Below are 264,446 nucleotides of genomic sequence, written 5' to 3'. Positions count from 1 at the left end.
AATGTCGCTGATGGTGGTGGCGGTTTATTCTTTTAATACCTCCAGGAATCCTTCACTGACCCAACACTGGAACAGGCCTTGTGTTCTTCAAGCTTATTTCCTCTAGGACACAGAGCTGTAATCGCTTTTTTACAAGTTTGTGTCTTCAAAGTATAATTCTCAAAAAATACTTCCATTTATACGTGAAGTTCAAGAACTGGTAAAACCAATTTCTAGTGATAGAATCCAATCAGTGGTTGCCTGGGATGAGGGTAGGGGTTGACTTCAAAAGAGCTGGAAAGGACTTGCTGGGGGTGATGGAAATGTTTTCTATCTTGACTGGGGCGTGTATACATTAGTCAATACTCATTGAACTACACACGTAAAATAGGTGTATTTTATTTTATGTCGATTTTACATCAAAGAAGTTGATTTTTTTTTTTTTTTTAACTAAGCTAACAGAAAAAAAGAGACAATTAAGTTCAGGAAAACTAAAAGCTATGCCAGAAAGAAAGTGTAATCATAATACAGCACACAGTTCAGCTGTGAACTACACTGACATGTCTATAATAACATAAGCAATGAATATTGTTTTAACCAAAGGGATAGAATTATATGGGGAGAATGGAGGAAAGAGAAAGTTTGTGGAGGAGAGGCGTGAGAGGGATTTACAGAAGAGGGGACAAAGTGGGAATGGAAGCGGTTCTACATCGGAGCTAAATGCCCAGATTCCATCATGAAAAGATAGTATATAATTTCAAAACTGAGAAATTCAGAAATAACAGTATAAGCATACTACTCAGATATATCAAGATAAATACCAGGAGAAATAGCTAAAAGAGTTGAAATTGGTTGTTTGAGTTGTAGAATGTGAGGGTAGGAAGGGATGAGATAAGAGATGGAAACTTGTTTGTTTTAAACCCTGTAGTTCTAGCTGACTGGCTTGCATGCTTAGTAGTTTGATAAAATTTAAAATTAGATTTAAAAAATATGCATATCATTTTTTTTTAAATAGAGACTGAATTTTTTTTTTAAACAATCACTTTTGTTATTTATTTATTTATTCATTTATTTATGACTGTATTGGGTCTTTGTTTCTGTGCGAGGGCTTTCTCTAGTTGCGGCAAGCGGGGGCCACTCCTCATCGCGGTGCGCGGGCCTCTCACTACTGTGGCCTCTCCTGTTGTGGAGCACAGGCTCCAGACGCGCAGACTCAGTAATTGTGGCTCACGGGCCTAGTTGCTCCGCGGCATGTGGGATCTTCCCAGACCAGGGCTCGAACCCGTGTTCCCTGCACTAGCAGGCAGACTCTCAACCACTGCGCCACCAGGGAAGCCCTATGCGTATCCTTTGACCCAGCAATTCCACATTCAGGAAAACATTCTAGTGAAAAGTTTAAGTATGTGTACAAAGATTTAACTTTAAAGTGTTGGGCTTCCCTGGTGGTGCAGTGGTTAAGAATCCGCCTGCCAATGCAGGGGACATGGGTTCAAGCCCTGGTGTGGAAAGATCCCACATGCCGCGGAGCAACTAAGCCCGTGTGCCACAACTACTGAGCTTGTGCTCTAGAACTCGCGAGCCACAACTACTGAGCCCATGTGCCACAACTACTGAAGCCTGCACGCCTAGAGCCTGTGCTCTGCAACAAGAGAAGCCACCTTAAGGAGAGGCCTGTGCATCGCAACGAAGAGTAGCCTCCTCCGCTCGCTACCACTAAAAAGAAAGACCTCATGCAGCGACGAAGACCCAAGGCAGCCAAAAATAAATAAATAAATAGATAAATAAATTTATTTTTTAAAAAAGTATTTATCTCAGGTTCCTAAGGCCCAACAAGTGGCAACTAATTGAATATATTAGAATAACATAATCATTAAAATTTACATTTGAACATAAAGAACTCCCATACAAAATAGTGAGCACATGTCAAAGATTTATTTAATTCATTTGTTTTTTTAACTTTAAAAAAAATTAATTAATTTATTTTTGGCTGTGTTGAGTGTTGTTGCTGCACACGGGCTTTCTCTAGTTGCAGCGCAAGGGCTACTCTTCATTGCGGTGGCCTCTCTTGTTGCGGAGCACGGGCTCTAGGCACCCGGGCTTCAGCAGTTGTGGCACGTGGGCTCAGTAGTTGTGGCTTGTGAGCTCTAGAGAGCAGGCTCAGTAGTTGTGGCGCACGGGCTTAGTTGCTCCACAGCATGTGGGATCTTCCCAGACCAGGGCTCAAACCCGTGTCCCCTGCATTGGCAGGTGGATTCTTAACTACCGCACCACCAAGGAAGTCCTTTAACTCGTTCTTGAGAGAACAGCAGGATGATAAAGATGGTTCAAAGGAAACTATGAGAAACTGATAATATAGTCACTGGTCAGTGGAACACAGAATGCTGGAATAAGACTGCAAAGTTGAATAAGACAAAAAATAATGTCCTACAAGGCCATAAAACCGTAAACTTTGAGGTTATCTTTTCTGTCAGACAGAATTCGTTTGCATCTATTTGCAAACAAAAATCATTTGCAACTTATCCATTTTTTTCCCAGAAATACTAATTCATTAAAAAATTTTAATTTAATTCATTTTAAATTAATTTTTAAAATTGTAGTAAAATACATATAGTATAAAATTTACCATCTTAACCATTTTTAAGTGTACAGTTCACTAGTGTTAAGTCCGTTCACATGGTTCTGCAAACAATCCGCTCACATGGTTCTGCAAACAATCTCAAGAACTCTTTTCCCACTCTGTACCCACTAGACGACAACTCATCATTCGCCTCTGCTCCCAGCCCCTGCCAACCACCATTCTACTTTCTGTCTCTACAAATCTGGCCCCACTAGATAGCTCATATAAGTGAATCAAATAGCTTTTGCTTTTTGCTTATTTCACTTGGCATAATGTCGTCAAAGTTCATCCATGTTGTAACGTGTCAGAATTTCCTTCCTTTCTAAGGCTAATCCCACTGTATGTATATACAACATTTCGCTTATCCATTTATCTGTTGATGGATTTTGGGGTTGCTTCCACCTTTTGGCTATTGTGAATAATACTGCTATGAACGTGGGTGTACAAATATCTCTTCAAGACACTGCTTTCAATTTTGGGGATATACCCAAGTGAAATTGGTGGAGCAAATTTTCCATCTGACTTTACAGAGTCAGGACCCTAATCAGTATTAAATATTAAACTCAATAAAATTTCCTTCCCCTAAAGCATCAGGTGACAAACAAGTGGGCCAGTTAGACAATAGCCTAATATGACTGTGAACGAGCTTGCAGAAATCTTTTTGCCTTATTTCCAAGTTTTGGGTAATTTTTCTTTGCTGTCTCCCTCTCTACAAGGGTAGAGGCTCTGTACTGCTGGCCATTTTATCCCCAGCAACTAGGCCCAGAAGTACTGTTGAATGACTGAGGTATCATGAAAGCCTACATCACTTGGCTGTTGTGAGGATGTCATGAGATGATGCTTGTGAACTGCCTGTCAAAGTCTGGCACATAGTGGCTGCTGAAGATCTAGGAGTAGTTAATATTATTGTTATGCGGCAGCTGGGGGTGGGGCCCAGTTATGACTCAGAGGAGGGGGCAACCATGACTCCTGTCATGGAGGGCAACTGTCCTAGATAGGAGACAGGCAGGGCCTTGGGGCCTGGGTGCTTCCAAGCCATAATGCTGGGGGAGCTAATGTCTCTTTTTAGGAATCTCCACGGGACACTTGCTTCCTCAGGCACCATAGGAGTGTTGATGGCTTGGCTGATCAGCTATAAGCCAGCCTTGCTTGGGTTCCTATTCCTTCTGCTGTTGCTTAGCAACTGGCTGGTCAAGTATGAACTCAAGCTCACGCCCCCAGAGCCCCAGCAGGTGAGCAAGAGGGACCTTAGCTTCAGCTGAGGGTGATGGGATAGTCACAGCTAGATTGGAGGGAGGGAAGACAGGGAAGGTGTCAGGACAATGCGGCAAGACTAAGGAATCCGACTCTGGTCTAAGACCTTGCTCTGCAGTTCCCTCTTGGGTGATAGAGGACAAAGCACTTCCTTCACAAAGTTTCAGTTGCCTCAGCTGAAGAATAGGGCCCATCCCAGACTCTTCTACTTCATGTTTGATGACAACATGCTTTGACAACAGTAACAACTGCTTTAAAGTGGGAAAAATTAAAATGGATAAATTTAAAAACATGTATAACATAGATAAATCTCTAAAACTGAATAATGAAGACAGCAGAAATGTACCTAGATTATGACGTCTTTTATGTAAAGTTAAAAAACATGCAAAACAATATCCTGCCTTGTTTATGGATGCCTATGTATAGTGAAAGTACATTAAGGCAGGATTTCTCAGCCTCTGCACGATTGACATTTGGGGCTGGATAAGTCTTTGTGATGAGAGACTGTCCTGTGCAATGCTGGATTTTTGGCAGCATCTCTAGCCTCTACCCACAAGATGCCAATAGCACTCCTCACCCCTCTTGTGGCAACCAAAAATTTCTCCAGACATTGCCAAATGTCCCCAGGGGAGGGCAAAATAGCCTCCCACTGAGAACTGGTATAAAGTGGTATAAAGAAATGCAAGGAAAAAATAAATACCACATTCAGTATTGCAGTTGAGATAAGGTTCAGGGAGGAAGGGGAACAATCTAGGAGCAGAATACACAGAGGACTTCAGTTACCGTTGTGATATTTTAGGGATCATGGGTATTTGTTGTAATATTTACTTTTTTTGCATGTCTGAAATATTTAATTCTTAAATGGTTTTAAAGGCTAGGAATTTGTAGCTGAATCCTAAAAAAAAAAATTGTGTCCTTACCAACTGCATGCAGTGGTGGGGGAGGGAGCAGATAAAGATGACAGAGATAAGAGCATTTCATGAGACCACTGAGACTTGGAGATTTTATGAGGCCTGACTAAACTCTCAAAGAGGCATGTTGAGAAAAGCACAAGCTCTGGAGACACATACATCTGGGTTAAGGGTTTTAAGTCCTCGGTGGGTGCAGATTAGTGGGCCATTTCACTTATTCCTGTGAACCAAAGGCAGCTCTGGATCCTGGGAGTTTGGGGGCTTTCATGCAGGCTGGGTGAGGCTGAGAAAGGGACCTTCCCTCACTGCGCCCCATTCTCTCACCCACAAGATGTGGCAAAGAGGCTCTCCTTAGATGCTGGTCGTGAAATTGATTAAGATGATTGTAACTCAGCTGGCATGGGAAAGGATTATCACTATTAACCAACTTTTCCTCTCTTCGTGGTGATGGGGAGTTTAGGAAGAGAAGACAAAGACTTGCGAAGCCAAACCCAAGAGCAACTGCCTGAACACAAAAGAAGTGGAGAGGCTGCACACCTGCTTTGCCCTCCAGGACAAGATCCTTGAACGGCTTATGTTCAGTGAAATGAAGCTGAAGGTCTTAGAAAATCAGATGTTCATCGTATGGAATAGAATGAATCACCACAAGCGGTCAAGCCAACAGCGGACTTTTCCAGCAGAGAAACACAGAATGAGGAGACGGGAGTCTATGTTCTCCATCATCTCTGACTGCACTTCCAATTCCCCCTAACGAGGTCCCAGAGACTGCGGTGGGCTAGCCTCTTCTGTTGTTACCTTTCCTCAGTAAAGCCCAATCAGAGCCTATTGAATTTTCTTAGTAAATCACACTGGAGAGGAGGATTAGAGGCTGAAATTTGTTGCCTCTTGAAAAGAAGTTTGTACTCACCAGGTCAGCCGCATAGCACCCTATGACACAACCTGATGGGAGCTCTTGAACCCAGCCCTTCCTCTCTTTCAGTTGGACCACCTTGACCCTGGTCCAGGGCCCTCTACCTGTTCACCTTGAGTCTTTCAACAGCCTCCCCAGTGCTGTCCCAGCCTTCAGTCTCCCCCTCCCCCTGCACTCAGAGGCCACAGCAAGCCCTGCCAAGCACAACTCTGAGCATGATCATTGCCTATTCTTGAGCCAACGCCTTGCCGTGATTGACAGAATAAAAGCCACACTCCTCACCATGATCTGACCCCCTTCCCAACCTTTTTCCCCCATTATTCTCCCTCACATGCTTTTTACCCTATACCAGAGTATCCTAAACATCAGTCAGTAGTGTACCACCTTTGTGATTTTTGCCAGAGCTGTGAACCACCTGAATGCGTAACTAAATATTGTCCCTTTAAATCAACTATGTTTTCCTTAATAAATTTATCTGTAAAGGAAAATAATAAAAATAAATAATTTGTCTGTAAATTTAAAAAAAGACCAGTATCATTGTTTGAAATAGAACCTAACGGTCAAAATAAAGACAGTGAAAACAAAACAATGTTGTGAAGTTCCAACCAGAGCTTGGTTGCCCACTTGAAGATCTGAATCTGTAAAATTTGGGTTAAAAAGGGAGATTAGTGAGTGTTAGCATTTGCAAGATATGCCAGCACTCAGCTGAGACTTTTCTCCACTAAGGAGAATTGAGAAGGAAGTCTCTGCCTCGCTGTGGGATCCAGTGTGGCTTAATGCCTTATTGGTGTCTCACTTAAAATCATCTCTCTTAGCAAAAGTCTCCTGTGCTCTCATCAAATTAGGTAATCAGCCATTCCCCAAATACAGCCACATCTTTGCTCACATGGTTTCTTCCCCTGGAATCCCTAACATTCCCCTTTCTGCTGTTAAAATTCTTTGCTTCTTCCAAAGCCACCACCTCCAGAAAGCTTCCCTCAGCCCAGCTGTAATGAGTCTCTTTCCTTAGTGGTCTCCCAGCATTTTACCTGTAATTCTACGATAGAATGTATGATGATCTGCTGGGATTTGGTTTGTAAATGTTTCTATACTCCCTCCCCACTCTCCAACTAGATTATAGACTCTTTGAGGGCAAGCACAGCATCTTTTTTTTTTTTAATAAATAAATTTATTTATTTTATTTATTTATTTTTGGCTGCGTTGGGTCTTTGTTGCTGCGCGCAGGCTTTCTCTAGTTGTGATGAGCAGGGGCTGCTCTTTGTTGCAGTGCACGTGCTTCTCATTGCGGTGGCTTCTCTTGTTGTGCAGCACGGGCTCTACACGCACGGGCTTCATTAGTTGTGGCACGCAGCCTCAGTAGCTGTGGCGCATGGGGTTAGTTGCTCCACGGCATGTGGGATCTTCCCAGACCAGGGCTCGAACTCGTGTCCCCTGCATTGGCAGGCGGATTCTTAACCACTGTGCCACCAGGGAAACCCAAGCACAGCATCTTGTTCATCTGTATATCCCCCTCATAGCACCTAACACAGTGGCTCGTATACAGTCAGTGCTCAATAAATAACATCTATGACTGTCAATCACAGTCTTATATGTCCTGACATTTTCTCTGCCCTTTCATTTTATGATGATTTTTCTATATCCTATTTTGTTCAGAGCAGGATACCTGGAGCTAAACTCTCTGGCTTTAGATCCCAATTCTATCAACTCTTAGCGGTGTGATCTTGGATGATGAATAAGCTGAGTGCTGTATCTCAGTTTCCTCAACTATAAAATGGCCTTGGGGCTTCCCTGGTGGCGCAGTGGTTGAGAATCTGCCTGCCAATGCAGGGGACACGGGTTCGAGCCCTGGTCTGGGAAGATCCCACATGCCGCGGAGCAACTAGGCCCGTGAGCCACAACTACTGAGCCTGCGCGTCTGGAGCCTATGCTCCGCAACAAGAGAGGCCGCGATAATGAGGGGCCCGCGCACCGCGATGAAGAGTGGCCCCCACTTGCCGCAACTAGAGAAAGCCCTCGCACAGAAACGAAGACCCAACACAGCCATAAATAAATAAATTAATTAATTAAAAAAAAAAATGGCCTTATCAATTGCTGTGAGGATTCGATGAGTTACTACACTTCTTCAGGTCTTTGCTCAAATGATCCCTTCCTAGTGAGGACTCCTGTGACTGCCCTATCTAAAATCGCAACCCTCCCTTGTGTGTTGTATCTTCTACTTGCCCTCCAGGCCCACTCTCCATCCTTCTGCCTTTTCTGCCAGGGGGCCAACCTGCATCATCAGGTTCCTTTACCCTGTGGCTTCCAGTTGAGTTTGGCCGACAGGGATCCCTGGCAGAGGATGAGAGGGAAGGAGGAGGTTGGGATGCTTATTGCCTCTTGTGGGGTTGCCTTGGGCTGGTTGAAGGCTGGCTGGGTCATCACAGAGGAGGCTCTCGCTACAAGACCTTCTTCCAGTTCCCTTTTGGCCCCAGGGCAGTAGCATCCCCCCAGTTACCAGCCCAGGGGTACTGCACCACACTTGTGGGTTCCCTATAGCCTGCCCACACCTTTGTAAATAGTCCCTTTTACACAGCTTCATGGGCCATTGCTAATGGTCTTGCTGTATGGCCAGGCCTTTGGACCACCCAAAACGGGACCATTAGGAGAATGTCCATATGGTAACCCCTGCTGTGGAGATGGATACAACAATTCAGCCACAAACTCGATCTATATGTGACATATGAATGAGCCCACAGTAAGGCACTGCATCTTGAAGAGAGCATCTGGAATGAAAAAGCTGATTAAGACTATGTGGTCATCATATCCACTTTAGTGCACTAGATGCACGCCTGGACCTATCACAACAGTGAAACTACCATGGCGGTTTGAGGGAGTCCAGTGAGGACTCATTTGACCTGTGAAGTCACTGGTGTTCATGGAATGTGTATTACTTGCCAGGAACATTGGCCTGCGGCTCAAGGTGGCTCAAAGTGGCACAATGACCTTTGGATCTGACTAGTTCACAATTGCCATGGATTCTGACCACCATGAACATGGTTTAGGTACATGGGGTGACTGTTCTCTTCCACCAAGCAGGTAGAACCTAGACTCTTAAGGCTCTGATGAGCATCTTTTTCATGTGCTGGAATTCCCTGGTATGATATAATATGATGATGGAATTATCTTTACGGCACTGCCCTCCATCTGTCCACATGGAATTCGCTTGCTCTTCCACACTTGCCACCTGCAGGTGGTGGGTACAAATGAGCCTTGGTATGGTTGGCTCAAGGAGCAATTACCTTAGCCACTCCCTCATCCTCTGTGGGCACCTAGGAGGGGAACAAGTCCCCCTGATGTGTCAGGCAGTATGGTGACTCCTGGGTTCCTATGGAGGTAAATGTTCTGAGAAAGGACAGATCAACTAGCTCATCCCAGGCACACGACAGATCCCAGCAAATCTAGCAAGAACATAGGCAAGCAATCTCAGGAAATAGACTGGGGTGGAGGGGTAAATAACCTCTCTCCTCTTCTTCCAGATCTGAACAGGCAATGCTAAACAGCCTCGAGAAGCTGCTCAGGTCAGGGCCTGTGGCATGAACCTGTCGCAGTACTGAATATACCATTCCTACCCCCTCCCACTATGCCCAGCTATGGGAGACCTTATTGGTATCTCACTCTCTGACAATGGCAAGGACATTGCTCCCAGCTGCTGTGCCTTGGGCCTTCACAATCATGTTCTCATCCTCTTCATGGATAATGTTGAGGCCAGCTGGAAGAATATTGAGCAGTGTGCTTCGTAACTCCCAAACTGTTTTGTATTCTAAATATAGGTCCTTCCTTGCTTTCTCCTTGGACATAATGCCACCTGCATATCAACCTTCATAATAACCCAAGATCTGTGGGCAAGGCAACATTCCCAGCACCAGCCTCTGGTACCTTTGACAAGACACCCCTGGGTATTAAGTACATGGGTTTCCCTATTTTATGCAGATTTTCCTCCCCTAGATAGGTGGAACCATAGAAAGGAAATTACTATGGGGACAGCCAGGGTTCTCACTGTCAAGGTTATCATGAATCCTTAGCTCAGGATATAACCACATAGCTTTGGACTATTTGCTGGCCAACCAGGGGAGTAACCACACTCACCGGCCAATATCTCCTGCTGCTTCTGGGTTAACACCTTCAGACAAGTCAAGAAGCTCATGCAGCTACTGTAGGAGCAAGTCCAATGCCTCCAGACTACTCCTCCATCTGAACCTGGGGCTCTCTCCCCAGGCTTGGCACAGACTTCATGGCCAGATGGCTCAGGTCTCCACAATGGGCTTTGTACTATTACTCCAGGCCTCCCTCTAGCATTAATGTCTCCTCCAGCATTGCCAACACCATTGGAAGTGCCTTATAAGCTCAGGTGATTTCTCCCCTTGTTGATTTCTACGCCCGTTTGGCAGGCTTATGTTTCATGAGCCCCAGGTCAGGGGGTGGACCTTGGAAAAATGATTTGGACTTTACTGGAAGACCCTGGGGACTCACTCCAGGTTCCTAGCAATGAGATAGCAGGTGGGCTCCAGAGGGGCCTCCCTTCCCAAAGCAGAAATGATTCCACATGGTCTCTACTTCCCCTGGGGTCTCCAGGCGCCCTCAGCACTGCAAACAATTCCCCTGGTACCTGAGCTCAGAACACGTCTTCTTTACTTGCAAGACTGACCTCACACTTGCCAAAAAAAAGTAGTGAAGGGGATGAGGGGTCCCTCTCCTGGAGCACATTCCAGGATGTTTCCAGCTATGCCCTGACCCCCATATCTCTCTCCACATGATGACAAGAGGTTGGACGGACAACCCAATGCCTCATTCAATGGCTGACCCTCTGCTTCCAAGTTTTTCCGGTAAAGCCCCATTTGCACCTGTGCTGCGTGACTTTGTGATATTCACCTTCACCCAGTACTCAGTACTTCACCCAGTACTCTCCTGGACCTCAGGGCTCAGTCCTCAGATCCCTTCTTTACCCCTTCTCACTCCCTTGGTAATGGCTTTAAATATCGTCTACTGTTACACATCAATGGTTTTCTAAATTGTGTCTTTGTTACAGACCTCTAAGTCCCAGACTCAAATGTGCAACTGCCTACTTTCACACCTTCACTCGGACATCTCAGAATCCATACAGTCAATCCTGAACTCTGTCCCTCCGCTCAAACCCCCTCCCACGTGCAGGCTTCCCCATCTTACAGTAAAAGTCAATTCCCAGCTTCCAGTTGCTCAGGCCAAAATTTTGGAGCTGATCCCGACTCCTCTCTTCTTCTCTCATATCCAGCTCTAATTTATTGGCGAGTCCTATTGGCTCTTCCTTTGAAGCATATGCAGAGTCTGGATATTCTCCCTGCCTGGGTGCACCAGGCCACCACCATCTCTCAGCTGAACAAGGCCCTGGTCTCCCTGCCCCCACCCTTGCCCTCTAGTCTGCTCTCAACACTGAAGCCGGAACACTCCTTTAAAAATGTGTCATGTCTGGGCTTCCCTGGTGGCACAGTGGTTGAGAATCTGCCTGCCGATGCAGGGGACACGGGTTTGATCCCTGGTCTGGGAAGATCCCACATGCCGTGGAGCAACTAAGCCCGTGCGCCACAACTACTGAGCCTGTGCTCTAGAGCCCACGAGCCACAACTACGGAGCCCGTGTGCCACAACTACTGAAGCCCCCGTGCCCAGAGCCCATGCTCCACAACGAGAAGCCACCGCAATGAGAAGCCTGCACACCACAACGAAGAGTGGCCCCCGCTCGCTGCAACTAGAGAAAGCCCGTGCACAGCAACGAAGACCCAACGCAGTCAAAAATAAATAAATAAATAAATTTATTAAACAAAAAAAAAAAGTGTCAGGTCATGCCACCCTGCTCCAGACTCTGCAGCAGCTCCCACCTCACTGAGAGTGAGAATCATAGTCCCTCCTGTGGCCTGGGATGTTCTCCAGACCTGGCTCCCCAGCTACCTTTCCCACTTCGCCTCTACTCTGCCCCTCACTTAATCTGCTCAGCCACTGGCCTCTTCACTTTTCCGTACACTCTCACCCTATGGCCCTACCATGGACTCTCTTCCTCTGTTGTCCGTATACCTAACTCCCTTACTTCCCTTAGGTGATTTGCTAAACATTTCTTTCTCAAGGAGGCCATCCTGACCGCCCAGTTTAATACTATAATCTACCTCCCCTTACTTGGCTCTACTTATTTTTCCATAGCATGTATCGCTTTCTAATATACTATTTAATATGCTGCCCCTGCTAGAATAGGTGGAGAGGCAGGGGAGAGAGTAAAAGTAGAAAAAAAAGTGGGGAGAAAGAGAGATGGAGAAAAGGGAAGAGAGAAGGACAGATTTGTGGGATTGTGAGGGGGAGCCCTCCAAGTCTAATGGTAATCAGAGTGGTTACTGTGTGCCCTTACTGTGTGCTTTAGGTGTCTTATCTCATGTAATCCTCACTCTCACCCCAAGGGGGTAGGTTCTATTTCATTACCCTATTTTACAGATCAGCACATTGAGGTCCAAGAGAAGCCAAGAAATCTGACCAAGGTCACATAAATAATAAGTGGTGGAGCTTGGTTTTGAACCCCAGCAGTCTGACGCAAGGGTCCAGCGGGTAGGGTTAGACTATGCAGGTAAGAATTTAGATTTTTCCAAAGAGCAGTGGGCAGCCTTGGAAGGTTATTTAAGCAAATGACTAATATGATCTCTCATCTATAGAGAGAATGAATGCATGGGGCTGTTGCGGGGATTATCTTGGTTCATGGATGGAAAGCCCTTGGACAAATGCCTAGAGAGAGAGAAGCATTCAGTGATTAAATAAATGATCCTTTCCAGGAGGCTGGAAGATTTTACATGTGGGCATCTGGTGCCACCGTGTGGCCATTGTCCTCTATGACATGATATGGATTCTGGTCTGGCTAAATCTGGTAGTGGAGGGGCTGGTCTGGGTGGAGAGAAATTAGGGTTGGGGAAAGGGGCAAGGGAGGAACTCCCAGAGAGGAGCTGGTGTCCTGGGGGTGAGGGTCTTTGTCAGCAGAGATGCAGAACGCTGGAGTGGATTAACTGATTCAGATATTTATCCCTGGTTTGGCAGCACAAACCAGAATAAGACGTGGTCTTTACCCTAGAAAACCTTATAGTCTGATGGGGAAACAACATGGGAGATGCATTAGTGTCTGGGAAGCAGAGAGGACTCCTGGGTTGGAATCCCACTCCTGCCACTTCAGGGGGACTTCACTTCTCAGAGCTTCAGTTTCCTCACTGTCAAATGGGGACAGAATAAAACCTGCCTCATGGGATTGTTGTGAAGACCACAGGGGGTAACACAGAAGGCACTAAGCATCTATATGGGGCACACTGTCTGCATTCAATCTGTGACCCAGAGGCAGGCTGCCCAGCCTGCTCAGAGCCTCACTAAAGATGAACAAAGCAGCCAGCTTCAATGGGAAAGAAAACCTGGGTCCCAGCTCCATTGCTGTCACTAAATTTTCTATGTGACCTTGGCAATTCATCTCCCCTCTCACAGTCTGTTTCACCAGCCATACAATGTGGAGCTTGGACAAGATTACTCAGATCTCTTCTCTCTCTAATTTATCACGCCCCTTTTCCGGGTCAACCCAGATTTTTGGCCTTGGGGGATACAGAATAAGATCCAGAAGGCTGGGCTTCCCTGGTGGCTCAGTGGTTAAGAATCCACCTGCCAATGCAGGGGACATGGGTTCAAGCCCTGGTTGGGGAAGATCCCACATGCCACGGAGCAACTAAGCTCGTGTGCCACAACTACTGAGCCTGTGCTCTAGAGCCCGTGAGCCACAACTACTGAGCCTGTGTGCCACAACTTCTGAAGCCTGTGTGCCTAGAGCCTGTGCTCCGCAGCAAGAGAAGCCACCACAATGAGAAGCCCGTGCACCGCAATGAAGAGTAGCCCCCGCTCACCGCAACTAGAGAAAAAAAAAAAAAGCCCGCGTGCAGCAACGAAGACCCAATGCAGCCAAAAATAAAATTAAAAAAAAAAAAAAAAGATCCAGAAGGCTTGCCTCCACCATTCACATACTTGACCCTGAGCATCAGCAAAATAGAATAATTCAAGCCACGGGGTGGCTGGGAGGCAGTTGTGATGTTCTATTGAGATAATGAACTAGAAGCTGGTGCAATCCCTGAATTGCAGAGGAGGCTTGCTCCTCAAAGTGTGGTCCACAGACCAGAATGGAGTTTGTTTGAAATGGACTCTCAGGTCCCACCCCGACCCACTGACTCAGAACCTGCAGTTTAACTCGATCCCCAGGCTATTCCTACATGCATTTAGAATGAGATGGAAACACAGTGGACTGGGGGCAATGACTCTCAACCTTAACCACATACTGAGGAGTTTTCAAAAAATCGTGATGCCCCGGGCTGCACCCATGGGGACCTCTGGGGCGGTGGGATCCAGACTAGGGTTTTTACAAGCTCGCCAGGTAATTCCAATGTGCAGCCATATCTGGTGCCAAGAAGGCAAATATATTTTCTCTTTTGTGCCAACTAAAATCAGTGGATAGTGACTTTCTAAAGTTGTGGCATAAAAACCAAGTTATAAAAAGAAGCTAACCTTGGGACTTCCCTGGTGGCGCAGTGGTTAAGAATCTTCCTGCCAAGGCAGGGGACACGGGTTCGAGCCCTGGTCTGGGAAGATCCCACGTGCCGCGGAGCCACCAAGCCCGTGCGCCACAGCTACTCAGCCTGTGCTCTAGAGCCTGCGAGCCACAACTACTGAGCCTGCATGCTGCAGCTACTGAAGCCCGCGCACCTAGAGCCCATGTTCCGCAACAAGAGAAGCTACCGCAATGAGAAGCCCGTGCACCACAACGAAGAGTAGCCCCCGCTCGCTGCAACTAGAGAAAGCTCACGCAGCAACGAAGACCCAACGCAGTCAATAAATAAATAAATAAATAAAATAAAAAGAAGCTAACCTTAACAGAACCCTTACCAGGTGCCAGGTCCTGGGCTACCTGCTTTGCATACACATTGCAGTTTAATCCTCACAATAACATAGATATCATCCCCATTTTATAGGTGAAAAATCAAAGAGGGCCTGACTTACCCAAGGCTACACAGGTAGTTACAGAACTGGGATTTGGACCGAGTTATCCGAATATGTAACAACTAGGCTGACCTCAGTGGTCTTCAAACTGTGTTCTTTGGAGCCCAGGGTTCCTCAGAGGTAGCTGAGGAGCTGGTGTGGGGGGTGGCAGGTCTGGGAGGCCTGTGGGTCGGGCCGAGGTTGTTTCCTGGCAGTTCCCATCATCTCTCCTCCGCACACTGGGCTTGGCAGACACTCCTTCTGGAGAGAGCATACCTTTGCCCTCTAGCCTGGAGCATTTTGGGTCACGTGGCACCGCACAGTCCCCCTGACAGATGTGCCCCCCTCCCGGCTGCTCGGGGACCCCAGGAACTAATCCCCATGGCGTAAGACACACGGAGGGATTAGCGCTGGGAAATCAGGCGCCACATCTGCCAGCCCCTGGGGAGCCTGGGTGAAGCCTGCGCCTCAGAGCCCGGGATGTCATTCCTGTCCCCTGGAACACGGGGGCTCCTGGAGGCACTGGCCAGCCATGGCTGGGTCTGAATTGCCCCATCCTTCCTGAGCCTTCCAGAAGAGGGTGAGTTGGGACCAAGCACCCACGGGTCTGACAGGGCTGTTTCTGAGGCTTGAAGGAGGAGGAGCTGGAAGCAGAGGCAATGGCAGGGAGGGTGACCAATTGTCCCAGTTTCCCCTGGACTGAGGGGTTTGGGACTTTCAGTGCTGAAATCAGGACAGACTGGGCAGACCTGGACACTTCTTTTGAGTTTGTTTCCCTTGCCTTTGAGGTGGAGCTTCATGAAATGGAGACATGTTCCTTACCCTAGAAAACCTCATAGTCTGATGGGGAAACAACATGGGAAGATGCATTAGTGTCTGGGAAACAGCGAGGACTTCTGGGTGCAAATCCCTCATCCTTATCTTCTTGCATTTCTCCAGCCCCCTCCTCCCTTTTCCAGCCTCCAGGACCTCTCTTTGCCTTCACTCCACTGACTCAGTTTCCTGTTCACAGGGTCTCCTGGGCTGTAGAGCTGACTCCTCAAGGGGCTGGAATCTTCCACGCCATGGAGAGAATGAAGACTCAGGTGAGGCATAGCCCCACAAAGGCTTGCTTCAAACATTGACCTAAATCATAACTCACCCTTATATCACCTTCTTTGTCATCACTAACGTTTCTAGAGTTTGTACCGCAGGCCAGGAACCATTTCAAGTGTTTGCTGTGTATTAACACATCAAATTCTCAGAACAAACCAGAAACAGATCCTCTTCTTTTTCCTGTCTCAAGGGCCCTGACTGGGGTGCCCCCAACTCATCCCCAACTACCTGTTCAATGAAGCTTTCCTCCCCCTCCCACCCCGAGGCTGAGCTCATGGGTACCTCAGAGCCCCCAGAGCCCTCTGACATGATCTGTTTACATCTCTCTCCCAGAGAAATTATTACGACCACACTAGCTACCAGTCTGTGAGTAGTTAGTTTCAAAGGACTTTGCATGCATTTTCTCTTTTACCCTCATCTAAATTCTGTGAGGTGTAGGAATGATGGCCATTCCCATTATACAGACAAGGAAACTGAGACTCAAAGAGGGGAAATCATTGGTCCACAGCTAGTAAGGGCAGAGCCAGAATCAAGTCCCAGGCCCCAGAGCCCTTGTGTTTGACCTCTTCACCATCCTGCCGGCTCCATGAGGGACAGATGTTAGCCAAAGGGCGTAGCACTGTGCCCAGCACACAGCCAGCTCCTGGAGATTGTATTCTGAATGAATGACTGGACAAGGAGTGCTGTCCCAGAGTGGCCAGTCGGGAGAAAAAAGGTGAAGGTTTCTGGGCTGCAGACCACCAGGGGAAGGAGATGGGTGAACCGTGTTATGGGTGGGGTTTGGGAGAGCCTGGATCTCCCTGAGCAACCCCTCCGCCAGCGTTTTCCAGCTGTGAAGAGAGAGGGGAGAGATGCCAAGTGACATCTGCAAGTGTCAATGTGAGCAGCTGGTGGGCACCTTAGACATTAAATACTGACCCCACCTTTGTGTCTATTGGAATAAAGTCTGAGACTGGAGACAGACATGAGATGAGGCTGGGCCCCAGAGGAGGGCTGCACATTGGGGATACAGAGAACCCAGTCACATGTTGGGGTGGGGGGGATGCATAGACAGGGCTAGAATCCCAGCTCCATCATCCACTGCCCATGACCTCATCGAGTCATCGAATATCTGTGAATTTCATTCTGCTCCTGGAAATGAGAGGATGATGCCATGCCATAGGTACTTGTTAAGTGAGATCAGGCTGCCCTCGACCAGGGCACCCTCACAGGGCTTGCCCCAGTGGCCCTTTGCTCATGCTCAAAGAGAGGCACCTTCTGACTCCCCTCCCACACAAACCCACGGCAATGCCAGAGAGCCTCCCCATTCACTCCTGTGGCTGAGGCACAGACTTGTGTCTGGTGTCACTCCTCTGACACCCAGCTGGAGACAACCTAATGCTCTCGGGATCTTTAATGGCTTCATTTAAAAAAACCTGAAGTACAGTTTATATGCATTACAATTCACTCTTTGAGGTGTACAGCTCCATGTGTTTTGACAAATACACATGGCCCTGTAACCACCGTCACAATCAGGATAGAGAACGGTTTCATCACCTTTCCAAATTCCCTTCTGCCCTGTTGTAGTCTACACCATCCCTACTCCCAGGTGGCCATTGATTTGTTTTCTGTCCTTGCAGTTTTGCCTTGTCCAGAGTGTTATGAAAATGGAATTATATAGTCTGTAGCCTTTTTAAAAAAATGTTTTTAAAATTTGTTTATCTATTTGGCTGCACTGGGTCTTAATTCCGGCACATGGGATCTTCGTTGCTGCGGGCCAGATCTTCATAGCAGCATGCCAGATCTTTGTTGCTGCATGTGGCATCTTTAGTTGAGGCATGTGGGATCTTTAGTTGTGGCATGTGGGATCTTCAGTTTCGGTATGAGAACTCCTAGTTGTGGCAAGTGGGATCTAGTTCCCTGACCTGAGCCCCCTGCATTGGGAGTACAGAGTCTTAGCCACTGGAACACCAGGGAAGTCCCTATAGTCTGTAGCCTTTTGAGTCTGGCTTCTTTCACTTAGCATAATGTATTTAAGATTCATCCACATGATTGCATATATCAATAGTTTGTTCCTTTACACTGCTGAGTAGTATTCCATTGCGTGGCTGTACCATAGTTTGTCTATTCATTCACCAGCTGAGGGACTTTTCCAATCTTTAGAAATTATGAATAAAGAATGGCTTTAATGTGAACCCTAAATTCTAGAGCTGGAAGATACTTGTGAAGTCAAATGAGGTTTCCAGATGTAAAAGTAAACTCTTTGTAAATAACCCAGCCCTCTCCAACAGTTAAAGAAGTGGAGGCTCAGAGAGGGGAAGGGACTTGTCCAGAGTTATAACTGACTCAGGAGGTAGGGCTGAGATTTGAACCCAAGTCTTTCAACTTGCAGGACAACATAAAGTTCAAAACATACTTCCTGAGAACCTGCCAGAGCCAGGTGGAGTGCCAAGTGTTGCAGGCATCAAAGCCAAGATCTTGGTGCTGGAGACACTCACCACCTTATCAGTGATCAAGAAAATGCAAATTAAAAGTAGCAATGAGGGGCTTCCCTGGGGGCGCAGTGGTTGAGGAGCTGCCTGCCAATGCAGGGGACACGGGTTCGAGCCCTGGTCTGGGAAGATCCCACATGCCGCGGAGCAACTAGGCCCGTGAGCCACAACTACTGAGCCTGCGCGTCTGGAGCCTGTGCTCCGCAACAAGAGAGGCCGCGATAGTGAGAGGCCCGCGCATCGCGATGAAGAGTGGCCCCCGCTTGCCGCAACTAGAGAAAGCCCTCGCACAGAAACGAAGACCCAACACAGCCAAAAATAAATAATAAATAAGTAATAAATAAATTAAAGAAATCACTATTAAAAAAAAAAAAGTAGCAATGAGAATCACAGGTGGTGAAAGTATAAATTGGAACAACTTTGGAGAGCAACTGGATAGTATCTGGTTAAGCTGAAGATGGCCATATCTTACCACCCAGATATTTCACTCCCAACTCAAATGTATAAAATACTCACGTCTTTAAGGCAGCCTGGCCCCAGAGTCCATGCTCTAACTATTACACTATGAAGTATAGTCATACAGCAGCATACTCAATAGAAGTTAAAGTGGATAATCCAGAACTACATGTATCAAATTGGAAAAAAAGTAACTTGAAGGAGGATAATACAGTAGGATATCATTTATATAAGTTTTAAAATGTGAAAAACAATACTATGTGCTGCTTATGGATCCATAAACACATAGTGAAGGAATAAAAACACGCATGATAATGATAAACACCAAGATCAGAATGGGTGTCACATGTGGGGAGAGGGGGAGAAGATTGAAATCTGCAAAGGGGACAGAGGGCTTCAACTCTACCTAGAATGTTTTATTTTCATGCATTCATTAATTTAACAAATATTTATTAGGGACTGCTATGTTCCAGGGACTGTTCTAGTCACTGGGAATACTACAGTGAACGAAACAAAAAAGTCCCTGTTTTCTAATGGGATGGGATGAATAGACAACAGACTAAATAAGTAACTAACATAGTATTTTTTATTTTTTATTATTTTTTTAAAAAAATATTTATTTGGCTGCACCAGGTCTTTAGTTGTGGCACGCAGGATATATATATATATTTTTGGTTGCAGCATGCAGGATCTTTGGTTGCGGCATGTGGGATCTAGTTCCCTGACCAGGGATCGAACCCAGGCCCCCTGCATTGGGAGCACGGACTCTTAATCATTGGACCACCAGTGAAGTCCCTAGTATTTTTTAAATATGAGGAAAATATGGTAAAATGTTAAGATTTAACAAAGTTGGATGGTGGGTGCTCAAGTGTTCATTATATTCTCCATATATTCTTCACTATGCTTGAAATATTTCATAACCTTAACAGGCCAGCAGGGCTTGGTGAATGGCTGGGGGTGGGGATTGAGGGGCAAGGAGAGACCAGGGAAGACCCTGAAGTTTCTAGCTTGTGTGACTTGGTGGAAGCAGGCGCCATAAAGTGATGTTGAAAATATTAGAGAAGGAGGAGGAGGGAAGATAAGCAAGTTTTGCCCTGGATGTTGGGTTTCAGAGGCGTGGGGACTTCCAGGTGGAAATATTTGGTAGGCAGTTGAAAATGGTAGTCTCAAGTTCAGGGGAGAGGGCTGGGCAGAAGCTGTAGAATCAGTAATCATTAGCACGTGGCTGGTATCCTTGTGCATGAGATCACCTGGGGAAATTACTTCTTTCAAGAAATTTGTCCATGTCATTTAAATTGTCAAATGGATTGGCATAACATTGTTCACAATACTTTCCTGTAGGATCTGTAGTGGTGGCCCTCTTCCACTTCTGATTTGGTAATTTGTCACCTAGGGATTGTGTGTGTAGTGAGGAAAGAGGAGGAGGGAAGCCAGGTACACTATGTTTGTAGGACAGAGGTGAAGGAGGAGCCCTTGGAAAGGGAGATGGGGAAAGAAGAGTGAATGCAAGATTTGGTTAATACCCACCTCCTCCGAAAACTGTAATCCCCAATAGGGTAGGAAACATTTTTTTCCCTGTTTATCAGTATATCTCTAATATCTGGCTCAGTGCCTAGCATATAGTAGGCATTCAATTATAGCTAATGCATTATATAGTGTTTACCATGTGTCCAGCACTGTTCTAAGTGATTTATAAATATTAACTCATTTAATCCTTACAACTGAATACAAGTAGGTACTATTATAAAAAATCATTATTGTGATATAATTCACATACCATTAACATTCAACAATTTTGTGTAGAATTCTGTGGTTTCTAGCATATTCACAATGTTGTATAACCAGCACCACAATCAATTTTAGAATATTTTCATTACCCCCCCAAAAGAAAACTACCCGTTAGCAGTCACTCCCCATTCCCCTGTACCTCCAGCCACTGGCAACCACTAATCTACTTTCTGTCTCTATGGATTTGCCTATTCTGGACATTTAATATAAACGGAGCTATATAACATGTGGCCTTTTGTGGCTGGATTTACCATGTTTTCAAGGTTCGTCCATGTTGTACTACTTCATTCCTTCTTATGGCCAAATAATATTCCATTGGATAGACCACATTTTGATTACCTATTCATCATTTGATAGACATTTGGGTTGTTTCCACTTTTTTGCTATTATGATAATGTTGCTATGGACATTTAAGTACACATTTTTTTTTAAAAAATAAATTTATTTATTTATTTATTTTGGCTGTGTTGGGTCTTCGTTTCTGTGCGAGGGCTTTCTCTAGTTGTGGCGAGCGGGGGCCACTCTTCATCGCGGTGCGTGGGCCTTTCACTGTGGCGGCCTCTCTTGTTGCAGAGCACAGGCTCCAGACGCGCAGGCTCAGTAGTTGTGGCTCACGGGCCCAGTTGCTCCGCGGCATGTGGGATCTTCCCAGACCAGGGCTTGAACCCGTGTCCCCTGCATTGGCAGGCAGATTCTCAACCACTGCGCCACCAGGGAAGCCCTAAGTACACATTTTTGTGTGAGCATATGTTATCTCATTCACCAGGGTCAGTAGAGATAGCCTAGTGGTTAAGGATGCCAGATTCTGGAGCCACCCTGTATGGGTTCAAGGTCCAGTTCTGCCACATAATACTGTGTGATTTTGGGTAAATGGCTTAGCATATGTGACACTCAGCTTCCTCACTTGTAAACTAGTGGTAATAATAATACTATCTCATGGGATACTATGAGAGTTAAATGATTTAATGTGCATAATGTACATTAAAGTCCTTAGAACTTAGAACAGTTCTACAACTGTTAGCTGATCCACCTCACGGAGTGTGAGTTCTCCAAGGGAGGGGCCCCTTCCTCACTCTCTGTCCTCCACGGCCTCTGGTTTATCCTGGTTGCTCGGTACATGTTGTGGAGGGAATGTGTGGGTCCTGAGAACACAGGACAAGGTTTCCCAGGAGACTCGCTTCGCCCCATGCCTCGCCACACACCTGCTTTCCCAAGCCTCCACCAATGGTGTGTTCTTGCAGCGGGCCTGCATAAGGCTCCCAATGTGTGGTTGGTGTCTCCCAGCTGTGGCTGGTCTCATCACCACGCCCCCCCATGTTTCTCTGCCAAGTGAGTATAAAAACCGTTGCAGTGAAAAGGGACCTGCCTGGAAAGCTCAAGAAAGGGTGGAGCTCAGAGAAATGGGCCCTTTCCCTCAGACAGGTGCGGGGGCTGAGCAAGTGTGGCTTGGGAGGTGGGCGAGGGCAGGAAACAGGGAGCATAAGATGATGAGACCAAGGCCTAAAGTCCAAGAGGGGGAGGAGGAAGAGGCCGCGTGGGGAGGTGGCAAGGAATCTAAAGAGAGAGCGTGTGTGGCGACCTGGCCCCCAGGAAGAACCGTGTATTCCCTCACAGCCAACTTAGAATCCTGGAAACACAGTACCACCTCCAGTTAGTGTCCCAGACATGGTGCTAAAACCCTTTTAAGAGGCATATCATGGCACCCTGTGAGGTAGGCGCCCTTAGTGCCCTGATGTTACAGATGAGGCTCAGAGAAGTTAAGTGACTTGCCCAGGGTCACACAGCTAGTTGCAGAGCTAGCATTTGATCTCTGTCTCTGGCCTGCTCAACCAAAGTTCTGGAAGAGCCTTCACAGTCATTTGTTGAACTTTCTCATTTCCAGGTCTGCAAACTGAAGTTACAGGAGGGAAAGGACTTGTCTAAAAAATAATAAATGTCATATGTTGAGTGCCAGCTTTATGCCTGGCCCTGCGCTATTCACTTAACAGTTATTATCTTACCACATTTCATAGTCTGTTCATGAAGTTGGTTTGGGAACTTTCATTTCAGAGGTGATAAAATGAGGCTCACAGAGGTTAGGTGACTTGCTCAAGGTCACAGAGCAAGGCAGTGGCGAAGCTGGGATTCAGATCCAATCTGCTTGACTCTCCACCTTTATGTCTTAATGTGTCTTATGTCTCTTTTGAACTATCTTCATTGCTGCTGTAACCTAAACTGTGATGTGAAAGGACTCTTCCCTGGTCTCCCCTAATCCTTCTCTGTCCCTCCTAGAGGGCCTGCAGAATGAGAGAGCTGGGAAGGAATTCAAGATTCAGGACCCTTGTCCCAGGATTGAGGGCTCTGTTTCATTTATTCATCCTTTCAGCAACTCTATATTGAGCACCTACTAGGTGAGAGGCACTGTTCCAGGCCCTGGGGGCTCAGCAGTGAACCAGTATCAGAATTCCTGCCCTTGGGGAGCTGGCATGCTGGTGTTCAAGGCCTAGCTCTCCTGGCCAGCCCAACTCTGCACAATCTCACTGCTGTGCTCAGTGGCCGACCTGTGCTCAGGGCGTGGTGAGGATTTGCTGAGTGAGTGGGTGAGAGTAGTACAAATCGTCGAAGAGCGAGAAACAGCCAGCTGCTGGAGAGCTGGGTCTCAAACTCGGGCCTCTGAAATGTTCAGTCACAGAAGATACCCTTGCAAAGCAAAACCCACATTCAAATCCAGGATACATCACCCTAAGACCCATAAAACCTTCGGCAACTCCCAGTTTCTTCATTTGTAAAGTAGGAAAGGTAATAACCTTGCAAAGTTGTTTTGAGACAAAAAACATAGACAGCATCTATGTGAGGGACAATATTCTAAGGACTATTGGAGGAGGTGGCATTTCAGCTGGTCTTAGATGTTTCACTAAATACATAGGAGAGAGAGGGCATGCCCAGCAGAGGGAACAGGCTATGCAAAGGCACAGAGGTGCAGAGGTACATATGGGGCAGAGCTGTTGAAGGGGCAATACTGGGAAGGCCCTTGGTCTTACAGGTGTGAAACTTACCCCAAGCTGTGGGCTCTCCTGATGTCTGGGTGAACCTAAGGCATAGGAGGGGCCAGGGCAGGGGTCCCTCTCTCCTCCCTCTTGCTGACCCCCTTGGGGGTGTGCCTTGTCCTTCCCCTTGCAGGCTGGCCGGCAGCTCAGCCTGCTGAAAGTGAAAAAGAAGTGGCTCTTCCCGGCTTCCTGCAGCTTCTTCTTCGTGCTCTCTGTGCTCATGACTGGCTGCTTCCTGTGGCAGTATTACCTCCCCAAGCTGAAGACCGGTGAGTGCAGGAACATCCTTGAGTTTCCCCCCATCCCCGGAGGTCCCCGTGGGCTTGGAGCTGCCACTCCTGATCTGAGGCAGGAGGGAGGACCATAAGATTCAGACTCAGAAGCTCTGGCGTCCATTCTGACTCCAGCTCTCACTAACTGTGCATCTTCGGGCCAGTCATGTGATCCCTCTGCGCCTCGATGCCCTTCTGTAGTAACTGAGGATCTAATACCACTGGGGGTTCCTTAAGCCACCGTCTCCAGGGGTAAAACTCAGGGTTCCCCAAAAGTGCAAACAGTGTTTCTCTTGCTCTTCCTTCGGCCCCCAAGGTGGGATCTCCAGGCCCTACCTCCCTTTAAAGGCACTGCCCAGCTATATCTAAGACCCCGGGAGGAACATGTCCATGTGTCCATGGACAGCAGCTGCCATTTCTTGGTCTCTCCATCCTGGGCTGGTCAAGGCTCAGCAAATGAACCACCACTGCTGGTAACGCCAGGCTCATGCCCTAGGGCCAGCCCTCCCAGCTGGCACAGCCTCACCACAAGATACCAGCCATGGGCAGCCAGGGGCAAAGGGCAGAGCATGCCCAAGAGGAGACAGCACAGTCCCACACTCACTACCTGCTGCTTGGCCTTCGAGACACCAATCAGGCCACAGGTGCCTGTTGGTAGCCCTTCTCTCTCGCATGACGAGCTTCCTCCCTCTACGTGGTCAGCAGACTTAGACAAGTTCCAGCTCTGTGGGGCAGGCTCAGCCACATCTCTCCTGTCCCCCTTTCTCCAGTTCTGATTATATATTTGGGTGGAGAAGTGGACTCGGGGCCCCACTTAGGCTTCAGGCTTAAACCACCAGGAACAACTCATTTCATCCCCAGAGCTGTGCATCCGGGCATTAGGGTTTGAGTCCCATCCTACTTTTGTCCAGGTGTATGGCTTCCTTGGAACCTCAGGGGGAAGGCGTGGACCTTGGCAGGGCAGGATTCAGGCTGTGAGACCATCACGACGGCCTCCAGACCTCCCTGCATCCTCTGAGGACAGTGTGGGGTGGTAAGGGTGTGAGAACCCCCCAAGAGTGCAAGAACCACTCTTCTCTAAACCTTCCACTGCCTCCTGAGATCACCCAGAACTGGGAGAAGACCCAGTGGGCGATGGCCCCTAGACCACTAACCTGATCTCTGTCCTTCACTCACCATGTGATGTGCCCTCCAGGTTCCCTGGGACCAGAGGTGACCTCTGCCCCCATGAGGATGTGTCCCCAGCACCCTGAGCCTGTGCCCCTGGCCCACCCCCTCCCCGTGTTGAAGCAGGCCCTGAAAAAGGTCAGTGATGACCCAGGAGAGAACTGGCTGTGTGGGCTAAGCCCGGTTGATGAAGGGGAGGGCATATCCTCTGCGCTAGTAGTGGCATTCATTCATTCATTCAGCCTATAATTCTTTTTTAAAAAAATTAATTAATTTATTTGGCTGCACTGGGTTGTGGCACACGGGATCTTCGCTGTGGCATGCATGCGGGATCTTTAGTTGAAGCATGTGGGATCTAGTTCCTTGACCAGTGATCGAACCCAGGCCCCCTGCATTCGGAGTGCAGAGTCTTAGCCACTGGACCACCAGGCATGCCCCCCAACATATAATTCTTGAGCACTTACTCTGCGCTACGCACCAGGGATATGGCAGGAGAAGATACTGTCCTGCTCTCAAGAAGCTACTAGTCTTGGAATGAGGGGAACAGTCAAGATAGTAAACATTTATAACACAGGGGTAAGAGTGAGGATAGGGAAAGTTTAGGGTACATGGTGACACAAAGGAACTGGACTTGGGGTCAGGGAAGGCTTCTGGAGGAAGTGGTGTCTAAACTGAGAGGTGAATAAGGAGTAGATACCCAGAGGATATGTGTGTGTATAATGAGGGAGCCTGGGGGTGTGAAAGGTGTGCTTTAGATAGAGGGAACAGCATGTGCAAAGGCCCAGAGGCAGCAGAGTCCATATGAGGCATATACAGAGAGGAAATTCAGTCTGGTGGGGCCATAGTGGGGGTGGAGAAAGATGAGATGGGAGAGGATCACAGAGGCCATTGAAATATGATTAAAGACCCCACAACACAACTTTCACCATTGCAGAATGGCTTAACACTAGAGGGGGCTGTCAGCCAGCTCTTGTCTGTGCCATTCTGCCATTCAGACCCTACCCCACTTGGGTCACTCACCTTAGGAGACACACAGATCAGAAGTGTATGTGCAGCAGCCTGGTGGTGGTGATGGGAGATGGTTTGAAACTTCATCCGAGGAACAGCTGAAGGGAAGGAGGGTGATGTGTCCACATAAGAGCAGGCGTGGGCCAGTGCAGAGAGACACAATCACTGCCTGCAAATACACAAAAAGCTTTTGTGAAGGAGAGAGAGCAGAAGCGTACTATTTGGCTCCCAGGGGTCAGAGTAATTAAAAAAAAATAAAGCAACAATAATAACCATAGCAGCCTTCTAGTGAGCGCCTGGTACATGCCACGCACTGTGCTAACTTCTCTGTGTTACCACCTCCTGAATCCCTCGCTACAGAGGAGGAAACTGAGGCTCAGAGAGGCAAAGTTAGTGCAGGGGTGGAAACTACAGGTAGACTGAGCTCAATTCAGGGAATGTAAAATCTCTTGGCAAGGAGGTGCTGGAGTTAGCATAGGGTTCTAATCCTGATTCCACTAGCCATTAACCACCAGGGCAAGTCACTTCATATCTCAAATGTTCTCACCTGTAAAATGGGGAGAAATCAGCACTGACTTATGAGGATTAAGTGAGACAATGTATGAAAATCATTTTATACTGTGTCTGGCATGTTGTAAATGTCCAGTAAATGTTAGCTGTTAATCACCATCATTATACTACATAATTGAAAATAATGAGGTATTTTCAATAAATGTTCAAAGACAGTGTTAGGGGTCCTCTATAAATACTGAATTCTCCAACACTAGGGGGTCAGACTCAGCCTGTTGGAGGTTTTTTAGGGCATCAGACACAGGTTTGATTAGATCAGGGGTTTTAACCCCTCCCTCTTCTTACGTATTTCCAAGGAAATGTTTCTTTGAACAAAGGTCTTATGAGGAAAACTTACATACAAAACAGATTCCAGGGGATCTGCTCTGATTGCAGCTGGGTGGGGTCCCCACGTGGGGTCCCCACCCCATGGGACACGGTCTGAGAACCCGAGGTCTGGAGGCTCACTGGGCTCCCTTCCAGCCACTAGGGGGAGAGAATGGAGGGGAGCCAGGCAGAGGGTGTGGTATGTGAATGGCATGGTGTACAGAACCACATGGGGCCTGTGGGTGGGGAGAGGGGCCTGTCTCTGCACCTGTACTCTGAGCCACCCGCTCTTCTCTTCCAAGGTGGACGGGATTCTGCGCCAGGCACTGTCTGCCCCAGGCCTGGCTGCTATGTCTGCAGTTGTCATCCACAACGACACTGTGCTCTGGACCGGGAACTTCGGGAGGAAGAATGGTTCAGACCCGGCTTCTGGGCCCCCCAATGAGTACACCATGTACCGGTCAGCTGGGGCACCACCAGGGTCTTGTGGAGGGGGCGAAGGGTGGTAGGACAAGGGGGACTTAGGAGGTAGGGGGACTCAAGAGAATTATGACTGGGTGTCTTAGCTGCCAGGGCCCTTTATTAAGTCTTGGTAATTTTATAGATGAGGAGACTGAGGTCCAGAGAGGACCAGTGAGTGCCTAACATCACACCACAGCGGTAACAAGTCAGGAAGGAATCCCTTCTGGAGAGCCCTTATCCTAATGCCTCCCAAACTAGAAAAGGCTCCCTTATGTCCCACCCCACACCCCTTCCACGTGACACTAAAGAACCGTAACCAGTTCCTGGGCCCTCGACCTGGGTCTCTGCCAGTTGGCAGCGGTGGCCCAGATGGAAGCAACTTGGGACAATCTGCTACACACCCAGAGTCTCCCCTCCTGGGTGCTGCCTGTAGGATCCTCAAAGCTCACAGTGCCAAGTGAACACATTTGCTCCCTGAGATACTGTGAGCATTGCAGGGCTTCCATTCACACTGCACCTGCTATGTGGCAGGCACAGGGCAACAATTATATTTGCTATCACTTATTGAGCACTCACTACCTTCCAGGTGTGTTGCCAAGCACTTTGCAAGCACAATCTTGTTCGATCCTTTCTACAACCCATAAAACAGACAATGAAACTGAATCTCAGAAAGGACTAGCACTTGCCCAAGGCAACTCAGCTGGTGAGAGGCAGAGATAGGATCCCAACCCAGGTCTGTCCCAGAGAGGGAAGTGCCTGGTGAAGGGCCTGGCATGGGGGAGGTGCTCGAGAGTGTCCATCTGGCCCAGCCCCACTGCCCCTGGTAAGTTCTCAAGCATCCCAAAGGCATTCTACAGAGGCTGGTGGATTTCTATCTGAGATGCTGAATAAGGGTGGACTCAGTGCTTTCCTAATTATACTAGAAAGTTGGAGGCTGGGGGTGCAGGGTGGAGGTGGGTTGTGAAGCCAACAGGATGCCCTCTGCACCCTTGTGCCCCCCACATTGTCCAGGATCTCCAGCATCTCCAAGATCTTTCCCGTGCTGATGCTGTACCGCCTGTGGGAGGAGGGCATCGTGGCCTCTCTAGATGACCCTCTGGAGCGGTACGCCGGCACCTTCACCATTAGCAACCCACTGGGCATGGCATCAGCCCCCAAACAAAAGAGCCTGATGGATGTTCTGGAGGAGGTGGGCCCAGCCCCAAGGCCTTCACCCGTCACCCTCCGAAGGATGGCCAGCCAGCTCTCAGGTGAGTGGCTCTGAACTTAATGTAGCTCAGTCCAAACCATTTCAGATAGGGGAACCAAGGAGCAGGTTCTCATCCAGCCAGGCTGGGTCCACTTTCTGCTCTGCTTCCTGAACTGGCCATAGCTCCCTCTCATCCTTCCTGGGTGGTGGGCCAGGGGTAGAAAGATCTGGTGAGATAAAAGCTGAGGTGAAACCTGGGAATTTAGGTTCAAGTGGACAAATGAGGATCTGTTGGAAGGTCAAAAGCAAGCTGACAGGTCAAGATCTGCTTATTAGATCAAGAACAAGTCAACAAGTGAATATGTGTTGACAATTCTACAAATTATATATTTTATATATAATTTGAATATAATATATATTCTACAATTGTACGTTAATTTCCCTTAATATATAAACCATTACAAAGACCAAGAACCCAACAGAAAAATGGGTAAAGGATAGGAACAGAACAGACAGTTCACAGAAAAGGAATATAAATGGCTCTTAAGAATATTAAAAAATATTAAAAGATGCTCAACCTCATTCATAACAAAATAAATGCAAATTAAATCTCCTGAGAGACATTTTCCTCTTATCAGATTGGTAAAGGCCATAATAGTGGGTATACTGAGTTGGTGAAGTTATGGTGAAATAGGCCCTCTTATACATCAGTGGTGGAAATTTAAATTGGTGCAACTTGGGACTTCCCTGGCGGTCCAGTGGCTAAGACCCTGTGCTTCCACTGCAGGGGGCACAGGTTTGATCCCTGGTAGGGGAACTAGGATCCCGTGTACTGCACCGCACGGCCAAAAAAAAGAAAAAAAATTGGTGCAACCTGTGTGGAGGGCAATTGGTAATACCTATCACAAAAATGTATACATCCTTTGACTCAGCAATTACACTTTTAGGAAATTCTCTTACAGATGTATTCACACATGTGCGGTATGAGGTATGTACACAGTTATTCACTACAGCACTGTTCGTGATAGTGAAAAAAAAAGATTGAAACAACCTAAATATAAATAGGGGAGTAACTAAATAAACTATGACACAGTTATACAATCAGATACTACTGTAGCCCTAAAAAAATGGGTAATAACGTTCCTTGTGTACTGAGATGCACATACAATCTTAAGTGGGTAAAAAAGCTCATGACAGCATATATTGTAGCTACCATATGAATAAATAATATATACACATATAATGTATATATGTATATGAATGTATATGTATAATCCATTTGTAATGTACCTGTTATATAACATATATATTTATATACACATATATTATGAGTGTGTGTATATATACAGGTATATATATAAAAATGTGTATCACATATTTTTGGAAGGGAAAGGGATTGAATCACTGGGCTGCCTCCAGGGAGGGGAACTTGGTGGCTGGGGAGAAGAGTGGGAGGAAAATTTTTCATTGTATACCCTTTGGTGTCTTTGGACTTTTGAATCATGTAAATGAATTACTTATTAAAAACAAATTATATAATAATAATGATGATAATAAAAGATGTGCTAACAAGCCAAGATGAAATCTACATGGTGGAAGGGCAAGGGCAGGCTGGGATACTGGAAGACAAAGTCAGTGAACAGGAATTGGGCAGGAATGGGTGGGAGGGAGGCTGTGCTGCATGGTGACTGACCCAGCCAAGGAGGAGCAGGCAGGCACCAGCTGCACCACCCCAAAACGCCTTCTATTGTTCATATTTGCAGTCACCAACCGATCAACTCTAGATGGTAGGAATCCATCATAAGTGCCTACTATTTCATCATTTTACAAAGTGCGTTCAGGCCTGAGGTCTCAGTCTATGGACATGGCTGGTTAGCACTCCCATTAGCAGATGGTGAACCTGAGGCTCTGCCAGATAATGGAACCTCCTGAAGTCGCCCAGGCAGGACAGGATCAGAGCCTTGGGGGAGGGCGGCCTAGTGGCTAAGGGCATGAGCACTGAAATTAATTCCAGCTGTGTGATCTTGGGTAAGTCACGTAACCTCTCTGAGCCTTGTTTTACTCCTCTGTAAAAGGACTGGTTCATGCTATTTTACTGTATTAAATGTGCTAATGAATGTCAAGCACTTAGGAGAGTACCTGGCACACAGCAGGTACTTGTCAATGTAGCTCTGGTTATTACAGCCAAGGGTAGACCTAGGTTTATGGAGGTCTGATGTAGATATAATTTGGGGGTCCTCTTTAAAAATACAATATTATAAATTCAAACTTGGATACAGGCCTTGGAAGGGGTCATACAGGTGAGGGGCTCTGAGGCTTTTGCTCCATGAGCCTCCTATTAAATACACTCCTGTTTATAACCTGACCCCAGGGCTCCCTCTAGGGGTACACTGTGGATTCTTCTTCATCTGTATCCAAGGAACCCAGCACAGGGCTCTGTGTTTGTGGTCAGTTTAAAAACACCCTACACGGGCTTCCCTGGTGGCGCAGTGGTTAAGAATCCGCTTGCCAATGCAGGGGACACAGGTTCGAGCCCTGGTCCGGGAAGATCCCACATGCTGCGGAACAACTAAGCCTGTGAGTCACAACTACTGAGCCCAAGTGCCACAACTACTGAGCCTGTGCACCGCGAGCCCATGCTCTGCAACAAGAGGAAGCAACTGCCATGAGAAGCCCGCAACTGCAGTGAAGAGTAGCCCCCGCTCGCTGCAACTAGAGAAAGCCTGCATGCAGCAACGAAGACCCAATGCAGCCAAAAATAAATAAAAATAAATCAATAAATTAAGAAAAATGCAACCCCCAAAAAACAAACAAAAAAGCCCACCCTACGTGTCCCAAAGCCCACCAGTTGAGCATACAGCTGCCTGAATGACTCTGTTATACGTTCCCAGTATCTTTTATGATTGACCTTCACCTTAATCTAGAGCTTTCTCCCATTCTTGGAGCTTTTCATCCATTCTTAGTTAAGTTTTGTAACACCTCACAGGGAAACCACTGCAGGTGCTTCAGCCCACTTCAAGGTGAGCAAGTAGAGGCTCAGAGAGGTAAAGCATATGGTTTGGGCCACACAGCAAGAAGTGTTAGAGTCAGAATTTAAACCCAGGGCTTGGGACTCCATCCCCCAGCTGCTCAGGCCAAGAGCCTGGAGTTAGTTATCCCTGATTTCTCTCACTCCCACACCCTCCACATCCCCTCCAGTAGCAAATTCTGTTGGCTCCATTATCAAAATATGTCCAGAATCCAACCACTCCTCACTCATCCAATCCACCAGCATTTAGACATGGATTTTTGCAAGTCTCCTTACAGGTTTCCCTGTGTCTGCCATTGCCCCCCAAAGTCTGTTTTCACATAGCAGCCAGAGCAACTGATATATGTCAGATCACATCACTCCTCTTCTCAAAGCCCTACAGTGGCCCCATCCCAATCAGAGAAAAGGCCAAGTCCTTGCAGTAGCCTATAGCACCCTACAGGATCTGGTGCCTGCACCCCAATATCTCTCACCTCCAAAGTCTCCCCTTTTCTCAATCCTTGCCACCACACTGGCTCTTTCCTGCTGATCCTCAAACATGCCAACAGATTCCTGCCTCAGGGCCTTTGCACCTGCTCTTTCCTCTGCTTGAGACATTCTTTCCTCACAGAGCTGTGTGGCTCTCTCCCTCACCTCCTCGAGTTCTCACCTGCTCAAGGGTCACCTACCCTGTGAGGCCTTCCTCTGACCACTCTGTATAAAATAACAATCCCTCCTTTCATACATGGAATTATTTCCCTCCACAGCATGAATATTTATTTGCTTCTTGTCTGTCTCCTCTGCTAGAATGCAGATTCCACATGGGCAGGGACTTTGTTTTGTTCACTACTGAATTCCAGTACCCAGAACAGTCTTTGGTACGAAAGAGATGCTTGAACACTATTGTTGAGTGAATGGGTGGGAAGAATCCTAATCCTGTGATCCTTTCAATACTTGTCACATCCAATGTCACATCCAATAAACAGAAAATTCCAAGTGGCCAGAGGAGCCAGTTCCACAAAACCTATTTGGGCAGTGACCCCAAGAATTTTATGGAATCAAATATCTATGGTTGATGATAACAATTATTTTTTGAGCAATTACTATGACCAGTAACCATGCTAAGCATTTGATTTCACCAAGTCCTCACACCAGCCATATGACATAGGAATTATTTCCCTCATGTTACAGATGAGGGGACACTGGCTCAGAGAGGTTAAATGGCTTGCCCAATGAAACACAGGCAGGATTAGAGTCCATGCTAGAGCTTTTTTTTTTAAGGTGATTTTGTTGTTATCTCTCAACTCATGGAAGGTGGGGGAGGGGGTACAGCCAGGGGCCCATCATCCCACCATCAGCTGACCCAGCAGGTCTGACCGCTGCTCCTCCCTAGGGCTGCCCCGAAGGCTCCGTTCCACTTCGCTGCTGTGGAGGGGCAGCACCCAGGAGGCCCTGAACCTGCTCAAGGATGATGTGCTGGTGGCAGACCCAGGAACCAGGTGAGGAGTGAGCCCTGATGCCCTACCAATGTTAGGAACCTCACAAGGTGACATACCCCTCCTGGGAGAGAACCTATGTCACCTCATCCTAGGTGGTCAGAGCCAGGAAAGACCTCGCAGATCACTGATGACAACCCCTGTTCCACAGCTGGGGGGACTGAGGACCATAGAGGGATGGCAGAGTAAGGCAGCAGGGAGCTGGGCCCAGATCCAGCCCTGTTTGAATCTCATGTTCTTCCCATTAATCAACTCAACATTTATTGAACATTTACTCTGTGCTTGGAATATGTTAAACTGAGATATAGCAGCAGACGAATCCAACCAGGTCCCTCCTCGTGGAGTTTGCATTCTTCTGAGTGAACAGTGAACATTCTTATCAGTGAACAGATAAACAAGATAAATACAGACTTTGCCAAGTCCTGGAAATAAATGGGATGCTGATGAGATAGGGAGTGGATAGCTGGTGTAGCCAGCTACTGAACAGAGAAGCCCAGCTTCTGGAGCAGTGGGGCTGTGGAGCTGGACAGAGGACAGTGGCACTCCCCTGCCTCAGATGTCCCCTTCCGGGACTTGGGCAGTACTCTTTTTCCAAATTTGCCACTCTGTTTCTCCAAATGCTGAACCTCAGGCCCCACTTCTCTTAAGGAAGAAAGGATCCAGGTAAAACTTAGACATCTGTAGGCTAGAGTTCTCCTTCCAGCTTTGTCACTAACCTCCTGAGTGACCTTGGAGGAAGCATTTGCCTCTGTGAACCTCACCTTTCTTATCTGTAAAAAAAAGGAGGTTGGGCTAGAGTTCAGGAATATCTAAAAGGATTTGTGCATTTTCACCCATTCTTGTGCCTTCCTGAGGCACTATTTTATTTTATTTTTATTTTTTATTTTATTTATTTTTTGGTTGCATTGGGTCTTCGTTGCTGCGTGTGGGCTTTCTCTAGTTGCGGCGAGCAGGGGCTACTCTTCCTTGCGGTGCACGGACTTATTGTGGTGAGCTTCTCTTGTTGTGGAGCACAGGATCTAGGTGTGCGGGCTTCAGTAGTTGTGGTGCACGGGCTCAGTAGTTGTGGCTCGCGGGCTCTAGAGCGCAGGCTCAGTAGTTGTGGTGCACGGGCTTAGTTGCTCCTCGGCACGTGGGATCTCCCCAGACCAGGGCTGGAACACGTGTCCCCTGCATTGGCAGGCAGATTCTTAACCATTGAGCCACCAAGGAAGTCCCCTGAGTCACTATTTTAGAGATTCTGAAACTGCATCTGCTCTGGGAAAGAAAGGAGACTTCTTATTGATTATTTGTGTCTGGCAAGGGAGGAGTGAAATCCTGCCTCCTATTTGTTATCCGTGGGCTAAATGATCACTATCATTATTCCCCACCCCCACCCTACCAGTCTGAGACTCTAGTTTTCCATTTGATAAAGTAAATTATACTAAAGTGTAAAGGACCAAGAAGATTTGTTTTACCACTTTCCCAGGTGCATTGCCAAGCCTAGGTCTTCTCCAACCTGCTGTGTGACCCTGGGCAATTCTCTGCTCCTCTCTGGGCCTTCCTCTTTCCAGAGGTAGAATAGTGAGTTGTATTCAGTGATCTCTGAAGTCTCTGCTGGGTCTGACCATCTCCAATGCAGCGAAGCAGGTTCCTTCCCTGTCCACCCAGTTCAATGAAACTCTGATGGCTTTGCAGACAGTCTGAGCAGGTGGGAAGGGCTTATTTAGGGCCTGGAGATGTCCATCCTAGGCTGCATCCTAGCTTCCACCCCTCCTCTTCCAGATGCCATTACAGCACGCTGGCCTTCTCGCTTCTGGCCCATGTCCTGGCAGCCCACACCGCCCAGGGTGACTACCAGCACTGGATCTTGGAGAACGTGCTGGAACCGCTGGGGATGGAAGACACAGGCTTCGATCTGACACCTCCTGTGCGTGCCCGCTTGGCAGCTGGCTTTTATGGCAGCGGGCGGCCGGCGCCGCTGTACGACCTGGGCTGGTACCGCCCGTCGGGCCAGATGTACTCCACCACCGCTGACCTGGCCAAGCTGGCCATGGTGCTCCTGGGCAGCAGGCCCCAGCGGCTTCTGCGGCCTGACGCGGCTAAGACACTACTGGCGCCGCTGCTGGCCTGTCCGGGCGCCTACTTCGCCAACGAGACTGGCACACCGTGGGAGTTCCACGCGCAGCGGGGCTATCGCGTGGTGCGCAAAGATGGTGACCTGGACGGCTACGCCGCCACCTTCTCCCTGGTGCCGCCGCTGCGCCTGGGTCTCGTGCTGCTCCTGGCCGGGCCGAGGCCACCAGGGCCTGACCTGGTGGCTCAGGCCTACGACGTGCTCCTGCCGGCTATGGAGAGGGCCCTTCGGGAGGCCGCGCTCAGCCCAGCTCCGCCGCCCAGCGCGCGACCCTTCACCGGCTACTTCACCTTTGCCAATTTGACTTTCTACGAAGTGCGCGCCGGGCCGGCGGGCGAGCTCCGCTTGCGCCAGTTCGGGCCCCGCGTGGAGGCGCTGGTGCCCCCAGCGTTCCGCACATTGGCGCTGCGCCACCTGCGCGGCCGTGTCTTCCAGCTGCATGTGGCCCGCGAGTTTCCGTGCGCGCTGCCTCTGGGTGACTCCTGGCTGTCCCTCGAGGCCCAGCACGGGCAGCTCGTCAACTTCTACCCCTTGGACCACCATGGGCTTTCCCCCGGCTTCGATGTGCCGGGCCTCAACACGTACCGGGTGTTGCGGCTGTCCCACAAGCCAGTATTCAAGACCCAGTGACCCCGGGCTCTGTTCAGAGCCTCCCCTTCTCTCGCCTGGCAGCTTTCCATCCTAGTTCTGCAAGGTAAGGCTGCAGGGATGTCTATTAAAGAACTGAGGAGTTGGCAAAGTGGGGTAGGGCCGTGCTACTCAAAGTGTGGTCTGTGGACCACAGCCGGTGGCGAACTGTTTGTTATCCATGGGAGAGGAAGAGTTTACAGAAATTTAGTGAGCATTTAGAAACTTTAATAGCGAGTTGACAGAGTACTTTTATGTCTGTCGAATCTAAGAATATGGTCTAGCATTGTGTCTTTTAAAAAATCAATCTTATATGTATGGAAACACAAAAGACCCCAAATAGCCAAAGCAATCTTGAGAAAGAAAAATGGAGCTGGAGGAATCAGGCTCCCTGACTTCAGACTATACTACAAAGCTACAGTAATTAAGACAGTATGGTACTGGCACAGAAACAGAAATATAAATCAATGGAACAGGATAGAAAGCCCAGAGATAAACCCATGCACATATGGTCACCTTATTTTTGATAAAGGAGGCAAGAATATACAATGGAGAAAAGACAGCCTCTTCAATGAGTGGTGCTGGGAAAACTGGACAGCTACATGTAAAAGAATGAAATTAGAACAATCCCTTACACCATACACAAAAATCAACTCAAAATGGATTAAAGACCTAAATGTAAGGCCAGACACTATAAAACGTTTAGAGGAAAACCTAGGCAGAACACTCTAAGACATAAATCATAGCAAGATCCTTTTTGACCCACCTCCTAGAGAAATGGAAATAAAAACAAAAATAAACAAATGGGACCTAATGAAACTCAAAAGCTTTTGCAAAGGAAACCATAAACAAGACAAAAAGACAACCCTCAGAATGGGAGAAAATATTTGCAAATGAAGCAACTGACAAAGGATTAATCTCCAAAATTTACAAGCAGCTCATGCAGCTCAATATCAAAAAAACCCAAACAATCCAATCCAAAAATGAGCAGAAGACCTAAATAGACATTTCTCCAAAGAAGATATACAGATTGCCAACAAACACATGAAAGAATGTTCAACATCATTAATCTTTAGAGAAACGCAAATCAAAACTACAATGAGGTATCACCTCACACCAGTCAGAATGGCCATCATCAAAAAATCTGCAAACAATAAATGCTGGAGAGAGTGTGGAGAAAAGGGAACCCTCTTGCACCATTGGTGGGAATGTAAATTGATATAGCCACTATGGAGAACAGTATGGAGGTTCCTTAAAAAACTAAAAATAGAACTACCATACGACCCAGCAATCCCACTACTGGGCATATACCCTGAGAAAACCATAATTCAAAAAGAGTCACGTACCACAATGTTCACTGCAGGTCTATTTACAATAGACAGGTCATGGAAGCAACGTAAGGGTCCATTGACAAATGAATGGATAAAGAAGATGTGGCACGTATATACAATGGAATATTACTCAGCCATAAAGAGAAACAAAATTGAGTTATTTGTAGTGAGGTGGACGGACCTAGAGTCTGTCATACAGAGTGAAGTAAGTCAGAAAGAGAAAAACAAATACCGTATGCTAACACATATACATGGAATCTAAAAAAAACCCCCCAAAAACCAAAAAAACTGGTCATGAAGAACCTAGGGGCAGGACGGGAATAAATGCGCAGACCTACTAGAGAATGGACTTAAGGACATGGGGAGGGGGAAGGGTAAGCTGGGACAAAGTGAGAGTGGCATGGACTTATATATACTATCAAATGTAAAATTGATAGCTAGTGGGAAGCAGCCACGTAGCACAGGGAGATCAGCTCGGTGCTTTGTGACCACCTAGAGGGGTGGTATAGGGAGGGTAGGAGGGCGGGAGATGCAAGAGGGAAGAGATATGGGGATATATGTATATGTACAGCTAATTCACTTTGTTATAAAGCAGAAACTAACACACCATTGTAAAGCAATTATACTCCAATAAAGATGTTAAAAAAAACAACCTTATAGAGTTATAATTTACATAAAAGGAAGTGTACACATCATCGGGGTACATTTTGATGATTTTGACAAATGTATACCTCTCACCACAATCAAGATATAGAAAATTTTCATCATCCCCAAAACGTCCCTCCTACTGCTTTGCAGTCAGTCCCCTCCCCTGTTCTCAGGCCCGGGCAGCCACTGATCTACTCTGTCACTTTAGATTAGAATTTCTTATAAATGGAATCATATAGTGCAGGCTTTTGTGTCTGCTTTCTTTTGCTCAGAAGGATGTTTTTGAGGTTCATTCATGTCTCTGTGTATATCAATATTTTGTTCCTTTTTATTGCTGAATAGTATTCAGTTGTATGGATATGCCACCAAATTGTTTATCCATTCACCTTTTGATGGATATTTGGGTTGTTTCCAGATTGGGGCTTTATGGAAAAGCATTCCTGTATAAGTCTTTTTTGTGTGTGAATACATGCTTTCATTTCTCTTGGGTAAATATCTAGGTGTGACTGCCATGCAGTATTCCAAGGCACTGGTACCGTTTTAAGTTCCTGCCAGCATATGCAGTGGTTCCATGTCTCCACATCTTTGCTACCACTTAGCATTGCCAGTCTTTTCAATTTCACTCACACTAGTGGTTGTGAAGTCCTGTCTCACTGTAGTCCTGTGGTTGTTTTGTTTTGTTTTGTTTTGCCAAACCGCGTGGCTTGCGGGACCTTAGTTCCCTGACTGGGGATGGAACCCGTGCCCCCTGCAGTGAAAGTGCTGAGTCTTAACCACTGGACTGCCAGGGAAGTCCCACTTTTTCCTTGTATTAATGGTGTCTTTTGAAGAGCAAAAGTATTAAAATTTTGAGGAGTCTTATGCCTGATGAACCTAATACACAATTTGGGCTTGCATTTTGCATGTCCTTTTAAAAATTAAACATTTAATTTTGAGATAATTGTAGATTCACATGCAGCTATAAGAAATAATCAGTGTACCCTTTATCCAGGTTCGTCTCATGGAAACATCTTGCAAAACTATAGTACAAGGCTTTCCCTGGTGGTCCAGTGGTTAAGACCCTGTGCTTCCTATGCAGGGGGCCTGGGTTTGATCCGTGGTCAGGAACTAGATCCTGTGTGCCGCAACTGAAGATCCCACATGTCCCAACGAAGATCCCGCGTGCCGCAACTAAGACCCGGAGCAGCCAAATAAATAAATAAATATTAAAAAAACTATAGTACAATATCATAAGCTAGTTATTGATGTTGATACCGTCAAGATACAGAACATTTTCATCAGCAAAAGAATCCCTCTTGTTGCCCTTTTCTAGCCACACCCACTTGTTTACCAACTCACCCTGTCCTTAAGCCCTGGCAGCCACCAATCTGTTCTCCATTTCTGTAATTTTGTCATTTCAAGAATATTATAACAATGGAGTGATGGAAGAAATTTTCACATATTGAGGTATGGGGAAGTCATTCTGGCTTATACATACATGGTTTAGCTTGACTTTGTGGCCTATCAAACATACACTGTTGCTTTCCTCTAACCATTAAAGAAAAGGGTGCATTGTCCAGAAGTAAAGAATGTCCGTCTTGAAGACAGAGATAAATGCCTCCCTTCCTGGGATGTCAATGCTACTACTTCTTCGATGATAAGTCTCCCTCCCCAGGCACCAAGGCCATACTGACTTCCTATGTATGTACAAATCTGTATTTTGGGAGAAACTTTGAAGGAATGTACCCCTGTCATGTTTGATGTTCTTTGTTCTGACAAGATATAAAATGACGCTGAAAAACATGCTCTCTGGAGCAGTTCCTCAGAGCTATCTGAGAGTCTGTCTCCTGGGCTTTGGTCCTCAGTTTGGCTCAAATAAAACTCTCCTTTATTCTTTTTTGTTTTTAATTAAATTTATTTATTTTATTTTTGGCTGTGTTGGGTCTTCATTGCTGCGTGCGGGCTTTCTCTAGTTGCGGCGAGAGGGGGCTTCTCTTCCTTGTGGTGCACGGGCTTCTCATTGTGGTGGCTTCTCTTGTTGCGGAGCACAGGCTCTAGTTGCGCGGTCTTCAGTAGTTGTGGCTTACGGGCTTCAGAGCGCAGGCTCAGTAGTTGTGGTGCACGGGCTTAGATGCTCCGCTGCATGTGGGATCTTCCTGGACAAGGGATCGAACCTGTGTCCCCTGCATTGGCAGGCAGATTCTTAACCACTGCGCCACCAGGGAAGCCCCCTTTCCTTTCTTCTTGTTACAGATTGGTTATTGATTATTTCTGTTGACAGGAGTCACACAGTGTGTAATCTTTGGGGTTTTTTTCTCACTCAGCATAATTCTCTGGAGATTCATTCAAGTTGTTGCAAGTGTCAATAGTTTGTTTCTTTTTGTTGGAGAGTAGTGGTTGGTTGCATGGTATTGATGTACCACAGTTTATTCAACCATTCGCTTGGTAAAGGACATCTAGGTTGTCCAATTTTAGATTGTTACAAAAAGCTGCTTTGAACATTTGTTTGCATGTATTTGTGTGAACATAAGTTTTTATTTCTCTGGGATAAATGCCCAGGAGTGCAACTGATGGTTGAATGATAGCTTTTTAAAAAAAGAAACTGCCAAACTATTTTCCAGAGTGGCTGTACCATTTTATATTCCAATCAGCAATGTATGAGTGATCTAGTTTCTCCACATTTTGGCCAGCATTTGGTATTGTCACTATTTTTATTTTTGTAATTCTAATTTCCTGATGACTAATGATATCGAAAATCTTTTCATATGCTTTTTTTGCCATCTGTATATCCTCTTCAGTGAAATGTCTCTTTATGTCTTGTCCATTTTCTAATTGGATTTTTAAAATTCTTGAGTTTTGAGAATTCTTTACATATTCTAGGTACTATTCCTTTGTTGGATATATAGTTTGCAAATATTTTCTAGTCTGTAGTTTGTCTTTTCATTGTCTTAACAGGGCCTTTCACAGAGGAAAAATTTTAAATTTTGATCAAGTTCAGTTATGGTAGGCTGAATAATGATCCCCCAGAAATGTACACATCCTAATCATTGGAACCTGTGAATGTTAACATTATATGATAAAAAAGAACTTTATGGATATGATTAAGTTAAGGATCTTGAGATGGGGACACTACCTTGGGTTATTGGTGAGACAGGCTGGGACATGGGACACTTTGCTGGGACCTGGGACCCTTTGCTGCAGTGCTGCAATGCTTGCACCTGGACACACCTCTCCTTGAGCAACAAAATACAAAGAAACTGTATGGGACTAAAAATAACTGCATGCATGGGCAGTTGGGGCAAATTCTAGACCCCCAAAATACAAAGAGATCAAAAAACCCAACTGTCATTTTTGAAGAGCCTGGAGCGAAAACAGGGTGTTGGGAGCAAAAGCAAGGTACTGAACATGCCCCCTGCACTCAACACCACTAGAGGGATGGACAAAACACCTAAGCCACCCCTCTGGCCCGACCCCTGGACACATCCCTACCCTCACCCCATGTAAGGAACAAGCTTGCCCCCCCTCAGGGAGCGAGCAAGCAAGGGAACCTGTTGTTTGTTCTCGCCCCCTCCTGCTGCAGCAGGGTCCCCAATAAAGCCATGCCTGAATTTCGTCTTGCCTCTAGTCAATTTCTACTGATTGGGGAAGGCCAAGAACCCTGGTCCGTAACGTTGGTATTAAGTATTAAATGGAATCACAAGTATCTTTATAAAAGAGAAGCAGAGGAAGATTCAACACAGATGGAAGAGGAGAAGGCTGCGTGACCATGGAGGCGGAGACTGGAATAATGCCACCATAAGGCAAGGGATTCTATTAGCTGCCAGAGAGTGTAAGAAGCAAGGAATGAGTTCTCTCCTAGAGCCAAGGGAGAGAGAGCATGGCCCTCCCAACACCTTGATTTTGGCCCAGTGATACTGATTTCAGGCTTCTGGCCTCCAGAACTGTGAGAGAATAAATATTTGTTGTTTTAAACTACCAATTTTGTGGTCACTCATCACAACAGCTCGGGAAACTAATATACCAGTTTATCAATTTTTCCTTTTATGGATCATGCTTTTGTTGTCAAAGCTCAGAGCTCTTTGCCTAGCCCTAATGCTCAAAGATTGTCTCCTGTGGTGTTTTCCTAAAAATTATCATTTTATGTTATGCATTTAAGTTTGTGATCTGTTTTGAGTTGAATTTTGTGAGAAGTGTGAGATTTAGGTTGAAATTAATGTTTTGCATATGGATGTTCAATTATTCCAGCACCACCTGTCTTTACTCCATTGAAATACTTTTTTACACCTTTGTTAAAAATCAGTAGGGCATATTTGTGGGGTATATTTGTGGGGTCTCCATCCTCTTTCATTGTTCTGTATGTCCTTCCACCAATACCATGCAGTCTTGGTTGCTATAGCTATATGTAAGTCTTGAAATTGGGTAGACTGACTCCTCCCACTTTATTCTCCTTTTTCAAAGTTGTTTTACCTATTCTTTGTCTTTCCATATAAATTTTATAATAATCTTGTCTATATATACAAAAAAGTCCTGCTAGGATTTTGATAGGAATTTTATTAAATCTGTATAACAATTTGAAGAGACTGGCATCTTTACTCTGTCGAGTCTTCCAATCTATGGATACATTAAGTCTATTTATTTACATCTTTTTTGGTTTCATTTATCAACCTTCTGTTATTTTCAGCATAGAAATCCTGTATATGTTTTGTTAGATTTAAGCCTAAGTATTTCATTTTAGAAGTGTTTGTAAATGGTATTATGTTTTTAATTTTAGTGTCCACATGTTCATTGCTGGTATATAGAAAAACAATTGATTTTTTTGTTCATCTTGTATTCTGTGACTGTGCTGTACTCATTCATTCTAGAAGGTTTTTGTTTTTACTTTTGTTTTTGTTTTTTAGATTCCTTGGTATTTTCTACATAGACAATTATGTCATCTGCAAATAGGGATAGTTTTGTTTCCTCCTTATTAGTCTGTATGCCTTTTATTTCATTTCCCTTCCTTATCTTGCTGGCTAGAACTTCCAGTACTATGTCAAATACGAGTGATGAGAGTCTGTGTCCTTGCCTTATTCCTGATCTTAGAAGGAAAGCATTCAGTCTTTGACCATGAAATATAATGTTAGCTGTAAGTTTTTTGTAGATGCCCTTTCTCAAGTTGAGGAAATTCTCATCCTGTTCCTAATTTTCTGAGAGTATTTCTTTTCTTTTTTCTTTTTTTTTTTTTTTGCCACGCTGCGCGGCATGCGGGATCTTAGTTCCCCAACCAGGGATCAAACCCGTGCCTCCTGCAGTGGAAGTGTGAAGTCCTAAGCACTGGACTGCCAGGGAAGTCCCTGAGAGTATTTTGAAAAATCATAAAAAGGTTTGAATTTTGTAAAATGTTTTTTTCTGCATAAATTGATATGATCATGTAATTTTTCTTCTTTAGTCTATTATTCTGGTAAATTACATTGATTGGTGTTTGAATATTGAGCCAGCCTTGTATCTCTGAAGTAAATAAATAAACTTGGTCATGATGTATGATTTTTTTTGTATATTGCTGAATTCTGTTTGCTAATATTTTGTTAAGGATTTTTGCATCTATATTCATGTGAGGTATTGGTCTGTAGTTTCTGTTTTTTTTTTTTGGTATTTGTCTGGTTTTGGTATCAGGGTAATACTAGCTTCATAAAATGAATAGGGAGGTGTTTTTTCCTCTCCTATTTCCTGGAAGAGATTGTAGAATATAGAATTGGTATTAATTCTTCTTAAAACATTTGGTAGTGTTCTTCAGTGAAACTCTCTGGGCCTGGAGATTTTCTTTTTTGGGAATTAAAAAAAACTATTAACTCCATTTTTTAATGATTATGGGGTTAGTCAAGCCATCTGCTTCATGTGAGTGAGTTGTGGTAGTTTGTGCTTTTTCAAGAACTGATCATTTCATCAAAGTTGTCAAATTTATGCATGTAGAGTTGTTCATAGTATTCTCTTATTTTCCTTTTGGCATCTGCAGGGTCTGTAGTGATATCCCGTTTCATTTCTGAGATGAGTCATTTATGTCTTCTCTCTCTTTTTCTTTGTTAGTCTTGCTAGAGGTTTGTCAATTATTAATCATTTCAAAGAACTACTTTTTGTTTCATTGATTTTCTTTATAGCTTTTCTGTTTTCAGTTTCACTGATTTCTTCTGTTATCTTATTATTTCTTTCCTCTGATTGCTTTGGATTTATTGTGCTTTTCTTTTTTCTAGAATTTTTTCCCCTAGATTCTTTTTTTTTTTTTTTTTTTTATAAATAAATTTATTTATTTATTTATTTTTGGCTGTGCTGGGTCTTGGTAGCTGCGTGTGGGCTTTTCTCCAGTTGCAGCATTGTGGTGAGCGGGCTTCTCATTGTGGTGGCTTCTCTTGTTGCGGAGCACGGGCTCTAGGCACGCGGGCTTCAGTCGTTGTGGCACGCGGGCTCTAGACCGCAGGCTCAGTAGTTGTGGTGTACGGGCCTAGCTGCTCCGCAGCATGTGGGATCTTCCCGGACCAGGGCTCGAACCCGTGTCCCTTGCGTTGGCAGGCAGGTTCTTAACCACTGCACCACCAGGGAAGCCCTCCCCTAGATTCTTGAGGTGGAAGCTTACTTTATGGACATGAAGCTTTCCCTCTTCTCTGATGTAAGCATTTAGTGCTATAAATGTTTGTTTCAGCACTGCTTCAGCTATGTCCCACAAATTTTAATATGTTGTATTTTTATCTTCATTAAAATCAATGTATTTTTAAATTTGTTTTGAGATTTCCTCTTTGACCACATGGATTATTTAGAAGTGTGTTGGTTGGTTTCCAAGTGTTTAGAGATTTCCCTGTGATCTTTCCACTGTTGATTTTTAATTTGATTCCACTGTGGTCAGAGAACACACTTTGTATGATTTCAATTCTTTTCAAATTTGTTGAGGGTTTTTTTTTTTTTTTTTTGGTGGCTCAGGAAATAGTCTATTTTAGTAGATGTTCCATGTGCACTTGAAAAAGATGTGTATTCTGCTATTGTCGGGTGGAGTGCTATATAGAGGTCTATTAGACCCGTTGGTTGTCAGGTAGAGTTCTTCTCTACCCTTACTGGTTTTCATCTAGTTGTTCTGTCAATTGTTGAGAGAGGGAAATTGAAGTCTCCAATTATAATTGTGAATTTGTCTATTTCTCTTTTTGATTCTGTCATTTTTCACTTCACATATTTTGCAGCTTTGTCGTGTGTGCCTGTTAGCTTGAATGCTTGATATGGATTAGACCAGAGTTTTTACAACTTTTTTGACCTATACCTTCAATGGAAAATAGATTTTACACACATACACATTACTATAACTGAAATAATTTTAATGCAACAATGTTTACTCTTGTCAGGTACAGCTGGAGTTTGATCTTCTCAATTCTATTATTTTTTCTTCAGACTTAATTTTTAGAGCAGCTTTAGGTTCACAGCAAAATTGAGAGGAAGGTACAGAGATTTCCCATTGACTCCCTGCCCCTACTCACGCATAGCCTCTCCCATTATCAACATCCCCCTGCCAGAGTGTTACATTTGTAAACAGTTGATAAACCTACATTGGCACATCATTATTGTCAAAAGTCCACAGTTTACATTAGGGTTCCTTCTTGCCGTTGTACATTCTGTGGGTTTAGTTAGATGTGTAATGACATGTATCGATCATTATAGCATCGTACAGAGTATCTTCACTGCCCTAAAATTCCTCTGTGCTCCACCTTTTCATTCCACCCCCGCCCTAAATCCTGGTAACCACTTATCTTTTTTTTTAATTTTTAATTTTAATTTTATTTATTTATTTATTTTTGGCTGCATTGGGTCTTCATTGCTGCGCATGGGCTTTCTCTAGTTGTGGTGAGCGGGGGCTGCTATTCGTTGCAGTGCGCAGGCTTCTCATTGCGGTGGCTTCTCTTGTTGCAGAGCATGGGCTCTAGGCGCACGGGCTCAGTAGTTGTGGCTCGCGGGCTTAGTTGCTCCGTGGCATGTGGGATCTTCCTGGACCAGGGATTGAACCCGTGTCCCCTACCTTGGCAGGCAGATCCTTAACCATTGCGCCACCAGGGAAATCCCTTATCTTTTTATTGTCTCCATAGTTTTGCCTTTTCCTGAACATCATACAGTTGGAATCATATAGTATGTAGCCTTTTCAGATTGGCTTTTTTCACTTAGTAATATCCATTTAAGTTTCTTCCATGTCTTTTTGCATCTCAGTAACTTTTTTTTAAAGCACTGAACAATATTCCATTGCTTGGATGTTCCACAGTTTATCCATTCACCTAATAAGGACATCTTGGTTGCTTCCAAGATTTGGCAATTTTGAATGAAGCTTCTATAAACATCTATGTGCATGTTTTTTTGTGTGGACATGTTTTTAACTCCTTTGGGTAAATACCAAAGAGCACAATTGCTGGATTGTATGGTAGGAGTATGTTTAGCTTTGTAAGAAACTGCCAAACTGTCTTCCAGAGTGGCTGTGCCATTTTGCATTCCCACCAGCAATGAGTGAGAATTCTTGAGGCTCCACATCCTTGCCAGCATTTGATGTTGTCAGTATTGTAGAATTTGGCCATTCTAATAGGTGTATAGTGCTGTCTCATTGTTGTTTTAATTTGCATTTCCCTGATGACATATGATGTGGAGCATCTTTTCATATGCTTACTTGCTATATGTATACCTTCTTTGGTGAGGTCTGTTAAAGTCTTTATCCATTTTTTAATTGGGTTGTTTGTTTTCTTATTGTTGAGTTTTAAGAGTTTTTTTGTGTATTTTAAGTAACAGTCCTTTATCAGATGTGTCTTTTGCAAATATTTCCCCCAGTCTGTGGCTTGTATTCTCATTCTCTTGACATTGTGTTTTGCAGAGCAGAAGTTTTAAATTTTAATGAAGTTGAGCTTATCAATTATTCCTTTCATGGATTGTGCCTTTCGTGTTGTATCAAAAAAGTCATCACCATACCCAAGGTCATTTAGGTTTTCTCCTATATTATCTTCTAGGAGTTCTATAGTGTTGCATTTTACTTTTAGGTCTATGATCCATTTCGAGTTATTTTTTGTGAAGTATGTAAGGTCTGTGTCTAGATTCTATTTTTTTTTTTTTTTTGCATGTGGATTTCCAGTTGTTCCAGCATCATTTGTTGAAAAGACTATCTTTTCTCCATTGTATTTCCTTTGCTTCTTTGTCAAAGATCCGTTGACTATATATATATATATATATTTTTTTTAAATAAATTTATTTATTTATTTATTGGCTGCATTGGGTTTCCGTTGCTGTGTGCGGGCTTTCTCTAGCTGCAGTGAGCTGGGGCTACTCTTTGTTGCGGTGCGTGGGCTTCTCGTTGCAGTGGCTTCTCTTGTTGTGGAGCACAGGCTCTAGGCGTGCAGGCTTCAGTAGTTGTGGCTTGCGGGCTCTAGAGCGCAGGCTCAGTAGTTGTGGCGCACGGGCTTAGTTGCTCCGCGGCATGTGGGATCTTTCCGGACCAGGGCTCGAACCCGTGTCCCCTGCATTGGCAGGCGGATTCTTAATCACTGCGCCACCATGGAAGTCCCCCGTTGGCTATATTTATGTGGGTCTGTTTCCAGGCTCTTTATTCTGTTCCACTGATCTATTTGTCTATTCCTTTGCCAATACCACACTGTGTCTTGATTACTGCAGCTTTACAGTAAGTCTTGAAGTTGGGTAGTGTCAGTCCTCCAGCGTTGTTCCTCTCCCTCAATATTGTGCTGGCTATTCAGGAATTTTTGCCTCTCCATATAGGATTTAGAATCAGTTTGTTGATAGCCACAAAATAATGTGCTGGGATTTTGATTGGATTGCATTGAATCTATAGATCAAGTTATTTTTAATTCTATTATATTAAAGAAAAAATGTTGGTGTGGTAAGAGATGATCACAAATTCCTTGCTGTTCCTTTTATTAAGAGGTGAGATCTGTTTCCTATTCTTGCATCTGGGTGGGCTCTGGCCCTGCTTGACGAATAGAATATGATAGAGGTGATGAGATGCCAGTTTCTGGACCATGATGTGAGACACTGACAGCTTTCACTTCCTCTCTTGGACACTCCCTCTTGGGGCCTTGAGCTTTTAAAGTCTGACTACTCTGAGATCCGCTGTATTGGGGGGCTACATGTAGACACATAGGGTTTACAGTCCTAGAGGAGCCTAGCCTCCCAGCCAAGTCCAGCCTCCCAGCCATGCCTGCCAAGACTCCAGACAAGCTGAGTAAAGCCATTTTGGATTTCCAGACTGGCATATCCACCTGCTGGAAACCCCTGCATGACTTCTTTTAATGCCATGTGGCATCAAAGAATTGCCCATCAAAGCCCTGACTCACAAAATGAATAACTAATTAAAATAAATAATAACATAATAAAATTAAAATAGTAATCATCAATGAATTGTTAATTAAAAATTGAATAGTTATTTTAAATGACTAAGTTTTGGAGTCCTTGTTACACAGCAAGAGATAACTGGAACAGTGAGTCATGAGGCACCCAAAGGAAACTGAGTCATGGCCATGGTTTGAAAGCACTGATATAAACTGCACCGAGCCTTTACACTCCTGTCTGTTCTTATGGAGATGAGTGTGGAGCTAGATAATATATTAAAAGTTAATTTGTGTTTGTTCCCATCATGTTTTCTCTCTACTTTTAAGAAGGAATCCAGGGCTTTAGTATTTTTCTTCGCTCTCTGGGAATTTTGCTAGGTGAGAACCAGAAGATGCATAAAAGCAAAACACAGCCTGTGCTAGGTGGGGCAGGAGGTGAGCATCTCTGGGAGGGGAGAAGGGAGACACCCCTGGGCTAGAGAGGGGGTGGAGGTGGACAGCCGCCAGAGCAGCACCCTGAGGGCTGAGTAGGCACATAGGGGCCCAATTCCAGCCCCTACGTGCCTATCACACATGTGCCATTTGTCATGTGCCTGGTGCTAATCTGTGTCCCCGCCAGAGTGGGCACCTTTGTCTAATTCACACCAAGGCACCGTATGGGTCAATGGTAGCCATGCAGAAGCCCCCTGGACCTTTGCACAAGTCTGGGGAGGAGTCCCATAGTTACCAAGGTCAAATTTTTGACCAGCCTGGTAGGACAGGGCCTCACTGGAGTTAAATTGTTTCAAAGGACATAAAGATGTGTCCTTTTTCTTACACCCGTGCTTGTGAACTGGGACTGTGGTCATTCTGGCCATACATAAAGGACCGATGTTTTGCTCTCTTTGGGCCTCACCAAGGTGGGGCCTGGGTCAGGAGTGGAGGCAGCTCCAGGCCACGCCTGGTAGTGGGGGTGGGCAGTCCGTTGTCTCATGTGTGTGTGTGTGTGTGTGTGCGGGGGAGGAAGGGGGACCACGCTGGGGCTGAGCCTGGAGGTTTGAAGCCGACCCTGCAAGTGGCCCGTGGGTTGTGCCCTCTGTGCTGAACATTCCTCCAGTTATTCCTGAGCCTTTGGTAAAGTCTTGTCAAAAATGACAGTATCGTGTGTGCCTCCAGAATGGTGAAGAGGCTCCTGGGGCCTGTGTCGGGGCAGGGCAGTGTATTGTTAGGGCTTGTGGTTCTAAAGCCAGGCTGCTGGGTTCAGTCCTTGCTCCCCCATGTAATGGTTCTTGCATAGATTACTTAATCTTTCTGTGCCTCAGTTTTATTACCTACAAATTGGGAATATCACTAATACTGCTTCCTTTGTGGGGTTGTGAGGATTAAATGAGGTCATGTGTTTAAAGCGTGTAGCATGCTTTCCCCCCTTTTTTCTTTTGGGTAAATGGATGGATGAATGGATGGTTCAATGAATGGTTTTATGGATGGATGGATACATTAATGAATGAACAGGTGGATAAAAAGACAGATAATAGAGGAAAGGATAAGGGAATGAATGAATAAATTAATGGATGAGTAAATTAAAGGATGGATGGATGGTTCAATGGAGAGTTCAGTAGATAGATGGATGGACAGATGGATGGATAAATTAAGGGATGAATGGATGGAGATGTTTGTCAGACTCCATGCAAAGCATTTTACATACATTATTTTGCTTTAGCCACACAGAAATACCGTAAAGAAAGGGACATTTCCTTTTTACACACAAGGTGCTTGAGCTTCAGAGGTAGGAAAAATCACTTTCCCAAGATTATACAACTAGAAAACGGTGGAGCAGGATTCAGGCAGTGTCTAGCTCACACAGGAATTTAATATGCATGGCTTCTATGGCTGTTTGAGGCACCTTAAGGAGAACTGGAGTGTACAGGAAGAATTATGGGTTGGGGGGACTGGATGGCGGGCACTGGCAAAATGGTACCACTTAGGCCCTTCCCCAAGAGATACTGGTGTCTGGTCCCAGAAGGAGCATCAACGGAGAGCCTCTTATTAAACAGGTTGGAGAATGCTCTGAGCATCAGAAAGTTGGCTGTTAATGGGAATGTAACCCACTTTCTTAAGCAGAATACCGGCCCCCCAAAGATGTCCATGTCCTAATCTCCAGAATCTTTGAATGTGCGAGGGTACACGGCAAAGGGGAATTCGGTTGCTAATCAGCTGATCTTTAAAATTGAGAGATTTTCTGGGTGGGCCCAGTGTAATCACAAAGGTTCTTAAAAGTGGAAGAGGAAGGTAGAAGAAGGGAGTTAAAGGGGGATATGAGATATGGAAGAACAGTCAGAGAGGGATGCAACATTGCTGGCTTTGAAGGTGGAGGAGAAGGGGACAGGAGCCAAGGTGTGGGCAGCCTCTGGAAGGTGGGAAGGCAAGGGAGCAGATTTTCCCCGAGAGCATTTAGGAGGAACACAGCTCTGCTGACACTTGATTTTTAGGCCAGTGGGCCCTGTGTTGGACTTCTAAACTCCACAACTGTAAGACAGTAAATGTGTGTAGTTTAAGCCACTAAATTTATTTAGCAATTTTAGGTAATTTGTTACGGCAGCAACAGGAAACTTATACACCTGCAGGTCAAGGGGGCGGAAACTGAGATCCAGGAAGGTTTAGCAACCCACTCAAGGTTGCACAACTAGGAGCTCTTTGAGTTCCAGAATCACCGCTCATGTAGCCATGGACGAGAGGTTTGCCTGCCCTGCCCCGTCCTTCCAAGGCATTTGCAGACTTCTCACTCCCTCTTCTGTGAACCTAGCAGTCACCCTTTATGTCATGAATGCAGAGAGCCTAAGATTTAGACCTGGAAGAGTTCTTCGCCATCATCTCATCACGAGTGAGATGAGTTTCTAGTGGTTTCTGAATATCTTTCAGCTATATCATTTTTGTTTCAGAAACATCCAAATCCAATCTTTAAAACAGTTAAAAGCAGAATTATTCTGGAGGAGGTGGAGTTGGAGGTGGAGGCGAAGCTCAGCCCACCAGGCCCTCCCTTTTCTCCTGTACAAGGTCTGCTGGGCACCTCTTTGGGACTCAGGGCTGCGAGTTGCAGCATTTGAAGTCTCCTTCTATGATGAGGAGTCGGGGGGCCTGTTGCATTTCTGATTCTGCTGGTTTTCACATGGCTGCCTTCTCCTCATTGGTTAGCTGTCTACTCAAATTCTCCCTCGGGAAACCTTCCCTGCCACTCTGTCTAAAGTCTGCTGCCCTCTCTGACTGGCATCATGAACACCTGCTGGTTTCCTTCCAAGGACTTGTGACCATTTGCCTTTATTCCATTTATTTGCTTAAATAAGGGCTGTCGAATTCACGAAGGCAGAGACCTTGTCTCTCCTGCTCCCGGGTGTAACTCAGTTCCCGGCACAGCGCCTGGTGTGAGAACACACTCAAAAAATGTCTGCTGATAGAAGAATGAAGCTCAGAGAGGGAAAGCAACTTGCTGCGATCACACAGCGATATAGTGGCAGAGCCAGAATGAAGGTCGAGTCATCTGGCATCTTCCATCAGTCAGTCTCTGGCCTATGGTTAGTGGTCGCTGTGGGCAGCTGCGAGGGGTCAAGACTAGTCAGGGACAGACACATCAAGGGCTGGTTGCAGTGAACCATGAGCCTTTCAGAATGACCTAGAAGGACTGCAGATAATATGGTGGGATTCCCCTTCTGGTAAGACTAAGACTCATGAAGGGAAGACCCAAGCCAGGGCCTCTGGTTGTGGGCCTCGTGCCAGGGAGGCCATGCCACAGCTTCCCCGCCTACGGGAGGAAGGGAGAGGGAAGAAGGGAAGAGCCCAGGGCCTCAGTCAGGGAAGAAGCCTGAACAGACTCCCTCTTGAGGGAGTACCACTCAGAATACCACTCAGAATTGATCACCTGTTTCTCCAAGCATAATGGAATTAGAAAGAACAGTTGGAAGAAGGCAATGCTGAAAACCCAAGGTGCGACCCTTTATGATGGAATTCCAGGCCTCAGGGACAAGCGTGGGGCTCCCTGGCATCCACTCAATCACACCATTTAAGGAAACTGGGAAAGAAGTCAGGCAGTGTTTAGATAATTGTCATGGCAACCCTGAGGGTAGGGATTATAAGCCCCATTTTACTCCAGGAAGTGAAGTGACATGCCCAAGGTCACAAGTTTATCAGTGGGGTTCCACCACAGCTCTGCAGGGCCCCATAGCTCTTTCTACCACTTAGAGGTGTGAGCTAAGGGTGAGCTTTTTGGGGCAGGTCACCCGAGCATGTGCCGGCTGGGCATCTCTCACTCTCCCCTGGACCGAAGGGCTCCTTCTTTGGCCTCAGAGGCTCCAGGGTCTAGTGTCCCTGGAATAGTATGAGGGGAGGGTCCAGCCTCAGGATTGGTTTTGAAGAGGGAGGAGGAGGAAGAGGTAATTCTGTATATTGTGCTGAAGTACCCTAGGAACGCAGAAAAGATGTGGAGAGAGAAGATGCCAGATCTTCCTGAGCAGGGAGTTTGAAAATCTAGGAAACAGTTGAAAGAACTCAGTTTTAGAGTAAAATATACCTGGGTGTTACCAGGTAACACGCCCCAAGCCCCATTCATCTTGACCTTGAGCAGTTAAGACACCCCATCTCTGTGAGCCTCAGTTTCTACTGTTGTAAAACAGGATAAGGGCCCAGGGTAGTGCTGGAACCAGTTCACACTGGCTGGTGAGAGCCAGTTGTTACATCTTCAGGAATTTTGTGAAGCAGTTATTAAACAATGCCATCATTAAAAATTATATAAATTTACAACAGCATAAAGTGTATTAAAAACAAAGACAACACTCAAAACAAATCGCTTCCTAATTATTTTACTATGTATTACTGTTATTTGTATTCTTGAGGTTATTTGCATCTATTGTATCTGAATTTTGGAAATATTATGTAACCATGTGTTGCTGAGCTCTGTTCTCTGCCACGTGAGGACACAATGAGAAGGATGAGAAGTTCGCAGTCTGCAACCCAGAAGAGAGCCCTCCCCAGAACCAGGGCCATGCAGGTACCCTGATCTTGGACTTGCAAGCCTCTACAACTGTGAGAAACACATTTCTGTTCATAAGCCCAAAATAAAAAAGATATGTTGGGCTTCCCTGGTGGCGCAGTGGTTAAAAATCAGCCTGCCAATGCAGGAGACACGGGTTCGAGCCCTGGTCCGGGAAGATTCCACATGCCGCGGAGCAACTAAGCCCGTGCGCCACAACTACTGAGCCTGTGTCCTAGAGCCTTCGAGCCACAGCTACTGAAGCCCGCGCACCTAGAGCCCGTGCTCTGCAACAACAGAAGCCACTGCAATGAGAAGCCCGTGCACAGCAATGAAGACCCAACGCAGCCATAAATAAATAAATAAATAAATTTATAAAAAAAAAAGAAAAGATATGTTACTGAGCATCTCTTCCAAAGTCTGTTGTTCAGTGACTCGCACTGGTAGTTTGAAATTGGCCTTGATGGTCACTTATACCATAGAAAATGGCAGTTGCTACCCACCAGGGCTTGATTTATTTATCATTGTGTTGATTGTGACCTAAGAAGACCTAAGAAGGTAATGGATAACATGTTAATGCAGATTAAATAAAAAACTGTGACGTGGTGAATAGCACCAAAAAACTGAGGACATATTCTTCCAGTATTTGAAAACTATTATCTGATTCGACAAAGAAGTCACCCATGTCATTGTGGAGCGAGAAAAGTTCCAACATAAACCTTCGTTGTTTCACTTTAAAAAAAATTGAAGTATAGTTGATTTTCAGTGTTATTTTGGTTACAGGTGTGGAACACAGTGATTCGATGTTTTTATAGATTATACCCCATTTAAAGTTATTATAAAATATTGGTTATATTCTCTGGGCTGTATGTTATATCCTTGTATCTTATGTATTTTATATCTGGTAGTTTGTATCTCTTAATCCCCTTCCCCTGTCTTGTCCCTCCCCCCTCCCCCCTCCCCCATTGTTTCACTCTTATCTTACTCCTTGACTCATATAGAGGTGTCAGCCAGCATTCCTGAAGTATGCTTGGCGAGTTGGTTGGTACACACTTACTAGCACACCCCTGGTAATACGCCTCTCTGGTGGCTGCGGGCACTCAGTGACACAGTGTGGATGGTGGTGCCGGGGGTGGCAGTCTCCATCAGCTGCCTCCTCCCCGAGCCATGCCCGATAAACTCGAGATCTGCGGATAAAGAGCATGCTGGCCGAGTAACTACAACCTCAGGAGAAATTTCCTAGTTCCTCATCCCAACCAGACTGGTTGCTCCTGGGTTCTTACTGTAGAGAAATTCTGGGGCCAACATCCTGGACCCGAGACACAGTATTAATATTAAGTCAGGAGTTGGGAGTTGGGAAGAGGCATCTAGGGCAGCTGGTAAGGGGATAACCTTTGATTCAACGTCTCTGCTTTCTGCCCCATCACTGTGCCTCTAGGTCCCCACCCACTGGCTGGGACCTTCGCTGGGGTGGGGAGCAGGGGGCAGAGAGCCAAGTAGTCACCACACCCCACCAGCCCAGGATGCCAAGCTTCCTCTGGGGCTCAGGTCTGGCCTGTTACCAGCCTCAGCCCCTAGGGGGCAGAGTGGCTCCATGGAAAGAAGGCCTAGCTCACCCTTCAGTCCATCCCCCTGCCTTCCATCCCGACTGGTATGGCAGGGCTGCTCCTGGGGGCAGTAAGGGAGTAACTACTTACTGAGCCCCTGCTATGTGCCAGGCTCTCTGCTGGGCACTGCGGCACCCGTTAACTATCTAAGCTTCACAAAGGTCTTGCAAGGTAGGGTCTGTTATGCTCTCCCTGGTTGAATGTCAAGCCATCAGGTAGACCTCCCACTACCCTCCCCTCTGACATCTACCCCCTCATGTTTATGAAGTGGGTGTGGGCACCTGGGCACCCAGCGTCAGCCTCAGCACCGCTCTCCCTCTGAGCACCAGGGCAGTACCCAGACGCTGGTGAACTTCTCCAGGTATACTCCCAGGGACACTGAGAGCTGCTCCCTCCACAAGGGGAAACCCTGCAAATGATAACACTTTTTTAGAGATTCACGTTGTGCTTTTGGCATATTTAAGGCTCTGCAATATCCCGAAGTAAAGAAATCTGATCAACTTGCCCAAGCCCAGAATTTGCCTAACGTATTTGACCATGGAACCCTCCCCCAAATCCTCTTTTTTGAATTTGACAAACGTTTATTGGGAGCCTGCTATGAGTCAGGCTTTGTCCTCGTTGTGGAGAACACAGCAGAGTGTATGACAGATATGGGCCCTGCTTCCTCCCGGCAAAATACTAAGAGCTAACGGTTGTGAGTGCTGAGCACTTGACCTGCTTCAGCTCATTTCATCCTCACCTCTACTCCAGGAGTTAGGCATTACTGCCCCATTTTATAGACATGAAAATGAGGCTTTGAGCAATGATGTGCCCTCTCCAAAGATACATAGCTAACTAATGGCAGAGTTGGGATTCAAATCCTAGGACCCCTGACAGCAGAGCTCAAACTCTTAAACATGAATGAATGTTCTTAAACACTTAGGAATTACTGCTCGAGTTCAACACCCCAGGCCAAATCCCCAACCCTGGCTTCATCCTTAGCCCTGGAAAACTCCTAGTCACTCTTCAGAAACCTGCTGGGGACCTCTAGGAGCTCCTCTTTGTTCCCTGGTGAACCTCAGGGGGAAAAAATACTGTGAGTCCAAGTAATAATTTTTGCAATTCACATTTATTTTGGGGAAAAAAAAGGTTCTGCTAAAAATACTCCTACAAAGGCATTGGAGTCACAGGCTCAGGGTTGCTCATTGAGCCAGTTGGTGAGATTTCCTTGGTCATAACAGTGGGGGTCCCGGGAGCCAGGGCTGACCCACAACCAACAGAGCCCCAGCTGCGTCCCTCCCTGACTCCCCAGCATTGTCAGGAAAACCCATATTTGTGACCAGAAGAAACAGAGTTCTGTGAAACCACACCAGGCCCCACGGGCCCCAGTTGTGAACTCTGGCCTGCATGGCCGAGGTTAGAGTGAACCGCTCGGGGGGTGGGCAGCCCAGGTGCCCACACCCACTGCCCATGGCTCAGACAGCGCGTCCAGGAGGCCAAGGTCAGAAGGGGTGTCCCAGTGCCCCCAGACAGGGTGCTCCTTGGGGATCTGGATTTGACTGGCAAAGCGTCTGACAGTGGGGAGGGGCTGAGTGGGGACCACAGGTAGCGGCATAGCATAGTGATTACGAGGGCAGATACTGGGCCAGAGACCACTGGCTGACGGTGTAACCTGGGAAGGCCACCACACACGTCTCTGAGTTTCCTAGTTCGTGGAGGGGGAATAATAACTGTACCTGTTTCACAGAGCTGTGTGAGGGTTAAGCAAGACACCGTGTATAAAAAGTTAAGCACAGCACCTCGCACACTGTTGGCACTCAAGAAATAGCAGCTATGATTAGGGTTTGGGGCTGGGCATCGCCAACCAGGAATTGTTCTTCTCTGGAGTCGAGAGAGGCTGGCTGTGAGGGAGTGTCCCTGCCGGTGCTACCCCGGGCCAGCCTCAGGGGCTCAATTTCTTGCCCCCTGCCCACCAGAGTCCCTGTCCACGGAGGGGAAGGCAGCCAGACTGATTACCAGGCTCTGAGCAACCCAGAGGCACGTCTTTCAGCTGGTCTCCCAGATTCCATAGGCAGTGGTCTCAACTGGGAGGTGAGGGCGTCCTTTGTATGGAGGCAGGGACTGTGTGGTCACGGAAGTTGCATCCTGACTGTCAGAGGGAAGGCACCTGACTCTGGGGTTTGCAGCGAGACCCTATGGCTTCCCAGTGTTAAGACTCGGGTTCTGAACAGGGAGGTGGTGTGCTTGGGAAAGATTCCTCAGCAAATCCCTGGCCCTGCAGCTTCCTCTCTAAGGGGGTGGGGAGTGTCCACCCCAGATGAGTCCCTCCCTAAACTGAGCCACTGGGGCCCCTACTAGGCTCCTGAACTGAGCTGTCTAGCCCACCAGCCAGTGGGCACTGTGGGCTGTGTGGGGCTTTGCTGCAGCCTGGGGTAGTCAGCTCCCCGGCCACTGGGAGGGCCAGGTGTGGGCAATTCTACCCCTCTACCAGGGAGCGAAATCCACCATCACACTCAGAAGGAGGTGATTCAGATTCAAAGGATGGAGTTGTTAGTATTTGTTTTTAGCTATTTGTTTTCTCCCTCCCCATCTCTTTCTCTCTTTCTTGCTCTCTCTTTGTGCTTTGTCACTGCTGGGACCCTCAGGTTTGGGGATCAGAGTTGAACAACGGGACTAGAAATTTCAAGAATTGGCAGCGTAGAATCATATGGTGGTGGAATCTTAAAAACATGGAATCCTTCTGTTGGAATCTTAGCATTGTGAGGTTTTGCTGGAATCTTCACCCATGGAATGTTAGAGTTTTGGACTCTTGCAATATCAGCAGGGCCCCAGAGTGGATGTGGTCCTGGCTCTGACCTCCTCCCTCTGCCGTCTCCCTTTCCCCTCCTCCAGCATCAGACCCTGAGTAGACACAGGACCTTCACTCCCTCTTCCTCCTGGGAAAGCCGTGCCTTAGTCTGGGTAGCAGAGGCTGGTAGCGGGGAGTTATATGAAGCTCCAGGTCCAGCTGGAAGCCCCACCCTGCCTTTGCCCGGCCCACCTGGCCAGGTGCTGAGTGAACAGGCCTGGATCATAGCCTTGAGGCCTGTGGAGTCTCCAGAGGGTGGCCCTGGGAGGGCTGCTGGGCCCCTGTGAAGTATTAAGTTCCTGTTCCTTCTTGCTATATCAGCTTTCCTGAAGCAGCCTTCAAGCTGTGAAGCTAAACTCAGACAGACTCTGGGTCTGGGGAGGCGGGGGGTCTAATTTTCCTGAAAGCTTAGCTCAATACATTCCTGAGGGTCAGCCCTTCCCCCCACTCCATGGGTCCTAATCCATGTCTGAGTTTGGGCATCTTATCTGACGATGTCCTGCTTTTTCCTAATCCCTGTCTACGCCAGACCCTCTCCCTGCAGACATCAGGGCACAGTTCATCGTGCGGGAAGTGAAGAGAGAATTTCAGTGTCTGGAGGAATCTCCTGGAGGAGCTTGTTAAAAACAGGGGCTCCTGAGCCCAACCTTGGCTATTCTGACTTAGGGGGTCAGGGTGGAGCAGGCGCACGGCCGGGCTGGAATGCCCTGGGCATCACCTCTGAGAATCTGGTTCCTCACTCGTAGAGTGGGGATGGTGACACCCACAGGGCCCTGCGCATGGGACTGGCGTAGGCTAAGTGTTCAGCGATTAGTGCAGTTGCTGTGGCATCAGCTTCCTGAGACCAGCCTCTGATGGGGAGTCCCTGAGCCTTCCTGTGTCACGGAACAAAGGCCAAGTCACTTCCTCTGATTTCCCTGAAGGGGAATCTGGCCAGCTTCGAGGCCATAGTCCATGCTGTTTTATGGTAGGAGCCATTTCATGGGAGGCAGGGTCAAGGTGGGCAAGGTGGAGCGTGCATGTGCGGTGGGACTCCCTAACCTCCCTCTGGGTTCCCCAGCATAACACACTATTGAAAAGGGCAGGACCCCGCCCCCTTCCAACAGCATGTCTGGGTGATCTCTCCAGGGCCAGGGCGACGGGGCAGAGATGGGCTTCCTGAGCAGTTTGCATACCACTTACCCAGCCCCCAGCCCTGTTCGCTTCATCACTCCGCTCTGCCCCCCCGCGGGGCTCTGCCTGCCTTCCTGTGCCCTTACCACCACCCGCGTCTACTCCGCTCTGGCCACGAGTGGCAGCTCTCTCAGTGCCTGGCCTGGAGGAAATGGGGTGGGCATCTCAGTCGAATGCAGCTGAATTAAGAATCAGGTAGCACAAAATCCAACCCTGCTGTTCCAAGCAGCTGAAATGACTCTTTGGATTATCTGCGTCAGTGAGTGAGGATGGAAAAGGAAGCAGCGGGGCCTGGATTCTCCAGGAATAAATGAGGGCTTCTCCAGGGGGCTTTTCCCGCGGGGGGAGAGGGGGAGCTGTGAGGCATCCTGCTCCCACCTGATGGCCGAACTGCCTGCTCCTTCTAGCACCTGATGCTGACTCTGCCACTCTTCTTCTCAAGAACGTGTCGTGGCTGGACTGTGCATCGTGTCCAAACTGCCTCAGCCTCCCCTCAAACCAACCCCCGCCTTCCAGCACTGCTCTGGTCCATCCGGAAACGACTCCTCACTGTTAACCATGCTGGCCTTTGCATCTTTGGTTACACTGCACCTCCCACTTGGAGTGACCTTTCTCTCAACGTCTGTGATCGTCAAGACAGCCTCCTCTGTGAAGCCCTGCGTGACAATCCCAGCCCATTTGCTCTTTCCCTTCTCTTACCAACCAGCATTCAGACATCAGGTGCTTCATGTCGTCTGAGCGTGGTGGAGTGGGCATTGGAAGCAGGTAGACACAGCCCTGCTCTGCCTCTTCCTGGCTGTGGAATCCTGAGCAAGCTACTTCCTCTCTCTGAGCCCATTCTCCCCCAGCCCCCCAGCCCCATCTGTGGAAGGAAATAGTCCCTCCTCACAGGGCTGCAGTGTATAAAGTGTTTCGCATGCTTGGCTCACCCAGTCCAGTCCTCTCATTTTACAAACGCGAGAGTGAGGCTCAGGGGAGCTGGCTTGCCCAGATCTGTGTCTTAAGTTAGTGGTCAGAGCTGCCACTCTGGGGGCAGTGTGCTTTTTCCCTAGCATCATGCCTCATCCTGACCTTCGAATGCATTTACATTATTTCCTCGGACAAGTCATTCATCCTTGGGTACCATTTGGAACTTCAGGGGCTCAGGGGAGAGCCAGGAGTGGCTGAGGGCCCAGCACCGGGGTGGGCAGTGGTCTGGGGCCATGATTGCCGCTTGTGCTTCAGCCAGGGGTGAGGAAGAGCTGGCACGGGGCGGGAGCTCCTAGTCTTCTGGAGATGAGCCCCCGATCTGAGAAGGGTGCAAAGCTAGTGAGTGCACACAAGGGGGTGGCAGAGAGCTCCCTGAGAGGGACCGGCCAGAAATGATGGGGAAAGTCCAGCTGATGCCATCTGAGCAGGAGGCACCGCCCCAAGTCCCTAAGTATCCCCGACTGCCCCCGCCACCCTAGCCCCTACTCTGGGGCCTTTTGGTGTAGCACTACGGCCATCCTCTATTCTGATTGCTTTGCCCCCATCTTACCGGTTGATAGGTATTTAGAGTACCATCCCCCAGGAAGAGGCCTGCTGATCAACAGTAGCCCATCTGACCCATCTGGGGGCGCTTCCGGGGCAGCAGGAGCGGGGGCGACGGCAGGGCTCTCTATTACCCAGCCTGGCGCCGTGCAGATCTGCCTGTCACACCCTCTCAGAGCAGCTGGTCCCCATTTCCATGGTGCCCTGGCCCATGTTTGCAAGGCAGCTTTCTTTCCTCAAGTACCAACTGTGTGCAGAGCGGCCGGAAACTCCCCTCACACTGCTGGGCAGGTGGGGGCTGGCACTTGGGGAGGTTGAGCCAGGAAAGGATTAGTAAGCAGGCAGCGGGTGGCTCAGAGCCGTGTGCCCGGGCGAGCAGGCAGCATCAGTGGAAGGCGCTTGGCAGCACGGCCCACCATCCCCGCTGAGAAGCAAGCAAGAGGTGGCGGGGGGAGCTGCCCCAGCAGCGGGGAGAGGGGAGCATCTGCCTGCACCGGGGACAGTCACAGCGACGTCTGTCTGTTACCCTGAAGTAGAGACAGAGGGTTTGGGTAGCACCCTAACTCTTGAGAAGCCGGCACGTGGAGGCCCAGGACCACGGAGGACTCAGGCCCTGAAGGGCGGATGGGCAGACGTGCTGGCTAGCAGACACCAGCCTAGCGGCTTAGGACAGGAAGCACCGACTGCCAGCCCCCTGTGGGGCCCCAGAGCAGTTGGGGGGGCGGGCTGAGGAGACAGAGTTAATCTGAAGAGCATCAGGGCAGCTCCCTCCAGAAGGTGACCTTGTGTGTCGGGACAGCTGCCACCCGTGTTGGGCATCTTTGGGGCACAAAGGGCAGCTGGCTGGGCCAAGGCTGGCCAGTTCGCGGGAAGCCAGCCAATGCCTTCCTTGTGGCTTGCTCTGCTGTTCCCCCTGGGGGGGCCCATGCTCCCCTCTAATCCCTTCCTTCCCCTCGCATCTCGGGCTCTGAGAACAGGTGAGTGACAGATGACAGGCTGGTCCGTGTTGGATGCTTGCTCTCACCGAGGGGCCTTTAGTTGACCATCTGCGGCATGAATCTTTCTCACTGGTCAGCCTCCCACGGACAAAGGGAAAGGTCCTGAGATGTGGCGTCCCTGGCTCCCCCTCCCCAGCCTCCTCCTTCCACACGAAGAGTTTTGATTGTACGTGAGTAGAAGTTCATCTGCTCAGAGGATAATTAGAGTTGACCAGGATAAGGTGATAATACCTGTGGCTTTGACTGCGGATCCATGGGTTCTCCGGGACCCTCACACTCCCACCATCACAGCTCACTTAATACCTGGGCCCCCTTTCTCTGGCCCAAAAGAGCGAGCGCACTGCTGTCACCTCGCTGCTCCTAATGCGTCCTGCAGTGGTTCACACTGATCTGCAGGGCATCAGACTCCCAAGTTCTGAGCCACTTCCATCTCACTTCTTTCATTGCCTGTGCTTTTGACAAGCCAGAGCCAGAAAGGCCACATGGACCACTGGTGTCCTCCATGTGTTTTCTCAGCCCCGGGCCTTCTGGAACCCTGAGGTAGGAAAAGTCCCTTAGAAGAGCATCATGGGTCACTTGACATGTCCCAAAGGTGCCAGGGTCTCTGTTGGAACTGACAGAGAACAGGGGTCATTTTCTAACTAAAGTGTTTATTTCCATTCAGTTCACTAACCGATTGTTCTGCTCAGGCAGCTGCATTTGCTCATAGGAGAGAGTCTGTGGCCAGACCCCTTGGCTGATTATTTTCCCATGGCCAAGACTTTCAGACCTGGGCAAAGGTCTGGTGGAGGGAAAGAGGTGGGAGAGAAATCACATGCTTTCTTGCAAGGGGAGGAGAGGAGCACCCCTGCACACGGTCTGAGGGTGATACTCTGGAGGGCTGGGATATCACAGTGAATGATCTGGGTCCTGGCCTCGGATGCAGCCTGGTTTAGGCTCCCAGAGACAAAACTGGGTTCTGGCCATCCGAGGGCACTCAGGAACCTCGAAGGGGCCTGTTTGCCTGGAAAGTACTGGATAGACTGGGACAGAAGGAGAGTGGAGATGTGGGCAGAGGCTTCTGGCCCTGCAGCCTCCTCCTCCTTCTCAATCTGTTGCTTTCAAAAACAGTCCTGGGGTGGGATGCTCCTCCACCTTGGCCCCCACCCTCCACCCAAATCTCACTCAGTCTCTGAATGGCCCAGATGGCCCCGTGGCAGTTGGCTTTGGTGAGGCCTGGCAGCAGGTGGGAACTCTATGCAGGGGGGAGGAGGGAAGGGTGTCAATGAAAACCATATAAAAAATCCAGAAATGTGCATATAAAATCTCGCCCTTGGTGTATTGCCTAAGTCAGTAAGCAGAAAGCACCTTCTTCCTGGAGAAGGATCAAGTCCTCAAAAGGTAGGAAATGTCAAAGTGTCACTTCATTGTCATAAAAAAAAACCAACCAACAAACCACCCCCCCAAAACCAAATCCACCCCTGACCAAAATACCCCCGAGTCCACAAATTGCTGTAAACAAACCCAGATGTAGGAGCAATCCTTCTCAGTGGCAGTCGTAGCTGATGGCAGTCATTGCGGCATCAGTCCTCCAGGTGTGGACGGGCAGGAGTGGGTGCCCAGCTGGGCCATGGCCGCCGAGCTGTGCGCGTGACGTGGACGTGGAGCTGCAGACCGGGGGGAGGGGGATGGTCAACCTCAGGAAGGCTGACCTTTCGGGTGTCCCCATGCTCTCCCTGACCCAGGAGGACAAAAGTTCCTTTTCAGCCCCGGGAGCTGACAGGAGAAACAAGTCTCTTTCATTGGAGTTTCTAAAATATTCTCCAAAGACAGAAAAATTCTTCTGTTTGCCCAGCGGCAGCGGGATTGGATTTTCCAAGAGTGGTTCCGGGGGTGGCTACCCGTCGCCTGCCCATCCGCCTGGCGCGTGGCTGTTGAGTGAGACCTGGAAGAGCAGCCCCGGGGACGGGAGAGAAGTGTGGCCCCTGTGTCTCCCCTTCACATTTGTGTTCCTGAAAGTGTTTCTTGGCTCCGGCCGGGTCACCTTCCCAGAGGGAGCTGGAGAGAAACTGCTTTTGATCTCCGATTGGACAAACTGCATGAATCTCCCAAGCCCTTTTTTTCCTCCAAGAACAATGATCGCTTTCCTTATGAGAATCCTCTTTAAAAACTATTCCTTGTGTTTCCCGCCCCCTCCCGGGATCTATTTTCTTTTGTCCCCATTCCCTTTTTTCCATCATCTGAAGTTGCACGTGTTCTTGGTGACGTCTCATGGCTGGAGCGCTGCTTGGTTCTTCCTGTTGCCCGTGGCCTCCTGGCAGGCGGCTGACCCTGCGGTGGACGAAGAACCGGGGGCCGGCATGTGGGGCGGAGGGGGCGGGGCCTGGAGGAAGAGGTGAGCCGAGGCAGGTGAACGTCAAACCTCCACAGACTGGATCTGGTTCATCTGTGCCCGCATCACCTGGATACTGTTCAGGATTTTTTTCTGGTGACCAGCCAAGGTGACCCCAACCCGGAGAATGTCCCTTTGGGAGAGAAGCACATGTGTTAGGGAAATGCGGGGGTGGAGGGACTCTGTCCAGGTAGAGCTGCCTGGGCTTTTCCAGGGGTTTCCTGCTGGAGAGGGCAAGGCAGGGGGTGAAGGGCCTGGGGGAATGGGTGGGCGTCTGGAGCTGGAGTGAGTGAATGTTGAGATGGGAGGAGCCCGTGATTAGGAATCAGGGCGCCTAGGTGCACGTGTCTCCTCTGCCTCGGGGGAGGAGAAGGGAACCTGCATTTACTAAGTACCCAGTCATTCACTTTATATCTCCTTTCATCTTCCTACCGCTCCCCAGTTTACAGAAGAGAAAACTGGGGCTAAGAAGGGTTCTGTGACTTGCCCAAGGTCGCGGCCAGTGGGTGGCAGGAGACCTGGGTGTTGATATGAATGTGAGTCCGTGTTGGCCGTCTTGCCCCTTGGTCCCCCATATCCCTGCTGGGACACCGTCTATTCCTCACTTTCCAGAGCCCCCCGCGTGGCGGGATGGGTGGGGAGGGCGGCTAATGGCAGTGGGTGGAAGCGGCTGGGCACTTACTCCATCATCATCTGCGACACGACATCGAAGGAGGTGAAGCCGGCATTGGCGAAGCTCTCCTTGTACTGCCCCATCTTGATGGCCTCCAGCCACTCGTCCACTGTGTTAAAGCTGGTGTAGTCGGGGATCGTGCGGTCCAGCAGCGGCAGGTTGATTCTGGGGGTGGGGTGGGCAACGGGGACGGTCAGGGCACATGCTGACCTGGGGGTGAAGGTAAGCACTACACTTGCAGGCTATGTGCGTACCTGCACGCGTGCATCCATGTGTGTGAACGCAGGTGAGTGTGTATGTATGTGAGCATTTCTGTGTGAGAGCAGGAGTGAGTTTGAACTCACGTAAATGTGCACACATATATGTGTGAGTAGGCGAGAGTAAGTGTGTGCAGAACTCAGAGCTGGGGTTACCTGGAAAGTCTAGGGAAGCCTCTACAGGGACTGCGGAGAGGCTGGACCACAGTGGTGAGGCGGGAGATGCTTCTCCATGCTTCTTCTTTTGAGGAGGAGGGATTTCAGCTGGACTAACTGTGCTGATTATTTGCTGTTTCCTCCCCTGATGCCCTTCTGTCCTTCTCTACCATGGTTGTGCTACAGGAAGCTGATCTTGTGGACTGCCTCTCCAAAGTCCAGACAGAGCTGGTGGGGCTAGTGGGAATGACTTCCTGGCAGGCGAGGTGTGAAGTGACCCTCAGGCTAAAAGCTCAGAGTGATTTTTATCCGAAGAATCAGGAGTGGCTGATGCAGGGTCATGGTGAGGAGGGATGGGCAGAGGCAAACACGAAAATCTCTTGGCCCTAAGAACTTGGCAGGTGAAGGACTTGGGCCCAGAGAGTCTCTGGCCACAGCCAGCCCTGGATCCCGAGGACATCTAGCCAGACGCCCCTCAGAAATCTTGTGTGATCAAGAGTCCTGAAGGGTAAGAGTGTGCAGGGCCAGGACTGGCCTGTTGAAGCTGCCCCGGCAAGGCAGTGGTGGCTGCAGACCTGATGGAGGGCGCCCTGGGACCGCTGGGAGAAGGAAAGCTCCAGGACCACTGGAGCTAGCGCACCTCCTGAGCCAGTCTCTCTGATACAAGGATGGCAACCCGAGTGTGGGGCGTGCGTGCATGTGTTTGTGTGGTGTGTGTGTACTTCTGAACGTGTGTGCTCAGGGACCTGTGGATGTGTGTAGGTGTGAGAGCCTGAGAATGGGTGTCTCCATGTGTATGAGATTGTGTGTGAGCACAAGCATGAGCGTTTGTGCCCAGCTGTATGTTCACGTACACGTACGGGACTATATTTGTGTGTGTACATGCATGTGTGTGTGGGCCTGGCCATGTCGAGGAGGCTGCAAATGCGAGTCAGAGGGTCCAGGTTTAAGTGTGGAGGAGGAAACTGAGTGAGGAGTAAATCTATTCACCAAGATTCTGACGATTTCTCTTAAAAGCTGTCCTCTCCGACCATGCTTTAAAAGATGCTTCCTCTACCGGACTGGGATTCCTTCTCCTTCTCAGGATAGTCTGTGTCCTGCACTCTGCACCCCAAGGTAGCCATCTTCCCAACAAACACTAGTGCTGTCCTTCCCCATCCCAATTCAGCTTTACCAGAGGGGGCGGGGCCAGGGCAGAACTGGGAAAAGGGGCGGGACAGGTGGGGCGGTACCCGGAAGAGAGGGGCGCCATGGCTTTGAGGCTGTTAGGGTTGCGGATCATCTTGTCCAGCGTGTTGACGATCTGGCCGAACTTGGGCCGGTGGTTGCGGTCCTTCTGCCAGCAGTCCAGCATGAGCTGGTGCAGCGCGCTTGGGCAGTCCATGGGTGGTGGCAGCCGATAGTCCTGCTCTATGGCATTGATTACCTGGGGACAACACAGGGGCCGGGTGGGGCTGGGTGGGTGAGGTAAGAGCATCTGCCCTCTGGCCTGGCTCGTCTTGCCCCCAGTACATGGCAGGACAGACTTGCTTGGTTGCCATGGCAACTACCTCCACTTCCTGGAGGCAGCCCTAGTATGTGCCTCACCTGGGTTCCCACCATCTGTGGCCTCGGTCTGGCCTGGCAGCTGGGTGTTCTGCTCCCCCCACTCACCCACCCAGCACCCTGAGATACCCTCTGCCTCAGGGTCCACCAGGCTGACCCTCCTGTGGGCAACCCCACCTGGCTCTTCTGTCAGGGAAAGGAGCCCAAACACCTCTCCAAACTCTCCTGCCCTCAGGGCCAAATTCATCTTCCCCAGCTTGACTGTAGGTACCTTCCCTTCTCAAGCATTCCCTGTTCTGGCGTTGCTGCAAATCAGAATTCCTCGGATCGACTTTCAAACACCCCATTATTGAACCTCATCGACCTTTCGGATCAACTTTCCTCTCCATGCCCCCCGACACGACCCCTCATCATCCCACTTCTGGGCCTTTGCACAGGCTGTTCTTTCCATTGGAAGCCCTCGCGTCTCCAAGTCCCACTACTGTGTGAGTCCCACCTGTCTGTGAAGACTTCCTGGCTGATCTTGCCCACACTGCCCTTGCTCCAACACCTACAGGGCTGGACACCTGCCTCCTCCACTTTAGTACCTGATCATACATAGCACCTGATAACTACATCTGGTTCCCACAATAATTGTCTTGTCTCCCATATGGGTGGTAAACACCTGAGGGGCAGATATGGTCTCATTCAGGGTTGGCCACAGCTGACAGCATCCTGAAGATTTGCTGGTTTGTGGATGGGTAGGCCTTTCCTACTCCTGAGCCCCCTGGAGAGTCCAGGGTCCTGTGCAGATGTTTGAATCAACCAACATCGGGCTGGGATCTCAGAGACCTTGCTCCCACCCCCTGAGGGACACGCAAAAAGCCAGAAGTTCTGGATCTTCCCCTCCTGTCTGGCTGGCCAGAGAGGCTCTGCCCACCCCCTTGGAGACTTACGTCCTGGTTGGTCATGTCCCAGTAGGGTCGCTCCCCATAGGACATCACCTCCCACATGACGATACCATAGCTCCAGACGTCACTGGCCGAGGTGAACTTCCGGTACTGGATGGCTTCTGGGGCCGTCCAGCGGATGGGGATCTTCCCACCCTGGGGAACAGAATGAGGAGGGTTAATGGGTGGGAGGCTTACCCTCATGCCCTCTGCTCGCAAAGCTCCCCACCCTGTGCCCTGTGCTGCACAATCACACGAAGTATCTTGCTGTTCCCCAGACTCACCTTGCTGCTCTGGACCTCCAGGCATTTGCACATGCCTTTCCCTCTGCATGAAGTGCCTTTTCCCACTCTGCCATCTGGTAACCTCCTTCTCATCCTTGAAGTCCCTCTGCAAATCTTTCCCTAAGTCCCAAAGAGTTGCTCATGCTTCTCAATCCTACAACTGTGTGCCACACCCCTCCATCAGGAGGCACTTCTCAACAGACAGCAGTACTCGTATCATTTGCCTACTTACCTGGCTCTATTTGAACCATCTCTGAGCTCTTTGAGGCTAGGGATTGTGTCTTATTCCCTTCTGTTTAAAACTCTTCAACAACCCCAACAGCTTTCGGGAGAGAGTCCTGAGCTTGGGCAGTCAAGAGTCTCCGCGATCTGGCCCTGCCTACTTCTCCAGCATGGGTGCCCACCACTTTCCCCGACAGCCTGTGTTTCAGTCACAGCTCCCCATGAGAATACGGCATCTGACAAACTTTTACTGGCACCTGGCTTTCAGCTCAGCTATCACTCCCTCTTGGCGAGCCTTCCTCTGCCTCCCAAGGCTGGTGTCTAACTCACAGCCCCGTCACTCTGTGGCGCTCTGCACTTCTGTGTCCACCAGTCTGTGAGCTCCAAGAGGGCAGAAAACACGGTTTATGTCTCTACGTCTCCAGGGCCCAGCACAGCCCTTGGCATGAGCAAGTGCTGGTGAAAACGTATTGCAGGGAGAGATGGATATCCGTCCTCCTCCCTGGCCCTGTGACTCCACTGTTCCCTGCCTCCATCTTACCAGGGCGCTGGTGTAGGTGGGGTCTGAGGTATCGTCCTCCAGAAAGCGTGAGAGCCCAAAGTCAGACACCTTGCAGACCAGGTTGCTGTTGACGAGGATGTTGCGGGCAGCCAGGTCGCGGTGGACGTAGTTCATGTCTGCCAGGTACTTCATGCCGGCCGCGATGCCCCGCAGCATGCCCACCAGCTGGATGACTGTGAACTGCCCATCATTTTGCTTCGGGAGAAGTGGAGGAAACACAGAGTAAATGGAAGGGCATGAGTCAGATCTCTGGGGCATTCTCAGAATGGGAAACCAGAGCAGGACCCTGCTGCCCTGGCCTGGGCTCTCGGTGGGAAGGACTCAGATGCTCAGAGACCTCAGAGAGGCCCAGGAGAGGCCAGTTTCAGGGTGGTGGAGAGAACATGGACTCTGGAGCTGGTTTGACTCTGGCTCTGCCCCTTGCTGGCTGTGCAACCTTGGACATGTGACCTAACCTCTCTGAGTCTCAGTTTCGTCATCTGTGTGTTAAATGGGGATAACTAACACCCACCTTCTAGGGCTGTCAGAGTTCAACAAGAAGGTGCATGGAAGGTGCCTAGCATGTACTAGGTGCCTAATAAATATTTATTAAATAACATCTAGTCTGATGGCATACTTCTGATTCCTAGTCAGTGCTCTTTGTCTAGCTGGTTGACTGTGATCTCTTGGGGGGCCTAGAAACTTTCCTCTGTTGGCCTTGTGCTCTGAACTCTCTCCCTGTACAGCTTTGGGAAAATCCAAATCTGGTAAAAACTCTGGACTCAGGGTCAAGAAACCTTGTTCCAGTCCTGGCTCTCATCTGGACCCTCTGGGTACACTGGGCAAACTCTACTTCTCTTAGAGCCTCAGTTTTCTCTTGTGCATAATGAGAAGGCTGGCTAAGAGCTTGGAGGGAACAGATTTCAGGTTGTATGCCAACTCTGATCAACTCGCTGTGGTTTCCTGGATTGAGACGGATTCTGAGATTGCTTCTGGGTTTAGTGGGACAGAGTCTGGGATTTATTAGCAATGCCTGGCATGGGTAAAGGAATGGAAAGTGGCAGCAAGCAAGCCATTCTGGACCTAGATCTTTCCAAGACCCTTTCAGGCTCTGACAGTATAAAGCTATGTCTACCACTCCTCTTCCTGCCCCACCACTCTTGGCTTCCCCTACCCGGAGGAAGGAGTCCAGGGAGCCATTCTCCATAAACTCAGTGATGATCATCACAGGTGTGCTCTTGGTGACAACACCCTCCAGGTGGATGACGTTGGGGTGGTCGAACTGGCCCATGATGGAGGCCTCGCTCAGGAAGTCCCGGCGCTGCTTCTCAGTATAGCCCGACTTGAGCGTCTTGATGGCTACAAAGATCTCTCTCTTGCCTGGCAGCTTCAGGTGGCCGCTGCATACCTCACCAAACTCCCCTGGGACAGACACACCAAAAGAGGCAGGATGTCCCTTACCAGGTGGAAGTGCCACCTCCCTGTTCCCTGTAACCTCTGCTCCTGGGACCTGCAGGAGCTTTTCCTCCTCAGTGGTCAGCTCATCCTCCCAGACACAGAACCCCTTTATAGAATGCAAGGGCCCAGAAGAGTCTCAGCCACCTTTGGGAGTAAGAGGAAACATTTCGTGGCCATCCTGTGGTATTTGGCTGGGTGCGGGGTGAGGATGTAGGGGAACCTGGGGAGATGGAGCGAGGGACCTGGGATGAATGGTGGGAAGGACAAAGCACTAGACTAAGTCCAGAGACCTGGGTTCCAGACTTAGCTCAATCTCTGATGTGATGTGCAAGTTCCTTCCCAGTCCTGTGCCTCAGTTTCCTCATCTGGTGATGAAGTAGTTTTACTGGGCGAACTTTGAGGGCCCTTCCACCTTGGGTATTCTGAGCCTTCAGGCCTTGGAGGGTCCTCTGAGGCTCCTGCCCCACATCCTGCCCTCTATCCCAGGAGTACACACCGGGGTGGTCCCCTGACGTGTGGCTGAGGCCATGGTACCTGAGAGGGTACCAGTCACCTACCTGCTCCGATCACCTGCTCAATTTTGACACAGGAGATGTCAATTTCCTTGGCAAACTCCCGCACTGCCTCATTGGGGTCCTCGTAGGTGAAAGGGTCGATGTAGATCTTCATGCCTGGGGTCACTGGGACAGAAGACCAGGCTCAGTCATGTGCGCAGACACAAGATGTGGACAGATAGAAAAGTGAGAGCCAGTCCCTCCGTGGAGGGAAGTACACTCCCATGTGGCCTCTGTATGAATGGGGCAAGCCCCTGCATTTCACTTGACCTCTCTGGGTCTCAGTGAGCAGATGGGCACTGAGCTGAGTAGAAGGGGGAGGGGAACAGAGAGGTCAGTCAGCAGGGATAGCAAATAGGTTCTAGTTTTTGTTCCAACTCTAATTGATTAATAATGGCTTCCTGGAGCAGCTAAAAGACTGTCAAGATTGATTAACAATGTCTGTTATGAGTGTGGGCATGAAAGGATAGATAGGCTTATCACTCTTGTGATAGACAATCAGGGGGTGCAAAGTAAAGGAAGAGGAAGTCAAGAAGGAAGAGAGAGAATTGGAACAAAAATATAGAAAGAGCAGGCAACAGACCATGTTCTTGGGCTTCTGCTAAGGAGATCTCCCTGCCTTTCAAGGCCTAATTCAAGCCTCCTCTCCCCTCAGGAGACTTCCTGGCTGCCTTAGCCCTCCCAGGCACTGGAAGGGCTGCCTCGCAATGGTCTGAGTACCCATGGCTCCTGGGCCCACCTCCCAGGTCCCCCCGCTAGCCAAGTCTTAAACCTTTCTGGATCTCAAATTCCCTGGTGATCAGTGTGAGGCTGGACATGGGGCATATGAAGTTGATTCCTGATCTGATGTGGATTTTTACTTTTTGATGCAGAAGGGAAGACTGTAACTTGGATATTAAAGACCCAATTCTGACCCCAGCACTGAGTCAGCAAAATGCTTTGAAGGAGGGGAAAGATGATCTATCCCTCATTCCCCCTCCCAGATAACTAGTCTTCCACTTCCCAGACCATCTGGCCCTCACCCAGCCTGGGCCTCCCTCTGGCTCCCCAGCTCCCTGCCCACATTCTCCCACGGCTTCAGGAGCTGTGACTTTGGAGGCAGCAGCTCTAGGAGTTGGGAGCTGAAGTCCCTGGGCCGTAGCAAGGCTTGGCTGGTTGGTGAGTGAGGCCACAGCCCTGCTCGGTTGCGTGATCTTGGACATGTTAGTTGACCACTCTCAGCCTCTAATTCAGACATTCCAGTAATCTGAGAGCTGGAACCTCTCACACAGGGGTTGACAAAATGGCCCACTGCCTATTTTGTAATAAAGTATCATAAATAAAGTTTTATTGGAACACGGCCACACACATTCCTTTGCCTGTGGCTGCTTTCACGCTACAGTGGCTGAGTTGAGCAGTTACAACAGAGACCATAAGGCCTGCAGAGCCTAAAATATTTACTGTCTGACCCTTTACAGAAAAGCTTGCCAACCGCTGCTCTAACACATTATTCTTATTTTGGATTATTTGTGTGGGTGTCTGTCTAGCCCTTTAGGTCAGGGTTTTCTTAATTTGGGTCTGTGAACGACTTGGCAGTCCCAGGATGGGTTTGGTGGGGCTGCTGAAATGGAATGCATTTATTATTATTGTCTCTTTGAATTAGAAAAGTAATTTATGCTCCTTATAAGCAGTTTAAAATTTATGTAAATATATATTGTTGAAAGTAAAAGTTCTCCAAAAATCTATCCCTGAGTATAGATTTTTTTTCTGGATTTTTCTATCTTATAATTTTATATACACACATATGCATATTTGTGTTTCTCTGGCCATAGGATCCAAAACTTTTAGCAGAGTCAGAGAAGTATGAGACCCCAAAGAAGTTAAGAACCACCATCTTAGACTGTGGGAGCCTGGGAAGAGGGGGATGGGTGCATGTTTTTTTCTCATTCCTTTCTCCCTGGCATACTGCATAACACTCTGCACATAACAGACACTCAGTGTCAAGACGACAGAATCCAGATGATAGAGATAGAAGAAGAATACCAGCTTACACTTTCTGGGCCCTTTGTCTGTGCCCGACACTGTGCCAGGCTCTTTATATGCATAATCTCATCTCCTCCACCCATCAACTCTTGGAGGAAGGGATCATTATTCTCATTTCACATGTGAGAAAACTGCAGCTCAGAGAGGCCAAGTAATCTGCCCAAGGCCACACAGCTAGCAAATGGCACAGCCAGAATTTGAACCCAGGTCTGTCAGAATTGAGCTGAGGGCCAGGGCTCTTAATCACCATGCTCACTGCCTTGAGGAAATCCACCCAGATCTGGTCCATGCGTCCTCCTCCTGGAGTACTCAGCTGTGACTCCTTCCCCAAGTCAGCCCTCCTCAGAGAGGGTGCATCAGCTCCCTGGAGATGCTCTCTTTTTTGCCGAGACTCAGTGTCTGGCCTGTGGTTCTTGGCGACTGACTTTCAGTCTCCCTCCCAATAGAACTGGGGGAAGCCCTTCCTGCCGGGCCAGCTGGGGAGGGAGGACAGGAATGGGTCAGCTCAGGGAGCTAAGGAGAAGCACGGCAGGAGCTCAAAGCCTAGTTGGGCGCTGCCAACCAATCAGATGCCGTCCCAAGCCTTGGTCAGGAGTGCTCGTCAGGAGGGCTCTCTATCCCTCACAGGACAGAGGTGCATGCCTTCACCTGTCAGTCCAAGTGCTCCGTGAGGGGCTCCACTTACAGCTCCCTTGTTCCTCTATATGCCAGCACAAGGAATTATTTACCCAGAGGTCCCAGACACACCTCATAATTGCTTGCCTCCGTGCTTTTGTTCATGTGGTTCTCTCCACCTGGAACATCCTTTTCCTCCTTTGTGTCCAGATCAAATGCCACCTCCCTTGTGAAGTCTGCCTGGATCCCTCCAGTGGAGACCAATGCCTTCCCCTCAGGCTCCTGCTGCCCTGTCTCCACACCCACTCCCACGGATGTCTGTATGGCTTTTCTACCTTGTCTCAGGGCTCCCAGATTCACAGGCCCACAGCCTCCTGCCACCCCTTTCTGGAACACTCTCCTGCCTGTGAGGGCTTGCTTTACCCTCTCTCCCCCAGGGGGACAGAAGCCATGTCTATCTCGTTCTTGCTAAATCCCAGGGCCTGGCACATAGAGGGTGCTCAATAAATGTTTGCTTGGGGCTTCCCTGGTGGCGCAGTGGTTGAGAATCTGTCTGCCAATGCAGGGGACACGGGTTCGAGCCCTGGTCTGGGAAGATCCCACATGCCGCGGAGCAACTAGGCCCGTGAGCCACAATTGCTGAGACTGCGCGTCTGGAGCCTGTGCTCCGCAACAAGAGAGGCCGTGACAGTGAGAGGCCCGTGCACCGCCATGAAGACTGGCCCCCACTTGCGGCAACTAGAGAAAACCCTCACACAGAAACGAAGACCCAACACAGCCATAAATAAATAAATAAATAAAATTTAAAGTTGAATATGTGTATATGCTCTGCTTAAAAAAAAAAAGAAGCACGTGAATTTAAAAATAAATAAATAAATGCTTACTAGAAGAATAACAGCATTACTCATTGACGTGCCCTGGTTTTCTCTCTCCACCTGTTTGGGGTCATGAATGCCTGACGAAAGCTATGAATCTGCTTGTCGGCAACGTATTCACGTGTATGTGCACATGCCCATAGTCAGCATATAATTTTGGAATGTTCACAGGCCCTGGAAGCTCTAGGAGTCTGTGAACCCCAAGTTGTGAGCTCTTGCTCTAGAATGTTTTCTCTGGAGTATATGTGAAGGTGGTATAAAGTAGGTGCTTAATAAACACTTTTGAATGTATGGCTCTGAGCACAGCCATCCCTGCTTTGGTGACCCTTTGGTTTCGCCTCACCATTAATAACACTATTGTCTCACAGTTTAGCATGGATTTACCACATACAAGACCCTTTTCTAGGTACTTTATAGGCATCGACCCAATTAATCCTCCCTAACAATCTTCCCAGGTAAATAGTATTATTAAGCTGAGCTCTACGAAACTGTCAATATTTGACTGCTTCTGACCTACAGAAATGGCAATTTCATTTGGTCCAACATAATATTATCCCCCCCATTTTTGATGAAGAAACTGTGGTATAAGAAAGGTTAGGGCTTCCCTGGTGGCGCAGTGGTTAAGAATCCGCCTGCCAATGCAGGGGACACGGGTTCGATCCCTGGTCCGGGAAGATCCCACATGCCGCGGAGCAACTAAGCTCATGCGCCACAACTACTGAGCCTGTGCTCTAGAGCCCGTGAGCCACAACTACTGAGCCCGCGTGCCGCAACTATTGAAGCCCACGTGCCTAGAGCCCGTGCTCCACAACGAGAGAAGCCACCGCAATGAGAAGCCTGTGCACTGCAACAATGAGTAGCCCCTGCTCGCTGCAACTAGAGAAAGCCCGCGTGCAGCAACGAAAACCCAACAGAGCCAAAAATAAATAAATAAAATAAATTTATAAAAAAAAAAAAAAAAAAGAAAGGTTAAATGACCTGTCCAAGGGGACATGGACACAGCTAATAAATGACAGAAGTGTTGTTTGAATCCAGGCTGTAAAATCTACACTTACAACTGCCAGGCTACCAGTTTATTCTGGGTGCTTCCCCAGCCTGTGTCTTGGGATAGAATGTGAGCTCTTTGTGGCCAGAGCCTTGCACAAGGCCTGGCTCCCGGGAGGGGCATTTGCTGAACTGAAGTTGGACGAGGACCCCTGCAGGCAAGAGTGTTCAGAAAATATTGAACTCTTGGATGATTTATGACTGTCGGGGTCACCAACTGCCATCCTGAACCCACATGGGAAATTCAGGATGAGGGAAGGAGGATCCAGGCATCCAGAGACCTGGATTTGAATTCTGGATCTGCCAGTAATAATGGTCACAAATAAGCTGCTTTATGGGTTTGAATTCAAGATCAACCACTGTATTGATCTGGCTGTGTGACCTTGGGCAAGTTACTTAACCTCTCTGTGCCTCACTTCTTTCATCTACAAAATGGAGATAATAAATAAACAAATCCCCTACCTTGTAAGGGGGCTGCAAAGATTAAATGAGAATCTTTTTAAAGGGCTTTGTACAGTATTTGGCAAATAGAAAGCACTGAATAATTGTTAACTGTTATCATGCAGAGTTGGCTATTGTTAAATATTATTACAAAGCACTTTAATATCCATTAAATCCTTTAATCCTCATAACTCTGTGAAAGTATCATTCCTACTGCTTCCCATATAAAGATGCCAAGGCTCAGAGAGGTCTGGTGGCTTCCCCAAGGTCACCTAGCTGGCCAGTAGCAGAGTATGGCTGAGAAACCCAGGTGAGTCCCTCTGGCTCCACATCCAGGCACCATAGACCTCGGTACTCATTCAGCACCTGCTGAACGATGGAAAACATGAGCCCGTGAGGGTGACTTCAAGCCATCACACACATACCCGGGCCTCAGCTTCCTCCTCTGTCCCAGCCACAGAGGGTTGCTGGTGGATATGCGATCACAGGGCTGGCAGTGCTTTGAGCAAAAAAACAAAAAACAAAATCCTGCTCAGATGCAGGGCGTAGGAGCTTGAGCTTGAGAATGTGTTGATCTGTGAACAACACGTTCTATTCTGGGGTCTATTTTGAAAACAAATCCCTGCTGTCACCTGTTTCCTTGTTACTGACTCACCCTCTAAATAGTGATGCTCCCAAATGGTTCCAGGTGACGGAGCGTGTGAGCCTGTCTTATTCTAGCTCAGAAGGGTGTAGGTAGCACAGCGTGGCTAAGTGTGTGTGATCTGGAGCCAGACACCCTGGGTTTGTACCCTAGTTTTTGCCTTGCACAGCTGTGGGACCTCTCTGTGTCCTGGTTTCCTCATACTCAAAGTGGGAAATTATCAGGATTAAATGAATAAACACACGTTAAGCATTAAAAGAGTTCTTGGCACACAGAACACAATATGTTTAAGCTACATCTACGATCATGATTTTATTACTTGGGGAATAGGATGGGGTGATGGAATTTATGACTTTTATTTTTAACATACAGGTGGATTTTTATTTCTGTGTAGTTAAATTTGTCCACCTTTTGTCTTGTGGTCCTTCCATTGCTTTTGTGCTTAGAAGGTGCTCTTCCATCCACATATCAGTTAAATAGTTACCTAAATTGTCTTCTGGAAATTTTAATGGTTTAATTATTTTTACATTTATGTCTAAAATGATTTTTAAGCCCAGGAACTTTTACTTCAGGTTAAGTCTTACCCAGAGGCTTAATATCTAGAACTCCTTGGCTTTGCTCTTTCTTGCATACCCTGTATCCAATCCTGCAGCAAATCTGGTGGCTCTACTTTCAAAGTGTGTCAGAATCCAACCCCTTCCCACCACCTCCCCCGTTGCCACCCTGGTCCAGCCACCATCATATCTTCCCTGGATCATCCCAGTAGCCGCCTCACGGTCCCTGTTCTGTCCTTGCCTGGCACAGCCCGGCCCCTTCAGTCCATTCTCCACATGGCAGCCAGAGAAGTCCTGTGAAAACTGTAACTCAGAGCACATCAGTCTTTTGCTCAGACCCTTCCAGAGGCTTCTCATTTCACTCAGAATAAAAACCAAGGCCCTGCAATGGTTGATAAGAATCTGTATGTCATGGCCCCTCATACCTCCAGCTCCTGCCCCCTCACTCTGCTCCAGTCACACTAGCTTCCTGCCTGTTTCTGAACCTGCCAGACACGTTCCAGCCTCAGGGCCTTTGCACTGGCTATTCCCTCTGCCTGGGATGCTCTTCCCTCAGGTTCTACACAGTTCGCTCCCCCAGCTCCTCTGCACCTTTGTTCAGAGGATGCGCTCTCACTGAGGCCCACCCCTTCTCCCCTATTTAAAAATGAAGCGCTGACCCCTGCAGCTCCCAATCACCCTGTTCTACTTTGCTTTTTTTCCCATGGCACTTTTCATCTTCTGATATACCATACGCTTTACTCGTTTATTGGATGTGTTTTTAAAAATCCCTGTCCCTCCCACTAGGATATAAGTTCCACCAGGGCAGGGATATTTGGTTTGTTTACTTGTGTGTCCCCAGCACCTAGAGCAGGGCCTGACATACATAATGGGCCACAACAAATATGTGACAAATGAAGTGATGTGCTGATGACCCCCCCTTACTTGGTGGCCAACTGAGGAGCCCTGTGGTACCCCACTGAGCTCAGTTTGAGAACCTATCAATATATGGGGCCCATTTGGAATTCCTGTTTGCTGAGTGAGCCGAAGTGAGGACCCACATGTCCCCTCCCCGCACAGGTTGTTGGTTCTGCCAGGGTCAGACGGAGAGGAATCTCTGCTCTGCTCTTCTCTCTGATCGGCTCCCCAGGAGGGGCGTCTGCTCTGGAGTGTGTGGCTCATGTGCCCCCAGACCTGGCTTAAGGTGCGGTGGGACAGCGCAGGAAATGGAGGCACAGGGTGGGGGAAGGAGTAGCTGAGGAGGCACTGAGGAGGCACAGCAGGGGCCCTCCTGCCTCCCTTCTCTCCCCTCCCAGCCCAGAGCCTGGGCTCCTCACCGTCTCACTCAACTCCTGTATTTATTCTGCAAGTCTGTATCCAGTGCCTGCTGTGTGCAGGGCCGCCAGCTGGCGCTGGGGAAGCAGTGCTGAGTGTCAGACAATTTCAGGTCCCCACGTGCCCACAGCGTAATGGTGGGGAGAAAGGAAGCGGTCATCACCACGCAGCCAGGTAGCGGGGCGCGGTGTAAGCACAGTGGAGGGCCCTAAATCCAGGGTGGGGTCAGGGAAGGCTTCTCAGAGGGGTCTGTATATGATGAGGCCTGAGGGAGAGGGAGGGACCCAGGTAAAGAGAGGGGAGAGTGCTTCAGGCAGAGGGAGTGGCAGGTGCACGTTCTGGGAACCGCTGGGCATCGGTCTGACCGCAGCAAGGGTGGAGGCAGTGAAAGAAGGCTGGACAGGTTGCTGGGCACTGACAGTGAGGGCCCGGGGTGCTGGCCCCGCTGGGATATACATACTGTGGCCACTGGTGTAGTGCTGCAGCTTGTCCGTGTACTCCGAGTCAGCACGCTCAAACCCCCGTCTTCTGGAACAAGAGCAAAGGGCTGGAGCCACCTGGAGGCGCCCGGGGAGCTGGGAGCCACAGTAGGTGATAGGGAGAGGGTGGGCAGGCCCTTGAAACCACCCCCTTGCCAGAGGACGCCCTGCTGGCCCCTTGCCGAGCAGCCTCACCTGCCCTGGTACCACTCAGCTCTTGCCACCTCTCCCACTTCAAGTCCAGGCTCACGATTTCCCCTGTCCCCTCTCCAGCTGAGCCCCTTTCAAAGAGCAAAGTCATCTCTGGCCATGGCCCCTGGCCCCAGAAACTCAGGGGCTTCTGTCCATCTGACCTTATGACCTAGTCTGTTCTTAAGTGGGGAGCTCTAAGGAAGAAGGGAGAGTCTTTGCATTAAGCCCAGCAGAAGTCCAGGAACGGGTCCCATCGCCTGCTTTTGCCTATGCTGTGCCAGCCACTTGGGATGCCCTTTCCTGCACCTCTTCCTGTCTATGTCCTCTCCCCTTCCTTCCAGCCACCTCAGCCAGGGGGGCTTACCCGAGTTCCTCAGCCTGCTTATGGCCCTATTCATGAAGGGGCCTCTACTGGAGCAGAAAGTAGGGTGATTGGTACTCCCTCTCCACCATCCCTGGCTCCCAGCATCCTGCAGTCTTTCCCACCCACTGTTCTGAGACGTCCCTTCATGCTGAAGTATTAGTGTCTCAGTGTGCCACCTCCTCGAATAGTGGACTTGTCCAGGGCAATGTTTGACTCAAAGGGATGGACTGCCAACGGTGGTCATTGAGGCAGTGGGAGGCCACTTGTGGGTCTCCAGGCCACCCGAGCCCCTCCTGCCCCCTCTGTTCACAGACACTGTTCAGGAATGGCAGAATGGGCGGACAGCCCTCTTGGACAGCCAGGCCTGGACCAGGCCGGGGGACACCACCCACCTGTTACACACAATGGCGATGACAACCACAGCAATGAGGAAGACCAGGCCAGCTGCCGAGGAGCCGATGATGAGTGGCAGCTTCTCCTGGATGCTTGTCTGGTACTCGGCTGGGGAGAAAGCACAGCGCAGTGTTCTCAGCCTGGCTCTGGGGGTCATAACCCCCCGCATCCCCACCACACGGGTCTCCTTGGATCCCAGGTCTGTTCCGCTCCTGGCAGAGCATCTGTCATGCTCGGGTGGAGAACTGGCTGTCACTCCCTCACAAGTAACCTTGGACAAGTCCGTGAACTGCCCCAACTCTCAATTTCTCGTCTATAAAATGGGCATAATAATGCCTGCATCTCAATTTGATATGAAAATCAATAATAATAATTATCTGACACATATACAGAGGCAGTTAAAAGCACAGACTCTGAAGCCGAACTCCTTGGGTTTGAGTCCCAATGGTGCCACTTACTATCTGTGTGATCTCTGGTAAAGTGACTTACCTCTCTGTGGCTCAGTTTCCTCATACGTAAAGTGGGAAGAATAATAATTCCCATTTCATGGGATTTTTGTGTAAAGGACTTAGCATAACTTGTAGCACATAGTGAGCACTCAGTAAATATTAACTATTATTGTTTTTAAGTGTTTTAAGTGCCTGTCACGGTTAAGTATGTCATGCATCTTGTGTGATTCTCAGAATAGTCCTATGACATACTGACTATAATTATCCCATTTAACAGATCAGGAAACTAAGGCTTAGCAAAATTGTGATTTGCTTAAGGTCACACAGTTAGAAAGTGGCCAGTGCCAGCATTTGAACCCAGGTCAGTTTGATCCAAGGCCATGGGCTTAAGTGAGATAATGTGTAAAATGTGCTCAGCATTTGGCCCTGGCTCTTGGAAACCATTCAGTGCATTCTCAATGTCATCAACATCTTCACTGTTTAATATTTTATTATTACTACTTCTCATTGCCTCCATGACCAGACAGGAGCTTATTGAAGTCAGGGACTAGGTCATTTGTGGGTCCTTAGAACCAACACATATTTGTTGAATTAATAAAGAAAGATCTTGAGACAGTTCCCCAATCCCCAGGTCAGTGACCCTCATCCAACACGCAAGAGGACCTAGAGAGGTGAAAAACGCTGGCGATGAGGAAGGGGAATTTTCCAGAGGAGCTGAGTACTAGGAGAGATGGTGGAGCTATAAGGGAGGATTTTTGTGATAAGACAAGAATTCAGGGGTCCAGGAGCCTCTGAAATGTTCAACCAGGCAAAGGCTGAGGCCCATGCCCAGTGGTTGAAGCAGATGCTAAGAAGGGATACTGAAGTCTGGTCGTAAGTATTCTGCTCTGGAGTTTGGCTGGTTGGGGAAAGGGCCCCCAGACTCACAGCAATGACAACTATGACCTTAACTACTATTTGGTGAGCACTAAGGACATGAGACCTAGTGCCAACCCTGTGCTGGGCCTGTACCTTTATCCCCCATCCTGACCCTAGTTTGATGATGATGATGATGATAATGAGTTAGTTGTTGTCATCCCCATTTATAGATCAGAAAATTGAGGCTCCGAGTGGTAAGGTGAGTTACTCAGGACCACGCAGCTAGAGCTGAATCAGCACTGTAATTTCCATCTGTCAGGCATTAGAGTCTGCATTCTTTAACTGTGCTGCTTCTCAAAGATTATTAGAGCAGGAAGGGTGCTTAGAGACCATGTGGTCCCAAACTTGGAGACACAAAGCACATGGGCTACAACCTTCCATTCTCTTGCCCAGGGAAGACATTACTAATCCATCCCTGCACTTCTCCCTGCTGAGCTCAGATGTGGCTTCAGAATTCTTCTCAAACCAACTGGAAGTCACTGGAGTAATGTATGGATAAAATGATTGCTCTCTCAGATGGAATATGATACTTTCATTTTATAGATGAGAAGAAACTGGGCCAGGGAATGGAATTGGCTTGCTCAGAGTGGCTTTGCAAGTTGGGGCTGAGCTCCCAATGGTCCTGGGAAAGGACATGATGGTAACGGAGGAGTCCATATCCTTTCCGGGCCAGAGAAACAGTCCTCTATAATATGGCTGTGCGGTTTGTACAGTGCACAAAGGTTCTCACCCAGGAGGGAGGGAGAATTGACATCTAGAAGAGGGGGTGCCTTTTCTAATTTGCACAAAGGCACTTTATAGGAGGTGGTCCTTGCTCTGTTTGTAGAGTCAACACCTTCCTCCTGCCCTCTGGACCCTGCTTACCTTCTGTCATGGTCTGGAAGTACATCTTGCCACTGTAGCGCCCATAGCCCGCCACGGTGCGTGCCCGCACCTGGAAGACATAGATGGCGCCGGCTTTGAGGCCCTGCACAGTGACCGTGTTCGTGGGGCTTTTTATGGCTGTGGCGTTGTACTCACTCAGCTCCTGCCGAGGAACAGAGAAACCAGTTAGTGAGGTTGTAGCCCAGAGTCCACCATCCACTCCTGCCACTTTGGGCAAGTCTGGCTACTGGACAAACATCTGTGGTTCCAAATTCTTCACTCCTTTCCTGTAACAGAATCACATACCCAAACTTTTTGCATATGATTTGCAACACTTCCCACAAAAGAAGGCAGAGCATATTTCTTTACCTCACAGATGGTGAATTTGTTCATGTGACTTGGTTTGGCTGTTGGAATATTCTAAAGGATGTAATGCAAGTAGAGGCTTTACATGTGCTTGTTGATTTGACCTGGTCTCTTATGCTTCTGCCATCTACCATGGTGAGGCTTAACCTGCGTAACAGCTGGTTCCAGAAGGAGAAACTTGTGAAGAAGACCTTGACCTAACTCCTAGACTGAAACAGCACCACCTCAGTTGACCCACAGACAAAAACCTATGAGCAAGAAAAATAGCCACTTGTTGTAAGCCACTGGATTGTTGGAATTGTTTGTTCTGCAGCATCATCTCAATAACAGCTGACTAATACACACATACTGAGTGGCCACTGTATGCAGACCCTGAAGACTAGACTGTGAGTTCTTAGAGACAGCAGGGAGAGGGCCCAACTTATTCACTTCTGCATCCCTCTTCCTGCCCCATGCCTCTACGGATTAAGTGGACGGACCCCCCTTCAGCCTCAGCACATTTGAGTGAGGCAGGAATTAAGGCCCAGAAAGGGAAAATGATGTTCAAGGTCACATGCATCAGTTGGTGGCTGTTTTGGGACTCAAACTAAGTCTCCTGCATGGAGCCGCCTCTAATACCTATGCCTTTGGATACCCAGGACCTGATGGTCCCTCCTTTGAGAGAGGAGAATGCCAATTCTGACCTGATCACTGCCCAGGGTGACCCGAGGAGTCTGGGACAGGACAAAGATCCAGCTGTTGCAGTGGGAGTGGAAAAGTGCTTGAGTTGATGCAGATGTTTACCAGCCTACATGATGCTTGTTCAGGTGTCTGTCAGCTACCCAGCAAACCCTCCCCAAATACTCTCTTTGCACTAGGCCCTGGGTTGGGCACTAGGGACCCACAGGAGGTAAAGCAGAGGCCCTGGCCTCCTTGGAGAGCTCAGTTCAGTAAAGCAAATGGCGGGGAGATCTTAACCCTTTGAGGATCATGAACCCCTTTGAGAAACCGATGAAAAGCTATGAACCCTTATGTAGAAAAATGCACACCTGATTGTACATGTTAATCATGTACATGTCCGGGGACCCAGAGCCCTTGAAAACTCTCATGAAACAATTAAATTCAGTGTGAGCAATGTTATTACAGATAATAATTGTAACTACAATCCTATTATGTAATTACACAACTACATTGTAATAATGTAATTACAATGTTATTATAGTGTATAGGTTAAAGGGAACTGGAGCCAGACTTTCTGGGTTCAAATCCTGACTCTATTATTTACTACCTTTGTGACCTTGGGCAAGTTCCTTAACTTCTCTCTGCCTCCTTCTCTTCACCTGTAAAATAGGGATAATAATAATAATAGCTACCTCAAAGGGTTTAGAGAATGAAATGAATTAATATGTATGAAATGCTTACACGGGTAGGGTAAGCGCAGTGAGCCCAGGGGCATGTGATCTGGCGTGGGTGGGGGATATCAGATGACGTCAAGGAAATCTCCCTGGAGACTGGGGGCAACTGGAATGGAACCTTAAAGAACAAATAGAAGTCACCCAGGCAAAGAAGCAGGAGGGCGTTCCTGGGAAGGAGCAGCAGGTGCAAAGGCAAGGAGGTGAGAAAGAGCTTGGGATGTGGGGGCAGCAGTGGATAGGCAGTCTCTTCTCCTGAGCCAGATCCCCTGCCTACTCCTCAAGGAAGCCTCCTTGACTTCCTCGCCAGATGTGTCTCCCCTCCTCTGAGCCCTGGAGCACTTGCTGTCTGGTTTCGGCTATGTCCCGTCACCCTAGGCCCATGCTCATCTCACTCCCTTGATTGTAAACTCCGGAGGGAAGGGGCTGTGTTTTGTTCCCCTGTACCAAGCATAGGGGCCTGCATGCAAAGTCCTTTGCCAACGGCCACAGGGTGAAGGCTGTACTCCTTAGCCTGGCATTCCAGACCCTCCATGACTTGGCTTTTGCCAGTCTCTCCTGCCACATCCCCAGGGTCCTCCAGGCTCCAGCTATATGCAACTGCTTCCCCTTTCCCTAGTAGGGCTGCCAGATTTAGAAAAAACAAAACAAAACAGAATGCTCAGCTAAATCTGAATTTCCGCTCAACAATGAATAATTTTTTAGTATAAGTATGTCCCGTGCATTCTTTGAGACATACTTATACTAAAAATATATTTTAAAAAATTCAAATATAACCTGGTGTCCTGTATTTTGTTTGGCAATCTGACCTTACCTGGACACTCTGAGCCTTTGCAAGTGCTGTTGCCCCTGTCTGAAATACTCTTTACTCATTTGCCTGGCAGTTCCCTACTTATCATTCAAGACTCAGCACAAGTATCGCCTCGGCTGGGGAGACTTCCCAGATGTCCCAGCCAGAGACTTCAGCCCCATTGACTCCTCTCCCACTCACTGTTCTGATATAAATGTGTCTTCTCTAAGCCTGTGGGTTCCCTGGGGCAGGGACCTTGTCTGGTTCATCTCTGGGACCCCCAGGCTGGGCACATAGTATGTGCTCACTAATTACTGACATAATGAATGAATGAATGAAAGTTAAACTAGTCATTCTATGAACCTGGGGTGCAGTACCACAGTTGGACACTAGGTGCCGCTGTCCAGCATGGGATGGGCTCAGGCTTGAAAAGGGGGATTGGATTCTGCAGACTGGGTGGCTGCCCGCTTAGAGGCTGGAAGTTTTAAGTTTCTGATTGTATGAGGAGATGGGAGGAAACTGTTGGTGGCATAGGTGCCTCGGGAAATTTAGGCACTAACCTGAGTGGATCCCTTCTCTAAAGCTAGGCACAGGACTGGGCAGGGGATTGAAAGTCATTTCAAATGCCAGTTCTTCCACTTCTTTGCACTGTGACCTTGGGAAAGACCCTTCACTTCCCTGAGCCCGTTTTCTATTCCGCAAAATGGAGCAATAAATGCCAACTTTTCAGGGTTGTTGTGAAGATAAAATTTGATCAGGTAGTGCGTGGCACATTGGAGATGCTCGAGAGCCATCAATTCCCTTCCCTCTCCCCTCTCTTTGAAGTTCCATTATCTGCATAAAGATTAAGCACCAACAGATTATGGGAAGAAATTTAGTACGAAATCCACTAGTGCTTAGTTTAGGTCCTTACCCAGTGGACCAATGAGGCACTGGTGGCATTTCTTAAGCCCTCTCAGCCTCGGTGTTCTCATCGCTAAAGTGGGATAACACCACTATGTACCATACAGGGTGATTGTGGAGATTTAATGGGAAAAAAAGGGGAAAGCTTTTACCATAGTCTCTAGGACACCTAAAGACTTAGTAAATGTACGCTACCACCATCACTGTTATCATCAACACGTGATAGAGTAGGCCTTCACCAATGGTCATTAAATGAATGAGTGACTGCAAAAGTGAATGAATGAGTGACAAACCTCTCCATGTAGATACAACTCCATGTACACTGGGCAACAACCTGAATGCAGCCTGGACTTTCATAGTTCACTCCCTCCTCCCCCAACCATTGCTCCCTCTGTCTGGAATATCCTTTCCCTACATTTCTGCCAAGTAGAAGTTTCTGTTGAATAAACACATAAATCGATGTGGCCTACGAGGGCCCATCCGCCTCACAAATGACTCTTCTTGAGCTCTTGGAGAGCCAAAGGGAGCGTGAACCTGTGTGCTTCAGGGCAGCTGCCAAAGGAGGCCACCTCCCCTGGGATGCCAGAACCAATGGAAACGGCCAACCATGGTCTGGCTAACACCATTCGTCAGCGGCATCCAGAAGCCTTCCAGCAAAGTGGTTGTCAGCTCCGGGCTCCGGGCAGGCTGGGAAATCCCAGTGGAGCTGGGGAAAGGCCAAACGGAGAGCCTGCTCCAAAAGAGCCCTTTCTAAAGAAGGAAAGGAGGAGTGGGAAGGGTGATGGGGGTGGGGCCCACAGGGGACTGCAGGGCTCAGTTCCTAATTTCCCTACCTGGGAGGATCTGGAGCATTCATTAAAGAAATCAATTGCAGGCACCAGGAGGATGCTGGAGTGTTAGTTAAGAGCCGGCTGTGGACTTATCAGAAATAAATCTCGCCACTAGCAGCCCGGCTCTCCCCTCCCCAAGGGCGGGGCTGACTCAGGAAAGTAGAGGTGGTGGCTGGGATGTCACAGCTCAGGGATAGAAGCCACGTCTGGTTCTCCTCCTCACCCTCTGCTGGTGTCTTCTCCGACACTTTCATCAACAACTTTTTCTTTCTCTCCTTAAATCCTGCCTTTCTCCTGGATCCTATCCTTCCACTTCTGTGTTTCCTCTGCACCCTCTCCTGTCTGTTCTTGGCTACATCTCCCTACCCCTGGCAAGCACTGCACCTACATCTGCAAATCACAAACCCACATGTACCCCCAGGAAAAGGCACCACCATCCACTGGGAGTCATCTTTCACATCTCCCTGGTGCCCTGAGTTCCAAAATACTGTCTGATTTTTTCAGCTTCTCACCATCTCTGCTGCCAGCCCTCCAACTCCACGCCACCATCATTTCTCTCTTGGCGTCCCATAAGAGCCCTGTGCTGGGTCTACCGTGTCCCTGGGACCCCCTTGCAGTCTATTCTCCACATGGCAAGTTGTAGGAATCTTTAAAGTAATAGGAATCAGATCACATCCTTCCAGAATCTCCTGATGGCTTCCTATCATACTCTATTAAATTGAATCCAGACTCTAACGGCCTGGAAGTCCCACCACAACCCCACCCCGCCTCCCTCCCCAAACTCCTCCCCTACCAATCCCTCCCTTGTTCTGGTCGCTCCTGCCACTCTCTCCTTCTTTGTTCCCTGTATGCAGCTAGCACACTCCTGCCCCAGGGCCTTTGCACATGCTGTTCTTGCCATCTGGAATGACCCTGCTCTCATCACTTGTCTGTCTGGTTAACTCCTAGCATCTTTCAAGGCTCTGCTCAAATGTAACCTAAATGAAGATTTCCTCTCATCCATGCCAGGATTATGATGCCCCCATGAAACCTTTGCTGGCCCTTTTGTGGCCTGTAGCACATCCTGTCTAATGGCTATTTGTGTCTGAACCTGTCTTTTCCCTTGGACTGTGAAATCCCTGAGGCCTTCAGGCATGTCTGGTTACTCTGAGTATTCCTGGCATCCAGCAGCCCAGCCCAAAGCTGGTGACAGTGAATGTTGAACGCACCAGAGTCCATCTCCCCAATGGCAGAGCCAAGCTGTCTCTTTCCGCACCCAGGCCCTGGGAGGAGGGGTTGACAGAAGTAAGGCCACGTCTCACCACAGCTGTCCCTCAGGTCTGCCCCTCTCTTGCCATTTGTGCCTAAAATTCTCCATCAGGGCCTGATCCTGTCCACCTCTTAACAGTCATCCCAGAATATCCCTGGGAGAAAACTGGGAGGCAGGAGGGCCAGGTGAAGTCTTCCACTTAGCAGCTGGGTGCTCTTGGACAAGTTACACAACTTCCCTGTGCCTCAGTTTCCCCTCCTGTCCAGTGAGACGAATAGCACTGCTGCGAGGATGAATGAGGTGACAGAGGTGATGTGCTCAGCCCGTAGTGGGCACTCAGGAAACGTGAGCAGGTGGTAACTCTGGCTGCTGCAGGGCCTGCTGGTCCTGCCACCTCTGGCAGGGGCCTGGGGATGCCCGGGTAGCGGCAGAAAGTAGGACAGAGCTGCCCTCTGGTTCACACCTCCATCAGCCTCCCCAGCCCCTCCCTTCTCGGTAGGAAATGGGTCGTAGGCAGGACCCGCGCCGGGATTTCTCATTTCCGTTCCAATCTTTGGGGACAAATGCTTTCAGTTTCATTTAATCATAAAGCTTCTTAATTAGTTTTTTTTTTTTTTTTTAAATTCTGAGCTGCTAAGCTGTCCCTGCCAGAGGGGGTGGAAGTGCTGGCTTCTGCAAAGCCTGGGGCTTCCTGGGCCTGGCAGCAGCTGGTCCAGCTACCCTGGGTGCCCAGCTACTTTAAGGCTCTCCAGGGCCCAGCAAGGGTGGAGTTGCTTCCCTCACCTCATCCCAGCTCAGGCCATCCAACAACACCTCAAGCACCTACTGTGTGCCAGGCAAGGGACACAGCGGAGATAAGGCAAGGTCTCCACTCTCTACCAAGGCCACGGGAAGGGACTCACTCACTTATTTATTCAGCCAATGTTTATCAAGTGTCTCCTTGGTGCCAGGCCCAGGGCGCTGGGAACAGGTGGTGTACCGGACAGATGTGGTCCCTGGTCTCTCGGAGTGCACTGCTTAGACGAGGGGATGAGCGAGGAAGCAATCACAAAGCAGCTGGGTGAGGCTGGATAGGTGTTTGCCGAACCTCTGAGACTCACCAAAGTTTGGCCGATCCAGGGGTTAATAGAGTGGGAGGGCTGGGCTGGGGCTCGGAACGTGGGCCCCAGCAGGGCTGGCTGGAACTGCCTCCCCCTCTCTTCCTCTCAGTCGTCAGGGAGAGCTTTTCCATCCTTTTCTGTTTCCCAGTGGGCTTACCCTCAACTAATGTACTTCCTGTAGTCATTTACAACCTAGTCTGAATGGGAGTCCAGTGACCCCTTTCCCAGGGACAGTCTCTGTGGCTATTTGGTGCCTCAGGGAGCAGTTAAAAATGTCATTATCCAAAAGAGAGAGCTTCCTGAGCCTCTGATGTCCAGCTGCTCTGTCCCCTGCTGTCTCTGTACTGTGCAGGCCCCACATTCAGATGTGTTGAGCTCACCTGGCCTTACATCATGTAGCTCTTGCCCACCGAGAAGCAGGCAGGGCAGAAGAGGGAGGAAGGGAAAGCACACTTGTCTCTGCTGAGGGCCAGGCAATGCTGGGCACTACACCTGCCTTTTCTCCTTAACCTTCACAGCCGCCACGCGAGAGAGGTGGTCTCATTTGTATTTGACACAGGGGGAAACTGAGGCTTAGAGAGAGAAAGATGCCTGCCCAAGGTCACACAGCTGGTTATGGACGGAGCTGGGATTTGAACCTACAGCTTCTCATTCCTCGTCCAATGCTCCTTCTTCTACACCAGTGGCTTCCAACCCTGGGTCCCTGAAGGGAGCAATAAAGGTCTGATTTAAAAGCTCAAAGAGAAATCACTCTCTCCCCATACATACCAAGGGCACTCAGGCAAACAAAAACAAGTGTTTTAGCTGGAATCAGAGCAACATGGGGAGGAAGCTCCACCCTCTCACCCTGTACAGAAGCTCTCTTGAGCAGTTTCAAATCTCTGCTTCAGAATGGGTAAATGACTAATTATTACTTAAGAAATGCAGCTTTTGGGAAAACCAGTTTTTTCAGAACATCAGGCCCATCAAAATCAAGATGAAAGGGGTCTTGGTGGGGAAAGGGCTGTGACCATTGCATTTTACTGAGATTGTGGCCTGATCCCCTAGACCAGAAAAGCAAGACTCAGAGAGGTCAAGGCAACTGCCTGAGGTCTCACAGCTGGGGAGGAGTGGAGCTGCGGCCAGGGCTCTTTCCGCTTCACCAGACTGCCTAGTCTTGCGGGATGATAGAACCCCAGAACCCAGCCTGGAAGGGGGCCCTGCGGGAGGGGGGAGTGGGGAGAGCGCCCAGGAGCACGCGTACCTTCTCATAGTACTGCAGCTCGTAATCCAGGATGACGCCATTGGGCTGGTCGGGCTGGGACCATGACAGGGTAATGCTGTCCACGGTGCGGCTCACCTGGTGCATGATGGACACGGCCGATGGAGCTGGAAGAGAGGTCAGAGGTCAGGGGTCAGGGGTGGGCATGAGAGGGTGCAGCTTCTGGCCCAGCCTCAAAGGTGCCCAGACAGAGAGCTGTGGGACCACAGAGGGGAAGGCATCTGGCTTAGGCCACACAGCCAGCCTGAGGAGCCGACAGGGTGCAGGGCCGCAGGTGCTGCTCCCATGGGGCACCTTCAGATTACAGACACTGACAACTCCAGCCATCCCTGGGGAAGCTCAGCCACATCAAGTCAAGACAGATGCATTGGGCCCCTTCTCTGGTCTGGCCCCAAATGGGTTGGACGAAATGTTAATTCATTCTCTCTTGGAGCTTACAGTCTACTGAACCAGGGGACATACAGACCCTAGACATGGTGACGGGGCTCTGGGACAGGGAAGCAGAGACGGTGGGAGATTCATTCACTCCTTCAACAAATGTGCATTGAGTGCCTCCTATGTGCAGGGACACTGCAGTGAATAAAAATGACTGTGAAAAATAAATATATAAAAATAAATCCATAGCTACTATGGAAGACAGTTTGGTGGTTCCTTAAAAAGTTAAACATAGAATTACCATATGATCCAGCCATTCCACTCCTAATCATATACCCCAAAGAACTGAAAACAGGTACTCAAGCAAATATTTGTATATGAATATTTATAGCAGTACTATTCACAACAGCTAAAAGGTGGGAACAACCCAACTGTCTATCAACAGATGAATGGATAGACAAATTGTGGTATACACATATAACAGAATATTATTTAGGCATAAAAAAGAATGAAGTACTAATGAAGTACACTACAATGAGGATAAAGTTCAAATACATGCTAAGTGAAAGGCAGATGCAAATTGTATGGTCACATATTGTATGGTCCCATTTATATGAAATATTCAGAATAGGTAAGGTGATAGAGACAGTAAGCAGATTAGTGGTTGCCAGGGGCTGGAGGAGGGAGCATGGGGAATGCTGGGTACGGGGTTTTCCTTGGGGTGATGAAAATGATTTGGCACTGGATAGAGGTGGTAATTGCCCAACCCTGTGAATGTACTAAATGCCACGGAACTGTACACGTTAAAATGGTTAACTGCATGTTACGGAATTTCACCCATCCCTCCCAGCAGCGTTGCTAGTGCCCTCATGGAGGGTTGTTAGATGTAGGAGACAAGATGTCAGAGGAGGGACTTCCCTGGTGGCGCAGTGGTTAAGAATCCACCTGCCAATGTAGGGGACACGGGTTCGAGCCCTGGTCCGGGAAGATCCCACGTGCGGAGCAACTAAGCCCATGTGCCACAACTACCAAGCCTGCGCTGTAGAGCCTGTGAGCCACAGCTACTGAGTCCACATGCCACAACTACTGAAGCCCGCACGCCACAACTACTGAAGCCCCTGTGCCTAGAGCTCGTGCTGTGCGACAAGAGAAGCCACCGCAATGAGAAGCCCGCACACTGTGTCGAAGAGTAGCACCCGCTCGCCGCAACTAGAGAAAGCCCGCGCGCAGCAACGAAGACCCAACACAGCCAAAAATTAAAAAAAAAAAAAAGATGTCAGGGGAGGCTGTGTTTAGTGCTAGAAGGACCCTTAGAAATAATTTAGTCCCATCCCCTCATTTTACAGGTGTGGAAACTGAGGTCCAGAGAGGGTTGTGAGCTGCCCAAAGTCACAGTGAGTTCAAGCTTGCTGCCCCTTCCTTGATTCCTTCTTTCACAGAGCGCCCATGCCTGTGCTTTTTGCCTTCTTCTCAAATGAAACAAACCTGCACAAAGCACCTACAACATGTTGGCCATGGCCCTGGGCCCTTCACACGTGTGTGTCCTGAGCTGACTGTCAGTGAGGGGGCAGTATTAGCCCCACCGACAGGTGCAGACCACAAAGCTCAGAGCAGCACAGGGCTTCCTGAGATGACACAGCCCGTCCGTGGGGGAGCCGGCATTTGAACCCAGGTCTGCCACTCTCCAGAGAAGCGTTTGTCCATGAGTCCTGACCCGGTCCTTCCCTATGGTGTGACTGGAGCAGAGCCCCCTTGCCTCTCTGGGCCTGAGGTTTTCATGGTCCCAGGAGGGACTGAGGACTCACCAGGGTGAGAGGAGCACCTCCTGCAGTCTCTCCTGGCTCCTGGGCAGGTCCGTGACAAGCGGATGCCCTGTCTTGACCATCATGGTGATTCCTGAAGGAGGCTGAGGCTGACCCTTCTCCTCCCACCCAAATCCTGCTTTCCAGGGCCTCTGACCACACTGACATGAGCGTGGATCAGGGACCGGTAGGGGCTCCTGGAGGATTAGTGCTTGGAGATCCTCGCCTGTTTCCTGCTCTGTCTCTGTCCCTTTGTCCCCAGCGTGGAGGGAGCTGTCTATTGGTCAGAAGACCCAGGCCCTGCTCTCTGGCCTGCTACTAACTGACCGGGCAACCTTGGGCAAGTGACCCCCCTCTCTGGACCTGGTTCCTCCTCTGCACCATGGGCACAGCTGGAAGATCCCTGTGATCTTGCAGCTCACATGTTCCCTGCCTGTCCTTCCTGGTTAGCCCTTGTCCTGGAGTTGGATCAGCCCAGGGGCCAGCGTGGGCCGAAAAGGTCTAGGCTTCCCTCTAGCACCCCAAGGAGCTGTGGAAAATTGGCCCAAGACACCCCAGATGGGGTGGCACCACCCAGAAGAAGGACTTGGATCCTGGCCTAGGTGTCCCTGAAGAGGCTCTGTTCTTTCTGCCACCCCTCCCCCACTGTCCCCCCCAAAGGGAGGGCTGCCTGTCCCTCAGCTTGGCTCCTTGCCCTGCCAGGGGCAGTGGGCCTTCTGGGGAGATCAGGGACCCGGCTCCCAGCAGTTTCCTCCTTAGCCAAACAAGGAGACTCTGTCTTCCTTGTTCCCTGCCAGGGTATCAAGAAGACCCAATCCAGGGCTTCCCTGGTGGCGCAGTGGTTGAGAATCTGCCTGCCAATGCAGGGGACACGGGTTCGAGCCCTGGTCTGGGAAGATCCCACATGCTGCGGAGCCACTAGGCCCGTGAGCCACAATTACTGAGCCTGCGTGTCTGGAGCTTGTGCTCCGCAACAAGAGAGGCCGCGATAGTGAGAGGCCCGTGCACCGCGATGAAGAGTGGCCCCCACTTGCCGCAACTAGAGAAAGCCCTCACACAGAAACGAAGACCCAACACAGCCATAAAATAAAATAAAAAAAAAAAAAAAAAAAAAAGACCCAATCCAAAGGAGGGGCCCCACCAACCACTGCTTATTGACACCTACTAATGCTGGGCTATGTCCTCAGTACCCATGCACCCATTTAATCCTCACAACAACCTGTGAAGCAGACCTCCTTCAGCCCATTTTGCAGATGGGGAAACTGAGAATCACAGTAAAGGGACTTGCCTGAAGCTACATAGATAGTAAGTGGCTGGACAGAGCAACATATTCTCATGCTTCATGAAGTCACTTGAAGGGCTTTCAGGGCTGTGTGTATGTGTATAATAATAACAAGGAAAAAGCCACTAACCTAACACTTACTGAGCTCTTATTCTGTGCCAAGCCCTGTTCCACGTACTCAACACCTATTAACACAGGTGTAACACAGAATTCTCACAACTGCCCTATGAGCTGAGGGCTATTAACATCCCCAGTTTATAGATGGAGACACTGAGGCTTGGAGCTGTTCAGTGACCTGCTCAAGGCTCATGCGGCAAGGCAGTGGAGGGCTAGCCCTTGAACCTGGTGGTTCAGGCTCTTTACCAGCGCAGCCCTGGTTACCATGCGGTCAGCCCAGTTCCAAGTAAATGCTCACCGGAAATTAATGAGGAAATTGCTAGATCCCTGTGGAGGAGTGGTCAGAGCTCTCAGTGTCTTGGTTTCCTCATCTGTAAAGTGAGCCTAATGGTAACGTGCCTTGGGGGCTGTTGTGAGGACAGATGAATGAAAGCATTTCAGGTGCTCAGTGTGGTGCCTGGCACGTGGTCAGCTCTGTGAGTGTTCACGGGTATCACTAGGCACTGGCCACTGTGCACTGAGCAGCTGACCAGAGTCATTCTGTTTGATCCTCTCAACAACAGTGTGGGATGGGGGTTAATAGCTGCAATTTGCAGAAGAGGAAACTGAGGCTCAGAGAGGTGTGGTGACTTCCCCAAGTTCACACAGCTAGTGAGGAGCTGAGCTATGCCTGAAGCTGAACTATCCTGCCCCAGCTCTTTTCCCTGTTGTCCCTCAGAGCTGGTCCTACTCTCTGTCCCCTCCCTCCTTGACCCTGTCTCCAGTCCCAGCCCCACTCCTCCCTCTGGAGCCACCATTGTGTAGAGCTTGTTCTCCTGGACTTCTGGCGGCCCTGGCTCCTCTGTGAGGCCCGAGCTGTCTGTCCCTCTCTCCAGCCTGTTGTAGTCAGCTCCCCATTGAAAACAACAAAATTAGTCCCTTTTGGAGTTTCCCAGATCTGGGCTAATCTGGGGGATCCTGGCTGGGGGCTTACCCTTCCTGCTGGCCCAGGAAGCACCCCGCCCCCAGGCCTCCCCTAAGCTTCTCAGCCCCTCTCAGACAAAACACAGGGCAGTGTGACCACTCAGGGGGGCTGTGTATGTGTGTGTGTGTGTGTGCGTGCGTGCGCTCGTGTGCACGCATTCACATGCACTGGAAAATCAGTGAGGATGCTTTAAACTCAGCCACTAGGGATTCGAGGAGGGATATGCCCTGCCCCTGCCTCCAAGGGTCTGAGGATAATTCTGGTGTGAGGGGCTGGATGAGGTCATCTTCAGGGCTCCTTGGAATGCTGGGATCTCTCACCAAGGTGGGAGGGGTATGCATGTGGCGGGGAGGGTGTGCTGCCACTGCATGTCCGTGGAGCATCAGACACGGACTGAGCCCGTAGGGATAGGTGAGGGGTATTCTCATTAAGCCGCCACTGCGTGCATTTACCTAGTGCTTCCTGCTGAGAACTTGTAGAAGGCTCAGCTAAGGAAATTCCAATCCAGCCCCCAGAAGGGCAGTCTAGGTTAGTGGCTGGGAGCCCAGAAGTGGAATCAGACAGACCTGCATGCAACTCCCTACTCCTCCACTCCTCAATATTGTGACCTTGAGCAAGTTCTCTTAACCTCTCTGAGCCTCAGTTTCTATACCTGTCCAATGGGGACCCTTACCTGGCAAGGATGCTGTGAGGATGAAAGGAGAAATGCAGGTAAAGGTTTAAGTGTGATGCCCAGCACCATCAGGAGGGAGATATTATTAAGACTATTTCAATAGAGTAGAATGCTACCCAGGGCTGGGGGTTGGAGGAAATGAGATGTTGGTCAAAGGGTAAAAACTCCCAGCTATAAGATGAATAAGTTCTGGGGACCTATTTACAGCAGGGTGACTATAATTAACAATTCTGTATTATATACTGGAAAGTTAAGAGAGTAGATCTTAAATATTATCAACACACACACACACACACACGCAGGTAATTATGTGAAGGGATGGAGGTGTTAACTAACCTTACTAAGGCAATCATTTTGCAATATACATGTGTATCGAAACATCACAGTGTACTCCTTAAACTTGCATATGATCTATGTCAATAATATCTCAAGAAAGCTGGAAAAAAATTTCAATTCAGAGTCACTGTGATGTTGGCACGATGCTGGGTGCTGGGGCTCAAGACAGGAACCTTGCAGGGTCTCTGCCTTCCAGGGGGCACAGTCTAATGGAGAAGGCATATTTGTTTCAGCCCAATGAGTGCCTGCTCCAGGATGGGCACCATACTAGGCAGTGGAGAAACCATGAGACTTGGACTTGGTGTGGAGCTCCTGGATCCAAGCCCCCGTTTTGGAACTCGGCCAAGGGGATCCAGTCCCAAGCAGGGGTGAAGCTGCTCCTTCCACATCTCTCCCTGCAATTTCACCTCCCAATAATGGAGGTGAAAGTGGTAGCATGTGTCCCTATAGATTACTGGACTTTTCCAACTTGAGTGGGAGTAAGGAGATAACCAGGAGACCTTGTTAAAACTCGTATTACTGGGCCCCTCCTCCCGCCCCCAGAGATTCTGGTTCAGCTGGTCTGGGATGGGGTCTGAGAATCTGTAGTTCTAACAAGCTCCCAGGTGATACTGATGCTGCTGGCCTGTGGCCCATATTTTTAGGAGTAGTGGATTCAGTGCCAGAGAAGGGAAGTAACTTGTCCAAGGTCACACAGCAGGTAGAGGTGGGCCCGGGTCTAGAGTCTAGATCAGCTGAGTCCTCATCTAGTGTATTTTCCACCCACCATGCTGCTTCTCCCAGCCCAGCTCTGCCCAAGACAGCCCCTCTCATCTGCCCAGGCTAGAGTATTCCTCCGGGGCCCACGGACTCAGAGTCTTGATGCAGTGGTACAGGTAGTTTCAGGAGAGGCACAGGGATGGGGCTGCAGAGGCAGGTGGGGGCCAGACCTCCAGGCCGAGGAGTTGCTTTGTCGCAAAGGCACTGGGGAGCCACAGAAGGACTGCAGTAGGGGTGGCAACCTGTTCCTTAACTAAAACACAAGCTTGTCATCTGGACAACCTCTGGATGCCCCATGATGCCTTTAAAAAAAAAAAAAAGGGAAGGCTCCACAGCTAACACCTAACACTTTCTTGTTCGCTCTACACCAGGCACTTTTCCAAACGCTTTACGTCAATTAACTCATTTAACATTCCTAGCAACCCTGAGAGGCTGGTATTACTGTTATAGCCATTTTATAGGTGAGGAAACGGAGGCGCTGAAGTATGAGGTAACTTGCCCAAAGTTACCAAGCAGTGGAGCTGGGATTTGAACCCAGGCCCACCCAAGTCCAGCATCTCCTCTCCCCTCCATTGGCTGCGGCCGATGCAGGCTGACCACAGAGGTCTTGAAACCAGTGGGCCTCAGAGGGCTGCTGCAAAGTTACCTCGGTCCGGCTCCGGCTGACTCCCCTCACCCACCACCCACCCGGCCGCCCTGGCTCTGGGCGCTCAGCTGTTGGTGGAGGCAGGTCCCCCACAGCCATGGGGGTCTGGGCTTGGCGGGCTTAGCTGGCAGGCTTGGGTTACGGGCAGCTAACTCAGGCTCTGATCCCATAAGCCCCGTAACCCTGGGTGTGGCAAGGAGGAGGCATTTGCTGGGAAGATGATCAAGGCGGGCCAGTGAGGGCCAAGCAGGGCTGGCCTTTCTCCTGGAATCCAGGGGGATTAACGGCGGAGAAAAGGGAACAGCTGGATGTTCTCCCATCCCTCCTGCTGCCCGCCGCCCACCCTGAGGTGTCAGGTTTCCCTGTAAGTTGGTCTTTAGGGAATTCTGGTATTTTCAATTACCAGCCAGGCACACCGGCAGGGGGATGGGATCAGTGGCGCCCCGTGACCCCTGCAAGGAGATGGAGCCCCAGGGAGCAAGCACAAAAGGGGCTTGTGGTCGAGAGGTTAGGGGAGGCTGGCCAGGCAGGGCCTGCTCGGTGGCGGGAGCAGGTGGTCAGGGGCCCTGCTGCCCCCAGCGAGCCCTGGGGGAGCTTCCAATCTCTTCACCAGCTGAGACCTGGGGAAGTAGCCTTCCCTCTGTGTGCCTCGTTCCCCCTCAGGGCATGGATCCCTACTGAGTCCATGGAGTTGCCCTAATTCCTGTCTTCTGACATCCTTTACACATAAGAAAAATAAATCTCCATTTGGTCTAAGCGACTATGGTAGACTGGTTGTATTACTTGCCTCTCTGTCTCTATATCCTTTGCCCTGTAATTTGTGTAATCCCCCTCTGACCCTGGCTCTGGGCTTGGCCGTGTGACTCGCTCCGGCCAATAGAATATAAGCAAATACGACATAAGCAGAGGCTTGAAAAAGCCCTCGCGTGTATCTGCCAGCTGTCTAGGTGCCCCGCCATGGCCACGAGAACACGCCCAGGCCGACCTGCTGGAGGATGAGATACATGGAGCAGAGCTGTTGCCCCAGTTGTCCCCACCAGGACCATTCCTGACCAGCCCACAGCACTCAACCCCAAACATGCAATAGAGCCCTGACAAAATCCAAAGAGAAGAGGTGCTGAGCAACCCGGAGTAGCTAGAGCGCGAACGTGTGAATGCTCCTCGCCAAGACCCATCCAACCAGGAGACTCACGAACTAGACAAGTGCTTCTTGCTTTTACGCCATTGCTTTTGCAGTTGATTGCTAAACAGCATACTGTGGCAGCCTGTTACAGGCAAGCTGAACCAATCTTAGCTGATAGTCTAGGCGGGCAGTGCCTCCACGCTTGGGAGGATCAAAGAGGACGATGCATTTAGAGCACTCAGCCCAGGGAGGGACGTTGCCCTCTCCCTCTCTCTTCCTTTCCCCAGGCATGGGCTTCACTGGGGGCCCTCTTGTCCTATCTCTCTCTGATCCTCTCCGCCCCCAGGGAGAGAAGTAGGTGAGTACATGATCATGTCAGTTCTAGAGACCAGCCACTGTGTGCCCGCTCCACAGGAGGGCAAAAGGATCAGAGGAGAACATGGCTGGCAGAAAGGGCTTTGGAAAGTCAAAAATTTTTCCATGAGAAAGCCATGTGGAGTGGTGTCACGGACAGAGACTCTGACACCTGGCGAGGGTGTTAGAGACCAGCTCCGCCAAGGGCCTGCTGTATGATCTTGGGCAGCCACTTAGGAACCTCTCTGGGCCTCAGTTTTCCTCTCTATAAAAGGAGGTGTTTGCACTGGATGAATGCTGATGTACTCTGACTTACGTGTGCATGTGATAGGCAGAATAACGGCCCCCAAAGATGTCATGACCTAATCCCGGAATCTGTGAATACGTTATCTTACATGACAAAAGAGACTTTGCAGATGTGATTAAGGTTATGGCCCTTGAGATGGGAGATTATCCCGGATTATCCAGGTAGACCCACTCTAATCACTTGAGTCCTTAAAAGAGGAGAATCTTTCCCAGATGAGAGTCAGACGAGAGAGCGGGAGCGGGAGGGGGACTCGACGCCCTGTTGCTACTTGTGAGATGCAGGGGGGCCTCGTGCAAGGACCGGAGAGACGCCCCTGGGAGCTAGGGGACCTCCCAGCTGACAGCTGGCAAGGAATCGGAGACCTCAATCCTAAAAACACATGGAGTTGAATTCTGCAAACACCCCAGTGAGCGAGGAAACAGGTCATCCCTTAGAGCCACCAGCAGGGAACACAGTCCTGCTGACACTTGATTTTAGCCTGATGAGATCCAGACTAGACTTGTGACCCACGGAACTGTAAGATAAGAACTGCGTGTCACTGTAAGTTGCTAAGTTCGTGGCATTTTGTTGTAGTAGCAATAGGAAACTAACACACCTTCTGATTTCATTTTTAAGTCCAGCTGCCATCTATTGTGCCCGGTGCTTTGCCCACATTATTACTAACTTGGCAACCATCTTGCAAAGCTGGGATGATGGAAACATGCCCATTTTGAAGGTGAGGATTCTAAGGCTCAGAGAAGTAAGGTTCCCTAGACAGCCTGATCACATAGCTTGGAAAGGGGCGTGCTGGGTGAGGGCGGAGTTTGTCAAGTTCAGCACTGATGCCTTTTTATCCCACACGACCCCCTAGGACATGATGATGGGGGAATCTTCCTAACTGGTCAGTCAGTATGGGTGGCCCCAAAGCCTGCATTTGCTCAGCCAGGCTGTGGTGTGGCAGGTCTAGGTACACAGCTTGCCCTGCCTGTGCAGAAGGCTTGGATCCAGCCAACACTGGGCCCTGAGTATGCAGTGATGTAATTATTCAGGCTCTGCCAGTGACTTGCCTGGTGGGCAAGTCATTTAACTCTTAACACCTTGCTTTCCTTACCTGTAAGATAGGAGAATAACAGAACCCACTGAGGTTGGGGAGATTCATCATTCAGGACTTGGTATCTGGCAAAAATAATAAACCACTTGCCAAATGTGAGCTATTGTATGATTCGAGTGAATACAGAACGATCTCTGCTTTTTGAGTGCCTGCCATCCCAGGCAGCCTGTGAGGTACCTTGAGAACATGAGCTCAAAGCCTCACAGCATCCCACAAAGAGGGGGTGGTAAGGAGGCCCATAAGGAGGATGCGATCGGACACAGGCTAAGTGACTTGTCTGGGGCTAAGTGCCGGTGAGCAGCTAGGCTTGATTCAAAGCCAGGTTTGTTTGCCTGATTCCAAAGCCCAAACCCTTCCCTCCACCCCTGGGACCAGGCAGAGGTGCAGCTCTTCAGGGCTTGCTTGGGGTGAGAGTGTGTCCGCTGCAGCCCTGGAGGGAGGCCCGGAGTACTGGGGACAGCCCCTAGCACAAGCCCCACGTTGCTGAAATGCTGCCCGCACCTAGGTCTGCATGGCTGCCTGCGCCTTGTCATTCGGATCTCAGCTCACATGCCACCGCCTCAGAGAGGCTCTCCTCTGATCCTCTGATGCCGCCGAGGCTCGCCCTCCCCCTCCCGTCCATCTCTATGTTGTCTTGTTTGTTTGTGTCGGGGACCGTGGACGCTGCACAGCCAGACTGAACCCTGCGTCTGCCCCTTCCCAGCTGAGTGAGCCCGGGCATGTGCCTGACCTCTCCCAATCCCGTTTCCTTATCCTCCAAGTGGGGATACGCAGCCCAGCCTGGCCTCCTGTCTCTGGGGGGCCCTGAGAGGACTCGTGAACACGGGCGGAAAGGCATTCTGGAGTGGCGGAGTATAGTTCGAAGGCAGCGTGACGGCTTTATGAAGTCAGACGACGGCTCTGGCCCTGGTGAGTGCCAAGGGATAGCGAACAAGGCCCAGCACTTGCCCAAAAGAAATACTTTTTCCTTATAAGGCCATGAGCTAGATATTTATATATTGAATTTTAGGGTCCGATTAAAACCGAGCACTGAATGCGTTTGTCTGGAAATCAAGTCCCCAGTCTTGTTTTCCAGCCTCATCGTACTTCTCCACACCCCACCTCACTCCATGCTTCTCTGGACCCCTCGGCAACTGCTCACCAAGCATACATTGTGGTGTGCCCCTGTCTAGGCTCCAGGAGAACCACAGTGAGGGAAACGAGACTCACTGTGAACCAATGAGTGGTGATGGTGGGGAGACAGGAATGAAATGATCAAAGACGTGAAGCTAAAATCTCAGCCACGGGAACTTGAGGGCCATGGTGCTGGGGGCATGTGACCAGGTCAGGAAGGTCAATGAAGATGAGCTAGGTCAAAACGAAGGGGGAAATGGGGCAAAGCATTCCAAGCAGCAGGAGCAGCATTTGCAAAAACTCTGTGGCAGAGAAGCTTGGTGCCTTGGAGGAAGAGAAAGGAGAACTCTCCCTCCAGTCTACCTTTTGTACTTCCCTCTCCTAGGATACCTTCTTCTCCGCACGATTCCATCTCTGCTTATTAGAAGCTTCTCTATTCTTCAGAGCTAAGCTCAAATGCCTCCTCTTCAGGAAGCCTTCCATGGCATGCCTTTCTCCCATTCCCCAGGAGGAAATGATTTCTCCTGCCTGTGATCTCCCTCACCTCCCAGACCCCTCCTTGGGTCCTCATTTATGCCATCTAATATGTAAACTCTGTCCATGTCTTATCTTCCCAACCAGGGCATAAATCTCAATGGCAGGAACCGTGTTTTCTACAGTGTAGACTTGGAGTTTCATGGTCCTGGGTTTAAATCCTAGTTGAGCCCACTTAGTAGCAGGACTTCGCATAAATGACTCCAGTTCTCTGGGCCTCTGTGTCCTCCTCTGGCAAAGGGGGATAGTGCGGTGAGGGTGTGTGTGGCTGCACAGCCCCCAGCTGGGCTCTGGGCATCTATGAGAGAGGGGGGCTTGTTAAGGGGCTTGGAACAAAGAGGAGGGGGAAAGGGTGGTTATGACCCAGAAAGCCTCAGGGCTTTGAGGGCTTACAGGGGCTTGGACTCACTTAGACCTGACTTTCCCAAATTTGTCTGAGGCTAAGAAACACTTGAGCCACTTGTTAAAAATGCTGATTCCCAGGGCTTATTCCTGGGGTTCTGATTCAGTAGGTCTGGGGTGGGGGCAGGGGACCTGTGTTCTGAAAAAGCTCTCATGCAGTTCTGACGTACAATTTGGTGGGGAAATTGAGGCCCAGAGGGAGGAACTGATTTTTTCTCAAGTGTGATAGGTTGGATGGGTGATCTCAGCTCTGCCTCTATTGTAACAGGATCACACACCCACACTCTCTGCCAAGGAGCCCTGCAGGGTGCGTTCACTGTGGATGACTGTGCCACAGGCAATGGCATGGGTTTATGTGGCCTGGCTTGGCTCGGCCACTTGTGTTCACACCATTCACCACAAGAGAAATAAGCCTGGGGGGCTGCTAGTCCAAGGAGAATGAGGAGACATATGGAACAGACTGAATCCAGCCCACATTCTGGAGCTCAGAGGACCTGGTGCCGATTAGCTAAACCCTAGCTGACCCAGAGACTAGTGAGTGAGAAAATAAATGTTATTATTGTAAAATACTGGGCTTGGGGGTGGTTTTGTTATGCAGCATCATTGCAGCAATAACTGACCAATACACTAAAGTCACATAACAAATGAATGACAAAACTGGGATTCAAACTCAGATCCCCTGTTCCTAACCCAGGGCTTGTTCCTCACTGCTTCTGCCTTTTAATCCTGAGGGCTCCCCCTGCACCCTCCTCTCTGGGAGCCCTCGCTTCCTCTCTGCCTCGTCTCTCTATTCTCTGGGAACTTCCAGCTCCAGACAGGAGGGGTCCATCCCAGCAGCCTTTGCTGCTAATAAGCTGAGCTGGTTAAGTAGGCAGTTTGACACTCAGGGCTCCCAAATGGATGCAGGGGAGGCCTCCACAGCTAGGGAAAGAACTCCAGGGGCTCTGGGGAATTCTAGCTTCTCCCAGGTGAAGAGAGTTCCCTCGCCTCCACCCCCACTGGGAGCCTGGCTTCCCTCCCTCAGAGCTTTGTCAAGCTGGAGAGACTCACAGCCGAGGCTTCATAATCTGCCAGGTGTGTTTGGCAACAGCTGCTGGCTTTGGAGGGTTCTCTCAGATTGCCCTCCTTGAGTCAGCTCCATCCCAACCCCAACCTGAGGGGGGCTTAAATGCACCCACGGGCCTGCAAGTGCTGCAGCACATGCTCGTAACCGCACCCTCTCGGCCCAGCAGCACCACGAACGCTGACAAACAAATCCACACTCCTTCCCACACACAAACACACGGACGGGCTGAGCCACCTTCAGATATACAAACTCAAGCTCAGACACAGCCCCCTCCATGCCCCTCAGATTCAGACACACCCATGCTCACAAATGCACGTATATGTGAGAAGCCACATGGCCAGTAATGTGCAATCACAAACACATGGTCACTCAGACGTATCCAAAGACACACCACACATTCTCACCAATATGCACACTCACACACGCACACTCACCAGACCCACAGTCCATGGTTCCTTGGATGCACCGTGGACTGTGCTGAGCGCTGGAGTCTGTAGACCTAGTCAATTCCTGCCTTGCACCCTGCCTAGCTTAGTGACTCAACTTCTCTGAGCGTCATCTGTGAAATGAGGACACAGGTTCCTCCTACTCCAGGAGGCCGGGGGATGGCAGTGAGGTCATGTGTGAAAGCACTCCTCAACCAGGCAGAGCTGGCTCCCCCTTCTCCTCCGTGTCCTTCCGCGTGCCCTTCCTCCTTCTCAAATTCCATTTATTCCTATCATTCCCTTCAAAATTCTGTTAGTCTTTCAAACTGCAGGTCAAATCCTGGCCCCTCCAGGAAGCCTTCCTGGACCTCCATCTCTGGATGCCCTGAGTGCTTACTGTGTGGGCCCCACCTGGCATCAGAAAGATAAGCTGGGCAGCCCATTCACTTTCTGTCCTGGAGCCTGACCTCCCTTGGCTCTACTTAGATGGGGCCCAGACCACACTTCACAGCAGGGGCTTGGCAAAGGTTGCTGAGTGAATAACTGGGGGGCACACTCACAATGCCAAACACAGAGTCTTCTGCAGGAACCACAGGAACCATAAGGTCCTTGAAAATCTCACATGGCCCTTGGGTGGGGATGAGGCTGGAAAGCGTCTCCTGGACCTGGCCATCTGGAGGTCCCAGGTGACCCTGAGGATAGTGGCTTTGGTGGAGAGGTAGGGCCGGAAGCCTGAGTGCAGTGGAGTGAAGAGGGGATGGGGGGAGGTAGTGAGACTGCATTGTTTGGCAACTTTTTTTTGTTGTAAAGGAAAGAGGGCAGATGATGCGGGTGCCACCTGGGGTCACAGAAAGGATTATTACAGATGAGCCTGGGGAGAGGAGTTTTGGTGGAGTTAGACTGGAGGGGGCTGAAGGTTCAGAGGAAGCACGTGTGGAAACTGCTAGATGTCCACTGAAGTCTGTCTCCCCACCTTCTGCTGTGATGGAGGTTTGAGTTAGGCTGGGAGAGATTACATCTCCCAACCTCCTCTGTGGCTCGCGAGGTCACGTGACCACGTTCTTTCCAGCGGACCATGCCCTGGAGCGACGGGCGCCACTTCTGCCTACCTTGTTTAAAACATATTACTGGGCTTCCCTGGTGGTGCAGTGGTTGAGAATCTGCCTGCCAATGCAGGGGACACGGGTTCGAGCCCTGGTCTGGGAAGATCCCACATGCCGCGGAGCAACTGGGCCCGTGAGCCACAATTACTGAGCCTGCGCGTCTGGAGCCTGTGCTCCGCAACAAGAGAGGCCGTGATAGTGAGAGGCCCGCGCACTGCAATGAAGAGTGGCCCCCGCTTGCCACAACTAGAGAAAGCCCTCGCACAGAAACGAAGACCCAACACAGCCATAAATAAATAAATAAATAGAACTCAATTATTCTATACCCCAAACGAAAAAACAAATCTTAAAACAAACAAACAAAAAAAACATATTGCTGTCTCTTCCCTTCCTGCAGTCTAGAGCACAGACAAAACTGCAACTCAGCTTCAACCAAGCAGACAAGGAGCATGGAGGCTGGTGAGACAAAACAGAAGGAACCCGGGTCCCTGAACCTCCAAGTGGATCAGAGCTACCCTGCTTACCTGGACTGCTCACCCCTGGACCCTTACATGAGAGAGAAATGCACTTCTGTGTTCTTTAAGCCACTGAACACTGGGCCCTTTTGTTACAGCAGCTTTACTCTCACCTTCAATAACACATGCTCAACAAATGCCTGCAATTATTATATATGCCACTACAGTGGAGAGGCAACACTTACTCTCCCAGGTGGCTGGATCACACGGACAGCCTTGGAAAAGAGGAAACCACTCCACAGATGTGAAGGAGTCTTTAACAAGGGCTGGCAGGATACCCATCTGGCTCAGCATGGCGCGGAGCTGCCCCGGGCGCTTGCATTTGAAGTGCTTACCTGCCTGGTTGGTGGTGATGTTCACAGAGGCGAACTGCGGTGAGAAAGGGCTCTGGTCGGTGACACCATTCACGGCCTGGATCTCAAAGGTGTACTGGGTGTGGGCCAGCAGGTCACTGATGTAAATGCGAGGCTCGGTCAGGCCCAGCTGGCGGGGTGCGTACTGCACGTTGTCCCCACAGCGGGTGCAGGCGCCCCGGCCCGAGCCACAGCTCTTGCAGATGATGTTGTAGACAAGATCCTCACGGCCTCCTGAGTCCCGGGGCGGGCTCCACTCTAGCATAAGTGAGGTCTCATTGACACTGGAGATCACGGCCTGGGGTGCGGAGGGGATGGCTGGGGAGGGGGAGAGGTGTCGGTCACTGCGGGCTCTGGGGGTACGTTCCCCAAGAGATCCCTCTGTGCCCACTGCCCTGGCTCCAGCCTAAGCCTCCCAAAAGGTTTCCTCCAAATCCTTTCTCCTCTCCACCCAACAGACAGGCTTCTAGAATATAACTCGCATCCTGGTACACACATCTGCTTAAACCTTTCTCCCTGGACTCCACCCTCCTTGGTGTTCCTTGCTAGGGACAGTCTTTTTGTGTTGGGGATTATATCCACCCAATATCTATTTCCGCTTTTTCCTTATAACCCAATTTTATTCAGGGTGGCAACTACGTCCAGCTAAAGACTATATTTCCCAGCCTCTTGTGATTAAGTGCTGGCCACTGATATACAGAAATTGCTGGTTAGGACTTTTTTTTAAAGAAAAGAGACAGCTGTAGCATGTCCTTTTGTCCCTGTCATACTTTCTGCTGCTGAGAATGTGTGTGATGGCTGGAGCTTCAGCAGCAATGTTGGACTATGATGTGACCTGAAGGGTAGAAACCACATGCTATGGATGGAAGAGAAGAGAGTGCTGGGTGTCAGGGAAGTTCATGGATTTACCACACTACCCCCAGGGCTGCCTATCTTTGGGTTTCTATTATGTGAGAGAATAAATCCTTATGGTTTAAGCCACTGGGGTCAGCTCTCTGCTACTTGCAGCTGACTGCCATTCCTGTCTGATACAGAGTTGTGACATTGCCCTCATAGTCACCCTGTTCTTGGAGAATCTTGGCTAGTGATTCAGGCAGCTGCTGCCAGGAAAGAACACTAGGAAGCCTTTTCTACCACAGACACCACCTGTGTTGGTTCTTCTTCTGCCAACTTCCCATTCTCTGTCCCTTTGTGAATCAAGACCTTGACTTCATACTCCATGTGACTTAGCAGAAGGGGATAAGGAGCCAGATGCCAGCTCTGTGGTGTCTGCGTGTTGGCAGCATGACTACCCCAGGATGGTCCTTTCCAGCCAGTTTTCCATTTCCCCTCCCACCAGGTAATTGGCTGCTCCTCACTTAGGAAACTACAGCCGGGGAGCCACCCAACCCTCACTCTGAGCTTTTCAGCAGGTGGCCTCGGGACTCGGTCAGGCGCGTCGCCCTTCTGGGGCCCTAAACGTACTTGTGCAGGGCATGTCCAGGGGGTCCAGGTCTGCTCTGTAGTAGCCATTGCGGCAGACGCAGTTGGTGGCCCCTTCTGAAGTGGTCCGGCTGTTGATGGGACAGTGGGTACAGGCCTCATCCCCTTGGTTGGCCTTGAAGGTTCCGGATGGGCAACCTGGAGAGAAGACAAGGAGAGTCACTGGGGAAACCATATGAGGACTCAGGCCACAAGGCTTGGAAGGACGGTGCAGCATCATGGAGTGGCCACACAGGATCACAGAGCAGCCACACAGTGTCACTGATGGGGAACCCCACCTCCTGAAGCTCTTGGGGGTCTTCAGGCCCCAACATGGCAGTCCTAGCTGCGCCCAGAAGGTTTCAGGCTACCTGGTTTCCTGTCTCTGAAGCTATCTATGGGTTCAGCTGGTGCCCCCAACAATCATCCTTTATCTACTCCAGGTTGGCTGTGCTACAGCTTCTGGGACCAATCTGACTTAGTCTGAAGGCTCTGCAGAGGTCTGGGGCAGTGCCCATGGCCCAGTCTTGTTTACTAATGACTGGCTGGGCTCTGATTCTTGTAACTAGATTCCTGGGTTCCAGATGATTGCGATGATTACAGTAAAAAAAAGTCCTAGCACAGCACGGGGCATGTAGAGAGGTGATGTGGTAGAGCAGGAAAGAATGCTGGCTTTGGAAGCAGACAGATCTGGGTCTGCTGCTTTGGCCTTTTTCTAGCTGTGCGGCCCAGACCAGTGGCTTAACCATTCTGAGACTTGGTTTCTTTATTAGTAAAACTATGATGTTAAGACCCATTTCTGCAGGCTATTGTGAGCATTTGGCATAAGTGTGTAAGGCACATGGCATGAGGTCTTGCAAAGTACAGGTGCCCAGTGAATAGGAGATGTTATTATAGCAGGTGTTTGATCAATTTATTGAAATAAAGAGGGCCTGCAGTACCAGGGACAGCCTGGGGAGGGCAGTATTTACACTTGGTGGGCATTCAGCAATCTGGGCTCTCCCATGGGCTTTGGCCTTCTTCCCTGCTCTGGGGGATGCTCAGGAGTTGGATTCAGGCTCTAAAGCTCAGGGCTTAGGGTGACCACTCCTGTTTGGGCCTATGTGCAAATCCACCCTTCCCTTCCTCCTGGCCCTGGGTTGGGAATAAGGAGGCCTGGGGTGTAGGCCCTGCCCCTTTCTTGGCCTTCTTCTGCTTACTGGGGTTCATAATCTCAGCTCTGTTGTGGTGCCTCAGGTGGGGGATCAAGCAAGGGGTAAGAGAGAGGTGGACAGGGAAGAGCTTTCCAATGGACAAGTTCCTCCTTGGGATGAAATGTGGCTGAATTGTCCACAGGCCAGGGGCTCTCACCTGGACTGCATTCCATGTTCATGTGCTGTGTGACCTTTGGCAAGCAACTCCACCTCTCTGAGCGTTCGTTTCCTCATGTAAATGGCTCACACAGATTTCCCTAAATCATTTTTCCAGGCCCAGTCTTCAAGCTTATCTTGCAAGTCCAAGTCTTAGCAACTCGCCCTCCTCCCAACTCCTCAACCAGCTCCAGCCTCAGAGACGCTGCCCTCCTCGGTCTTACATGACTTGAGTTCAGGGTACTTTACCCCCCTGCCATAATTATTCATCAAGGGGATCTCTTGGCCATGCCCTCGGCTCCCCCAGGATCGGAGCCTTGTCTGAACCACAGCTCCTTCCCCTGTGCCTAGCATAGACCTGGCACTGAGCAGGCGCTCCATAAATACTTCCTGAAGCTGCCTGCTGAAGTGGAAGGAGCTTGGGCTTTGGGGATCACATAAGTAGAAAGGCAGTGAGGAATGGTGGTTAGTGTGCAGGCTGCCTAGCAAATCCCATCCTAGCAATCTGTCCCTGCCATCTGGCCTTGAGCAAGTCACTTAAGTTGATTCCTCATCTGTAAAGTGGGGACAATAGTATCTACCTCCTAGAATTGTTATGAGGATTACATTGGTTAATTCAGGCAAAACTGCCTAAACAATTCCTGGCATTATTAAACTGTATCTGGTTCAAGTACCAGTCTGCTGGGTGACCTCAGAAAGGTAGTTCAACCTCTCTGAGCTACAGTTTTCTCATCGGTAAGACAGCATCTACCCCATAGAGTAGCCATGAGGATTGTATGTGATGAACAGTGCCTGGCCCAGGGTCAGGGAGGGGTTGCAGTTACAATCTCAGGGGAGTCTCAGTAAATAAGCCAAGGACAGTTCCCCCTGGGGTGCTAGAAAACAGAATCCCCCACACCCCTGGGGCCCTACTTTGCCTGCCTTTTGGAGGGAGTTTCCAGAAGGTGGCAACCTTCCTAGCCCTGGCTGATGCCACCCTGACCAGGCCCTGCCAGGATCTCGGAGAAGATCTCGGCTTCAGCCCAGTCCTTAAGGAGCCGCCAGACAAGGAAAAGACAGTACTTTGATGCAGCCAACCAGGCTATGGTGACACCAAAGAAGAGGATGGCAGTGAGTGCCTCAGGCATCCATCGTACAGAAACCAGGGCTCAGAGTGTAAATATGAAATGGACATTTATTGAGTACTTATTAAATGCTGGCACTGTTCTAAGGACTTAACCCATAGTAACTCATCGATGCCTCACCCAGCCCTATGACAGAGGTAATGTTGTCACCCTCATTTTCTGATGGGGGAAAGAAAGCATAGAGGTGAAGCAACTTTCCGAGGATGTGGGCTTACGGTGGCAGAGCTGGGATTTGATCCCGGGTGGTCGGACTGCAGAGGCCACTTCCCTAACCACCACACTCTTCTGCCTTTAGGAGACTTGCACTGGGCCAACAGTCCATGAGTGCCGGGCAGGGATTGGCAGCTTCTGCTCCGGGCGCCTGTCCAGGGCTCTCTGCACTCTGCCATGCTGGCCCTGGAGCCCCGGAGTCCTCCTGCCTGCCCTCCCTCTTAGGCACCAACCTCTCCCTGCTGGCTGGACGGAGCGGCAGCCCACCGTCTCGGCACTGTCTAGTTAAGACACGCAGGCTGCAGCCCTGGCTCTAGCTGAGCGGTTGACCTCTCTGAGCCTCAGTTTCTTCTGCTGTAGAATGGGGACACAGGGATCCTGTGAGGGTCTAGGACTATCCTGATAGATGCCAGAAGGTTTTGGTCCCAAGACTGGGATCCTCCTGGCCCCCTCTCAGGCGAGAGCCTGCCCAGCTTAGCATGCCTCTTCCATCTGCTGGCGGTTCCGCGGGCCTGGCTGGTGGGCGGCTGCCCAGTCTCCCCTCCGCGCTGTGCCAGCCCCTCCATCTGGACCACCTTCCCGGCTGTCCTCTCCCATCGCCATGTTTTGGCCCCTCTTTGACTCTCCAGGCTGCCTCTTCCAGAAGCCTTTCCACTAGGTGTACTGCCCGGCCACCCCTCGGCCCTCCCACTGGGCATTCTATGCTTTCTGTATCTTTTGTATCTTTGTGCTTCATAAAACCCGCTCTTCTGTCTTGAGAAGTGGTGTCGCTTTCCACCTGGTCACCAGGAACCCCGGGTGCCTCATCCTTCCCCTTACCCCCTGCAGCAAATCAATTACCAGGTCTTTCCTCCTCAGCAGGGCCCAGTCCTGGCTCTTCTTTGCGGCCCTCCCACCCCTGTGGGCATCCAGAAAGCTCCTCCCACCCACTCCTCAGCCTCTCATGGCCATCTGGCCTCCTCCCGCCCACCCTCCGGGGCCAGCTTTCTAAAGTACAAACCTTTCTGTGTCGTTTAAAAATCCACAATGGTATACAATGGAATATTATTCGGTCATAAAAAGGAATGGAGTACCGATACATGCTACAACATGGATGAACCTTGAAAACACTGCGCTTCATGAAAGAAGCCAGACACAAAGGCCACACAGTGTACGCTTCCATTTATATGAAAATGTCTAGACTAGGCACATCTATAGAGACAGAAAGTAGATTAGTGGTTGCCAGGGGCTGGGGAGAGCAGAGAATGGGGACTGACTGCTAACGGGTATGGGGTTTCTTTCTGAGGTGATGAAAATGTTCTAAAGTTGACTGTGGTGATGGTTACACAATTCTGTGAAAATACTAAAAATCGCTTAATTGTACAGTTTAAATAGGTGAATTGTATGGTATGTGAGTTATATCACAATAAAACTCCTACTTAAGAAAAATCCACAAGAGCTCCCTAAATTCCTCAGGGTACTCAGGACCCCAAGGCTGGCACCTGCCCCCTCTCAGTGCCCACCACCCCAAGCCTTGTGCCTGATGCTCCACAGTCAACCACATACGGTGCCCCCCAGGCTCACACACACACCTCCGGCCTGTGTCTCTCCTGCCCTGATTACCTGGAATGACCTCCCTTTGTCATCAGGCAAATTCCTAGACCCCTTTAAGACAGTGAAGGTACACGCCCTTCCAGGAAGTCTTCCCTCAGCCCCCACAAAGGGTTGAGGTGCCCATTTTAATTACTTACAAATCTGGAATTATCTGGCTGGACTGTAAACCGTGAACACAATGTCAGGTACCTAGTGAGTGATGGAAGGGTGTAGTGGGGAGCTGGGAGTATCCAGCTCAGCTACCTTGTTTGACATTTGAGGCAACTGAGGTCCAGAGAGGATCAGACACACACATGGCTCTTTAGCAGCAGAGGCAGATTCTGATCCCAGGTGTACTGAGTGACTAGGGTGTGCCAGGGCCTCAGCTCCCATCAGCCACCTCTTCTCCCACAAAGAGGGGTCCGGGGCAGCTCCCCCGTCCACGTTGCCAAGGGGCCCAGGGGTCACGCTGCTCCTAGCTTCTCAGCTGGGAAGGCACCCCGTCCTGCCTACACCTGAGTCTCCTGTACGGAAGTGGTAAGAAAACAATGAGAGCTGAAGTCACAGACTTGGGTGCCTGAACCTCTGACAGGTGTGTGGGCTCAGACAGGTCTCCTGCCCTCTCTGAGACTCAGTCTCCTCCTCCGGGAAGGTAGCTGATGATACCTGCGTGGTGGAGATGCAGTGAGAGCCTCTGCATGGGTCTCCTGCTCCACCTCTGCCTCCCAGCCAATCCTCTGCGTGGCTGGACTGATCTGATGAGAATGAATCAGAGCTCAAACTCACCAGGGGCTCCCCGCCTACTTAGAATGAATGCACACACCTAGCCCTGCAAGGGCGGCTCTGGGGTCTTCCTGCCCCTTCCTGCCACTCCCCTCAGTCTTAGTCTCTGTTTCCTTCGTTGAGCCTCATCACAATTTGTAATTGTATTAGAAAACAATTACATCTGTCTTGTGTGCCATCTGTCTTCACCCTGCGCTGGAAGTACCTGGAGAGGAAAAGAAGAACCGGGTCTGTCTGGTTCTCATTGGTTCCCTAGCTCCTGGCAGAGTAGTGGGAACATAGCAGGTGCTCAATATATATTTGCTGAGTGAACGAATATACATACCCCTTACAGGGTTTTGTGAGAATCAGATGAGAAAGTGGGGTAGAAAATACTTGGCCAAGTAAATGTCAGGTTGTTACCGCTGTTATCATGTCAATTTCACCAGGCTGCATTGACGCTCAGATCCCTTTCCACCTCTCAGTGTTCTCCCCACGGGTCCTCCCGTGAGCCTGTCCACCAGGGTGACCAAGTTGTCCCCAGTTTTCAAACTGGAAGTTCTGCATCCCAGAAACGCCCTCAGTCCCAGACAACCCTCCTGAATGCTTCTCAGCCCCATCTGTCACCTCTCTCTTCTGTTGGCAGTTCTCTGGATGCCCTGGCTGCAGACGCACTGTTCTCTGTGCCTGAATGTCCTTCTCTCCCATCCTCCTGCCCTGCTGGATTGGTGAATCTGACATGTGCACCTCTGGGAGGCCTGCCCTCCACTCTGTACAGCACACAACTCAGACTCCATGGACGTCTGTGTGCTGGTAAATGGCTGGGATGGGGGTGGGGTGGGGGGAAAGCCCTGATTTGTTGTGTTTGCCAATTTCTATGGTGAAAATGCTCCCATCAGGGCAAATTTCAAGCTACCAATCTGAGATAACTGAACACTGATTTGGGAAGAAATGCCCAGAGTCAGCTCTTGTGAGCCAAGCCAGCAAAAAACAGCCCATCCCACCACTAGACCTCACCCATATGTAACCACCCACTAGTTGGTGAACCCTGGTTTAAGTAGGGGCTGGGGCTTTAATCTCTACACCCCGAGCACCTAGTACAGGGTATGGCACATAGTAGGTGCTCAGTTAATTCAGTTTGCCGAATGAAGGCAGGTCTGTCTTCCTAACTGGAAAGTGAGCAACTTGAGGGCAGGAGCTGTGGGTTTGATAAGTTAACATACATAAAGTGCTTAGAACATACAGCAAGCGCTATATAAATGTTAGGTATTATTACTCACCCAGCATGCAAGGACAATAAAAATTCCCACTTATTATGTGCTTTCCGGGTGCCAAGCCCAGTGCGAGTGATTTACATGGGTTCTCTCACTAAATCCACATGACCACCCACGGAATTAGGTACCATTATCACCCCCATTTTACAGATGATGAAAGTGAGGCTCAGAGGGGGTGAAGTGAATGCCCCAAGGTCACGCAGCTACTAAATGGCAGAATTGAGGTTTGACTCCAGGTCTTTGTGGTTCCAGGACACAAAATTATCAAGTTGCTGAGTGGAGACACAAGTGGAGACCATCTTGTCAGGGCTACTTAGGGGACAGGGCTTGCTGGGGTCACTCAGCAAGGTAGAGCCAAAGCCTGGGCCCCAAACCCAGGGCTTGGAGCCAAAGCAGCCAACCAGCACCTGCCTTCTGCAGACGCCCAGAGCCCTTAGCCAGGCAACCGAAGGCAGGGATGGCAGTCGGCCGGGAGGAGGAGAGAGGATTATGGGGAAACAGATTTTCTCCTGGCCTTCCCCCCTGGGCTCCGGGGATAGGTGATAATTGACCGAATGAGCCATGAGTCAGGCCGAGGCAGGGCTCCATCTGGGCCTGGCACGGCGGGGCTGCTAATTGGCACCGGGTGATCCTTGGAGCCTCCTTGGCTGGCGTGCGGCTGTGCTCCCCCTTCGCCTCCCAGAGACTCCGGATTAATCCCCAGAATGACTGGTGCCACAGTGGACTCAGATGCTGTCAGGCCCAGTGTGCCAGGCCTCCGGGGTGGGCAAGGAGTTTCTCTATCTTCCTGGGGGGTCCTGTAGACCAGAGGGCTCTGTCTGCGGCTCTGAGTAGAGGCAGGCTCACCACAGTCTAGCGCCCACTCCCGAGAACTTGGTGAAATTGAACCTGGGCATGAACTGTGGAGCTGGCTGCCAGGGCGGAATCCCAAGCCTGCCTCTTGCTAACAGTGGGACTATGGGTAAGTCACCTACCTCTCTGTGCCTTGGCTTCCTTGTCTATATAATGGGGGGAATGATGACACTGCTCTTATATTTGCTGGGAAGATTACACGAGTTAATTCAGAGAAGGCACTTGCAATAGCCTTGCAACCAGCCTGCCTGGTTCATATCAAGGGCTATGCAAGTGTTTGCTTTTATTATATACATTCTTTCTTGGCCCACCACTTGCTCTGTGCTAAGACCTGGGGATAGAGAGACAAAGAAGAAGTAGTCCCTGCCCTCAGGAGTGTGGGTAGAGTTGGGGAGATGGTGAGTTATGAATTTATTCAAGAGGTGCTTATTAAGCCCCTATTGTGTACTAGGCACTGAGTGATGCAGACAAAAGGCCCAGGCCCTGCCTGTTAGAGGCTACAACTGAGCAAGAGGCTGGCACACCTGTCTTCAACCAGGGCTGACTGGTGGCCACTGTGGGCAGAGGGGCCAGGGAGTGGTCCTGGGCTCAGCAGTGCCAGGTTTGAAGGGCAGCTGGCTTACTTTCCTGCCTTGGGATCTCCAGGTAGTTCTGGATGTGGGTCGGGGAAAGGAGTTTGGACAGAGAAAAGAGTCCTAGGCCCAGAGGGGGGAGGCCAGGGCTCGGCTGCCCCCTCAGCCCCTTGCTCTCCAGGCCACTTCCTGTCTACTTTGGGTGTGGCTGGGACCATCTCTGTGGCCTCTTGCAGCCTTGGGACTCTGGCTGTGGACAGGCTCAGGCACCCAACCCTGGGCCATGCACTCTCCTTGAGCTGTGGAAGAACTGATTTGTGTATTTTCAGGGGCTTATGCTGAGCGTTTGTCAGGGCTGAGCTTGTGGTGTTCTTGTGGCTGGGTGGGTGGGGTTTTGGGGTCTCCCTCATGCAAAGTGTCTTTTGCATTTTGCACGCTTCCTGCTTTTGCTGCTGAAGTTAAGCCAGTGGAGTCAGTGCCCCCGAGCTGGGCTGGGCAGGGGTGCTGATCTGTGCCAGGGGCAAAGCCACACTGGAAGCAGGCGACAAGCTCCTGGGCTGGAAAGAGAAGCTTCTGATCACTGTGTGTCTACATGTGCCTGCTGGTGCTGGGCCAGGAGCTTCCGGAGCCCATAACCTCATCAGTCCTCATGATCACCCTGTGCAGTAGGAGGTGTTATCCCCATTTTAGAGATTAGGAAACTGAGGCTCACAGAAAGGAAGTGCCTCGTCCAAAGTCACTCAGAGACATAGGGGCAGAGCCTGTGTCCCCACAGTCCACGCTCTCACATTGCCTCCGAGGCCCTCAATGTTCCAGCTTGATGAAGGGGGCCCCTCCCTGACCAGCCCTTCCAGGTTAAGTCCAGGAAGTGCCTCAGGGTCATCCCCCTGCTGTGGCAGCTCCTACTGGGACCACCCAGGGGATGTCAGTCATCCTGTCCCCCTCCCTCACATGCCCAGGCTCCCCCCACTTGCCCCCGCTGGGACCCGGGCTCTGTGGATCCCTGCCAGCAGCTGGCAGGACGACAGAAGTCAGAAGGCAGCGGCAGGAGCTGTGTTAACACGCCTCCTCTTTGCCTGAGAGGGGAACCCAGGGCGTCCCCCAGGCCAGCCTCCACACGGCCGTCTGCTAAGTCCTCTCCCTGCTCAAGACCCTTCAGTGGCTCCCTTGTGCCTGTGGCGCGTCCCGCCCGCTTCAGCCTCCCCGCCACGGTCCACCTCGCCGGCCTCAGCTCCCACAGCCTCCCAGCCGTGCCCTGGGCTCGGGTCACAGGAGGCAGCTTCCGGCTCCCCAACAGACTGTGCTCGGTGTCACCTCTGCCTGCTACGCGGTCCCAGCTCCAGCCTGGCTAACTCCTCTTCGCCCTTCACATCTCAGCTCCAGCTCCTTTGGGTCCTTCTGGGATGCCACCCTCACCAGGGCGTCTCTTCTGTGCTCCTGAAGTCCCTTGCCTCTGCTCCTGCGTGATTATACAGGTGTGACTGTCTGCCCCCGCACAAGGCCGTGAGCCCGGTGGCAGTGGGTGCCCATAGTGTCTGGCACCTCTCAGCCCTGGGGTCTGGCTGAGAGGTGATGGACAGGGGGTCTCAGAGAGTGTTTGTTGACTGACTGACTGAGTCTGAGAAAGGTGGAATCTTGTGCTTAAGGTCACCCAGCTTGTGTGCGGACTGGAGACTGTGTTCTAGGCCTCTGGACCATGTCAGAGGCTCCAGGGCTCATCCGGGGCCCCCAGTAGCGGGCTCTCAAGGCATCCTCCCTTCGTCCTTCTTGGCATTTGGTTAACGTCTGTCTCCCCACCTCCCACTATCCCACCTGCCCAAGTGTGAGCTCCATGAGGGCAGCCCCCGTGCCTGCCCTGTTCACTGCCTGGCACAGAGCGGGCCCTCTATAACACCTCATTTGGCAGCAGGCTAGAAGGCCCCAAGGTGCGGAGGGGCGAGCTCACAGACGCCTGCAGGAGCCAGACCCTGAACCCCACGGCCATGACGGTGGGTTAAGGGCGATTTACTACGTCAGGCCCCCAGTCCCGGCTCTGGCCCACCTCCCTTCCTGCCATCCTCACGGTGGGGGCTGAGAGCTCCCGCCCGCCCAGCAGGCAGCCCCATTCCTCCAATTTCCTCCCAATTAATCAAGCTCTGAACTTTTTAATTATCTGCCTGCAGGGTGACTCCCCACTATGGTGAAGCAATTAAGGACATTTCTAAGTGTGGTGCGCTGCCGGCAGGCAGCTTTGACCAGACCCTGATGGAGGAGGTGAGCGCAGGGAGAGGCTGGTGACCGGAGAGGGGGATAGGAATGCCCTCAGGTCATGGGGCCACTGGAGGCCGTCCTGGGCTCCTGACCAGGGCTATTTCAGGGATCTGGGGCCACACTGTCCAGGGTACGCCCACCCCCCTGCCGCCACCCCTGTTCACGCGACGGGCCTTTCTCTTCAGCTGGAATCTGGCTTCCCAGATTCCAGACAGTTACCATGTGCCAGGCGCTGGGTTACGTACATGCTTTGCAATTTTACTGCATCCTCACCTTGACCCTGGGAGTAGGAAGTATAATTATCAGAGGAAACAGAGGCTCAAAAACATTAGGCAACTCCAGAGACGCAGCTGGGATTTGAAGCCAGTTCCGAGTTCACATCCACTTCGTCAACTGTCTCTTAAAGAACAGCGTGGCCTGTGGAAGTGCCCTGGAACACTGAGGAAGCGGGGTGGGGTGAGTGGGGGGGTGTGTGTCGGGGGTGGGTCAGGGAGAGGCTGTGCAGGAGATGCCAGTGAGCTTGAGAGCTGCTGAAGAACACAGGCTCTCCACAGTCAGGGTGGCCGGTGGGAGAGGGCACTGCAGGCAGAGGGGGCAGCCAGTGCAAAGGCACGGAGGCCTGAAGTAATATGGTGCGTGCGTGTGCGTGTGTGTGTGTGTGTGTGTAGCTACAAATAGTTCAGGGTCGCTGAAGCATGAAGTTCAAGTCTGGGAGAGGTGGGAGATAAGCCTGGAGAGGCGGGTGGGGTCTGGGTCACTGGGAGTCGGAAGGACCTTCACGATCTTCTGGTCCAAGCTCCTCATTTTATGACTACAGAATACATGACCCAGACAGGGACAGTGACTTGCCTAAGGTCACACAGCAAGTTAGTGGCTGATGGAGCTGCGGCTGCAGCCCAGGAGTCCTGATACCCAGACTGGAAGGGAAGAAAGAGGGGCAGAGGAGCAGTAGCTGTCAGCTCACTGCAGTAGCCTCCCCACTGGTTTCCTGGCTTTCGCCCTTGCCCTCCCACCTCCCCACTCTCCCCTGGCTGCAGCCTGCTCTCAACACACCAGCCAGAGGGATCCTGGAGAACAGGAATCGGTGGTGTGTTGCTCCTCTGCTCCAAGCCCTTCCACAGCTCCCACCTCACCTGGAGTGAAAAACAATAGCCTACAAAGCCCCCCTTTACCTCTCTGGTTAAATCTATCCCTAGGCATTTTATTCTTTTTGTTGTCATTGTATCTCCTTTACCTCTCTGAACTCACCTCCCAGAAGCCTCCCTCTTGTCTACCCCAGTGCAGCCCACTAGCTTCCTGGCTGTCCTGGAGTATATCAGGCCTCCTCTAGCCTCAGGGCCTTTGTATGTGCGGTTCCCTTGCCTGGTTCAAGTCCTAGCTGAGCTACTCCTTCACTACATCCCTCTCTGAGCCTCATATCCCTCATCTATAACTGGGGTTAATGTTGTACTTCCCACCTTCCTCCCGAGGCTAACATGGGATCCTAGTGAGAAAATGGGGAACAAATAAAGCTCCACAACGGCCCTCCCTCCAGCTCGAGGCTATCACGGCAACAGGGCTTGTAAAGGTCTTCACTGGGTCCTTGAGAAAACAGCCCCACTGACGAGCTCCAGGCCCCCAGACCTTAAGCTGGATCAACATGGCGGAGCTTCCCAGCCTGTAATCCTCAGGACTCACACATGCTGGAAAAGCGAGTGTTAAATAGTAATCACGATGTGCCCGAGGGGAAGCCGGATGTGTTCGGAGAGCTTGACACATCTGGCAGGGCAGGCTTGAGTCCCCCGGCACATCTGGCTGCTGTATTGACAGGTGGTGTAGTAGGTCACTGAGGAAGGGCCTGTCAGGCTGGGTCCTCATGCCATGAGGGGGGGTGATGGCCGGATGGAGCTGGGAGCATCTCCCAAGCTGCCTGCAGGCCATAGCCCCCCTTGTGGATCCCTGCTTCAGGCCATCCACTGGACTTTGGTGTTGTGTTCTGAGAGGCTGGCTTAGGACCTAGAACCTGGGCCGCCAGATTCCAAAATTCCTGCATCATCTTGTAGGCGCCAGCCGCCCCTACTGGGGCTTGGGGAGCCTGGGAAAGCCCCCTCTCCTCTCCAGCTGGGGGGGGGGGGCGTGCATTTTCAGGGTCACCTCATGGAGCACTTCCCCTTATGTGGGATCCAGAAACGTGGTCATCAGCTCCACCTGAGGGAGCCCCCTGGGCTCCTCCCTCCTCCCACCTGCCCCAAGAAAGCCATGGTCATTAATAAAGGACACAATTAGCTGTCAGTGGAGCACATGTCTGGAATTTTTTACCTGCTCTGTGAGCTCAGTTAAGGCAACAAACCCCAGGACCCCCCGGGAAGCAGCTGCCATACACCTTTCAGGGGCCCCCTTTGCCCGGGCCCGGGTCAGGAGGGGGCCTGTAACTTTTGTGGTGTGGGCTTCGCAGGCCTGGGCCTGTGCAGGGCTGTGTTTTCCAGGCCAGTGGAGAAAGTGACAGAGTAAGAGAGATTTCCTGGCAGAAGTTGTTTTTTTCAACCCAACAGGCAATACAATTCAATGTAATTTCCTCCCCCTTCCTGTGTCGACTTAAGAGTCTTTTAGAGCTTGAAGGACTTGAGAGAAAGGAGTTCGTTCAGTCTCTCATTTTACAGCTGGGGAAACTGAGGCCCCGGGAGGGGAAGTGACCTTGTTTGTGGCAGAGGGAAATATACGTGCGCTTCTCTTTTGGGTTCTGTACGTATCCCCTAGCTCGCTGAACACAATCAGAGTCTGCAGCCAGGGTCCAAAGGAACATCTTTGAAGTCCCTGATGGTCATTGACCACGCTCCACCGTGTCCCGACCATGTGCTGGGGCCGGAGGGGACAGTGGTGAGTGAGGAAGATGCAGTCCCTGCCCTGATGGAGCTGAGGGTCTAGTGAGAGCAACAGAGGGAAAGAAGCAGTGGACAAACACAAATACTCTACTCGATTTGCGATGGCCATGAAGGAGACAGCGGGGGCTGAGGCAGGACCACAGCGGGTCACCTTAGGGAGTGTGGTCAGGAAAGGCCTTTCTGAAAGGTAGCATTTAAAAGGCAATCCCTGAGGAGAAGAATGAGCGGGAACAGTATTTGCAAAGATGGTACAAGCTCAGGGCCTCGGTTCCTCTCCATGTAATGAGGTAAGAGCAGGATATCACCAGGTGCCTGACACCCATTTGCTTGGCCCCAGCTGTCTCTGACCCCAGACAGACACCACTATGTCTGCGAAGGCACTTGCTGCCTGGGCACTTTTGTCCTAAGAATGCCATGAGGTCAGGATTTGTCACCCCTGTTCTGCAGATGAGAAAATAAGGCTCAGAGCAATGAACTGCCTTCCCCAGGACACATGGACACCAAGTTCAGGAGCCTGGGCCTCCAACACCTGCCCCTCTCTCTCTGCCCTTCTGGGTGCTTTCCAGAACTACTGCTTCCCCCCAGTAACCCAGAAGACTGCTCTGCTCAAGCCCTGGTGGCCTGTGACTTGGATGCTAATGAAAACCCCACTCAAGAGGTCCCGGCGTTTGGGGCCTCAAGGAGAAGGGATTAAGAAGCACAAACAGGGAGAAGGGGAGCTTGCCCACATTCACACTGAGGGTCCTGGGTTGGGGAGCCTGCAGTCGCTCTCCCTCCTAGGGGTACAGAAACCGTTGCCCTTCTCCTGTCGGCTTCTGGGGAGCAGGAGTGAGCCTCAGCGAACCCAAGCCATAAATCAAATGCACAAGATGTGGCTTGGCAGCCATCCCAGTGAAAAAGATCTGGGGGTTTGAGTTGACCATAAGCCAAAAGCTGCTGAGAAAGCCAATGTGGTCTTAGGCTATAAGAGTAGAAGGAGAGTGACAGCCCAGCATCCTCCCTGCTGCTCGGGCAGGGTCAGTTTTGAGTTCCACGTTTTAAGGAGGTCCATCGAGTGATAGTGGACAGGATATCTCAGGCATCCAGCTGGTTTTCTATCTGCAGTCACTTTTGGATGGTGCTGGAGGGGCTTGGAGTAGAGTCCCAGGTTCAAACTCTCCAGGCAGCATTTTCTAGGCACACAGCAGAGTTCTGGAGCCTGACTTGGCCTGGAGCATTCCCTTGCCTGGATCTCTGGGTAGTAATGAGTTCTCTCCTTAACCTTGCTCAGCTTCTACCTCCATGTCCTAGCCCTCCTGTATACTGGGGATTTGAGATCACGTGTGTGGTCTCACCATGGCCTGCCCTCAATTAAGGACAGACTTATTCAGTAAAAAAAGCCCAACATTCTAAGTAATGATCTTGTGCCCAGCCCTCTGTTGGGCACTAGGCACAGTGGAATAAGACAGTCCCTGGCCTTGATGATCACTGTCTAGAAGGGGAGAGTGATTATGATCAGTTAGGATATCAAAGCAGACTTTCCAGAGGAAGGGCCAGTTGAACTGGGTATTAAAGGATGCGTAGGAGTCCGTCAGGGCCAGAAGAGATGAAGGACCTTCCAGGCAGATGAACAGTATGTGCAAAGGCACGGAGGGGTGAGGAGGAGGGCAGGGTAGCTGGAGCATGGGCTGTGTGGGAGAAAGGTGGGGACACAACACAAGAAAGGTGACCTGGGGCTACGTCGCAATGGCTGTATGTGGTCACTGATGGAGTCTGGGTTTTTATTCTCTAAAAGCGGGGAAGCCAGTGGTGGTCCTGTGCTAGTGCTCAAATGGTCACCTTGTGCCCTCAGTCCTTCCCTCCCACCTTCCTGCCCAGGCCCTCGCCTCCTTGCACTGCAGCCCTCCTGCTCTGGCCTCAGCTGACCCACTCCCCTTTCTCAACTCTGACCCATCTTATCTCTGTTTTCCTTAGTTCTTGAACTTTTCCTCCTTTGCTGAAACCAGTTCCACCTCTTCCATCATTAAAAATGAACTGAGCTATTAACAACAACCATTCATACCATCTATTGTGCACCTATTATGTGGTAGGCTGATGGCTTCATGGACGTTATGGGGGCGGGGCTGTGCATCACCGTGGTTAGGGGCACAGGCTCTGGAGTCAGGGTCCAACTGGCCTTGAACCCTGGCTCTACCACTGACTTTGGGCAGGTTACCTAAATTTCTTTGTGCTTCAGTGTCCTCATCTGGAAAATGGGTCTATCAGTAGGACTTACCTTGTAGGGAAAATTCAGAGTTAATACTGTAGAGTGTACATTCATCAACAATTCTTACAGCAATCCTATAAGGCAGGTACTAGTGACATTCCCATTTATAGAGAAGACAGTTAAGGTTTTGTGAGGTTAACTAATCCACCCACAGCCACTAACAGAGCTGGGAGGGGAGCAGTGGAGCACTACCTCTGAGTCCAAAGACGAGCTATCTCATGGGCTCACCTCTTCCAGGCTGGGACCTGGGCTGGGCCCAGGAACCCAAGATTCAATGGGCTCCCAGCCTGGTGGGGAAGATGTCCAAGTAAATAGGCAGTTTCCAAACAGCGTGACCAGTGCCAGGGGACGCGTGGGGCGGGGGGAGGAGGTGCTGGGCCTGGGAGCCCAGAGAAGAGGACCTTAACACTGTTGTTTCCTGGAGGTGTAATACACTTGAGCTGTCTTGGAAGATAAAGAAGGACAAGACAAAAGAATGAAAAGAGGGGCATGCTGGGCAGAGAGGGAATAGCCCATGCAAAGGTGTGGAGATATGAGACCTGCAGCTGGAACCCTGAGCCTGTGAGTGCAGGGGTAAAGGATATGAAATTGGACAGGCAGGCAGGGGCGGACAGCAGTGAGCCTACCACCCATGCCCCGTGCCCACTGCATGCAGATCAAGTAGTTCTGCCTATGGCTTGACAGCCTGTGAACCCACAGAGAATCAGGAAGAAGCCTGCTCAGTCCCTGGACTGGAACATTCCTGGATCATAAAGTCCTCCATGGCAGAGCAGGGACCTGGGGATACTAACCTGTTCACTAGGGCCCTTCAAGTCTAACTGATCCCAAACCTTCCCAAAGATAGACGGCTTCCTTAAAAGTTACTTTAAAACACTCCTATCCCAAAAGCTTACAAAAATCCCACACCTTTTCAATTTTAACGGGTCAAAAGTTGAAAATTATGAGCCAACAGCAAGATTTGCAGAACAAGTGATCTTTGGCTAGCAGCCGGTATACTTCATGACAAATTGCCCAGACACGGTCATTTTAGAGTGAACACCTTTAAACGGCACTTCGACCTTCCTCTAAATGTCTCCTTTATTTGAACAGTGTGTTTATGGGGCCTGGAGCTGCTGTTCCCAGCTTGTGCTTTGGTTTTGTAAAAGAGAAGGAAACCGAGAGAGAGACAGACATCAAAGCAGAGGATGACGACAACCCTCTAATCTCATAAACTCTCCTCTTATCTCAGTCCTTATAAAAATGGGGAGGCCTGGTTGTCACTAAAAGCAGCTCTGAAAGCTCATAAACTTGACAAGCACTTAGTTCTAGCACCCAGAGGGAAGGACTCTAATCCTTGAGAAAACTAGAGATGAAGAGAGGGGAGGCAACTTCTCGGGAAGGGCAGCCTGCAGAGAAAGCCCACGCTGTCACCAAGTGAGGGTTTGAGAGCATAGCTTCCTAACTTACTTTGTCTGACCTCAAGGCAACCCAGTTGGAGAGAGTCTCCTTGGTTACAAGAGAGGCCAGAACTACTATTTTAACATCTGTAATCTTCTGATAAATAACAGCTCACACTTAGCGCTTACTCTGGGCCAGGTACTATTTTAAGTGCCTTATGTGGATTAATTTATATAATCTCAAGTTATACTATAATTATCCTCATTTACAGGGGATAAGGCAGAGGGGTAAGTCTCTTGCCAAACATCACTGATTCAGTGAGTGGCAGAGCAGGGATTTAAACTGAGATGGAAGCCATGTGCTTTCCCTCACCCACTGCTAGCTCATCAAGGGGTCGGGCTCCAGGCTGGGTGGAGCCTGGCTCATGGCCGTCATCTCCTCTCCTCCCATTACAACATCCTGATGAACTCCTGGCCCTGTTTCACAGCCGAGGAAGGTGAGGCTCAGAGTGGTCGATTGTCCTGTCCAAGAGCACGCAGCAGGGGGATCGCAGAGCTGGGATCCACCTCACCCCCGATGCCTGGCTCCAGGGCCTGGGCACCTTGCACCGAGGTTGGACTCAGACTTCAGATCTGACCAAACTTAGAGTCCCAAGGGCCTGGGATCAGTCACGGTCCCGAGGATCAGAATCCGGTGGCCCCAGGCTGCAGGCTTCGTTTACTCTGCTGGGCTTGGAGCCCCTTCCTGAACCTGAGGGCTCTGAAGCCCTGCCCGGCTTTGTCTTCTCAGAGAGGCAGTACAGTGTAGTGGTTAGCTCCCGAGCTTAACCCAGATGGACCACTTCTAGCTGGGTGACCTCGGATAAGTCACATAACATCTCTGTGGTTAGTTCTGTCATCTGCAAAATGGGTATAATAATGCTACCTCCCTCCTAAGGTTGTTGAAACGATGGTTAATATACATAAAGCACTTAGAACACTGCCACATGTGCAGTAAGTGCTCAATAAATATTAGATATTATTATTACTGTGGTCTCCTCTGTCTGGGGGTGTGCCCTGCACCCTGGACCCTGCTGCCAAACCAAACAGCCTCTGTCCATCCCCTAAAGTCCCTTGCATTACAGACCGCTGCCTGGCCTGGCCAGCCCCCCAGCTGCCCAGGCCTCCTGTCAGCCCTGTCCCTGTAGAGAAAGCAGCACTCTGGGTTCAAATCCCAGCCCCAACTCTTCCTGGCTGAGGTCTCTAGGCACAGAAGCACGCCTCTCTGAGTCTCTGTTCTCTTGTATGTAAAACAAGGATTATAACCCCTGTTTTAATAACACAGACGTCACAGTGGGGACTTAGACAGACCTGGGTCTCTGCTTCCTGCTCTCTGCATGACCTTAGAAATGTTGCTTGCATTACAGATCCCTCCTAGTAGGGATCATTCATTCAACAGACACGAAGCCCTACTATGTGCCAGGCATTGTTCTAGCTGCTGGGGACACAGCAGCAAACAAGACAAACTAGGTCCCTACTTGTAGAGCTTACAATCAGATGAGGAATATGAATAATGAACAGGTATCAAATAAGTACAGGGTGATGTGCTGGAGGGTGCTGAGTGGGGGGACAACTCTAGCTGGGGTGGTCAGGGAGGGCTTCTCTGAGGAGGTGACATGTGAGCTGAGACCTGAAGGACATGAAGGAGTTGGTTATGGGGAGAGCACAGGGAAGGGGATTCTGGGCAGAGGGGACAGTATGTGCAAAGGCCCTTCCTCAGGAGTAAATAAAGAAGCCTAGTGTGTCTGAGGAGTGAGTGCAGAGGCCCTTGTGGCCGGAGAGGTGTGAACAGGGGGAAAAGAGTGGGAGACTGAGCCTCAGGCCCATGGACACAGAAAGGAGATGGGAAACCCATGGAGGGTGTTCGGCAGGGCTGTGAAATGGCCTGTGATTTGAACAGGCAGACGTGATGGTGGCTGGACAGGGCGGTGACAGTGAGGGTGGAGAGAGGAGGTTGGATTTAATGAGGACCTGCCAGCAGTTTCTTCTGGGCCCCGTAGAGCCCTGCATGAACATGAAGGGTGAGAGCCTTCTGCTTCCGCGAAGCAGTAACAGTGTTTCCTTCCGAGTATTTCACTGTTTCAGCAGCGCCTTCTCCCCAAGGACTCTCAATCAGCGAGCTGACTGCCCATTGATAGCCCGTAATTAGGCTTTTGGGACAGGTGCCCGGGGGGCTGGCAGCACCTCCTCTCTGGGCCGTGTGGAGCCTGTGGCCATGCTGCTCTTTGGCAGAAAGTTGAAAGGGAAGAAAGCTGCTCCGGGCAGCTCCCTGCTCCATTTTTAGGGTCCTCCTGTTGCCCTCACCCAGCCCCAGGCACGTGGCTCCCCGAGCTGCCCCAAGGCCCCGCAGGACCCCTGCTCAGGGTCTCAGATCTTGCCCAGCTCCTGGTATCTGCCCTCTGCCCCAGCTGCGTCTTGTTCCCTCTGAACTCAGCTCACGCTGGGAGAGGCCAAGGATGCGTCTTTGCCAGGGAGTCAAAATGTACACTGCACCTGCGTGCACCAAAGCAGGCTCCCTCCTGGAAGACACCAGGCCTTCATCCCGGGAGTTCATCAAATGGGGACAGTTCAGGCACCGTGTCCGGTAGGGGAGGTGGACTGAGGGGCCGACAGGGCACCGGGCTGCTGTTCGTACCTCCCATGGTCTCCTGCTGCTCTCACCTTCAAGACTGACACACCTGCTCCTGAAATCAGCCTGTGAATCGCAACTTTCCAGAACAACCTGTTTCTGTTTCCTAAGCGTGGCCACGGGTGCACCTCACAACAGCCCGTGATGGGGTGTGATTATTATCCCCCTCGTGCCGATGAGGAAAGCGAGGCTTAGAGAAGGATGTGACTGCCCAGGGCCAAACGGATGCCTGGGCCAAAGTCTCCACTTCCAGCTTTGAGTCGAGCATGGTCTCCTTGGCACCAGGCCCTCTCTGCCACCCGGATTCCCTCCTGCTCTACAAGGACAGAAGTGACAGCAGAGGGCTCTGGTTAAGATCGGAGGGATAACCGACAAGGCCATTAGTGGGTAGTGACAGACAGGAACGGACAGCAAAGCGCATGTCTTAGGTGAGCTTTAAAACTGACCATGACATCCACTGAGAAATGACACGGTCACTCAGGTGATTTAGGCACTAACCCCTGCCATTTGTCTACTAATACCATGATTAGAGCCTGGCACATTGCTCTAAGTTTCATTCATTCATTTGTTTGTTTATTCACTCATTCATTCCACAGACACTGATTGAGAACCTGCTATGTCGCAGGCACCTCGCCGGGACACAAAGTTGTCAGATACAGTCCCTGCCCTTGGTAACTGCTACCCAGTAGTACAGCTCTGTCTCTTCCACTGGACTGGGAGCTTCTCAAGTGGTTAACAGAGTGGCCTTGGGAGTTGGACCACATCCTGGCTGTGTGACCTTGGGCAACTTACTTCACCTCTCTGTAGCTTGGTTTCCCCAGATGACAAATGGGGGTAATAACAACGCCTACCACCAAGGTCACTGTCGGGGGTAAATGAGTTAATATGTATAAAGTGCTTAGAAAGGTGAGTCTGCACAGAGTTAATGCTTAGCTGTGTCCTTCCACGTTCTTAAGGACGTGTAGGATTTCCCAAGCGAGCTCTTACTGTCCTGACGGGAACTGCTGGGTTTTGTTTCTAACAATCATGTCCCAGTCTCCCTCCTCTTTTAAGCATCCTGGCAGAGAGGATGCAAAATGCACTTGTCAGGAGCGATCTGTCGAGAGTGTCTTTGCACTTGTGCTTAAACAGTCATCATTATTCCTTCAATAAATATTTTTTGAATGCCAGGCACTGTTCTAGGGCTTTTAGCCACATCATCTTATTTAGTCGCTACAACATCCTGATGAGGTTGGCACCATTTCCCCTGTTTTGCAGAGGAGAAAACAGGCTTAGAGAGGCTGCATGACCAGACCATCCACCCATCCATCCATCCATCCATCTATCCATCCATCCATCTATCCATCCAAGATTTTTTGAGTACCTACTATGAGCCAGGCAGTCACTGTATCAGGACTGGGTTCAAGTCCCAGCTGGTAACAAAAGACACCCAATCCTTGCCCTATCAGGGCTTCTGGTCTAGCTGGGGAAGACTGACTGTGTTAAGTAATGAGCAGCACGATGAGGTCCTGAGTGAAGGAGTGCAGGGTATGATGGGTGCATTCAATAGGGGCCTGCCAGTGCATGTAGTTGGAGGAAAGTAGCCTAGAAATTTCTCCTACTACCTCCTAAGCCATTCCTCCTAAGTTCCATCTTTGCCCCTTCTCAGCATTGCAAGCTACCATTCGTCAGGGTCAATGGCCCCTCCTATGACACCTCACATCGTCTTAGGTCACAGATGTCATTCATCCCCAGGGAAGCCCAATGTATTTCGACCCTATACTGGAACTCATTGGTTGTCATTTGTCTGCTGGCTGAGCGCTGATCATAATTATTTTCCCTTTGACTTTCTTCCCCACCAGTCTGTGAGCCTGTAAGCAGGGCTTACTCATCTTTAAATCTAGTACAAAGCTGAGCAGAGGGTGGTTACTCAACAAAAGCTGGTTTCAAGAATAAATGGAGAGGCAGAGTGGGTGAGAAAACCTGCATCTGAGTCCCAGCATTGCTAATTCTGGCCAAATGGACAAGCCCACGGTTAGGATTTAGGGTTGGTATGCAAATAGCTTCGTCTCACCCTCCAACTTCAGTCAATTGGTTGGTAGCTGCCTGGAGCATTGTGTTGAGAAGGGTCCTGAAGTAGCATCGGGTTTAATGGAAAGAGTGCTGTGATTGATTTGCAATGCCTGCCATGGATTCAGGAGGAGTGGCAACGGGTGCTCCTCATTTCTGATATCCTGGAAAAAGTTGTGGTCCTCTTTAAGGCTTTGTTTTTCCCATCTGTAAAACGAGGAGACTAGACTCAATTATATCTGACCCTCTAGGATTCTGAGTCCCACATCCTCTTCTAGTATGATTTTTCTTTGGGGACAGGAGCCACATGCTAGCCTAGCCCAGAGCCTAGCGCACAGCAGGTGCTCAGTAAATGCTAGTTGGATGAATAATCTTCCTTGGTTATGGTGAGACTCCGTAGGGAGAAGAGGACGTATTATCCCAGTTCAATATGAGGAAGTGAAGATTCGTGCCCGGAGCCACAAAGTGCCCACACCAGTCCCGGGGTCGTCTGACCCCTAGGCCAGAGCTCCTGCACCTGGTCAGTTGCATGTACCTTTCTGAATCAATCAAATAATGGCGCCAACCAGCAACCATATTGCATTTGACTCCACAGAGCATTTTCACATTCATTATTGCACTTGAGTTTCTCAAGGACTCTGGCAAGGGAGGGGTGACCATCGCCCTCAGTCGGCAGAGTAGGACACTGATGCTCAGAGTGGGCACGTGATTTGCTAGGTCACACAGAGCTGGGATGCACCAGGTCTTCTGGTTCTAAACTCCATGCTCCGGCCACCTGCCCCTTACTAACCAGCTCCTATGTTCCACTGTGCTCCCTCTTTCCTCACGGCCACCTCTGCTTTTTCAGGAAAGATGAAAGAGCAGAGACATGAAGAGGATGTAACAGGAGCCAAGCTCCCCTCTCCCAGGAGGGCAAGCCCCACCTTGGGCCACCTCTTGAAGGGGGACCTTGAAGGGGAGAGAAGGGGTCAGAAGACCTGAGCAGTGGGGCGCCAGCTGGACGACAGGCCTCCCGGGTCTTCTCCATGACCCCAGCCTGGGCTCACACCAGCTGGGTAAACAGGCACCAGCCCCAACCAAGGGCGGGGGGCATTCCTGCCCCTCTCAGACTGCCTGTCTGTTGCTAAGGATTCTGGGAATGAGGCAGGGAAAGCTAAGTTGAGAAGCTGACCAGAAGCAGCCACCCAGAAGGACTGGTCTGGAACTGTCCTTAGGAAGACAGGGATGACCTGGGAACAGACAGGAAAATGGCTAGACCTGGTCTGGCATCCACCCTCTTCCCTCTCTCCTGCTCCATACAAGCCTGGTTTCATCTTATTCTAAATACTTTACAACCCTGGGTGTTTAACTTGGTCTCTTGTGACTCAACTTTTCCACCTGTAAAATGGGCCTAGGGACAAATACTTCAGGACTAGAGAAACTCTTTTTTTCCCCATCTGTACCCTCTTTCCAGAGACCCTGTCCCTCTGGGAGGAGCAGCTCCTATAAACTTGTGACACTGTAAACATCACATCATCTCCACCCCAAAGCACAGCTAACCAGAGCAGAGAAAGCCAGTGCCCGTGTGCGCAGCGGAGTCACCCCAGTGAGGCTCTCGCCCCTGACTGTGGAAATGGTCCCAGACAGGGACTTGGGGATCCCAAGGGCCCCTCTGACAATGGGAAATCCACCTCCTCTCTTTAGGCCTCGGTTGCTTTCTTCATAACACCTGGGAGATAGATGATAATTAGCCCCTTCAGGTTGGGACATCTTTTGAATGACTCCACACTTTCCCACCTATATGCCTTTGCTTACCCAGCGTCCCCATGTTCTCATGTTCAAATCCAGCTCAGAGGCCCCCTCCTCTGTAACGCCTCCCCTGGTCTTGCCCCAGCCCTCCAGAACTACAAGCCTCTCTTCCCACCTCCGTACCCCCATAGACTTGGTCTGCATCTCTGAGAACACGAAAAGCTTTCTGCCTTTCTTATTGGTGCCCTGGGACTGCTGGCTCTTTAAGGCAGGGTTCTGTTTTTGTTTTTGTTTTGGCGGCACTGGGCAGCATGCAGGATCTTAGTTCCCTGACCAGAGGTCGAACCCGCGCCCCCTGCAGTGGAAGTGTGGAGTCTTAACCACCGGACCGCCAGGGAAGTCCCTAGGCAGGGCTCTGTCTTATCCTCCTCAGCTGCCATAGTGCCCAGCACAGGGCCGACAGCATAGCAGGTACCCAACATGGGTTTGTTCACTAGACAGAAGAAATAAGCAAGAGAGCCAGTCACAGCCCTCCCTGGCCCTGGGTACAAGTTATAGAAGGCCAAGGGGGCACCACAGCTCTGAAATCCATGCATTTTCTTGATGCACACAGAAGAAGCGAGACAAAATGTGAGCCCAGGCAGAGAGTGCTCAGGTTTTCAACTATCATGGAATCCAAGGCTGCAGGATGGCGCATGAGGGCCCCTAGAAGGTCACGTTCAATTAACAGCTGGCTATAAGACATTAGCCAGTTGATCCCTGACCCAGAAGCGGCCACCATGCACTCCCCCGCTGCTTGCAGGATAAAAACTTCCAATGCACAATATTCTAGGGATCAACATGCCAGTAAGGCACCTATCACAAAAGCACAATAGCGGTCTTCCTCCACGGTCTTTTCAAATAATGGGAAAATGGGGACAATCAAGGGGCCTCGACTCCTTGCCTGCTTCGTCTTTGCACCCCCGAGTGGCTGGTGCAGAGCAGGACTTAGCCGAGCCCGGGGAATGAGTGGCTGACCCTCTCACCCCAGCGCACGAGCTGAGCTCTCAGCACGCCTCCCCTCGGACACACGGGTTCTGTGGAGTGTACACGATCAGAAGGCTTCAGGGAAATCAAAAGCAGCTACTCAGGAAAGGCCAGGGCCCTGCCGGAGAGGCTGCTCTGCGGGGCTGCTTGGCCCCCGGGCCGGTGATTCATGTCTCGCTTGCCCAGGGTGGGAGCACAGGCCGAGTATGAGCTGAATTCATAAGACCTTCTCTGTTTTATCTCACAGATGTTTCTGGGATGGATGTGTCAAGAAAAAAAAAAGGCTGAAGTTGAAAAATTCCAACTCAGCACATGTCCTCCAGCCCTTGGAGACGTGACAAGGGATTAAAACACCCTTTCTCCTCATATGTCCAACATCTCAGGAGAAAGCTAAATTGCATCCCCGTCAGAGATGTTCTGGGCACCTGCTGGCTACGAAGACGACCTCCTCATTAGCCCGGCTTTCCTTTGGAAACAAGCTCGCAAAAATTGCATTATGGGTACGTGTGTGAACGTGTGCGGTGTCATGCACCCCTCGCTGTGTCTCCAGAACCTGTTCCCGTATATAATAAAAGCTAACTTCTGAGTGCCGGCCACGCACCGGGCTGCACACCAAGCATCACCTCATTTTATCCTCACAACCCAACGGGGTCTATGTTCCATTATCCCATTTTCTAGATGATTTGCCTACACGTGGATGTCTGTGTGTACACAAAATGTGCTCGTATGGACACAGTCTTTCTCTATATATCCAGATGCAAACAGATCTTCACGTCTGAGCCTTTGTACATACATGCACATATATGTGTGTCCATGCCCTCATGTTATGTCCTTATTTCACAATACAGACCATTCATCGAGCTCATTCTGTGTAAGGTGCTTTGCTTCAATTACCATTCTTTATGTCATCATTAATCCTGACAAGGCAAATGGTATTATCTACATCGGAGTTGACAAACTATAGTCCAGGGGCCAAATTTGACCTGCCACCTGTTTTTGAGAATAAAGTTTTATTGGAACACAGCCATAAGCATTTTGTATGAATTGTCTGTGGCTGGTTTTACACTACAACAGCAGAGTTGAGTTGCATATGAATTCTCTGGATCTTTACAGTTTGCTGCTAATTTGCTTTTTTTTCACATGAGGAAACTGAGACTCAGACAGGGTATCTAATTGTCCAAGGTCATGCACCAGGTAAATGTTTAGTTAGCCAAACACTTGGCTGCCAGACCCGCTCCTATTTCTGGGTATCTTTGTGGATGTTAATTGCAGTTGTGCTTACATACTTGTCACGCTCTGTCCCTATGTGCTTATATGCCTGGGAGAAGTTCTGTGTGTCTGTATGACCCTCTCTGTGTGTGTAATCAGAAAAAAAAATGTGCAGTTTTTATTTGTTGGGAATAGGGTACTTATTAATTAGGTCATTTGAATCTAATAATTTGTGTCTGCTTAGTCAATAAATTTCTGAGAAAGCTATCCTAAGATGTCTCACTAAGAATGTAGATTTGAGAAGTTAGAGAAAGACAACTATCATATCACTTATATGTGGAATCTAAAAAAATGATACAGATGAACTTATTTACAAAACAGAAAGACTCACAGACATAGAAAACAAACTTATGGTTACCAAAGGGGAAAGGGGGGGAGGGAGGGATAAATTAGAAGTTTGGAATTAATAGATACACACGACTATATATAAAATAGATAAACAGCAAGGACCTACTGTATAGCACAGGGGACTATATTCAGTATCTTATAATAAACTATAATGGAAAAGAATCCAAAAAAGAATATATATAGATTATAACTGAATCACTGTGCTGTACACCTGAAACTAACACAACATTGCAAATCAACTATACTTCGATTTAAAAGAGAATGTGGATTTGACAATTTCTTTTCACAGATAATTGTTTTCTTTTAAAGTGTTTTGAGACTGTTGTAAGTGCATGCAAGTTCAGGATTATTATATCTTCTGGGTGAATTATTCATTTTGTCATTATGTAATGACCTTCTCTGTCCTCAATAATGCTTCTTATCTTAAAGTTTTTTTAGTCCCTGATATTTGTCTTGCTACGGTTTTTTTTGTTTTTTTAAAATTTTTGGCTGCGTTGGGTCTTTGTTGAGGTGTGCGGGCTTCTCACTGTGGCGGCTTCTCTTGTTGTGGAGCACAGGCTCTAGGTGCACAGGCTTCAGTAGCTGTGGCTTGCAGGCTCTAGAGCGCAGGCTCAGTAGTTGTGGCGCACGGGCTTATTTGCTCTGCGGCATGTGGGATCTTCCCGGACCAGGGCTCGAACCCGTGTCCCCTGCATTGGCAGGTGGATTCTCAACCACTGCACCACCAGGGAAGCCTTACCTGTTTTATTATAGAGAATATTTGCTGATATATCATTATCATTTTCTATCCCTTTACTTAACCCTCTGTGCGTCATTGTCTTTTGGGTATGTCTCTTGTAAACAGAGCTGGACCTTTCCCCCCCATTTAAACTAAGAATCTCTGATTTTTAACAGTTGAGTTCAATCCATTTTCATTTACTGTGACTACTAATATATTTGAACTTATCTACACTACCTTACAGTATGGGTTTTATTTATCACCCATTTAAAACTTTTTTCTCCTTTCTTGCCTTCTGTGGAGTTGACTTGATTTTCTTTATGCCTTTTTACTTCCTCTACTGGCTCAGAGTTATGTAGTCTAGTCTTTTACGGCCACCCTTACTTTTTTTGTGTGTGTGTGTGTGTTTTTCCAGCATCATGATTTAATTAAGGGAGCGTATTCATTGTAGAGAATATATTGATGATTGTAAATGTGACTCCTCATCACAGCCTTAAAATTTTTGAAAAACACCAAAGCACAAAGATGTCAATTATATATCCAAACTACAGGTAGAAAACAAGTACATGTATTTTCCATGCTCCAAAATTGAGTACACACTGTACCGTCATAGGGAAGGGGTTTACCAATGAAGATCCGACAATAAAGTACTCAAGATTGCACCCTTACATTTTTAACATGCACATTTGTCTCAACCAAGTCAAAAGTTAACTGACATCCCCATCTACCTTCAAACCATCTTAGCATGTGTTTTTTCCAATCTTATTCCTCCTATCTTCTATTTTATGTCTATTTTTGTTCTACCTATTATTTTTAAAAAATCCCCTAAATTTAAAAATAAAAACACCCTAAGATTTTCCTTTCTTCCAAGCTTTGTCTATATCATCTCTAATATTTTTTTGTGCACGTGTGGGGAGATGGGGGCATCCATGTCAGCTTAATATACTGTGTTCCAGAAAGTTCACCCTCTGTCTGTGCACATATGTACTCACCAACCCACATGTGCATAACTGTGTATATGCTCAACTGTGTACTTATACGTGAGTCTATGTACACCTGCATGCCCCTCTGTGTGGGAGCAGCGGCAGTCATTACCAAAATATTTACTGTGCTCCTTCTCCTTCTGTTGGGGCCCTCAAGAGTCTTAGGTGGGGGCACTTAATGATTGTGACAATAGCTGATAAGTGCTCTGACAGAGGAAGTCCAGAAGGCTGAAGGAGAACAGAGGAGGAGTACTTAATCAGACTGTATGATCAAGGAAGGCTTCCTGGAGGAAGAGGCACTTGACCTGAATCCTGACAGAGGCACAGACTGAAGATGAGTGGCCTGGCTGGGGTGGCTCACTGTGACAATCACGATAAAGTTAGAAGCTGTGTGATTCTGAGTGTCCCTTAACCTCTCTCATAAGAATCCTCACATGCCTTGAAGAAGTATTAAGATAAAAGACTCCAACAAGAAAATGGATGTGAATGTGCTTGGCAAGCTGCGAAGGGGTCAAGATTATAAAATCATGACAACAGTAACAGCCACCATCCCTGAGTACCTACTATGTGTCAGGCACAGTGTTGCTAGTCTGCCCAGCAACATGAAGAGGTGGCATTGGTTTGCCCTTACTAACGAGGAGAAATCTAAAGATCAGAGAGGTGACGTGACTGGTCCAAGGCCATGTGGGGGGGCGGGACAGGAATTGCGACTCAGGGCTCTGTGTTCTGATGGCCTGTGCCGTGCTCCCTAGCCTGGATTCCCTTGTCCCTACTTCCTCACTCTCCATCCCTCTCCCCACTCCCTCCTTAAAGAGCCAGGGGCCTCGAAGGCCCTCCCGGACTGCAAGAAAGGAAACTGATGCCATTGGCTGCTCCATTGGGAGCCTGGGGAAGCCCAATTCTTCCCCTCCTCAGCGCCCCTCCCTCCCGGGGCTCCCTCTGCAGGTTTATGTGGGGCAGAGAATCAGGTTAATGGAACCCTGGCTGCCTCTGGCTGGTGTGGGGGTGGGGTGTAGCCCCCTCTGGAGCCCACCACGGTCAGCTCTCTGTCTCCAGCCCAGCTTAACACAACCCCTCCTGAGCCTTTGAAGAGCCCAGGGGAGGCAACATTTCACACCTTCCTGAGGGAGGCCAGGTAAGCATCTCCCACCAATAGCTACCACGGGGATTTGATTTCAGTGTTCATTTTGGACCTACCCTTTCAAACATCTCAGTCGGCAGCTCTGGATATCTATGCCAGCGTGGTGTGGTGTAGGGTTAAGGCTCTGGATTCGGAAAGCCCTGGATTCCCGCCCTGCTCTGTCTGACCTTAGGCAAAACACTTCCTGAGCCTCAGTTTCTTCGTCTGTAAAAAGGAAATAATAGTAGACTTGTTCATAAGTGTTGATGGGTTTAAATGAGATGATTCATGCAAAGGGCCTAGTAGGTTGCCTGGCACATAGTAGGAACTCAATAACCATTTCTTGCATAGACAACTGTTATTATTCTAAAGAAGGTGCGTAGTGTCTATAGCTGAGGTTTTGTGCAAAATGCTGCCACTCTGCAGGGTAGGGTTGGCAGGGGGCAGTCACTCCCATCCCAGTTTTGGTTTGTATCCAGCGCGCACACACCCTGACGATCATCCCTCCCAGAGCCTGGACACCTGCTATGTGCAGGACACGCTGCGAGGAGCTTTACTGAAATCGCCTTGCTTAATACCCACCGCCAGCCCTGCAGCCGCCCCTCACCCTCAGCGGAGCTGCTGCCCTGCCCCTCGACAGGGTGTTGTGGTGAGGCCGCCAGTGTGGACCTTCAAAGCCGCAGTCAGCGCCTGCTGAGCTTATCCAGGGAGCCCTTGGGTTTGCAACCTAGCCTGTCATCCCAGGTTCAGACTTTGGGCTTCACACTTTACAGTCAACATTGAACTCACCTAGCTCCCCACCTCCAGGTGACCAAACGTCTGGCCGTTCTACCTCTGAGATGTCTGCTGTAGTTTTTAGGCTCAGTTTGTCTACCTGTAAAATAGGTGGTTGGACTAAATGCTTCTTGTTGAGCCTAAGACTGTTGGCATAAGGGGAACAAACATGAATGGCAAACCTACTGGGGACAGGCATCCATTCCCTCCCAGGAATCCTGTTATCAGTCCCATATTACAGATGGGGAAACTGAGTCACTTGCTCAACTAACTCAGCAATATGAGGCCAGTCTGGGATTTGAGCGCAGACCTGTCTGGCCCTTTTCCTGGTGTTCATGCCTCCTGCTCTGAGAAGATTACTACAGACACTGCGAAGAACCAGAAGGAATTATGTGGTCCCCGCGTGGGTCCCGCTCAGTGCCTGAGCACCTCCCCGGGCCCTGTCCTCAGAGCCTTGTCTGCTGCCAGTCTCCCTGGACAAAGGCTATGCAGCCAGCACCCCTTACACAGCCCTGGAATTCCCGCGAAAGCCTTTTCTCTGTGTTTTTGGAACCCAGCCCAGGGCTGGCCCACCAGTCCTGGGAAGGAATTTGCAGTTTCTCATTTCTAAAGGAGGAAAAGCAAATTGTAAACTCCTCATCCCCCCTTCCTGCCAGTCAAACTCAAGCATCGTCATGAACTTGCCCGGCCATTTACCATTTACAAATCCCAACCTCCTTAGCCTGGCTCCCAAAGCCTTGGCCCAGTGCCTCAACCCACTTCTCCCGCCCCACGTCCATCATCTGGCACCTTTCACGCTGCCCAACTAACGCTCTCTGATAATTCCTGAACACATCCCACATGTGGCTGCCTTCGGGCCTTTGCTCTTTCTGCTTCCTCTGTCCGGAATGCCCTTCCCACCATCCCTACGCAGGTATCTCCTGCTTTTCAAAAGTGTGCTTTATGCCACTTTACTTTTACAAAAGACAAACATTAGTACCTATTTTTGCTAAAAGAAAGAAATCCGAGGAGGATTTTCGCTTTTCTGATAAAGAAAATTGCTTCTTTGCTTTATGCCATTTCAGCTTATGAAAGGTTTCATAGGAACACTCTACTTTCAGATAGCAGGGGAAACCTGTATATACCAATTCTGCCTACTTCTAAGATCCAGCTCCTCCAGGAAGGCCTCCATGTTGCCCTGGCCATTTCTCCCTGCTCTGACCCCATAGCACTTTCTCTGTATCCACAAATAGCCCCATGATTCTGTTCCTTAGGGCAGGGGCCTTGTTTCATATCCATCTGCCCAGGGTTCAGAATAGGGCCTGGCTCTCAGAAGGTGATCTGAAAATGACGACTGACAGAATGAACGAAGGGTGTTTGGTGAAAATCGGCATGGTCACCTGTGTACCAGACAAGCAGGTGAGGGTCAGGGCAGGTGGGGGAAGGCTTCTGGGAATCACGCACCCATGGCCCCTCACACCCTGGCTAGGAATCTGGGTGGGGCCTGCAGAGCTGACCCCATGAGGCTGCAGGCTTTCTTCCCACACCCAGGAAGCTGATCCAGCAGGCCCCTAAGACGTGAGTTAACAAAAGGAGAAACACTGCCCTGTGCTTCTCTCCTCTGGGTTTGTGCTGGGGGTAGGGAGGGGCCCCGCACAGGCCCAGGCAACTGCTCCCACCTTTCTTGCCGAGACTCCAGGACCTGGGGGGCTTGCATGTGGCTTCTGCCTCCCAGCCCTCCCTGCCCATCTTGGAGCGGCCCAGTTCATGGGCCGTTGTGAGGAGTAATGAGTTAGTTGACGTCACAAGCTTTGCATAGGCTCTGGCACAATCTATCTGGAAGAAATGTTCTTCCAGCTCTCACATTCTCTGATTCTTGAGTATGACATTATAACACCTGAAGATTGAAATATTCTACAGTTCTTGACTGTGACATTCTGCTACTATACTACAGCATTCTACAGTTCCTGCCTCTAAGTCTACAAGTGCATATTCTGTATGTGTGTGTGAGTTTACTGTAACAGGCCACAGTTCCATGGCTGTTAACATTTAAAACTCCTGCTTGTAAAGCTAAAATTTTAATATTCTACAGTTATAAAATTCTATAATTCTATGATTATGACCTTTTTATGCCTGCAACATTCTCAAACTCTTGCTTCTTAGTCTTCTGTGTGCTTATTCCTCTTGGTGCTACTATAATTGCATGACTGTAACATTCTATAATTCTATGATTATAACCTTTCTAGGCCTGAATCATTCGAAAATTCTTGCTTGACTGTGATTTTAACACTGCACAATTCTGTGGCCATAACAGGTGGTGACTGTAATATCCTGGGAGCCCGTGAGCCTGGGTTGTCTGACCTCATGACATTCCCCCACAGCCAACCCCTGGCTGTTGGCGGTTCTAGCAAGACACACAGTTCTTTCAGAAGAGTCCTTCTGTTTTCTTTAGAGCCTGGACCCTCTGGCCTCGTCCCGCGAGAGCACAGATTGGGGCAACTAAATGTTCATCGGCGCCGATGTAGAAGGGGCCCCGGGAGCTCTGGGGTGGGGGTGGCAGGCACCGGGCTTCTGGAGGCCTCCTGGATGCCTCGGCTGCTTCCCTGCCCCTACGGTTGGAAGGGTTGTGGAGCAGCCCAGGCTCTGCTGCTGCGTCTCACCACGGTCCACAGAGAGGCATGTGCACCCCTTCATGAGTCCCAAAGCAGAAATAGTCAAACCACCGTGCAGTTCCTACAAATCTCCACAGAGCTGAGACCCTGGTGGTATCCCCGCCTCGGGCGCGGACACAGATCTCTGGCTCTAATGGAACTGAGCAGGTGTGGCTGAAACCCACCCAGGGAGCCAGGGGAAGCAGCACAGCAGGGTGTCTGCCCCACCTACTCCTGCTTTGCAATGTTTGCATTTGCCTAGGAGTCATCAAAAGTGGCCTCTTTCTCCTTATCTGAGTGTGTGCGTGTGTGTGCGTGTGTGTGTGTGTGTGTGTACACGCACGGATGTGTGCGTGTGGGTATCTCTGTGCATGTCCCTGGTGTGTGGGTCTCTGTATGTGTGTGGATGCTGAAGCCCCGTGGGACAAGGCCAGGGGTCTGGTCACCTTTCAGCCGGCCATCCCTGCGGTAGCTTGAGCCCTGGCCTAGCTGTTTCCTGGTGGGAGTGAGAGAGGGAAAAGGAGGGTCAGCAGTTCTCATACAGGACCGACCCCTAAACTGAGAACTAGGCTTCTTTTAACTCCATGCTGTGTCTGTGTGAGCCACTCTGCCCCTAGATGCGGGGGGTGCAGGGGCTCTGGCGTAAGGCTCTAGCACTTCATCACCACCATCACTGGCGTCAGCTCATTTTACTGAGCACTTACTATGTCCCAGGCACTTTACAGGGATTCCCTCACTTAAGTCCTCACAGAGCCCCCACGGGTTAAGTGCTATCATTACCCATTTTCCAGAGGAGAAAAGTAAGACAAGAGAGGCAGCCCAAAGTCACCAGTGGGTCAGGGGTGGGGCTGCAGTTGAAACCCAGGCTTGATGGACAGCAAAGCCACCTCCACGACTACCATGCTAGAGGCCAGGCTGGCGGCCACTGGCCCTTCTGTGGAGAATACAGCTCAGGGACCATGTCTATCCACCAGCCTGGGGGCGAGGGGTAAGTCTCTTCTGCAGGCCCTTGCTATAAGCCAGGCACCGGGTGGGTGGGAGTAGGGGACACAGATGCCAGCAGTCCAGTTCCTGGCTGTGATTATGAACACAAGGCAAGAGAAGACCTGGGCCCAGGGTGGGGCATGTGCTCCAGGGGCTCCAAGGTCTGACTGGCATATTCATCTGGGGAAATCAGGGAGGGCTCTCTGGCAGTGGCATGGTCTGAACTGGATCTGGGGAACTGCACAGGGTTGCCATGGGGCGGGGGACAGGTGTAGAGAAATGTGAGGTTTTTCCTCCTTTCATAGGAGTTTTGTGCACCAGTGTGTGGGTGGAGGTGTGTGTGGGTGGAGGTGTGTGTGTGTGGGGGTGGGGGTGGTCTGGAGCTCTGAATTCCACACTAATTAACTGAGAATTTCAGGAAAAACTGGTTTGGCTCCTCTGGACTGAATACAAAGATCAACTGAAGGTCAAAGGCATGGGGAGGGGGCCTGTGGGGCATCCAGAGAGAGAATTCACCTCAATTCACAAATCTTCCCTGGGTTCAGCTGGGCAGTGGGGACGCTGAGATGATCCAAAAATGGATCCAATATTGGAAGAGCTCGCCGTCCTGGGGGAAGGCGGGTCTGACAGCATTTCTCAGGCTCGGGTCCTTTGGAGAGAGAAACGTTCTTTTGTGGACCTTGGAAACTCTCTCCAGACCTCAGATATCAGGCTGGGAAATAAGGATGCTCCCCTTTATGAAACCACTGAGAAATCAGTGTTGCTTTAGAGGTGGTCAAAATTTTGTTTTGTTTTTTTCCTTTTTTTGGAATCAGCATTAAAATCTAAACACAGAAACTGTAGATTATTTTAGAATTCCTGGAGCCCTGAAAATACACCTGGGAACCCCCCCCCACCCCCAAATCCTGGGGTTTGCAGACCCAGTTTGAGAAAGCGTGAGATACAGCCTTGGAGCTGGTGTCACAAAGAAACTCCAAACATATTCATTAAGCCCAAGGCCATAGGGAGAGGGAGGCGTACCCACCCCCCGCCCCTTTTCTAAAGAGCACACATTTTACATACATTAGCTCACTGCTTCTGGAAGTCTCACTGAGCCTGTTCAACCTCTGCGAGGCTGTACCGCCTTGAGTAGGACAGCAGCCCCCTCACAGCCCTTCCTGACTTCTGTCTCCTCACTTCACCTCACTCACCGCCTGCCAGCGGCCAATCACCGGATCAGGCCACACTCCTGCTCAAAACCCTGCCATGGCTCCCCAGTGCCCTCAGGGTTGCAGCTAAACTCCTTAGCTGGCATCCATGCCTCAGAGAGGGCCTTTTTACTCCTCGAACCTCAGCCCTCACCCCTGCCCTATACTCTTAGCTCCCTGCACTCTTGGACAAGGGGTCCTGACTCAGCTTCTGGGCTCTCCTCTCCCCATCTTCTGCCACCAGCCAGCTTCCCCTCAGACGATCCTCATTTGTCTAACTATCTTGACAGCTGCTTCTCTGGCTCCCACCTTGGAGCGGGCATGTGGATTTGTTTCCCACCTGCAGCAGGACCTTGTAACCAAGGCAGCTGTATCCTCCCTGGTAACGCCTACTTTACCTTGCAAAATGCAGAGGGCTCACCTGACCCCCAGCCTGGCCCCAGTGCCCAGTTCCCACTTAGACCTCGTGTTCCAGATTTGGGTTCTCGGAGCCACCTGCACATCCTCTCTCCAATCCCCATCGGAGCATGGGCGGGGGTGGCCCTCAGACAGTATCGTGTTCTCCCCTCACCTTCCTCTTCCACCTTATGCGTGGGAATGGGACAGAAGCCCAGATTGGTTGAGAGACTTAGAGATAGTAGCAGAGCTGGAACTGGGACCTGGGTATCCTGACTCCCGGTCCCGTGCCCTTCTCACTCCCTGATACAGGCTCTCCCTGCAACCCACCCCTCCCCCGCAGCCCTCTCCACTCCTGACTGAAGGGTGGCTGTCACAGTGTTTGCTCTGCCCCGACCATGAGGGAATTGGGCGTGCGGATCAACTCTGAACTCACCGCATCCTTGGCCGGGGCAGGGTGCCACACCTAGATGATCAGCCCCATTTCACAGGGCCTCAGGGGGAGCAAGTGCTTTTCCTAAGGCCACACAGCTAGAAAGTACCAGAACTAGGACATGAATCCATCTGAACCCAGAGCCCATGTCCAGAAAGTGTGGTCAGTTTATGGGGCCTGCTTGAGTCCAAGGGGCAGTCACAGACTTTACTCCTGACTCGTGAATGTTCTGGGAACAACTGGTGGCCTGAGAACGTTCCCTTGAGATGGGGAGGAAAGTGTCCTGTCCCCAAGTTTTCTGCCCCCAGGGTCAGGGAGGAGCCAAGATTTCTGTTACCAGCTCTGCCCAACCTGGGGCTGCCTGGCAGTGCCCCTGGGAACCTGGCTTTGGCCAGCCCACCCTGCCCTGACCACGGGTGCCCTGGGACAGAATGCTCACAGGGCTGCCATCCTGGGCTGGAGCTGAAAATTAAATTAAAACCACGACAGGGACAGTTAATTAAAGCAGATTAGCGCGAGACTAATTAGGGACACTGACACTGGAACCATCGCACTCCAAGATGTTAATTAGCTGTTCATTAATGTCAGCTCCCTGTTCAAGAGAGAAATATGAACAGCCCTTCTCCGGGGCTTCATTCCGGAGCTGAGTAAACAGGGGCAACTGCCCAGTGGTAGCCCCAGCCCCCACCCATCTTCCCTCCCTCCTTCCCTCTGGCCCTGGTACCTGCCCACTCCCTTTGTCTCCCTCCTACATCAGTTTCTGAGCACTGGCACTGCCAGCAAGACCCTGGACTCATGGGAAGGAAGAGCTCAGCTGGGGCCCCACACACGGAGGCTTTGGAGGAAAGGTGGCTTATCTGCTCTGCAAGCCAGCCTTATGCACAGGAAACCCTCTGTCCCTGCCTCATCACTCTCTGGCCTGGGTTAGATGGAGGCCATTGTCCTTCCCTCCCTTCCTTCCTTCCATTCATCTGTCCACACATCCATCCACCCTTTAGTCCCTCCATCCACACATTCTATACCTCCCATATACACAAACACACACACATTTTGTGTACAATTTTCATCCATCCATCCGTTAGTTCATCCAATCCTCAGTCTAGCCATCCAACTGTCCATCAGTTCATCCATCCAAACATCCCATAATCCCTTATATGCACACATAAAAATCTGGTGTACAATTTCCATCCATCCATCCACCCATCCACCCTCCCATCCATCCATCCACCTACCCATTCACGCACAAATACATCTATGATCCATCTAGTCATGTATTCGTCATTTTCATCTATCTACTGATTCTTTCATCAGAAACTCACCTGCTTGTCTACCTCCTCCCAAATATCAATCCTTCCCTTTGCTGATTCATTCATCTAGACATTCATCCATCTGTTCACTCTATTCACCCACCCATCAACAAACCTTCCTATCCACCGAGTCATCCATCTGTCCAATGAACCTACCAATACGTCTGCTGAATCTCGGCATACAGCAGCCACTCACCCATTCACTCACTCACCACCATTCATTCATAAAAACAATGATTCTTCCATTTACCTACCAAATCACCCATCTGTCCATTCCTTCCATACCCATCTACTGAACACCTACTATGTGCCAGCAGCTACTGTGCTGGGTACTAGGGTAGAGGAGAAATACAGAAATGAGGAAAAGCTTAGACAGCAGAATCTCTACTCTAACCCCATTTTACAGATGAGAAAACCAGGATCAAAAAAGGTGAAGTTACTTTCCTAAGGTCATCCATCAAATTACTCACCCAACATTCATTCAATTAATATTTATTGTATCACCTGCTGATTACATAACACTCAAGGATATAGCGACAGACACAGTTTTTAACTATAAGAGCATCACAGTCTAGAGCAGTGATCCTCAAGAGAGTGTGATGGAAGTTATTACTGTTATTCCCCCAAATTCACACATGCACACACAGAAAACATTTTGTGGACAATCTTAGTGAATTTACAAACCTCCTTAAAGTCCATCCACACTCCTCAGGTCAAATCCATGGTGATGGTTGGAGAGTCTCACAAGAAAATGAATGCCAAACCCGGTGTTCCTATACAGCATAATAGGGAAGTGAGGAGGGGCCAGTGAAGGCTTCCTGGAGGAGGTAATACCCAAGTTGAGTTGTGAAGGATGGGCAGGGTTAGCTGCGTGGAGGTAACCTCTGCTTGCGTGTTCTGTTGTGTCCACAAAGCTTAGAGGAGAGAGACGGATGAGGGTGCTTTCTGGGGACTGTGTGCATGGGGCTGGCTGATACATGTCTGGATCCTGCTGTGTTCAGTGGATGTGGTGGAATTAAGACTTGGATCCAGGTCCTCTGCCCTGTTCTTCCTATGAAACAACGAGGACCTGCCTCTGGGACTGGCTGGGGTACAGCAGGCCTCAGGGGCTTTCAGCTTGGGGCTGGGCCCTGACTGTTGCCAGACTGTCTCCTGAGGGCCCTGGGCTTGCCAGGCAGAGGGAGCTCCCTTCCAGGCATGAACCTCAGCCACGTGGCTCTGTGGGAGAGGTCCTCCCTCATCCTAGCCGCTATCTGAGGCTGGGAAGTGGGAAGGAGGGGCAGAAGCCTCTGTGGGCTCTAGGCCTGGAGCTGTGCTGGAACCAGCGGAGATCAGGCCAGACAGTGCACAGCAGACAGGAGTTAGGCTCTGGCGCAGAGGCTGTGCGTGCCTTGCCCAGTGCTAGTAACTATGGGCCAACTTGGCCTTCCTTTTACTCTCTCTCGCCTGCTGCAGTTTTGTTCTATGATGGTGGGTACCCGGCTGCATTTCAGTACCCCATCAGGTCAAGGTTACCCCACTGGTTGGCTTCACTGGAGGCAACTAGACATTCCTAGAGGAGCACAAATTTAGGAGAGAGAAAGACCTGGGTTCAAATCACACCTCTGTCTTTTTAGGGGCAACATGACCTTAAGTGAGTCACCTTACTAATCTGAGCCTCAGCTGTGAAATAGGGATGATAATAGTATTGCCACTTCTGCTTTCTTTCCCTGCCTTTATTTTATAATTTACTTTTAGCCTTGCTTGGTAGGCCTTTTCCCATGTCTTTATTTTTAATCCTCCATCATTTTGCTTTAGATGTGCCTTTTTTAAAGGGCAGGAAGCTGGCTTTATTCTAATTTTTAACCTCATCTAAGAGTCACTGTGTTTAATAAGAAGATATAACCTATTCACATTTATTTTAGTACTGTAATTGGCGCAGAGTAAATGCCTAACAAAGATTATTCTTTCCTGGGAATTCCCTGGTAGTCCAGTAGTTAAGAGTCTGTGCTTCCACTGCACGGGTCACCGGTTTGATCCCTGGTCTGGGAAATAAGATCCCACATGCTGTATGGCATGGCCAAAAAAAAAAAAAAAAATTATTCTTTCCTCCTAGCATCATCCAAGGACCTTATCCATTGCCTCTCATCCCTTGTCCATCGCCCCTTCCACAAGTGCCCAGCCCTCCCACAAGTGTCACCTCTGAGCCTCACATGCTAAGGAATATACGGCTCTACTGGCACTAGGGTTACATTTGCTAAGCAAAAGCTACCCTTAGCTTCCAAGTATCTCATAAACTGTCAGAGCAAGAAAGACCTTCAAGGTCCTCGGACGAGAATACAAACAACCAAGGTCAGACTTTAGTATAGATGTTGGGAACGGAATCAGATCCTCTGTTACTCAATCCATGGGTTAAAAGAAGCCCCAAAGTGCCACTAACATGAGGCCCAGAAAAGGGAGAGGGGAAAATGAGAAAGTGAGAAGAATAATCCACGAACCAGAATAAAGGTCTCAGAATCTTGGTGGGACAGAGGTGTGACAAGAGCGTGAGTTTTGTTACTAAGACAGGTTTCTAAACTTCGCTCTGCTCCAGGTTTTGTTCATCTCCCCTCCCTGGACCTCAGGCTCCTCCTCTGAGATACCAGGAAGCTGGGCTGGTGACTTACTAGACTGCACTAGAAAATTCTTTCTATATATCTAGGAGGGCAGCTTAGAGTGATGCTAATGGAAGTCACTGACTACCGTCCCAATAGCTGGTCTCCTCTCATTCCTGAATAATAGTCCCTGAGTTTTAGCTGGGCACACGAACTCCTAGAATTAAGTCTACATTTCCTGCCTGTCTTGCAGATGGATTTTGTCATGTGATTTAGTTCTGGCCAATGAGATGTTAGCAAGAATGGTAGGTACAGTTTCTAGGCAGTATCCTTAAAAGAAATGTGCATGTCGGTTTATCCTTTCCTTTTTCCAATCGGCTGGAATGTGGATGTGATGGCTGGAGCTCTAGAAGCCAAATTAGATCATGAGATCAAGAGAGAAGGAGCCTAGGACCTTTGTGATCATGGAGCTGCCACAGAAGCCTTGGACTACTTACCTCTGGACTTCATTTAGTTGAGAGAGGAATAAACTCCTATTGTGGTTAAGTCACTCTTATTTGGTTTTGTGTAACTTCTAATCCAAACTGAAACAGTTGGTTAAACATGCATGCTGTGGATTAAAACACACCTAGTTTGAATCCTAGTTCTACCACTAACAATCTGAGTGATCTTATGTTAAGTCACTTGACCTCTGAGTCTCGGCTTCCCTACCTATGAAATGGTTATAATAATATAATCTTCTCAGCACAGTTCTAAGGAGGAAATGAAATACAGATGTAAAACTATTGGCATAGTCTCTGTTTCATAATTATGGGCTGAGTAAATAATAGCTGCTTTTGTTGTTGCCGTTATTATTATCATCAGCTAATCCCTTCCCTAGGAGTTCCATGAAAGCTGTAACTCCTGTAGCTCTATAGCTTTGAAGGGAACCACCATCACTTTATATGTGACACTTTGCAAGGTACATGTAACAATAGGAAAACCAAGGCTTTGATGCCAGAAAGAGCTGGGTTCAAATCTCAACTTCACCATTTATTAGCTTTGTGAGTTTAGCCAAGCCGTGTTACCTTTTTGAGCCTGCCTCATCATTTCTCACCTTTTCCTGGAGATGGTGATACTAATCACATGAGGGTTATTGTGAGGTTTCAACCTGGTAACCTTGGGGAAGGACGTGGGGTGGGGTTACTACCAGGGAAATGGGAGCCGTGGCTGTGGCTTCAGGAAGTGTCTGTTGAATGGAGGATACACGAATGGTGTGGGTATGACCAGCTCTGGTCTCAGTTCTTCCGGGGAGTAAAGTCATACCATCACTCATCTTTTGGCCTAAGGGGCCTTGAGGGGATAGTTAGGATGCAAGGGAAAAAACCAAAGCTCCATTTAAAAAAAACCCAATCAATTTGCAACAATCCAAATAAAAGCCATTAGAGGCGGCTTCCCCACCAGAGACACCCAGGGGCCTTTTCCCCACCAGGATCCCAGGAAATTGATTGGCAGTTACTGACACTAATGGGGGCCGGAGAGGCCTGGTGATTTCCCCATCACTCTCTGGGGACAGTGATGACACGTCAAGATCTGTCAGGCTGAGTCCGTCCTGGGGCAGTTGAGACCCCAGACCTGGCCAGATACGGGGCAGCCAGCTGGGGTTGAGCCCCCCTGGGACCCTCGTCCCTTTACTTATTTATAGCTTCGTTTGACTCATGGTTAGTTAATGGCCCTACTGGGGCTGTGCAGATGGCGGGTCCCAGGACGGGAGGATGGGTAAGGGACTGGGGCGGCTTCCAGGCCTGCCCTTCGACCTGGATCTGGAGTTGCATAAAGGAGGCCTCAGTCCTCACAGGAAGTCTGGGGTCAGAGAGGGAGAGAAGTGTTGCCGAGAGGCCAAAACAGAGCTTGTGAGAAGCGGTGGCTGGAGACGAAGTTTTAAGACAGAATGAAAAGGCACAACCATCAGCAGAGAGGGGCCTCTGCTGGGAGACCAAGCTGTGGAATTGTAGAGCTGGCAGAGCCCTGAGACGCCATCTAGTTCAGACTTGCCTTTTATAGATCCTTGGCAGCTGAGGCACAGAGAGGGGAAGGCACTGGCCTGAAGGCTCACGGTGCAGCCCTGGGGAAGCTGGGACTAGACCTTGCCTAGCTGTCCAGTGAGCTGAGAAGTGAGGTTACCTGGGACGGGAGGGCCTGGGGTGGGGGGACCCTTACTCTCACTTACTGGGGCCAACTCTGAGTCTGGAAATGGGGACCCCCAACTAGTGGACCGGGAGACATGTAAATAGATGATGACAATTCAGAGGGAAAGCTGCTGTGACGGGGGTGTGGGCGCTCAGGGTGGCCAACCATCCCAGTCCTGGGGAGTGGTGGCGAAGGAAGGATTCATGCAGGAGGTGCTGTCAAAACTGAGACCTGAAGGATAGACGGTGTCAGACTAACGGTGAGGGGGAGGGTGAAGACAGAGGGGATTCTAGGCCAAGAGAACAGCGTGCGCAAAGCCTCGGAGGTCGGCCCGAGCTCACGCATCCTGTACGACCGGAGGTGCAGGGCTGCTAAGGCAAGAGGCGGTAGGGCCAGCTGGTGACGGGCCTGCCTTCTAGGATGGGAAGGAGTTGAAGGTTTATCCTGCGTGCACTCAGGCTGCGTCTTAGGTACTCACAGCATGACCAGATTTCCATTTTAGAAAGATGGTTCTGGAACTGCCGTAGGGGAATGGGTTGACGCAGGGGGCAGTTAAGAGGCTGCTGCGTAAATTCAGGAGAAAGAAGGCCTAGACCAGGGCGGGGAGGTAGTGAGGCCAGAAGGTGAAGTGACTACTCAGATATTTAGAGGGAAAATGGACAGGATCTGGTGTCCGACTGTCTGGAAGGCACGAGGGTGAGGGAGGGCTGGAGAATGACTTGGGGGCGGGCCGGAGGGAGGCCAGTGGGGGACTGGCCATGTGTACTGGGCTTGAGGGATAGAAGGGATGAGCACAATGATTCTGAATGCAGATGGACCACGTGGTTTGGAGAAAAGTGAAAGAGAGGTGATAGACTGAGGCTCAGAGAGGTTAAGTGTCTTATCTAACGTCACACAGCTAGGAGGCATCCAGCAGGATTTACCAAGGCCCACACATTTCCTACCAGTCAAGCTGCCCTTTAGGGAGAAGATCATAGGCCTGGGCCCACTTTGTAGCTCCACATCTTGTGCCCTGAACATCTGTCCCACCTTCCAGCCTAACCCCACCTGAGGCTGGGGTTTCTCCTGCTTTGCCTGTAAGGTGTGGAGCTGGCCAAACCTTGGGCCAGCCCATGCTTGGCTATGGGTATGTCATCTTTGGCCGACAGGTGGTGAGGCTGGGACCACTCCAGGCCAAGGGTTTAGGCTCCCTGAGGATTCATGCCAGCCAGGGGGTCTCCCATGGCCAGAGTGACCGTGGGGGCCAGGCCCACCTTAGACCTGCCTGCTCTGAGCTCTGGCAGAATGAAGCTGAGCATGGATACCTGCTGGGTAGGCGCCTCCCCCAACCTGTCAAGGAGCTCCTGGCCAAAGCACATGCCAAGCCCTGAAAATGCAGCTCAGGAGCCAAAGCCCCAGTGCCCAGAGCACAGAGGGGGCTGGGGAAGAGGCCCTAAGTGGGCATTCTGAGAGGGAAGGAGCCTGTGGTTGTGTGGGCCACAGAGCGTTCTGTACGACTAAAAAAGCAGCAGCATATTCTTGCCAACAGCATGGGCTTTGAGGCAGGCAGGTGTGGGTTCTGATCCTGGTGGGATACTTTCTAGCTCTGTGACCCTGGGCAAGTCACTAAACCTCTCTGGGTCACATTTCATCTGTAAAATGGGGATACTATCAGCACCTGCCTTACAGGGTGGTTGGGATGATCCAGTGAGTTCATATGCTAAAAATACTTAGAGCGCAGCACATGTATACGGCTTGGTATGATGATGATGCCACAGGTGGCCACATCAAACCCACGTCGTGCTGGTCTGGCCTGGACTGACCCTGTGGAGGGAGCAGGCCTGGTTATATTTATTCTAGGCCCATTCTCACCCTTGCGGGCTGGCTGTGGCATCGAGCGAAGCTGTCGGTCCACAGCGGCATCGATCTTCCCGTCTCTCAGGAAGGCGTGATGCATTTAGCGCATCAGTTGGCTGCCGGTAGATGGTCCCAGCTGGGAGCCAGCCTGCCCGCCTGCAGCGCTGCAAGTGGGTCAGGGAGTTGCAGGAAAGTAAAACTTCTCAGAGGGGCCCCCTGGATGGTCTGGGGTTCCGGTGGGAGGAAGCCCTCAACAACACCCTCGTAGGAGCCTTGGATTAAGATTAAGGTCCTATTTGGCCCCCAACTCCACAGGATGACCTTAGGCAAATCACTCAGCCACCATCAGCCCCCTTACTTTAGCGTTTCTATACCTTGTTCCTATGCATCATCTCATTTGACCCTCACAACAACCCTGGGAGTCAGACAGAGCATGATTTATCACTCCCACTTCATGGAGGGGGAAACTGAGGCTCAGAGGACTCAGCCACAAGCCTGCCCCAGGTCACGGTGTGGGGCAGAGGCCTAGCCGAGCCTGGGGTCTGACTCCTAACCCCAGGCCAACCCCATACAGGTGCCATGGGGAGTCACTGGGTAGCAAGAGTTTTAGCCCAGGAGGTGACAGACCCGGACTGTACCACTCTGGTCAGCGACATGAAAAAGGCAGTGGGGGCTAGAAAGGAGCCAAGGGGATCCAGGAGGGCCATGGTGTGTGTGTGTGTGTGTGTGTGTGTGTGTGTGTGTGTGTGTGTGTGTGTGTGTGTGTGTGTGTGTGTGTGTGTGTGTGAGTGAACAGACGTTCCAGGCAGAGGGAACAGCAAATTGAGACATAAGGTACAAGTGGGTGGGGATAGGGTAGTTGGGCCAATGATAAAGACTAGAGGGAAAAACGCCAGGGGTGGCAATGATGTATGGAAAGGGCAAAGGCAGGACTGGACTTCGACCAGAAAGAACTTTCCATGGGGGCCTAGGCAGGTATGGGCATTCTGGTCAACCGGGGCTTCAGCCCATGGCTCCTCCCCCATGACCAGACACGGCAGGGCTGGGCCTCAGGGTCAGGATGGTCTGGTTTGAGGAGGGCTGGCAGGCCAATAACTGCAGGTCAGGTTTCCACCCGGATAGAGACCCCCAAATCCACACCCAGGAGCAGTAGGGAAAGTGTTAACCAGCCCTAGAGGGGGGTGTTCTCTGACTAATCCCACAAATGCCTGAGACGAGATGGGAGGGGGACAATCGGGCCTGCAGAAGATGGCAGAAAAGGAGGCCCAGGGAGGTTAAGCAGTTGGTCTCAGGTCACACAGCCTGTGAGTGGTAAAGCTGGGTTCTAAACTCCGTCCCCCTGCTGCCAGCACCCACACACCTTCTGCTCCTCAGAACAACAGATGTCCTGAGGGGCTTGGCGGCGTCCCAGGCTGAGTCCTTGGAGAGCAAGTTGGGAGCTCAAGCTGCCAGGAGCTCCACCTCCAGTGCCACCCAGGGCTCTCAGCATGCTTCCGCCCCAGACCCCAACACCGCCTCGGGGACATCAGCCGGGACCTCAAACCACTCTGCAAATCTTTCTTTGCAAACGCAACAGATTCTGGAACCTTTAAATAGTTTTTGGAGCTTCCAAACAGCTTCCAGGACTGACAAATTGCTTCCAAAATGTTCAAATGCCTTTGGAATCTTTAAACAGCCCTTGAGACTTGGACCAAAATTGAGAGCCAAGGAGGGCCTGGGGCCAAGGCAGGGCTCAGGCCGCCTTCCCAGCCCGCAAGCTCTCCTCCAAATGCGGGCTGGCTGCACCCAGCCTTGGCCTGAAGTGGCGCCCAGCCACACCTTGGGTCTGCCTCCTGGTGGCCCATAAGCACTGGGCCCAGAGTCGGGGGCGATCAGGCTTCACCTGGCCTCTACCTGGTTCGGTGACCTTGGGCAAACCACCTTTCGCCGGGCCTTGGGCCATTTACAAAATGGGATTTCTGCGTGAGAGTTTTAGGGGTGTGGGTGTGCAGCCAATCTTTGGGATGCAAATCCAGCCCTCCCACCACCCGGCTTTAGCTGTCCACATTCCAAGGGTGGTGGGCTGGGAAAAAGCACTGCTTCATCGGGACAACGGTGGGGCGGGGGTGGGGGGTGGGAAGCAGGCACATGGGGGGCTGAGAGAGGAGCCCCCAGCCCACAGAGCTCTGCCGCCAGTGAAGTGGACTCGACCTCTTTACTTTCCATGGGAGCTGGATTTAAATGCCTGACTCCTTGCCCTCAACAAGCATCTATCTCCTCAGGAAAGGCCTCCGTGGGTGCCCCACCCAGCGTGGCGCCGGCCCCAGCACCTGGCAGCCTTCACGCGTGGCCACAGAGGGCGGCCGCTTTCAGCCACCCAGAGCCGTCTCCATGGTGACGGGCACAGAGCCGAGCTGGGCTTTTGAAGAACGCTCATAAAGGCGCAAACTTACCCCAGATGAGCCGGCGTGCATTTGTGAAGCAAAACATCTCAGGCCAGCCCCACGCCTTGTAAAGCACAGCTGCCAGTGGCCTCGGCCGGCCTGGGGAACACGGTTTCTGGGCTGCTGCGCTTGGTGCTCCTGCTTCCTCCCAGCATCCTGGGGCCCTACTCAGGCCCATCTACCCTACCATGGTAACTTTGGAAATAGATGCACCTCCGCTGGAATCAGCTTCTTGGCTGTGTGACTTTGAGCAAGTGCATTCACCTCTCTGAGCCTCAGTGTCCTCACCCTTAAAGTGGGCATGAGGAGGCTACAAAGACGCGCTGCAAGGAGGACTGACTGAGATGGACAGAAAGGGCATAGCACGGCGCAAAGTAGGTGCTGGTTTCCCTCCACCTGCCCCCCATCCCCGCCTTTCAGCATCACCCCTGCCTAGGTGCATAGGGCCACCTCCTCCTGGCAGCGTCGGGGGCCCCTTCCTCCTGCTCCCACGGCACCCTCTATGTCCACCTGCATTACAGGACTCAGCGCACTGAACTGCAACAGTCTGTTTACCTGTTTCCCAGGTAAGCTTGAATAACTGACACTGTGCTCTACTATCTTCGCTGAGCCAAGTTCATGGTTGGCACTCAACAGGTCGTCAATGAATAAATAAGAACAAACGAATAAACGTGGTGATGATCACTTCTGAAACTCAGGTCTAGGGGTGTGGTCCGGGGAGTGACAGGGGGCATATTTCAGGGTGGGGGGTGGAGGTGGTGAGGGTAGAGTAGAAGACTGGTAACTGACAGAAGACCAGCCATGGTGCCCTGAGTGCTTCTCTGCGGAGGGCTCTGGACGTGAAGGCTCCCTGACTTCTCCCATTGAAGCTTCCATTTTGCAGGGGAGGAAATCAAGTTTCAGGGGGGTGAATTCACTTGCTGGGGTCACATGGCCAGGGGACAGGGATACCAGCACTCATGCACTTCATCTGGGAAAATCTGGGCATGCCCACCCATCCCCCAAGGCCTATGATGCCTGCTGCTGACCTTGCTCCCGGCTGGCCCTCCCATCACTCCCCCTCTTCTTCCCTTCACCAGCACGCACCTCAAATGCAGTGTGGAGGTCACCTTCCTGTGGCAGAGGCCCCTCAGGCCCTCACGAGGAGCCAGACCGCACCCTGGAACCGGCACCGAGCTGTCCCCACCCACAGCCTCTGATCTCTGATGCCCGACTTCAACCCATTTTTCTTGATCCCACCCCCGACGCCTCCTTTAAACCTTCATTCCAGGCTCCAAATTATCTGAAATGCCTCACCCAGAATGACCTACTTCAGCAGGCAGTGCCCCTGAAGACAAAAGACCCAGGGTTTGAATTCTGGCCCTGCCACTTATGAGATGTATGTCAGTAACTTTGACAAGCTACTGAATCTCTCTGAGCCTGGATTTCCTCTCCTGGAAAAGAGGACCTGCCTGACAGGTTATTGTGAGGATGAGGCAGCGAGTTGATGAGCGTGGATGTGCTTTGTAACAGAAAAGCACTGGGTAGGTGATGGACTTTAATTAAAGAACTATAATGGATTATAGTGTTGAACCATAACTTAAATACATAACATATATGCCTAATTATAATAAATTACAAACAATCAAACAAAAGGGTACTAGATGTCAGCAGCTGACTGGGGGCTTTTGGGTGACAGAAGAAAAACATATAATGTAGATTTCAGCGCCTGTGACCAGTGAGTGTGGTCTGCAGTCATTCACTCATCCCTTTGTCCATCAAGTCTGTCCAGCCACCAATCCATCAATCTGGCCATTCTACCAACACTCGTCAAACTCCTGCTGGGTGCAGGGTGCTTGCTAAGTCTCAGATGGGGTGAGAAGAACATTACTCCCACCTACGATGGAAATCAATATCAGCTTCTGTTCATGGAGCCCCAAGGATGCCAGGCTTGCTCCCAGTCCTCCTTTAATCCTCACACCCACCCATTTTATAGGTGAGCACACTGAGGCTCAGGGAGGATGAGACCAAGATCCAGGGACTTGGAAGACCTTTCTCACCTCAGTGCCACATCCCTCTCTCCTGTTGGCTGGCCCTGAAGTCCCCTCCTGCCTTCACTGGCAACACCATCTCATGTGTTTTATGATCACTTCACTCTCCACAGCCCCTGCTCCCAACTTCCTTGATTCTGAAAGACACCCACCCCCGCCGCCCCAGCAACTCAATCGGGTGGGTCTGGCACCTCTGAGTACCAGCCATGCGTCTCCCCACCTCCCCGGCTTCCAAGGGCTCATAATTTCCATCTCCAACCGTTGCTTATTAATTTTCTTACAAAATGTGTTCCATGATTTCACCGACATCACTGCTAACACTACGAGTGGAAGCCTTGCGGAAAATCCCCAGGTGGGCCTGAAGGCCCCCCAGTATCTCTGTGTGTCCATCTCACCCCCACCCGCACCGGCAGGGCTGCAGTTCCATTGCTCCCTCAAGGCTGTCTTCTCTCCCTCGCCAGGCAGGACATCTGGGGCAAGGTGGCACTGAACTGGTGGTGCCTAAATTTGCCATTATTTCATACTCCTCTCAATATCCAGAGAGGTAGGTGCCACGCCTGCATTTTACAATGTCCAGGGGTGCAGAGAAGAGGGCTGACTTGCCCTGGGCCACACAGCTAAGCAGGGCTAGGCCTGGGATGTTACGCCTGGACCTGACCCGCAGGCTCATTCCCCTCGCCCTCCTGTACATGGTTTTTACCCTCCACTCCCAGTGCCCAGGCTGGGTTATTTTTAGCCTCTATCTACCCCAGGCCACCCACAAGGACAGACTGGCTTGAGGACAGGCATGCTGAGAGTGAAACTGAGGGGAAAAGATGACATTCTGGCCTGGACATCCCAAGTGTGGCAGGGCTAACGGGACTGACACTGCCTTGCTCTGTGGTCCTGGGCATCAGGGTGCGAGGGGTCAGACGTAGGGCAAATGGAAAAGCAGAGTTCACAAGTGTTGGAGCTGAACTTGGCCCTCAGGGATCTCCTAGGCTAGCAGTGTTCAAGCAGGATGGCTGGGCCCTTCCTTAGACCAACAGCATCAGAAATGGGACTGGGGGCCCAGGTGATTCTCATATACTCTTCGGGCTAAGAAGCATTCATCTACTCCCGCACCCCACCATTGTACAGATGAGAAAACAGAGGCTCAGAGAGGCCAAAAAACTCACCCAGGGTCACACAGCAAGTGGGTTTTCAAGCTATGGCCAGACCCTGTTTCTTCTGACTCCCTAATTTAGGCCCTGTCACCTCACCCCAAAAGCAGGGAATAGGGCATTTTAATAAAAGGCCACTCGGGGGCTGTCAGTGGGCTGAGTGGGTTTGGGGAGGGGAACTTGGGGTTGCCAGAGCCCCTGCCCAAATATATACCCGCTTTGGTGTGTCAGGATGTCTGAACGTCCCCCATTTGAGGTTTCCCAGCTTTGAGGTGGGATGACAGGGACTAAGTGCCACATCAGGGGAGACAGGGTGACAAGGAATAAGAAGGGGCCTTGATGGGGGTGGGACAGGAGGCAGAGAGGCTGGAAGATACATTTCCTGCCTTGACAGCTCTGCTGGGGACAGTCATCATGGGAAGTCCCCAAACTTCCTGCCCCCATCCCCATCCACTGGGAAATATCCACGAGGCAGAGCTTCCTCACTCATTCTCTCAGGGAACTCTGGGATGCAGAGGTTAAGGGCCATTGGAGACCTTTGGTTTAGTTCCATCTTAGACTTCTGGGGAGACTGAGGGCCAGAGAGAAGTGACTTGCCCCAGGTTGCAGAGTGAGTGAGTAATTGCCTGACTTGAGGGTTGGGAGACGCCAGGTGGATCTGTAGCTCCTGGAAGACAGCAAGGAGGAGGTGGCTCAGTGGACAAGCAACCAGCTTGGCCCCCGCTGCTGCCCCCCCCGCCAGCCACCAAGAGATCAAAATGAGGCCCAGGAGAAAGGGCCGGAGGAATGGGGAACTCCTGCCGTGTGGTACTGGGTGGGGGGTGCCCTAGGATGGCATTGGCAATCAGGCTCCCATTCCCATCTCCTGTGCCTCTTCTCTTTGGCTAGTACCCAGGTCCCCACAAGAGCTGCCCAGTCCAACCTGCTTGGCCAGACCTTCAAGGTCCTTTGTCATTTGTCCCAACTGTGTTCTCTGCCATCTCTGCTCCTCCTCCTGCCCCACCCAACGATCTTACCAAACACCAGACTGAACTCTGAACACTTCCCTAGCACACAAAGCACTGTAGTGTCCATGCGGAATTCTCCCCCTGGAATGCTCTTTGGCCCATCTTCACCTGGCAGGCTCCTATTCAGCCTTCAAAGCCCAAAACAAAGTTTGTTTCCTCCATGAAGCCCTGCCCCATCATCAGAACCAATTTGAGCTGGCCAGATCTTCTTGGGCTCATGCACTGTACAGCACATACTTCTAACATGGCGCTTCCCAAGGCAGGAAAGGGGTCTCAGGATCTTACTCTTCTCTGTGCCAGACACAGAGTAGGTACACAGCACATACTGGATCTGCTCTTGCTCCTGGCTCATCCTTGGTGCCTAATACAGTGCTATGTACATTCAAAGACCAGGAAGGAGACCTATTCTATGGCAAGAAGCAGAAGTTTGGAGTCAGCTGAGTTCAAATCCCAGCTTCCCTGTGTGACCTGTGAGATGTCCCCTAACCTCGTTGGGCTTCAGTCTCTTCATCTGTAAAACGACAATAACCATGTCTACCTCGCAGAGAAAAGGTGAGGATTCAACAATGGTAACCCAGATAAGGACAAAAATGAATGACTACACATATATATGTTATATATACACATATTACTATATAATACACTAATAAGAATGAATAAAGACCCAAGTTCCCTGGAAACTCATCCTCGGGCACTGATCCCTTGGAAAAACATCTTAGGAGGGTTTCCGTCTGATCTGTGCTCATCTCTGCACCCCAGCCTAAGCTCCACTTAATTGTCTTGCTCTGAGGGTGCCGAGTAAATACTCCAGGCCAGCTGGTGCCTGGAAACCGCCAATTGCTGGGGAGCAGCTCGTTAATTTTCCCGACTCTGCACACAGACCCTGCAGCTTCTGCAACTCATCTTGGGAAACTGAGTGGAGCGGGTCAGGCCAGGGCCAGGGGTCGCAGGAAGTGGGGCTAGGGGTGCCAGGGGACTTGAAAGGGCCTGCAGAGGCACCACTGGGAAGCTGTCCAGGCTGAAGGAAGTGGGCCCAGAGCTGCCGAAAGGCAGATGGATCCCAGGCCCAGCCTGGCTCTGCTGGCTCTAAGCTATTGGGTCTCCACTGTGGGGGAGGAAGCCAGGGCCTCATAGCGAGGCTGGATGCACACCAGCCCTCGGGGTGGCCAGCTCTGGGGGCCAGGAGGTCCCTCGCCAGTGGAGGAGAGGGAGTGCGGCATAGCGACTGAGGGCGTGACTCTGGGGCAAGGTTCCTTGGGTTTGGATTCTGGCCCCGAAAATTAGTGATGTGTGCTCTAGGGTCAGTTACTTAACTTGTCTGTGCCTCAACTTCTCCCTCTGGAAAATGAGAAGAAGAAGAAAAATACCCATGTCATGGGGTGTTGTGGGACTTACATATTAAGAGCTTAGAACTGTGCCTAGTATGTGAATATCACTCAGTAAATGTTAAGCTATTATTATTACACCTTCCTCCCCATTTGGAAGCATCCTACTTGGAAATTCTCATCTGCAATTGTGAGCCTGGACTTGACTCTTCAGTGACACATACATTTCATCACACATGCCAGCTCCAAGGAGTCTGCGTGCAGTCCTTCTGGACTGAGAGGAAGAGTGTGGTGAAGGATTTACGATGTCTGTCCTGGGCCTGGGAAGGGAGCGTGGTGACCAGCAAGCCTCTCACACGCCTTTGCTGGGACACTTCGTTTGCTCAGCGGATATTTACTAAGCTCCTGCCTGGGTCGGGACTGCGCAAAGGTGAGCAAAAACAGACACGGTTTCCCACCAGAGTCAAGAGTCCAGTGGGGAAGACCTTCACTGGCTGATTGCAGTACTGCATTCAGAGGGCGGTCAGGCTCTCTTTCCAGCACTATTTTGCTGTGTGACCTTAGACTAGTCACTCAGCCCACCTGGGCTCCTGTTCCCCTTAACCACAGCAGGCACAGCGATCCCTTTCCTGCCTGAACTACTCACCTTTCTTGAAATTGGCTTTTCTCTTATGCCTGGACTTTGCCTAGAATGCTCTTGTCCACTGTCCTCTTTTTTGAGAATAACTATTCATCACTGAGCACCAGCTCAAATGTTTCCACCTCTCCCTGCAAACAGTCACTCCCACCTCTGCGCGGCCGGAGAAGTCTGCAAAGCCCTCTCCTATCACAGGGCACTGCCACTGTGCACGGGTCTGTTCATGGCAGCTTCCTTTCGACTAGGAGCTCCTGGAGGGCATGGCTGTGTCTGTGCCCTTTTCGACACCCAGAGGGGCCCAAGATTGCCTGGCACGTGGCACAGGCTCAGTCCATGGGGGCCAAGGCAGGTGGAGAGCTGGACCAGATGACCTTTTGAACTCTGAGAGGCTGGGCTCCTAGTATACTTAGATCCAACTAGTATGCTCAGCTCAGAAGGCCTCGTCTTGAATGCTGCTTCTGCTGTTTCCTAGTCGTGCTTGGCCAAGTGACTGAGCCATTCTGAGCCTTGGCATCTCCGTCTGTAATAGAATTATGCTGTGCAGTCAGAGTCTAGCTAGGGTCCCAGCAAATAGCAGGTGCTCAGTAAAAGCCATTTCTCCCTTTGCCTTCCTTCTTAGGGAGCACTTCAGGCCAGCATCTGTGCCCTGCGGTGCCCAAGTCAGACACAAAGTTCTCGGAGAAAACACATGGATGGCTCGAATTCTAAGAAGCAGAGGGGGAGAAAAGGAGGCGGCAAGTCCCTCCAAGGTGCCCCAGCTGGACTTGGCACCCACAGGCCATTCCTCAAAAAGTGAGACCCATGGCCCACGTGTGCCAGGCCACCCCAGGGTCCTTGGCTTTCCTCGCTCCCCCGCCTTGCTGGGAATCGCTCCCATCCTTTCCTTGAGCAGAGGCGCCCGCCTCTTGGTGCTGCAGCCTGAGTGCTGATGATAAAGGCACCTCTGTGTGCCTCTGGGGAAGCAGGGCTGGGGGTGGCGGTGAGGGGGGCCCACAAAGCTCCCGCAGCTGTGTGTTTGCAAACAGGGGAGCTGAGCTGTGCAGAGGGGCTGAAAGCACTAATTGTCTTTAATTAAAGGAGGTTGGAGGCAGCACAGGCTTTGACAAAAGAGATTTCCAGCCTGTTAGCAGCTTCAGCCTGAGCTGGGGCTGGGCTGCCCAGGCGCGCCCCCGGCTTTGTCCCCGCGGGGGCCTGGTCCTAAGGAGGGCACAGCCAACACCTGCCTGGTGGGGGTGGGGGCAGGGGCCACGCACACGCAGTAGGACCGTGCTGAGGGAGCTAGGCTCCTGGGGCCTGGGAAGATGTCTTCGTGGCGAAGCCCCTGTCACTCATTCACTCTCTCAGTAAGCATCACTGAGCACTTGCTATGTGCCGGACCAGCACTCAGAACCGGAGGGACAGAGACGTAACAGTCCCTGTGTTTCAAGAACTTCACGTTCAAAGAGGCTGCATGGTACAGTGACTGCAAGCATGGACTCTGATACCAGCTGGCCTGTTCTTGAATCTTGGCTCTGCTGCTTACTAGCTGTAGGATCTGGAGCAAGTTACTTTACCTTTCTGTGCCTCAGTTTTCCCATCTGTAAAATGGGGATGATAAAAGTGGCACAGACTTTACAGGTTGTGTGAGGATCACTGAGTTATCATAAAATGTTTGCTCAGTGCACTTGACAAACATCAACGGTCATTACTCATTCCTTCATGCATCCAACTCTGTACCTAGCTGCAGCCCCCAGAGGCACTCAATGGATGGGAAGAACCCTGGTCTGGGAGACTGACTGGGTTCCAGTCCCAGCTGTGCCATTCACTTGCCATGCGGCTCCCCAGCCTCAGTTTCCCCACGTGAACAATTAGGGCTGGGCAGGATGGTGTGTGAGGGAGGGTTCTGCAGTGCTCCCTCCAGCATCCTGGGAATTGAGGCTCTTCTGAAGAGCGGGCCTTGCTGCGCTCGTGCTCCTGCTGCATACAAATAGGCTCAGCCTCCCACCCAGGGGCAGCTTCTTCAGCTCACGCCATTCTTTTGTCTTCTCTCCCCAGGCGCACCCTCCCGGGTCCTCAGACACATCTGCAGCCCCCCTAGAAGGCACATATGCACTGGCAATCCCTCTCTCTCTCACACACACACAAAGTCACATACACACACACACGCACGCATGCACACACACACACCTGCCTTATTCTCACCCTCACCCTCACCCCCACCCCATAGAATCTCAGTCTCTGTCTCCCTCCCACGCTGGAAGGCTTACTGACCCTGGGCCCGGTGGGTGGGAGGGAGGTTGCTACTCACAGCCTCTGATCCCCTCCCGCCCAGCTGGCTGGGCTGGGTGGTCGAGGGGAGGTGGAGGGAGGGGGCAGAGGGCGAGAGCGTCCTGGGGCCAGACTTCTCAGGCTGTGGGAGGGGAGGTCAGCTCCTGAAAGGGAGGGCCCAAGTTGGGCCAAAAGGGGAGGGGCAGGTCTGGAATTTCCACCACAGGGAGCCCTTCGGGAGGCTGGGAGACGGCTACCCCGAGCCCACTCTGGGCCCGCAGCCCCTTGTTTAAGCTATTCAAAGGCCCTGATGAGGAAACTGAGGCTCAGAGAGGATGGGTGTGGCTCAAGGACACACAAATGGGATCGTGCTAAACCGGGGCACCACTGAAGTCCCTTCAGAATCAACAGGCCAGGCCCCCTGTGGCCAGCACGGGACAGAGATGATGGGTGGATGATGTGGGCTCCGGAGGTGGGTGGCTCATCCCAAGCCTGCAGGATTCTAGCCTTGGCGAGCAGGAGAGGCGCCAACCACGGGCGCTTGAGAACCCCTAGACTGACTGACAAACTCGAAGCTGGCCAGGCCTTAGGCTGAATCCCCAGCAGTGGCTCCCACTAAGGCCTGGCCCCAGAGTCACTCAGGACTGAGGCTGACCTCTTCCCTGTGACCCTTGACCCTGGCCCCTCCGTCTGACCTCAGGGGCAAATGGACTCTGATCATGGCTCTGCCAGCTCCCCAGAGCCTGAAGGGGTGACTTCTCCCAGCCACCTGCCTTCCACTGGGCTGTGAGTCCTCTGAGGGTAGAGCCTGCTCTTCTCTTTTGTCTTCCACGGCCATTCCCAAGCACCTACTGTGTCGGGCAGAACACCTGAGCCTCACACAAGTCTCCTGTCCCCTTTTACAGATGAGAAAACTGAGACTCAGAGGTGGAGGCACCTGCTCAGGGCATGGAGGGGATCTGACCCGGGGCTGCATGAACCTGTAGCCTTCTCCCCCATCTCACCTGGGCTGGGGGTGGGCGTGCGGGTGGGCAGTTAGGGTGTGTGGGCAGCAAACAAACGGCCTGCCCAGGTGACTCCACAGGTCAGCAGGTGAGCAGACTAAGGCAGCCACCCTGGGTATGTGCACCACGCCCCCCTCTAAGGGGGAAGGTTGGGGGGCTGCTTTTGGACCCCAGCTTGACCCCTGTGTCTGGGCTGAGGAGAAGGGCTTCACTTTTCCAGCCCACAGCTCACCCAGGCCCCGGGTGAGTCCAAGACGGGCAAGGGATCTCCTTAGGGTCAGAGGGAAAAAGGTGAGGAAGGGCGAGGGGGAGGGGAGACACAGAGGAAGCAGGAGGAGAGACCCAGAGGACAGACAGTCAGATGGAGGATGAGACAGAGACCTGAAGCCCCATTAAGGTAGAGAAACCACGAGATGGAAGAAGAAAGAAAACACAGGAGGAGGGGAGAGGGAGACAGAAGGAGGGAGGAGGGAGGGGAGGAGGAGTCAAGTTCAGAGGGAGGAGAGGGGCTGGAAGAGGTGTGCGCATACATGCGGGCAGGGCCAGGGCTGAGCCCAGAGAGGCCTCCACCTGGAAGTGGAAAGATGGGGAGTGGGGAGGTGGGGAGGTCCCTGGGGGTGGGGTCATCAGCTGTGAGGGAGGGAGTGAGTGAGAACATGTGAGAGTGAGTGGGTCTGTGTGACTGAGCGAGTCTTCAGGCCCAGGCAGGTGTGGGAAGCAGATCAGGGTGTCTTTTCTTGCTCTCTTGGGTCTACACACCCTTCTCATTTTGTATTCACAAGGACTGAGCTGAAAGCTTACTTCATAATTAACATGGTCTTTATTGGCAGGATGGGGATGAGTACCAATTTGTTATTTTTTAAAAAGGCAACAGGAAAGGAAGAACTGGTCAACTGATTGATTGGTTTTCTCCAGCCAGCCAGCCAGCCAGCCATCCATCCATCCATCCATCCACCCACCCACCACTCAGGCACTGTGCTGGGACAGGAGAACCAAAAACATAAATCCAACAAACTCCTATCTGCACTGGCTGTGGCAGCCCACAGTGGTGGGAAAGGTCCATGGGGGTCCCGAGTTTAAATGCTGGTCCCATAAATTAACATACTCTCTGAGTCTGGGCAACCCCTTTGCCTCTCTGAACCATTTTCTCACTTGTAAAATGGGGTGGTGGTTCCTGCTCCCTGGGTTGATGTGGGATCCGAGGAGACAGTGTCTGTAAGAGGCCCGGCTCTCCAATGTGTGCTCTTAGGCACTGTGGCCTCCCTTGGCTCTCCCGTCCCACCTCCGTGATGATTCTTACTGAAGATGCTGAGCATCCAAAGCTGCCAACCCTGCCAGGCCCAGGAGGTAGTCACAGCTGTGCAGCCCCGCTGGGGCTCTGGGGTAGGAGGTGGGTCAGCCCTGCCCAGCCCAGGCAGCTGTGGAATGAGGACGGGGATGAGGGTGGGCAGGGGCCTCTCCCCGGGAAGCCCCACACCTGCCCTGCCTCTCATGCCTAGAATATTCGGCGCCTCCTCAAGCTCTTTCTGCTTGTCCTCCAGGTCTCAGCTCAGGTGCAGCTTCCTCTAAGAAGCCCGCTGGGACGCCCGGGCTGAATGTGGTCCCATCCCCACCTCCCCGGGTCCCTTGTGGGTCCTCACGGTCCTGAGCTTCCCCTTTACATACGCCATCACTGTGAGCTCCTGGAGGCGGAAGCCACGTTGGATGCAAATCCCTCTCTGTGCTTGGGCCTAGGACAAGGCCCAGTGCACTGTAGTCTCCAGCCATTTCTGGAGAGGCTGGGGCATTTGTTGGCCCATATTCTGCCTGGTGCTCCTGGGGCTGGGGATGAGGCTGCTGCTTTCGCTGAGGTCCAGAAATCCACTTCTTCAGCCACCAAATCCCTCCTTGGGGAGGGGGCATCGGGGACTCTCCCAACTTAGGAGTTGGGGGTGGGGTCAGGGTGACCCGGGGGTAGGAGGGGGTTAGAGAAATCCTAGCTCTGCCTCAGACTGGCCTTCTGTCCTTGGGACCCTCATTTTCCTTGGCAGTAAACCAGGAGGATAACTTCATGGTGGTGGGTGTGGGAGGGCAGGGTCTTGGCCTTAACCTGGCGGCCAGGCCAAGGAGTAGCTTGTGGTGGGCGATTCTTCAGACACCATCACGCAGTGGCTGCCCCCTTTGCATTCCTTGGGGTTTCCCCTCCCAATCATATGTAAAGTATTTTGCAAATGAAGCATCAAGATAATATCCCACCCCTGCAAGCACATGAACCCCTGCGGCCCCTCCTAGGTGGAAATTCAGGTGTCTCCCCGACAGCAGGTAGACCTGAGCTTGGCTGCCAGCTCTGCTTGAGTCTAGCTTTGGAACCAAATAACCCGACTGGGCTGGGCCATCACTTCCCCAAGCATCCCCTATAGGTCAAGGTAGCCCACTCCAGGCCAAGGCCACCCTGCCTCCTGGCACCTTCCCCTCCTGTTCCCCATGCTGGGTTCCACACAGAGCAGAGTGGCCCCCTCCACTCTCACCGGGACGTGACATTCACCATCATCACTTCTGGTCCCATCTGGGGAGAGCCCCACCCCCCGGCAGCTAATCCCCACAAAGCCCAGCGCTGGGCCTGGCGTGACAAGCAGGCCCCGTGCTGCCTGCAGCTCCGCTGGGCGTGCTCAGAGGGGCCGAGGCGGGATTCGGTGCGGCTGTCACTCTCTCTGTCCGTTCCTCTAATTGGATTCCCAACACGCAGAGGTTGGCAGAAACGCTGGGGAGAGGAGAATCAAAGGGAAGGGGCGTCCGGGAGATAAAGAGAGGCATTCTTCCCGGGCCACAAAGACTGCAGCGCGAGGGGCGGGAGGGGACCTTGGCGAGGGGCTGCCCATCTGGAGGGCGCCGGGGCGGGGAGAGGGCGGGGAGAGCCGGAGCAGGCTCGCGGGAGGCGGAGGCTGAAGGGCCTGCTCTCCTCCCGCCTGGTGCTTCTCCACTTCTGCTCATGCAGTGCCTTGGGCTTGTATGACATCCAGCCTGCTATGGGGAATGGGCATCCTTCGAGGCCTGACCTCTCGCTCCCATCTGCTCTAGGAAGCGTTCTCCGAATGCTCGGGAAGGCCTAGGAGTCGGCTGGACCTGGGTCCCAATGCTGGCTTGCCCCCTGCTGCCCCCTGGGAGGTTCGCGCAGGCCCTTGCAGCTCTCTGGCCTCAGTTTCCTCCACTGTGGAGTGGGGATAACACAGAGGGGCTGCATGGGGGAGGGGCTGCACGGCGGAGGGGCGGCACAGTTCAAGTGTGCCCCTTCCCTTCCTCCTAGAAGCACCATGGCTCCTCTGCTGGCCTGTCCACCACTGGCCCTGCTTTGGTGTCTCGTGTAGACACAGCCTCTCTCCCCAGGAAGAAGGCAAAAGTGCTGCATAAACAAAACACCTCAGACAGATATGAGAGGAATGACGATCCCAGCCTGGGCAGGGCCTTGCGGTCATGTCTTTACCACCGTCTGGCCTCTTTGGCAGATGAGAAACCGGAGCCTCCGGGAAGTGAGGGAAATGCCCAAGGCCACCGACTAGAAAATATCGGAGCCTGGTGAAGAACTGACCCTGGGCCAGCACCATCACCGCACCCCTCCAGGGTGCCCCCATGCTTTCCTGTAAATCATAAGCACATTTTGCATGTACGTGTTGTGCACACAACCAGCAGGGAAGGCGGGCAGGCCAAGGATAGAGGCTTGCTGCAAAATGGGCCCGATTTGCTTTAAGGATGTTGGAACCACTGACTTTGGTTCATGAAAGAGACATGAAGAGGACCTCAAAGAGAATTTCTAAGAGACAGAAAATCAATGGCCCTGACATTCTGGCCCCCAGAAAGTGTGTGTGTGAGTGTGTGTATGTGTGTATCCCCCCTTCCCACCCCTGCCGCCAACACACATACTCCACTGGTGGGTCCAGTGCACCACAGACACACGTGCTCACAAATACTCATTTCCAAGTGCATGTGCATCTGGTTTGATACAATATATATATGAACATATACACTCTGGCTTGATCTGCTTGTGGTTGGATATGCACAAACATACACACACCCACTTGACCCAGGACACACACACCCAAGGACAGGGATCCCCTCATACAATGATGGGTGCACCCACTCATTCTGTGGCACCTATGCTCCTTGACGTGCACTGGTCCAAGTGATCCAACACATGCATGAATATGCTCCACCCTGCACACACACATGTGCTGGGACAGGTCAGACAGACACAGGAACATACAAACACAAAGGCAGTAATGACTCACAGTGGGCTCCAGGGTGAACTGCGTGGGCAAGGGCACGTACGGGCCCCACCCCTGAAATGTACGCACATGCTCTTATGTCCAGAGATGTTCCAACCACACACGTGGATGGATGTTGGGTCAGTGGGCACACTTCTACACATACGGGCACACAGACTCCCAGCAGGCCCAGCACGCACTCTCCCACGTCTAACGGGGCCAGTGCACACACACACAGGCAGGTGTGTCGGGGACGCTCTGCACTGACCCAGCCCACGCGTGTGTGCACATCCCTCCCAGGCCTCCAGGGAGCTCCCACAGACAGACAGCTCTGACAGCAGGGTGTGGGGGGAGGGCAGCCCAGGGCTGCAGTTGCCAGGGATACGGATGTGGGACTCCCAAAGCTTCATGGCCCGCCCAGGCAGCACAAAAAGGCCAGAGACCACTCTCAGGTCTTTAAAATGTTGCAAATCGGATGGTGACGCCTTTAAGGGAAGAAGCTTGAGTCTGGTTCCCTGGAAGAAGCCAACATAACATGAGGCTTTGGGCCCAGAATTTGCTGGGGACATAGGGGCCAGAGGCGGGAAATAGCTCTGACTGGCCCCCAAGTCCCACCTAGCCCTCTGCTCACGCCCCACTGGACAACAGGGGTTGAGGGGCCTTACTTGCTGTGTGGCCTGGAGCAAAGGAAGTCACCTGCTCTCTCTGAACCTGTCTCCTCATCTGCAAAAGGATATGGTAACAACCCTGAGCATTTAGACAGCAAGTCCCAGGCTATGATCAGCACTGACCACACGCCACAAGCTGGGTGCTGCGTTCAGTGCTTTACTTTGATTATCGCACTGAGTCCTCACAACTCACCTGTAACATTCCATTTATTATTACACCCATTATTTAGATGAGGAGGTTGAGGCTTTGGGAAGTGAGTCACCTGCCCAGAGTCACACAGCTAGTAAATGTCAGAGCCAGTATTAGAACCTAGGCAGCTGGCTCTTACCTACATCTCTAAACCTTTCTGCTTGAGGGCGCTAGAGTGTGGCAGGTAACCTGGGGTCACTATCCTGGTGTTGCAGATGGTCACAGCTGTCCTGCTGGCCTCTCGAGGGGGCACTGTGAGGACCAGGAAGAACAGAATCAGAGGCTGTTAGTGCATAAGAGTCATTCTATAGCTGGTGACATTGAGCCCCAGAGATGGGGTGGGGAGGGGAGGTGCTCTGCCAGGGTCCCAGGGTGAGTGGGAGAGCCCATATTTGGACCCAGGCACCCTGACTCTGTGAGCTGCTTCTGTGCTGCTCAATAAAAGCACCCTGTCTGGTTAAAACAATGCCAAGCCACAAGCATGTATTAGGCACCCACTGTGTACCCAGGCTTGCTTGTAACTGAGAGGGGATTACCAACCAACCCCCGGCCCCCTTAATCATGTACACACGCTCTGCTCTCCAGGTGCGCTGCCAGGGCACTGCCTGCTGACCCCCCCCAAGAAACATTCTTTCCTGAAGCAGGGGCACCTCCTCCACTCCCCATCGTTTTCCTATTTTCTGAGCTCCCATTACTCCTCTGGGCCTCTTCTAAACCCTGTGAGGCTGGGACTACAGGCCGCATTTAACAATGAGGAAACTGAGGCTCAGAGCAAAGGCCTCCTCAAGTAAGTCAGGCAATGGGGCTGGGGTCTGAACCTGAGATCGGAGACTCGGCGGGCTGGGCGCCTCCTCCTGCTCTGTGTCTGCACAGACCCGGGCCTGTGGTGGGCTCCCACAGGCTCCTACTGAGAGGTGGGTCCCCCAGCAGGCCCTGGTCTAGGACGACCATGCAGGGAGTCCAAACACTGTTGGGCCAGCGCAGGCAAGGGAGCAAGAGCTGGAATTAATGTTTGTTAACGTGAAAACACAAGGAAGACTGAAAGCTGCTCTCTGAGGTCCCCAGCTCCTGGATTTAAGATTCTTACAGGAGATGCTGAGTCCCAAGGAAAAGAACCCTCAATCCATGCCTGGAAACACCTGTCCCAACCACAGACAGACCTGTTGTGCATCCTGGCTAAGTTGGTCCCTCTGGAGCAGGAAGAGCCCTCGGCTTCTCCAAGGGCCTCTGTTAGCATCATCGCTCACATCAGGGTTGGGAGGGTACAGGGTGTGAAACTGGGGTGAGTGGGTCTCTGCAGCTAACATTTATGGAGTAGTTTCTATGAGCTAAACATCAGTCTAGAACCTGGACACAGTGGTGGACAAAACAGAAACATCTGCCCTCACGGAGCCTGCATTTCAGCTGGGGAGACAAGTAGGTAAGGAACAAAGAAACAGTATGCCAGATGGCAGCAAGGGCAACGGAGAGAAGTAAAGCAGGGAAGGGGGACGGGCTGTGTGCATGCGTGTGTATGTGCACACGTGTGCATGTGAATATATATGCACCCTTTGGAAAACTAGGGCAATGGGGGACCTTGGTGAAAAGGTGACGTTCGGGCAGAGACCTGAAGAAGGTGAGAGGGCAATCAATGTAGATACTTGAGGAAAGAACATTCCAGGCAGAAGAAACCACCATGGAGGTCAGTGGGTCTGAAGTGGAGGAGGCAAGGAGGAAATGGGAAAAGATGGGTCCGAGAGAGGGGAGGGACAGATCATGGAGGGATTTGTGGGCCCTTTCAGCTTTTGCATTATGTAAGACGAGGGGCTTCAGGGGGTTCTGAGCAGAGGTGGGACATGACCTACTTTTTTTTTTTGGCCACACTGCACGGCTTGTGGGATCTTAGTTCCCCGACCAGGGATTGAACCCAGGCCCCAGCAGTGAAAGCGTTGAGTTCTAACCACTGGACCGCCAGGGGAATTCCCATGATCTACATTTTAGAGGGACCTCTGGCTGCAGGGCAGGGAACAGACTGTAGGGAACAGGGAGGAAGCATGGTGGAGATGTCCAGTAGGTAGTTAGGTATGTGAATCTGGACTTTAGAGAAGAGGTCCAGGCTGGAGATTGACCAGAGAGGGCCTGGACGGAATCACCCAGGGAGGGAGAGAGAAGAGGAGGCCAAGGACTCAGCACCGGGGCCTCCGAGGTAGAGAGGCGGGAGTCGAGTGGGAACTGGCCACGAAGCACCCGGCAAGGCACAAGGGACACCAGGAGACAGTGGTCACTCTGATAAACGCTCCTCAGGGAAGCCAAGGCCTGGGAACTGACCGCTGAATTGGCGACATGGGTGTCACTCATGGCCTTGATTATGAGCAGATTTAGTGGAATGATGGGGCAGAGGTCTGATATAAACGGGTTCAAGAGAGGTCTCGGAACAGGAATCAGCAGCAAGGGGGCTGGGAGGGTCACAGCCTGGGCGTCAGAGTCAAACCGACCCAGTGACCCAGCTCTAGTCTCTGGATAAGCCATTTCATTTAACGTCTTAGGGCCTCAGTTTTTATGAGTGTGAAGTTGGTGATCAGTGGCCTTGGCCCCTTCGTTTGGGGTGGGGTGGGGAGCAGAGGACAAGAGATAAAGTTCATGTGCTGTGTCTGGATGCCAGTGACGTGGGAGCGCTTGCGTGTTTGTGACCCTCTCCTGGGTTGGCTGATGGGTTGGGCAGATGGGTCACCGTGATCAGGAAACAAATCCCTGTGATGAAAACAACAGCATCATCCAACCTCCATGGATGGGGCTCCATGGAAAAAGATTGAGAAGGCCTGGTGAAGGAGCAAAGAGCCCGAGGAACCAGAGAGGGTAGGAGTCCGAAGGGAGGCCCACCCCTCAGGGTGACCCCTGGGCCACCAGCGACGGGCTCCTTTATCCGTATGGTTGTCGGGGGTTGATTCACATCCTGCCAAACCCACCCACACCTTCCTCTTCACACAAACCATGTGTCTTCTGGGCCACAAGGAACTCTTCCAGGCCACCTCTCCCAACCTAGGATGGAGACTAAGGCGTTTCAGGGAACGCTGGGGTCTCGTCCCTGCAGAGGTGGAGGCAAAGGGTGGGGGCTATCTGACTGAACATCACAAGGGGCCCCAGTGAGAGCCTGGGCCTAGGAGGCCAGAGCACTGGGTTCAAGTCCCAGCTCTGCCACCAAAGTACACGGTGACCATGGGAAAGTCTGGTCCCCTCTTGGCTTCAGTTTTCCTTGCCTCTAAAATGGTGCTAATAACCTTCGCCTTGCTTCTCTCATGTGGGTATCATTCAGATCAAAGTATCTCACAGGGTGAGACCAAATGCTATACAAAAGCAGCCTCTAATCTTTTCTGGAATGAGGCAGAGTGTAAGTAAATAAATACTGTACATATGTAAGACATTATAATTACAAATGGCATCCCCCCCACCCCCCACCAGGCTATGGAAAAAAAAAAAACCCTGTTTGGTATAGTATGAAGAATTCTCATTAGGACTTCGGGAGGCCTGAGTTCTGATTCCAGCTCTGTACCTGACAGGGTGAGTGAAGCTGGGCAAGTTACCCCACCCCGGCCTGTTCCAAAGCCTTGGCAGAGGTCAGATGCTGGTTTTAGAGGGGTTTTATAAGTTCTGCCAGTGCAGAATTAACAACATAATGTCCTCCTACCCCACCCCCCTTACCCAAGGAAGGCAGTCTAGGGTGTGGGAAGGGACTCGAGCTTTGCCAGGCAGGTTTCAGTTCAAGCCTCTTAACTGCTGTGTGCCCTTGGGCAGCTCCCCCCTCTGAGGTCAAAGTTCATACCTAGACATTAGGAGTAGGGGGAGCAGGGAGAAGCAGCAGGATGGGGGCAGAAGACAAAGGGTCCTAGAGAGGAGGTGCCCAGCAGGGCGGGGTGGAGGCCAGAACAGGGCCTGTGGGGCCTGAGCCAGCTGCCGCAGAGCAATGAAAATCTCTTAACCACACAGAATTGTTAACAGCTCCCAAATCCTGTTGTACCACAGGCTTAGAAAGGCTTAAACTGTTAAATGCATAAACTTCCTCAATAAACGGGCTTCTCTCGCCAGATCCCGAAGCCCAGCCAGATGAAAAGGCAGCCGCTGGAGGGAGGGAACTTCCCCAGCTGTTTATGGTCCTGCCAGAGTGTTCTGGAGGCAGCCTGCGACCAAACCCATCAACCTGATGCCTTCAGGGTCCGAGACCCGTCTGGGGCTGAGAGGGGGCAGCGCTGGGGCTCCAGGGTCAGATGACCTGAGTTCAAATCCTATCCCTTCCTAATTGTGTCACCTTGGACAAGCTGCTTCACCTCTCAGAGCCTCAGTTTCCTCTTCTGTAAAATAGGGATGAGGCTACCTAACCCGGAGGGTGACTGGGAGTCAGTGAGAGCCTGAGTGGGAAGCTGCTGGTCCGTAGGAATAAGCACGGGGGCCCTGCTACCAAGGCTTTCTGACACTTCCAAGAAGCAGAGGAGATCAGAAGTAGGAGGCAGTAGAGTGCACACCTGCCTCTGCCAACTATGAGGGGTGTGACGGTTGGCCCTCAGTCTCAGTTTTCTAATTTGATGGGGGGATTCCAGAAGGTAACCGGGCAGGAAGGGAGCATGACGTGAGCACTTGGTAAATGTCGCGTGGGGGCCGGGGGGACTCCTCTCTGGCCGGAGGTTAGCCGGGGGTGGGTGGGCCTCCTTCCCCGAGGCGGTCTCACGGCTTGGCACGAGGAGAGGAGGCCTACGGGAGGCTTCCCCACCCCTGAGCCTTTGCCCTGGGACCGTGCTCCATCCTGCCCTACATCTCTTGATATGAAAGCAACGCGTCCGCCAAGGCTCAGCCGTGAGCCTCCCTCCTCCCCTCGGAAGCACTTCTGGTTGCCCCCTCCTTTCTTTGAGGTCTCACAGACTCACACGTGAGCCCCTCAGCTGGTTATCTGTCAAACTCTTCTTATATCTCAGGGGCTCCTGATGGGGAGGTGGGCAGGGAAGAGTACATTCAGATATCCACTCACTCCCGGGTAATCACTTGTCCCAGCAAGCTGGAGAAAGCTGGGTTCATATTCTGCCTCTGCTACTTACTGGCTGTGTGGCCTTGGAAAACTCACTGATCCTCTCTGGACCTCAGTCTCATCATCTGTAAATGGACCTAATCGTATCAGCGGAAGATTCAATAAGATAGTGGAGCAGAGCATATAACACAGAGCTGGGCACACAGGAGGTACCTTTCACCCTTTGCCCTGGTCTTCTCCAATCCTCTCAGGACTCCTTTCAGCCTCTGCCTCATTCAGCCCTTTGAGAGTGCTGGCAGCCCCTCTGCCCTTCTCCCTTGGCTGAGAATACTTCTCCTGTACCCCACTCCCCCAGATGGCTGGGGGTCAGCAAGAGGCCAGGGTTAAAAAAAAATCAGTATCATTTCTGACTATCTTTTTCCTGCCTCCACCTCCTCCCATTCTCCAAAGCCCTGGGAAAATGGCTCCTCCTCCAGGAAGCCTCCCCAGCTCTCTCCTGACTCCCTCCTAAGTGCCCCAAGGCTACAGTTACAGATGGAGCCAACTCCCCTACACCAGACTGGAAGCTCCATGAGGGCAAGAAGGGCCTGCCTCATGTCTGCAGTCCCCACACCTGGTTCAGGGACTGGCGCACAGTACGTGCCTGAGGAGTGTTATTCACTGTGTGTTAGCTTCTTGGTCCTCTATGAAGACATCACCTGATCTCTCCACGAAGCAAAAAAATCAGAAACTGGAGTTCAGTGAATGGCTGATGACTGGCTGGCCAGCTGGCTGGATAGATGGACAAACAGATGGATTAACGGATGGAGAGATGGATAGACGGTTGTGAACAAAAATAGATGCTTTGAGAGCATATAGAAAAGGGGAAGTGGGGAGGGGGTACTTCTAATTTTTAAGAGCAAAGACTTGAATAGCCTGTACTGTCCAGGGTCCCCATCCAATCCCCTTCTCGAAAGGCTGGCCTGTGTGGTCTCAGCCCTGGCCTGAGCATGGGGGTCTGGAGGGATTATCTATCACCCTTCCTCCTCCCCAAGCTGGGCGTCTCCACCCTGCCCTTGAAGAGAAGCAGCAGAACTTTCTGTGTGGGGGTCTGGGCCGTTCCTCCCACCCAGCACTCCAACCCTCACACCCCTTTCCCCAGCCAGCACAGGCCTTGCCAGCTGGATGCCTCCCTCCTCCTCACCCCGAGACTGACCGCACCCACCCCCAGAGGCTTGCCAGACACATCTGGGCCACTGGTCCGGCCTCTGTGGGAAGGGCTGGAGCTGAGAGCAGGGTGGGAAGGAGGCCACCCTGAGGGTGGCCCAGGATCCAACGCTGAGGGCCCAGAGAGGACCCCTGGCCCCTCCCTACCTTGGCTGGAGAGGCACAGGATTCTGGGAGTGAAATAGAAAATAAAGCCACAGGCATAATATCCCATGCTGGTGAGTATGCGGGGAAACAGACACTCTGGAAGACTGCTGCCAGGCGGGTAATTCAGCCCAGTCTTTCTGGAGGGTAATCTGGCAACGTGCATCAAAAGCTCAAAAAAAGTACATACCCTTTCACCCTACGATTCCATGCCTGGAGACGTATCCTACGCAAATGCCAGGAGCAGTGCAAAAAGGCAGAGGGACAATGAAGTCCATGCCAGCATTTAAGATAGTGAAAAACTGCAAGCAATCTACATGTGGATCACTAGAGAACTGGTAAATAAATCATGGTACATCTATCTATTATGGAATTCTAAGAGCCTTCCCAAATGATGATCCAACAGGACATGGAAAAATGCCCACAAAATATTAATAAGTCAAAAATCCTCATGTATTCTCAGAAGGAATCTGTTTTTTCTTTTAAAAAAAATCAATATGCTTAAATACATATAAATACACCTAGAAGGATCCACACCAGTCTGTTAACAGTGGTTACTCTCTGTGTGATTTTAATTTTCTCCTTTTGGCTTATCAGTAATTTCTAAAGATTCTACAAATAACCTGTATTGCTTTTGTGATAAGGAAAAGTTATTTTTTCCTCAAAATAAAAAAGCTCATTAGGAGAAAAAAAAAAAAGTCCACAGGCAAAAGACAGTGTTTGTAAAAGTCCTTATTTTTCTAACACTTTTCTAGGTATTTTCTCATTTACTCTGCACAGCAGTGCATCTGTTTACTCTGCTTTGCACATGAGAAAACAAAGACCAGGAGAAGGTCCACTGCTTGCCCAAGGTCACACAGCTAGCAAGTGGCAGGGCTGGGGTTTGAAGAAACAGGTCTCCATGGCCAAGGTCAAGGAGAGGCCATGGGTGGGGGAGAGAGCAGGGCTAGGGGCTGCCAAGCAGGGCAGGGGGAGGAGAGGGAGAGGCTGGGAGGAGAAGCCCGGCAGCTGGGAACTGGGAAGTCTGAGTTGGAGCCAGCGGATCAACATGTGTGTGCAAGCACCTCCCACCCCCTCACCCCCCTAACCCGCTGGCTCGCAGTCCCTCTCCCTGTCCAAGCTAAACATTAAAAATCCCATTACACCCCAATAGCATCACGGCAATCACGCTCACTGTGGAACTGCCTCTGGATCCATTATAGACGCACGTCTGCCATGGGGAGAGAGGAGGGCAGGGTCCCCAGCGGTTGCTGGGCTGGGGGCTCCCACTGATGGGCAGGGAGTAGCAAGTAGGGGCTTCATTAGGGAAGGAGAGACCAATGGGAATAGGGATACGGAGACAAACTTGGAGAAACTGAGGCAGGGACACATTCACAATCAATCCCATAAACATCTGGAAAGAGTCAGGCAAACAGACTCAGGGCTTGGGTGGGAGCAGCTGCTGCAGAGGAGGAATTCCAAGGCCACTCTCCTGCCCCTCCCCCCGACCCCCACCAGCAAATCAGCCGGTGGCAAGCCCCAGTGGGAACTGTGATCCTGCGGAGGCTGGGGACTGGGGTAGGGGAAGGGGGCGGAGTTCTTCTGAAGGAAGTCCCAGGAGTCTCCCACCTGGTGTCTGTGGGGCCAGTGCAGGCCCAGATTAGGCACTCAATGAACCATGACTAGATGAATGAAGAGGAGAAAGTCGTGCCCCAGCCCTGCACCCACTAGGGCCTTGGACACCCACCAAACATGCCCTATACTGTCACACCTCAGGCCTTTATTCATGCAGTTTCTCGACCTACAATTCCTCCCCTCCCTTCACCCATCCACATCCCACTCACTCTTCAAGGCCCAATTCAAATGCCACCTCCTCCTTGAAGCCCTCCCAGATGCCCAGTCGGAAAAGATGCCTTCTTCCTCATATTCTCAAAGTACTTTGCCTGGATAGACTTCATTTCTGGAAGGACCATGCTCTGCCTTGTTCCCTTGTGTCTGAATGCTCTGCTTGCCCAGGAGACACTTGAAGCCACAAACCGTGACTCTCAGGCGCTCTCCTCCAGCCATCCCAGGACAGCCTCAGTCAGCTCAAATGACACCTCTTCCAAGAAGCCTTCCCTGAACCACCTGGCTAAATCAGATCCTCCTTTTGATCTCTTTTATTGTACCCTATATTTTTCTTTTCACTCCTCACAGTTTATAACTATTTTATTTGTTTATTAACTTTATTTCCTCCATCTTCCCCCATCCACCCACCCAGACCAAAACTCTGGGAGGGCAGTGAATGTGTCCCTCTTGTTCACATCTGTGTTCCCTAGCACTGGCATGTGCCTAGCTCAGAGAAGGAACTCAATCAATGTCTGTTAGAGGGCTAAATGGCACACAGGGGGTACCCAATACATGCTTGTTGAGGGGTTAATTGGCTTTTCCGAGCCCCTCCCCTCCCCACTGTGCCCTGCACACAACAAACAGGCACTAGAGGAAGTTGGTCTGATTGAGTCAGTTTAGTCCATAGTTTCATGAACCACTCAGTGCACTGGGAACACCCAGTCACCACTGCCCACCCCTGGGATCACTGCCATTCCCCACGAGGACTCACCTACTCCCCCCCGTCCCCCCCACCGTCAAGTTTTCTCTAATTTGTACTTCTCTGAGAAAGCAATGGATTCTTTACCCATCATGTTATGTTTCAATATTAAATGGATCTTTCCAAACCACACCCTCCCAGAGATTCCGCTAACGTCCCCTCCCACCCTTTAGGGTGGATGCTCCCTGGGGTGGTGGTGGGGCTGGCCTTGAGTCCTGCTTGGTCTGGCCAAGGATGTGTTAACACATTGTGTGTCTGAGCTAATAGTCCTGTTATAGGAGCATCAGTGCTGCTTGTTTAAAAATGCTGATTCTTGGCCCTACCTCAGAGGCACAGAACAAGACCTGGGGAAGAGGTCTGCACCAGACCCAGGAATCTGCATTTTAATAAACTTGCCAGCGAAGATCCTGAGGCATAGTAAAGGCTGAGAATCCCTGAGCTGGAGATGGGGAAAGCACTTTGCCAACCACCCAGATGTGAGCAATAATCATCATTCCTACACGTCCTGGACTGGCGGGGCCAGTGCCTGTGGGACTTGGGCTGAAACAGCCCCACATCTGGGTGGCTGTACACATGCCACAGCAGCAGCTGGTGTCCTTCTGGCTCCCTGAGCTCATTAATCACACCTTGACTGGCCTCCACTGACATCCAGTAGCCGGCTGGGCTGGGCTGGGCCTCGTCCGGGGGTTGGTGGGAGGGGGGAAGCCAGCGCTGGACACACTCTGCCCCAGCATTACCTCGAACTCCCACCCCTTGCAAGAAGCAGCTCAGACTCTGATCCTGTGACAGGCCACCTCTGTCATGGCCCCAGGGACCCCCACCTCCTGGCATTTACACCCTGTGTAATTCCCTCCTCTGGAGCATGGACTGAATTTGGTGACTCACTTTTTTTTTTTTTTTCAAATTTATTTATTATTTATTTATTATTTATTTTTGGCTGTGTTGGGTCTTCATTTCTGTGTGAGGGCTTTCTCTAGTTGCGGCAAGCGGGGGCCACTCTTCATCGCGGTGCGCAGGCCTCTCACTGTCGCGGCCTCTCTTGTTGCGGAGCACAGGCTCCAGACGCGCAGGCTCAGTAGTTGTGGCTCACGGGCCTAGTTGCTCCGCGGCATGTGGGATCCTCCCAGACCAGGGCTCGAACCCGTGTGCCCTGCACTGGCAGGCAGACTCTCAACCACTGTGCCACCAGGGAAGCCCTGGTGACTCACTTTTAATGAAGAGAATACAGCAGAAGTAATGAGATGTCACTTCTGAGATGAGATTATAAAAAGATTGTGGCTTCTGTCTTGGGTGCTCTCTCTTTTACGCTCCCTCTCTCGGATCATGTGCTCGGGGGAAGCCACTGCACGCGTGAGAGGCCCACGTGGGAGGGACTGAGGCCCGCAAACAACCACATGAGGGAACGTGGAAGCAGATCCCTCCCTGGTCAAGCCTTCAGATGAAACTGCAGCCCCAGCTGACAGCCTGCTTGCAACCTCAGGAGAGACCTTGAGCCAAAGGCACCCATCTAAGCCGTGCCTGGTTCCTGACTCTAAGAAACTGAGATAATAAATGCTTGTTGTTCACTACTGAAGCCTGTGCTCCACAAGAGAAGCCACCGCAATGAGAAGCCTGTGCACTGCAACAAAGAGTAGCCCCTGCTCGCCACAACTGGAGAAAGCCCTCGTGCAGCAACAAAGACCCAACGCAGCCATATATAAATAAATAAATAAATAAATAAATAAATACATGCTTGTTGTTCTAAGCTGCTAAATTTTGGGCTAACTTGTTATGCAGCAATAGATAACTAATACACCTCTTCATCTGGGCACCACTCCAGCCACAGTTCTTCTTACATCTCTCCTTGTACCCTTAGCCACAGCCACACCAAACAATTGACCAGTTCCCCTAATGAGGCACACTGATTCATGTCCCCAGGTCTCTGCTGATGCTGATCCAACCTCCAGAAGGACTGGGCCACCTGGTTAATGTACACCTCTCCCAAGACTCAGCTCCAATGTCACCTCCTCTGTGAAGCCTTCCCTTTTTCTGTGCCCACCTCAGCCTGAGCAGTTCCTATTAAAACAAGTCTAATGCATTCCCACCCTTGTTCATTTACAGTCGGTCTCCTCTGCTAGACTGTGAGCTCCTAGAAGGCAAGGCCATAGTTGGATTCTCTTCTGTCTTACCTGGTGCTTAGCACAAGGTCTGACACAGAGGAGGTACAGGGAAGGTTTGATGAGTGAATAACCAATAAGCAATGAGTGACTGATTCTGTTCCCCATGGCCTGTCTCACCCCTGCCATGTCCCAGGGCTGTGCACTTTCACACTCAAGTATAGGAAACCAGATTTGTTGTCTTCCCTAAGAAACCAGCCTTTTCTCCCAATGTCCCCATTTCTTTTCCAAGACCATCGCAGCCCTGTAAGCTGGAATTCCTGGTTCCCTCTGATTCCTCTCCCTCCTCCCTTTCCAATCTGTCTCCACATCTCATCTGATTCACTGCCAAAACATCCCTTGACTGCACCCCTCCTCTTCCCCAGCACTGTGGACGCCCAGTCCACGCAGCCGTCATCACCTGAGATCACTGCCGCAGCTTCCCCACAGACCACTGCTCCTGTCTCTTATACACCCACTTGTCCTCCCAGGACCCTTAAAATACTGCCTCAGAGGGCTGGAGGGAGGAGACATGGAGATGGCGGATGCGACAAAATTTCATAAAGGTGAGGATCATTGCAATTACCCTGGGCTAAACTTTAACTGGCTCTTCGAGGCCCCTGGAAAAGGTCCAAACTCGTAGCCTGGCATGTGGAACTACCCCAGGACCCAATTCCAATTGGGAAGGCAAGAGGAAGTGGCACAAGCAGGCTTCAAGTCTCCTATGTCACCACCATCACCACCATAGCTCACACTGCAGAGAACCTGTGCCACGCTGGGCTTTATATGTAGCATCTCATTTAGTTAACATTTATTAACCTCTTACTGTATCCTAGAAGCCATCAAAAGTGCTTTACATGTCTTAAGGTCTTGAATCCTCACAACTACCCCATGAAAGAGGGTTCCACAACTCGGATCAGGACGTCCAACTAGTAACCGGCGGGGCTGGAATTTGAACCCAGGTCTGTCTACCTTCACAGCCTTCTCACCACCATGCAGTACCTCGTACAACTTCTTATGTTTACACAGCACCTTTGTGACTCTTGGCCATAATCAAATACTACCTGTACTACTGTTTACTTAATATTTTTCTTTAAATTAACTTAAGGGGCACAGTGGTTAAGAGGGTAGTTTGGAATTACATTACCTGGGTAAGATTCTGTGCTACCTCCACTTATTCACTGTATGAACTGTGTAGGAGCTGTGATTTCTTCCTATAAAATGGCACTTTCCTTCATAGGGTTCTTGTGAGGATTAAATGAGTTAGACATGTAAAGTGCTCAGCACACAGTAAAAATGGTAATCAGGAGGGCTGGCTCACAGTGGAGCTGCACTTCCCCATCTCTTTGAATTGGAAGTAACCACATCACTTGCCTTGGCCATTGAAACGTGCATAGGAGTGATGTCTGAGCCATTCCGGGGGGGAAGATTTAGATCCCATATACAATCTGTCACACTTGCTCCTTCCTTCTGCCCTGGTGATCACAACATTCCAAATGGTGGCTCCTCCATCTGCTTGGCTCCCAGGGGGAGGAATCCCAAGCTGACTCACAGTGTAGCATTAAGTGAGAAATAAACTCTTATTGTTTTGTCACTTCAGCGTGGCCTGGCCTATACTGACTGATACAGCAAAAGCGCAATGAAGGTTCTCTTATAAATGTTATTTACTATGACTTACACATTTTCTTAAAAAGGAAACCATATCACTTTTGTAAATGAAGAAATAAAGTACCACCTGCCATCATTACATAATAATTAAAATGAGAAACATTTATCCTCAACTAAAATCAGCCTGCATACCCCCTGTAGTACGTACACATACCACCATTCAAGAAGTGCTGTTTAATGCCTCCCTCTAAGAAGCTGAACGACGGCTGTAGATTTGGAAACCCTGGCCACAGAGGGCCTCACGGTCAGCTCCAGGCCTCTGTGCTCACCAGCCTGCCCTCCCAGCTGCCAGGTTCAAGTCTGCAGCCAACACCAACTCCACACACTTGCAGGGGCACCTGCCCCGCCGTGGCCCTTACCTCGGCAAACAGTGCCATTCTCCACGGCCTCGAAGCCCGCTTTGCACATGCAGCGCCCGATGGGCACCAGCCACTCGCCGTCCCCGTTACAGTAGAGCTTGATGGGCACGTCCACCTCCTCCGCGTTGGCGATGCAGCTACCCCGGGCAGCCACCAGCGATGTGCTCTCAGCCCCTGACAGAGTCTCCTGGAAGATGGCGCCGTTCTGGATGATGCGGGGGCACTTGCGGTAGAAGACGCGCACGGCGATGAGAGACATGCAGCCGCCATAGTCCTGGAAGGCCAGGTAGAAGCCACTGCGGGACACGGGCCCGAAGCTCCGCACCTCGGTGTTGATCTTCATGACCCGGCCACCAAGGTCCACCTGGGAGAAACTCTCGTCGGCGGCAATGGTGTCCACCTTCACCCACGGGTTCTCCATCCAGTTGGGGAAGGTCTTGGTGGCCGAGTCGAAATCGGCCTCATAGTAATAGAGATTGAAGGTCTCTTTGCAGGAGCCAGGCACGCTGGGGATGCTGCTGCAGTCACGCACCGAGAACTTCATCTCTACGTGGATGCGATGGGCGCCACGGCGCCGGATGAACTTGGTCCGTAGCCAGTTGTTCTGGCTCGATTCAAACACATTGCACACCTGGTACGTGCGGATCGTGTTCATGTTCTCATCGTAGCCACTCACCTCTTCCCACTGCGGGTGAAATGCTAGTCAGGTGGGGGAGGTAGGGGCTTAGCCCCAGGGAACACCCTGTCTAAGAGGGGAGGCACAGACTCTTCCCTAGGGAATCCTCCAGTCTGATGGGGGTAGATAGGACACCTACCACCAGGGGCCTCCTAGTCTAATGGGGGAGGCACAGACCCTACCTAAGGGATCTTCCAGTCTGATGATGGAGACACGATGCTTACCATCAGAGAACTCTAAGCTGAGGGGGAGACATAGCCTTGGCTCTGAGGAATCCCCCAGTCTACGAGGGAAACACGCCAATCTGATGGGAAGGGCACACGCCCTGCTCTTGGTATTGCCCTAGTCAACATGGGAGATGTGACCCTTACCCCCAGGGGTAACTAATCTGATAAAGAAGACGTGGCCCCTGTTCCTGGGAAGCTCCCACTTGGAAGGGAAACCAGGGAGAGGCCCACCCTGTCTGAAAGCAGACAGAGCTTGTGCTTGGGGAGCTAGCAGTCTGATGGGGGACACAGGACTTCTGCCTGCCGGGAGCTCCCTGTCTGACCAGGGAGACACAGTCCTTGCCCTTGGGGATTCCCAGTCCAATGGAAGAAGAGCCCTCACCCCCATAACAGGAAGACAAGGCCTTTCCCCATGAGAGCAGCTCTGCTCTGGGGCCTTAAGTGGCTAAGACAAGTGCCTGGAGGGACACCTTCCCGCCTTCCCGCCTGGGGTCCGCACTTCGGCACTTCACTGGGCCCCAGCCTGGGCTCTCACCCAGCTGTGAGTTCCCAAGCCCCACTGCTGGAAGGGGCTGGGCAGGGCCATGGAAAGTTGGAAATGGAAGGGCACAGGCCGTGTTCCCTCCACAGACGCTCACAGGCCAAGCTCACTCGCAGGCTGAGCCTTTGTTCACACTTTTGTGACCCCTCGAGCACCTTTCGTCTCTCTGTCCATCCTCTGGAACCTCTTGCCGCGGCCTCTCCCTCCAGCTGCAGTGTTCGCATTCACCGACTCTCCCTTGGGCCCTCGGGGACAACCTGCCTGGACAAGTGCCGGGCACTCCCGGCCCTCTTGGTCTGGTCTCCCCAGTGGGACTGAGAGCTTGTTGAGATCAGCCACCCATCCCCTCCTTCTCCTGTGCCCCCCTTGGTGTTGGGCTGGCTTCGTCTGGGGTAGACCCAACAGCAGAGTGAACCCCACTCACCTATGCTGGGCCAAGGGTGGGTGCTGTAACAGGATCTCATTTCTTTGTCATGATTATCACATGTGGTAAGTAGGGTTATTTCTACTTTAGATGAGGGAGTAGAGACCAGAGAAATGAGGTCACCTGACCCAGGTCACACAGACAGACACAGACCCAGACCCAGACCCATGCTTGTCCACACTGTCTTGAAACATGAGGACCCAACAGTGGCTCAGGAGTCCTGGGTTTTGTCCCAGCTCTGCTAACTTGATGTGTGGTCTTAGGCAAGTCACTGCCCCTCTCTGGGCCTCTATTTCCCCAACTGCCAAATGTGACTTTGGGGGGGCGGGGGCAAGTGGTGGGAGAGGTGTCACTCTCAAGTGGGTGTTCTTTGTCCTTTTGCCTCCCTCAGATTCTCTGGGCCAAGTCTGCACAGGGCGGGTGGTGTTTGCCAGCCCAGGGAGGGCTGATGCTGTGAAGGGCAAGTGTGCGTGGGGAAGGCTGAGCTGGCCCAGCCGCTCCTTCAATGGCGGCTCTGAAGCTCCCTACGTTGCATTTAATTTTTTTTTTTTTGGTGGCACCATGTGACAAAGTCAGCCCCTTGTTTCAATCACTGCTCTTCTTCAGAACTTAATTAGAGCACTTAATTAGAGCACTCTGCCTTTCTCCCCTCTCTCTAATTAACATGCAGAGGCCCTGCAGCCTAAACACCCCAAATAATTGCGTCCGGGGGCCCTGCAGCCCAGCCTGGCCTCATTACTGGCAGGGTGGGGATGTGCGCCCAGCCGCCTTCACAGATGGAAAATTGGTGACAAGAAAGAGCCACAGAAAGAGGCCTGACCCTGGGGCCCTGCCTATTGAGAGCACAGACCTGAGGGGGGTGGGGGGATGCAGCTCCTTGGGGCAGCAGCTGAGTCCCAGCGGAGGAGCTGGGATGGGGGGAAGGGAAGGGATGGGCTGTGGGAGCCCAGAGCCCTCCCCAGAGACCAGGGGGATGAGGAGGGAATGATACTAGAACTGACAATGATGACGGTGACAGTTACTATAGCTACCTGTCACTGGGAGCCCACTCTACGTCAGGCACCGTGCTAGACACTTGGCAGGAGAACCTCACAACAGTCCTATGAGGAAGACATTATTATCACCGTTTTATAGATGAGGAAACTAAAGCTCAGACAGGTTAAGGAACTGGCCCAAAATCACACAGCTGGTGAGTGGCAGCACTGGGACAGAATTTCAGGAGTGTCTGACCCCACAGTCTGTATGTAACTGCTGGGCTGGTTGTTGTGGGAAGAAAGAGGAATCTCAAATTGTGCCTGATCTTGTTCTTGGGAAGCTCACAGCCTCCATGGGCTCAGACCACTGGACCCAAGGCAGTGTGATGGTAAGAGCTCAGGAAGGGGGAGCCTAGTGTTACGGGGACCCAGAAAAGGAACCCAGAAGACTCGGTCACAGCCCTGGATGCAAACCTGAGCCCTCATCACTTACTAGCCATAGGGTCCCTGGCAGGTGGCTATAGCTCTCCGAGCCTCAGTTTCCGCACCTGTAAAATGGAGGGGATTCCTCCCCATAGGACTGGAGATGATGTATGTAAAGGTGCTGTGATGTAGTACGACACACAGTGGGTGCTCAGGAAATGACAATTCACCTTCCTCATCTATAAAATGGGGGTAGTGTGTGTACCACTTCTCAGCCTCGCTTTTATTTATTTATTTATTTGTTATTTTTTGGCCACACTGTGTGGCTTGTGGGATCTTAGTTTCCCAACCAGGGATCAAACCCAGGCCCTCGGCAGTGGAAGCGCAGAGTCCTAACCAATGGACCGCCAGGGAATTCCCTCAGCCTCCCGTTTAGAATTCTATGGGATAAAGTCTGAAAGCATCCAGCATGTTGTCATGGTAACTAGCACTCCATCAATGGTAGGGGACCAGCAGGGTGGGGCAATGAGAGGCCAGGTCCTGGGACCTGAAGGAGGGGAAGGGGCTGGAATTCGGCGGGGTGGGGGAGGTGGGGCATCTGGGCCCTGCAGCAGAACCCGAGGTATCCTGGGAGACCAGGCAGGGTTTGAGGACCACTGACTCACCCCTGATGGAGGATGCACAATCCAGCCCAGCTCCGCCGTCGCTGTGGTTGAGTCCATCAGCGTTTCTGTGGAGACAGCAAAGAGTCATCACTGAGCTGCCTATGAAGCACCGTCAATCACCAAGAACCTACCTCCTGAGGGCCTTCTCTACAGAGCGCTACTTCCATTGCTCCAAACAATCATCTGGATCTAACCCTATAGACTACCCTCCCTTTAGGTCCTGCCTCTCACTCCATAATCCCGCCCACTCACACACTCCAGCCAATCATCTGATTCTATTCCTCTAGACTCCACCCCTTAAGGTCCAACTCCAGCCCTTTCACACATGGTCATGCCCCACCCTCTTAGCCAATCACATCCCTCCAACCTAGGTATTGCCCCTTTGCTCCTTTACTGGTAGGGAAGGGTCTTAATCTGGGGTCTCCTGGATGGGCTTCAGAGAGTCCTCAGGAAATCTCAAATTTTAACTTCAGACTTAGGGTTCTGTTCGCTTTTCCACTTGCATCAAATTCTCAGAAACTGGAATGTTGGCCTTACAGGGGCCTCCCTTGGGTCCCAGCCAAGCTGCATCAGTTATCCCACGTTGGCCCTCTGGCCCACACCTCCTGTGAGGGATACCTTCCCCCTTTCTCCAGGAACTTGGGGTTCTCCATTGTGTCCTCATCCCTGGGCCCCCTCCCCTAGGGCTCAGCCAACTCTGCCCCTAGGATAGGGCCCTGGGGATGGAGGGGTGTTAAGGGGTGAGCACTGTGTCCAGTGGGGCCAGACCATCACCTGCCCTCTGGGGGTTCAGGAAACTCAGATCAGCTTCTGAACCAGCCAGGCCCCACTTGCCTCCCCTTATTCCAGCAGCTGGAGGAAAGGAACCATACAGCCAATGACAAAGGAGACCCACAGGGCCAGAGAGATCCCCAATCACCCCCAGATCAGGCTCAGCACCCCTCCCTCTACCCCTTTCCTGCCACAGGGGATTCAAAATACTTTTTGAACTGAACTGCAATGCACTGAGAAGATTTAAATTGCTCAAGTATTCAATCAACAGATATATCCTGATGCCCATTATGTACCAAGCACTGTACTGGGTACCCTGAGGGAAAAAACGGTGAATAGCAAAGCCCTACCATGGAGCAGTTCACAGTCTGGTAGTGGAGATGGGGTACGAATACAAATAGTTGTGAGAGGGTAGGCGGAGAGATCTAGAGGATCACAGCTGGACCTTCCACACCACCTAGATCAGCGAGAGTGAGTGAGAGGCATGCTTGCTGCTATGCTCCAATTCTGGGCCCAGGACACATCACTAATCAATCCCCACACTCTGTGGCTACACAATGCTTCTCACCACAGTCCTCCAGGAAACTAACACCCACCATTTGAGATGCTATCCCTGGTCTAGCCTAACTGCCTCATTTTAGAAATAGGGCAACTGAGGCACAGAGAGGGAAAGAGACTTCCTAAAGATCACACAGGAGTTGGTGGCAGAGTGGGAGGTGAGGGTCTCCTGCTTCCTACCCTATAAACTTCTAGACACTTAGTTTGATGGCCTGGGCTGGAGGAACTAGGGCAGAGAGAGTGGGGGCAGGGTGCACAGTGTCCAGGCCTCTGTGAAGGTCGAAATGGGAGTAACAAGGTCTTGAACTAGGGTAGGGGAGGTATGGATGGGAGGGTGGGATAGAAGGAAGCATTTAGCCAGAGGTGACCCCAGTCAGACCTGTGAGCTGACAAGAGAGGATGTGGCAGTGTCCTCATGACCGCCTGTGGCTTGTGTTTGCGGTCACTGTGTCCCTTTGCACTGGGGGCTGGTGAGGGGGGAGGAGGGTGCCAGGGACAGTGGAGTCCAGTGCCAAGGGCATCCTTCTGATGGCAAATTGGAGGGAAGTTGTATTGTGCTGCTTTGGAGCTGAAAAAAAGGGTTCCTTTTCACACTCCGAATGCTACAGATTTTTCCTCCTGGAGAGAACAAGGGCTGAACTTTTAACCTGTTTTCTCTCATCGGCCTCAGCCAGAGACGTGCCAAGCCGGGCTCTCTGCCTGGGCCCGAGGAACAGCTGCTGGGAGCCGTGTGGAACAAGGGAGAGAGGAGACTCTGCTTGGGACCAGAAAGGGGTCGGGCGGGGGAGGCAAGCCGCCAAGCAGGTGGCCCCACCCCTTGGCTGGATTCTTGGGCTGACCCAGAGGCCAAGCACTAGAGGATTCCACGGCCCAGAGGAGGGCCTGTGAACTGACATCCTCATCGCCTGGGTGGAAACTCAGGCCCAGAGTGGGCAAATGACTTGCCAAAAGTCACACACTAAAGGCTGGTCCTCAAACTCTGGGCTCCCAGGGAGCTCAGGCTTGGGGGTTCCACTGCCCCCTCCCCTCAGCCTCCTACCACATCTGGAACCAGCAAGGGGAGGTTCTCAGAAGGACCGGAAGTCCATGCGCAGGCTGGTTCACAGCAAGAAGGGGCTAAGAGGAGGGTCCAGCTTGCATGTCCCCTGGGAAGGACACAGAAGGCCGGCACCTCCTGGGCTTCCTTCTCACCAAGCTGGTCCTGGGCTCTGCCTTGAAGGCTGCCTCTGGGAAAGCTGTTACCCTTGGGGCCGTGGCAGGAGGGAACCCCGGGGTGCTCTCCCTACAACTTCCCCTTGGCCTTTTGCCTTTCCATGTCGACACCTCCCTCTGCAAAAGAGGCAGCTAAGCAGAGCAGATCAACTGGGGTCGGGAGGTCAGACTTCAATTCCAATACCCGTTCTGCCACCCACTTGCCTTGTAACCTTGGACAGGCAACCTTTCTAAGCCTCAGTTTCCTCACCTGGAGAATGGCCATAATACCCTCCGAGGGCGGACAGGAGGACGCAAGGAGACGGGAGGTCTATTAGCTTGCAGCCCAGCGCAAAGCAGATCATCAATAAGTGGCAGCTATTCTTTCTTAGATTGAGTGTGGTGCTTTTTGGCCGACCCAGTGCCTGCACACACCCACCGTTTCCTTTGGGCTCATTAGGTGACCCCTGCAAGTGAAGGCGAGTCCAAGCAGCTCCCGCCACACCCCAGACCACGCTTGCCAACATCTGACAAACATCAGCTTCTCGCTCAAGGGCCGCAGCCTCTGGGGAGCCCCTCCTGGTCCGTCTGACGCTGCTTTCCTGGGATGCCCTGGTTTCCTCTTTGCTCCTCTCAAACCAAGCCCCAAAGTCAAATTCAGTTTCCCGGGGAATCTGGGGTCAGTAGTTCTTGCCTCAGGAGCCTGGGTGGGTTCAAAAAGCCAAGCCCTGTTTCCATCACCAGCACTTCCCTCCTCCCTGTAACACCCCAGACTTTGCCCCTCTGATCTCAAAAATCTACAGAGGGAGAGAACTCATGTTCACTGAGACAGAGACCCTGTCCATTAGGAGCCAGAAACCCTCACCAACATTCTCACAATGATGCCAAGGGATAGTTGATACTGTCCCATTTCACAGATGGGAAAACTGAGACTTATAAAGGCTTAGGAACTTGCCCAAGGTCACACAACTATTCCATTCACACGTGGTGCTCCAGCTGCAGATTGTTTGGTACTCTCTCACACACACTGTTCCTTCTGATCTTCTCCCCTTCTACACCTTCTTTACCTGCCCCAGGACCCAGCACAGGGCTTCGCACTTAGTAGGTCTTCAGTTGAAGGCTGAAATCCCCTTCCCTCCCCTAAAACTGTAGGGCTTGAACACATGCTCCATCAGGACACCATCCATGACTTCAGCTGTTTCCACCTACAGCCTGCACTGTTATTTAATTACAAAATTTCTTCTGACTCTTTTTCTCTTAAGTGCAGTTTAAAGAGGAAAAAAATTATCATTATTAGAAATGGGAAACCAATATCACTTGCCATAAAAGGAAGGAAAATAAACATAAGACCATTACAATTAAAAATGTTCGTCTGCAAACTAGCTAACATCATCTCACTTCCTACAGTTTGGGGACCTCTAGGCTCCACCAAGCTGCCTGTGAACTGCTGGAAATGTCCCCATCCCCATCCCCACTGTGACAATGACAATCCCGCGTGCAGGGGAAGCCATTTTTGTTGTACACAGATGATTGATTAATCACCACATGATGTGACAAAGACCGCAACGGGAACGTGTATGGGGTACTGTGTGTGATGGGAATAGGGTACGGAAGGAGAAGAAAACAAACAATTCAAGGACAGCTTCTTGGAGGAAGTGACATGGATAAAGGCTTGAAGAATGAGTTAGAAGGGAGTCAGGAGAGGCTGAGTGGGAAGGTTGTGCAAGGCAGAAGGGACAACAGAGGCAAAGGTATGGAGGAGACAACAGCATGGTTTGTGGGAATAGATGTGTGGGGGGCAGGGAGTGGTGGGAGCTGAGGACTGAGCTGGAGAGTTGGAGCAGGAGCTGCCCAGTAAAGGTCAGCGGCTCTCCGAGGCCCCCTTGCTGGACCACACCCACCTGCCCACATCTTTCCCAGCCCCCCTGGTGCCATCCACACCCCCCATCCTGCCTGACACTGCCCTTCCACTCACCTCTGGGCACTCCCACCCCAGCTAGCCCTGCAAATGTCCAGTTCCCAAGCCCTGGATGCTCTAAGTGACCATTAAAAAATCCCAGTAGAAAGATGAGGAAACCGAGGCTCTGTGGACAAGATTCTTAGCATCCAGCTGAAAGCTGGAACCAGGGCCTCCAGCCACCAGCCTAGAGTGCCTTTCTTGGTGGGAAAACAGGGTCTGGGCCCTGGGAGCGGCTTTGGCCCTTGCCCCACTGCTCCCGCACCCCCTCTGCTTCCTGGAGACTGCACAGAAGGAAGCAATCAGGAGGCCCCAATTGCACAGGCTGGGGAGGCCCGAAGACCCCTCTGGCTATGTGTGAATGAGCAGTGCGCATTTCAGAAATATTTGAGCTAAAAGGGGAGACACACTGAAGTCGTTAGCGTTGGGCCAACAGGAGGGTGGCTTTGCGGGGCTCTGTTTTCAGGCTGGAGTGGGTGGTCGCCCTCTGCTCCCCAACCCACCCCTGGTCAGCTCTGTCTGACCCCCCTCTTGGGTCATACTTCTCTAGGGCCACAGATACTGTTCATCTGCACTAATGACAGTAGGTGAGAGTTCCAAAGACACGAGGAGGAACATTCATTAAGCGCCTGCCATGTGCCAGGCAATGAGCTGGGCACTCTACGTATGGCCTCAGGCTCATGGCAACCAGTGGGGTACACCCTATTAGCCCCATTTTTCAGATGCGGAAACTGACATCAGAGAGGTGAAGCCGCCTGCACAAAGGCTCACAGGCAGGGCTAGGATTTGAACCCACATGTGTCTCATTCTTCCTCTGTGTTATTTTTAGGAGGCTGCAGCTATAGCCTTAAAACACACACACACACACACACACACACACACACACACACACCCCAGGACTTTTTGTATGCTCTCCCTGTATATGGCCCTGTGTAAGGACAGGAGGGGAAGGAGGGGGGAGGGCAGCAGGGCAGTGGGGCACAGACTGTCTACGCTAGAACCTTGGTTCTGGCAAGCTCTAGTGTGTGACTGCAGGCAAGATCGTCCTCCTCTCTGGGCCTCAGTTTCCCCACCTGTAAAATGGGTCACGTGAGAATTAAGTGACATCATGTAGGTGAGTCCTGTTGATCTCCAGTCTCCCAGGGCCCTCATTCTGGGGGAGTGCTGTGTCTGCTTCCCTCACCACTGTAACCTTAGCACTGAGAACTGGTTCTGATACACAGTAGATATATTCGATCTGCACATGGCAGCTGGGTGAGGTTTCTAAAGCCCATGTCTGATCATGTCTTAACTGAGCTTAATGCCCTTCAGAGCTCCCACTGTCAGCGAGATAAAGTGCTAGCTCCTCAACAATGCATTCAAGGACCCTGCTGGCTGGGCCAGCTAATTACCTTCCAGCAGTGTCCAGCCATCCTGAATTTCCTTCTGCTTGCAGAAGGTACTGTTTCCTTGGGCCTTGGTGACTTGACTGTTCCCAATTTTCCTGCTTGGAATGTCTGGCCCTTCCAGCTTTATAGCCTGGCTAACTTCTCTTCCAAAACTTAACTCAAAGGTTCTTTCTTCCTGGCAGCTGTCCCTGAATTCTCCTGGGTTAAGTAACAAGATCATGGTCATTCAACACACATCTACTCTACCTCCTGTGAGCCAGGCCCTGTGCTGAGCACTGGGGACGCAGAAACAGATGAGCAGGTCCTTCCCTCAAGGAGCTTCCAGACTAGTGCCTGACACGTGAACTTTCTACAGGGAGAGGCAGAGTGAAACAGCTGGTCCAGGCCGCGAGCCAGGAAACCCAAGGGAAGAAAGGATTAGCTTTGACCAGGGAATCAGCAAAGGCATCTCAAAGGAGGTGGCATTTGAGCTGGGAGAAGAGGGGAAGGGCATGCCATGTAAAGGGCATGACAGAATCAAAGGCACGGAGGTATGAAACTTGAGGGGCAGTTTGGGCAACAGTAAAACCTGAGGACTGGGTCTCAATGCAGGGCTCTGGGCTAAGGGTTTGCCATTCATTATCTCATGGTATCGTAAATATTGATAAAGTAGGTACTTTATTGAATCTCCCTTTACAGATGGGAAAACTAGAGTTAGGAGAGATTGTTCAAGGTTTTCATGGCCGGGCAGTGGTGGAGCTGCATCTGCCTTACACCAAAGCCCATGTTCTTAACCACTGCATCATGCTGGAGTGTCTGTCCCATGGGGTGGGAGCAAAACGCTTTGTGGATGGATCTGGTAGCTTGGAATGGGGCCAGACCTGTAGGGCTTCAAATGTGGAGCTAAGGAGTTTGAATCTTGTCCCAAAGATCCAAAATGGGGCAATGGGGAGCTATAGAGGGTTCCTGAGGAGAGTAGTGACATGGTCTGTCCTGAGAACATGGTCGATCCTGAAGATGGACAGACACCTCGTAGCTATTCCCTGCGGTCTTTGCTCCAGACTGGCCAGCAGCCCACAGCTCAGGCAGCCCATCAGCCTGGCACATGACCCAAGCCTCAGATGCTGCTCTGAACCCTTCCCAGCAGCTCTGGCTGCTCCCTGGTGGGGCCAGTGAGGCTGAGGTGATTCAAACACAAGCCTGTCTGCCCCACCACAGCCTGGTGAGATCCTAGCCACAGCCTGGAGGCCAGACCTGGGCTATCAATGGCTGGGAGCTGGAGCATTCTTTCCACGACCCATACTAGAATTCTAAGAGGAGGGCACAGTCAGGAATCAGCAGATAAAGTTCAAGGCCATTGATAAGCTAGGTAATTTGGCGAAGTCACTTCACCTTTCTGAGCCTCAGTCTCTTCATCTATTAAATGGGGATCACAACATCCTCACTCTGTGTACCTCACAGAGCTGCTTAGAGGATCCAAGGAGGAACTCGGTGCAAAGGTCTTTATAAAATGCGAAGGCTGGACCATACGAAGGCAACAGTGAAAATCACTAACACTCACAGAGGAAGACAGTGGTCTTCACTGACCCTGTCTCATTGACATCCCAGAGCAAGTAATGGAGAAGCCAAGGCTTGGAGAGATCAAGGACTTCCCCAAGGCCATACAGCCAGTAAGGGGCAGGGCAGGATGGGACCTGTTCGGTCTGAGCCCGGAAACTACCAGGCTATGATGCCTCGCAAATGGGAGAGGAAAAAATTAGAGCATTCATGTACCATGCCCTCAGTGCCAGGTCTTGAGCAAACACTCTGCACACCCTGCAAGGCTTGCACTGTTATCCTCATTGTACAGATGAGGAAACTGAGTTCAGAAAGGCTAAGAGACCTGCCTAAAGTCACACAGCCAAAAAGCAGCAAAGCTGGATTTGAACCATCAGCCCAACTGGGTTTCCCGTGGCCTCTCCTCTGAAAACCAGGTGAGGAACAGCAGCTAAGAGGGTCTTGGGGTCACTGGTCCAAAGCAACCAAGTAGGGGGTGGTGATGCCAGAGCAGTCCTGAGAAGGCTATGGATCTTATAAGGTGAAATCTGCCAAGAGGCAGCATGATATTTTTCCGGCTCGGCCCCCCTGCTCCGCCCCCAGGCTCACGGAAAGGGGACCCAGCTAATGTAAAATCCTTCTGCCCAACGACTCTCCCAGCACATACCCCTCCTTGTCCTCCTGCCGCTCGGAGGCCCTTCTCTGCCTCGGTTGCCTGCCTGGAGCCTGTTCTTGTTTTCTCAGGCCTGGCCGGAGGAGTCCCCACGACGCCGGCTCCTCCACTCTGTCCCCCGCCTGCCCACCGCTGGCCTGGGCATCCGCCAGCGCCGGCCGCCTGGCTGAAACCCAATCCACCGGGCCAGCCGGGGTGCTCGCTAACAGCAGGCCGCATTGTGCGGCCGGGGCTTTGGGAGAGTTTGGATTCGCTGCTTGGGGACCCACTTAACCTCCGCAAAGGACAGGATGATGGATGGGGGTCTGGGAAGGGGTTGCTTGGGGGGTGGGGTGGGCGGTAAATGAACACCAGGGCTTTCTGGGGAAGGGAAAGAAGGGAAGCAGGGACGGGAACAGCCCTGCACACAGAAGAGCTCAGTCAGTCCTCACGACAACCTTGAGGGATGCCTGTTACTCTTACTGGTCCCATTTTATACAGAAGGAAACTGAAGCTCTGAGAGGTTAGGTGACTTGGCCAAGGTCACACAGCGAGTCAGAAAACGAACTCACGTCTATTGCCCTTGAGCCTTCCTGACACACCAGGCTGCCTCTCACAGCCAGAATTTGTCCAATGCTTTTTAATTTTTTTATAAATATATTTATTTATTTATTTATTTATTTTTTTGGCTGCGTTCGGTCTTCATTGCGGTGCGTGGGTTTCTCATTGCGGTGGCTTCTCTTGTTGCGGAGCACGGGCTCTAGGCGCGTAGGCTTCAGTAGTTGTGGCACGCAGGCTCAGTAGTTGTGGCTCGCGGGCTCTAGAGCACAGGCTCGGTAGTTGTGGCTCATGGGCTCTAGAGCGCAGGCTCAGTAGTTGTGGCGCACGGGTTTAGTTGCTCCGCGGCATGTGGGATCTTCCTGGACCAGGGCTCGAGCCCATTTCCCCTGCACTGGCAGGTGGATTCTTAACCACTGCATCACCGGGGAAGTCCCAATGCTTTTTAATTTTTAAGGCCCTTTTACTTAAATAAATCCATAGACCTTTCCCACCTATTAAGTAGGTAATAAAAATATAGTGATGGCAGCAGGCATTACTGAGCACCTACTATGTGCCAGGTCTGTGCTGAGCACTTTTTGACTTTATCTCATGAGACCCTAAAAGTGACTGATTAGTTGGGGACATGAGTCATAGCCATTTTGTTTTTTTTTGGCCGCACCGTGCAGCATGCAGGATCTTAGTTCCCCAGCCAGGAATCGAACCCGTGCCCCCTGCAGTGGAAGCGTGGAGTCTTAATCACTGGACCGCCAAGGAAGTCCCTGTCATAGCCATTTTTTTAAAAAAATTCATTTTATTTATTTTTGACTATGTTGGGTCTTCGTTGCCGCACGCGGGATTTCTCTAGTTGCAGCGAGCGGGGGCTGCTCTTCATTGTGGTGCGTGGGCTTCTCACTGTGGTGGCTTCTCTTGTTGCGGAGCATGGGCTCTAGGCGCACGGGCTTCAGTAGTTGTGGCACGTGAGCTCAGCAGTTGTGGCTCGTGGGCTCTAGAGCGCAGGCTCAGTAGTTGTGGCGCACGGGCTTAGTTGCTCCGCGGCATGTGGGATCTTCCCAGACCAGGGAGCAAACCCGTGTCCCCTGCATTGGCAAACCACTGCGCCACCAGGGAAGTCCCCCTTGCCATAGCCATTTTAAAGAAGAGGAGACACACTCAGGTAGGCAGTTACTTCCGGGACCCACCTTGGGCTGACTAAGGGAGGCAGGAGCCCAGGCACCCCAGGTGTTTACAGTAGGCACCCCTTCTGAGCGGTTGCTAAATATTTTGCATCTCCCCTCTGCCCCCTGGACAGACCTCCCACTCTGCAGTCCAGCACTCAAGGCATTCCTCTCCCTGCAACATTTCTCGCCCTTCTGACCTGCCCAGGACACTCATACACATCCTTCAAGACCCATCTCAAATGTCATCCCCTCCTAGAAGCCTTTCCTGATGACCCCAGCACTGGGGTTTCCACAGTCCTACGTGTACCTCTCATTGTCACCCTTGTCACCCTGCCCTGAGACTTTTACTCATCAGCCCAACTGGATTGTGAGTACAACATGGGCAGGGCAGAGTCTGGATCACTGTGATAGCCCTCAGCCTCTGTTAAAGCCACGTACCCCCCACCTCGCCCTGACCCCCCAGACTACCCAGACATCAAATGCTCTTTTCTGCTTACACCATCTGGGTGTCTGGATTTTTCCTCCAGGAAATACGGTTACTGTTATCAAGGTGGCTCCATATATTATATAATTCAAAGCACTTACTTAGTGCCAACGACTGTGCTGTCACTCCTTTGATGCTCGTAACACCCTATGAGATAGAATTATTATTGTCCTCATTTACCCATCCACCCATCATCCATCCAACTATCCATTCATCCATCCACCCTCTCACTTATACCATCCATCTACCATTCCACTTGCCCTGTAACCTACCACCCATTCATCTACCTGCCCACATACCAAGCTTCCCACTTAAGTATCCAATCATCAGGCATACATTTCCGCCATTAAACCAACTTCCTTTCCTTCCATCATCTCTTGCTCCTTTTCTTCCTATAGATGGGGGAAAATCAGCATCAGAGAGGTTAAGCAACTTGCCCAACATCACATAGCTAGTAAGCAGCAGATCCAGGAGTTGAACCAGGTACACTTTTAACCACTCTGCTATGTGGTCTCTCACTTTTTTCTCATTTCATTTTTAACTGTCCTGTTGCATGCAGGTTTAATATTACAAGTCACCTCAAATCCTTTTGGATGTGTGTGGAGTATAAATTACAAATCAAGAAGACACAGGCCACTGTAAGTCCAAGCTGGGGACTGTCAGGTTGGAGTCAATTAGGAAGCCTGCTGCAAGACCTGCTGGGACTAGATCTCTTTGCCTAACTGGCACTGGTTTCTCCCAGTGAAGGACAATTAACTCGAATCCCAGAACCCAAACCACACCTCTGCTTCTGGGCAAGATGTCGGGCATTTAGCCACATGAAATTTTACTGTTCATTCATTCACCCATTGACCCACACACCTACGCATCTATCTATCTATCTTTCCAACCATGCAGTCCTTATAATCCTCCATAAACTATCCTGTCATCCACCCACCCAGCCATCTACCTATTTACCCATTTGCATGCCTCTCTATTCATTTATCCATCCATCCATCCATCCATCCATCCATCCATCCATCCATCCATCCATCCATCCATCCATCTTCCCTCTGAGCCAACCTCCCACCCATCCTTTCTTTCTTTTCATTCATCTATCCACCTGACCATTCACATCACTCACTCATGTCTAAAAATCTACCACCTATCTATCTCCTCCCATCTATCCAGACTGCATTTATTGAACACCTACTACGTGCCAGGGCTGTGCTAAGTACTGAAAATCAAAAATAGACACTGTCACTGACCTCTAAATGTGCTGCTTTGGGATAAACTCTAAACCCTTAATGGTTCCCACCCCCAGTTCCCAAGGACTTTCCAAGTTCCACGTTCTACCCTTGAATTTGGCCCCTTGCTCAGGCTGACATCCTGGGTTCTGTCCTGCTGCCTCTGAATCTGGTTTCCCTCTGCCTCCAGATAACCCCCTTCACTTGGGCCCCCCCTTGGCCTGTAGACCTGGCTTCCCCCATCATCTGAGACATGGATATGGCTGAGGCCCATCGCACCCCACAGAGGACACAATGAATGAGAACTTGGGCCCAGATCCAGCCTCACCTCCAACTCTGACCCCCTGTTGCACAGCGTGGAAGCGGGATCCCGAGCATAAACAGACGTAACTGCATAGCAGAGGAGGGACCCTAACCCTGCCTGGGAGTCAATGGAGACTTCTCAAGCGTGTGACACCTGGCCTGAACCCCAAGGTACTGAGCAGGAGACAGCCGGGCTGGAAGGAGGGAAAGGGAGAACTGAGAGGAGAAAGGGTGTTCTGGGCACAAGGAACAGCTTGTGCAAAGGCTGGGAGGAGAGGACAAGCATGGCCCCTGCAGGGAGCTGCACGAGGGAGGAGGAAGTCCTGGGAGAAAGAGAACTACGGACACCACAAAGAGCCTCGAATGCCAGGCCGAACGGCCAAGACCAGCCCGAGGGCAGCAGGGAGCCATCGAAGGCGTGTGGCCTGATTCAGTTGTCACTGCATTCTCTGGTGTAACCGACCCATTTTATAGATGAGGAAATTGCACCCTTGGGATCAGAGAGGTGCAGAGGGCTGCCCCAGGTCACACAGTTGGTCGGGGGCAGAGCAAAGATTCCATCCCACGTCTGACGGCTCCAAAGCCCTCGCTCATTCTGAAAGCAGCTGCTGTCTCAGAGGAGCTGTTTCCAGAACGCCTGCACCCTCCTATGCTAACACTCCCTCCAGCTCTGCCTCTGTGGCCCTCGGTGGCAGCGTCAGTACGGTGACAGAACTCCCAGGGCACCGTCTCTGCTCAGTGAGACTCCGCCTGCTCCCTCTCACTCCCTGGGCTCACTTGCCAGCCGCACCTGGCACCTCGGGTGATTAAGCAGACACAGCTCTGCTGGGGCGTTTTCTAACGTGCCCCTGTTCCCCATCATCATCTTCACGATCAGAGCCTCCACGTCTTCATCATCAGTTACCGTTCATTCCCTACCGTCCCCGACATCCTGAGGGGCGATGCCAGACAAAGAGCCAGGCGGGCCCAACAGCTTTTCACTACTGGGGCTCATGACATGATGGCACAGAAGGTTCATGACAGTGGAAGGGCCTGAGAAGGAACAGGACTTGAAATGAAGGGTCCTTAGGGTGGAGAAGACACTAAGGAAAGGGCTCTCTGAGTCAGAGGCAGGGAGGAGTCTGGCCAGGAGGTGAGGGAATATGACCCCCACCAGCAGCATCTCCATCACCATGGAGACCGTTTACTGAGCACCTACTCTATGCCAGGCACTGTGTCATGCAACGGACATCCAGGAGGGCATCTGAGTTAATCTGAGCCTCCCCAAACCCTTCAAGGGGCATATAGTCTCCATTTTGCAGACAAGTAAACTGAGGCTCAGTGAGGACAAGTCAGTGGGCCAAGATCCCCTGCAAGTTGGTGAGGAAGGTAGAGTTTGATTTCTGGGCTGCGTGACCCAACTCCTTTCATGACCCTAAGAAGCCTTTTGGGAGTCCACAGTCTCAGGTGAGGGTTGAAGCAGGTGGTGGGGTTGGGAAGTGGGGGCTTCCATGGCAGCATGGAATCAGGGAGCAGGCAAGGTCTGATCCGGAAGCGGGAGGCTGTCCCCAGGGTGGGAGTGTGGACAGGGGACAAGGCCACCTGACACCCAGTCCTGTGTTCTTCCCACCACAACCTGTGGGTGCCTTTGCAGCCTGAGGAGTGTCAGGAGGAGGGCACTGCCGGCTCCAGGAAGTGGGCTGTGACAGTCACATGAACTGCAATGGGCTTTTCTGGGCTTCCGTGTTGGGGAGGGTGCAGGGGATGGCAGAGGAGACTTCTTGCCTGTGCGAGAGATCATTCCATGGAGTCACAGAAGGCTTCCAGGGGGAGTCAGCCACAGTCCTGGGAGGGCAGAGCCCTGCTTTCTCACCTGTGATTTTACAGGCCTCCAGGTCAGTGCTGCCCTGGGAAGCTGACCAGGTGCTGATGGGCCAGGCAGCTTCTTCCATCACCTGCCCTGAGGGGACGATCCAGACTGGCCTGACTTGCAAGGCCTTCCGTGGGCTGCCCTTGCCTCTGACTCCCCCCATGCCACGGGGCCAGTCTGTTCACTGTCAGAGCCCGTGCCTTCTTGTCTCCACTGTCGAGCCTTTGCTCTTGCCTATACCCCTGCCTGAAACACCTTCTCTGAAAAGACAGGGCCATGGCAGGCAGGCAGAGCAGCAGAAGCGAAGCCCAGGGCAGGAAAGAAGAGTCCCTTAAACATTCTAGACCTCCTTTTGCCTCCTTTACCAGTCCAAGCGTCTTCCTCTGCCCACCTTCTTCACCTGGAAAAGTCCTCTTTACCCTTAAGACTTAGATCAGGCATCTCTTCTTCCAAGAAGCCTTCCCTGACCAACACCACGCCCCCACTTTCCCAGCCTGGGTTAGATGCCCCTTCTCTGGGCAACAATTCTCCAGAGTGTATCTGATGCCCTTTCCTAACCTGGTGTTTAGATGGGGGCCGGAGTGCTGCACTGTTGGTTGCTGGGTGGAACGTGGTGGCCCCTGGTGTCCAGTGTGGCCAGGAGACAGCTCCCCGCAGGCACAAGGAGAGGCCATGTCAGATGACAAGCAGGTGGTCTGGGCCAAGACCACAAACACAACGGGCCGGCCCTGCCTCAGAACTGAGCCAAGGAGCAGCCCCCTCAAGCTGCTGGCTGTGCCACTCAGCTGGTTCACCTGGGAGCTGGAGACCACAGGACCACTGGCCACAGTCAGGCCCAGCTCCCTGCCCCGATCAGCCCTCAGCTCCCCAGGCCCACACTGGGGTTCCTGCTCACTAGGAATTCCATGGTACCGGTGGTGGCGGCAGCAGCCCGGGGTAGCCCCGGCAGACACGCTGACGCTGGGAGCCGGCTCAGGAATTCCTACTCTGATTAAGATATTGGATCTGGGGCTTCCCTGGTGGCGCAGTGGTTGAGAATCTGCCTGCCAATGCAGGGGACACGGGTTCGAGCCCTGGTCTGGGAAGATCCCACATGCCGCGGAGCAACTGGGCCCGTGAGCCCCAACTACTGAGCCTGTGCGTCTGGAGCCTGTGCTCCGCAAAGAGAGCCCGCGGATAGTGAGAGGCCTGCGCACCGCGATGAAGAGTGGCCCCCGCTTGCCGCAACTAGAGAAAGCCCTCGCACAGAGAAAACGAAGACCCACACAGCCAAAAAATAAATATTAAAAAAAAAATTGAAAAAAAAAAAGATATTGGATCTGGAACCTCAAGCATCTCGCTGCGCTGGGATAGGATGCTTCTCTGAAGGGGTTAAGGTGTGTGGTGGGTGGTCCTGTACCCACATGCTGACCGGTGCTCCCACTCCCTTCCCCGCTGGCCTTATCCTCCCCATACCCACTCCAGGTCTGCAGCCTCAGTGAACTCATCTGGGAAATGGGAGCACTAAGCAAGGCTTACTCACAGGTATGGATACAAAGCTCCTAGCACAGGCCTGGCACAGTCAGCTTAGCCCAGGAGAGGTTAGTACCACAATTTTTTATCGCCTTTCGTTACCCAGAGGCCAGTGGGACTGAGAACAGCTCCCAGAGAAACCTCTGGGGTGGGGTGGGATGGGCAGCTGCATCCTGACTTCTAGCTGAGTACCTACTACTATATGTGCCAGGCACTGTGCTAGGTCATTTTCATGGGTGATGCCATTTGGTCCCCATTTCACAGATGAAGAAACTGAGGCTCAGAGAAGGGCGGTGACTCGCCTGGGGTCACCAGGGAGTTAGTGGCAGCACTGGGATTCTCAGCATCATCTAGGGCTTCCTGCTGCCTCCCATTAAAGCTCAGAAAGTCCCCCATGCTGGGCCTGGTAGGGAGCGTTAACTTGGCCTTATTTAAAGTTGCAATTATCTGTCCCATTTCCCTCTGGTTACAACTGAGCTCTCCAGGGAGGTGGGAAGACCCTGACGGGGGATGCCAGGAACAGGGAGTTTCTAAGGAATCCTCCCTGAGCCTGGGACTGAATGAGCATGGAGGACATGTGGCTTCCTGTTCCTGAGCCTCTCTCCCCTTTGCCCCTGCCCCAGGGAACTGACCAGGCCAGCACAGGGGACTGCGAGGGGCTGTCCCAGGGTGGGAAGGCTCCTTGTCCTGCAGAGGCTGTGAAAGGATCACACCAAGGGCTGAGGCACAAAGATAGCACCAGATGTAGAGATGGAAAGACTGAGTCAGCCTGGGGATTGGTCCGAGATCCCACGGCAAGGCAGCAGTGTGTGGGTGAGACAGATCTAGAGAAGGGCCCCTGAAAGCTCGTTGAGAGGGAGAAAGATAGAACTGGGGAAGGGCCCCGGGGATGGAGCAGAGAGTAACGGTGCTCACAGGCGTGGATCTGGGGTTTTCAGTGGGCCGGTGCCTTCTGAAGGCCTTGCGGGGGACAGAATGCAACAGAAGAAAAGCCTCAGAAAAGGAAGGTCTGGGCCCAACCTGTGCATCGGCCACTCAATAGTGTGACCAGAACTGGTGCCCAGATTGTTTGGCTCCCAGTCCCCCACCTCTCACCGAGACGCAGGATTATTCAGGCATACGCACCCACTCTGCTCTCCCACACGCGGTCTTCAACACCCCTGCCCATGTCCTCTGCTCTGATTTCAGCACACTCGCTCACAGCACACCTACTGCCACAGTCCCTGCCGGGGGAACCACAGACTGGCCAGGGTGACACTGAGCAGTGGTTCTGGTACCCGCCACCAGAGCAGGGAGCAGACGCTGGGCGGTGGGACGAGATGGGCAGGAGAGCGGGAGCCTGGTGGTGGGAGCTGGTGGTGGAACCCAGATGTTGCTGGGTCCAAATGCCAGGGAAGCAGCATAGGCTGTGGTGTTTCCGGGGAATGCAGAGTGTAGGTTCAGAAGTTAGATCTTGATTTGAACCCCACTTCCTAATCCAGGGACCTCAGGCCAGACACTTCCTTTCCTGTGACAGTTCACAGGTCCGTGAGCTGTGGAATGGGAATCACATTGGTACCTGCCTTGCAGGTGGTTGTGACAATAAATGAGATCATGCCCAAAAAGCGCTCTGTCCAGTGCCTGGGCTCAGCAAAATATAGTGCTCAGAAAAATATTGTCTATCATTAATATAACTCAAATTTCTACACAAATTGGCACAAAGCAGTCACTTAATAAATGGAGATTACGGACTTCCTTGGTGGTGCAGTGGTTAAGAATCAGCCTGCCAATGCAGGGGACACGGGTTCGAGCCCTGGTCCAGAAAGATCCCACATGCTGCGGAGCAACTAAGCTCGTGCGCCACAACTACTGAGCCTGCGCTCTAGAGCCCACGAGCCACAACTACTGAGCCTGCGTGCCACAACTACTGAAGCCCGCGCACCTAAAGCCCGTGCTCCGCAACAAGAGAAGCCACCATAATGAGAAGCCCGCGCACCGCAACGAAGAGTAGCCCCCGCTCGCCGCAACTAGAGAAAGCCTGTGCGCAGCAACGAAGACCCAACAACGAAGACTCAACACAGCCGAAAATAAATAAATTTATTTTAAAAAATAATAAATGGAGGTTACGATATCATTATTATCAACGTTAGCCAGGCCCCTCTGGTCGAGGCTAAGGCAGATGCCAGCTTTTCCACCCACGGTAGACAGACTAATGGTCCCTGTGAAAATGTCCACATCCTAATCTCCAGAACCTGTGAATGTTACCTTACATAGCAAAGGGGACTGCAAATGAGATTAAACTAAGGATCTTGAGATGGGGAGATTATCCTGGATTATCCAGGTGGGCCCAATTAATCACAAGGATCCTTTTAAGAGAGGCAGGAGGGTCAGAGTAAGAGCCGAGATGTGAGGATGGTGGTGGAGGTGGCAGTGACGTACTTTGAAGATGGAGGGAGGGGCTCCAAGCCAAGGAATGCAGGCAGCTTGTAGAAGCTGGAAAAGGCAAGGAAAGAGACTCTCTCCTAGAGCCTCTGGAGAGGGCAGCCTGCTCCCCACCCCCGCCCTGCATCTTGATTTCAGCCAGTGAAATCCATTTCAGACTTCTGACCTCCAGAACTATAACGTAACAATAAATCTGTGCTGTTTTAAGCCAGCATGGTCACCTCCCGCATCCCAGCAATTGCCCCACCCTCAAGAATGCCACATGCTCACTCCCTGCCACTGAGAAAAAGCCCAGCCTCTTGCTGAGAAAGGGCGGTGGTGGGAGTTTGGGGGGTTCACGGTTGTGGATGAGGAGAGCCCTCTCCTCTGGCATTTCCTGTCCTGCTGGCCCATGTGCCCATCTGGGAGAGGCTTGGGGCTCTGGAAGGGCAGATGCTGGGCCCAGGTAACTGGGCACCCATAGGCCCAGCAACAGTCTCTGTTCTGGATGGATGGGAGAGCAGGATGGGGGTGGGCTACTCTTGGGGCTACCATCTATCTAGTGCTTACCATGTGCCAAGCTCTGCCCAGGACCCAATCTTCCCAAAGCACGGGAACTATTATCAGCCCCATTTTGCAGATGAAAAAACTGAGGCTCAGAGCAAGTTGCCCAAAGCCGTCCAGCATGATGTGGTCTGACTTCTGCTTGCACAGGCCCAGCATGGGCAGCTCTGGCCCTCCCTGAGTGCCCTGTCCAACCCCAGGCCGCTCAGATCTGATAGACCTACCGGGCAGTGGACCTCAGCTGCAGGCAGAGCTGGGGGACCTGGGGTGACCCCCCTGCTCCAGCACTCTCTGGGCCTTGGGGGTGAGAATCGGGCCCCTTTGTCTGACTCACAGAGGTCTCAGCATGGTAGCTAAGGTCACAGTTGCCCTGGAGGTAGCTGGACCCTTCAGAGAAGGAAGAGCCGCTCTGGGAATCACGGAACTAGCACTCCTGGATGGATGCCAGGCCTTCCTCAACGTGAGCAGCTGCAGCTGGTGCAAAGCAAGCCCTCTCCCATCCGTATGACCTCTCTCGGGCTTCCTACAGCTCGTCATCACATCCCCATTTCCCTGAAAATAACAGTGAGAACACTTATCATCATGGCCATTCATGGAGACCCCTCTGTGCCGGGCACAGAGCTACGAGCTTGCTGTCCTCTCATGCATCCCCAGGAGGAAACTCCTAAATCATCCTCATTCCCAACTAGCCACGGGGCTTCAGAAGCCCACTCACATGCCATCCCCTCGGCCTGTTGAGATCCTCACTGGGCCGAAGAGGAGATGAGCCCTCAGAGGTCCTGGCTTTTGCTCAAGGCCCAGTGAATCAGTGCAGGGGTAGTGTGTGTGTGTGTGTTGGGGGTGGTGGTGGTGGTGGTGAACCCAGTTCTCCAGGCCCCAAAGCCTACCTTCCTCTCGGCCACAGGGTGTCCCTCCTGTGACCTCCTCAGGAGGCAGGGGCCCCAGCTGAGGTCCCTGGGGACCCAGGTCCAGAGTCTGCCCAGTAGGGTGATATATGGCTCTAGATCCATCTTCTGTGGCCTCCAAAAGGACCCCAAGACCCTGGACACCAGCAGCTAGGAGCCAGGAAGCCAGAACTGGGGGACCCCAAAGACCCTGGTGCTCTGGGGATGCTTGCCTCGCACCCCGGCCCCCTCCCAGGAGGCGTTCGCCTCAGATGACTTCCTGGTGGCATCGTTGCCAGGCTGGGAGGTGTGGGAGGGGGCAGGCTGGGCGTCTCTGCCACAGCAGGCCTCAGAGCCCTGCTCGGAATCCCAATTGAGCTATTTTTAATGTGCTTCAATTTTCATTTTCTTTTATTGGAAAACACAGATGGTGACTTGCTGCCCCTCACACACACTGAGCAAGGCGCCTACAGGGACAGAGATGTGCAGTGAGCACGTGTACGCCCCTCCCGCGGCCGGGGAGCTGGAGCAGCAGCCAAGCCCTGAGGCTGCTCTGAGCCTCAGTTTCCCCAGCTGTAAAATGGACTGGCTGAGGTGGCCCCCAAAGCTTCTGCCAGCCCCACAGTTTATGAGGGTCTAGACCAGACTAGGGGATGCGGCTCCAACTGGACATCGCAGCAAAGGGCGTCCCATGTAAGGGGCGTCACTGCCAGGGAAAGAGAGGTGAAGGAGAGGGAGGGAGGAAGGACAATTGTTGGCCGTGAGGGACTATCTTATTTAACACTTCCAGCCATACTTTGAGGTTTTCCCACTCCCATTTTACAGATGAGGAAACGGAGGCTCAGCAGACCCTGTGCCGGGCCCGAGACTGCAGTAGCTGGGAAGGGGCGGGGCTGGGCCATTGACCCAGGTCTGTGTGAGCACATCTCCCATTCTCTTTCTCACCTCTTTCCAAATTGCTCCTGTCTAGATGCTCTGTTATTTACTTTTCTCATTATAAAAGCAATACATGCTCATTAAAGACAATTTGGAAAATGTGGGAAAACCAGAAGGAAATGTAAAGTACAAAATAATCATCATCTCCCCCCCATCGTCCCACCACCCCTATATAACCACTGCTAACGTCCTGGCGTGTTCTTTCAGCTCTTTTGTTTTTTTCTTCACGTAATTTGTGATGCTTTTAATACCGCTTGGTGGTGGCACAGGGTAGCAGCTGGCTGTGCATTAGAATGGACTCAAGTGCCTTTTAAAAACACCAGTCCTGGCTCTCCCTTCCCCCATAAGATGGAAAGAATCAGAATCTTGGGAGCGGGCTGGCAAGTGGCAGCTGGGAATCTATATTTTCAACAAGCTTTCCGGGTGACATCGAGGCAGCCAGCCTGGATCAGCCCACAGACCTGCACTTGGCAAGAACACAGGCTCCAGAGACAGTAGGAGCCACCTGGCTTGACCACACGCTGAGCTGTGTGGCCTTGGGTGAGTGAATTTACCTCTCTGAGTTGCAGCTTCCTCATCTGGAAAAAAATGGATGCTCTTTTGCAGGGTTGTGAAGAGAATGAGAGGAAAAGGCCAAAAATAGCATCTTACATTCACCTGAGACATTGCTACCCTCCCAAGGCTGTCATCATAAATGTCCCAAAGCCACTTTCATAAGGGTCCTAAGGCCAATTTCCTGGGGTGCAGCTGGTACAGTGGAGAGGCCCCCAGAGGAGAGAAAAACGGATTCTAAAGTGGGGAGTGACCACCACAGACCCTCAGGTGTGCTCAGCCGGCCTGGCCTCCGTCTCATCTCCCCCAGTCCTATCGGCCCTCTGGGACAGTGGGCATGTGTGAACCACAGGCACATGCTGGCGAGGCAGATTCCTGGGGGCTCAGGCTTTGGAAAGTGTGAGAAGCTGTCCCCTGAGGACAGGGGGGAGCCACCTGGAGCCAGGGAAGAGGGGCACAGGTGGGACAGGAGGATCTTTGAGAAGCAAAACCATAATGTTTGTTGAATAAGACCCTGCCTCTGCCCGCCCGGAGCAACCGTTCCACAGTACAAGTCACTCAAGGATTGTCTCACAGGTGAAGTTCCCAATGAGACTGGTGGTCGTTTCCACCAACACTTACTGAGAACCTACTATGTGCCAGGCTTCCGGGATGAATCTCGCTCCTGCCTGCCCCACCTACTCCATACACCAGCCACTCCTGTCCTTAAAAACCGGGCCCCCACTGCCAGGCCCAGAACTGACCTCAGCCCAAAGCCTCCCCCAGCCCACCCTACCTGCCAAAATTCTGCTCAGCCTTCAGGGCCTGGCTCAAAAGTCACCTCCTGGGCTCCCTCAGTCCCCCTTTCTGTGTGTGTCCCCCCCCCTCCACCCACACTGAGATATAACTGTTTCTGAATGCCCCACCTCCACCAAACTGTGGGGTCTAGGAGGGCAGGGCTGGGTCAGATTACGCTGTTTCTGAATAAGCCAAGCATGAATGTCTTTAAGCCTCAGTCTTCCTAGCTGTAAAATGGGATAGTCGTGTCACCTGTCTCACCTGCCTCAGAGGTTCGGCATCTCTAGCAAATTAGAGGATGTGGCCGCATTTTGAAAACTGTAAAGTGCATAAGCCTTTGGCTGCTGGGGAGAGAGAGTGTTGCATGGGTGGGCTTTGGGGCAGGTCCTTGAGGCCCCCTTCCTACACACAGCCCCAGGCCTGCTGTCAGCTGGGCCCAAAGTCACCTCTGCAGGCTACCAAGGAAGGTGAACTGCTAATCCCCCCTTGTGAGAACAACACTCCTCACACCCCCTCTCCGGTGTGTCACAGAACACACTGCAGGGGTGGGGGTGGGGGCACTGCTTTGAATCCTCTGCCCAAAGGCTCAGGGACACATAAAAGGGTAACCGAGACAGAGCCATGGAGGGTGTGACTAGTGTGGCCATGGGCCCCATGGGCCAAGGTTCCTTGAAGATGACAGTACAGTGCTTCACAGTTTGCACGTCACTTTCTCCTTCATCGTCTCATGCTTTTCTTACAACAGTCCTGCAACGTGGGCATTCATCCATTCATCAGGCCTTCACTGAGCCCGTGCTACATGCTGTATGCGGCCTCACGCTAGAGGAAGGAGCTCCAGCCCCCAGGGCAATGCAGATAATGAGGGGGGTGGCGACAGGAAGGACAATGGGCAGACAGACCACCATTAACTGCAATAAAGGGTAACAGGTACCACAACCAAGGGGTACGGGGGTGCGGGGCACGCCAGGGACACACAGCAAACAGGCAAGCGTCAGTGTCATCTCACAGGTGACATAACTGTGGTTCAGTGAGGCCGAGGGTTTTGCTCAAGGTCCGGTGGTGATTAGTGGCTGTGCTGTGCCCTTCAGGGTGCCTCGTGGCAGGTGAGGAAGTGAGCCAGGAAAAGAACCTGGGGAAAAAATGTCCCACACAGAAGAGCCAGCATGTGCAAAGGCCCTGAGAAGGGAGCATTCATTGTCTAATTCCATTTTCTGGTGTGTTTATTAGCCAACTAGTGGATGGGCACCATGGTGTCCTGCTTTGTGGATGTCCCTGAGCCCCACTCGGGAGGCAGTGCCCATGCAAAGGAGTGCCAGCTGCCCCTGGACACCCAGACCTGGGGGTCCGCAATCCAAGGGCTGCCTGGTGCCCTTACGAGGGGCCGCCGTCTCCCTGCCCTTGTCCAGCCGCCTAGGAAGCCCCCTCCTAGGAGAAATCATCTCCCCTCCGTGTTGCTTCACACAATCCTCCCTGACCCTCTGCCTTACCAGGCTGGGGTCCTGGACATCAAGCTCTCGGGGGCCATCCCCAGCTTTTGGGATCCCCATACCTTAAAAATAATAGCTTACACATAGTGAGCACAGTCTGGTTTTTAATAACACTAGGATCACCATTACACAGATGAGAAAACTCGGGCTTAGCTTTCTTTCCCAGCTGGTCAAATCTTAACATACTTCAGGGCCACTGCCTTTGGGAGACCCTCCGTGACTGGCCCAACTCACCTCCATGCTCCCTAGAGCATGTCTTCATGTGGTCAGCACAGTCTCCCCACTGAAGCTGGGGTCTCCGGGTTGCGGGGGTGGGCAGGGCTCTCAGCAGAGAGAGAATGACCCAAGCTCTGAGCGCCCTCAGGCCCTGGCAACGAGCATGGAAAAGCCCATCCACCACCCACGAGCATGGAGAAGACCCTCCCTTCTCTCCCTGACATCGCCCCCTTGCCATTACTCTGAATTTTAAAAACACAGTTTTTAAGTGGGGGAAAAAAAAAAGTATATGCTTATTATAAGACAGTGAAACATCGTAGAAGAGTAGAAAGTGAAAAGTCACAGCTCTTTCTCCGAAGGCAGTCACAATTAGATATCATTTAGATGTTTCACTGTGCGTAAAATGTACACAGAGAGGCATAAATGCATATTTATGCCTGTGAAAGTCACAAACGGAATCATACCCAACATACTGTTTATAACCTACTCTTGACGTTTCAAAGACATCTTCCGACCTGGTACAGGAGCTGCCGGCGCATTCTTTCTCCTGGTGGCTTGGGAATTGAGTTGGGACAGCCTCTTCACGTCGAAGGTTCTCGTTCGTGGCCTCTCTCTACTCCCCCCCCGGGGTGTCTGCGATGGGAAACTGAGGCAGCAGGTGCCAGCGCCCGGCCCGGCCCAGGGCAGGCTCTCAGCAACGGCGACCGAGTGATGGGGTGGAAGTGGGGTCAGAGCACGTCCGAGGCTGGAGAACATCCATCCTCCCCTCTCCCTCCAGGCCTGTCTCCTGTGCTGCCACCCCCTCCTGCTTCCCCCACACCTCATAAATCTGCAGGCGGCCGGGTACGCCCTTCGGAGGCTCCCAGATAAAGCCAAAAACTGGCAAAGGGAAGGAGGGTTGGGTCTCTGGGGCCCAGTCAGCATCTCAGGCCCTGGGTCCTGATCCGGCCGGACCCTCTCCGGGGTCCCGGGGGTCCGTCTGACTGAGGGTCCCTGTGCGTGTCTCCGGGACCTTTCCCGTCCTGCCGCTGGGCTGAGCTTCCTGCCTCTTCTCCGGACCCTTCTGCTGTCCATCCATCCTGAAACCGCAGCTGCGCAGACCCTTCCCAAACACCCCTTTTATCATGTCACTCCCTGCCTGTGGCCTGCTGGTGGCTCCCCAGTGCCTGTGGGAGAGCGTGCAACCTTCTTCCCCCAGAATTCCTGAGCCAGCCCTGCCGCCCCTTCCAGCCTGTCTCCCATCCCCACCCTGGAGCCCTCTGCTGCGCTGGTTCAGCTCCTCTTACTGCATGTCCACACCTCCCCACTTTGCCTAAGTCCATGCAGTGAATATCCAGGTATCCAGACAGAACGTGGGCTGCAGCCCCACAAAGGTGTGACCCCAGACATCACTTATGCTCTCGGAGCCCTATCTGCTCACCTGACAAAGAACTACTGATACCTTCCTAGAGTTGTCCTGAGGACTGCATAGCATGAACTATGCAAACTGCAGGCACAGTTCTTGGCCCTTCAGAAGTACTAAATAAATGTTAGTCTCCTTCCTTTCTTCTCATGCCTAATAATAACAATAATAATATCAGCAAACACACGCAGTGCTGTGCCAGGACAGCTGGAAGCATTTATATGTATCACCTTATTTAATCTTCTTAACACTCCTATGAGATAGGCACTGTATTATTCCCCCCTTCTCCCCCATTCTACAGATGAGGAAACGGAGGCACAGAGCAGAGCAGTAATTGTCCAAGGTCACGGGACCAGTCGGGGGCAGAAGGAAGACTTGAACCCAATGCATCTAGCTTTCCCAGGAAGCCCTCTCAAAGCCAGAGAGGTAGCTCTCCTCTCTGTCCTGTGTCATTCCTCTAATAACAAGAATTCAGAGATTCACCCTGAGGGCACTGGGCGGTGTGGAGAGGAGGGGAGACCATTGGGACAGATGGGCCTTTCTGAGGTTCTGGTTCTTTCCACAGTCCATAGCTTGGCTGAAGGTAGCCTCCTGCCCATTCAATTTTGGGGATCCCCTCTCCTGTATCCGTCTAAAAATATTTCCTGGTCTTTGCTTTTCAAAAACTGTAAAGGTGAGTGAAAATGAATTTGGGGAAGGCAGGTCAGTGCAGTGAAAGGAGAACCAAGCTTTCTAGCACCCATGTGCCTTGGACAAGTCCCTTTCTCTTCTTGGAACCTGTTCTCTCATGGGGGCAAGTCTGAGAGGAGTTAGTGGGACCTGATGCTGAATCCTAGAATGTTGTACATTGAGAATGTCTCCACCTTTTCAGTTCTCTTCAATCCCCTGATCCCTCAAAGAGAAAGTCTCCACTGGGGGCTGCTGAGACTTCAACACCTCTCTGAAATGCACTGGTCTTTTTAACAGAGAGTGGCAAGCGGGCCTCAGCTCAGGGCCTGTGCAGAGCTGCCCCTGGGGCTCATGATCCTCGCCTCACCCGCCGGCCCTACCGCTTCCACCCGAGTGTCTGCAGGGCCCTCTTCCTCTCGCAAACAGCAAACAGGGATGTGCAAGGAAATACCTCCCCAGGAGTAACGTTGACCGGTGAGGGCGGTGTCGATGCTGAGGTCAATCTCCCGAGCCCCACACCAGGTCCTGGTGAGACCGAGTCCCAGCTGCCCACAGCAGTGACAGCCCCGAAACTCGCCCTTGCATCCTTTTTGCCTGCTTCCCTGTGCCCCTCTGGTCTCCTAAAAGCCCATCTCAGGCTCCCTCCCCTTCTGAGGGAAGGACCCAGCTAAGAGAAGCAAGCGTCAGGCTCGAGCTGGACCATAATTCCCCCGTCCTGTTTCTGCTGTATCTATAGTACAGTTAGTTACCTTCTGTTTGTGTCAGTAGATATTGGTGTTTTATGTATGGCAGGGATATGGGCTTTCCTTCTTCATACATTCACTCCAGTAAGTAGAAAGTGAGGTCATTTCAAGAACAGCGAGAACATGGCTCGAGACGGCAGAATTGGGACTGACAACTGGGAACCAGGGACAAAGGTTTCTGAGCCCCTTCAAGCCTGAACACTCTGGTTTGGTTCAGGGATCTTTCTGGTCTCTTTGTGGGTTGAAAGAGCTTCCTAGCTGCCCCATCTCTCTCCTGGAGTGGATACCCCTTGAGGAGCCCATAGATGCCCTGGCATGCAGAGCACTCAGGCCCAGGACTTGGGGTCCCGCAGCAGCCCGGAACCCCTAGGGGCCCGGTGCCCACCCTAATCCACGCCTTAGGCCCATGTAAGAATGAAGCCAGGGTTGGGGAGCAGGCCCTAAGTCCTTCCCCTCGGCCCCCCAATCCCGGCACCCCCCGGGCTTGAGGTAGAGGTTTCGGGAAGGCCCCCTCACCACATCTGGAGCTCATTACTCCATGAAGCTGGAGAGGCTGAGGATATAAATGGGTCCAGCAAGGGTTTAGATAAATACAGGGATGATAGATCCGCGCCGGGTTATTGAGAGGAAGTGAAAGGATGTTCGGGGAAGATCCTTAACCTTGTCAAGCTCCCCGACAAACTGTCCCCAGGGGGCCCGTCTACTCAGCAGCCTCATCTCCTGCCTCTCCCCCACACACAGGCAGAGCGTGGCCCCTCTCAGGACGCCGAGCTCTCGCCTGTGCGGATCCCTCTGCCTGGCGTGCCCTCTCCTTCCCCTGGACCCGGCGCAGGGAAGCCTTCCCTCACCACCCAGGCTGGGCGTGGTACCTGGGCCTCCTCCACCAGGATGGGGACTGACCGACTGACCTGGACGTCTGCCGAACCTGCCCGACTCGGCCGCGAGGGCCTGGTGGGAGGGCCCTGTGTGTAGTAATTATATGACAACAAGAATAGCGACTATCACGTGTCCACCATGGGCCAGGATGCGTGCCAAGCATTCCACGTACATCATCGTACATCGACTCGTCTAATCCCCATGACAACCTGGAGAGGCAGGTCCTATGATCACTCCCATTTTACAGACGAGGAACCTGAGGCTCAGAGACATAAAGCGACTTGCCTAGGGTCACACAGCCAGGAGGCAAACCCAGGGCTGCCCCACATTGGAGCTCATGCAATCTCCTCCATACCTAGTAGTGAGCGAAAAAAGATTGTTGGCTGGAAGAATGAATGGGATCCAGCTCCTCCAGGCCCCTTTCAGAGGCTCTTACTGGAAAGGGGATTTTATTTCCCGTGTATGTCCTGTCTACATGGTAGGAGTGTCACACAGTGATTTTCCTGTCTACACAAGGAATAAAGACAGTCATAAATAACATCTGTAGAGTGCCTCAGACATTACTGAGAACATCCATCACATTAAGTCTCACGTTAACCCTGCGTGTAGGTTCATTTGACAGATGAGGAAACTGAGGCCGAGAGAGGAGAAACGACCCACCCAAGGCCACGGGAGCCAGTGGTCAGCCAGGGTCTAAAGCCTGGGAGTGGGGCCAGGGCCCACAGGGTGGAATTCCAGACCAGCGTCGATTTGGAAGAAGCTGGTCCGCCACTTGGGGGTCTCGTTTTCTCATCTCTATGATGGGGACGATAACCCCAACTCATTCTCTTCAATGGGGCCTTATTCCCTCCAGGAACAAAGAGGTGGCCCTGCAGCTTGGTGACTCCAAAAGAGCTGAAGCCGTGACATCTGCTCCTGCCTTCCTGTGCAGAAGACACACCGCCCCTCATGCTCCTTCAGCCAATGTCCTTGATCTTGTTCAGCCTTGCTTTACACGTGGGGCAGCAAAGCTCAGAGAGCTGAGCATCCTGCTGAAGGTGGGTATGTGGCAGAGCCAGGACTTTGAGCCCAGGGTCAGCTCATGTCCTCGCAAGGCAGAGGTGTGGACCTTCTGAAAAGGTATGAAGGTGACGAGCAGGATGAGGACAGCTCCCTGACCAGGCTGCAGTGAGAGCTGGGAGACAAGGTAGAGCATGTAACGGAAGTCAGCTCAGCCATGGCCTAAATGCTGATGTGGGCTTGGGCCTCAGGGTGAGGGCCTACCTGTGCTGGGAACAGCAGAGATTAACGGGGATCCTGTTACAGCACCAGACACCTCTGGGCAGGTAAGCACACCTCAGGACTCCTGCTGTCTGGTGCCCATCAGCCCTGAGTGCAGGAAGGGAAGGAGATGGGTCTGGGCTGCAGGTGACAGCTCAGCCCCATCTGCCAAGGCAGCTTACAGACTCACTTGCTGTGTGACGCTGGGCAGGTCCCATCCTTCTCCGGGCTTCACCTTTCCATCTGGCATATAAAGAGCTTAGACTGGACCAGAAACTCTCAAACGTCCATTATTCTTAAAGTATTTTTAGGACTTTGGCCGTATGCATGTAACCACTTGAACTGCACTTCACTTTTAAATTGACTCGCCTATTTTTACTGAAGTAAATTCATTAGTAAAGGAAAAATCAAGCTGCTACTGTAACTAGAAGAAAGCCAGCTCCGATTCCTGTACCAGAAGTAGTTTGGCAAGGTGGTTAGGAACAGGGGCTGTGGAGCCAGCTGCCTGGGTTCAAAATCCTTGTTCTGAAACTGTGTGACCTCGGGCAAGTTACTTAACCTCTCTGTGCCTCAGCTTACTCATCAGTAAGATGAAGACAATAATAGTGCCTATCTCATAAAGTTATTATGCGGATGAAAGGAGTTCATATTTGCGAAGCACTGGCACTCCATAAGTGCTATTATGTGTTTGTTAAATAAAAATACATAAGCAAACTATGCACAATGAAAGTGAGATGGTGCCCTGGCATTCCAGCTCCCTAGTTGGGGCTAAGCCTGAGGCTTGCTTTTTCCTATTGAAAAGGGAGATTAGGGGCTGTCAGAAAGGTGTTAGAGACATGTTGGCAGGAAACAGAGACTTTCACTGTGAGTAATCAGCAGGCGTGGAGGAGAAGGGAAGGGGAACCTTCTTACCGTATGATTCAGTGTTATTTAATGTCATTTCTGTGTTCCTCCCAGAGTCTGCTCTGTCGGACACCCTGGTAAACACGGGACTAAAGCACGTCCAAAAGTCTGGCTCTGATGACCTTGGACTCCCAGAAGAGGAGAGTGGAGCTCTGATGCCAAGGAAGGGTGGGTCCACGGCACCCCTTCTGCCCTCGTCCCTTCGTTCTCCTGCCCCTTACCTGCTGAGAACCCTACCTACTGCTTCAGCCACCACCTGGCCTGGATTTGCTCAGTTGGCTCCAATTTAAACCATCCCACTCCATTTCTTTGCATAGGGAAGTGGTAAACAGTCAAGGTTAAGAGTCAGGATTCTGAACTTTAAATTCCATTTCTGACCTGCCTTGGGCAACTCACATCCCTGCTCTGTTCCATTTCTTCATCTGCCAAATGAGAAGAAAACTACCTACCGCGGGTGGTGGGGTCAACGTGATAATTCAGGTTAAGGGCTTAGCACAGCTCTGGGCACATAGCTAGCACTTAATAAAGGATAGTTGTTGTTATAAATAAATTCAAAATTTGAGGGAAAGTCCTCTGTCAAACCATGTGTCTTGATTACAGTAATTAGAGCACTTCATGCATTCTCGCCTTATCCCATCCTTCTGTCTGTCTTTCTTAGTGTTCACGAGGGCAGGGACCCACGGACTCCGGTCAGTACCCTCAGCCCGCAGTGCAGGGCTGGAGCCCCATGGAGGCCCAGCTGAAAAAGTGTTGGTTGAATGAATGAATGAATGCAGAAATGGCTCAAGTGGACCTAAGCCACCTGAGACAGGGAGGAGGTAGTGTCCCTTCCCCTCTCCATCTGGGGCCCCAAACCCTCAGCTTCCTCTCCCCTTCCCTCCAAGAGGAACCAGGAGGGACAACTTTCCTCAGTGGGAGTTGATGCCAGCCTGGATCTGTGACATCAGACAACCAAAAAACACCTTCTGTGGTTACCCGTGGAATTGAATTGAACACCTTGAATCCCTCTGTTCACTACCAGGTCTCTGCTGGATGTTTATGATGTGCCCAGCCCTGGCCTAGGCAGTGTGAGGGAGGAAGATTCCGAAGAAAACACACACGTCCCAGTCCCTGCCCTCCATTCCTTTTTTCCCAGGGTACCAATATATGCTGATATCCAGCAAAGTCAGAGGTACAAAGGAATGGGACAGGCCCTGAAGGCAGGAGCTCACAGACAAGAGGCTCCATGACATGTGTAGCCTACCCTGCTGGTTTTCATAAAATACTATATACTCTGCTATTTCCGGAAAGAATTGGAGGGAAGTTTATAATTTAAAATATATACGACATTTGAATCACATGTATGGAAAAAGAGCATCCAGAAAGCCATTAGAGGTGAGGGAAAGAGAACCGTGCCATGAATCTGGGATAAGATAATGACTGTAATCAGGAAACCACGTTTGCTTTGAGCTTCCCAGCAGCCTAAGTGAGAAAGGAAGCAGGTTGAGAGGGGAAAATGAAGGAAAAAAAGAAGAAGAGGCAAAACTTATTGAGTGCTTACTCTGGGCCGGGCATTAAAGCTTTATGTGTGGAAACACATTGAACGTTCATAGTAAGTAACCCAGTGAAATACATAAGATCATCTGACCCGTTTTACACATGAGGGAACTGAGACAAGAGAGGATAAGTCTCTTGCTCAAGTGGCCAGCGAACAGTGGAGCCAGGATACGAACTAGGAAATTTGGGTCCAGAGTCACACCAGCACTTGGCCACCATGCCATTCTGCCAGGCCCTTTATGCGTGCTTTCTCGTTGGCTTTGCACAGCTCTACGTCGTGGAATTATTACCTTCATGTGCCAAGTGACATAACAGAGGCACAGAGAGGTGGAGTGACTTGCCCAGAGTTACACAGCACATCTGTAGCAGACAGGGGCCTGCCCAACCTCCCTGTGCTTCCCCTCTGGCCAGACGGGTTCAGCTCCACAGCACATGCCACTGACAAAAGGAAGCAAAGAGTTCATTCCAGGGGATGGGACGGCCACAACCGAGTCCCCTGAAAGCAGGGGAATCCTGACGGCTCACCTGCCCACTCTGCCGCAGGCCGTCCCTGCTGGCAGAGGTCCCCGATGACTGGGGGGTCTAGCAATGCCACCTCACAAGCCACATGCCACTCTGTGGTGTTTGCTTTGCTCCCGAGTGGGTGAGTCACTCAGAGCCCCCACCCCTTGGCTGGGCCTGCGTGAAGCTGTGGACAGATGGGATTTGCAGGATCCCAAGCCCTCTCCTCGCTTTGCCCTGCCAGGATAACAAAGAGTTCCTGGAAGAGTCTGGTTTGGTCTAGAGTCCACAGACCTTGAGTCTGAGTCTGATCTTGGGCAGTCACTTCATCAGCAGGGGGGCAATGTCAAGGACTAAATATATCACGCAATAAAAGCATTAGCGCAGTGTCTGGCGCATAGAACGTGCTTAATAACTAGCTATTACTAATACAATTAACCTGGCCTGGGCCTATCTGTGGGCCACAGCCACTCTGATCAGGATGGACAGACACGAGCCTGCCTTACGGGGGCTCTGGCCCAGTGACTGAGGTCATAGCAAAAAGGCAGTTCTGCCTGATCCACTGCTCTACCTGGGTCCCTGGTGTGCAGCAGCTGGTGCAGAAACCCAAGCTGCAATCCCAGCCCTGCCTCTAATGGCCGTGTGAGCTGGGGCCAGCCAGTCCTCCTCTCTGGGCCTCAGTTTCCCCTTCTACAAGAGGCTTGGACTGAGGAGCTGGCCCACTCTGACCACGTGTCACTTCATCCTTTATTTCATCTGACTTGGCAACGCCCCCTAGGAAGGACGCAGGGCTGGTCCTAACCCCTTTCCAGAAATGAGGAAAGCAAGGCTGAGAAGGGAAGGGCTTTACACCCGGAGGCTGTTGTAGATCAGAAGGATGCAGTGGGAAGCACGTGGACTCGGCCTCAGACAGAGCTGGGTCTGGAGCCCAGCTCCTCCGCTCCCAGCTGGAAGGGCATGAAGAAAACACTTAACACCTTCCTGACCTGCTTTCTCCATCTTGAAAGGTGGGAGCAGACCCTTGCAGGAGGCATCAGGGTCAGGAGTGCGGCCGGAGGGCCTAGCGCAGACCATGGCCCATGGTAGGTGGTCACATCAGGTCGTTTTGCTATTCTCCACAAAGGCCAATTTCAATCATCTCATCTTTCCCCTGCAGAAAGCTCTGGAAGGGCGGGCTTCCTGTTGCTCCAAGTATGAGGCGATACAGGGTGGGGCTTGACCACAGGCCTTTCTGGCCTCAGCTACCCCTCTCCCTCCCACCTCTCAGTTCCAGCCACTCTGTGTCCTTTCAGCCACCAGGATTCCACACTCCTGCTGGGTCTTTGCTCTCGCTGTTCCCTCTGCTTGGTGCACCCTCCCTCCCTTCTCTTTGAGCCAGGTCAGCTCCCAACTCATCTTCAGGCTATACTGTGTGTCCATTTCCTCCAGGAAGCCTTCCCTGGCCTCCTTACCAGATCCAAGCCTCCCTTACACTTCTACTGGAGTAGCTGTCTAAGATGCGGTGGTCCCATGTCTATGAGGGTCCTTTGATGACTGTCTGCGCTGCCACCAGGCTCTACGTTCCTTGAGGGCAGGCATCTTGCATGGTCTTCCCATGGCTATACCCTGGCCCCCAGCTCAGCCCAGAGCAGGCACTTGGTCATTGTTGGATTCTGAGCAGGGTGGATGATTAGAGGATTAGAGGTCTCTCTCACCAAGCCTTGGTAACATACAGAGAAGTTAAATTGATCCTGCTTTGTCCCCACTTTGCAGGCTGCTTGCAGGAGTATAGAAGGGAGACATGCTTTGGAAGATAAGCTGGAGATTGTCACAGAAACCAGACGAGTGCCAGCTAGACACCCCGGTCACATCCGTGCGCACAGACGCCAGGCTCCTCCTATGCTCACAGCTGCTGACCCGTCTGAGACCCAGCCTGGGCCCCACTGGACAACGTCAACAGAGGCCCCCACTGCCCAGCCCCCGATGTCTGCCAGGCGCTGCACAGACTGTAGTTACTCATTAAATTCTCACAACCCCATAATGTGGGGATTGTCACCCTCTTCTAGAGATGAAGGAAACTGAGGCTCAGAGAGGTGAAGTCAGTCACTCAAGGCCACACTATCACAAAGTGGAGGGGGGTGTGGCTTGGATTCTTTATTTTTTAACTGAACTGTGATGTATATACCGTAAAGTGGACAGAATCGTCAATGTTCAGCTCGATGAATTTCTCAGCTGGATGTACCCAAGTAACTACCACCCAGAAAGTTCCTCGTGTCCTTTCCTCATCACTAACCCCCTTCACCACATGCAATCGCTATCCTGATTTCCGTCACCATTGACGAGTTCTGCCCTGTTTTGAAGTTTTGAAAGGGAACCATTCAGCATGTACTCTCTGGTGCCTGGCCTCTTTCACTCAGCATCATGATTTTGAGATTGATCCATCGTGCTTCATGTTATCAGCAGTTTGTGCTTTTTTTACTGCAGTGTGGTATTCCATTGTGTGAATCCAACACAATGTACGTGCCTGGTCTTTGTTGATGGGCATCTGGGTCTTTTCCACTTCAGGACTATTAAGAGCAGAGCTTCTGTAAACATTCTAGTCTGGGACCTGCCTTGATGAACATGTGTACTCACTTCATTTAAGTACATACTTAACAGGGAGTGGAACTGCTGGGCCATGGGATAGGCATATGTTTAGCTGTAGCAGAAACTGCAAAATTGTTTTCCAAAGGGGTTATGTGACTGCTTTTATTCACATCACTGCCCCAGTCTTTTCTTAGGGAAATCATGACGTGGGGTGATTTTAATATTTTGGATAGAGGTGATTTATTGTGTTAATAATGAAATGTGATTTGATTCTTTTTAATACTACTGGGTAATTTCTTAGAAACAAATTCACAAATCAATTATAAACCCTTTGTCAGACCTCCTGTGGGCAATGTGGGGGTTCAGATAAATGTGGCTCTGCTAATAACTGACCCGGACTCCAGGCTCCCAGTCCAGAAACAGATGTAATTACCATTTGTGGAGGTGTAGGAAGAGGCCTACTATGTGCCAGGCACTGTACTCAGAGCTTTTTTTTTTTTTTCCATCTCCTTTAATCCTCCCAAATGTATTGTGAAGCAGTAATGACTATCCCATTTTATAGAAGAGGAAACTGAGGCTCAGAAGGGAAGGCGCTTTGGCCTGGGTCTCACAGGAAGTAAGTGTATGGAAAGAGTGGTCTCCTGGTATTGGAGGTCAGTAGCCTATCAGGGCAGAGGGATGGGTTAGTGAGCTGTGGGTTATGTCATCATTAATAGCCAACGCATCCCCAAGAGTATGATGCCTAGCACAGAGTCTGTGCTCAGTCAAGGCCTGTTGGCAGCTGAACAGCCAAGTGAGTGTAGCTAAAGTCAAAGCAGGAATGGAACAAGAACCACCTCCCCCACCCGCCCCCCCCCCGGGAGGACTCAATGCTTTCACTGCCAAGGGCGCGGGTTCAATCCTTGGTTGGGGAACTAAGATCTCACAAGCCATGTAGCGCAGCCAGAAAAAAAAAAAAAAAGAACAAGGACCCTGGGGCAAACCCGGGGGGCTGATCCTCTCTGCCCAGAAAGACAACCTCAAAGCACTTGGAATAGAGAGTCAATAAACCCCATTCCTCTTCAGATCTGAGTGAGGCCCGGGGGCTGGGAACAGCATGTGGAAATCCAGCTCCCAGTGTCACTTCCCCGACCCTTTCCACCAACATTCCCTCCATCACTCCTGACCTGTCCTATGCCCACCCTGAATGCAGAAACGCTGTCTGACTCCAGTCTGTCTCCTGGGTATCCTCCTAGATCAGCTGGGCAGCCTCCATGTCAGCGACTCTGTGATTTGCCCACACCATGAGCTGAGCTTTTGTTGCAAGACCATTATGGCCCCTGGGCTCACACGAGCCTTCAGGAAGATGATGTGCACGGACCCCGGAAGGAGGGGCTCCGGGTCTGGCCCTGGCTTGACCCCTGCCCTCCCACTCACCTGGAGGCTTTGGGCAAGTCCTTCTCTCTGATCCTCAGTTTTCCTACCTGTAATAGGACGAGTTTACAAGGACAATAAAATGTGCAGAGAAGGTGTGGGATGGTGACGACGTGCATGGGCCTTGAAGGCCCAGACCAGGTTTGAATCCCAACTCTACCTCTCCCCCCTGCCCCCCACAAAGTGGGGCAGGTGCCTCAACCAACACAGAGCTTCAGGGAGAAAAACAGAGCCCACCTGAGATGGGCGTGGAAGGCGTGGTACGTTTTAAGCTCTCATGCAGGTTGACCATTCTTGTTTCTCTTGTAGTTACTGTTACTACGAGGAGCCACAGAGGGATGTGAGAAATTGATTGGGTTTTCTTGCTGGGAAGAAAACCAGGCCCTCAGAGCGAATACCTCCTGCCTTCCCTGAGGCTTTTAGATTTAATTCTAAATCTCCAAAATGGAGGACCAGATGGGCCACACAGCCCATTCACCTACTCAACAAGTGTTCAGGTGCCTACTATGCACCAGGAGTTATTCTAAGCGTCAGGCAATGAGCGCCTCACGTGTAACTATGGTATCTGCAGGGGTGGGGGCGGGGGCGGGGTGCAGAGAGGGAATCCCCTTATCTCCCAAGGAGAGACAAGCTGGCTTGGGATTTAGATAAGAGGGAGACTGGGGTGCGCGGGCGGGGGGCGGGGGGGAGCAGCCAGGTGTCGGGAGGGAGGGAAAGCAGACGGCTCCAGGAACGCGGCTTTAAGGGGTTTTACTTAGAAGGAGGATAAAGTGGAGGGGACGTCGAGGTGTCAGGTTAGGAAGACAAGTCCCAGCGGGCCCAGGGTGAGAGAGGAGATGTCTCCCAAGGCTGCCGCTGCAGGAAGATCCTCAGGAGGCATTATATGGAGTAACAGGATGGCGCGGGGAGGGGGGTCTCCCAAGCCAGAGCCAGCCCCACTGGCCACCTTTAGCCGGCACCCAGGGGTCCACGGGGCACCCTCCTCACCACTGTGACCAGGCCACTGTTGCTGAGTAGGAGGAGCCCATGGAGGATGGGACTGCCCCCTCCACCACCTGGGGGGGGGGCCGGGGGCATGGGGAGCAGAGCTGGGTGCAAAGCAGCCAGGTGCACAACTGGGGAAGGTTTGGCCACGGCGGGGGCGGCTCACACTTGACCCAGCACCGAGTTAAGAGCTTTGCATGAACCACCCCACAATGAGGGGAGGAAAGTTTTGTTCTGTGTTTCATCTTACTGATGAGGAAAATGAGGCCCAGAGAGCTGCAGGAAGAGTCCCAGGCCACACAGCAGCAAGGGCAGAGGAGGACAGAGGGCTTCCTGGGTAAGAAGTGGGGGGAGGGGGGGAACCTCCAGACGAGAATGGAGGGGTGAGGAAGGGCACTCCAGGCCGGGGAACAGCAGGAGCAAAGGCAGGCAGTAAGAAGAAGCAGGGTGAGTGCAAGGAACAGCAAGATATTGAGTGTGGAAGACACAGGCTGTGGTGAGAGCAGTGGGTCTCAGCTGGGCACCGTGCCCCCAAGTGGGCATTTAGAAACGTGTAGAGGCGGTTTTGGTTGTTTTAATGACAACAGAGACTCACGGGCACACTTGCTCCCTGCTGACACCACAGCAGTGCCACCGGAAACCGGCTAGACTGGACCATGGGTCCAACCATCTGAGAACTGTGGAGGCACAACGACCATGGGGGAGAGGGATGCTGTGGGTATTTCACGTGCTGGAGACCGGGGTGCTAAATATACCGCAATGGGCAGGACAGTCCCACAAAAGGAAGAATTATCCTGAGCAAAATATGGAGAGAAACCTTGTTTAAAAAAATAAAGGTAGATTAGACTAATCATGACACCGACCCCCAAAAGAACCATACATATTCCAGTGACCCTAGTTGAAGAGAATTCCAGTGAGGCCAGATGATGGGGACATCACCCAGATGGAAAGGACCTGGCTGCACTGGTACCACTGAAAAAGATCTCAGGGTCACTGGGGACCACAGGCTGAGTACAAGGAAGCAACAAGAGGCTCAGGCAAATCATTTGGGCCTGAAGCTTCAAAAACGGGGTTTATTTAGATAATCCCTCCCCAGGCCTCCCTGCCTCAGCGCCTGGTTTCTCTAAGGATTTATTTTGTGAAAATGTTTCTCTCAACAAGTAAGTTATCCTACCCTGAGACGGCGAGGGAATTCTTCCCTGCGTTCAAAACCACAAACCCTGGGCAGCCCTTCTGCGGCCCGGCACAACTTTCTGCAGCGTCAGGTTATGAATCACTCATCAAATCCGAGTCTGATTCCAGGCCAGGCTGGGCGCGGGGGGAGGGTGGCCCGCGTTCCACTCCCAGCTCCGGGCGCTGGGATGCTGTGCCAGGTGGGCTCGGACCAGTTTCTCCTGACTCTGCCTCAAGGGTCATAGATATGTGACACTAGAAATGCCCAGACTAGGTTACGTCCGATCGACCGCGTTCCTTGAGGCCTCGGAATAACCAGCTGGGCTAGGGCCGGTCAGCCCACTTCAGAAATGAGGCTCTGGGAGGGGTGACGTGATGGAAAGGAAAACGTGGCAGCTAAGACAAGCAGCTCTAGGGGCCGGCTCCAAAACCCTGAGCGTGCCTCAGTATTCCAGCCAAGACCCCCGAGCGTGCTGGCTCACTGCCGATGCCCCCATGTCACTATCCCCAACCTGTCAAACGGCAGGACCTCGAGGCCATAGGTCCAACCTTTCCAGGACTGTGGGGGCACCTCAGCCCTAGGGGTTCCTCCATCACAGCTTGAAAACACCTCTCCTCCTCTCTACCAACCTCAAGTCTCATCTCCCTTGGAAACCTCTACAGCAGAACGCTGGCACATAGTAGGCCCTCAATAGACATTTATTGAATGCTGGGAATGAATAAATGATCAAAATGACTCATAATAGTATATGCACTCCATAAATGGCTACTGAATGAATAAATGGATGGATGGGGGCAGTGTGGTCCTAGAACAGGAAAGCACAAGGAATTCGCATGGAGATTTGAATCCTGGCTCTGCCACTTACTAGCTGGGTGACTTCAGGGAAATTCCTTAGCTTTTGGGAGCCCATGGTTTTCTCACGTGCAATGTGGGATAACGGCAGTACCCACCACAAGGAGCTGTTAGGGAGATGCAATGGAGTAAGGTGCCAGGAGAGCTTGGCACAGCACCTGGCACCCGGGCAGGCTCAGAGATGGAAACTGTTACTCTCATGACCATGGTCGTTATTTACAATTGATGCTTGAGGGCTTGGGACCAAAAACATTTGAGGTTTCCTGGCTTTGGAAAGATCATCAACACAGACATGGACAGAGCCAGGCATATTTAGGAAAAAGAAAATGATAAGGGAAAGAGGAAAGGAAGCTAAGACCAGACTCCCAAGTGAATAAAGCCATCCGTGTAAATCATCCACAAAGAGGGGGCTGAGCCAGGCTGGGCCCCCAAGAATCCTTCCAGCCCCAAAGTGGGGATTTCTCATCTCTGAGACGAGTTGGTGTTTTTCACCTGTAAATGGTTTCGCTAGGTCCTGCCTCAAGGCAGGGCATGAACTCAAAGACCTCTTCAAGGCTGGGCCAATAACAGAGACACCTTGTTCTGGCCCGAGACCCAGCTCCCATCTCTCTCCAGTTTCTACCTAGTTTTAGAAGCATCGGAACAGCCTGTGCATTACGATCACTTCCTCCCACTTCCAAGGTCTTGAGAGGGTGTCGCGCTGAGTTGTAAAAGCTTCTAGGATAGAGAAAGAAGTTATTTTTATGGGCAGGCGGTGCATTCATTCATTCTCTCATTCATTAAACATCGGTTTGAGAGCCTGCTGGTAACAGGCTCTGAGCTAGGCACTGGCGGCCCAATGATAAATAAGATCAGGAAGTCCACATTCCAGTCTAGTGAGGGAAGCTGATGTGAACAAGATTAGCCATACCTGGTGTTCTAAAGTCATCTATAAAAGAATTGTGGCTGATGGGGAATTTCCTGGCAGTCCAGTGGTTAGGGCGCAGCACTTTCACTGCTGGGGCTCGGGTTTGATCCCTGGTCGGGGAACTAAGACCCCGAAAGCTGAGTGGCGCAGACAAATTAAAAAAAAAAAAAAAAAATTGTGGCTAAAGCGCCGAGGGGGCTACTAGGGATATACTAGGAGCAGGATATACTAGGGAGGGAACATTTGAGTTGGGCCTTGAAGAATGACCAAGAGTTCACCAGGCAGAGAAGTGAGAGAAGGGCATTCATCATAGGCAACTAGGGCCTGAACAAAAGCCTGGGGGCCCAGGCGTTTATGACATATATGTATGAAACCTAAGAGCTTATGGATGAGAATGACAAGGGCAGGCAGGGAGGTCAACAGGGGCCAAGGCCACCAAGCAGGTGGGTTAGTAAGCCAGGGGAAGGGGTTTGACTTTGATTTTTTAGATGACAAGGAGCCCAAGGTCTGAGCAGGGGAGTAATACGATCTGAGCTGCAGTTTTGAAGACTCAGTGGTGAGGCTCTGTGGGGTCCAGAGGTCACTGAGATGGTCCAGGAGAGGAAGGGTAAGGCCTTGAGGTCAGGTGCAGGCTGTAGAAATAGAGAGTCAGGGAGCAACTGGAATGGTCAGGGAGAAAGGGAAGCACAGATGAAAAGGACCATGCCGCCTCTGGTCGGGATACTCTCTCCCCACATCCACAAGGCAGCCAGACTGGGAACCCGAAGCACGGGATGACTGGCCCAGGATTCCTCGTCAGGCTAATGGCTGGATTCACAGATACCCGGAGGCCTCTGGGGGGGAGTCCCAAGTTCTCGGTTGTGTCTCCCCTTCAGAATCCGCCCAGAGAGCCATTGCCAAGGTGGCAGCCAGGATTTCTGAGCCAACCAGCCTCCCCAGCCTCCCCTTCCCCCCAGCTCTGATGGGGGGTGGGGATGGGGAGCAGGCTGGGCCCTGTGTCTCCATCAGCGAAGTTCCATTATCCTCCAAGGCCGGGTGACCCCCTGCCGCCGCCCCACAGTGCACTGGGAAGAAAAGCTCCTCTCTGACAAGAAAGCCCCTTTCCAGGCTGGGCCCAGGGTCTGGGCAGCGCCTTTATGCACGGTGACCCTGCCACAGTGTCAGCCGCAAAGACACTTCGGGCTGCAGAGGTTGCCCCTCCCCCGAAGGGCCTCGTGCTGAAGCTGTGAAGGGGCCTCCTCCGGGGGTCTATGGGAAACAGACTGCGGCCTGCAGGCCTCACTGATGCTCCCAGGCCCCTTCCCCCCCCCCCCCCCCCGAGGAATCATCCTCTGGCCAGCATCGTGACCTAGGTGGGTTTGGACCAAGGTGGGGGGCAGCTAAACAGAGCCCCTGCTTAGGTACTGGGAAGGGGCCCCAAGGAACTCTTTGTCCAGCCTCCAGAATTATTTGAGAGGGAAGTTGAAGGGGAGAGGCTTTTGTGCCTCCGGGCCCAGCCCCTGGGCCTCATTCCCCACACCAACCAAGCAAGAGGGGCCTCCCTGTCTCCAGCCTCCCCCAACCCACCACCACCTCCACCAGCTTGCTCGTTCCTCACCCAACCCCCTTCAGGTACAGTCTTGCCAAGGAGGAAATGGAGGCTTAACACTGGCCAGCCTCCTGCAGACCCGTCTACGCACATCTTTGGAGGTTGGGCAATATGTTCCCTTAAACACACACACACACACACACACACACACACACAGGCCCTGCTAATGGTAATAGTAATTATGACCAACTATCGCTGTCCTTATCAAGCACTTCCTCTGTGCCAGGCATCGTGCAATGTGCCTCTTTGGACAACCTTATCCTCATTTTACTGATGGGGAACTGAGGCTCAGAGAGGGAAAGCAGCCTAAGGTCACAGAGCATGTAAGTGGCTAAACCAGGATTCAAACCCAAGTCCATCAGACCCCAGAGCCCATACTCTTAACCACACACTAGGCTGTTAATGAAGGGCAAACAGGCCTAGAGGCTCTGCTCCAAGTTCAGTGACCTCATCAACCCCCAGCCCTCAGGGCAGACTCATTTCCAAAGAGTTCTGAGTTCCCTATGACAATTATGAGACTATCCAGGGGTGGGAGGGGCAGTTTCAGGGAAGATAAACTCCCATAATTTAAGCCAAATGAGTCCAGTTTAAACTGAAGATTTTTCCAGTCCTACAGAACCAAGAGAGGGGCTCCCCGTAAGGCCCTCCAATCAAACCCCTAGGAAGTGGAAGAAGGGCAACCAAGTGGGAGCTCCTGGGGGCGCTAAAAAAGCTGGTCTTGGTGGCTCTCCCTGCTCTCAGGCCCTGCGGGTGAGCCAGCACTCCTTTCCCAGAGGCAGAAATTAACTAGGGACTTTGAACTTCCTCAGAGCCCCTGGTTCTGGGTAATAGCCTCTGAAGGATGCTGCAACACCATGCCCCCAGGCCAGAGCACAACCTTCAGGGTCGGGCGAATTGGTTCAGATCCCTGCTGGGCAGGCTTAGGGAGTGCTACCCTCTCTGAGCCTCAGTTTCCCTACCTTGCAGGGATGCTATGAGGATTCAATGAAGTAATGTATGTGAAGCATCAAATACCCTGCCTGCCACAAAGCAGCATGTCATCATCATTGGCATCCCAGAGTAAAACCACAGAAGCTTTTAACCTGTGAGCCCCCTGAAATTATATACAAAAGTATGTGTAGGTGTGTCTCCAATTTCCTGGGAGGGTGGGGAGTTCATAGGTTTTGTCAGCTTCTCCAGGCTCTTCACGACCCCAAAGAAGTTAAGAACCACAGCCAAAGAGCACTGACGTTCCTGTAGCACTCTCTTGGGGTGTACATATCTCTGGGCCTCGGTTTCTCAAACTGAAGTTTCTCCCTGCCTTGCCTGTCTCACGAGGATGTTTCAGGGCTCAGTCGGGACTGTGGAGGTGAAAGGTGAAAGTGTACAGGGCTGTGCGAGGAGGGAGCGGTACCTTACCCTGCTAAAGAGGCAGCAGGGCTGGCTCCCTATGGGCCGGGCCACAGCAGCGGCTGCCTCCAGCCCCTACACAGAGAGGCCTGAGAGAGACACCAGCCCCCTGCCCCACCCTAGGCTGGCCTCTGAGTCGGGGGGCCCAGGGCAGGAGCTCCCCATGGGGATGGCTTCTTGGCTGTAATTTTGTTTTTGGAGGCCAAGAGTCTAGAGTCCTGGGCTCCTGGCTCTTTCCCCCCAAGTCCAGCCAGCCTGATGTAGTAGCCTTGAGCATGGGTTTTAGTCAGAAGATGCTGGATTCAAATCCCAGTTCTGCCACTTACTGGCTGTGTGGCCTTGGGCAAATTACTAAACCTCTCAGAGGTTCTCTTATCTCGAAAACAGAGACAATAACGTCCTGCCTTGCCGTGATAGATTCAACAAGGCAATGTAATTAGCACAGAGTGAGGCTGCAGGTATGCTCATTACTAGGATGTGAACCTCCTTTGTAAAGTCAAAGCTGTGTTAACATTTTTGTGGGTCACGTGATCCCTGTGTGACCCAGCACAGGTCCTCTGTCCTCTTTGGCGCTTAGTCTCCCAGTTTCAAAATGAAGGGGCTGACTAGAAAGACAGCTGAGGAGGGGAACACACAGAGAATTTGGACAGTCCTGCGTTTGAATCTGAAGAAAAATCCACCTGGGCAAATCCTTTCACCTCTCTGAGCCTCAGTTTCCTCCTCTGTACTATGGGCCTCATTCTTTATCTGTATTCAACTGACATCAACTGAGTTTGAATGTGGAACGTGCCTCGTCCTGGGCCAGATGATGCTGATAAAAAGATGAAGTTGGCATGGTCCTACCTTCAAGTGGTGGATCATGGGGACATCCACTCCCTCCTTAGGACTGCGGGAGAAGCAACTGAGATAGTGCCTGAGAACACACCTTGTAAACTGCAAAGAGCTGTGGTGTTAGCTATTGTCAAAGGCCCCCAACTGCAAATCAGAACATAAAAGGGTGGGGGGGGGGGCCCTAAATATTTACCTGTTACACAAAAATAAGGACCCTTTAGCAGAGGCACTAAAGGCAGCTTTAAAATCTAGTCGTGTGAGTGTGTGCGTGTGTGTGTTTGCGTGGGGGGCGTGGAATGAAATGAGGTCATATGGAAATGGACTATTTTTGTTTCAACACAGCATTTTAAAAATACTCTTAATTATATGAGGATGGGGGAAAGGTTTTCTCAAAAATTAAAGAGAACTGTTAGAGCTGCCCTCTGGCCCCCCCCCCCAGGTCCTCCTCCAAATCCTTCTCCCTCCCACCTCCAGGCATCTGCCCACCACCTTATCCACGCCCCCGTCCCTCACCTTCCCTAGGTCCCTGCAGCTCTTGGCTCGCACACCTGGGAGGCAACTGGCATCTGGGCAGAAGGAAGCCAGAACTCGCTGAGCCCCACCCTCTGAGCCCTTTCCAAATGGGCTCTTGTTTCATCCCTAAGCAACCCTGGGAGGCACAGATGGGGACACTTATCACCCCTGGAGCTCAGAGAGGCTGTGTCCCCAGCCTGAGGTCACACAGCCTGCGAATGGTCTATTGCACCCTGGAGCTGAGTCCTTTCCTTTAGAGGGCACTGTCTCCCGGGGTCACTGCTGCCTGGCTCTGTAGGTCCTGAGACCCAGGGGTGAACCCTAGGACTGCTGGAACCGAGGATCAGGCAAATTCTCCTTGGGTGTGGACTGAGTCAGGGGCACAGTCTGGACAAAGGCATTCCCAGCTCTGCCTTCTGTGCCTGCCCTCTACACAATGATCATTTATTGAGCACTTACTATGTGTCACAACCTCAATAGGTAAGGACTATCATTATCCCCATTTTACGGATACAGAAACTGGGGCTCCAGGGCAGTCACATCTAGTTAAGAGCTGCCACCAGGACTTGAACCCAGCTAGTGTGTTTGCAGAGCCCCTTGGTCGGCTGCCCCTGGCTGTGCATTATTTAATCATCCTGGGCCCAACACATGGCTTTTGTTTAACCCAGTCTTCTCACTTTGACTCTGACCTCCTTGAGGATGCCAAAAAGGCATAGTCCTCTCTGTATTGCTCTAAGGAGCCCAGCACACAGCAGGTGCTTAATATATGTAGATCCAAGGATGCCGGCCATGAGGTTATGGTGGCGAGGGCAGAAGATGCCAAGTCTCATCCTCCCGTTTTACAGATGGATGAACCATCGCCCCAGGAGGTGAAGGGACTTGAGCAAAGTCACCCAGAGGGTCCTGACCAAGGCTGGACCTGGACCCAGCCAGGCCCTCCCCCTCCCCCTTGCCTTCCAGCCCCCCGCCAGAACCGTCCAGCACATGCCTCAGTTGCCAACACGGCTGCCAGGAGATTGAGTTGTCAGTAACTTATTAATTTATGTTAGAAACAAAAACACAGATGCTTCCACATCACAAACACCAACAGAGCCTCCTGGGGTGGGAGGAGGGGGTGAAGGGTCAGGACGAGAAGAGATGCAGGGTGCTTCCTCATCCCTGCACCTTCCCACAAACCAGCAAAGCCAGGGCCATCTACTGACTGGTTCCCACTCCCACCACCTCAGTCCGAGCACTCCACCTGCCTGGCCTATGCAGAGGCTCCTCCCTGTCCCCTGCTTTTGCTCGTGCCCCTGCAGTCTCTTCCCTTCACCACAGCCAGAGCAATGCTTTCTAAACACAAGTCAGATCCTGTCACCTCCTCAAAACCCTCCACTGCTGGAATCTTGCTCAAGGTAGAAGCCAAGTCCTGACCGTGGCTCCCCTTCCCTTCATTTTTCTCCTTAGCATCACCAACACCTAACCTGCTCACTAGATATTATTTCCAGTCTTTCCCACTAGAAGGAAAGCTCCACGGGGCACGACAGTCTGCATGGCCCACTGTAATTCGTCCACAATCACACAGCTGGTTAGAGGCTTGGATGTCAAGGCACCAGGCTGCAGGCCCCCAGAGGCCAGGGACCCCTTGGTACCACCCATCTGAGTGCCAGAGAGAAGAGGGGAAGGGTCAGTAGACTTACATCCAGCAGATGAGTGTACATCTGTCCCCACTTACCCACTGACTGAGTGGCCCCACCAAGCTACTTCCGCTTTCTGAGTACCAGAAGCCTCATCCGTCCATCTAGAAGAACAATCCCAGTGGGCCTTCCTCCCAGGGGGCTGTGCACATCCAGTGTGCAAGCTCCGAGGGCAAGACCCGTGATGCCTGATTCACTTCGGATCCCCACCCCCACCCTGGGGCTTGGCCCTGTGCCAAGCCCCCACAGACTTCAATACCAGTCTCTTCAATTAAAGGGAGATGATGGATGTCACAGCACTTTGCCAACTGTCACCCAAAAGAACAACAGAAGCGTATCCTCCTTTCACTTATCCCGAGAACCCACCCACCCTTCCTTCCTTCCTTCCTTCAGTCTTCCAATCAATACATAGCTATTGAGCACCTACTATGGGCCAGGCTCTATGGTAGGCCCGGGAATCTAGCGATGAAGCAATTGAATCATGGTTCCTCCTCTTATGGAGTGTATCATTGGGTAGGAGAGAAAGAGAGACGATCAAAGAAACAACATTAATTATTTTACAATTATGACTTTGACAGATGCTGTAAAACAGCGGTCCCCAACCTTTTTGGCACCAGGGACCGGTTTCGTGGAAGACAATTTTTCCATGGCCAGGGGTTGGGGACCCCTGCTGTAAAAGATCGGCCTGTGGAACTATTGAGAGCTTATGGAAAATTTCTCTGCAAAAGTGGAGGATGGGTGAGAGTTGTCCAGGTGACGAGCAAAGCAATCAGCCTAGAGGAATCAGCCAGTGCAAAGGCCCTGTGGTGGGAAGAAGCCTAGGGAGTGTAAGGAATTGAAAGGCCAGAGTGGGTAGAACTGCTAGACCAAGGTGGGTGATGGAGATAAGCCAGAGAATAGGCAGCAGCCAGACTAAGCAGGGCCTCTGGGCTATGGGGAGGGTGGGTCTTTATCCTGAGAGCAATAGGAAGTCATGAAATGTTTTAGAGAAGTAGCATGATTAGATTCAAAATCCAATCCCAGGTCATGTTCTCCCAAAATAGGTCTGTGTGTCTCTTTGTCCCAGGGTGGCCAGGGTTTGCGGGGGGGTGGGCGGGTCAGGCTCAAGTCTCCCAATTTGGAGATGTCAAGGCAAAAGGTCCTCTCCTCCCAGCATCTCATGCCCAGGTGAGAATGCCGACCATCCTCAAGACAGAACATTCCAAAGGTGTCTAGGTGCCCGCTGGCTGAGGTCTACCCGCTGGCCAAGGTCGGCCCAATAGCACACTTGTCACAGAGAATTAAAATCTGCCCAGAAATTCAGGAAACTCGGCATGGCTCCCCCTGTGATCCTAACTGGGAGGCATTATCCCGAGTGAGCAGATTATCAGGATGTGTAATTTCTGGAATAAACACAGCTGTGTTTGTTTCTCTGAGCAGTGCTCCAGACAGAGCGGCAGCCTGGCCTGCCGCGTGCAGCTGGAGCCTCGCACCTTGGGACGGACGCCGCCAGGCAGCGGGGAACACGCCCCTCCCAGAAGGCCTCCGGGTGCTGCCATCCAGGCGGATCTGTCTGGCCTCCAGTTCCGGGCCCCTCGGGAAGCTAGCGAAGAGACCAGGGAGGTGCTGCAGTCCCAGGAGGGGGAGGGAATGTGGAGAAACCTCCAGGTCTTTTCCCTTTGGGATGGGGGTTGGTCACAGTCGCCTGGACAATCTAGAGTTATTAGCTGCGGGAGCATCCTCCCTAGTGTGGGAGGTCCATGTGCAAGCACCCTGAGAAGGTAAGAGTCCAGCCCTGGAGCTTTCCAGATGGGAAAACTGAGGTCCAGGGAAGGGGACCAGGGAGAACGGGGCAAGGGACACCATACATCCAGCCTCTGCTTTGGGCCAGGCTCTGAAATAGGTCCCAGAAACACCACGGCGTTCACTCAACTCTGCAGCAGCTGTGCAGCCCTGCAGCCTGCAGGGCCACACAGAGCAGGGCTTTAATCTCAGCTCCATCGCCCAGGAACCCTGTGACTATGGGCAAGTCATATGAGCCTCAGTTTCCCCATCTGTAAAGTGGGGATAATCATACCTACTCCATGGGGTTGTTGTGAGGATTAAGCAGGATTCGACACGTAAAGGGCTGTGTGCCTGGCGCACTGCAGGGAGCCCAGACATGATGGCTAGTCCTCCTTCATTCATTCATTCATTCATTCATTCATTCGTGGATTACTGAGCACCTACTATGTCCCAGGCACCATGCCGGACACTTATAAACACGAGACAAAAATCTCTGCCTTCATGAAGCTTACATTCTTACGGGGAGGACAATGACTAAATGATGTTTTGTTTTTGTCGTTACTATTATTGCCATTTTACAGAAGGGCAAGCTGAAAGCCAGAATGGTTAAGTCATTTTTTAGGTGCCCATTATTTATTTTTATCCCATCTTATTCTCAAAAGGGCTAGAGGCAGATGTTAAATAATTTATCCAAGTCTCTACAGCTAGAAAAGGGAGCCACTGGTTTTAAAGGTTTTATCTCCCTTGGAAAGATTTTTCACAGGTGCAGACCTAGTTCCAGGCCTGCAACCGGCCCTGTGTGACCTCAGGCAGGTGCTGTCCCCTTCTGGGCCTCAGTTTCCCCACATGTCCGGCTCTAGTATTTTGCATTCTGGGATGGTTCCTGGTGTGCTGCCTGGGTTGGCTAGGCTCTGTGGAACTGTTGAGCCCCAGCAAGGTGTCCACAACCTTTCCCTGGCACCAAGAGGTGAAGTGGGTGGGGTGGGACAGGCTCCCAGGAGCTCTCTGGAGAAGCTGGAGGGCTTCCAGGAAGGAAGCAAGGGGCCAGGCAGCTGCCCTCCCTGACATGTTCACTCTGCCATGGTCCCCACCATTCTGGCCCCCCTCCCAGTATGTTTCCTACATCCTGGCCCCTCCCATGACCAGAGGAGCTGGCTGGGCAGGATTAGCTTGCACCCAGGGTCTGGTTTAATCCGGGCCAGACCACATACACCCCTCCCAGCCTGCCCCTCCCTGCTCTGGATCCTCTCCCCACACCAGCCCCCATGGGCATCTTCCTGAACCCTTCCCTGCTTCTAATTTCCTTCCATGGCTCCCTACTGCCTCCAGCATCAAGTTCAAACACAAGAGAGGCCTTGTTACTCAAGGCCTCTCTCACCTGGCTCAAACCTTCTCCCCCAGCCTCATCTCCCTTTTCTTTCTTTCACACTGTTTCATTCACTGTGGCTTCTACAAACCCGCCTCTCTCCAGCCTCTTGGCCTTTGCTCAAGCTGTCCCCTCTGCTAAGAATGCCCTCCATTCCATTTACCATGGGTCAAAAATGCTACTGGGCTAAATATGTCTTCCACCAGCCCAGGCTGGAAGACATTTCCCCTTTGCACTCAACAAATTCCATTACACCCAAGTATTTATCACTTCACCAAATATCTCTGAACCTGCTTTTTTATTGGCAAAATCAGTGATAATAACTATGATGCAGGGTTATTGAGGGGAATAAATGAGAAAGTGTCAGAAAAGCAGCTAGTATGGTACCTAGCACTTAATAGAGACTCAATGGTGAGAGGCTGCTATGATGATGATGTTGATAATGGAAGAGAAATAGGAGAAAGAGAAGAGAAGGGGAAGGGAAAGAGATGGAAAACAAGGAAGAGGAAGGAGACATCGCCCGTCCCTCTGCTGGGATATAACTCTTTAACATGAGAAAGTCAATTCTGATTCATTCCCCTCTATGTCCCCCAGGATCCTGGAGGCTTTCATAAATGATGGTTGAATGGATAGACAGAATGAAAGGATGGATGAATGGAGAGAAGGAAGGAAGCTAGGATTATGGGAAAGAAGGAAGGATGTATGGACAGATGAATGGAAACAGATAAGCCTGGAGGAGACTGAGTGTGCTACCCCAGAAGCCTAGCAGCAGAGCATCCTACTGGAAGCTGAGGCTTCTGGGACCAGATGCCAAATCTGTTCCCCTGGCTCCAAGCTCCTGTGCTCCTGGCCAGCATCAGGCTGCTCTCAAGGTTGAGTGAGTGGAAGCTCAGGGCAGCTGATGCCCCCGGGAGTTCAAGCTCTTCCCCCACCTGTCACCAGCCTCTGAGAGTACCAGCTCCTGACAGCAGGAACACAGCTCCAAAACTGTGAAACAAGTCAATGGGAAAATAGGATTTACTTTACAGAAATTCACTTTGGGGGCCAACTTTTCTGGAACTCCCCAGTGCAGCAACTTTGGCAAAACCACAGTCAATGGCTCCGAAGGTTTCTCCAAACCTGGGGAGTGTGCTGTTTGCCAGCTCTTTCTAAGTCCAGAAAGTGGAGAATAAGGAAATATCACAGTCTAGATGCCAAAGGGAATCTGAGGGGGAGAAATGGACTCTGGTTTTTTTGTGTTTGTTCATTCTTCCATCCATTTATCCAATCACCTATCTAAAACATGCAACCATTTTGCCCTTATCCATCCATCCATCCAATGATCCCTCCACCCATTCAACCATCCAACCATCCCTCCATCCATCCAATCCATGCAATCTCCATCAAATCATCCTTTTCTCTCTCTCTCTCTCTCTCTCTCTATCTCTATCCATTTATCCATCTATCAACCTGCCCATCATTCATCCAACCATCCAATCCATGCACTCATTCTTTATCCAGCCAGCCATCAATCACTCAAGCTCCCATCCAACTGCTCAGCTATTTAGTTCTCCAACTGTACTCTATTCAACCAGTATGACTGAGGATCTCCCAGTATGGTTGGGGGGAAACCAGACATGCTGACACAGTATCCAGTATGATCTAACCTAGGCAATATAAAACAGGTACATACAAAGTGCCACCAAGAACACAGAAGTCACCAAGGACAGTCCAACACTACACATAGAAGCGGGAGGGATCAGAGAGGTCAGGGCAGACTTCAAATAGGAGACACTCAAACTTGGTCTTAATACGCAGCAAGAATTAGCCAGAGGAAGAAGGTGAGACGGGTACCCAGGCAAGAGGGCAATATAAAACAGCATGGTGTATTCTAGAAGTCCCAAGGCCTGAGTTCTCATAGCCACTTGATCAACTGTGAACCCTGGGCCAGCCCCCAATTTTTCCAAGTCCATCTGCCTCTATAATTCCCCTTCGATTCCCAGAGAGAAAGGGCCATGTCCAACTACAGCTGGGAGCAAAGTTGCCACATGCTGCCCTGGCTTGCACTCTGGTGGCTACAATACGGGTAAACCTGATGGGGAGAAAAGTGGGCCCCCAAAGTTTTGTGGGACAGGCTTTGCTGTCAAGTAGACACAGGTGTAAATCCCAACCTCACATTTTGCTGTAAGTTACTTAACCTTTGAGTCTTTCTTCCTTCTTCTGCAAATGAAGACACAGCTAACAGCTCCCTCCTAGGCCACATTGAGCACTGAATAAGGTAAAACAGGGGGATTCCGTGGTCGGCTATAGGTATTCTATTCTTCCTAACTGCTGCCAATATTCAAGTCCTCCTGTGTGCCAGGCAAAGTGATCTTAGACATACATGGATCAGTTCTCAGTCAAAATTAGTTCTTTGTCCATGTCAGCAATTTATGTTCAAATGGTTCAGAAAAAAATATACACATACACCCATACAAAGAGGGATGCAAATGTGGCAACATGGTCACAATTGTTGAATCTAGGTGAAGGATATATGGGTGTTTACTTTACTTAAAATTTTTCTGTATGTTTTAAATACCAAAAAGAAGAAGAAAAGAGGGACTTCTCTGGTGGCACAGTGGTTAAGAATCCGCCTGCCAGTGCAGGGAACACGGGTTCAATCCCTGGTCGGGGAAGATCCCACATGCAGTGGAGCAACTGAGCCTATGCGCCACAACTACTGAGCCTGTGCTCTAGAGCCCGTGAGCCACAACTACTGAAGCCCGTGAGCCACAACTACTGAAGCCCACGTGCCACAACTACTGAAGCCCATGTGCCTAGAGCCCGTGCTCTGCAATGAGAAGCCCGCGCACCACAATGAAGAGTAGCCCCTACTCGCCGCAACTAGAGAAAGCCCGCGCGCAGCAACAAAGACCCAGCGCAGCCAAAAGAAAAAAAAAATAAGAAGGAAAGAAAAGAAATCAGCTCTTTGCTAATCTATCTTGAAGTCAGGCTGCCTGAATTTATTTATTTATTTATTTTTTTAAACTTATTTATTTTTTTAAATTTATTTTTGGCTGCGTTGGGTCTTTGTTGCTGCGCACGGGCTTTCTCTAGTTGCGGCAAGCGGGGTCTACTCTTCATTGCAGTGCACGTGCTTCTCATTGCGGTGGCTTCTCTTGTTGTGGAGCACGGGCTCTAGGCGCGCGGGCTTCAGTAGTTGTGGCTGGTGGGCTCTAGAGCACAGGCTCAGTAGTTGTGGCACACGGGCTTAGTTGCTCCGCGGCATGTGGGATCTTCCCGGACCAGGGCTCGAACCCTTGTCCCTTGCATTGTCAGGCGGATTCTTAACCACTGCGCCACCAGGGAAGCCCAGGCTGCCTGAATTTAGATTCCAGCTCCACCATTACTGGCTGAATGATGGTGGGCAAATTATTTACTTTCTCTAAGCCTTAATTTTTTCATCTATAGGATGCAGGCAATAATAACACTAAATCCAGTTCCTGGTCTCTAGCAAGCCCTCAATAAGTGCTAGTTGCTACTGTTATTATTACCACTACTCTTATTAATCACTAAACCGCTGAGAAACTGAGGCTAGGAGAGGTTGGGTAAACACCTGCTTTTCATACATTATCTCTTTTATCTGTGATATTATCCTCATTTTCCAGATGAGAAACTAAGGCCAAGGAGGAAATGACCTACCCAAGGTGACACAGCTGGTGCATGGAGAAGCCAGGATTTAAACAGTCTGACTGTCTCCAAAGTCCAGGATCTTGCCCCAGCCGTCTCCTGCCTTGCCTATGTCCCTGGACCCAGGCCAAGGGGCCCGGCCTCATCGGAACCCTTTCAACTCCAGAAGGGGCCAGTCAGAAGGGAGTCCTGAACTTTGCTGGCGTGGCTGGGCTTCCGGGCGGCTCGGGGACACCCAGCATCAGGGCCTCCTTGGCATCTCAGGAGCACTTTCGACTGTTCTCCCGAGAGCCGCAGGAGCTGCCATCTGAGGCCGTGGGGAGTGACAGCTGACACTGACGGGGACAGGCGAGAGGATGTACCGGCCGGGGCCCCAACTCGAACAGACTCCCTGGGCCACAGCCTTTCGTGGGTTCCAGAAAGGCCCCACGGGCTCTGGCCGGGGCTGTTCCCAGGCTCTGCCTCCCCGTGAGAGGTGGAGAAGCCCCATTCAGGCGGACGCATCCCACTGTGCGCTAAGCCGCTTTCTCCCCACTTACACGTTTCAGATGCTTTTTGTCCTTCCGGCTTCCCATGGACTCAGGCCAAGTGACAAGTTGGTGCTGTGGACATATGTCGTCGCCATAATGGGAATGTTGACCCCACACTCTCTCCCTGCTGGGACCAGGCAGCTTGTACCCCGCCCCGATGCTTGGCATGCCCCGTTCTCAGCCACACAGGACCCTTTCCAGCTCCCCAAATACATCACACACACTCATGGGCCTCCCATTTGGATCTTTGTTGATGTCCCACTGCCTGGAATGCCTGCCTTGCCACTTCTTCGCCTGGCTCTTCCTTATTAAGCATCTTAGAAGTCACCTCTTCTAGGAAGCTTTCCTAACCCCATTTTACCATGGAAGAAACTGAGGCGCAAAGAGGTAAGTTAAAAGGGCCAAGGTCAGGCTGTTTGTAAGTATCAGAGCCAGAGGTCCAACCTGGCATGGTTCTACTCCAAGACCACGAGCCTTCCATTCCACCAACTCTGCCCTCAAAGAAGAAACTGAAGCAAGACATGCTCTCTGCCTTCAAACATGGCAGATGCCTGCAAGAAGGGGCTTCTGCGCCTGGATTGTTCTGGAAGGTGGGAAACAGAAACCATGGAGAGAAATTCCAGGAAAAAAGACTCCCCAGTCCAAGGTTATGAGGCATTTCCGACACCTTCACTGCCTACCAGCATTCTGACACCTTCACTGACCTTAGGCAAGTCACTTCAGCTCTCTGAACCTTAAATTCTCCATCTGTAAAATGGAGGTAACAACACCCTTGCTACTTCTCTCCCCCCAACACCTCAACTAGAGCTTGTAAACTGCCAGCCAGGGAGCCAAACCCAGCCAGCAAACATGAATTGGTTTGGCTAGGACTATATTTTAGAATAAATTGAGCAAACATTTTAAAACCAGTTTTTCCATAAACGTCAGAATTTTGCAAACCAGGGCTTCCCTGGTGGCACAGTGGTTAAGAACCGCCTGCCAATGCAGGGGACACGGGTTCGAGCCCTGGTCCGGGAAGATCCCACATGCAGAGCAACTAAGCCCGTGCGCCAAAACTACTGAGCCTGTGCTCTAGAGCCCTCGAGCCACAACTACTGAGCCCGTGAGCCACAACTACTGAAGCCTGCGCAACTAGAGCCTGGCTCTGCAACAAGAGAAGCCACCGCAATGAGAAGCCCACGCACCGCAACAAAGAGCAGCCCCCGCTCGCTGCAACTAGAGAAAAGCCCGCGCGCAGCAATGAAGACCCAACACAGCCAAAAACATAAAATAAAATAAATTAATTAATTAAAAAAAAAAAAAAGAATTTTGCAAACCAGAAGATCTGGCAAAATTGAGCCCCAATCCCGGCACAGCAACACGGTCAAGAGTGGGTAACACTTGCCTTCTTTAGACAAGACATGTGCTCTCCCAGGGGCACCGCTGTTTGTTGAATGCCCAGCTCACCTCACTCATTCACAACCCGGACAGCTAGTGAGTCTGGGGTCTCCGGCCAGGACTCTTTGGATTTATTTATTTATTTGTTTATTTATTTATTTTAATATAACTGTTTAAGAAGGAAAAGACTGAATCTGTTCAGTAGAGACAAGAAAGATATAAAAAAGACACAAATGGAAATTCTAGAGAGAAGGAACACACTGGATGCTGTAAGAGCAGGTTAGACACTGCAGAAGAAAGAAGGCATAAGTACAAAGGTTACCACCAGAACAAAACCAAAAACCTTCCTAAATACCAAACATATTTAAATAAACCAGAGTAAAGAATTCACATCTTGTAGAAAAAGAAGCACAGCAAATAAAATACACAATATTATAAAATATCACAACAGAGTTGAGACCAAACATATCAGTTACATCAATAAACATGAGCAGAGGCTTCCCTGGTGGTGCAGTGGTTAAGAATCCGCCTGCCAATGCAGGGGACACGGGTTTGAGCCCTGGTCCAGGAAGATCCCACATGCCGCGGAACAACTAAGCTCGTGTGCCATAACTACTGAGCCTGCGCCCTAGAGCCCGTGAGCCACAGCTACTGAGCCCGCGCACCTAGAGCCCATGCTCCACAACAAGAGAAGCCACCGCAGTGAGAAGCCCGCGCACCACAATGAAGAGTAGCCCCAGCTCACTGCAACTAGAGAAAAGCCCATGAGCAGCAACGAAGACCCAACGCAGCCAAAAATAAAATAAATAAATTTATATAAAAAAAACAAAAAACAAAAAACACGAGCAGGCTTAACTCACTTACTAAAAGAATAAGACTTAGACTTTGGGTAACAAAACTAGGCCCCAAATAATAATTCAGCTCCCCTTGTGCAAACAAGAAACATACCCAAACATATTTTTAGTGTTTCTAAAAATAAAAGACTAAGGTGTATCAGAAGGACACTTACGATTTATTATGTGTCTATATTATCTGTGTAGGGACTTCTCTGGTGGTCCAGTGGGTAAGACTCTACGCTCCCAGTGCAGGGGGCCCAGGTTCGATCCCTGGTCGGGGAACTAGATCCCGCATGCATGCCTCAACTAAGAGTCCGCATGCCGCACCTAAAGATCCCACGTGCCGCAACTAAAGATCCCGCATGCTGCAACTAAGATGTGGCGCAGCCAAAATAAATAAAATAAATATAAAAAAAAATAAAATGCCCCTTCCCCACATACAATTAAAAAGAAAAGTGAACAAAATATATTATCTGTGTAGGCTTGATTCCTGTTCAGTCAGCAAACAGAAGCCCTGTTTTCTGCTTAATGGTTTGACAATAAAATTTGCCTATGTGTTGCCCATGGTCTTCAACACATCTTTGAAGGCACTGCTCAGAGCTATGTCCCCACCCACTTACTTCACCATGTGCACACATCTCCACGTGCTCTCAGCCAACCTGTAGTCCAGACTTAGGTTTGATAGCAACTGGCCAGCCAATACCTTTAGACATTCGGATTTCCTCCAGTGCTTCCCTGCTCCTACAGTGGCCCCTGGCCAAGGCGGGAGTGACAAACCACAGTCACATCATTACAGGTTCTTTTACGGTTGAATGAAGAACACAGCTGCTCCCTGGCGCAGCCTTCTGAGGTGGTTAAATCATGATCCCCTATTTACCAAGGAGAAAACTGAGGCCCAGAGGGGCGATGTGACCTGCTCCAAGCCACAAGGGCACCTTGGTCCCATCCTCCAAATTCCATCCCCCCAGCCCAGGGCCTCTTCCTCATGCCTGGTCTTGAATAGCTATGACTTGGGTTATTATTTGTAATTAATTTGTAGGTTCCTTTACTGCACAAACATCTCTTTAGCGCCTATCACGCACCAGGCCTTGGGCAGAGCAGGGGACGAGGTGAAGTGGAGAGTCCCTGCCCTCTCGGTCCCGGTGGTAGACTGTCTCCCACGTGGCCACCAACTATACCTGCCGTCACTAAACACAAAGCCGCCTCCCGTTAAGGGGGCCTACAGCTAAGTCTGGACCACAGGTTGGCCCAGAGCACAAGGAGATGTGTGCACATGGTGAAGTGGGCAGGTGGGGGGAACACTGAGCATCACCTCCAAAGACGCGCTGAAGACTATGGGCAACGAACAGGCAAATGTTGTGTGTTAAACCGTTAGCAGGAAATGGCGCTTCCCTTTAACGACTGAACAGAAAATCAAGCCCAGTGTATTTCCCCTCTCCCTGAACCAGATGAGGAAGCCTGGGATGCATCTGAGATGGCTTTGTGACCTGCTTTGGCTGCAGGGGTGATGTTTTGCGACATTACAGCCCAGGCCTCAAGAAGTCTTACGGTTTCTGCTCTACCCTCTTGGGAGCCAGCCGCCAGGGAAAGCTCAGTGTAGACTACTGACCAGTGAGAGATCTTGAGGAGTGAGAGAGGGGACCCGGTCTTCCAGCCTTCCCTACCAGGGCCTCAGAGATGTGGGTGAGGCCATGGCAGACCTTCCGGCACAGCCTAGCTGAGTGCAAGCTCAGGAGTGATCCCAGCTGACACCACATGGAGCAGAATAAATGCCCAGCTTCACCCAGCCAATCCACTGAACCAGGAGAAATACTAAATCACTGTTGTTTTGAGACAGTACGTTTTGGGGTGGCTTATTAGGCAGCAGTGGATAACTGATACGCTTCCCAGGGGCAGAGCCCTGTCCTTTTTCCAGCTCTCCCCTCTCTTGCTTGGAGCCTGGTACTGGGCATTGAATCCTAGAGCTGGAAGGCGCCTCCAAAACCACTGAGTCCCACTTCCTCATTTTAGAGAGGAGGTAGCTGAGACCCGAGGAGGAGAAGCAATTTACTCCAGATCACAAGAGAGACAGGGGCAGATCTAGGAGGCAAACTTGAACCCTACAGGAGCCAGGCAAGTAACACAAATGTGTGACGCAAGCTGGTGGTGAGCTACCCCCCATGTTCACATGTTCTATCTGAAGAGGCAGTCAGTATTCGGCTCCAGCCAACTGTGGCCATGTGGGAATGTGGGCCTAGGGAAGCCAGATTGTCTGACTTTTCACAAAGCCAGAAACGGGATTTCTCTGTAAACTCTCTTGATTTTTAAATGTTGGCTAAGAATTCAAATTGGATTGACGATCCCTGGGCCTTGAGACTGGCCTTGGGCTTCAAGCTTGCTCTGGCCACTGACTTTGTGCAAGTCGTATTATCCCCCCAGGCCTTAGTTTCCTCATCTCTAAAATGGGCCCCATGGCTCCTGCCCACTTACCGGGTTGCTGTGAAAACCCAATGAGCTAACGGGTTTAGAAATACAAGCTACGAATGGCCCTGTGACTGTTCCACAGCCTCAGTTCTCTGTGGAGGCGCCCCTTACAATGTAATGAGTTAACACCCGATTTGTCTAAGTTAGAACAACATTATTCTGACCATTATGACAGAGATTGCATTTTTATGGCAGGTTTGTGAGTTCCAGAACCCTCCCGCTTGCATTATCTCAGGATGTTGATGGAGTCAGAGCTGGATGGCTGCCTTGGAGACCCTCGCCAGAGCCAAGCATTTCCTCTGAGCCAGGAGATACATTCCAGAGGCCACTTGAAGGGCGGTGAAGAGCATGAGCTTCAAAGTCCTCCAGACCTGGGTTCGAATCCCTGCTTCCCACTCCCTAGTTATGTGTCCTTGGGCTAGTCACTTTCTGAGCTTCAGTTTCCACATCTGTAAAATGGGCGTAATTATAAAAGCACTGGGTAGGCTGTTGGGGCAACTGCATGATATGACATATACAATGCCCTTAGCAGAGCTAAGAGCTGTTATCATTATCATGTATGGAAGTTGGTGCCTGGCAGGCACAGATAGGGCCAAGAAGGAGGGCACAGCCGTAGAAGATCTTGTCCCTTTCCTAGGATTACGGAGGCTGAATTGGGGTGGGGATGGACCCTTGAGGAAAACCTGGATGGGAACCAGAGAGGCAGGCTGGAGGGGCCTTTCAACTACTCAGCAAAAGTTAGATAGACTCAGAACTTAACTCTGAACCTTTGGCTTTTTCCTGGGGTTAAGTGAAGAGGGGGAGAGCTGGAGACAGAGTCCCCTAGTAAAACAGCACCCACGTCCCCCTACTCTGAATCCGGTTTCCCACTGGTTTTGAAAAATAATAGCCACAGTTAATATTTACTGTGTGCTCATCACACATGAGGTACACATTCAGTCTGTCAGCTTCATCTTTCATGGATTAACCCATTCATTCCTCACAACCATCTCAAGAACTATTATTATCTCCATTTTAGAAGTGGCGGAACCAGGGCTCAGAGAGGTTAAGTAACTGACGAGAGGACACAAAGTAAAGGACAGTCTGACTCCAGACATCCTTGTAACCCCCAGGCTATGCTGTTTATGGAACAAGGGAGAGAATGGTCAGGGCTTGCCTAAAGGGCTCTGGGATTTCAGAGAAAGGAGCAAGTACTCTGGCAAGGAGTAAGGGTGCTGACATTTCATAGTAATGACAACTGATGAATACTGGCACAGCCGCGGGTCAGTCTGCTCTGCTGCCCACTGTATACAGGACCTCATTTAACCCTCACCACGAGCCTCTGACAGGCAGTATCTCCCATTTACAGATCAGGAAACTGAGGCTCAAAGAGTACATCGCTTGCTCGAGGCCACAGAGCAGACAAGGTCTCTTCCCTGAAGATACCCCTACCCCCAGGGGGCTGCAGCGGGGCTGCAGATGGCTCCAGGAAGCTCACAGCCCAGGCTAAGGTGGTCTAGGCAAGCCCCCCAGGTGACACAGGAGCACTGGGGAGACAGGTGTCCCCTCTCCACCCTCCGGAAGGCACCTGCTTTAAAAGGCCCTAAAACCCTAAAATGCTTTCAAGGCAGCCTTATCAGACAGCTGATCCCAATCAGGAAGCTTCCAGGTGCTGTCACGATCAACGGCCCACTCCACCCCTGAGAGGTGTGCAAACATTCTTCCCTGCCCTGCCCTCCCCCAGCCAAGTCTCCCTCCGTTCACCAGCAGGCAGGCAGCCTGGGCTGGTGGGCACTAACTGATTGATTTCACTTCATTTCAGTCTTTTCCAGTTTCCTGCTGAGGCTTCTCTTCCTCTTTCCCAGGAGTCGTGTGTTTTATCTTAGGGCACTGGGGGGGGGCAAATCTGCCTGCCCAATGGAAAGACCTGGGGAGTGAGTTAAAAATACAGATCCCTGGCCTCGATCTGGATCTACCAAATCTCCAGCTAAGTCAGGCAAGCAGGCCAGGCCACGAGATGGGACGGGGCCTCGGTCAGAGGTGCAGGCCAGGTCCACCTCTGCCAGGAGGCCCTCCAGGTCTCACCCCTCCACCCTCTGAGGGAGCACAGCCCCCCTGCCTTGTCCAGCCCAGGCCTGTCACCAGCCAGCTCCATCTGCCCCTTCCTTTAGGGGTCTCTCTGCCTGCAGGGGTTTGACCTCCAGCCTAAGCTCATAGGTGAGCTCTGGGCAGGCAGAGATGACAAGCTGGTACACTGGGCCTTGCTGAGTACCCAGCATAGCTGCCCAGAGAACCTGCCCCCATCCTGGCTTTGGGGCTGATGCAAAACCTTGATGAAGTGGTGGGGGCCAAAGGTATCAGGAAGGACAACCCCCTGGGTGGGACTGGGGCCACAGCAGGGCAGGGGGGCTGGCAGTAGGGCCACGGGGCCAACCTAGGACTCAAGCCCTCCACTGTGAGCCTGGGTATAGGCTTGTGTTTTCACAACTGTTTTGAGAATCTTCTGAAAACTAAGGATTTTCCTTGGAAAATCCACATTAACATCCAACATTCTATTATAATTTCAGGGTGATCCCAGAGCCCCACAACTAAGAAGGCCTGTGGACTCCAGTTGAGAGCCCCCCCCACCCCCAGTTCCCTGCCATTGTAAGAACCAAGTATCTGCCCCCAACAGGGCCCTGAAGAAGGAGGCCGAGATGGGGCTCCGGGCCTGCCCACACTTGCGGGGTCACCATCCTAAGGCTGAGCGGCAGTTAGGAGCCTGTGCGATGGGCTGGGGGAGACACAGAGGGCTGATTCGTTGCCTGAACAATCTAAATGCCAAAGAGGGGGGGCAAATTAGGACACAGCCGTCACTGACCACACCCACAGGCACTCCAAGGAAGAGGGCCCTGGTGGGGCTGAGAACAGCCTCTACTGTACATAGCCACGTGCCTGACATTTTCTGTGGGTGTCCACAAGAACCCCTGAGGACACGGTGTCCAGCTCCTTGCCCAGGGCACACAGCATGCAGTGCTGGGATTTGAACCCAGGTCCGATTGCCCAGAAGGCTGTGCCTTTTCTCTACTCCACAGTCAGTGAAGTTGGCCAGCCTTGTTTCCCACCAAAGCTGGAATCCCTTCTCCCACCCAGCACCTGACATGAAGGAGATGCCTGGTGACTCTTTTAAAATATATAGATGGATGGAGGAATGAATAAGTCAACTTGCTTTTGAATTCGGGCTTTAAATCTAAGCCCTGATTTCCTGGCTAAGACGAATACATGAAAGCAGCCTCCTTTAAAAATGAGAAGCAGGAGAAATAAACATAAAAGAAAAACCAATTCTAAATTAATCCCACTGAAGGTCGCTGGGTCTTAGATAGGTAATGCCCAAGCAGAGGGCTGGGCTGGGAGTGGGAGAGACAAGAGGTGCATGGCAGGGGGAGGGGCAGGGGGGCTCCCTCAACCCCTGTAAGAAGGGGGCCTTACCTGGCACACAGCTGCTGCTGGTCCCTTTGAATCCTTAGCCCTGGCTGAACTGATCTCTTCATTATCCCCATTTTCCTGCATTCTGGATCCCTGCTCACACCATCCCTATGCTTCTCCCTCCTGGAAGATTTCCTTCATCTCCCCAGCCAGATGACTCTCTCCTCCATCTCTGTATCATTCTCCGGATACTTACTGTATAACACAGTATAATATATTCATTCATTTGTTCACTCAACATTCATTCATTCATTCAACGTTCCTTAGCGGATTATGTCTTTCAGTTACTGGGCACCATGTGACTGGGCTCAGTTCAAGGCACTGGGCTGCCGTAGCAAACATGGCAGACGAAAACCTCTTCCCTCCTGGAGTTTACAGTCTAGTGGGCAAGATGGACACTAAACAAGGAAACCAACACATCTCTGATACCATTTCAGATGGCAGTGGGTATACTGAAGTAAAACAAAGCAGGAGGGATAGAAAGTGTCTGAACTGAGCCTGTTTTAGATGAGGTAATCAGGGAAGGCCTCTGGGAGGTGGCATTTGAATGCAGCTCTTTTTACCACAACTGTGGACACAAAAATGAGCCAGATGAGCTCCCTCAGGGAGCTCAGAGTCTAGCAAGGAAGAGACAAGCTGGCCTTTTCTTGACTGTGTAGGACGGGGTCTGGCTCACCTGAATATCCCACACACTGAAGCCTGTGATCTTACCAAAAACAAATCTGGCCAGGTCCCTCAATGTCTCAAGAACGTTCAATGGCTCCCCACTGCCCTCAGCATCAAGTCCAAACTCCTCAGCCTTCCATCCGAGCCCTGCTCTCCATTCTCAGCCTCATCCCCCTTTGCTGCCCTCAACACCCATCTCCCTCAGATACACCCAAGTAAGTACCCAATCATCTTGCCTCTGTGTCTCTACACACGCTGCTTCCAGGCAAAGAATTTGCCTCCTCTTAGTCCCAAAGTTAACCTCCTTAACTTTTGGGAACACAGTTCATTAATGTGACAGGTGGCTGACAAAGTTTTGTTGCAGAGAGAATGGGAAGTAAGAAAATGAGGCATGGGGCTTCCCTGGTGGTGCAGTGGTTGAGAGTCTGCCTGCCAATGCAGGGGACACGGGTTCAAGCCCTGGTCTGGGAAGATTCCCACATGCCGCGGAGCAACTGGGCCCGTGAGCCACAATTACTGAGCCGGTGCGTCTGGAGCCTGTGCTCCCCAACAAGAGAGGCCGCGATAGCGAGAGGCCCGCGCACCGCGATGAAGAGTGGCCCCCACTTGCCGCAACTGGAGAAAGCCCTCGCACAGAAACGAAGACCCAACACAGCCAAAAAAATAAATTAATTAATTTAAAAAATAAAAAAAAAAAAGAAAAAGAAAATGAGGCAAAGAATAAAGCCATAAATGACAAAGTAACCGGCTTCCAGCCTAAACGGCTTCTGCTGCCCCAAGTGGTTCACAACTTCCTCCTGGCAGCACTTGGGATACACTTACCACATTATATCTTGCCAACTGTTTCCCCATCAGTTTGTCCCCTATCTCCCTGCCTGCCCCAGGAGCCAGCACCACACCAGCTAGAGAACAAGCTCCATAAATATTTGGAAACCAAGAGAACAAATGTACAGGGGAGATCGGTTTTCTCTAGACTTCAACTTTTGGATTCCATCTAGTGGCTGGTCTTCTGTTGGACATGTCCCTAGGGCACTTCCATCCTCTCCAAGTGCCCGTGCCAGATGCTCCAGACTTGTGTTTCCTTTGGAGGGTCTCATGGTTTGGGGAAGATACTAAACTCACCATCCTAACACAGGGACCCTCCCCCCCTAAAAAAAAACTACACACACCCTCTCTCCTCTCTCAGAGGCTGGGGATTTCCTAGACCTTAACACTCAGGACAGCCTTGTTACTACAGGGCACGAGGAGGGGGAAGGGCCAGGAGTGGTGGCCACACGCCTCTGGGTACTGGGAGCCCCAGGGGCTGCCCTCTCATCACTCCAAGCTTCAGATCTGCTTTTACAGACTGTGCTGCTCCCGGGAGGATCCTGTCTCTTCTGGTTGTGTCATGAACAGCACTGCCCATCCCCATCTTCCATCCCCATCTTCCATCCCCCAGAGGCCACACAGTTCTTCAAGGTGACTTTTTGCCATCCATTATCTGGTCTGAATCTCACAAACATGCCTAATCATTGGCATGATTACCCTCACTTGACAGATGAGAAAACTGAAGCTCAGAGAAGGGAGGTAGGGTGCATATGATGGAATCCTAGGAGATTAGGTTGAACATTTTAGACCCAGAGAAGCTGAGCCCCTTATAGGGAAGGGAGCTGGCCCAGGGTCCCATAGCAAGTGAGAAGTGGGGCCTCTGACCTCCATCTTGCACCACCTCCCCCTCCATTAGGCCAGCTCCTTCTTAACCCCTAATGGACTAGACTCCTTAGTGTCCAGGGGGCAAAGGAAGAGCCTGAAGCAAGGTCTGGGGTGCCGACCACAGCCCTCCTCCCAGCCTGCTCCCAAGTGGCAGCCCGAGCAGCCATGCCCTCCTGTGACGTCAGCAGCCGATCAGCCCTGTGTCCAGGGTCCAGGGCCCTGGGTCGAGAGCCCTGGCCAGAGCCCACCAGATTCCGACCACCGCCTCCCGGGGCCATGGCCGGACAGACGTGGCCCTTCCATCTACCCCACGGTAATTAAAAACACACCCAGGCCTTTTCCAACACGAGAGGGGCCAATATTCTTCCCCTCCAGCACCGCTGACTACAATCCGAATAGCAATATTTATGCCAAGCTCCCCATAATACTGTAAACATCCCAATGTATAGCGGGCCAACGCATGAGTCATTTCCCCAGAGCCAGAGCTAATAAGTGGTACCTCAGCCATATTCCAGGGAGCTCCCACCAGCACCGGGCCTCAGGGCTGCGCTCCACACCCAGGGCCCGTGGCACCCTTGGTGCCCCAGTGGCCCCACTCCGGGAAACCTCAGGCAGCCGCCAAATCCTCCAGGAGCCGGAGGACAGCTGCCTCTGTGCCAGAAACTATGGCTGCCATCCAGGGACACCCCTCCACCCCCTGAACTGCGGTCACTAAAGCACTCATTACTGAGAAACTAAAGTTATAGCACGGGATCCCCCATTGAGCCTTTTCCAGAGGCTGCAGCCTCCATGCCTGGTCCGATCAGGTTTTTTTTGTTTTTGTATTTTTGGGGTTTTTGAGCTGCAAGAAGGAAAGGGGCTTCACATCATCCCCAAATGGCCCGAGATGAAGGTACTCCTCAGTCCTATGATGGCAGAATCCTGGAGAGGTCACCCTGTTTAGGGACAAGAAGACCCAGGAAAATGAACAGAGCACAAGCTTCAGGGGCTTCAGATTCCCATTCTATTTTTATCACCCAGTGACCACAGGGTGAGACACTGACTTTTCTGAGCCTTAGTTTCCCTTTCTACTAGAAGGAAGTAAGACTCATACCCACCTGACTTTCGTGGAAGACTTATTTTGGGGAATCCAACAAAATTGTGGGTAGGAAAGCACTTTGTAAAGCTTAAAGTATCTTGTCAACTGTGCAGCACGTTGTAAACCACAGTACTTTGCATATAGAGCAAAGTACTTCATAAACTGTAAAGCGGTTTGAAAACTGTAAAGAGCTGTACACATGAGAACCATTATCCATAGTCCTTTCTTGCCCTACAGGCTCGTCCATTTCTGGTGGACACACCCAGACCCCACTAACTTTCCCTCCAGAGCAAGCTGGCTCAGGAGACTTGGCAGCCACCCTGACCCCTTGAGGGTCGGGTGGGACCAACACACGACGCTATGGGGAGACGGCCCAGAGACCCTGGCCAAGGCCAACACATGGCAAGAGCATCTGGTCCGGCCCTGGCGGCAGCTGGAGAGTTCCCGGGGCTCCAGCGGCCACTCTGAGCTCTGCCGCCAGCGGGGCGGTGGCCGGCAGGGGTGCCCGGAGACCCCGCGCAGCCAAGAGATGCCCAAGGACCCATCCCCCCCGTAGTCCTCCAGGGGAGGGGACCCCATTGTAAGCCGCGGGCGATGGGCAGGCACCAGAGCGGGGTGCTGGCGCGCTCACTTCCACACTGCCAGTCCCCGCTCTTCGGGGCTCCGACCCCATCCCGGGGGCGCGGACCGGGAGCCCCCACCCCAGCCAGTCGCGATGCCTTCCTCCCTCCGCTCCCTGCCAAACTTTCCAGCCCCAACTGCGCGCCGGGCCCCGCGGCCGGCGCCCCTCCACCCCGTGCCGAGCAAGGCCAGGCCTGCGCGCAGGGGGTGGCAGGGCCGGGGGCGGCGAGCGCGCGTGGACAGCCCCCGGCCCTGGGCGGCGCTCGCCGGGCTGGCTACAAAGCCTCCGCAAGATGGTCCCTTCGCCTCCTCCTGGCACAGTCAATCAGCGCCCGCCGTTCCCGGGCGCCCGTGGGGCCCGCGCCTCCCGGCGCGGCCGGACACACCTCCCCGCGGCCACCTGCGCCCGGCGCGAGCCCCGGGGCAAACTTTGCGGGCCGCCGGGCGGAGGTGGGCGCCGGCGGCCGCTCATGCCCGGCCGCTCCCCGCCCCCATCACCCGCCCGCTCGCTCACCTTCCACGGCGGCGAGCAGCGGCAACAGCAGCAGCGCGGCCCCCAGCCTCCGCAGGGCCATGGCTGCGCTTCCCGGGGCCTCGGGCCGCGGCGCCGCGGGGCCCGGGCGGCCCGGGCTGGAGCGCGCGCCCCGGGCTCGGGGGGCCGGGGGGAGCGGCGAGGCGCGGCGCACAGACAGCCGCCGCCACCGCGCAGCCAGCAGAATGAGCCATCCAGCCCGGGCAGAACGGGGACCCGGGCTCCGCCAGCGCTGGGCGCGGCCCACCTGAGCCGCGGGCGCGGGGGGAGCCCGGCCGGGCCGCCGCTCCCCGCGCGCGCCCAGGACCCCAGCTGGCCGCGCGCGCTGCTGGAGCCCCAGCCTCCCGCGTCCGCGGGGCCACCCGGGGGCCTTGGGGGCGCTGGAGCGCGGAGGTGTCGCGCGCTTCGGCGACTGAGATGCCGGGCTCCCCCCGCGCAGCAGTGGTCTCTCCCGGCGCTGTGGCTCCTCCAGATAAAGCAGCGATTTCAGCCCAAATGTTTCTGAATTTTTATTGAATGCTGCAAAGCCGGAGAGCGTCTGGCGCGGCTGACAGGGGCAGGGAAAGGGGACCCTGGGGGAGGGCGGGGGAAGGGGCTGCCCAAAGCGGGGCGGGCCCTACCTGTCAGGGCCGGGAGTGCCACCCCCCTCGCCTCAGCCCTGCCACCCGGGTCCCTGCAGCTCCGAAAGGGACCGAACTGCAATGAATGAAAAAATAAAAGAGGGGGGGGTGTGTGGAGATGGGAACAAAACAGGCGTCTTTCCCAGGCGCTGGGGCTGGGCTGGGGCCTCCGCCTGGGAGAGTGGGCCTTGGCGCTAACACTGGGGCCTGGGGTGGGGGTGGAGGGTCACTCTGGCAGGGGCGGGCCGGGCCCTGGCAGGCAGACCCCAGGCCTACCCTCCCTGCCTTGTTCTGAGCGAGCCCACCAGCCCCTCCCTGTAGTCCCTTCTGTCTGTACACTGGATTTCTCTCTCTCTGTTCATCTTGTTCCCAATGCAGTTTGGGGGTGGTGCGGATGGGGGGGTGTCTCGGGAAGCCACCCCCGCCGCCATGGAATGGACCTGTCTGTGCAGCCATGGTTTTGTGCTGTGGCTGTCCCTTCAGGGAGGGCACAACCCCTTGTTCCATCCCTGCTCTGACAGCCTTCATCACCATCATCATTAAGGGCTTTGCTGAGGCTGATGGTGGCCGAGCTGCAGGGGGGCTACAGGAATCACCCAGTCAGGGCCTCTGGCCGTTGGTAGCCACACTCCTGACAAACAAGACTTAACCAGGAGCTTCCTGCCCTGTGGAGTGGGTGTAAGTGCCCAGTGGAGGAACAGACGGTTTAAATTCAATCGATGCCACCCAGACCTCTCCCATCCCTTTGTCCCACAAACTATCAAAACGTCCCAGCAATCCCCTCCCTTCAGGCCCACCCTACAGTTCACACCAAGAAAAGGACACCACAGACTCTGAGACCCCATTTAAGGTTTGGAAAAGTGGGTCATCTTTAGAAGCTTCAAGGGTCCAACTGAAATGGGCATCATCCTGGAAGGCCCCCAGGAGGAAGTGGGCCAGGAATGCTGGGAGAGACTGCCTGGGAAGCAGACAGAGCAGAAGTGAGCAGAGACAGGAAATGAGGTGGGGGGTTGCCCCCTGTTAAGCTTCAGACTCCTCCTTGGCCAGGGTCAAAATCCACTGGGGTGTGGCTGGCCTTTATTTTTAGTCCCTGCTTCTCAGACTTTTCAGGGAACCCAGGGTTTGAGAGACCCTGAGCTTGACCCATCCTGGGGCAAGACTCCCTCTCCTGGGCAGAGAGGCTCCAAGCTACTGCACTCATCAGTGCCAACATCCAGGTGCGCCCCACCCCTTCCCAATTCAAGAAATATTTTGTGAGCACCTGTTATGTGCTGGGGAGATTCAGCACTTCTGCTGTGTTTCTATCCCCTGGAGCCCTTGTCCCCATTTTCCCACCCCATTGGTATTTCCCTCTTTGATTCCAAATAAGAACAGCAGTGGCATTTATTAAGGACCTGGTACCAGGCACTAGGCTAAGCTTTGTTTATACAGTGTTCCCCTTAATCTTTCAACCCTATGAGGTAGGAGCTCACCTTTTCAGTTGATGAAATTGAGGACCAATTTGTCCAAGGTCACACAGCAAGTCAGAGCTGGGATTTAACCCCAGGCATGTCTGACCCCAACACTGATGCCCCCCTTGTGCCTTTCATGGACACAAAGAGCTCAGGGAGTCATTTGTCGATTTCCCACATCCCCTTTTCACAGATAAGGAAGCTGAGGCCTAAAGAGGGAAGTGACTCACTCAACGTTATATAATTAAATGGACATCAGTCCAGGGCATTTAACTGGCTAAAAAGGAAAATAGCGATAATAATCAAATAAAGCCCCCTCCTCTCCCATCTTTTTCTCCCTACACATTATTTTATTCCCCATTTGGGAGCCCATAGTGTGGCTGGGTTTTGCAGTCTGGCGAGGCCCCTCCTCACTGGTCTCTGTGGCAACTGCCTTCAGCTGTGCCTTTGTCCCAGCTGTGCACTCCACCTGGTTGTCCTCTCCACACTAATGGCTTGGATTTGCCCCCCCCCCACCAAGAGCTTTAATTGACATTGGCCTCACCTCCCTCAGACCATTTGCACTTGTTATCTGTTTCCTGAGAGATGGTTAGCCCCATGCACAGCAGCCCACTGCTGGTGTCTCAGATTGTTTGTTTCTAATTTGCATCTTATCTCTACCACCCCTTCAGACTGGGAGCTGCCTGCAGGCAGTGCAGGGACTCTGAACAATATACTCCCAGGGCGGGAGGCCCCAGACAGCATCTGACCCAATCCCCTCCTCAGCAGAGGAAGAGGCGGCTTAAGCTTCATTTGTCTAATGACAACAGCTACTCGCATTTGCAATCACGCTTTAACAGTTTACAAAGCAGTGTTCACACCCATCAACTCGACTGATGCTAATTCAACCAGCCTATCCTGCCAGCCAGCCTGGCAGCAGTGGGAGCTCCATTTTTCAGAAGGGGAAACTGGGGCTCAGAGAGGGAAAAAAGTACTTGCCCAAGGACATATGGCAAATTTGGGGTGCAGCTGGAACTAGGCCTTCAGTGACCTGACAGCTTTAAATCAAATTTGATGAATAAACATGAATGGGGCACTTCCTACAGGCCAGTTACTGGGGAGGCAGGGACACAGCTTGTGGACCTGCCTGACAAGGCCCTGCTCTTTTAGAACCTACATTCTGCTGTGTAAGACCTATATATGGACAAGATAATTAAGATAAGGATAAATGCTAGGAAGACAAGACAACAGGCAATGGGACAGTTGGTGACTGAGAGGAGGCGGCTATTCTAGCCAGGGAAATCAGAGAAGGCCTCTCTGAAGAGGGAACATGAGAGCCGAAAGCTGGATGATGGGGAGTCCACCATGTAAAAGTGTGGAAAAAGAGTTCCAGGTGGAAGGAACTGCAAATGCAAAGGCCCTGGGGTGGGAATATACAGGGTACCTTCTAGGAATAGCAGCTGAAGCATGGCAAGCAATGGGAGTGTGGAGGAGATTAGGTGGTGGAGGAGGAATATGATTGTATTTTAAGCACAATGGGGAGCCATCGAGGATTATAAGTAGAGAATGAACTGATCTGAGGTAGAGGAAGCAGTATGAGCGTGGTGGTTCAGCAGGGCCTGCAGGCAGCCTGGGTGCTAATCCGTGCCACCATCCTCCTGGTCTAGGGGGCTGGCCGGGCCTCTATACCCCTAGACTGAGACTCCAGGGTATGTCGATGCCCTTCTCTAACTTGCTGTGTGAGCTTGGGCAGGGCACTCACCCTCTCTGGGCCCCACTTGCTACAAATGAAAATGCAGGCATTGGCCAAGGTGATTTCTCAGAGGCCAGTTTCAGTCCTGACTCTCTCAGTGTTATGGATTCAGTGGGGACAGCAGGACCTGTGTCCTCATCTCAGCCATACCAGGGGATGCTAATGTGTTCTGGGTCCCCTCAGCTTTCCCTGAGACCTTCCTCCTGAGGGGGAAGGTGGAGGGGCTTCTGAAAGGGAAGTGCATTATGCTGAGTGACAGCCTGGAGAGAACATAGAGGTCACCTTTCAGTGTACCTGGGTCTCCGACTCCCGTCCCAATGCCCCTTCCCTGCCCAGGTGCAGGACTGATGCAGGCACATGGCCAGTTGTGGGTCAGACCCACCTGGAGCCAGTGCCAGGCCAGGGGGAGTTTCTTAGTAGAGATTTGGCTCAAGTTCTAGTTCTGCCACTAGTTTGCTGTGTGACTTCAGACAGGGCCCTTCCCCTCTCTGGGCCTGTGCTGGCAGTCACAGATCTACCCTCATGAAGCTCAGGGCCCAGCACTGTCCAATAGAATACAAGTCTCACATGTAATTTTTAATTTTCTAGCAGCCACAGTAAAAAACATAAAAAGAAACAGGTGAAGTTAATTTTAATATATTTATTTAACCCAATATATCCACAATATTATTGTTTCAACATGTAATTAATGAACTATTTTACTTTTTTTTTCATACTAAGTCTTTGAAGTCTGGCGTGTATTTTATATTTCTGCATCTCTCAGTTTACCCCTGCCACATTTCAAATGCTCAACAGTCACATGTGGCAAGTGGCTAGTGGCTACTATATTGAATAGCATAGATTTAGACATTGACATCAATAATTACCCAACGGAGTGAAAAGTGCTCTTTTATAAAGACTGTTCAAACCTTTCAGGGGCGCAGAGGAGGGAATCACTACCTCTGCCTGGAGAAGGACGGAAGGCTTTCTGGGGGAGGTGACAGTTGAAAGACAAAAAAATCTTATTGACGGCTAGTATCTTTCCTATCCCTTTTAAGAAAAGTTTTTCTACCTCATGATAAAAGTAGCCCATGTTCATCGGTAAAAGTAAAGAAGATACAGAAGAGTTAAGAAGGGAAACAAAAACTACCATAATTTCCCCAGCCTGAGAGGCATTGTTAATGTTTCAATCCATTTCCTTTCAGGCATTTTTTTAGGCACAAGTATTTTGCATATAACTATAATCTTGCTGTATGCACAGTGCTGTGTCCTATTTTTTTTCCCCACCTAGCACTGTAGAGCGAGCATCTCCCTGGGTTGTTAAAAACTCTCATGCAACACTATTGCTATTGGCTATGTACTATTCCAGGGAAGTACTGGCCATAAAACCTTTGTGCCTTCCTGCTTCACCTAAGGGTGCCTGCAATACCAACTCCGCTTTGGATGCCCCTCTGAGAACAGAGGATGCAGTGATTGATGCAAGGAGCAACCAGGAGGGTCAGGTGCCCTGAAAGCCATGCTGTGCCTCATTCCTCGCTGCCAGTCCTGGGCTTTTGTGGCTTGGAGCTGGAGAAGGCTGGGCTGGGCTGGGCTGCAGCTCGGAGCAGACAGTCTCCCCACTGCCACCTGGCGGTCCTGGAAGTGAATGCACCCTCCAGGAGTGCAGCACCACCCAGGTGGCCTGTGTCAGGAGGTGCTGGCATCCTGGGTTTCCACTTTTGACCCCTGGTCTCTACACCACTCTGTGACCAGCCTTCCGCAGTGGAGGGCATCTGAGTTTTTATTCTGGAGTAGGGCTTCCTTCCTGCTCTCATTCTGAAGGGTTGTAGCTTTGGAGAAAGACTGCCCAGGTTCAAATCCAGCTCTACTTTTTAGGAACCTTGTGACCTTGGGTAGCCACTCCATTTTTCTGTGCCTCGGTTTCCTTATCTGTAACATGGGATAATAATAGTCTATCTACAACAGTAAGTGCTCGATGTTTTAATTATTTGATGCCAGAGGGAAACTAAATGCAAAGTATAGAAGGTGGATCTTATTTAGTCTCGTCCCCTTTCTCTAGATCTCTGCTCCTAACCTTCCAACCCCTGGAAGGTTTTCCTGAAACTCGAAATCTCCAATTGAGCTACTTTCCTGCTCAAAAGTCTTCAGTAGCTCCATGCTGCTCCCTGCAATAAATACAAATGCCCTAGCCTGGCATTCAAGGTCCTCGGGAACAGGACCCAGCTCACCTTCCCAGTCTTGTCTCCCATTTTTCACCTTCAGGTCCCCTTTGCTCCAGCCAAACTGTTGTCCTCAAGACTCCAGGGGCATCCTCCATTTTCCCACCTCCACGCTCCTGTCATACTCAGCTTCACTTTGGACCACATTTCCCCCATCCTCCAAAGACCTCATCACATACCACCTCCTCCAGGAATCCTGCCATAGATCTACTCCCCCACTCTGAAGCTCCACAGCATGCTGATGGCACACATGTCAATTTCCTTCATCTTGTATTCTTGTAAATAGCCTCATGGGATGGAGAGAATCTGGGCTTTGGGGTTAAGAGAGGTACTTGTTCAAATCCTGTGTGATCTTGAGCAGGGAGGATACTTAACCTCTTGGAGCCTCAGTTTCTTTCTCTGTAAATGGTCCTAATCCTTACAGGTTTGTTAGGAGTGTAGAAGGAGAGGACACAAACAAAACACCTGCCACCTGCAGATACCTGTGAGACGTTAGTTCCATTCCCTGCTAACTTATGGCCCCTCTAGACGGGAAGCCCCTTTGGGGCAGGCTGCATCCTGTTCACCTCAGAATCCCAGAGGGCCTGGCACATGGGTCCTGTGTAAGTGCTTGCTATAGTGAATCGAAACTTCTCTCCCACCAACACAAAAAAACCTTCTTGGCATTGGAAACAGGTGGTGAAATGCTACTCAGTATCCGTGAGCCATGGGAATTACCACTCAGAGCCACAGTCACTTCCTCCTGGGAGCTGGGAGGGCCTGGATTATCCAGCTCATAGCTGAGGGTCCTAGAAGGGGTGTTGTTCTGGCTTGCAATGGGCAGCCTGTCTCCACAGCCTGTTCCCACCCATCATTGCTTTGATCCTTACAACAATCTAGTGAGCCGGGCAGCCCTCCCCATATTATGGTGCAGGAAACAGCAGCCAAGAGAGGATGTGACTTAGCTAAGGTCACTCAACAGACTCGTGAATGTTGGGCTAGGTGCCAGGTGTCCTGACCCCCAGATAAAGACCCTTTTGAGGCTGTCGCTATGACGTGACAACAGATTAAACGTTAGGAGGCCTGAGTTCAAGTCCCAATGCCCCCATTTACTTTCTTCATGGCTTTGGGTAGTTGTGTCACTTCCTGAGCCTCAGTTTCCTTGTGGCAAGGGGCCCTGTTGGGAGCTGAAAGGAATCGGGAGATAGGAATTGCTTCTGGAAACTGTGGAGTGTCGTATCCAGGTAAAAGGTTGTTACAGTTGACCACCAAGCCTGATACAGGATGCTTTGATCTTTGCACTACATCGGGAGTACACAGGGTTTTTGTGGCTGCTCGCCTGGCCGGCTGTTTCCCAATTTGCCTCTCTCTTGGAGTTTGAAAGAGCTGTTTTGATAGGTGCCTGGCAACAGGGGTGCAGCAGGGTGGGGCTGCTGGACAGGCAAGCTGGGTGTGGCCAGGAGAAGGCACTGAAGGTCAGGAGAGCTACCCTCTTCCAGATAAGGCTCAGAGTGGGATGGACACTGGGGTTGGGGAAACCCACAGAAGGGTAAATCATTCTTTAAGGACACTTGTACGTGAAAAGAAGTCATAGAACCAGGTGTAGCTGAGCTCTCCAGTATAATAGTGAAGTCCCATTAGGACAAAGATTACAGCTGGTTCATATTTAAATAGGACCAGGCACAAGGAGGTGTTCTAGAAGCTTTTACCAGATGGATGAGTGGATGGATGGATGGATGGATGGATGGATGAAGAGGAGGGAGGATGATGACAAGCAGGCAGGCTTCCAGGAGGTGGTGACATATGAGCTGGGAAGATTCTCTGGATTACAAGAAATTGACTCAGGAGTTTTTGGAAGGACACATCTGGCAATCAAAAAATAGGAATCTCTACTCTATGTTCAGGCGTTAATGGAACGCGGCAAAAGACTCAGGAGGCCTGAATGTGACCTGTGATTATTCAGAATCTAAGGCATCTCTAACCATTGAGATAATGATAGTAATAACAATAGCTGCCAGGGGCTGTGCTGAGCATTTTATAAATGTTGTCTCATTCACCCCTTGAAAGATTCTCTCAGCATGCCTGCTTGAGGCTTTGGTTCCCTTTCTTCTCTCTGCAGCTTATTCCTCTCTGCATGCACCTTGATTGCCTGACTGTGCTTCTTGGGAGAAACCGGGATTGGTCCAGCCAGCAGCTCAGCCTAGGGTGGGCACAGCATTTATGCCACCCCATGGGTCCCTGGTCAGTCCAAAGTCCTCTGCCCTTGGGTCTCATGGGAGAGGGAACAGCCCTGCCCAGGGTCTCAGGTGGGTTGGGGCAATGTCAGGACGAGAACTCAGATCTCCTGGTGATTTTCTATCTCTGGGCCGGGATGAGAACAGACATCTGGGGTCCAGGAGAGGTTCTGAGAAGAGGGAAGGAGAAGGGGCTTGAAGTACTGGGCCTGAACTTCCCAGCCTTCCCAGACTTCTCTTGGACAGACTCTGTTCCTGGGAAGAGGGCCTCAAAGTGCTGTGCCTCAGGGCAAGTGTTTGATATTGGTGATGATAGAACCCTAGAATTTTTAAACTCGGAAGAGCCTGACATCAGCTTCTGCACCCCTCTCATTTTATAAATGAAGAAACTGAGTCTCAGAGAAGGAAAGTGACGAACTCAAGGTCACACAGCAAGTTAGTGGGTGACAGTGGTAAGGTGTTCTCTGGGCTATGGAGCCGACTTGGCAATTGGCCTCAGACTTCCAACCATGGAGCTGGGACAAGGAGCTCAAGGGGAGTCCAAGGAGACCAGGAAGGTGGTTTTCATCTTTCTAGCACCATCTCGCATGCTGTGCAGAGCTCAGCACTGTAACTGCCTGAGACGGCATTGGAAAGTAGCCAGTTTGTCAATTCTACCCATTAACTAATAGTCTATTATTTTCCTTCGGGATTAATTTTTAAATACAAATAGCATGTTTTATCACACAACTGAACACTTAACATCCACCGATGGCTGATCTCTGAGCAGGGGCCAGGCCTTCTGTCCTCTAGTGGTTCAAGGGGCTCAGGCAGCGCCAGGGGAAGGCAGGAATGGAGGTACACGTAGGAGCAGGTTCACACCTCTTGTTCCTAAGTTCCAATTCTGCACCTTACTCATGATACATTTGGGAAGGGCGAGCAGGAGGGTTGGCATGAGGGGACAATGGTTGAAAATCAGGAGCCAGTTCTCCTTGCCCAGGACATTTTCCTCCACTTAATTAATATCACAAAGGGAAACTGGGTCTGCATTGGATTGTGGGGATTATGCAAATGAAGCCATGCAAAGGGAGATTTCTGAGCTCCTGGTTGTTCTGGCTGCGTAAAGGCCTGTCCAGAAAACACCCACCGAGGCCAGGGCTGGGACTAGGGCCATGGGGGAGGCATTTGGAGGGACCCTGACTTAACAGGGCCCAGCCTGGGGCCAGAACTTCTAGAGGGAGTCTGGGAATAGGTTTTCCTAGCCGAGAGGAGCTTGGACTGGTCACTCTACAGGAACTCAGCCACAGAACCCAGAGCTTAGTTCTTCTTCTCCAAGAAGACAGAGGCATAGGAGAAAGGTTGAAGCCTTTGGAGTCAGAACTGGGTTCAAATTCCTGCTCTGCTACTTACTGGCTGTGTGACGCTGGGTGAGTCATTTCACCCCTAAGCCTCGGTCTCCTCATCTGTGAAATGGGGGCAATGATAGCACTCTCATAGAGTTACGTAGAGTTGATGTAAGGATTGAATGAGATACAGTCCATTAACTGCCTAGGATGGCTCAATAGTGCCAACTCTGCCTCCTCTTCCACCTGCTTCATGTGGGATGACTGTAACAATAGTTCATGTAATATAATAACATCAGTAATATAAATAATATAATAGTATAACATCAAGCTATATGTCATACACACACATCTATATTTAATATAACAGTGAAAAATAATGTAACAGTGAACACTTGAAGAGCACCTACAAGAGGTGGGGACTGTTCTGAGCTCTTGATACACATCAGCTCATTTAAGGCTCACAACAACTCTATGCGGTAAGTAGTAATACACCCATTTTATGGATGAGGAAACTGAGGTAAGTTAAGAAACTTACTAAAGGTCACACAGTTTGTGAGTGGCCAAGCCAGGATGACAGGCTGGCTTCTGATTATGGGCTGTGCCATCTCTTACCTTCCTCAGTGGAGGGAGAAGGATGGCAGGTGCCTCAGGGTCAGGAGACCTGGGGTCCAGGCCTGGCTTTCCCTCAGAGTGCAGGGACTGGGCATTCTGATCTGGGGTCCCCAGGAGTGTGTGTGTCAGGAGGGATGCATTTGTTGTGCTCCTGCCTCTGAGCAGAGCCTGGATGGTCAGGGGCCCTCATTACCAGCTCTATAGCTGCCATGGGAGGGCCCTGACATTCATCAGGTTTGACCTGCCCATTTTACAATTGGGAAACTGAGGCCAGAGAGGGAAAGGCACCCACCCAAGGTAGCAGATGGAGTTATCAGCAGGTCTCCTGTCTCCCAGCCCAGAGTTTTCTTGCCCCCTCACCCCCCCTCACCACCGGAGAATTGATTTCTGAACCACCAACTGCCTCACGGGCTGAAAATGTTTGCTGAACCTGAGTCATGAGCTCTGAGCTAGGCCCTGGGGGTGGGGGCCAGCACGAAAGCTGAACAGCTTTCCTACCTGTCTGACCGCAGAGTGAGGCCCAGACAGAGGGGAACTCTGGGTCAGGTGCAGAGGAAGGGGGGAGGGTATAGAGGGAGGGGGCAGAGAAATGAACAGACCCTGGTCTCTGTCCTCCAGGAACTCACAGTCTGTTGGAGAGGTCAGACCTGTAATAGTGACATCAGCCCCCACCACAAGTGGCATTTATCAGGAGCTTACCCTGTAGCATGCATTGTGCTACAGGCTTATATTCAGTCTGTTCGTTAATCTTCACAAGGGTCACTGGCTGTTATAATAATAAGGTATAAGATAATGATATAATAATATAATAATCGCATATAGAATATGATAGTGTCACCTATATAATAATATCACATATAGAGAATCACAGACATTTTACAGATAAGGGCATTGAGGCTCAGAGAGGCTAAATAACTTGCCCAAGTTCACACAGCACTACAGCAGGTGAAGGAGGAAGCATTCACCCCAGCTCTGCAGGTCCCTGAGCCTGTGCTCTCCTACTACTCTGTCCAATACACTAGCCACTGGCCATAGGTGGCTATTGAACACTTGAAATTTGCCCAGTGGGACTTGAGATGTGCCATAAATGTGAAACACACACTGGATTTCAAAGGCCTGGTAAGAAAAAAAAAAAGAATGTAAGACATCTCATTAATATTTTTAAATTGGTGATATGTCAAAATAATATTCAGGACATATTGGGTTGAATGAAATATGTTATTAGAATTACTGTCATCTATTTATTTTTACTTTCTTTAATGTGGCTGCCAGAAAATTTTAAATGACACACGTGGCTTGCATTATGTTTCTACTGGACCTGCTGCTCTAAACCACTGCTGTCCAATAGAATTTTCTGCCATGATGCAAGTGTTCTATTCTGCCTGGTCCTGTATGGTAGCCACTAAGTCCTATGGGGCTATTGAGAACTTGAAATATGGCTATTGTGACTCAGAAAGTGAATTTTTAATTTGATTTTATTTAAATTAATTTACATTTGAATTTAAGTAGCCACAGCTGGCTAGTGACTACTGCATTGGACCAGCACAGCTCCAGAGAGTTAGGCTTTTCTGCCCTGTGAAGACAGTTAAGCACCATAGTGTGTTACAGGCGTCCTGATAGCTGTGTTTATACCAGGTATGGGGGTGTACAAAGAGAAGTTCAGTGGCTATTAGTCTCCAATGTAGTTGTGGAAACAGAGACTCAGACAGGTATAGAGATTACACAACGGCACACAGCTTGGAGGTGTTAGAGTCGAGTCAAGGTTTGGCCCCAGGAGAACCTTACTCCAAGGTCCAGGCTTGTCCTCGAGATTTGCTGTCTGCTCTGCTGGGAGAACTGTCACCTAGGAGGCCCTCCAAGGCTAACACTGGCCTGTACCATCCCACCCCAAAGCCCATCCTGCCTCCCATCCCCTTGCCAGAAAACCCCAGACGTGGTCACTTGCATCAGTCTGTCCTCAGGTACTGCCAACACCTGCCCCAGGTCTCTCTCCATCACGCCTTCCCCGCTCTCATCCCTCGGCACTTCATGCTCGAATGCCAGCCACATCCTGTCTCGTCCCATCCCTCTCGCACGCTCACCAGACCCTTTCCATCCCATCCCACCCTCTCTTCCAGGAAGAGTTGCTGCCCTTGCCAGTGGCCTGCTAGATTTCTATGGCTTCTAAGACTTCCCAGTACTTCAGAATGCAGAACTTGAGCTCCCATCGTGTGTGGAAGCGATACGAGAAGCCGCTGGGCTTGCTGCTGTCCTACCAGTGGGCTGGCTGGCAGCCCTGCTCTGCCACCCCTGTCTGTTTGTCTCCAGGTAACTCACTTCCCTCTGAGCCTGTGTCCTCATCTGTAAAACGGAAATAATGACACCACAGGGTTCTTATGAACATTAAATGTAGCAAAGGATGCAAAAAACCCTGTTAACTGTACAACGAAATACAAACGTGGGAAATAATCATGGCACTCACGATGAACGCTTACTTACCAGATCCTCTGCTAAGCATTTTCATGCTGTTTGAAAATATGTCCCCAAATTCTGAGCTCCTCCTCCCTTCAGGAGATGGAGGCTAATTCCCTCCCCTTGAAGGTGGTCTGGACTTAGTGACCTGCTTCTAACTAATGGAATAAAGCAGAAATGATGATATGTGTCTTCGGAGACTTGGTCATAAAAAGGCACTGTGGCTTTCTCCTCTTGCTTGGATCACTCACTTTGGGGGAAGTTAGCTGCCATGTCTTGAGGATACTCAGGTACATGCTGGGAGGCCCAGGTGGTTAGGAATGAAGGCCTCCTGCAAGCGGCCAGCAAGGAACTGAGGCTCCTGCCAAGACCACACGAGGGAGGCAGCTCAGAAGTGGATTCTCCAGCCCCAGTCAAATCTTCAGATGAGTGCAGCCCCTGCCGACATTCTGACTGCGACCCGGTGAGACACCCGGAACCAGAAGCACCCCACAAAGCCACTCATGAATTCCTGACCCACAGACACAGTGAAGTTATAACTGTTTTTTAAGCCATGAAGTTTGGGGAATAATTTGTCGCACAGTAATATATAACTAAAACACACACATAATCTAGTTTAACTCTCAGAACGTAAGGATGCAGGCATTGTTATTATCCCCATTTTACAGATGAGAAAACCAAGGCTCAGAGAGGAGCTGACACTTGCCTAAGGCCACTCAGTAATGATGTGGTGGACTCAAGACCTCAGCTCTGGCCCATTTGAATTAAAAGCTGGTCTGTGTGGAACCACATGCCAGACATCTCTTAGAGATGCTCCAGTGACTGAATATGGGTCTTTCTGAGCTCCACCAGGAGCCGGTGCACTTCCAAGAACAGGGGTTGTAAACTACACTCCTTGGCCTAATTCCCATGCCTAGCAACCAGTAGGTGCTCATTAAATGCATGTTTGAATGGGAGGCAAGGCATTTAGATCATGTGTGGCCCTGGGCAGGTCCCTCGGCCAAACCCATCCAAACATTTGTGGGGTCCAGGGCAAGATACAAATGGAGATTTACATACCATAAATCTGAATATTTTAAAGCTGCAAATCAAACTAATTAATAATAAATGAGTTATGGCAACTATACGTTCATTACAACGAAATACAAAATATGTGCACAGCTGTGGTTTCTATATGAGTGAAAGTCAGCCAAGTATCAAAGATGACTACACATGCCTGGGTTGTCTCTTGATGGGCCGATGATGTTTGAGTAAGTGATAAAATAAAAACAGACAGGATTCATAAGTTATTACACATTTAGTCTGTCAATTTTGTTTTTCCTGCTTTTATTTCAGCAAAATCAATAATTGTGTTGTTATAATCAAGATCTTCACATCATTTCTGTTCTGTTGCTAATAATGTGAAATTAGACCACCTTTCTCAAGTCATTGTATTTCTCAGATAGTTTTATTTATTTATTTATTTATTTATTCATGGCTGCGTTGGGTCTTCATTGCTGGGCGGGCTTTCTCTAGTTGTGCCGAGCGGGGGCTACTCTTCGTTGCGTTGAGTGAGCTTCTCATTGCGGTGGCTTCTCTTGTTGCGGAGCACAGGCTCCAGGTGCACAGGCTTCAGTAGTTGTGGCTTGCGGGTTCTAGAGCGTGGGCTCGGTAGTTGTGGCACGTGGGCTTAGTTGTTTTGCGACCTGTGGGATTTTCCTGGACCAGGGCTCGAACCCGCGTCCCCTGCATTGGCAGGCAGATTCCTTACCACTGCGCCACCAGGGAAGACCCTCTCAGATAGTTTTAAATTAATTTCAGTTGGGAAACACTTGCTCTGTTGATATGTAAGAAGAAATTGTCAATAATATTCGAAAAGCAATGTTTAGATTAGGAAATGAGCCATGAGTTTCACATAGCAAGTTTAAATGTTGTAATGGGATTGCATCTGATAAATTATGATCATTGTGGAAAATATTACAAACTCTTTGAGCTCCTCTTATAAATCCTATCATGTATATCTTGAGTTTTACTGCCTCTCAAAGCAATATCTAGATCCAAAACTCATGTGAGTGATTGGTGTCGTGCTTTAAGTTTGTTACATCTGGACCTTCATATATACCAATTTAAGGGTAATATGAATTATTTAATATTGCAAAATGTTCCCCAGCTGCCCTGTGCATTTTGGATACCATGCCCTTTTTTGTGTACCTCTGGAACCACAAATTGGAACAGGAAAAGAAGCAAGGAAATGGATACTCAGTACCACTGGGAATTTACTGCGTTTGTGCTAAGAGGAAGGATCTAAGAAGTCAATTAGTCTTCTCTCTTACCGAAGAGCAAAGGCTTTTCTTACTGTTCAAAGCCTCCCTGTGCTCCAAAGCCGGGACCATCGGTAACGTCAACAGCCATACAACCCACAAGTGTTGGTGGCACTTGAATGCAGCCATCTTTTGTGTTGAGGACACAGCAAGGGATGAGCAGAAGCATTTCCCTTTCCTCCTTGGGACCTGAACAGCGTCAGGCACGAGAGTGTGCTGTGCCGGGTGACCGAGGCTCCAGGATTCCTTAATAAATTGTTTGCACTGTGACATGCAGGTCTCTGGACGACTCAGGTGTGGTCTGGTGGACCATGGCTGGTGCAGTAGCTGTGCAGAAACCGAGGGTGTTTCAAAACTTTCACAGCCGTTGCTGCTACACCCAAGCTCATGTTCACATTCCTAGTCATGCATCTTTTTGTAATTATTTTATAAAATGTTCTAAGACAAATACAATGCGTTTCTCTCATTTCCTGAACAAGTTTAGTACCGTTGCTTTATGAAGCATTGACTGTCATTTCAAAATAGAATTTTATGTATTGGCATCTATATCATTGCAAGTTATGAAACTTTTTTTTTATTGTGGTAAAAAAAATCATAACAAAATTTACCATCTTAACCATTTTTAAATGAACATTTCAGTAGTGTTAAGTATATTCACAGGGTTGTGAAACAAATCTCTTGTACTTTTTCATCTTGCAAAATGGAAACTCTATGCTATTTAAACTCCCCATTCCACCCCCACCTCCCCGAAGCCCCTGGGAACCACCCTTCTACTTTCTGTTTCTATGAATTAGACTATTTTAGATGCCTTACTAGTAGTAATTCATTTTTATGGTCTTTATAAAACGTTCAGTCTGCCACAGATTGGAAATTTTAAAAGCCAAATGGTCCTTTGCAATAGATAGTTTGAGAGCACTGCTTACAAAGTGCAGGGCCTAGGGACAGGGCTTCTCTTGCCCAGGTAGGTCTAAAGGCATTGCTGGTCCACTTTACTGGATCTCAGTTTCCTTGAGTGTAAAAAGGGGTGATGGAGCAGCAAATGCTCTGAAGGCCTTGCAGCCAAATCGCTCTGGGATGCTCTGGTCGCTGGAATTCCCCGTGTCAGGACTGGCTGTCCTGCTGGACAGCCGCCCTCTGTCCCCTCCCGGTGGGCCCTACTCCAATTCCCATTTCACGCCCTGAGGAATTTTTTTTGTCTGCACTGACACCTGGTTTCCTGCCTGCGCAGTCACAGAAAAGCCTTCTCATGGATGACAACTTCCACTGCTCACGTCCTGGCCAAAGTTTCACGGCATTTCCCCACCAAATCTACATTCCTCTAAGGTTGACTGTTGCTCCTGTTTTCCATGATTCACACTAAGGCTGAGAGGGACAAGATGATATTAATGAGGACACAACCAGGGAAGGGCCCCACATTCTAGAATTTCAGAGCTGAAAGGGACTTGATTCTATCTGTTGTCTTATTTTATAAGTAATATACAATCACTGCAAAACAACCCCAAAAGGATATATTTTTTAATCACCCATAATCCCAGCACCCAATGATAACATCTTTAACATTTTAGTGAATCTTTTGCTTGTTTTTTTAACATACATTTTAAAACAACAACATTAATAGGAATGTGCTACCTATATTGTTTATCATCTGCTTTTCCTAGTCAATATTTTTCTACATCTATATATGCACTGCTACGTCATCAGTTTGAGTGGTTGCAGAATTATTCCATTGTGTGTATCTTTGGCAATTGCCAGGACCAGTGTCCTTTGATTGGACACTTCTCTCTGTCTGTCTGTCTGTCTCGTTCTCTTGTATAAACAATGAACAACATTCAATGTTTTCATTATTTCCTTACAATAAGATCCTAGAAGTGAATTGTTCTAGGCCAAAGGATATGCATACCATACTTAAAAGACTTTGGCTATAGGATTCGACAATTTTGACTAACCACTGTCATCAAAACTATCAAGAGTGCTGGGGCTTCGCTGGTCGTGCAGTGGATAAGAATCTGCCTGCCAATGCAGGGGACACAAGTTCGATCCCTGGTCCGGGAAGATCCCACATGCCGTGGAGCAACTAAGCCCGTGCGCCACAACTACTGAGCCTGTGCTCTAGAGCCTGTGAGCCACAACTACTGAGCCCGCATGCCACAACTACTGAAGCCTGCACGCCTAGAGCCTGTGCTCTACAACAAGAGAAGCCACTGCAATGAGAAGCCCACGCACCGCAA

At 51.1% G+C, this 264,446-nt stretch overlaps 3 protein-coding genes across 4 annotated transcripts; 2 read left to right on the top strand and 1 right to left on the bottom strand.

Annotated features, from left to right (window-relative positions):
- The first annotated feature begins 3,636 nt into the window (after positions 1-3,636).
- On the top strand, positions 3,637-5,512 carry TEX46 (testis expressed 46). The gene is made up of 2 exons (XM_036829121.1): positions 3,637-3,828; positions 5,315-5,512. Exons 1-2 carry the CDS (start codon positions 3,637-3,639, stop codon positions 5,510-5,512), a joined length of 390 nt encoding a protein of 129 aa, XP_036685016.1.
- An 18,196-nt stretch (positions 5,513-23,708) lies between these two features.
- On the top strand, positions 23,709-35,777 carry LACTBL1 (lactamase beta like 1). The gene is made up of 6 exons (XM_036843643.1): positions 23,709-23,823; positions 25,022-25,131; positions 27,180-27,337; positions 28,351-28,589; positions 32,929-33,034; positions 34,796-35,777. The coding sequence occupies exons 1-6, from the start codon at positions 23,775-23,777 to the stop codon at positions 35,775-35,777; spliced, it is 1,644 nt and encodes a 547-aa protein (XP_036699538.1). The 5' UTR covers positions 23,709-23,774.
- A 26,695-nt stretch (positions 35,778-62,472) lies between these two features.
- On the bottom strand, positions 62,473-247,378 carry EPHB2 (EPH receptor B2). Of its 2 annotated transcripts, none has more exons than XM_036836929.1 (16): positions 247,299-247,378; positions 182,578-182,642; positions 178,648-179,332; positions 106,024-106,179; positions 104,542-104,877; positions 89,203-89,327; positions 81,331-81,493; positions 79,099-79,207; positions 78,132-78,196; positions 70,167-70,289; positions 69,326-69,573; positions 68,152-68,367; positions 67,111-67,260; positions 65,863-66,056; positions 64,227-64,382; positions 62,473-63,677 (listed from the first exon to the last, which is right to left on the bottom strand). In XM_036836929.1, the coding sequence occupies exons 1-16, from the start codon at positions 247,357-247,359 to the stop codon at positions 63,569-63,571; spliced, it is 2,961 nt and encodes a 986-aa protein (XP_036692824.1). In that variant the 5' UTR covers positions 247,360-247,378; the 3' UTR covers positions 62,473-63,568. The 2 variants fall into 2 exon arrangements, with proteins under 2 accessions (XP_036692824.1, XP_036692816.1); XM_036836921.1 differs by having other exon boundaries at positions 81,331-81,400; positions 247,299-247,365.
- Positions 247,379-264,446: the final 17,068 nt, after the last annotated feature.

Source organism: Balaenoptera musculus, chromosome 1, assembly GCF_009873245.2.
Source record: "Balaenoptera musculus isolate JJ_BM4_2016_0621 chromosome 1, mBalMus1.pri.v3, whole genome shotgun sequence".
Taxonomy (NCBI): domain Eukaryota; kingdom Metazoa; phylum Chordata; class Mammalia; order Artiodactyla; family Balaenopteridae; genus Balaenoptera; species Balaenoptera musculus.
This window is presented reverse-complemented; position numbering and strand designations above follow the sequence as displayed.

Excerpts from the sequence above, each read along its gene's own strand:
- TEX46 (XM_036829121.1), top strand. The coding sequence starts at position 3,637 with ATGCTGGGGGAGCTAATGTCTCTTTTTAGGAATCTCCACGGGACACTT. Across the intron at positions 3,829-5,314 it reads CGCCCCCAGAGCCCCAGCAG|GACAAGATCCTTGAACGGCT; the intron begins GTGAGCAAGAGG and ends TTTGCCCTCCAG.
- LACTBL1 (XM_036843643.1), top strand. The coding sequence starts at position 23,775 with ATGACTGGCTGCTTCCTGTGGCAGTATTACCTCCCCAAGCTGAAGACC. Across the intron at positions 28,590-32,928 it reads GATGGCCAGCCAGCTCTCAG|GGCTGCCCCGAAGGCTCCGT; the intron begins GTGAGTGGCTCT and ends GCTCCTCCCTAG. Across the intron at positions 33,035-34,795 it reads GTGGCAGACCCAGGAACCAG|ATGCCATTACAGCACGCTGG; the intron begins GTGAGGAGTGAG and ends CTCCTCTTCCAG.
- EPHB2 (XM_036836929.1), bottom strand. The coding sequence starts at position 247,359 with ATGGCCCTGCGGAGGCTGGGGGCCGCGCTGCTGCTGTTGCCGCTGCTC. Across the intron at positions 179,333-182,577 it reads TTGTGCATCCTCCATCAGGG|TGGGAAGAGGTGAGTGGCTA; the intron begins GTGAGTCAGTGG and ends TTTCACCCGCAG. Across the intron at positions 63,678-64,226 it reads GTGTCGCAGATGATGATGGA|GGACATTCTCCGGGTTGGGG; the intron begins GTAAGTGCCCAG and ends TCTCTCCCAAAG.